Source organism: Lissotriton vulgaris, unplaced genomic scaffold (genome assembly GCF_964263255.1).
Source record: "Lissotriton vulgaris unplaced genomic scaffold, aLisVul1.2 SCAFFOLD_3117, whole genome shotgun sequence".
NCBI lineage: Eukaryota > Metazoa > Chordata > Amphibia > Caudata > Salamandridae > Lissotriton > Lissotriton vulgaris.
The window spans coordinates 1-272,361 of record NW_028247442.1 but is presented as its reverse complement, the minus strand read 5'-3'; the positions used below and the strand labels follow the sequence as shown (position 1 = coordinate 272,361).

Here is a 272,361-nt window from a genome sequence, read left to right as displayed (position 1 = left end):
AAACTGAAGACTTACATTCATGTTTATATTGAGAATCTGAATATTAAGCAGGGGGTTTCAATCAGCAAAATATTAGTACTGTAAGGGGGAGCAATTAGTTTTAATCCAAATGGAGCATTGTCAAACATGAGATGGCCTATATATATAATTTCTTAACTCAATTTTGTTGGTGATGGGTATAATGTTATTTTAACCACCAGGGCACAATTTTTGTTTATTGAAACAATGCATTAGTTTAAGGTGTTTTCAAGTGCATCAGCAGTTTCCCAGTATACTGCAGTGTGGACGCAGTGGTTGAAGGAGTTGATATGCCCACTTGGGCTCCATTTTGAGAAAAGGTCCTTAACATGTTTTCCTCGGAAGCATACCCATGCTAGGTTTCCGTTTGCGTAATTTGCACATAACAGAGCGAATTTGCACAGAATTAAAGAATTGTATATTTTTAGTCATGATTTTAACATGCAATATACGAGAGCACTTTATTCTTTTACTTGGTTTTTAAATTTAATCAATTCAATCAATAGGAACCTGCTTGAGGGCAATACGAGGATTAAGAGTTTTAAATGGAGAAAAATGATTATAATTTTCTTACTGTGTTTATCTCTTATTTGTACATGTTGTATTTTAAATCATATGGACCATGAGTAATCTGTTTGCACTGGTATTTTACATGTGAATATGTCGTGCATTCATTCCTGACCAGGCTGAAGTCTGTTTTTTATGTCCACAGGCTGTGGGGTCAGCTGATTACGCACTTGCACTTTAAAATGATCGGTGATTTGCCGGACCATGTCATGTGATCAAGGTCCCGAAACGCGTCATGGCGGCGTGTTTGTCTGCACTAGGATGAAATAAAAACACTTTGCAAATTTCCAATTGGGTCCAGTTTCGTTGGTGTTCTAAGCGGCGTTTGGGACATAACAGAGTTCGTATATATATATATATATATATATATATATATATATATATATATATATATATAGATGTTTTCACAGGACTAGTCCTTAGATTGGGTTAAACCAGCATTAGCATATATATATTTATATTCATATATTTCTTTGTATATGCTCCGGGGACCACACACGTAGACTATTCAGTGCTTATGGCTATTGATGAGTATCCCTTGGAAGAGAACTCACTGTCCCACTCTCTTTTTTCTAACATGTTTAGGGTTATTTCCCATTCACTAGTGGCCTGATTCAGGGAATGCTCACTAGTAGGCCGTGCTTAAGAGTTCTCCATTGACTCTTTAGGAATTAGTCAAAAGAGTCCATGGTGCCCAAGCACCGTCAGCAGCAAGTCCCTCAAGCCCAACTGACTCAATACAAGTCTTATCTGCTCCTTTACCATAGAAGCATTCAGCATTGCAGGGATTGCCCTGACCATGGGCACTCACTAGTCCTGACCCTTTTAGGAGAAGTTGAGCTGCTTGCAATATGTACAAAAACAACAGTTGATGGACGGAATGCAGAACAATGTCATACATTCACCCCAGTACAGAGATCTGGGCCTAAATCCATCGTTTTCTTGCACTCCACACCACCCCAGTTCAGACATGGCCATATGCAAATCAGCCTTGACCCTGTGCCTCATGGGAACAGTCCAGCCCGAACTGCCAAGCCATGTCTTTCCTGGACAGGAATCAAGCATCCTAGGACCGGTTTCTGGCTATCAGCCGTCTTCAGCCAGGATAGCTTGACTCCAGTGAGGTGGAGAGCATGGGACTCACTCCTGAGCATACCCATCCCACTCGGGGTGACAAATGCAAAAACAACAGTTGATGGACAGAATGCAGATCAATGTCATACATTCACCCCAGTACAGAGATCTGGGCCTAAATCCATTGTTTTTTTGCACTCCACACCACCCCAGTTTAGACATGGCCATATGCAAATCAGCCTTGACCACGTGCCTCATGGGAACAGTCCAGCCCGAACTGCCAAGCCATGTCTTTCCTGGACCGGAATCAAGCATCCTAGAACCAGTTTCTGCGATATGTGCAGCTGTGCCTGGCAGGTGCAGTCTCTGTCTCCCATGTGGCACTGCCAACTTTCCCCAGTGATCGGAGATGGTCCTAGCCTGCAAAGACGTGGCAAGTCAATCGTCCACACACGGGTGGAGTGATTTAATCCTCCAGCTCCTGACAGGAGCCCAGGGAGGGTGCGGTATCTTCTGTTGTGTCCTTCACAGGTCAGTCAGTGGCAGATCTCGACGTGTGGACTCGACCTGCTGGTTGCAGCCTCAGCCATAAACCAGGCAATGGGCTGAACTTTCTGTCGATGTTTGTGCAGGCAGCCACTTCTCGCAAATTCAGTTGCCACAGAACTTTAAAGCCCATAACGGCTCTCTCCTGGCATAGCAGTGTCACTGGAATAATCATGCACAGGGGCAATGACCCGATTGGTGCAATGCTGTATCCTCACGCCTCGTTCATGGAGCCCTCACTGTAGGTCTCCCAAATGGACCTCCCTCCATCCCCAACTCTTCTATTTGTCCAGAGCACACCAGTCTTAACAAGCAGGCAGGCACTTGGTGCTTCAGACTCCAAGAAGGTGGACTTGGTTTTTTTGGGCGATGTCCCCTCAACCAGCTGGGAGACTAGTAGGCCTTAGCCCCCAGTCCTGATCACAGGAGGAAGTCTTGCAGAGCTTCCCCTTCTCACACAGCCCAGCTGAGTGCATGGTAGATGACACATTTCTAAGCTGTCAACCTCCTCTTCTTATAGTCCATTTCAAGACACCAAATGTGATTTTAATGTCTAAAGACCTGATTTAGAGTTTGTCGGTCCTGGACTAGGCTACTACGCCCTGGTCCAGGACAACTAGACCGCCGGCTAGATTACTAGTGATCTTGTGGTATGGGTGGGAGGCCTTTTGGCATTCCCACTGTGGACACTTCTGTCAAAAGCAAAATCCCTTTGGACTCTTTTTAAAACATACAGAAACGCCTTACTGACATCCACTAGCGGCCCAATCACCAGCACTGAATAGAAACCAAAAAAATAATATATATAATATCATGTACTTTTATTGTAACTATCCTTATAAATTCAACATATATACAAAAAGATTAAAAAGCATCTGTATTGTCAATACACACACATTTCATACACAAACAAATGGGAGAATTCATCAAGCTATAAAATCATCAACAACCCGATGAATTTAGTGAGCACTCCAAGTACATAGGGAATAATATTAATAACCCTGATTCGATATTTAACAGCTTTCCTTTTCTCCTACTCAGACCAGGTGTTGCTTGGGTGCTTTCTTAACCAAAGTGACACGTTTCAGTGGTATGATTAGGTTCACCACCTTCTTCAGGCTTAAAACTATTATTCAATGTCTCCCAACACATTCATCAGATAATAAGTATACAGAAGGGAGGTATATCTCCTCCCCAGTGGCGGCTTCCTTCTCAGTATGGCCGCAATACTAATGCTGACAATAGGGGCGCACAAGTCTTCCCTTAATAGCCTCTTTCTCTCGTTGATTTTATGGGAAAATGCATCTCAAATTTGAAAATCAGTGTACACAACCTCACTGATTACATTTGGTTATAAATCTGTGTTGTCTTAGCCACTGGGGCTATGGCCCACAGAACAATAAAAGGTCCTAATTCCTATGGGCTTTTCATAAAACTGCACCCCTTCAATTTGTGCATTCAAGATTCCAGGTTTGCCGGGACTTATTAGTCTCCTCGTGTGCTCCTTTCTTCTGTTCACAAACCGGCCTTATTAAAGAGTTTGGCCGTCCTGGAGTACGCTGCCACGCCCCGGTCCAGGACTCTAGACTGCCGGCTAGATTACGAGTGATCTTGTGGTCTGGGTGGGAGGCTCTTTGGCATTCCCACAGCGGAGCCTAATAAAAAGGCACAGCAATAAGAATGCCAAAGCCCTTTTCGGCACGGCATGAACTGTAAAGGGCAGACACCCCTTGGCCCTGAAGTACCCTGTAGCACCCCCTTGGTGTCCTCATAGCCACAGTTTTTATGGCGGCCTCAATGCCATGAAGCCTCTGGCTGCACCACCAAGCATATTGTGACCTCAAGACCTCTGCGCCAACACCAGGGATCACGGATCCCCAGCAGTTGCGGCGGTCCCAAAATGGTCCTACAACCGTAGTCGTAATACGGCGGTCAGAACCCTGGTGCAGCAGTCCCCAACCCCCACTGCACCTCCACCACAGGTACGGCAGTCCATAATCAGGCCCTATGTCTTTGAAATTTGATGTTGGGTTCTGCCTCTTTTGAACTGTACACTTTTCTTTCTCTTCTTTCTTCATGGAAGGCTGTTTGTCACAGCTGGAAAGACTCTGAAACTGATTGTCCGAAAACACAGGCCGTGGCTAGAGTTCACACCCGCATGTCAGCCACAGTGATTTGTGCATGAAAATGTTAATCCCAGGCTCCTCAGTATTCTTTATTATTCCTTTATCAGCCCAATTGCCTTCCTGAGAAGTGTCCAGGCCTCTTCCTGGTAATCTTTCACTGAATCAAAGAACAACCTTTTGATGTATAACAATGGAGTCTCTTTTTCCCTTCCTCCAGTGTGTCCCACCCAACTCATAGTAATGCAGCAATACACAAAACTGTCTTGGCGGATTCCTCTATTCTTCATATTCTTTTCACCAGGCAGGCCATGGCTTCCCAAAATGGAACCCAGGGTCCTCTATGAAATGTACTGTTACAGGCACACTTGCACTCAGTGCATTTACACAGCACACGCACGCTGTCCAGTACTGTTACCTCCATGTATTTTCCCACAGGCACACATTCATTTAGGCAGGAAAGGGCAGTGCCCATAATACTGCTGCTTCACGAGGGAGCTGTACCCCTCACAGTTACCCTCACAAGACAGACACAAAATTGTCAACTAAGTGCTGCTGCTTAAGGAGTGAAAGTAGGCAAATCTGGCACGTGACTGACTCATTCCCAGCTCTGCCGGCCATTCTGGAACCTCATAATATCTCTGTATAACATAAAAAAGGAGGAAGTTGGTAAACTATGTACGGAAGTCTATAACACGATGAAATATAAAAAAATAATCCTAGGTTTGGCAAGAAAAAGACATTGCAATAAAACTGATAACAAGACCAACAAGTTCGACCAGCAACGATGAGGAGTAATTGATGACATGCGCAGAGTAAACAAGAGGTTAAAAACACACTAAGGAGGGGGACAGCAGGCACGGAGAGTGCGAGGTGAGGGGGAAATAGTACTTCAATTATATCTAGAGCAGCAGATGGGCACTGGATAAGTTGAATGAATCTGTTCATGGTCCATGTGCCAAATAAAGGATTTTAAGTGATGTGTGGCTTGCACTGGCCAACTGCGGAGGCTACAAAGATGAGAGACATTGACTTCTACAAATGCTGATTATATGGGCAGGCTCCAAGCCCTTTTTGTTGAAATAGAGTCTTGCAAACGAGACGCATGGGCTAGTCCATACCCTCACAGGTTCAAACCTAAATAACAACCTTTTCACTTATACTGATCATTACACGCTATGCTGTCACCACAGCACTCATGCTGCTTAACTCTTGATGGAGGAGGTAGCCTTACTACTAGGAGAGTAGAGCTTTGGCCACCCCTCCCAGTCCAATAAGAGCACAATCCATGAGACAGGCGTATATCATGGCTCAAATGCATGATCTGTATTTGTCTATGACATAAAGTACAGACAATTGTATAGTTGGGCACTCGGGCTGAGGTACACGTCATTTAATGGAGAGATAGGCCTTGCAATAGTGAAAAATTACTTTAGGAGTTTTTTTACTACTATGACATGTCAAAATTAAGCCAGCATGTCCCATTTTTTAAATGCAATGAACCCTGTCCTATGAGCCTTTAGGGTCTACCGTCAGAGTGACTTTTAAGTATTTAAAAGGAAGGTTTGGGTCCGGCAAAAATGCTTATTTTTCCAGGTCAAAAATGCAGTTTAAAACAGAGCCACAGGCTGCAATAGAAGCCTGAGACATGTTTTATAAGGCTACTTTATTAGGAGGCTCAATTAGTGCTGCCGGCGTCTAGTACCAGTATGATTGTAATTGCATCAGGCTTCTAGAGTCCAATTACAGTTCCTTCCACATTCAGTCCATTAAAGTATTCAAACAGACCAATTCATTACAAGTTCTATTTAATTCTTCAATATTCACAGGAATTATGAGCCCAGCTAATGGGTTTCATTCTTAAAGCAGAACTTCGTCAGGGCTGTAGCAGACAGGAAGGCCAGTTTAAGGGATTAGATAGACAAGGGTGAAATAAAGTGATACCTCTATTCAACAACACACATTTTTTCTAATTCAAAGAGTTGTATTAGTGAAATAGTCGCCACTTCGTTACAACAACTGCCTGGCTATATACCATGATCCATCCCAGAGGGAGCCTAATAAAGTGACCGTAATGCCAAGGGTCAGCTCCCCAACCATCTCCCACCTCCATACCATCTGGACAGTGTCTACTCATAAAAATATCATGGCCTCTACTAAAAGTAAGTCAAATAGAGTGAGTTTTTTTTTACCACAGCTGGTTAAAACCATTACCACAGGATGAGATATTTAAAACTGCTGGTAAATACCTACTATTCCAAATGTTCTACTTGCACATAAGACATAACATGCTCAACCAGTTTTTAATACACCCAATTATGCATGATTTGCCTTTCTTACTGTCCTTATTCCTAGATAAATGTTGGTAGTTGTTAGACCTTACATCTTTGGTGTGTTTTCGCCCTACCTTTTTTGCTACTGACCTCCTGTTTTGACTGTGTGCTGCATTTTGTTTTTGCTGTTTTTTTTAACTTGGGCACTTTACCACTGCTGGTCAGTGCTAAAGTGCAAGTACTCCCAGTATAAAATGTATGTGTAATTAATTTATCCATGATTAGCATATTTAATGTACTAGTAAGTCCCTAGTAAAGTGCACCAGGTGTGCCCAGGGCCTGTAAATCAAATGCCACTAGTGGGCTTGCAGCACTGATTGTGTTACCCACATGAGTAGCCTTGCAACCATGTCTTAGACTTGCCACAACAGTGTCTGTGTGTGCATTTTGAAACTGCCATGTCGGCCTGGCAAGTGCATTCACTTTTCAGACCCAGATCTTCCCTTTTACTACTTATACATCAACCCTAATATAGGCTCAAGGGAGCCCATGGGCAGGGTGCAGTATATTTAAAAGGTAGGATATGCACTCTTGTGTTTTACATGCCCTGGTAGTGAAATACTGCTAATTTAGTTTTTCACTACTGCATAGAATATCTCTCCCATAGGTTATCATTGGAGCTACCTTGTAACATCTTACAAGTGTAACTTCCAATTGGGAAGGGATAGAGATTTGGAGTTTGTGGTCCCTGAACTCACCATTTAAAAATACATCTTTTAGTAAAGTTAGTTTTTAAATTGTGTGGTTGAAAATGCCACTTTTAGAAAGATGGGGACTCAACCAATAGGAGATCACCCATATTCCCTGTTGAGACCTGGGTGATAAATTTATATAACAAAAACAATGTCTCAACAGGTAATATTTGGGAGGCCGTTAATAAAACATGCACATTTAAGTTGCAAAGAAAAAGAAGAGAGAGAATCAAGGGTTTTTGGAAGATGCAAGGAGCAATTTGTATTTGGAGCAAGTATATGCAGAAGAACAGTATCAGCACTGTTTACAATAAATGCAAGCATACCCCGAAAAAAACATGTGCACATGAGTGCTCGTGGAACATACAGTGAGCGGCGAAAGTGACAAGCGACACAGCGAGGAACGGCGCAGAGGAGGCAAGAATAACGCTATACACAAGATACTTTCAGGTTCACAAGTAGTTTTTCACAAGGATTAATTTACAAGGGATTGACAATTTCGGAAACAGTGGATTTGCACCAAGAATTGCGCTGGAAATTCAACGGCATTTCGACATTTAGTGAGTTAAGGACATCTTCAGGACCAACTTAAGCTTTTTTCTTTTTCATACTGTACATAAAGGGAGAAAGTGAAAGGCAAGGATGAGATAAACAGGGTGCGGAATGAGGCGAGAGGAAGGGAGGTAAGAGAAGCCAGTGGGTACCTGAGCTTGATGTGGAACCAGGAAACAAATGAATGAATCCCGGAAGGGAGGAAAAACCAATGCGGGGGATCAAGGAGCACCACCATCTGGGGTGAACCGGCGAGCTGGTCTGTGGGAGAGGGAAAAGGGGAGAGGAACGTGGACTGATGGAGAGCGAAGGTATAAAAGTGAGGCTCGGGTAGGGCCCAGTTAGTGGACTAGAGTCCTTCAAGGTGGAGATGGTGGGACTCTCCAGGGTGCTGGAGGGATGTTGAGTCCTGAAAAATATGAGGGGGTCCGGCATAGTTTAGTAACAACAAGTGTTGGTAAGGGTGCGCAGACTCTGCGTCATGTGGAGGGCGTCCAGTGGCTGGAGGTCGAATGAGTCATGGGAAGGTGGCTTTTGGGTTAGATGTCCATGTATTCTCTTGACCAGATACAAGCATCCAGGGACTGGTTTCGGGGTAACACCCCTCATCATTCAGGCTAGCTTGAATCCAGTGGCAAACTGAGCAAGGGACCCACGTCTAGGCATATCCTGCCAACTTAAGGCGCACAAAGCAAACACAAGGAGCTGATGGACAGAGCGCTGAAACTTTTCAGACACTCGCCCCAGACACAGGTCTGGGTTGAATCCACCATTGTTCTTTAGCTCACTTGGCCACCCCAGCTCAGACACAGCTATATGCAAATCAATCTTGACCCAGTGCCTCATGGGAACAGTCCAGCCTGAACTGCCAAGCCATATCTTCCCTGGACCAGAAACAAGCATCTCTGGACCGGTTTCGGGGTAATAGCGCTCATCAGCCAGGCTAGCTTGAATCCAGTGGAAAAGTGAGTAAGGGACCTACGTCTGGGCATAACCTGCCAACTTAGGTCGAACAAAGCAAACACAAGGAGATGATAGACAGAGCGCTGAAACTTTTCCGACACTCACCCCCAGTCACAAATCTGGTTTGAATCCATCATCGTTTTTTTTGTTCACTGCGCCACCCCAGTTCAGACATTTTTATATGGTCTAAGTGCATTGAAGCGGTTATGTGGGTTGCATAAACAAAATGGCCCCTATATAATGCACATGTGCAGACTGCTTTCCCACCAATGCGCCGTGTGGTCTACAGCAGCAGCCCTGTAAAGTGCAGATGTGTTCATGTATTCTTGACGAGAGGGTGGGAAGGTGTGTAAGCGAGGAGTAAAGAGATGGCTAGAGCTGGCCAAACAAAAGAATCAATTAGTGATGTCTTCTGGAAGGGAACCAAGCACCAAAAGGCGGGACAGATGCACAATATTTATCAACCAGAGAAAAGGAATTTTAAAAAGCAGGCCAACTAACCAACCAAGAGTGGGTGGCCTGTCCTAAGTCCCCGATAGTCCATATATCAAGTACAGCATGCCTCGCAGAGCAGCACATGCGCTGCTCAGGCTCGACTTAAAAAAAGGTGGACCATTGTGTGTCCAGCTAGCAACTAATAATATCTGCTTTTTTAACAGTTGCGTACTACATTTCCAAGTCTTTAACTTGATGCTCAGTGTCTCTCTCCTGCCTAACTGCGAAGAAGCGGGCAGACTCACTTGTGCCTTCTGACTGCTTATTCAAGTCTACAGCTTCCTGCCCACAGCCGCTGTAAGCCTCTTACTGCCATGTCATTTCGGCCTGAACTGTGCTGCTAGGAAGCCAGGGCAAAACAACAGGCAGCGAGTAGTAGGAAGGAGGGCAGGTGTCTGCGGCGGATCAGCAGTTGACAAACTGCAAAGCCAAAATGCCAGGGGCAGCTCTTCTGCTAAGGCAGAGGAGTGTCGACCCACTGCTCTCAGAGCACGAACAATAAAATGGTGATAACGTAGGTTTGGGGCTCGGGTAGGACGTAGGGGGCTAGTGGCACAAGAGGAAGAGTGGTGTACACAATCCAAGCACGCCTGACTGCTTGGCTGGCCGTATTGGCCGGGCCAAACAGTCATGTGCACTTTGCATGTTCCCCACTAGACTGCATTACGCAGTTTGTTTGGGAATATGCCAAGGAGTAGCAGGGATTCTGCTCCTACACAGAACTGTGCATAGAGACTTGGAACATCAGTGAATTAGGGTGTGCCAAAACTCACCTTAGTACCCAACATTCCCTACCAGACTAGCATCAGTGTCTCATTGGCTCTTCCATAACACCAATGATTAGACAACCCAGAACATGGAACTTAGATTACCTTAGGAAAGGTGGAACACATGAACACTCTTTCGTTATACTAACAAACCAGTCCAAAACAGGGAGTAAAAGAAGACACGTGGAAGTTTGAAATATTTATTTCTAATGCTGTGTTCTCATGCGCAGTATTTTAGATAATACAAGCAGACATATTATAAGCAACAAGATTATCAGCATAGTTACTATTCCATAAAATACAAAGGGAGAAAGCATGTTATAATGCTAAATGGAAACAGGCTTAAAATATACCTATATTTCACCCTCCCTTGCTAGTAGGTTATTTTATATCTACAGAAGGTCTCTTTGGGATTACGTAGGTGGCCACATACCTCTGGTATTAGCAGAAACAGATCACATCAAATTCTGCACAAGCTCTCATCATACGATGTTTCTCCAAGTGTGTGTGAGCATGCCTACGCAGTGCATTATTAAACAGGCCAAAATCAGAGGTGGCCACAGCTGCATATATGTTATGTCTAGAACGTGCGCTGATCAGTCCGAACAACAACCACTGTGTTGAAATAACCTTGAAGGCTTCGGCACTCACTGTTCAGACTAAGCTTACCAAGCAAGGCTGCTAGTACAGAAAAACATGTTATTCTCGTGTGAAGCAAAACACTCTGCTAAACTCTAAACATTTATTATAATGTGTGCGGTGTGCAGAAGGCAGCAGAACGGAAAAATGGCGTTTAAACTTCTAATAAGCTCATGTCAACTTAACACAGTGTGAATGCAAGGCTCAGCCCCACGACACAGGTCCCCAGTCCCCATTTGAAAGCTGATCCAAAGTGCTCAGACCAATCACAATACGGCTTTGCAGCATTGTGATTGGCTATGGGGAGATTGGGTGCTTCATGGTTCCGGGTCAGCGGTGTAGCAGAGGAGTCTCGGAAGAGGTAAGTGGTATTTTATTATGTCCACCCTCCACCCTCTCTGCCCATTCAACCTCATTCCCTGCCTGCTGCTACTACAAAACACAGTGGTTCATGTGTCTTGTTGCCATTCTTGAGGGGCACCACAGAGTTCTGCAATCACAGCAAGCAGCTAAGAAGTTTGGAAAAGTGCAATTGTATGTGGAACATGGTGAGTGTCTAAGAGGAAAGAGCTATGTCGAAAGCTGAATTGGAGCCAAGCACAGAGCACTGTTCTAAATCTTGCCTTTAAAGACCTTCAGGCCAGCTTGGGGCCTTCCTGGCAACGGAAGCCACCATGGAAACTTCACACAACTTAAAAGTTGATCCACAACAGCTGTACGGTCAGCTGCCCAATCCACGTGGTAGAGGCAGCACCCAGAAGAACAAGAATGTGCCCCGGGGAGTACCTAGAAATGATGGAGGAAAAGATCAATTTTTCCAAGGAATGTTCAGCTGGAAGGATGTGGCAGGCCTGATCGAAGTGAAGGTAAATAAAGCACGGCCAATGGAAGTAGAGGTGCTCCTAGAGCGTCTGACTGACTGAGGCATGGCTATCGGAAGTGGACGGACACCTGGCGTGCCTGATTAACTGAAGATGAATTAAAGACGGCTGCTGTAAGATTACGTCTGTTGTCACAAGGCCACCAGAAATGAAGTGTCCCTAGTGTCCCTTACAGACGCATGGCTACCAAAAGTGGATAACCACCTGGCATTCCTGGTGAACGAAGGTAATGAAACTTGCAGTTGGATGCTGAATGTTGAAGCGTAGCTTCCAGACGTGAAAGATCACCCAGTGGGACTTACCCAAAGTTAAGTTGAATGTCACCCACCATACATTATTGACTGGAGGTGAACTAAACATGGCTACTATACAACTGTAATCGTTGAAGCACAGCCACCAGAAGTGAAGGCTACCCATAGTCCCTGACTGAATGAGGCACTGCTATTGGAAACTGATGGCCACCTGACAAGACTGATTGACTGAAAGTAATGAACCATGGCTTTTGTAAGATGGTGAACATTGAAGCAAGGCCACCAGAAAGGGAATGTTTACATGGTGTGTCTGACAGACTGAGGTACGGCTATTGGAAGTGTGGGGGGGGGGGGGCGCCTGGCACACTACATTGACTGGAGATGATGAAACATGGCTTTTGTTAGATGGGGACTGTTGAAGCACAACCTCTGGAAGTTAAGGGTCCCCCGCTGTGCCTGAAGCATAGCTACCAGAAGTGAATGGCAACTCGGTATTGCGGATTAACTCATGGTGACACCACTGAAGGGTCAACAGAGGGGAGGAAATCACTCTCACTTTGGATGTAGAGCAAACAGTAAAACTATGACTGTTAGATCTGGGGGTCTCTTGTTGGCTGAGGTAGGTACCACTGCCCAAATAGGGACCCTCGCTTTTGGTCAGGGTACACTCTTTAGATAACCCCTGCTCACTCCTTGGTAGCTTGGCACGAGCAGTCAGGCTTATCAAAGGCAATGCATAAAGTATTTGTACCAACACTCACAGTAACACAGTGAAAACACCACAAACTGACTACACAACAGTTTAGAAAACTAAAGGTATTTAATCTAAACTACACAAGAATAAAGTGACAAAAATCCAACATACACAGTTCAAGAATATGGTTTCAAAAGTGTTCCAAAGGTTGCGTTAAAATATTCCACTGTTGCGTCACATTTTAGCCAACAGTACCTTTAGATGCGATAAAAGTTCCAAGTGAAAGCTGCAGTGTTGAAAAGCAAGCGTTGCGTCACTCCTGAGACCCTGGGGAGGTGATGCGACAACCCCGCTGGATGTAGCGGGTGTGTTGCGATGACTCCTTTCTGTATGGGGAGGGATGCAATACCTTGCGTGAATTCTGGTGCACAGGTTTCGGTGGAAGCGGCTCACAAAAGGTACGATGCGACGATCTTTGGGACGGCGACAATCTCAGGTGCGGCGGCGATGTGCGGCGCAGCGTCGATCTTCCCCACTCGCGGCCCCTCGAAGTGATGGCTCTGCGACGACTCTCGCAGCGACGTGATGCGGTCCGCAAGCAGGCGGTACGATGATCTCACTCAGTGACGAAAGGCTCTGCAATGATGTTCGCAGGGATGGTACTTTTCCCGCACTGTAGCGATGAGTTCCGCAAGCGAAGGATGCGTCGGTTCTTGCAGCAGCAACAGGCGCTGGGAAGATCTCGATCTTCGCAGCGGCGGGAATTTCCTCACACTGACGGGGATGCGCGCCACAAGCAAGTGATGCGTCAAACTTTGCGGAAAGTCTTTAGTTTCAAGCTTCCCAATCACAGGTACAACTTCCAGAGGCACCACAACTGGCCCAAGTACTCTGGATAGGACAGAACTCTCTCAGTAGAGTTCAGGGAAGCTGGGGGTGAAGTTCTTTTGTTCCTGGGATTTCTTAACAGGGAGCCAGCTCTTCTCAGGCCCTTGAAGATTCCTTCAAGCAAGGGAACACAACACAAAGCAAAGTCCTTCCCCTCTCCTTGGCAGCAAAGCAACTGCAGGGCAGTCCACAAGCACACGGCAGAACAGTCTTCCTTCTTCAGTCTTCCAGCTTTCTCCTTTGCAGAGGTTCCTTCTTGACTCCAGGATGATCTAATTTTCTGTAGTCTGGGGTCCTGTACTTATACCCCTCAAAGTCTTTGTTCCCTTTGTGCAGGAGGGCTCTGAGCCCGGTCTGAACCAGTTCTGGGTGGTCCTTGAGCACTTTGTTTTCCTGGCTTCTCCAGTCCTTTCAGAGAGCGGGGCAGGGTCGTCAGCCGCCCAGCAGGAGGTGGAGCCAGCATTGTGGAAGGCAGTCTCAGCCCTTTTCAGGCCCAGGTGCCATCCCCTCCCACCACTCAAGATGCAGATGCAATCATTTAGCCTAGGGCTGACTCATCCAACCTCCTGGGGGCTCCCCAGCCCCTGTCACTCTCAAACCAGACAGTCAATTCACAAACAGGCCAAGGCAAACAGAAAGGTCAGACAAGAGAACAAAAAAAAAACCAAAGGAAATGATGGACGGAGCGTTGACCCTGGACCGGAAACAAGCTATCGAGGACCGGTTTCTGGCATTCCAGCCCTCTTCAGCCCGGCTTTCTTGAATCCAGTGGCAAAGTGAGCAAGGGACTCACGTCTGAGCATACCCTGCCAACTTAGGGCGAACAAAAAAAAACAACAAAAAAAACCAAAGGAAATGATGGACGGAGCATTGACAATACAAGCACTCACCCCCAGTCAACTGATCTGGGTTTAATCCATCACCGTTCTTTAGCCCACTCTGCCACCCCAGTTCAGACATGGCCATATGCAAATCAGTCTGACCCTGTGCCTCCTGGGAACAGTCCAGCCCGTACTGCCAAGCCATGCCTTCCCTGGACCGGAAACAAGCTACCGAGTACCGGTTTCTGGGATTCCAGCCTTCTTCAACCCGGCTTGTTTGAATCCAGTGGCAAAGTGAGCAAGGGACTCACGTCTGAGCATACCCTGCCAACTTAGGGCGAACAAAAAAAAAAAAAAAAAGGAAATGATGGACGGAGCGTTGACAATACAAGCACTCACCCCCAGTCAACTGATCTGGGTTTAATCCATCACCGTTCTTTAGCCCACTCTGCCACCCCAGTTCAGGCTTGGCAGTTCGGGCTGGACTGTTCCCATGAGGCACAGGGTCAGACTGATTTGCATATGGCCATGTCTGAACTGGGGTGGCGGAGTGAGCTAAAGAACGGTGATGGATTAAACCCAGATCTGTTGACTGGGGGTGAGTGTTTGTATTGTCAACGCTCCGTCCATCATCCCCTTTGGTTTTTCTTCTGACAAGAGAACAGCCACTTTCTAAAGTGCTGTTCTCAAACACAGGATTTAAAAACCACCTTTCCTAAAAGATGTGTTATTAAATTCTTAGTTCATGGATACCAGACTTTTATGTCCTACCTTGCTCCTATGGGAAGATATGCTGGTAGAAGTGTAGCCACCATTCCCCATGATAGCCTATAGGCGAAGTAGCCTTACAATAGTGAAAAACTAAAATGGCTGTCATTCACTACCAGAGCATGTCACCTGCACTAGTACATGCTCTACCTTTCACATACACTGCACCCTGCCCAAGGGGGTACCTTGGGCCTCCCATAGGGGTGTCCAATGTGTACAGAAAGGGAAGGGTTAGGCCTGATCATTGGGGACACTGACCAGGAGGACATGGCAGTTCACAGACTGCACACAGGCACTGCGGTGCAGGCCTGAGACACCATTTTAGGGCTACTCATGTGGGTGGCACAATCAGTGCAGCAGGCCCACTAGTAGCATTTGTATCACCAGCCCTGGCACACTCAGTGCACTTTACTAGGGACTTCCTGGTGATACAAATATGCCAATCATGGATAACCAATTACAATAACAATTAACACAGGGAGCACTTGCTCTTTGACACTGATCAGCAGTGGCAAGGTACCCAAAGCATCTAAACCAGCAAAAATGAAATCCAGCACAGCGACAAAAATACAGGAGGCAGAGGCAAAAAGACAGGGAAACCACGCCAAAGATGCCAGGTCTAACAATGACCGATCACATTTAAGAGAAGGCAGCCAACACACTGCAGCCTTTACGCTTTCAAAACAGCACCTGTGGTCTCCATCACTGGCATTTGGGGTGGGTGACCGGGTAGGGGTACCACCGCTAAGAGCGCTGTGCTTCCTTTTGCCCTTAAAGGCCTTCCACAGACCTTTCTTATGCAATATGAATACATACAGAAAATGTTTAGTGCTCAAAGCATTTAATTAATGCTCTTTGTACCCGAGACATGACTGTGTTGGCTATTGCTTTCCCTCTTAGTAATCACTGCAAGTCACCTTAGTTGTCTTGGTTTGCTTTTCAATAGCAAAAACAATGCTTTTCAATAGTGCAGGTAAAGTCACATATCACCTTGCCTCATCACCATATCTCCTGCCTTAGCTGCACTTCACAAGAGGCAACCTTAACCAGACACTGCTGTTGCAGAGACTGATCAGAGCTTGGTTTTCCCAGGTTCTGTAAGTAGTGGTACTGGGGGGGTCATAACACCCTCAAAATCACCATACTGGAGCTCAGAAGGTGACTGAGCAATAAAGATACGTTCACATTTTGTTTATACCCTGTCACATTTGTTGTGCGTTCAAAGACAGTGGTCAAATGTCAGCCTGTCTTCTGTCCAATTCCTACTTATTTATTTATTTTAGTTTACTTTTCTTTCTCCGAATGTAATCAGTGGATTTTGTAAAGTGAACTATGTGGAAATATTGCTGGGATACAGGAAGTTGGAAAGGAAAGGATGTAGGTTGTCAATATTTTTCTAGCACAAAATACATTTTAAGCAGCTGTAAATAAACTGTACAAATTATTCGAAATAGTTAGAAAAGCACAAATGAAGCTCAAAGTTTTGCAATTCTGAAGCATGGTGGAAGCAAAGATTTTTTTTAAATAGAGCTAACAAATTGTGGCACTTTCCCGATGAGGCACAAATGATAACTATTTGTGAAACTCGATTTCCACACATTATCGTTTTTGTACTACAGTTTAATGACTTGAAATGCATGTCTGTGAAAACTTAGTGACCATTTCAAAGGAAGATGTGCTGTCAGTAAAAGACAGTGTCCTACGACTCCATGCTTTAGAAATATATGTGAGACAGTCTACTCCACAAGGCATCACTGCCTAAATACCACACCCATACCACTCTACTTCTGATTGGGTGTGGCTCATTTGTTATACTTGTACTTTGTGTGACACTTGGGATTTTCACAGTCCCTAAGACGTCAGTGACGTAACATTGATGGAAGCACTTCCACTCTGAAAATTGTTCCAGCAGTACTGTGGGAGACCATACCATCATATGAAGGGGACAGAACCCCATCGATGTAAAATATGTTGTTTTATCATTTAGTTTCCATTTTCCGTATCGAATTGTCACTCTAAGTTAATAATGTTAAACCGTGCTGAGTTTTTGGCATTGGTAAACTTCCACTTTTTGGCATGCTCACAAACACAGTAGATTGAGTATACAACCTGGACCTGAAGCAGAAGGTTAATCATATGGGTAATGCTGAGGCCACATGCATGATGCATACGTGAACTTTCATGGCTTTACCAGCCTAAGTTCGACTATTGATGAAGTGTATATTATCATGGATGGCTAATCATTCAATTTAGGCCCAGATCTCTGTACTGGGGAGAATGTATGACATTGTTCTGCATTCTGTCCATCAACTGTTGTTTTTGCATTTGTCACCCCGAGTGGGATGGGTATGCTCAGACGTGAGTCCCATGCTCTCCACACCACTGGAGTCAAGCTATCCTGGCTGAAGACGGCTGATAGCCAGAAACCGGTCCTAGGATGCTTGATTCCGGTCCAGGGAAGACATGGCTTGGCAGTTCGGACTGGACTGTTCCCATGGGGCACAGGGTCAAGGCTGATTTGCATGTGGCCATGTCTGAACTGGGGTGGTGTGGAGTGCAAAAAAACGATGGATTTAGGCCCAGATTTCTGTACTGGGGTGAATGTATGACTTTGTTCTGCATTCTGTCCATCAACTGTTGTTTTTGCATCAATCATTCAATTCACCATAAGCAACAAACCGTTGGCTATCCTGCTGTAACCTAGCCCTCCTGATACTGAAGCCACTCGAATCTCATTTGGGTCGTCTGAGAATGAAATGGGTAAAACAACACAGAAATCTTCATGCTACTCATTCTAACACCTTTTTATTCACACGGCCTCACCTCCAACGCTTTCCCCCAAACTATTTGAGATCTTGAAAATCGAAATTAAAAACAGCCGGTTTGTTGTACTACCATCTGCGATCGCCAAGCTACTGAGAGTGAGTCAATCAATGGAGCGCCCTCAATCTCTAGTCAAAAGGGCAACAGTAATACTTCTGCTCAATCTGACATGGCCAGATTCAATCCAAGTGACAGCACTTTTTTTTTTCTTCGAACCAACCAACAGATATAGATGCATCACTGTAGAGATAGACTAACAAAATAACAATGCAACTGTTTCGGGCATTGTCTGAACTTTGAACTCACAGCAGTCTTCTTGAGTACTCTCAAAACATCACAATTTCAGTCAAAGGCAGACTGTGCCTAATAATTCTGCTCCCTTTGACACATGTTCTGTTCATGGCACTTCCATACATCCTTTCCACAGTCATTTCCAATAGGACAATACTCGTTGGAGTCTAATATATCCAAGCTGGCCCTTGCTCAGTCAGAAGGAACTGTTCTCATTGTGGAGCACCTCTTATCAGTTGCATCTTGCAGGACATATTTTGGGTCCTTCTGTTTGCAAGCCGTGATATTTGTCTCTTTACCATCTTGTTATGTGACCTCAATGCCTCCCTGGATGCTCAGAACCATCCTCCTCGTTTTGGTCACTAGTGCATCATAGCCCTCTGTTACGCCGATCGCGTTGTCTTACTTGAGCACACAGCAATTGAGTTGCTCTTGATACGTTGCCAGTTTATTCAACTGTCAATGATCTTAAGGTCAACCTGGGAGGATCTCTCTCCTGATCATTGGGCAAAACCATTAAAATGTAATTGGCACTCAGATAATAATGTACGATTTGAAGAGGTGCCAACTTTTTAAATCCTGTGGATGTTCTCTGATCAATGCCTTGGAACAGTTGGTTCAGTGGGGGTGAGCTATGTCTGACTCATTGACTCCCTTGCTGCTCAGCCAAGGTGAGACCTTCGGTTTAATCACTGAAGGTTGCCAAGAAACCAGAAGCTGTATATCTAGGTATGATGGAAGTCTTGCAGAACTACGAGGGCTGTAACTACATTTGGGATAGAGACATCTTTGAAGGCGTGGTAAACCCAACACAGTAAAGAAAGACAGGAGCTATACTAAAGAAGCACTTGCCATTTACAATCAGGAGTTTGGAGACTGTACCCGAAAGGGATGCTGGGTCTGGGAGAAATAAATTAAACTGTCTGAAACCACAACTGTCTTGTGCTAGATCAAGAACACTATTGGTCCCAGTCTGATAACAGGGCTAGCAAAGGCTGGACAGGCATTTTATTGCACCGAGAATATCCCCAAAAGGCTGGCGCTCTTGGAGGGCAGTTTTGAAAAACCAGGGCTGTTTATGGTGCCTCTGTGACTTTTTTCAACTCCCCAATGTTAATTGCAGCAGGTACGGCAAGGAGAGAGGGAGAGGGGGGGGGGGAGAGAGAGAGGGGAGGGGAGGGGGAGAGAGAGAGGGGAGAGCGAGAGAGAGAGAGGAGGGGGGGAGAGAGAGGGGGAGAGAGCGAGAGAGAGAGAGAGAGAGAGAGAGATATTGCACAGGAGACCAAGGGAGCAGGGTTGGTTTAAGAATTTTTGCCAGGCCTGCTTTTGGTTTCCAAGTCTGGCCTGATGATTCTATAGAAGGGAAAGCACCAGTCATCTCCTTGGTTGCCTTAATACTCTTCTTTTTTTATCTTATGCTCCTCTTATGCTTTCGTTCCATTGATTTACATTACCTTTTTTAAACGAATTATGTGTTTCCCCAATTACTATTTTGAAACATTGTGGTAAAAACAAACTCGATAGAGGAGGAATAATTTTCCACTGCTGGGGTCTCGTTTTCTTTGACCCAAAGACATGAAAAGTACAGTCCATAGCATTAACCCTCCTAAACGAAGATTCAGGTAGATTAACAAAACAATGTTCAACAACTTTGATACTGACGACTTGCTACAGTCAATCAAGGCTGCGATATAGAAGCACATTATTAGAGTAAAGGCCTGCTCCAAAAATGGTTTCTCTAAAGACAAGTGTTAATTTTTAACAATGCCACCAATGAAAATAGCAGATACATCCTTACAATCTTGCAACAACTAAACTCCAATTCTGAAGCATGTCGCTTACTAACCAACCAAAAAGCCTACAATTATGCAAATTACAGCCACATCCCTTACTCGTATATCTCTCAAGATTTGCAATCAATGTTAGAAGCGGCATTCATTACGCCAACCCTAATAAATATTCGAATGGGCCAAGTACGCTTGTTCAAGGCAATCACCACCAGTCGGAAAAAGAAAAGGAACTAGGGTGAGGCGCTGGGATGCTGCAGGCAAGCACTCATAAGTGGTGCTGGCTTCCTGCCATATTCTACAAATTCTCAAATCGTAACCACTTAAGAGCAGTTTCACCTCCCTCCAGCATGTTGTGACAGTTCCCTAGGAGAGGAACAGAAAGAATCTCTAAAACAATTAAAGGTTGAACATCATGGAGAAACACAGATTTCAGCAGCTAATGGTGAGCCTATACAAGGGCAGCTTGAAACTTGGAGATGAATGCCATCTTTAGAAGGAAAACTTTTTTCTTGGTCTATACATGACCTCATATGCATAGGCCATGCAGTTAACATATGCATTTCTAGAATGGAGTGTTTGAAAACCTAGGAGCCAATACAATCATAAATGTATTACCCTCTCATCTTGGCTATTATATGTCTTTTGTAAAATTTGTGAAGTAAGTAATGCACTTTGGATTCCAGCAAGTAGGTAGAGAGAGTTTGAGGAAACGAACAAAAACGAGTTAGAAGAATAATGCATATTATGCAGACACACAGCTTGTTCTCACAATACATTTAGGAAGCATTCCGAACATTTTACCTTTTTGGCCTCTGCTTTGGTGTCCTTGCTTTTTCCTGCTCCACACATTCTGGAATGTTGGGTTTCTCTTCAATCATCGACATGGAGGGTGTCCTGCAAGATGCAAAAAAGTGCACAGTAAATCACGGCCATTCCTAACAGTTACATCAAATTCACAAAAGGTGATGAGAGGAACCCTTGCAATAAGTTGAACGACTGGCAATCGCACAGGGTAGCATTCCATCCTATCGTTCCTGTCCCTACCATGCCACCTCAGTATAGACCTAGCCATATGCAAATCGGTCTTCATCCACTAGGAACAGTCCAGCACAAACTGCCGGGACAGATCCTCCTTTTACTGGAACACAAGCACCCCAAGATCACTTGAGCCCTGATTGGGGCTCATCAGTTTGGTGTAGTTTGGTTCCTGTGGCACAGTGAGCACAAGATCCATGTCTGGGCATACTTAGGGACGTACATCAAACACACAAAAGGGGATTAGAGGAATGTTTTCAATAAGTCTAACCATTGGCAATCGCTTGGGGAAGTATTCAAACCCATCGTTCTTTTGCTTACCATGCCATTTCAGTTTGTACCCAGTCATATGTAAATAAGCCTTGATCTTGCTTCAATAGGAACAGTCCAGCCAAAACTGCCAGGCCAAGTGCTCCCTGAACCGAACACAAGCAACGCCTTTTTGTTTTTGCAGTAGACGTCCTGAGTGCGATGGGTATGCTCAAACGTGCTCACTGTGCTATAGGACTTGACTTGGTTTGTGTAGCCCTACTTAGAAAGAGGAAAGTGAATTGAGATTTAGTTGACATTTTCTGTATGAGGAGAAGATATATTTCAAAAGTGCTAAACATCTTATTGAGCAAGCACCTCAAATTCAGGTTTAGCTGCCATTTTCAAAGAAGTATTTTTCAGCTATTCAACATGCATATGGTTTACACCCATGCCTTACAATTCAGACCAGAATAGAAACACCACCCCCTGAAACTTAAATATCACTGAGCCCTGCAACCGAGTCCTCACCTCAATTTATTTCCAACGGTATTTGCAATCAGATACACTGCTGCTTGAAGCCTAGTGACAAGACTTGTGTCTCCTTGCACAATTTCTGATCCCACATTGATAGCTGGCCAGTTTAATCTTTGTGAAGTGGTAGCAACTCGTCAATAATTACACATTTCCAGTGCATGACATCCAGACTTTCAACTAAGGCAATAATGCACCATGCCATCACACAAATGCCCCGGAACCAGAGTAAAAATAGAACTAGAACTCACAAGCAATCTGCCTGAACCAGGTTGGAAGTTCTGCACTATTTTTATCTCCGATTAATCGACAATATAAAATTCAACTCTCCACAACCTCTTTCTGGTCTTCCACCAATGGTACCTTATAGCGCAAAATCCTTTTTACTTCAAGTCCATTTTTTGATGTTTTTTAAACATAGGCATATATAATGACCCATAGAAAGGTCCACTGGAATTAAACTACACACATGAAAGAAGATCCTTCTCGTCCTGATCTGCTTCTAATTCAGTGCTTGCGTAAATGGTTGCAGGTCTCTTCTGCACCATAGGACGACCACTGCCAGGTATTGGAACAGAAGGACTTTGTTGTCTTCAAATTGAAGGTGCTCCATTTGTCTGGCTTTGTGCATGATTTCCTCATGATTCTTTCTTTCCTACAATTTGACCACTGTGTCTCGGGGACTAACTGAGGGCTCAGCGGGCTTTCTCCCTATAAGTTTGAAACCCCTGGGGGAACCCGGGAAGCTAGGCATTTCTGAAAGCTAAATGAAGTCCAAATACAGCAAAAGGGTCATTTGTGTAGAGTGCTCTTTGTTTTCCCAAAGAAACTAATCGGTAAAATAGTAGGAAAAAGTAGGAGATTGGAGACAAGTTTTTCATCTGTAATTTTGTTTCCCTGAAGGCCGACTTACAAAAGTAAAATACCATGACATCTTCTAGTTGCAATAAAGTCTAGTGTTGGCTGGTTCCCCAAAAAAAGGAGATCCCCAGAACCAACAACTGAGCTGCAGCATACAATGATTTTTTATGGTGTATTGGCCTTGCAGCAATGTGTATGGTAAAATCTAATGAATGGAAAATGGGTATGTAGGAAAGGTGTCTATTTTTTTAATGTGCAGAAGATACTGAAATGTGCAAAAGTTACTGAGATTAGGAACAGTGATTATTTGTACACCTCTGCATGTTTGGTTACCCACTCTATCATAAGCCCTGGACAATGAACCCTGCTCCGTTTGTGGAGTTTGCAAAGTTTATCGCATTCCGATGAACTCACAGAGTTCCGAAAAACTCTGCTCAGCGGAGTAGAGTTTTTCCTCGCTCGCCAACGGTGAGTTGGCGAGTGCGAGCAAGGAAAATCCAACGCTAGAATGCTTCCCAGCAAGATTTCGGAACGTGGGCGGTCGAGAATGGTCGCTACTACTGCTCGCATTGAGAAACCTCCCGTTCGCGTTGAGATAGCTGGCGCTTGTGTAGAACTTCTAATCGAGTGGCAGAAAGAAGCAGCCCCCTTTTGCGCTGCGCCTGATGCCGTTTGCGCAGATTTTACAGTACGGAACAAACACTGGGCGCTAAAAATCAGTGCAAAATGCATGAGGTAATGCAATCTGCTGCATGCAAACTCCAGGTAGCTTTGAGGAGTTTTTTTGTCACTTCACAGAGTTTCGTGTAGCGGAACTCCGCGAACTCCTCCTAGGCCTAATTATCATGATCCCAAGTCCATTTTGCACACTTGCTTACATTTGGAAGCCAAAGATGGAATGCAACCTAGTTGGTAATAACAAATGTTCTACTATTCTTCCACTTCTCCCGATACTAATGTTACCCCACATGTGTGCATCGAAAAAATCGTCAACAGCCGATTGAAGCCTTCATTGAAGAAAACAACATCCTCGACACCTCCCAATCCGGCTTCAGGAAACACCACAGCACCAACATCGCCCTCCTCGCCGCAACAGACAACATCCACTCCCTCCTCGACAAAGGGGAGACTGTGGCCCTCATCCTCCTGGACCTCTCCGCAGCCTTCGACACAGTCTCTCACCGCACGCAATCTTGGAATCATTCTGGAATCCGAACTCAAAATGGACCCCCAAATCAACACTGTCTCATCCTCCTGTTTCCACACTCTCTGACTCCTATGAAAGACCTTCAATTGGATACCCCTTGAACACAGGAAAACCGTCACCCACACTCTCATAAGCAGCAGACTCGACTACGGCAACGCTCGCTATGCCAGAATCAACAAGAACCTTATCCGTAAACTTCAGAACGCCTCTGCCAGACTAGTCCAAAATCTACCACGTCACTGCCACATCATCCAATATCTGTGGACACTGCATTGGGCCCCCACCAAGAAGAGATTCACCTTCAAGATTCACACTCACGCCCACAAAGCCATACATAACACCGGACGGGCCTACCTGAACCACAGCCTCTTGTTCCACGCACCCCAAAGATCCCTCCAATCAGCCCAGCTCTTCCTCGCTACGGTGCCGTGCATCAAGAAGACCAGAACAGAAGGTCGCTCAATCACCTTTCTCGCAGCCAAGGCATGGAACACCCTTCCACTCCACCTCAGGCAGACGTCAATGCTTTACAAGATCACGACGAACCTCAAGACCTGGCTCTTCGAGGAATTTCCATGAACCTCCAGGTTCTGCGCATCACCCCTCCACCAGAGCCTTGAGAACCTACTGGGTGAGTACTTGCGCTCAACAAACCTATGATTTATTAATTGATTGGATGGGCATAGTGACCACGACAGCAAAGGACCCAAAACGCCACAAGGAGACATCACATTTTTGCCATGCAAAACAATCCTTTTGTGAGATTTGGGTGTATGTAGAAATTGGGCCTGGGTTTGGCCGCTACCCAGAGTAGCGTATCAAACCCTGACCTTTCTCAAAACTAGACAAACAGGGGATTCAGGGGGGTCTGATCTACGTGGATACCACTACCTTCTTTTCCCCCAAAAACTCTGAAAATACTCAAACTTTGACTCTAATAACAAATTCTCCTCACATTTCTAAGGGAAAGTTTTGGAATAAGCATCCACAAATGTCTTACCAACAGGAGTTCCATATGTCTCCCAGTAAAAACAGGGGCCCACTTATATGACTGGGCCTAGCAACCGCAACAGGAAAGACCGAAAAATGCAATGTGAAAACATGTAAATGTAAATGTAAATGTGTGGGACTTGTAAAGCGCACTGTTGCCCGTTAGCGTCCTGGCGCTGAAGACTGCTGGGGAACCCGTCCTGGCTTTCCCGGTGAGATGGTCCCTTCTGGGTATCTCCAAGGTGAAACCAGGCATTGGCGTCTGTGGGGGGCCGTTGTAGAGATGAGGCAAGCTTAATGCCCAGAGTTGCCGAGTGTGATCCCTGGTTAGAGTAGGCACCGAGGCGAGAATTATCGAGCCCGTTGACCTTGGTCCACAACCCTGCCGCGTCGGGAATTGAACCCTGGTCCCGGGCCGTTCTCTGCTTCCAGGCCTTCCGCCTCTAACCAGTGAGCCACACCACTCCACGTAACATGTTCCACATCAAAATTAACCCTTTTTGGTGATATGGGTAGCTGGGAATTTAGGCCTGGCCTCGGCCAACCTACCAAACTCAGACATTCCTGAAAACTAGGCACTCATAGAAGTACAGAGTGGTGTGACAGGCATGGATCCCATTACCTTTTCTTAACCATAATGCCTTCACAAACCTCAAACTTTGGCTAAAATCAAGCAATTCACTCAGATTTCTGTGGGGGAAAGTTCAGTATTCTGTGGTAATACACAAAGTTCCACATTTGTTCCCCATAGGCTATAAACTGAGAATCATTAAACAGAGTAATAGTAACACCTGAAACGGTTAAACTGCTAGACTAAGTTTTAAGTAAAAACAAATTATTTCAAGTATGTCCTCTATGAATTAAGTAGAAGGTGCAGTTTATTCAAGTCGACATTCAAGGGGGCTCAATATTTTCAGCTACTTGTCACTTATAAATGGCAATTTATGTGTTATAGCAATGTGCACGTAGACACCCATGCCTGCTCTGTGCCAATGCAAGATTTCCTTTCTAATGTCATGGTGCGGTTCAGTAAAGATGCTCTACAGTAAGGAAGACAAGCTGATTAACCTCTGCTTTCCTTGCCAGTTACATACCTCCCAGCCCACCAGTAGGTAAAACCTGTTCTTATCTTACAGAACGTATTTATAGAACAGTGGGCATATCAATTAAAACATCACAGTTCAGATGAAAAGGCAGTCTGGCCAGCAACATGCAAATCAATAATGTATATAGATACAAAGTATTTCTTTCATATCACTTAGTCTAAAGATACGTTTCTAGCCGTTAAAATCCTGTCTAAACACATTTAAAGACATTTCAGGTCTCCATCCTGACCTAAGTAGTACCTCAGTCTCGTGATCCTCCGACCACCATGAGTAACAGCTAATAAGTTGCATCAGTGTCTCCAGGTGGTGCGAGAGGGGGTTGGGTGGGGCTGAATCCTCCTTATAAGGGGATTTGGGGAGAATAACATGAAGGTATCAGTGTATCCGCTCTGATTTCCACATTTTGCCCAGTAATTCACCTATTTCGGCTACTAGAATAATCCAGGTGAAATACTCCAATTTATGATTGTGATGCACAGTAATTCCTGCTACGAGCCTAGTGGGAATACTGAGCAGCTAAAATTGAGGGCTTTTATGGGCTGAAATACCATGTCTTACTAAAGAAGAACAATGCATAAAACCTCACTATCCAGTAGATGGTGCCTTTAGATTACACGGAGCAGTTGTGTTTATATGTTTATAATTTAGAGAATGCTTTTTGAATTACATGCTACAGAGAGCAGTGCCGTTCAAAACAAAACATCTGCAGCAAAGCCTCCTCCTTGTATCCATCTATAGCTGCGTAACTAGAATAAGCAACACAAGGAGGTGTCTTTAAAAAGCACTGACAAAGTCAAGAGGCTTTATTTGCTGAGTTATTTGCTTTGCCAATGCTTGTTTTCTGTGATATAGCTTATGTTTACCTTTCCATTCCAAGAAAGCAACACGTTTGGTATCATGGAAGCGAAAGGTAATGCTAAGGTATTACAGAGAGCATTCTAAGGCCGCCACCCACCCATGTGAATGCATGCAGAAGCCCAGGAAGCCATCTTGTGAAGACCTTTGTTCTACTTGGTGAAAAAAAAATTCTAAGATTGCTATTCATGCATATGTATGCATGCACACGCACGGGCAGCCATCTAGGAATGCTTTTGGTATAAATTACAGCAACAATCTGCCTGTGCATCCACAGGCATGCAGAGGAATGGATGGCCACCTTGGGTTTATTTTTAAATAGTGCAACATACACCAAAGATGGCTGCCTGTGTGTGTGTGTACGCCCATGCACACACATATGTGTACTTCTTAGAATAGCTATAGAACTTATTTAAAGATGGATTCCAGGCACGTTAAGCGCCATTTAAGTTCTTAAGGCAGAGTCTGTGGAGCCCCCTGGACCTCTCAAAAGAAAATAGATTAAATACAAGTTTATGAAAGGGAAAAACATACATTTCTTTAAATGGGCATATTGGCCCAACAATACCAGGCACTGGTGGGGAATACGTTTGGGGACGCTGTGCATACTGTGTGAAGGCAAAACGATGTTACTGTCAGTGAATGGACTCATTGCTGGAGTGGGCTAATCTATTGCCTTATGCTGTACGCTGTGGTGGGTGAATAATAGTTCGACTGTGTGATGGCTGAAGAATGTTAACAAAAAACACCTATATAACTTCGGACCTCGGAATCCAAATACAAGTAAACTTCCACTTGCATTGCCTTATTTTAAGAATGAACACACGTTTCCTTTGAGTCAGCAATGTACAGAAAATACATAGTAAACAAGTTATACACCCTTCGTGCACTCTGAACATGCGGAACTGTCAGTGTGATGTGTCAGTGTGAAGGCAGTGGTGCTAAGATGTGTGTTTGTTAGTAAAATGATGAGTGTGATGCAAGCTTTACGTGATGAGTGATTCACGATCAGTGTGATCTCAATGAATGTGATGACGGATACAGCTTCTAGTAAGGTGTCTGGCTTTGTCACCACACAAGTTACTTACCTTCAGCATGCAAAGGAGCTAACAGTATCCAATCTTCATCAGCTGTACCCTACAGAGTCCCTATGTATAATTTCCTAATAAAGGATGAAGGAATTGTAAGGGTCGGCAACTAGTAAATCCGTTTCACCAGCTACAAAAGTTTTGAAAAGGATGCATTGTAAGCACCATTATCAACAGGGATAAAAAAACAAAGCTGCAAACTGAGGAGGGACCACCTCCTCTTCCACCACCAGTAAGAAAGAAAATCTAGGCGAGTTGTGAATTTTACATGTGAATGTTAAGGAGCAGCCAGGGGTGTTAGGCTATGAGCATATCCATTTTAAAGCCATACATTTCTTCCTCGAAACAGGTGGTACTATGAAGGAGCTAGAACATAGAGCACAATGATCCTGATAGGAATACATTGTCGTCAAAATCAGCATGACCGACTGCAGAGTATCCCAGCATTGAGACTACTGAGTTGCACAGAATACAAATTGGGGGCTAAAGTAATGTTTGGCAAGCGCCAAATTTAAAGGGCCTGATTTTGAGTGTTGGTGTTATTTCCCTTACCAGATAAATAACGATACCACAGAGTGTGTTAATTATTGAGTGTCATAAAGAACACCTATTACGAGATTGTGGGTAGTAACATATGAATTTTGGTGTTTAACACACCAAAATCAGCCAGATACAGTAAACACTGTCTGCCTTTCCCCATTAAATTTCGACAGGTTTGACCTGCAAAAATGTAACGAAGGTTGAGTTATTTCCTGCAATGAATAAGTATCCGGGAAGACCGAAAAACAAGTAGATTCTCCAACTTTTACTCTTAAACTGTTTAGATACTTTGAAGACCATTCATTTCAATCTTCATCTCCCAGGATCTCAAGAATGCTGAAATATTAGCAGTAAGGATAGATGACTTAGGGGATAAATAGATTCCTATGTACTTAAACAAACATGACCTCTCTGTGAAAACTTTACATGAGTATTGTCAACCGTGGCTTTGTTCAAAGGATGAGAAAGTGTGTAAAATTGATATCAGAGGTTCAAAATTCTTTAGCAATGTAAATACCACTTTTTGATGAGATCCTCAAATAAGTATCATACCTTGCGAGCTTTTGTTTCTTCTGGCTCTCTTCTTCATTCAGTTGTTTCAACACACTCAATCGGATCTCCTCCACCAGCGACTGCAAATCTAAGGATAGCAACTGAATACTTGAGAATTAAAGTACTTACACCAATTTGTTTTCTTCATAATTGCATTTATAGGCAGCATTAACTACTAGTAGCTTTCATCTTGGCTCAAATGATGGAAAACAGTGAGGGTGCCTTCAATATAAACACCTTCAAAGGGCAAGAACTGAGAGGGTGAAGAAGAAAGGCTTTGTTAAAATCTAGATTTAATAACCATGTATGGGGGGGTCTATAAAAGACAAGGCAGCTTCAAGAATCTTCCATTAGTAGTAAAGAAAAATATGCCGATTAAACTCTTTAATATAGATAATGGAGGAACCCTAACTTACCCATCTAGTCAACTACAGAGAGTATTACAAAACATATTATGCTAAAGGACATATACATTTGGATATAAACAAAGGCGTATACAACTTTTTTTTAACCAGGGACCACATTACTGGTCTAATTCCCAGATTAGGTAGCTTGGCTGTAAAACTTCTGTGCATGTAGTGAGGTTTCTCAAGCACTCTGCATTCAGTACTAAATTGTTTGCAAAATCATCAGATGTTACAAAGCGGGTCTTTACTCAGCATGCCTTTACTCCATGGGCAATGCAACGCATTGACCTTTACAACGTGTTGTAATGTCAACCTGGGCGTTTTAAAAATGTATGGACACGTGAATGCGTGCTCTACCATGGAATGACCCAAGTCAATAAAAATGTGAACTTGGGCAATTGGACTAAAAATAAATTTAGCAACTACATTGCACCTTAGCACTTGTCACTTTACTCAGCCCGAAGTAGTAAAAAGACAGTGCTGTTATGATGCATTTGCACTTTAGTACATACCCCCATCTCATGTTTCAATCCATTAGACTGCAGGGAGCACTACTAGGATACAGGAATAACGTGGCTGAACATTAGAAACATTAGATGCACTTGCACTTTAGCACATGCCACTTTCTCGCGCTCCAAAATGTAGAACATCATGGCTCATTTGCACTTAAGCATATGCCACTTTTTCACGTACCAATAAATATTCATAAAAACAATCTTACATTGGAACACATAAAATGTAGATGCCCCGGTTACTTACCGGTAATCTTCATTACTCCGAGTATAGTCTTCCTCGCCACATGAGTTACATAGTGAGCTTTAGCTCCACAACAGAACCCTCCAAAGCAAAAAGAAACCACCTCCCACCCCCTCCCAACATGGCCGACCAGTCCCACCTGACCTCTATAAGAGGCGGACCGGCCCAACCAACAGCCTGATCTACCAAGCAAACAATGAAGCCGATAGCCAGACAGGGAGGGGGGGAGGGAACTCATGTGGCGAGGAAGACTATACTCGGAGTAATGAAGATTACCGGTAAGTAACCGGGGCATTACCTCCTCGTAAGTCTTCCTCGCCCCCTGAGTTACATAGTGAGCAAATACCCAAGCCAACAAGGCTTCATTGACCACCAGAAGAACCACACCACACAGTGATGCAGGTAAACCAACATAAGGTTTTAATCAGCATAAAGTAAAGCAAACAGGAATTGCAGCAAACCTGAATCTAGACCTAACAGAAACACACCTCAAGGAGCCACCGCACCCGCACTGAGAACGGCCCCCGCGAAGTCCCCATGGACAGAACCCCCCAAGACAACGCGATAGTGTTCCATGAACATGTGGTGGGACGACCACGTCGCCACCCGACAAATCTCCTCCGTGGAGACACCCTTGAAGGAGGCCCAGGACACAGCGACGCTCCTCGTGGACCGCCCCTGGACCCCCACCGGAACCCCCGAACCCAGCGAAGCATAGGAAAGGATGATAGCCTGTTTAAGCCAGCGACTCAAGGTGGAGAGAGAGGGCTTGTGGCCTGATCGGACTGGACCGAAAGTAACGAACAGGCTATCACACCGGGCCAGGGGCGATGTGCGTTCAAGGTACACCAACACTGCCCGCCGGACATCCAGCAAGGCTAAGGCCGGATCCATGTCGGGGGGGAAAGAAGGTAAGGACACTTCCCGAGCCCGGTTCACCAGGGAAGGAACCTTGGGTAGGAACCGTGGGTCATGCCGGAGCAGCAACCGGTCCGGCAACACCCGCAGGAAGGGCGGGGAGCGGAGGAACGACCCCAGCTCGCCCATCCGCCCAGCAGACACCACGGCAACCAGGAAAACCACCTTGAAGGTGAGAAACCGCAAAGCCACCGAGGCCAGGGGTTCAAAAGGAGGACCCTGAAGCGCCCGCAGCACGAGAGGCAGATCCCACGGAGGGGACAGGCAGAGTGACCGCGGGCGACGGAGAAAACAACTCCGGAGCAAGCGGGCCACCAGGGGATCCAGCCCGTCGAAATCCGGACTGCGGAAGGCCCGCAAGGCCGCCCACTGGGCCCTCAGGGAAGAAGGGGCCAAGCCCAAGGAAAACCCCTCCGCCAGGAAATCCAAGACCCGCAGGGGAACAACGGTGGCGGGGTCAGAACCCCGCAGACCGCACCAGCGTGTGAAAGAAGCCCAGTGCCGGGCATAGGACGACAAGGTGGAAGACCTGCGGGAGCCCTGCAGCAAATCCACCACCCCAGGAGAACACCCCCGAGCCAGCAGCGTCACCCGCTCAAGAGCCAGGCCTGCAGATGGAGCCGGCGCAAAACCGACTCCGGGAGCGGGGGGCCCCTCAAGGGGAAGGGCAGATCCGGGATCGGCCAGAAGGCCTGAACCGCCAGATCGCAAAGGAGAGGATACCAGGGGCGGCGGACCCAGCCGGGCACCACCAGGAGCACCCTGGCCTTGTCCAAGCGAATCTTGCAGAGGACCCGGGGGATCAGGGGGAACGGGGGGAATGCGTACAGCAGTCCGGAAGGCCAAGCGAACGACAGGGCATCCACTCGCCATACCCCCGGACCCGGGAGGAGAGAGCAGAACTTGGGCAGAAGGGCCGAGTCCCCGTCCGCAAACAGATCTACCAGAGGAAGACCGAAACGAGACACCAGGCGTTGAAACACCCTCGGGGACAGGGAGAGACACGGAAGCGCGGGAAAGATCCGACTTAGCCGATCCGCCTCCACATTGTCGGACCCCGGGAGATAGACAGCCCGAAGAGACAGGACCGAAGTCTCCGCACATGAGCACAACTCCTGAGTCAGCAACCAGAGGGAGCGTACCCTGCACCCTCCCTGATGGTTGACATAGCATCTCACCACCTGGTTGTCCGTCCGCACCAAGACATGGTGACCCAGCAGTGACGGAGCAAAACGATGGCAGGCCAGGAGGACCGCCTTCAACTCCCGATAGTTCGAGGAGCAGCGAGACTGAAGGGGATTCCAACGACCCTGAATCGACTCCCCGCCCAAGGTTGCCCCCCAGCCGAGGAGACTGGCATCGGTCGTGAGCACCCTGGATGGGGATACCAAGAAGGGAAGCCCCTCCGCGAGGTGAGCCTCCACCAACCACCACCCCAACTCCGTCCGGAGCCGAGGGGAGACCGGGACCAGAAGCTCGTAATCCTCCGAGCGGGGGTCCCAGAAGGACAGCAGGTGGTTGACCAAAGGATAGAGGTGGAGGCGAGCCCAGGGGAGCACATTGATTGTCGCCGACATTAGGCCCTGAACACGCAACCAAAGGCGAACCGGAGCAGACCCCTGATCCAGCAGGGACCCCAGATCCCGCCACAAAGTGTCCCGGCGCCCTAGAGGTAAAAACACCTTCCCCAGCACCATGTCCAGACGACCCCCAATAAATGCCAAGTCCTGAGCGGGCAACAGATGAGACTTCCGCTCGTTGATCAGGAAGCCGTGGGTGGACAGGACCTCGCAGACCCTTCTGACGTGCAGCATCCCCTTGGAAAAAGAAGAGGCAGAAATTAGCCAATCGTCCAGGTAAGGAAACACCCTGATCCCCTCCCGGTGCAGAATACCCACCAGGGGGGCCAGGATCTTAGTAAAAACCCGCGGGGCAGATGACAAGCCAAACGGAAGTACCTGGAACTGATAGTGGGAGCCTGCCACGCAGAATCTGAGGAAGGACTGGGAATTCGGATGAACCGGGACATGGAGGTAGGCGTCGAGGAGATCCAGCGAAGCCACCACCTCGCCCTGCACCAGAAGAGGCAGAATCTCCTGTAGGGAGATCATTTTGAACTTAGTATGAGGAATATAAACATTCACCCCCTTCAAATCCAACACAGGGCGGAAATCCCCAGACACCTTCCTTACCAGAAACAGGATGGAGTAGACGCCCCGACCCCGCTGCGACGGAGGGACCGCACGGATGGCCTGTTTGTCCAGCAAGTCCTGAACTCCGGCCAGCAATGCCTGTCTCTTGACCAGGGAGGAAGGAAGGGGCGTAGCGCGGAAAAAATCCGGAGGAGGGGACGAGAAGGAGATGGATAATCCTTCCCTCACAATCCGCAGAGCCCAAAGATCCGTGACCGAAGACTCCCACGCCTGGATGAAGTGGCGGAGACGGCCCCCCACAGGGAGCACCCCGGAGGGAGATGGCCGAAAGTCAGGACTTTTGGGTGGCAGAGGAAGCGGCAGCCGCCGGCTGAGACCGTGATTTTCCGAAGGAAGGTGCGCCCCGGCCACGACCCCTTCCACGAAAGGGCGCGCCGCCCCTACCCCTGGAAGTTGAGGGGAAAATACGGCCGCGACCCGGGAAGCGGGGCCCTGATGACCTGATGGGTGCCAGTAATTTGCGGTCCTCAGCCGACTTTTTAATCATCGCCTCCAGAGGAGGACCAAACAACTTAGCCCCTGTAAATGGAATTTTCATGAGCAGAGTCTTCTGGGCCGCCTCCGACTTCCAATGCCGCAGCCAGATCTGTCGTCGGGCCTGGATCGCTGCACCCCCCGCGGCAGCCGCCGCACCCAGGGTGTCAAAGGAAATGTCCGATAGTAGGCGAGTCTGCTGTTCCATCAGGGCTAGCGTGGGCACCACATCAGCCCCTTGATCCAGGAGTTCCCCCAAGGACTGGAAGTCTTTTAACAGAGACTGGACCGTGCACGACAAATAGGCCGAGGCCCGGATGGAGAAATTTGCAGCCGCATAAGAGCGCTTCGCGGCAGCCTCCACGCGTTTGTCCACAGGGTCAGATGGAGAGGCGTCCTCCGAAATGATGGAACCCTGGGACGACAGACCCACTACCAGGGAGTCCACCTTCACAATCGGAGGGAAGTCCTTGGTAAACTCCTCCACAGCATAACGTTTCGTCAGATAACGTGGAAAAGCCTGTTTATCAATGTCCAGCCACTCCCCCTCGATGACCTTCTTGATGGAGGCATGCAGCGGCAGGGAGTCCGGCGCCTTGCGCTGATATTGGACAAAGAAGTCCTCGGACGCCTCCTCCGTTGCAGGTGGCGGGAAGGCCAAGTTATCTTTAATGTGCGCCAGGACCTCACGCAGGTCCTGGCCCTGTATGTATCGACCATGGAGATCCTCCTCCTCCCCCTCCACCTCCGAGACAGGAGAGGGGTCCCTGCGTGGACGTTTCGGCGAGGAAGGACCCTGCGCATCTCGCATCGCCAGGGCATCGGCGACCGCCGACTGGATCATCAGCTGTAAGGACTGAGCCGAAATGGGCAAAGCAGAACAGGGGCCAGGTCCCTGACCCGCCGTGACATCCTCCTGCTCCATAGTCAGAGAAAAACACCACCAACCCAAGCCAGCGGAGAAACTCAATGACCCCAGGTTTAGTGGGCCTTTTCAATCCGCCCGAGGACACAGCTGTAAGTCCTCAACATACGCGCTGCACCTGGCGAGAAGCCCCGCCCCCAAAAGGCGGGACGCGACCTCGGCCAATCAGGGCACGGGACCGTTCGCGTGCCGCAGCTGAAGACCATCCCGTATGGCGGCAGCGTCCAGCGCTGAAATCCGCCACACCTGCCTGTGTCCAGGAGTCCCCGGTCGGTAAGGCAGACCCGGAACCGCCGAGGCGCGAGGAGAGTCAACCCCCGGCCCGGCGTACATGCTGCAGTGAAGCCGGTAAGAATATCCCCAGCCCCGAGCGGGGAGCGCGGAATCCCGCGAGCGAGATCCCAGGCCAGACGCGGCAGCCCCAGCCACCGCCGACCGGCCCAACAGGGGAGACATCGGTAATCACCGCACCCGGTATACCCAGGCGGCCACACGGCGGCCGCATCATCAAGCGACTGGCGCCGCGTCTTGTAGAGGCAGAGATGCGTCCCAGAGCCCTAGAAACGGGCGAGGGACACCCCCAAGCGGCAGGTACAGGGAAAAGGGCGAGACCTTAACCCCCCCCACCGCCCCCCCCCCCCAATCCCCCCAAGAGCCCAGGCACGCTAGAGCAGCACCTCACCCGCCAAATAAGGATGGGGGACGGGGGAGGGGGAGGGGGCAAGGTCCCAGGTCCTAGGGTCCGCTAGGGCAGGACCTCCAACCCAAGAGCCACGGACCAGCTAGAGCAGGTCCCATCCTTACCTTACGACGCTCTGGAGTAGAATGCGCAGAACAAAAAAAACAGGCTGTTGGTTGGGCCGGTCCGCCTCTTATAGAGGTCAGGTGGGACTGGTCGGCCATGTTGGGAGGGGGTGGGAGGTGGTTTCTTTTTGCTTTGGAGGGTTCTGTTGTGGAGCTAAAGCTCACTATGTAACTCAGGGGGCGAGGAAGACTTACGAGGAGGTAATGATATACGAATGAGATTGCAATTTAATAGAAGCTCTTGCGGACTTTTAAATAGGTAGGGTGCATGCAACAGGGGCAAATCCAACTGCTTAAGGGATTAGTTAGTGATTGTGTGCATACTGGATCCTGATACAGTGGACCCTGTCGGGGAAAGTACAATATATGTATGAATAATAATATATGTGAAATTATATGGGAATCTGTTACATGCATGGGGGCTATTATAAAATAGAAAAGGACAAAGTCTTTTGCAATTCAAACAGCAAAGTCTTTAAGCATAGGACTAGTACAGTGCTGTCCTTGCCGAGCTGTAAAATTACAAAAGCCATTTATCACTCCAGGCACAATATTACAGCTTTGAATTAGTGAAATACCAAATCAAGTCAACCTGAAATGAGTAAAAGCAACCCCTGACACAGTGTTTCGATCTAATTAGAGCTCTTCAGAGAGGTATAGCTTTGTCCAGACACAAGGGAATTGCAAAAGACCTTGTCATTTTCTATCTCGGCGGGGATAGCACTGTGCTAATCCTATGCTTAAAAACTTTGATAAAAACAGACATTTGAGGTGATCAGATCTAGAGTGTCGCTGGTGTTGAGAGTGCTCTAACAGGGGCTGCTTTCCACCTAAACTTGAGAACTACCCAGAGTTCTCTCCTTCTTTTTTGTATATATATATATATATATATATATATATATATATATATATATATTTGATTTGCATTAATGAAAATGTTGCTGCATATATTTAATGCAGACCTGACACAAAACTTAAATATCGATTTGGAAACTTACAAAAGAATTTTTTCTGCTGGTTAATACGTAATAGTAATTTGAATCAATCTAATCTTTATTTGTAGAATTTTTTATCCATAAAAGTGGGTGTAAAATACTTGGTGTTAGAGCTGGCACCTTGGCGTGGGTCTCCCTTCCATTTTTGCTGTTGCCTCATGTGTTTTTGCTGGTGTTAGATGCTTTAGACACTGTGCCACAGTGCAAGTGCTCCCTATTGTAAATTAATGTATGAATTAGTGATTCCATGATTGGCTGGTTTGGTTTACCTGTCAGACCCTAGTACAGTGCACCGGAAGTGCGCAGGGCTTGTAAACCAAATGTTGCTAGTGGGCTTGCAGCACTGGTTGTGCCACCCACAGAAGCAGCCTGTAAAAGTGTGTCTACGGTCTGCCACTGCAGAGCCGGTACGCAGTCTGGCACTGCGATGCTGACTGGACAAGTGAACCCAGTTGCCAGTCCCTAAACCTTCCCTTTTCCTCATGTCAGACACCCCTATGGTAGGCCCAAGGGCAGGGTGCATTGTAAGTATAAGTTAGGAAATGCCCTGGTGTGTGTGGTATGCTCTAACAGTGAATTACAGCAATTTACGTTGTTCACTATTGCAAGGCTACCTGTTCTCCATAGGCCAGAATGGACAGTTAGATTATTACATTTTATAATCCTAACTTACTCAGGAAGCATGGTAGAAATTCCAGTTCAGTATGCCTGAACTCAGAATGATAAAATACATCTTCTAGTGAAGCTGATTTTAACATGCTGTGTTTGAAAATACCACTTTTAGAAAGTAAGTATTTTCTTGTCAAACTATCCAAGCCTGCCTCTGCTAGGTTGTGTATTCCTTGTCTGGAGTTTGAATGACAGGTGCTGGGGGATTCCAGGAGACCGAGTGAGTCAGCCCAGTGGTAAATAGAGAGAACTGCATCTAGATGGGAGGGAGGAGTTGCACCTGGGATGTGAATAGGGCTGTGCCTTCCCTCCACAATGCTGGGTCCACCTCCTGTGGGGTGTCTGATGTTTCTGCCCTGCACTGTGAAAGGAAAGAAGGAGTCATGTTATCAGAGTACTCCACGACTGACCAGAACTGGTTTGGACTAGGCAAAGGCCTCTCTACCTTCAGAGAACAAAGGATTTTGGGGTATAAGTATTGGGACCCTGATCCCAAGAATTTAGATCACTTTTGGACAACAACAAGAAACCTTTGCTGAGGACAGGAACCTGAAGAAACTGAGGAGAGACTATCCCTAAGCTGAAGTGGTGCTTAGGGGATTGGCCTACAGTGGTTGCCTGACTGCCAAAGAAAGGAGAAAGGACTTTGTGTGCTTTATTCAACTTGTAAGGATCTCCAAGGGCTTGAGAGAAGTGCTTGCCTCCCTGCTGAGGTCTCAGGGACAACAGACTTCAACCCCCAGGTCCCCAAGATTTCTTTGGAAGTGCCTGCTGCTGTTTTGGGCCTTCTGAGGGACTGCATGCCGCAAGGAGCTGGATGCGCGACTCAAGAGGGAGAAGCATGTCCCCATCGCAGCCGCTGCCGTCACATTACAGAGATGATGCCGCTTTAGCTGTCGCATCGCACCGCATCACAAGAAATGTCCCGCAACCCCGAAGAAGCGTGTCGCTGTTGCGGCAGCTGCCATCGCATTGTGGATGACGCCGCTGTAGCTGTCGCAATGCACCGCATCAAGATAAGCGTCTCACAACAAGGAAGAAGCGTGTCGCCGTCGCAGCCGCTGCTGCCGCATCATGGATGTCCCCGATGTAGCTGTCGCATTGCAGCGCATCAAAAAAAGTGCCTCACATCCACGGAGAAGCGTGCCGCCGTCTGAGCTGCTGTCGTTGCATCACGGAACAAGGGTGTCGCATCGAGCGGAAGCGTCTCGCATCGTCAGAGAAGAGTGTCGCCGCCAAAGCCGCTGTTGTCGCATCACGGAACAAGGGTGTCGCCGCAGTAGCTGACGCATCGAGTCGGGGCTTCTCGCAACATCGGAGAAGCGAGCCGCATCAGGATGAACTTGACCGTCTTTATTTATTTGCAACTGATCTTTGCCACATCTCCATCTCTGCAACACTCTCATTGTAGAGGCGTGACGCATCGTAAGGTACATTGACTCAAAGTGTCGCATTTTAAGATCTAAAGAGAACTGAGCTAAATTCTACCATTTTAAGTACAGTATTGTGGATTTTTGTCATTTGTGGTCTTGTGTTAAATCTATATAAAGAATACTTATTTTTGATATAAAACCTGTGTGGTGTCCATCTTTAATGTTGTCACTTGATTACTGTACGTGATCACAAATGCTTTACACACTGCCGCTGAGATAAGCCTTTCTGCTTGTGTCAAGCTACCAAGGGGGTGAGCAGAGTTTATTTTAGGAGTGTACCCCCTTACCCTGACTAGAGGCAAGGGTCCCTATTTGTCACAAGTACCTACCTGTGCCAACTAGAGACCCCCAAATCTAACAAAAGCATTAAAAAACTCCGCAAAAATACATTATAAAAAAGTAATATAATAAGCAAAACAATTTATACAGCTATACAATTAATATCTTGATCCAATTTACATCCTATGTAGAGCTGCACGAAAATAGACAGTCTAAAATCCTAAAATTAATATTCGAATCAATTTCATAAATTTCTATTTCTTAAAAATGGGTTTGCCAGATATATCCTCCATTATTCAGGGTACTATAGACTCTGATCTTTATATTACAGATATTCCAATCCAAAATTTCTACTAGCGATAACATGTGTATTATACATCGAAACAGTATACCAGACTAATTAAGTCTCGAGATTACATAACCATTTAAATGCATCCTGGTACAAGAAGAGTTTCTGGGGGAGGAAAAGTGGGCGTAACAGACTACTCCTTATGTCTCTATACAGGCCGCAAAAGAGCGTAAGAAAGATGATAGATTGTTTTGCCCGACCATCAAAGAGACATTTCGGCAAGCCAGATATCCAAGTGGCTCTCTAAGGGTAGGCCATCAGCTGATGTAATGCGCCCAGTCGCATACGTGTCAGACAGAATCTCTGCTGGGTGTTTTTCAATAATGATAGATACTTAGTAAACCCGGCTAAGACTGAATTGATATATCTCTTATCACAGAAGATTTACCATTCACACTATTCTCCCTTGTAAACCTCCTATGATTATTAAAGACACATTTTAGCTCACTCTTGCTAAACTGCAGGAAGCTTGCTGATCTGGCAATAGTTACTTCCTCAAAAGACTCAGCAAGCAATCTATTGACATAACTCAACCAAGAGATCTTATGATATTGATCAAGATATAAACAATCAAATATTACATCTTCTGTACATTTTGAGCCTGTCTAACTCCATATATTGTACAAGCAAGTAATAGAGCTCTGATCAATCAAGTCTGTTATATAAGGCATATCAAGCTCTTTGGGACTTATATAGGATAAAACAGTGCAGGATACAGCCAATATCTTACATAAAAAGCAATTTTCCTGAGTTTGGAGGGAAATACTCTCTGCCCTGCCCCATACTGCGGTCCCAAATATAGCAGTCGGTATACATTTGCTCCTATATAGTTTAGTAAAATCTCTTATGAGCTTATTTCCTACTTTACTAGATAATCTATTCAGGGCCTCCATAGTTCTAACTGCTTTAGCTTTTGCATTTCTGATGTACAGGACCAATGACTTAGTGTTGGAAATTTGAATGCCAAGGTAAGAGAAGCTCTGTACTTCAACCAATTTAACATCCCTCACATAATATGGCCTTTTTGGGGTTGCCCCACCCACAGACCATATGATATGTTTTAGATAAATTGAGCCTTGACCCCGTTTTTCCATGTATGATGCGAACGCCTTGATCAAGAGCTGCAAGCCATTTACAGTACTTGATATCAGGACCGCATTATCGGCGTACAGGAGCACAGGGGTCTTATATAGCCCTACTCTAGGGAAATCTGCTTCTAACTGTTGCAGTGCCATATCTACTCCGTTGCTATATATTGAAAAGAGAAAAGGCACTAAAATGCACCCTTGTCTTATGCTTCTAGTTCCACTAAACCTGGGCGTACATTCTCCTCCTCCTTCTCCTCTGATGATGTATTTGTAGAGCACAACAATACCCTAAGGTATTTATGCGCTAACAACCCATATCTCACTTGTGTAGTCAATCTTCCGTAGATTTGAAATAGGTGACTATATCTATTTAGGCCGCCAACTCCGTAGGGGTCTTCCATAATATAGCATGATTGACAACGTCGAAGGCACTACTTAAATCGGCAAAACATAAGTAGATGTTTTGCCTCAGTATATTTGCTGATCAAAAGGCCATGGTTAATAAATTGTTCATTTGTCCCTATATTCCTTCTTAAACCAGTAGGCGTGTCTCTGAGTATACTGTTCTCCAATGCCCAATCTTCTAGCCTGTGAAAAATAATCCTACCCATGATTTTTTTAGATCACTCTAAAAGAGATATAGGCTGGTAACATTTAGTTTGATTCTATCACCTTTTCTGAAAATGGGAACAATTATGCTCTCGGGTCTAGTGTGTGGAATTTCCCCTTCCGCTACCGCATTGAAAACTGTAGTAGTATGGGAGCCCATAAAAATATGTTGGATTTGAAAACATCCACTGGTATTCCATCTAGCCCGGGAGCCTTGGCAGCTGCAAATTTGTCTATAGACAGTTTTACCTACTCCAGTTTGACTGCTTTCAATGGTACCTTAAAACATTAATGCCTAAGATCCATTTTATTAAGGTCTACTGTCCCCAAAATGTGTAAGCTATTCTGTGGGGGTACAACAGTGTCAACCTTTGGGTTATGAGAATTCTTCAGTAAAGTTGAATGTATTAATTTCCAAAAGAGGATTATGCCATTAGAATATGTGGCTTAAAATAGTTTGGCCCAAGCTTCTTCCTGCAAATATGTCTTCCTTTTCTTCAAAGCTACTTTATATTGAATTCTTAAATCTCTTATTTCCTTGTAATCTCTAGGAACTAACTGTAGGACCTCTGTTAATTTACAATTTGCTAATGAACATGATGTATCAAACCACCTTTTGGTTTTCCGCCGGGCTCCAGTGCCTGTCCTTTTCAAAATAATTGCAATACTTAGGCATTATGCTAGTAAAGGCCTCCACAATAGCCCCTGGTGGTGTCTCAGGGTTAGTACAAGTCATTAGGTTGTCCCTATTTTAACTAATGACATCACCTAGAACTACAGTTGTATCAAGACTGGCCCATTTGAGGCTAATTCCGTTTCTAGTTGCCACTTCAATGTTTAGGGTAGATGGCAAAGCCAAGATATTCTTATTACCAGCTTTCAATGCAAGCGATAATGGCTTATGCTCACTATAAAGGACTGTATCAATGTATAGGGGGCTAATTAAATCTACTGCTGATGAGGAAAGTATCTGGTGATCGATATAAGAAGTACATGTACTCAATAGAAAGGTGGGAAATTGAATTTTTTCTCCCAACCTATCATGTATCAACAACTCCAAGTTGTACTTATATAATAATTCATTTAAGCAACTACCAAAATTACTGTGTGGAAAGTGGTACCATGGATTTCCTTTAACATCAGTAATGCCAAAGGTCTTGACCTTGGAAGGATGACATTATTGTATAGTGAAATTTACTTCCTAAATTATCATGTAATCCTTTTTGGTGCCATCAAGGAAGGCATCCAATTCTTTCCCCAAATCTTCTACAACGTTGTGCTTTTGGTTATTAAACACATTGTTGTAGAAGTTTACTAGCACCAGTCGTTAGAATGTAATTGTCTGCAAAGATGCTACTTGGAAAAAGGAGGGTAACAAGTTTGATTTAACAATTTTTCCATTAATTGTATCTGAAATTAATACAGCCAAACCTCCCTTGACTCTGCCATGTTACAGAGGGAAGGGTCGGAGTTGGTACAGTGACAAACCCATCCACAGTAAAGCGATGTGTCTGACAGTTTTCTTGTAGAAACCATATGTGGCTCTTATCTATTAATTTTATTGATTACTCATTATCAAACTTATTTGATATTCCAGCCACATTCCAAGTTTTGATCCCTAGTTTTTACATCATCTGGTTCCCTATGTGTATTTACTCTAGTTAAAGGTACGTTTTCCCCCATTTGAAAAAAGTGCATTGAGGGCCTTCTTGAGTTTTTGAAAAAATACACTTGTATTCTCTCCCTCCCCCCAGCTAATCTGGGAGACATTTCTTCTCCCCTCATTGTCAATCTTGTTCATCAAGATTATATAAGTAGGGTGATCCTGTTAATATGGGCAAAAAACAAATCAGTTCAGCTGGTTTATACACCTATCCCAAGGGTACCGCCTTGATCCCTTCCTCTCTTCGATTTTGGAATTTATATCTCAAAGTAAGATCATTTAAAAGAATTTTGATAAATGAGAGGGTTTTTAAAATAGTAATTTAATGCATTGCAATGTGCTGTCTTCAATTACTTTACATCACATATCAGGAAATAGGTGTTGTTTGACCTGGCATCCTTGGTATGGTTTTCAACCTAACTTTTTGTTTTCAGGCCTCCTGTTTTTGTGGAATTTATTTTTGCTGGCCTTAGTACTCTGCACACTTTACCACTGTTTTACCAGTACTAAAGTGCTTTTGCTCTTTCCTTAAAACATGATTTGGCTTATACCCAATTGACATATTTAATTTACTTGTAAGTCCCTAGTAAAGTTGCATTGGCTGTCCCCAGGGCCTGTACATTAACTGTTACTATTAGGCCTACAGCACTCATTGTGCCACCCACTTAAGTAGCTCTTTACGCATGTCTCAGGCCTGCTATTCCACCTGTATATGTGCAGTTGTAAACTGCCATTTCTATATGGCAAAGTAAACCTAGGGTATGCCCTGGAGAGCCCAGAGGGCAGGGTGCAATGTATGTAAAACGTTGGACTTGTAAACTTTTAGGTTTACATATCCTGGCAGTGAAAACCCTTAAAGTTGTTTTTCACTACTTCAAGGCCTACCTCTCCGATAGGATAACATTGGAGTTACCTTACTACATTTTATAAGTGTAATTTCCAAATAGGAACAGGTATTTGGTTTATGTTTAGTGTCTCTGGATTTTAAATTACACCTTTGAAAATGTCACTTTTAGAGAGATGGTATTTTCTTGCCTTATCCATTTATTGCCTGCAGCCTGTCTCTGGGTCACATGACCGGGTGTAGCTCTCAGTTGGGATTTCTGTATTCCTCCTAGACAGCCATACACAATGGGGAGTTTAGGTGTAAGCGAGGTAAAGACTGAGGGGTAAAAGTCATGTGTAGAGACTGTGGGGTAAAGGTTAATACTGTTTTCAAATCATCTGCAAGTCATACATTCCATTGTAATAACAGTGATATTGCGCAATCCTATATTCCTGGGTATTCTATTATATATTTTACAAGACAAGTAGATGGAAAGTACAGAAAATGCGCAAAAAGTAGGGAGGATAATGGTTGCATGTGAATCTGCAAAGAACACACAATAAGTGGAAGATTGCACTGCTGGAGCTAAATGATTTACGAAGGAAAATGGCAAAAAGTATAAATAACATATGAAAGTTTGAAACAACCTTTTGAGGGAGCTGTGCATGGGTTCTGAGAAAATCCTTGTTGTGAGTATGCCAGGTATAAGATTACTCCAAAAAGTACTGGAATCTCTTAGTCTGCATTTATTCCCTAGTCCCTTGATGCACCCTTCTTAATCCCAGGTGAATTCACACAGTTCAGAGTTTCCTCCTTCAGGATTTAGCCCTTTTCTCATTTTCACTCTTCTTCTTCCCTCAGGTAAATGTCACGTCTTTTGGCCACTTCAAAGTTGTCTCCTCAATTGGTGTCCCTTCTTATTAATTTCCTCTTCTTTCTTCACTCTCCCTTTTCTTACCCTTTGCTGTTCTCGACTTCTAATATTTACTTAGCAGACTTAAAACCTAGGCCCTTCCTTTTTAGACTTCTTCTCTGGATCACTATTCCCTCTCTACATCTCAGGGATATAGTAACTATGTCTTTGTAAGCCCAGAAAAACTCAATATATCCTTAGATGGCTAGCACAAACAAAAGTATCTACTTCAGGGCTGTTGTCCCAGTTTCAAGCAACCACAATTGTTGTCTTTTCTTCAGTCACCATACGTTTTATATTCAGGCACTTTTATTTGTGACTAAGATACTGGTTATGCTCTTCTCCTCCTCCTCATGATACTTAGATGACTGGGCCATGATCCTCATAGAATGTTGTGGGGACAGTAAGTGTCCTCGGAAGTGCTGGAGAGTTTTGAAGGGTGGGAGGTAACACGGAGAATGGGTGGGCGGGCGGCAGGCAACACTGACGGTGGTTGGGGGTTCGCTAGGCAACACGGAGGGTGGGTCGTAGGTAACACAGAGGGTGGGTGGGTGGTAGTCAACACTGGGTGGGTGGGCAATAGGCAACACATTGAGCGAGAGGCAACACGGAGGGTGGCTGGGTGAGAGGCAGCACAGAGGGTGGCTGGGTGGGCAAGAGGCAGCACGGAGGGTGGGTGGGTAAGAGGCAGCACGGAGGGTGGGTGGGTGAGAGGCAGCACGTAGGGTGGGTGGGTGTCGGGGCGGGTGTGAGGCAACACTGTTTAAGCGGGAGTCAACACAGAGGGAGGGCGGGCGGGAGGCAACACAGAGGGAGGGTGGGCGGGAGGCAACACAGTTTAGGCAGGAGGCAACAAAGAGGGAGGGTGTGCGGGCGGGAGGCAACATGGAGGGAGGGTGGACATTCGTGTGAAAATAACTAAGTGTCAGTAATGTTCGCAGTGTATGTAGCAGCCTTGAGTTATTGAAATAAGATTAACAAAATAACCAACAGTAACAAGGTTATCAAAAGTTATAACTCAACTCAGATGTCGCATGTATAATGTAGCAACAATGCGCAGTTATTCTATTCACACTTTGCCTTGACCGCTAGCCGCTCTGCCATGAGCATAATTGTCTGCTAGTAGTTTTGGAACAGGGGTTAATTGTGCGGACCTTGGTAGATTAAAAGATCTGAACCAGCAGGAGAATCTGTTATTTTATTTGCCCAATACAAATCTTTTCTCGTCTGTTGGTATAGCGCAGTACTACTTAAAGCCTCAACCTATTATTGTCCAAAGGGATTTTGAATTATCCATGTTCATAAAAAGCACACCAAGTACAAAAGCAAGTAGGAATAAAACGTTCTTTTACGAGTATTCCAACGCATTGTTGCTCTGTGCACTGTGTCTTTTCCCAGCGAATAGAAGAAAGGTAACAAGAGTGCTAGATGCAGAGGTGCAAAAGGCGAATCGTGAATAACAAAAGGCACAAAGGACCAATTAACATGATACATCAACAGGACACTGAGTCACTCTGACTTACGAGTTTTATTTTGACAGAATGCATAGCGTTTTTCAAATGTTTAAGAAATGCACCATTATCAAATTATTTTGGCTTTTATTGTACTGTTATCTAGTTAAACCAAAACACTAAGGTGGAGTATTTGCAATGTTTAAACGCTTTCAAAACAAAACACTCGGAGTCTGAATGCCAGTCAGGAGAGAGAGAGAGAGAGAGAGAGAGAGAGAGAGAGAGAGAGAGAGAGAGAGAGAGAGAGAGAGAGAGAGAGAGACACACAGACAGACACACACAATATCTGAGAGGGTGAAAGGGGCTGGTATTTCAAAAGTTAGAATCGAAAATTGTTCTTGCCAAGTTAACATCAGTAATCACAGTTGTAACAAGACAACAACGCCCTTATTTGCCAACTTAATTGTGTGAACCTCCGGATGATGAAAGGCTGAGTCCGCTCAGGTAGTATGCAGAACTGCAACTTGCAGATTCATAACAGATCTCTTCGTGGGGTGTGCGCCCCGCTGAGATTTCCCACTAGTATCCTATTGTTAAAGGTATTCTGTGTTGAAGCTTCTCGGTGATAACAAGAAAAGCCTGGGAGTGAACTGAAACCAGTATGAATAGAAAGCAGATTTGAATCACGGCTTCCTCTGTTATTCAATGTGAGCGTCAGCAAAGAGATTTATCATCTCCATCACAGGACCAAATCGGAAGTGGTTAGAATAGAAACACACGGACTGACACCCGATAATAAGCCACGCTGTGGAGTCGGTTATTCTTTAAAGCCTGTGAGCGCCAAGAGGCAATGCAGTTTGCAGTATTGCGCTATATACATGTATCATCCTCATGAATTCAACAAAAGTTAAAGAGATCGGCAGACTTACATTTTGGAGTTAGGAGATGGACTCTCGTCTCTTTCTCTGTAGCGCCTCCTTGTCCAGCCTCTGGGGGGTGGGCGGAGGTCTGTGCAGCCCCAGCCCCTCCAGGATGCCTCTCTTCACTGCCTTCAGCGGTATCCACTTCTCCTGCTCCCCCAGGGGCCGCAGCACCACCGCAGTCAGGAGGGCTAGGCAGGCCTTGGAGTAGTGCCTGGTGCCCTGGGCTGAGCGCCGCATGGAGCGCTGCGATACAGGACTCTCCGAGCACGGGGTACACACAGAACACGCTGTAAACAGCTCTGCTATGAGTTATGGCCCTGAATGTGGGACAGGGGATGTGCACGGCGCCGGGCTGTGCGTGCGCGCCCACGAGGTAAAATCGCAGAGGGAAAGCGCATGCACATCCCCTGCCCACCTGTAGGAGGGGGATCAAGAAGACTTGCAGTCGGTCCTGAAGGAGGGACCTTTCAACTGATGTCCCGCCTGTCCGCCATTTGGGTACTTCACTGTGCAGGTCCCGTGCTGGCCCTCCAGGCGCAAACTACAAGCTGGCCGTGATACTGTGCACCTGATTGGGCCCTTGGGCCCAATTTCCGATGACTCCGGAGGTGTTTGGCTGCCCCCTGCGGGGCCTCGGATCGAGTGGACAGCGGTGAAATAACCGGTAGGAGAACGCTCAGGCCTACGACGCTGCAGCCACTATTTTAGCACCTGCAGCTGCAGGAGCCCGAATGACGAGAACCGGTAGGAGAACGCTCAGGCCTACGAGGCTGCAGCCATCATTTTAGCGCCCGCAGCTGCAGGAGCCCGTGACTGAGCGAGCATCACGGTCAAGCCTACACTCTCCACCTGGGAATCAGCAGCGACTCGCAGTGGGAGCTGTGAGGGAAGTGTGGGGGCTGAGAGGCCTTGCGGTCGGACCCTGGGGAGGGAACTCTCTACTGACATCCCATTTGGCCACCATTTTGGTACTCAGAAGAGCCGGTTCCGGCCGGGGCCCCAGCCAGCGGTAACGGAGACCTGGCGGGGACATCCACAGCTGACAGGGCCCCCGGACCTTGTTGCTGATGGTCCCAGAGGTGCTGGGCTGTCCCTTGGGGGGCCCCGGACCTAGCGGGCAGCAGCGGGAGCGGCACTGGCAGGAGAGCGCGACGACACACATACACACAGCCGCCATTTTGGGGTCTCAAGCCTCCGGCACCCCGGAGGGGACAGACACCACAAAAAGCTAGCATCCTCTGACCGGGACCGGACGGCAGCACCCAGCAAGACCTGAGGTGGAGGTACGGGGCTGAGAGACTCTGCAGCAGCCTCCGGAGGGTCTCCTCGCTGACATCCTGCCAATGTGGTAAGTGGGGCGTGGGAGGGGGGTGGGGGCAATGTGAGTGTGTGCCTGTGTGTCGATGTGGGGGAAGCGGCAATGTGAGTGTGTGCCTGTGTGTGCCGATGTGGTGAGTGGGGGGGGCAATGTGCCGATGTGGTGAGTGGGGGGGGGGGCAATGTGTCTGTGTGTGTGTGCCGATGTGGTGAGTGGGGGTGGGGTGGGGCAATGTACGTGCGTGTGTGCGCACGTGTCTGTGTGTGTGTGAACAGCATGCCATCTCTTGTCTAACTGAATGCTAGTTTGCCTGCGGGACAGAAGATGTGCACGGCTCCGGGAGGCTGGGCATGCACATCCATGATGTGCAATCGGCGCTCGGGCACCAGTCGATCTCCCTTGAGGAGCAACTCAGCGACAATAGGTCGAGAGAGCTCGACCTAAAAATGAACAAACAAAATCCAAGTGTTTTGTTAGTAATGCCATTATCTTCTAGTGGTATAAGTCTTCTCCAGACTGTTAAGCCAGATTCGTTTTCTTTCAAATATATTATTTCTAGTGGGTTTGGCCTTTTCATATTAAGAATAAAGCAAAAGTACATATAAATGGATGAAACAGCAAGAGTACAGAATATACATATAAATAATAAATAGGTTAACAAACAGAAGGAAAGCAATATCAATATTATATCCTTTCCAAAAAAAGGTTCAATTTCAAAACAACTGTCTACTATTTTATGCAATAAATCCTTATTTGTCATTAATGTTTATAATAAATATGCTTCTATTGCATACTTGATTTAAACTCATGTTAAGTTGCAACCTAGGGTCTGCTGAGCTCAAATCTTGTGCTAAAATTAATTATGCTATAAGTGTACCAAAACACTAGGGGGTATATTTGCAAGAACCTCGTTAAAATTATCGCCATTTTAGCGGCAGAGAACTGCAGCTAAAACGGCGATAATGGGCTTGCTAATATGCGTTATAGATGTCCTGCACATCTAAACTGGGCTTCTATTGGAATTCTATAACGCATATTAGCAAGCTTATTATGGCCGTTTTAGCGGCAGTTTCCTGCTGAAAAAATGGCGATAATTTTAACGACGTTCTTACTAATATGCCCCAAGATTCTTGGTAGCCCTCCCCCACAACAAACGCATCCAGGAAGCAGCGCCCCAGAACGATAGAGCAGGTTGTTATTCGACCTCAATCCCACAAATATGATTTAACTTCAAAAACACCAATCACCAGATATTCTCCAGTGCTGGCCATAGCTGCAAAACTGAGGTCAAACTATTAAGTGCAATTCGGTCCTGTACATATTTATCAGCTTGTACAAGTCTAAAGCAGTGGGTGTTCTCTCATCAGAGAAACATGCCTTGGAGGCAGAGACACAGGACTTCCCGGGAAACAAGGATATTCTACAGTTTCACTCATAACTAAATTAAGATTTCATTTGAGAATTATCCACCTCTTCTTCTCCTATTCCAGTGGGCAAATATCTTCATAGTGTTCTTCCACAAGCACATACATAAAAATGTAAAGGGAGAACTGAATTCAGAAAAAATATCTGGAAGAAAATGCTCTCTTTGCGGTTTGTCTGCTTCCAGGCAGGTAAGTACGATTTTGGTTATCCTTGGAAATATGTAATTTTAGCAACAGTTTCTTTCGCTAGAACTAGCCATGATGTAAGTCCCTTTTTGGTCTAACATTTACTACTAATCTTTAACAGATAAGAAAACCAATCAAAAGTCAATGAAGTGAAAGGAACACATCAATAAGACCTCGTGCATCCAAACGAGGCTATAGTTATGTGGAAAAAGTGATCGGGTTTGTTTCATGCTTGTGGCAGGTTTTTAGGGCCAAAATGGCAAACCCAATATATGAATACAAATAGCACAAGCCCATACACCAGGTCCTCTCTTTCAACATAAACTCGGTAACTCAGCTGTGTCGATCTATATGGCCTATAGTTGCAGGTGTCACTTACCTAGGCATGGAAAAGTAGAGCCCACAGCTAGACACACTCCATGAGCAACAATAACTGGAGAACTTGCATGCTATGGAATCTGAATCTAAAAGCTGTAGTGCTTGAGTCCATCCATGCCCTGAATGACACCCGACATCTCAACTTCAAACCCTATCTTCTTTGCATTGCCCCATCCCTTGTTAAATAGTACTCTTACTATATTAGTGCAGCTACCTCAGTCTAAATTATGGTACAGAGATCACCAGAGCCACAATGGATGGCAGTAACAGAAAAGAATCTAGCAAATGACCATTAACAAAGGTACAGGAGAGGTAGTAGGCTGGCAAAATACAAAAACAGGCAACATTGCTAGGCAAGTTGGAGAGCCCGGTACCATCTCCATTGACATGTTTGTCCATATTGAATGGAGCTACTTCTCTAGTACACATGATTTCCCATGCATATTTCAATGCACATTGCCATGCACATTCAAATACAGGTTTCCTCCCAGAGGATCATCTCTGACATATGGGAAGTATTTGTCTTATGCGCATGTCGTCAAATCTTGAGACTATCTTTGGAGAAGCACAAACAGGAGTGAGAAACTGCTTTTTACAGGTGTTAAACATCCGATTGATCTTCTGAGACTGCCAATTGTTTGTAATAATAGTTTCATACCTGCTGGGAACCAAGTTAAAATGGTCATACAATAAATTCATATTATGTACAGATCTATGGCTAATATAGGGCACCTCATAGATCACACATAAGGATATGTTTCAACGAGAATATTCTCTTGAAGCTCTTTTCATTGCTTGGCTGAGGGCAGCCAACCAGTTCTATGAGACACTTACAATCACACATGGGAGACTCATCCTCTTCTTTGGCCTGCTTGGCTTGAATAACTGAGTTGTTTGTTATCGACTCATTGTCTTCCGCTTCCCGGGGCATGTCAGAAGAGACAGAGGCTGCAGGAACAACTTCCTCTGAACTGGGTATCAGGGATGATGTACTGCCCATTGTGGGAGTGACCGAAGACGACAGGGCACTGTAGCGAGAGCTACTCATGAAGGAGAACCTCCGTGGGCGCTGGAACTGGCTCTTCAGCACTCTTGGGGTGGGTTTCTTTGCCTGTGAATGGTAGAAATTAACAATTAGAATTTGTTGTTATCCTTCTACGAGTTTGCCTCCCTACAATGTTCTGCTTTAAGACACATGGAGCACTGATTTAACTTATCTCTGTTTTCTTGTTGCATGCTTGTCTTGATGTGATAAGTGCTCCAAATCTCACATGTCACATGTCAATGACCCCTTACTCACTGGATGGAATACTACTTCGGTGTTTGCATCGACCAGAGGGAAACTTATTACTCCTTACACTGTTGGATACCTTGATTCCATAGGAACGGTCATTGTGTTGCATGTTTCACATTCAGGTGTATCAGAGAAACAAATAATGCTACAGTTCTTAAGTCATTGGTTTAGTAGGAGCCCTTGCAGGCCCAATTCCTCCCCTTCAAATTAGAATTTTATTTTGTTGAAGCATATCTTTGAGAGCGTTCTATTTAAAACCCTGGATTAGAGAGAATGCTGAAGTACTTGTTTTCAGTCTCGGACAGTACCACATACTGCTTAATGTATAGGTTAATAGTAATAATAATATAATATTAAGGATATTTATAAAGCGCCTGGTTATGCCTAACGACGCCTCCCAGTGCTGCGAGAGAGGGAGCAGAAGAGTAAAATCAGGTAATATGTCGATCTACTTGATGAAGTTGGGTTAAGATCTAAGCTAACACATAGCGGAATAGCCATGTTTTTCCGTCCTTACAATAGTTCAGATGGTTCCGTCCACAGATACAGAGGCAGGGAATCCCATGCCTGAGCCTCTAGAAAGGCGAAGGAACGGCAACCCCATCTAGCTTTCCTTACCCGGGGGATAAATGCCTGGTTAGTTATCGACGATCTGGGATTACGGCTTGGACATAACATCATTTGTTATGTCTACCTGTCTCTACCAGAGTGATATTTCTTCTGACTGATGATTTTGTTGAACTCCGTACTGGAGGTATTACTCAAAGCTTGCAAATAGTGGTAAGTTCCTGCTTCTTTCATCTGAGAGTCCTAAGGCAATAGTATTTCTTTGGGATTACGTCAGTTTCTGACATATTGTAGTTCCTTTTGGACACAGAAAATGCTTACATGCTACTCTGCCATGAATACTCCTCAAGACTACATAGCGTCTAGCATATGTCCACTTGGCTCTTGCTATTGGGCAGGGAGAAAAAGACACAAGCACTAGTTCTGAGCTGACTTGACTGATGGTTGAAGACAAAAAGCATTCCGTTCAAGGCCCTCTTAATAATCGCAATGTGTTGCTCTCTTGGGTCACATACCAAGTTTCGAAATTTACACATTTCTCTGCTCTGTATTTTGTCGGTTCTGCTGAGGTTCTTTTGTACCCTACTTCAATAATGTGGACAAGGTGAGGCATTGTTTTAGAACAAGCAGCAAAACTCTTGAATTCTCACTCATTGCCTAGTCAAGTATCTATACTACTATTATAAAGAGAGAACTTGCACCTTTTGGCAAGGTAATCTCGGGAACCACAGCGCCAATCTACACACCCGATACATCTTTGAAAATGTCAGGGTGTGTAGATGGACATAGGCTATATAAATTAAAAAAAAAGCAAAATAAAAAAATTAATTTACAAAACAAAGTAGTCCCCTGAAAGTAGCGCCGGCCGGGACCTAGCGCTGGCCGCGACGCGCGTCATGACGAAGGAGGAGCGGCAGCGTCATGGAGGAGCGGCGGGGCTGTGGTGCAGTGGTGCAGTGAGTAGCGGCGGCGACGACATGAAGAGGTGGCGGTGCAGTGGTGGCGACATGAAGAGGAGGAGCGGCGGGTCAGGTAAAACAAGTAAATAGTCGGGGGCGGGAGGGAGTCGGGCGGTACTCGGGAGGCTGGAGGCGGGGGGGGCCGGAGGCTGGAGGCGGGGGGGGGGGCGGGAGGCGGGGGGGGGCGGGAGGGAGTCGGCGGGTGCACCGCTCGACAACATGCTGCCCCAGCCACCTTCTGGCCCCGGGCTAAAAATGCAGCCCCCAGCCCCCTTCTGCCCCAGGCAACGCTGGGGCGGGCTGCTAGTATAACTATATAGCAAGGTTGAAGTTGAAAGGGCAATAGATCTGACCCTGAAAAATAAAGCGCCGGGCCCTGATGGGGTCCCGGCGGATGTCTTCAAATGTGCCCCAAAATTTTGGTCTAAAATCTTATGTAATGTTTTTAACGCCCTAACCAAAGACAATGTCCCGGCCTCGTGGAAAAAATCCATCATTATTCCGGTCTATAAAAAGGGTAACAGGCAAGACCCCTCCTGTTATAGACCTATCTCACTGATTGATTCTTCTGTGAAAATATTGGGTCGGGTAACAGGTTATTTTATCTAAACTGAATGAATGGGTGAATGAGAAAGGTGTCTTATCAAATGTACAGTATGGATTTAGACCTAAAACGAGCACGTTGGACCAAGGACTCAATCTGCACTTATTAGTGGAAAAACATACCAGGGCTAAGGAGGGGTCCATGTACCTGGGGTTCATGGACCTCTCGTCAGCTTTTGACCTTGTAAATCGATCGAAACTGTGGCAAATTTTGATTGATTTAGGTCTGGACAGGGCGTTAGTAAATCTCCTAGCGGATTTGCATTCTGGCCTTCTAGCCTCCGTTAGGGTTACATCGGAAAGTCGTTGTACCAGTCATTTTAACTCCGAAAGGGGGGTTAGGCAGGGGTGCATTCTGGCACCCCTCCTATTTACCATTTATATAAATGCACTGGAACCAGCGTTAAAAGAAGCATCCCTTGACATCCCGCGTATAGGAGAGCTTGGAATCCCAGTTCTTCTATACGCGGACAATGCCGTTTTGCATTCACGGACCGGTGTTGGTTTACAACGCCTCTTGGATGTATTTGAAGACTTTATGGGTTCTCTGGACCTTAAGATAAATGTTAAAAAGTCTCAAATCATGATAATGGGTAGGAATAGCAAAAATAGGAACCTAAAAATGTTTACATGTGGCAAAGAAGAACTTTGTAGAGTAGCCACGTTCCCATACTTGGGGATCACTTTCGATGAGAAAGGGAACTGGGGTCCTCAGTTAAAAAATAGAAACATCTCCCTTGCAAGAACATCTTCCGCCCTGCAGGGTTTTTCGAAAAAATTGGGGGCAAGGCCAATAGCATCTTTAATGAAAATCTACAAAAGCTAAATGCCTTGCGGTGGCTACATATGGTAGTGCAATTTGGGGATACTGTTCTTCGGACAGTATACAGACTACTGAGAACAAATTTTTAAGAGCTGTCCTCTCTGTGCCACAGTCCACTCCATCATATTTAATACATACTGAACTAGGAGTGGGATTTATAGCAGATCTGATAAAAATGGCCCCCCTTCTATCATGGCTGAAGATCTGGTTGAACCAGGAAATCCCTCTCAATCATATCATTCTAAAAGACTGCTTACAGCTGGACAAAGCCAATAAAATCTTGTGGCTAGCATACATTAAAGACAGTTTTGTTAAGCTAGGGAGACCAGAGCTTTTTTTCTCCCCGGAGTCCATAACAACAAAGGACATTGCCTTGATTAAGAGCACAATGGGAGAAATGTTAAGCCTGGAGAGGGAACAAATGGAATTTAAAAAAACCACGGTGAGGGCTAACATCATTATGAGTACTCAAGTAGGCCCCGAATTGTATCTAACTACTGTAAATAAACCATATCACCGGTTCCTTTTGACCCGATTTCGGTTCAATTTGATTCACCTGAACCTTGGTCATTTTCCAACTTGGAGTACCCCTGAAAACGCAATGCTGTGTTCTTGTGACAACTTTTCGACCCAGAATACAATGCACTTCTTGATGTTCTATGGACATTACACGGCTGTAAGGGCGAAATTTTTGATTCCTATTCTAAAGGAGGCAGGGTTCATTCAAGTAAAGCCAGCACTCCTGTTTTTACAGTTATTGCAGACCCCTAGGATCATGTTTCATGTTGCCAACCTACTAGTGGGAGCTGTTAGAATTAAGAATGGTAAGACGACCAATAACCCTTAAAATGCTATTTTAAAATGGAGGAAAGCTATGTACAATGTTTACAATACGGTAATTTTTTAAGGAATGAAACTTAATGAAATTGATATATGTGTCTTCCTTTTTATAAATAATGATACCTGGTATTTCTATTTAACAGATCTGTCTTTTTCAAATGTATTTTAAACGTTCTAGTTCAATACTTTTTAATACCCTTTTTAAACATTTCTGAATGTGTAAATTAATTAATTGTGATTTTATTCTGTATAAATTATGTTTTTTAGATTGTCTGTATTCTGTATAGTGCTATTGTCACTTTTTATGATATTGATTTATCGAAATAAAGTATTTTGACTGACTGACTATATAGCAAGGTTAAGTGCGGAAACGAAAATATTGATACTTCCAGGAGAATTGTGAATCTTTCATAGAGCCCTCATACCACATCTGTATTTTGCATAAATCTTGGATAAAGGCGCGGCAGGTTAAAGGAAGTTACAACTTTTCAGTGCTTAAATGTATTTAATACAACACTTGTGGCTACCACCGTTGTCTCTTCTCCCAGTACTCTTTGGACATCAACCAATGAGCTAATGTGTGCCCTAATGTGTTGGTTGATGTTCTAATTTCACCACCAAAGTGTTGTGTTTCAAATGGGTAATTAATCCTATTAATTGCGCTGTGCCTACAGTAAATGCACTGATTTTACATATGCTCAGCAAAGAAGACAGCTTCTTTTTGCCATGTCATAGACAGTTTCAGGTCTTCTATATCTGGAAATCGTTAATGGGGTGCTTTTACACAATTTACTCAATTCCTATGTACTACTTCTTCAAAAAAGGTACCACGGTTCCTTGAACAGCCATTCACATATTTCATAGGAAAAACACACCAACCAAAGACAGTTAGGACGCTTTAACTCAGAAAAGATTTGGGGCCTAACGCAGCACTAGCAAAAGGAATAATTGATGGACAGAATGTTGAACAAGGCAAACATTCACCCTCATTCACAAGGATCTAGGTTTAATCCATCGCCCACCCCAGTTTGGACCCAGCCATATACAAAGCAGTCTTGAGCCTGTTCATAATGGGAACAGTCCAGCCCGAACTGCCAAGCCAGGTGTTTCCTGTCCCAGTAACAAGCATCCTGGGACCGGTTTCGAGGCATCACCTCTAATCAGCCAGGCTAGCTTGAGTCCAGAGGCGCAGTAAGCACAGGACCCACTTCTTGGCATTTAAGCATGTAGATGATTTTAATATTATCAACACCAAAGCAATTTCAAGTAAATAATCGGCTTAGGACATTTTCAGAATAAGATATTAGTACTCTCCTTGGGCCTCAGCATGTTTACAATGTATAGATATAGAGGGTTCTGTTACTGTGTTTCCTTTAAAGTTCCCTTAGTAAAAAGACAGAAAATCACAGTAAATCCATATCCTTGTCCATACCACTTGACATAAATGTAATGTTGAGATTCCACCACACCAATATCTCTATATTCTATGTAGGTAAGGGTGCCAAGTGATCAGGAGTTGTGTAGAAATGCAGGGTGTTCTGGCGTTTCCTGTCAGCCCTGGATATTCGTTTTTGCTAAATACAAGCGTTTATTTGAAGATGCTTCAGTTCCTGAATAAAACCTGTAGAACACTATTAGTGAGGTAAATAACAGCAAACACATCCGCTTGATTTCCAATATGGTCTGCAAGTTACAAATGTCAACTACATTTAGAATTCCTCAAGTAAAAGTATCCTTTCAAAGATATACTTCAAGCAGATCAAATATTTAGTCAGCAACCCCGATCCCCAGGAGCCATGTGGCATCCCTGGTCTTAATCCACTGGTGTCATGAACTTTGAGTTTGAGTTTGAGTTTGAGTTGGGATTTATAAAGCGCGTAGCTACCCTCGGGCATCCCAGCGCTAACAAGACCTTGTATCCAGAGAGGGAGAGGGACAGTAAGAAAGAAGGAATTAAGAGCCAGGTTTTTAATTGTTTCCGAAAGGTGAGGAGGTTATGTTCTCTCCTCATAGCCAGTGGGAGGGTGTTCCAGAGTTTTGGAGCGTTGTAGGAAAATAGGCGGCCGCCGGATCTGGACTTTCTTATTCTTGGGATGCTGGCAATGGCGAGAGAGTCCGATCTTAGATTTCTGATGGACTGATGGGGTTTCATCAGAGGTCTGAGAATTGGGGGGCCTTTGTCGTGCATTATCTTGTGGGAGATGCACAGGGTCTTGAATGTAATTCGCTCCTTCACTGGGAGCCAGTGAAGGCTAATGAGAGCTGGTTTCGCCGAGCATCTTGCTTTGGTTCCCGTTAGGATTCTGGCTGCCGCGTTCTGAGCCACATGTAGTCTTTGAACGACTGATGCTGGGGCTCCCAGATACAAGACGTTGCCATAGTCCAATCTGGAGTTCACCAGCCCCTGCATCAGTAGCTTCCTAGACTGGAAGGAGATCAGGTGGAGAATCCTTCGGGACATACGGATGAGGCCAAAACAGGTGCCTGAGGTTTTTCTGGCCTGGGTTTTAAAATTAAGGTTCTGGTCCAACCATATGCCGAGACTTTTGACCTCGGTTTTGGGAGTTGGGGGAGTTCCCATGCAAGGTGGCCAGGAGAGGTTTGTAGGAAGCTTGTTCGGGTTACCCAGGAGAAGAATCTGCGATTTATCTCCATTAAGTTTTAGTCGAGATTCACACATCCATTGGAAGACCCTTTCTAGGCACATGGCCAGGTTGTCTAAGCTAGTACTCGATTGGTTGATGGAGACCACCAGCTGTGTGTCGTCGGTGTACATTACTGTTTTGATGCCGAAGGGAGTGACAATGTCCTCAAGAGGGGACATATAGACGTTAAAAAGTGTGGGGCTCAGGGAGGAGCCCTGAGGGACCCCACACTGCAATGGCAGGGCCTTGGACGTGGTGGTGCCATCTGACACTTGGAAGGATCTTTCCTCCAGGAAGGATTTAATCCAGGCCAGGGCAGAGTCGGCGATTCCAATCAGACTAAGCCGGTATCAGATGGAATGTTTCCCCGTCTACAGGCTACTGCCTTTTCATAAATCTGGCAGGTTGAGGAATAATGAATTTCATTACAAAGGGTAGATTCTCCTAACTGTAACATTAACATCATATTGGTCAAGTTATTCTGCATAATTTGGGATCATTAGGAAAAACATTTATGGTATTTTCTGATCTCAATATTTTCTGTGAACACAATCACCTTTTCGCGTCAGGATTCTGATCTTATCAATATAGTACTAGTGCAGTGCCAATATTGGCTACACCTTTACACTACACAATTTCATAACATGAACGTTCACTTAGCACATGTTTCTCCTGTGGTTCAACAATATTAAAATAAGTGTTGCACTGGATATTTATTTCTAGAGTGCATTTACTGTAGGATTAGTGAATTTACTCAAATTAAGTGTTTCTACTGCATCAAATGAGAAATAAAAAATCCTTACTTAGTAGATATATACTCACTATAAAGATGAGTTTGACTTTTATAATGTGTGCCTAAAACAATACATGACATTTACTGTTTAGATGATTGAATAGGAAAATTGTTTATGTTTATAATTTTTTTATTTTATGGGGCCATTTGGAATGGTTTTATTGCCCTTGATATAGCCCTAATAATTAATCTTGTATTTCATGGTGCTTTGATGATGTTACTTCTAATTTTGGACCCTTTTGTTCTCGATATGGTGCTTGTTTTTGTAACTCTGTAATTATGGGCCCATGATGGTCATACTGTACTGTTTTGTTGTACATCAGATGGAGCTTTTTTTTATCTATGTTTGTTTAACTTTTATGGTTTTCTTTGTAAAAACCAAATAAAGTATAATGATGAATAGAAACCATATTTGTTAGATTTGGGGGTTTCTAGTTGGCACAGGTAGGTACTTGTGACAAATAGGGACCCTTGCCTCTGGTCAGGGTAAGGGGGTACTCTCCTAAAACAACCCATGCTCACCCCCTTGGTAGCTTGGCACGAGCAGACAGGCTTATCTCAGAGGCAGTGTGTAAAGCATTTGTGACTACATACAGTAATCAAGCGACAACACTACAAAGGGACACCACACAGGTTTTATATAAAAAACATTTACAATGCAACGGTCTTGCCTTTGCAAAAGTTAGAGCTATTGGCATTGTAAATGACAACATTTTTATTTATGTGTTGATTGTGAAAACAGATAAATAAACGGCATTGTCATTAACAATGCCAAAAGCTTAATCTCTTGCAAATGCCACCCACAAACCCACAGAGTGTCTTTTTGTGTATTCTCAAATGCAAATCACAAACAAGCCTATCTTATTTATCTGACAGTCCCAGTTTAAAAGCATTTCTTTTGTTCGTGAGGTTGTACACGTTTTGGTGTCCTTTACATTTGGTGGGATTAACTAAAGGACTGCACAGAAAGACGTTTTTTTCAAAGTAGAATGTTTAACGGAGTTAATGTGGAATCACATATTGATGAAAGCTACTTTAGGGACATATTTAGGTCAGGGATCATTTAATAGGGTTATTTGGTGGTCAGAATGAGTGGTAACTTATATCCCTGCTTCATTTTCATTGCATGCAACGGATTTCCGGAAGAGACAAACGGGGAAAAACTCAAGGGCATTGACTCTAGACCTAGTACTCTTCAGTGATATATCTTGATGGCAACACTGTAACTTCAAATTGGTTTTAGGAATACCCATAATTTCCATGGCACCCGTTCGTGGTGTTTAACATGTGCCTAAACTATTTTTAATTAGACCCCAGTATTAAATGCATCTTGACGTCGGGTATTAAAGCATTCTGGACAGGTATTACAGTATGTGCATGTTTTAGGGTGTTAACAAAGTACCCTGGAGTCACCATGTGGTGGGGAAAGGTAAAAGTGGCCACGCCGATAAACATACAGCATACCATTGCACAAGTGACATCATTACTCGGTTTTATTTCAGGTGCCCAAAACAATTCCATTGAACGTCGCGACGTCGGCTTTCGCAATATTTCATTATTTTTACTTTACTGGTGAATTGACAGTAACACAAAAGTGTCATTGTGCAGAGTGCCACTAAAGAGGATGTGGAAAAAGGCTGCATGTAGGGTGGTGTGGATGGCTCGCAACTTTTACTTGGTTGGCTTATTTACATTTTCACTAGAGTGGCAACATGTGTTGGGAGTGTCAGTAATTTTAACTGAATTCCACGCTTTACCCCATGAGGGGAAAAACTTTGAAGTTCTGAGACTGCCACGGGGCGGGTCAAATGGCGAAGAGGATCGATGTGTGTCGGTGAAAGGGAGGAGGGGAAAAATGGGAAGTGGATAACAACGATACTTGTAACTATTATTTCGCTAATTAAACAAAGCTGGGCAGTCAGCACACTCCCACCTTCTTAAATAAATATTAGCAATTGAGACACGGAAATCAAGAACAACTTGACCCAACCAACAGCTAGACTCTGTCAGATGGAATTGAAGGACAATGGGATGGGGGATCGGGGACTGTAGAGAGGAAGGGTGGGGGTCGGAGAGATGAGGAGGAGGAAAAACGGGAAGGGCGGGCTCGGCGGCAGCTGCGCTGCTAGAGGAGGGAGAGGGAAGGCTCTGGGGAGGCTCTGGTGCTGAAAGTAAAACGGAACCGTGTGTGAGTGCACTGGCAGGCTCTGCGCTCGATTGAGGATCCTGGTGAGCGGACGGTGGGCGCCACCACCAGCACCACTGCTTCATGGAGCTATGTGCCAATGTATGAAAGCGAGGGACAGGAGTTGCTGCGCAGCAGCCGTGCGCACTCACACCGCACACTGGCACTGAGTGACGGAAATCTGAGTTCCTCTGCTGAGCGAGAGAGTGGAGGAAAGAGGAGGAGGAGGAGTGGAGGTCAAACGCATAAGATCCACAACTGCAACAAAGTAGCTCAAAACTGGCAGCCAACTCCCTCCCACCAGGCGGCCCCTGGCAAGGTCTACACCCGTCTGCAAATCACTAATACCTCTGCCTTCAGATTTATGGCCATAATATGACGACAAGTGAGCTCCAAGTTTACTTTTATAGTAAAAAACAGCGCAGAGGCAGTACAAACAAGCGCTCGCATTTGTCTGTAAGCCCCGTCCTTTTCAGACTGGGGGGCATGTTTTTGACGGTTGTTTACAGCCTAGAAGGAAAGACAAAAGACACACCCCCCAATCTGAAATGGACGGAGCGTAGATCGAAAGAAGCGCGTCACTAGGACCTCTTCTCCAATGGCTGGTTACCGTTTAGGAGGCCAGCCAATGGAGAAGAGGGGCGGGGCTTAACCCTCGCTAGTGAAAGTACCCTAAAGTCATTAAATCTCGCAAGTTCGAGTGCGCATGTGCGCACCCGACGCCACACGAGACCTAAAAAATGAGTATTCTTTATATAGACTTAACAAGACCACAAATGAAAAAAATCCACAATACTGTGCTTAGAATGGTAGTTTTAGCTTAGTTCAGTTCAGTTCTTAAAATGCGACACCTGAAGTCAACGTACCATACGATGCGTGACGCTCCCACAACACAAGTGTTGCAGCGATGGAAATGCGGCAAAGTTCCGGTGCAAAGAAATAAAGACGTGAAGATCTTCCACATGCGGCACGCTTCTCCGATGTTGTGAGAAGTCTCGGCTCGATGTGTCAGCTGCAGCGGCAACACCCTTGTTCAGAGATGCGACAACAGCAGCTTTGGCGGCGACACTCTTCTCCCTCGATGTGAGATTCTTCTGTTCGATGCGACAACTGCAGCGGTGACACTCTTGTTCAGAGATGCGATGACAGCAGCTCCGACGGCGGCACGCTTCTCCGTGGATGCGAAGTGATTTTCTTGATGCGGTGTAATGCGTCAGCTATAGCGGCGACATCCTTGTTCAGAAATGCTCCGGCAGTGGCTGCGACGGCGACTCGCTTCTTCTTCGGTGCGAGACGCTTCTCTCGATGCGGTGCAATGAGTCAGCTACAGCGGCGACACCTTTGTTCAGAGATGCAACGGCAGCGGTAGCGGCTGCGAAGGCGACACGCTTCTTCCTCTTGAGTCGCGCTTTCCAGCTCCTTGCAACACGCAGTTCCTCAGAAGGCCCAAAACAGTCTCAGGCACTTCCAAAAAACTCTTGGGGAGCTGGGGGTTGAAGTCTGTCGTCCCTGAGACTTCAGCAGGAGGCACACTCTTCTCTCAAGCCCTTGGAGATCCTTACAGGTTGAAATAAAGTACACAAAAGTTCCTTTCTCCTTCCTTTGGCAGTCAGGCAACCACTGCAGGCCAATCCCCCAAGCAGCACTTCATCTTAGAGATAGACTCTCCTCAGTTTCTTCAGCTTCCTCTCCTCAGTAAAGGTTTCTTCTCGTTTGTCCAAAAGTGATCTAAATTCTTGGGACCAGGGTCCCAATATTTATTCCCCCAAATCCTTTGTCTTCTGAGGGCAGAGGGGCCTTTTCGCAGTCCAAACCAGTTCTGGAGCACTCTGTTGACATGACTCCTTCTTTCCTTTCACAGCGCAGGGCAGAAACATCAGACGGCCCACAGGAGGTGGAGCCAGCATTGTGGAGGGAAAGCAGAGCCCTGGAGCACCTTGTTGACATGATTCCTTCTCTTCTTTACAGTGCAGGGCAGAGACATCTGTCGCACCACAGGAGGTGGAGCCAGCATTGCGGAGGAAAGGCACAGCCCTACTCAGGTCCCAGGTGCAACTACTCCCTCCCATCTAGATGCAGATCTCTCTATTCACCACTGGGCTGACTCATTCTGTCTCCTGGAATCCCCCAGCCCTGTCACTCAAAACTCCAGACAAGGAATACACAACCTAGCAGAGGCAGGCTTGGATAGTTAGACAAGAAAATACCTACTTTCTAAAAGTGGTATTTTCAAACACAAATGGTAAAATCAACTTCACTAAAAGATGCATTTTATCATTCTGAGTCAAGGCATACTGAACTCGAATTTATACTGTATTCCCTGAGTCAGTTAGGATTATAGGATGTAATAATCTAACTGCCCATTCTGGCCTATAGAGAACAGGTAGCCATGCAATAGTGAAAAACGAAAATGGCTGTTATTCACTATGAGGACATGGCACACACACCAGGGCATGTCCTCCCTTATACGTACAATGCACCCTGCCCTTGGGCCTACCATGGGGTGTCTGATATGAAGAAAAGGGAAGGTTTAGGGACTCGCAAGTGGGTGCACGTGCCCAGTCAACAACGCAGTACCAGACTGCACACAGGCTCCGCATTGGCAGACCTTAGACACATTTTTACAGGCTGCTTCTGTGGGTGGCACAATCAGTGCTGCAAGCCCACCAGCAGCATTTGGTTTACAAGCCCTGGGCACCCCTGGTGCACTGTACTAGGGTCTGACAGGTAAACCAAACCAGCCAATCATGGAATCACAAATTCATACTTCAATTTACAATAGGGAGTACTCGCACTGTGGCACTGGACAGCAGTGGCACAGTGCCCAAAGCATCTAACGCCAGCAAAAACACATGAGGCAACAGCAAAAATGGAAGGGAGACTCACGCCAATGGAGCCAGGTCTAACAATCTTCATATATGTAGAATGGGATTACTCTAGAAATGACAAAGGTTTATGTAATATGTGTACTATGATTCAAATATTGCCTTAAAATGTAGTTCCTAGGCACACTTACACGTATACCTTTACGTTTTTACTGTATGACACATGTCATATGAATTTAATGAACTGACATTTTACATTTACTTGAGTTTAAAAGTGCACATGTATATTAAATGTTCAATCTTACTTTAACATGTTAAGTTGAAATTTTAAGCCCACAATTTGCCATACTGCATAAAATATTGTTTTCCATTTTCTGCTAACATGACTTTTCTTGCAGGCATTCAGAGCAGGCATTCAGACACATTATTAATTTGAGAATAGATTCATTACTATATAAGTGATAGAGAGAGAAAGCCCGAGAAGAAAACCTTGACGAAAGAACATGCAAAACAAGAGTGTTAACTGAAAGGCTTATTCAGCAATGTTACCACCTAACCTGATTATAAGATGACAAAGTTGTTCCCTTGTTGAGTGTGGGATAATTTGTGAATGTTGCAGCCTGCAACGTGAGAAGGGAGAAAGATAATGGACTCCTGATGATGCGAACAGAGGGGTGTTACCTGAACAAGTTTTTTTTTATATATACTGTATTTTTTGAGTTTTCAACACAGAACAAGAAAAGGGTTGGCAGTGTGGTACATAGCATTAACACATGTATCATACAAATCAGTTAGTGCATGTTAATACAGCAATATCACATGGCCGGAGAAGAACATTAGGTCAGGTACGATGCATGATAAATAGGGACAACAGCCAGCACTCATAGTACATTACAGGGGTATCATAGTTCAGCTTATTACGAAGGTGTACAGTAGTGAGTGGCTAGGCCTCAATGCAGAGAGAAATTAGACAATAGCAATTCGCGCGAAATAATAGTCTATACACTCACATGGGAAAACAGTGTCTAGAAGTATTGCCCATCGACAGAGAGTCGTATGTGGCAAATCAAGCAGAGTCCACATATACATCTTCGCCATTCCGTACCTCTCTACCAATCGGCACATTATCATCAGTTCCCTGGGCTAGCAAATATGCGATAAGGGGACCCCAGACTTCGTTAGGTCTACTGGAGTTCGAGAGTGTCTCAGCAAAAATAGCGGATTGTTCCTGATAATGGGTCATATCTGCAAGCCAGTCCTTGAACTTTGGGGCCCTGCCACGACCCCATCTACACGCCACGCGACATATTGCAAGAAGCAGAGCAATATCAAGGAGTTTCCTACAGGTCTTAGGGATGTATGGTGTATACCCCAGTAGCATCAGCAATGGGTCAGAATTTATCGATTCTGCGGTCATGGACTCGAGGGCAGCATGCACCCGTTGCCAGTAGGCATGGACCGGGGGACATTTAAAGGACACATGAAAGAATCCAGCATGTTCAGCGCGACAGTGTTCGCATCTATCATCTCTGGACAAGCGGAACCTGAATTTTCTTACCGGTGTGTAGTAAAGCCATTGTAACTTATAATGGATTATCTTGAGCCTACAGCTGGCGGATATCCTAGCCGTGAGGTCACAGCAGTAAATCCACTGCTCGTCAGTGATCTCTGTTGCCAGGTCAGTAGCCCAGTGTGAACGGGCCGGGTTCTCCAGTCCCAGGCTGGTCGCCCTGATGTGGCGATACATGCCCGACACCAAGTGCGAGCCGTCTTGTGAGCATAGCATGAAGTGCCAGGGAGAAAAGTTCTCAGGCTCATTGGGAAAGTCAGGCAGGATCTCCCTCATCCCTTGACGCAGTCGCATATAATAGAAGGAATCAAGTGGGGTAGGGTTACGAGATTTAATAAATAGATCTGCAGAGTTAAACTGGCCAGTGGTGAAGAGGTTACCCCAACAGGTGACTCGTAGGCGCCGACAGAGCAACTGGAAACCCTGCTCCTGTAAGAGCTCAAGTTGGGGGTGGTACATCAGAGGCATCTGAGGAGAATATGGAAAGGTGCAACTCAGTAACCTCGCCATGCGGCGCCAGGCGTCCAAAGTGCACGTGACAGTGGTGAACGGCGTTTCTATGGACATCACTGGGCAATGTATGAGCCCATTCAGTGGAAGGGGATTCGCGATCCAGTCTTCGACCGCCAGTTGAGGCATGTAGGGTGTGGGGAAAATCCAATGATAAGCATAGTGCGCCTGTGCACATATATAGTAAGCCTCAAAATCAGGAATGTCGAAGCCCCCTTTATCATATGGCTGAGTCAGCAGCGACCAACGCAGTCGCGGTTGTTTGCCCCCCCCAGAATAGTCGACATAGTTCCGCTCTCAATGTCTTAAAAAAAACGCACCCAGGTAGTAAGGAATATTAAGAAAAAGGTACAAAAAACGGGGTAGCACCACCATTTTAATAAGGGATGCTCTCCCAGCCATGGACAGGGGGAGGGAAATCCAGCGATCCACGATGTGATAAGTTTCGTGATCGCGACACCGTAATTCAGGTGCAATCTTTCGTCTTTATCACAAGCGATTTGGATACCAAGATAGCGGAGGTCCGATCGACACCACTCTAAGGGAAAGTCGAGTGGGAAGTCAGCAACTGCATCCGTAAGAGGGTAGAATTGCGACTTAGCCCAATTGATACGTACTCCGGAAAGTCTGCCAAAGACAACAAATGCAACGGGTCTTTGACAAAAAGCGTCATGTCATCTGCATATAATGACACATCAATCTGTCACTGAAAACCACGAAAGGCGCCCTCTCGGTGCAACTGACGCAGTCTGCAAGCCAGTGGCTCGACCGCTATCGCAAAAAGGAGAGGGGACAGCGGGCATCCTTGTCTGGTACTTCTCGTGATCGCGATTGAGGGAGAGAGGTGTCCATTGATTAGTACCTTCGCTGACGGTTGCGTATACAGTTACTGGACCCAGGAGATGAACAATTTAGGGAATCCCATACGGGTCAGGACAGCGAATAAATATGGCCATTCAACCGAATCGAAGGCCTTAGTGGCATCCAAAAAAAACGCTGCAACAGGGAGACAGGGAGAAACCGCATGGATCAGGGAGAAAAGCGTGCGGAGATTGTGGGAGGTGGAGCGATTAGGGACAAATCCAGATTGGTCGGGTAATACAATTTGGTTCATCAGGAGGGACAGCCGGGTGGCCAGCACCTTTGCCAGTATCTTTACATCGCAATTCAACAACGAGAGTGGACGGTAAGAGTCACAAGTATTGGGACTCTTGCTAGGTTTCAGAAGTGACGTAATCACGACCTCCCGCATGGAGCGGGGGAGCACCCCATCACCCAAAGACTCCTCAAAGACCTCTCGGAGGACAGGGCCATTATGTCTATATATGCTTTATAGAACTCGACAGGTATTCCATCGAGGCCAATTTTTGAGTGACATAATGGCATCTCTGATTTCGTCTAATTCAAAAGGGGCGTCGAGAAAGGTCCTTTCCACGTCACTGATCCAACAAAGAGCTACGTCACCAAGGAAGTCATCGTACGATATGTCCGAGGTCGTGGCAGTGGTGTAAAGTGCATGATAATGAGACGTGAAAACGGTCAATATGTCATCTGTGTCCCTAACTGTTTGACCCTGTTCATCCAGGACTTCGAGAATTGTATTATGAGTATGAGGAGGACGTGTCAATACCGCTAGGGCCCTGCCAGGTCTATCTCCCTCACAGTATTTTCTCGCATGCCAATATTTCCCCTTGAACTTAGTTTCCCTGGCCACCTCTTCCTCGTATCTTGTCAACTTATCCCTAAACTCTGCATGTGCATCAGCATGATCTCCTGCTGCCATACAAACCTCTAGGTCTTTTAGGTCTTGGTCAAGGGTGCGTATTGTGCGTTGTATATCAGGCAGCACTCCAAAGCTTTTCGATATGCAGTAGCCTCTGATCGTAACTTTGAATGCCTCCCAAAAGTTTTCAACCGAGTCTACAGACCCCTTGTTACGAGGGAAGAAAGCTGCTATCTCTTCGCCGAGTTCAGTGCAGAACACCGTGTCCAACAGGGCCGTAGGCTGTAGCCGCCAATGTGGTCGGGGGCTGTCTCAGCCAGGCACCCGTAGGAGCATTAAGACCGGGCTGTGGTCAGAATATGTCCTAGGTAAGTGAGTCACCCCAGCACTTATCTCTCTAGACAAAAACAGATAATCCAAGCGCGCCCATGTGCCCGTCAGTGATGTAAAGTGTATGCCTTCTTTCTGGAGAGGGTGTAAGTGTCGCCAGACATCCACCAGATTACCTTCCGCGATCACACCCACAAGGGCCTCCCTGGACCGAGGCTTATAATGTGCAACTCTGTCTGCCCTATCCAGGTGAGGCACAAATGCCACGTTGAAGTCACCTCCCCAGATAACATGTCAGGACCCCTCGTCCAGGATCTTACCCCACAGTGTGGTGAAAAAATGTGGCAGATCTATATTAGGTGCATAACAGTTCACTAAAGTAATAGTGTCTTGGCCTAGGCGTCCCCACATTATAGCAAAGCGACCCTCAACATCTAATAGCTCACCACATACCTGAAACGGCACGTTGCGTCTAATCAATATAGCTACCCCTCTCGCGTAGGTGGAGTAAGACGAAAAGATGCGGGCGTTGGCCCATTTGCCTGCAAAGGTGGTGCGTGTCTGCGGTGACAGGTGCGTTTCCTGTAACATGGCGATCTGGACTTGATGACTGTCCAAGTATGCAATCACATTTCGACATTTTCTGGCATTATTAAGGCCCCTGACATTCCATGACATACAGCTCAGTTGCATATTAGACCCTATCCCCGCCATAAGATAAAGAACACTGTATAATTACAACATGCCATAGCACTATTCGTTGAACCAACTCTGCTCAGGTGAAGTACAGCACCACACAGTCCAAACAACTGCACCCCCCGTAAAGAAAAACCCTTCCCTCAACAATACTCTGCCCCCCTCCCACTACGGCCTCCCAATCATGCCAGCAGCCGCCCGCTCCCTCCCCGTCCCTCCCCCCGTCCCTCCCCCCCGCAGCAATCCCAACTTGTCAGAAAAGTACCCCAAACACCCACCCACCTTCCTTCCCTCAAAGTTTAGTCGCTTTCGAAAAACAAGACCCATATGTGGGGTGTACCCGTAGGGGGAACAGCATAGAAGAGCGCACAACCACAGCTCCCCCCTCAAGCCTCACAACGAGTACCGCCCTTGGGTGAGGCTGAGGAGGGACAGTGGACCCTGGAGTACATTACCACTGGAAGCAGGTCGCAGCTCCATGTCCAATTGACCTGACATGTCACCCACAGACAGGGAATACTGTCTCAGTGCCCCTAGAGCACCACACTTAGACCGGTCAGCGCTGCATCAGAGATAGGTCAGACGTCTGCATCCGAGTCTGGAAGATTGTCGTCGCGTGCTGCACCGTGGTCCCGTGGCCCATTCCGCGCCCTCCTGATCACCTTTAAGTAATCCTCCACCTGCTGCGGATTGGTAAAGAAACGCTGTTTCCCTTGATGTGTGACCCGGAGCTTAGCAGGATAAAATAAGGCATAGTCCAGTTGTGCAGCTCGTAATTTTTTCTTCACTTCAATAAACTTGCGTCTCTGTTCCTGGACCATTGGAGTGAAGTCGGGGTAGATAGAGAAGTTGATAACATCATAGGATAGAGTCTGCTTGGTGCGTGCCTCTCTCAATGCCGTATCGCGATCGCGATAGTTCAACAAACGAGCTATTATGGGCCTCGGTGGTGTGCCCGGTTTGGGCACCGGGCCTAGAGATCTGTGCGCCCGTTCAACTATAAATTGTGATGAGAAGGCTTCGGCCCCGATGGATGTCTGAAGCAGCTTTTCCACATACAGTTCCATCCTACCCGTGTCTGTGGATTCTGGTATGCCCGTGACGCGAATGTTGTTGCATCTGCTGCGGGCCTCCAAATCCTCATTCTTCGCCGCGATGACCCGCAGCAAGTTGTCCATCCGGTCAAGCTGGGTGGTATGGGAAGCTGCGGTGTCATTGATGTCGGAGATACGCTGTTCAGTAGCCGCGATCCGCTCTTCGTGCCGATCGACTTTGTGCACAAGGGGCGTCCATCCTCAATGATATCCTGTCCACCTTGTCCACCACTGTGGCAAAACCCTGTCGCATCTCCTGCAAGATTTGTTGTATTTCCTGGGCGTCAGGGGGGGGGGGGGCGGGGAGGGGGGGACAGTGCTCATGCTGGGCCTCTTACCTGACGCTTTTTGAACTTTCTTTGCAGCCTCAAAGGAGAGTTTCTGTTGGCGGTTGTCCTGTCGAACCATTGTGTCTCCACACAGCGCTCGGTGAGTATGCTCCTGGCCAGGAAACTACAGGACCACCAAAGTGCCTCAGACAGGGGACGGACCACCGAGATGCACCTCAGGTCCCTAGTAATTCGGGATGCTAGTGGCGTCAGAAATGTATTTAAACTGTCAAAGTTTCTGAAGGAGGTAAGGCGATATGCTGACCGAAGGAGCTATATGAAGGGGGGAAGCCACACTCAGTACAGTTCTTCAGTAGGGTAGTCTCAGGGTTGAAGACCTCATAATAGCGCACTGGGCTGGGCTCAAGCAGTGGATCCACCACAGGGTACAGCCGGAGAGCACAGAGTGTATGCGCCAAGTCACCAAGGCCTAACATGCAGTCCAACCGCTTGGTGTCCACAGTAATGTTAGCTCCAGCCGCGTAGCGCTGCACCCGGGTCTTCCGCAAAGTCTGTGCTCTGTAATGCAGGATCTCAGAGGGGTGAGGCCAGCTATCTCCCGCAATACTCTCCAGCTGCACACCGCACATCTGACCACACAAGCGCGCAACAGGCCCTTCCACCCCGGCCTAGAGCCAGCCTCATTAGGAAGTATCAGAGGGACCCAGGGCAGGCAAAGTGTACAAGCGCGGGAAGCAGTGCCAGGTAATGGCACCGCGCCGAGTGTCACAACGAGATCATCCGTCTCCGCAGAGAACAGCGTCTCAGCACGATACCTGGGGGCACAAAACAGCAACTGTGGGGCCTTCCATAGGAATCACCGGCAGGTCGCACAGATGACTCCGATTCATTTCCCAGCAGCAGGAGGCCGTAGACGTTTCGCGATCCTTAGCAGCACCAATCCGGTCCCGTGGATGATGGTTTCAGTACAAAGATCACAAGAAAATGTCAGTGGGTGCAGTTGTAAGTCTGCAACAAGCGGAGGGGGACCCGGCGATAATTCCGCAGACAGGATAGTCGAGGTCGATAGTACCCCCGGATGAGGCCCTCTGACAAGGCCTACCGCTTCGTGGCGATCCTCGGCCTGAGCTAGCAGCAGAGTACAAAGTTCCCCGGAGATGGTGTGAATGCGTGGAGATAAGGGATGGTATAGTCAATACTGTGACTGGAAGGGTTCCCTAGTCGGAACTTGGAGAGCCTCATACACCCAGAGTATTAGGTGTGAAACACACCCTTACTGGAGGGTATCCAGGGTCATCATCGACTCACTGCCGCTCGACAGACCGGCGCTGCAATGTCTGCCGGAGTACCCGCAGGTACTCTTTTAGCGGGGTTCTTTAGTTCCTTGCTGATGGTGGGTGTGAGTGAGGATATAAAGAAGTGTAGTCAGTGTAAACGTGAGTGATAGTAAAAAGGGTAAAACAGTCCACACTGAATTTTATTAACGTGGCTGGTTCCCTGGTTAAAAGGGGTGAGAGTGGAGCTAGAGACCGTAACAGTGTACAGAACTTTAACTCAACCCCTTGGTGTGGTCAACATGTTTCTCGCCGGAAGGCGATTCGTCAGGACCTAAATACAGTGCTACAGAGAAAAACACATATGAACTAAATGCTCATTCAATATGTAGACGGTAAATACAACCTCTCACAGTCGGAGAAAAAGAGGGCCACGGGGTCCTACTCTATTTAGGCGACCCTAGGGGAATTGGATAAGGCCTCGCAGCATGCTCCCGTGAGGCCAGCGCTAATAGGTTACTGGAACCTTGAATAAGGCGCTGGAACGGCGGAACACCTACCCCTCACGCTCGCGGCACCTGGTCAGGGTGCGGAGCAGCTGGTGAAAAAAGATCCTCGGCCTGTCCTGGCCCCGGAGGCCCGTCCCCCGCCGCACAGCAGTTCCAGCGGCAGCCTCGGAGGGAGCGAGCGAAGCTCAGTGTGCAGGCGCCGCTGCTCAGATTCCCCTCAAACTTGGACCGAGTCAGGAGGATCGGTGCTGTAGCAAATTGAGTGGGTTGCGGAGCGGCTCGGACACCAGCAAGTGAGGATTAATGGAGGATGTTTGCTCCAGGGTACAGGAGCCTCATCGTTAGGCGGCCATTCTGTGTGCGCCCCCTCTAGCGCCCCCCACCTGAACAAGTTTAGTGTGAATAACCTGGAAGCTTCACTGTCTAGAGCAATGGACTTGGAAAGGTTCCAACTTCTATGCTTCCCTTGATTCTTTCATAAGTGAGGCTTAGGCTAATACTTACTTCCCTGGCCCAAGAAGACTATTGACCGAGCCTTCTGTAATACTGACACCTTCCTGCTTAACCCCCAACACCATTCTATTTTCATTTATGAAATTCCTTGATTTTTGAGATCCTTTAGACTCTAGAACCATCCTCTTAGCTTGGACTTTACTTTAGGTGATTCAGATTTACCCATGTACAGACTGAAACATCTGAGACTCTTCTCTGAGTACCAAGTATCTTTGTTAATCTTTTGTATCACTGTGACTTAACTCCTTGTTTGCTTGATTCTGGTATGCCTAAACTTCTTTAGGAGGACAGGGTTCCCTGTGGTTATTCTGTATCTTTTTAGCATGGTGATAAGAGTCATGTATGTAAACTTGATAATTCATTTGTAATAAATCTTCGAACTATATTTACTGATTCCTGGGCCTTACTGGGTAGGTAAATGGGTTACACTATTAATCGGAATTCTTTGATGTAATGTTAACTCCCATCACTACTCAGTCAAGAAAAAAAGCTCCATAAGAGGACCATTGGCAAGAAAGTGGGTCCATAGACCACTGTATCAGTACCATCTATTAAAGTCATACTGACAGGCATATTGATTAAAGCAGGGGGTCATGATTGGTGGTAAGATTTTAGTACATATTAGAATGTGGAGAACCTACCTGTTGTAACAAAATTGTGTTTTTATTGTCTCGGACCAAGACATTGCCCTTGATTTGGCGTCTTCCACATTCTCACAAACTAGACATCTTAGTTGAACACCTATGTTTTTTTGCATTTTCTAAATAAAGCATGGTTTAACTATGTATTACAAATAAGAACATCCAAGTGGCTGAGTAAACACCCTAATCCAACATTAAATAAAATAAGTTTGGAAAATTATTTTCTAACTTTAACTTTTTGTCACTCCCCTATTATAACGCTATATAACAGAACCACTGGTACTGCTTTTTCCTCTTTGGGGATGCAGTTGAGTCCACCCAGAGGATTGTTGCGTATTTGATTGAAAAGGTTCTCTCATCCCAGTCTATAGATTTTGGATCTTACTCAGCTGGTGGCACACACACTAACTACAATGAAATAAAGGTAGCATCTATGAGGAAATGCTTTTCTGCACCTGTGAATTTTCATATGACGACAGAACTACTTTTATTTTTAATGTTCAGTTTTTTTGAGAATATTTTTGAGACAAATACTGAACATATGGACATGCACAAAGAATAAGGCATATATACAAAACACTTCTATTTGCAGTAATGGAAAATTAGTTAACCACATTGAGGAACTAATGGCATAGTAAGGTCTCAATGGGCCCTAATGCAAGCAGGGAAATTCAGCCCAGCATTTCTAGGTTTGGTAGTGAAAAGCAACTGCTCATTGGGTTGAAGTGGGCGATGCATAAGTTTGGACCTTTGTGACTGCTACAAGACTATCCACTGATAAAACACGTATGTTGGACATGTCATTCTGATACCCTGAGGCTCAGTAATCACACAAGGCCTATGGAGCTCACTGGTCTGCAGGTATAATCTTTACAATTATTGACATTTTATGGACTCATGTGTCACTTTCTATGCAGGGATTGAATGTGTGTTTAGATATAAACATTGTAAATAAGGTACCTCCCACAGAATGCTTGCTGAAGCGATCCACAAACTCATTTCAGTGCACAGCGTATATACCAACGCCACCTTGTCAAGACTTACAGTTTGCTTGAAACTTTTCCCAACTTATTGCTGTGTTTAGAAGAAATTGATAAGTAATTAGGTACCTTTGCCTGCGTGGTAAAATGGTCCCACTTGGCCTCCACCTCCTTCTCCTTACTGATCCGCTTCAGTGTATTCTTGGTCCCACCCGGCTCCCTAAGGGGGAAACAACATCAATAGTTAGGATTTTTGATTTTTGGTTTGTTCTCAAGCATGTATTTTTTTTAAAAGAAAAAATAAGTTAACTACACGTAAAAGCGGTTATTCAGGCAGGATATCTTTATGAAAATTGACATAATCGAAGGTCTCAAGAGAAGTGGGAATCTCGAAATGTATTGGAGTTTACACAGTTATTGTTAATACAACAAGCACTTTTAAACCGTCATATTGACATCAAAAGTACCATACATGGATTCTCTCGTAGGCCATCACCCAGCCCCGCAGAAATTCTATTTTGTTCTTGCTAACAGGCAGGCAGAGGCTGAAGAAGCAACAGGCAACCCTACGGAGGTTATTCACTGTGGTGATCACTGATACAGCAAGTAACTTTTATCCACATTGTGAAATGTGGATAGTCCATCACTAAGGGCAATGTGTTTTTTGCATTCAGTTTAAATTAAAACCCGGACTACTATGAGCTAGCCCGCTGTGACTTACTTAAACTGTTGGAAACAGTCAAGATAGGCCTAGAAATACAAAGACCGAGGTTATCAACATAGAAGCTGAATTTCTACAGCCTAAGGCTCCTCAAATAGGCACATTGTTATCGCTGGAATACTTTGAACTTTAATTAGAAACAAAATCATAGATTTTGGCTCTTGCAAATAATAAGCACATTTCCCGTCATCAGGAATTGCTATCCTAAACGCAAATTGTACTTTAGGAAACCATAGATCAGCTGGCTAGCTCCTGCATGAGAAATATAGTCAGAACCAGGAGCTGGGACGAGACAACAAAGGGGATCGTACAATTGAAAAGAAAAGGTAGCAAGTAGTGTAGTGTGTCACCGTAGAATTTATACTGGCATCTTGGTAGCAGACTCACTTAGCAAAAACACCCTAAATGTGCAGCTAGTCAAAAAGCAAGAACATCATGTTAAGGACATTTATTGTTTTATTAACAAGAAATGGGGGACAAAGTAGCGGGCTTATGCAGGTCCAACGCACATGCCCTGTAAATCTCTAGCAAAGAAAGGGTACGAAGCAGCTAGGTGGTGCGGTAATCACTATTAGGATGCCATAGTGAGTGAAGTTTTGGCAGTGTGTGTACAGGAAGCCAAGGAGGGGAATTCCTCCAATCGGAACTAGGGCTCTCACACACCCAGCAAGCTAGGTGTCATGCTTCATCATTTGAGCCTGCTCCTCGTCGGCCCAGCGCTGCAATGCCCGATGGGCACCCTTAAAGGGGCTCTTTATCGGAGATCTTTTGTTCCTTGCTGTAAGGGTGCAGTGGGTGTAAGGGGCCTAGTTAGATGTAGATGTGTATAGTGATTTAAAAACAGGTAAGGGAATTGTACCCTCCTGAGGCGGAAGCCGGGAGGCTAGAGTTCGAGTAGCAGAATAATTGCTGCTCCTGTTAAATCAGCCTGCTAAGCTCGTTTTGACTAAAAAACGTTTTACCAGCACTCGCGCTTTTTAAAAATTGCACTGCTTCGTTTTTATTGTGATTTTGAAAAAACCTTTAATATTGCCCATTATTCCTGTAATTCCAACCGGAGTGAGCCGCTTCCTCGTGCAGACTAATTGCACGACCTGAAGCAGTTTTAGGGCTCCCGGTCTGCCTTGTTAACTTCTCCCCGAGGCACTCAATCCACGGCCGCCATCTTAGATAGGGGCCTGGACAGCGCTCTAGTGGCTGGGCGATTTCGGCCCATTCCCCATAAAAGAGCTCCTTACTCTCTCATTAGCCAGTGATTGTACCCTCCTGAGGCGGAAGCCGGGAGGCTAGAGTTCGAGTAGCAGAATAATTGCTGCTCCTGTAAAATCAGCCTGCTAAGCTCGTTTTGACTAAAAAACGTTTTACCAGCACTCGCGCTTTTTAAAAATTGCACTGCTTCGTTTTTATTGTGATTTTGAAAAAGCTTGATGTTAAATAAGCTGCCTTGCTCAGACCTCTATTCTATACCGAGAACTTATTTATTGAACAGCCAGGTTTTCAGTTTTTTGCGGAATTGGAGTAGTGTGGGACATGCTCTAATGTCCTGGGGTAGAGTATTCCAAAGTTTGGAAGCTGCTACCACAAACCGTCGGTCTCCCCACATCACTGTTCTGGTGCGAGGTACCGTTAGTTGGTTGCTGTTGGTGGAGCGCAACTGGCGTATAGGATGGTAAGGACGTAGATGGTCCTTAAGGAACTGCGGGCCCTGTTTGTTTAGTGCTTTGTAAACAATGCACTGTGATTTAAATCTAGCTCTGTTCTGAATCGTCAGCCAGTGTAGTTTTGGAATGGCGTCAGAGAGAGGAGCAAACTTAGGAATTCCCAGAATAAGACGTGCTGCCGCATTCTGTATGCACGACCTGAAGCAGTTTTAGGGCTCCCGGTCTGCCTTGTTAACTTCTCCCCGAGGCACTCAATCCACGGCCGCCATCTTAGATAGGGGCCTGGACAGCGCTCTAGTGGCTGGGCGATTTCGGCCCATTCCCCATAAAAGAGCTCCTTACTCTCTCATTAGCCAGTGATTGTACCCTCCTGAGGCGGAAGCCGGGAGGCTAGAGTTCGAGTAACAGAATAATTGCTGCTCCTGTTAAATCAGCCTGCTAAGCTCGTTTTGACTAAAAAACGTTTTACCAGCACTCGCGCTTTTTAAAAATTGCACTGCTTCGTTTTTATTGTGATTTTGAAAAAACCTTTAATATTGCCCATTATTCCTGTAATTCCAACCGGAGTGAGCCGCTTCCTCGTGCAGACTAATTGCACGACCTGAAGCAGTTTTAGGGCTCCTGGTCTGCCTTGTTAACTTCTCCCAGAGGCACTCAACCCACGGCCGCCATCTTAGATAGGGGCCTGGACAGCGCTCTAGTGGCTGGGCGATTTCGGCCCATTCCCCATAAAATGAAGCCCTCTTCTCGTCCGCACAGCGGGCGGGCGCAGCGGGCGCGCCAGAGGCAAGCCCGTCTGGGCCCGTCCGGGCCAGGCCGGGCACAGGGCCACTCACTATGCCCAAATCTGGAGAAAAGCGATTACAATACTCGAGGGATCATCTCCTTCAATACCGCTCGACCGCATCTACCCTCACCCCCACACCGCCACTTTCTGACGAAACAAGAGGGAAACACCATACAACTAAACCGGTCAACCTAGCATTATTGAATTGTAGATCTGCATCTAAACACTCCGTAGAAATTAATCAGCTTATCCAGGATATGACATTAGATGTCCTTTTCCTTACAGAAACGTGGCTAACGCCCCATTCCGAAGCCGACATCGTCAACATGCTACCTACAGGCTACCTCATACTATACCAAAATAGAACTAAGGGTAAAGGAGGAGGGTCAGCGATTGTTTATAAAAACACTCTTACCTGCAGGATACAAGATGGAGGAATCGAGGACTGCGAAAATATCCACTTTTCTCTCCAAATAAATCCCAATAAAACCCTTTCAGGATTTCTCATTTATCGTCCTCCCGCCAGCTTAGGAAATTTCGTCAGTTCACTGCTAGAGGCCACTATCTCCACTGGCACATCGACCTCCAGCTTTCTCCTTCTAGGAGACTTAAATCTCCACTTTGAGGATAATAAAGATAAAGTTGCCGGAGATATAATTTCGGAATTAAAAGCATTTGACCTCCAACTCAAAAACTCCGAAGCAACTCATGCCAAAGGACATCTTTTAGATCCACTCTTCACCAATCTCCACAATCTAGAAGTCTCTCACCCACACCCCCTCCCATGGTCAGATCATTTCCTTATCCCTTTTAGTTGGCAGATCACTCCTAACACCACCCAGATCTCAACTCCTAGACAACAGGAAAGAATTTGGTCCAAACTATCATTCGAAAACTGGATGCAAAAATTAACCCACTCTGCCCCCTCCGCAGATCCAGACCCAGAAAAAGCAGACAAGAAATGTAACAACTGGCTCACCTCAACCTTAGACCAAGTCGCTCCCAAGAAAAATCTAAAGAAAAAATGCACTTCTTTTAAATCCCCCTGGTATTCCCAAGAACTCAAGATTCTACGAAAAAATTGCAAAGTCCAAGAACGCAAATGGAGAAAGAACTGGGACCCACTTATCAAAGAAGAATATAAAAAAATCAATGAATATCTATAAATTAGCCCGAAAGTCAGCACAGGCCTCCTTCTATGAGGAAAAAATTAAATCTGCCTCTAACTCGTCCCGCGAGACCTACAAAATTTTCAAAAACGTATTAAAAATTCCTAACCCCCCCCCACCCAGGTACCCTCTGTTGCTAGATGCAATCAAATAGCAACTTTTTTTCAGAACAAAATAACAACCATCCTTCAAACCCTCCCCCCCAAATCTGACAAAATCCCCGCTGAAACCTCGGCACTTCCAACGTACGTCCCTATCCTTGACAGTTTCGATCAGATGACCAACGAAGAATTTCTTAAAACTCTCTCAGGGATGAAAAGTGGCTCTCCAAATGATCCAGCCCCCTTTCATATCCTCAAACAAGTGGGACCCACTATCTCACACCTGGCCACCAATCTCATTAATGCCTCCCTCAGCCAAGGAGTGGTCCCCCATAGCTGGAAGCGCGCAGTAGTGAAAGCCCTACAGAAAAAACCAGGTCGTGACCCACTTGACTTCTCCAACCTCCGCCCAATCTCCCTATTGCCAGGGATAAGTAAGATCACGGAGAAGGTTGCCAATCAGCAACTATCGGCTTTCCTAGAAGCCAACAACCTTCTTCGCCCCTCTCAAACTGGGTTCCGTCCTGGGCAGGGGACCGAGACCGCCCTTCTTCAAGTGGTGGAGGAAGCCAGATGCATCTTGGATTCAGGGGGATCGGTGCTACTGATCCTCCTGGATCTAAGCGCTGCATTTGATACGGTTGACCACGAGATCCTGATACAGCGACTGTCTAACTTAGGAATAAGAAACACGGCACTTCGCTGGCTCACATCCTTCCTTAAAGACAGAACCTTTCAGGTCTGTGAAGGTAATGAGCGATCTGACTTTTTCCCCCTCCAGTGTGGGGTCCCTCAGGGCTCTTCATTGAGCCCCACACTATTTAATACTTACATGGCCCCCCTGGAGGAAGTGGTTACCCCATTCGGGATAAAAACCATCACATACGCTGATGACACCCAAATGGTGGTTTCATTTTCGCTAGAAAGTGCCCAAATCAAAAACCTTCATGACTGCCTGGAAGGGATCTATCAGTGGATGTGTGATTCAAGGCTGAAACTGAACGGCTCTAAAACCGAGCTTATGCTACTGGGACCTCAAACATCACCCCTCCCCAGCGCAATGTGGCCATCCTGCCTAGGTACCCTTCCACAACCTAAGACGGAGCTCAAAAGTCTGGGTTTCTGGCTAGAACAGGACCTTTCACTTAAAACCCAGGCCAAAAAACAGCAGGTACCTGCGTAGGCCTACTCCGCTCAGCCAGGAAAATTCTCCCTCTGCTCCCTGCACCTTCTCAAAAACTCCTAATACAAGGGCTGATATCGTCTAGGCTAGATTACGGCAATGCCCTCTTCCTGGCAGCCCCTGAAACAACCATGAACATCCTGCAGAGAACTCAAAATGCCGCTGCTAGGCTCCTGACAGGCACCCCCCGTAGAACATCAGCCAAACCTGCATTGAAGGCACTTCACTGGCTGCCAATCCGTGAAAGGGTCAAATTTAAGGCCTTATGCATAACGCACAAAGCTCTACAAGGCCAGGGTCCCCCGTTGCATAAAATCAGGCTCCTCCCATACAAACCCAACAGGTCTCTGCGTTCCTCCCATGGCAACTTGGCCACAGTACACAAAATTAAGAAAGCCCGTACTGGAGGACGCCGTTTCTCAGTTGCAGCCGCAATATTGTGGAACGCCCTACCAATCCATCTACGCGCGCAAATGAATCACAACAAATTTCGCAAGCTACTCAAAACCCACCTTTTCCCACAATAATCTGCACACTCCCTTCCCGTTTCTGCTTCCCCCCCTCAGTTGCTAGTACAATCCCAGCGCTGGGACGCCCCCGGGCAGCCATGCGCTCTAGAAATCCCGTTTTCATTTCATTTCATTTCATTTCATCCTCTTCAAGCCTTTATTCTGTGAGGGACCCTGCCTGGTTAAAATATTGAGGGAGGGGTAGCGTATTAGTTCTTAATGAGTCAAATTGCATACTCTAGTCCCAGATGGTCAACATGTTTCTCGCCTTAGAAATGTCATGTAATGATCAATGGCGATTCTTCAGGACCGTGAACAAAATCTTACGATTAAATGTGGAAAACTATCTACATGTGGGTGGAAAGGTGCTTTGCTACCTACCACTGGTTAACACTAGTAACATGTCTACTAGTGTAGTGAGGCAACCTGTAATTAAAAAGAAAGAAGCACAGAACATTCCTTGTCAGTAGCCCATGAGGCCATGGATGGATGGTTAAAACATGTCACATTCATAAAACCTGTGTTCCCAAAAAACCCATCACCATGTCAGAAGACCAAGTGGAAAAACACAGTGTGACTCATAGTAGACAAGCAAACATAAAAGCTTGATATGTGACAACACCAACAAGGTGAGAGTGGTGCAGACTCACCATAAAAATGATAAGATATGGCCTCATCAGGTGAAGCGGAGAACAGGTACACCCAGAGAGTGGTGTCTCGGCAAAATCGATAGTAGGAGACACACAAATGATGATCAGGAGTTATAGTTAATGAAGGCTACAACTTGACATGTGTCATCGCTAATGGGGGTAAAATGTCGCAGTCCTAGTCAGTGTTCTCGGGCAATGTAATGGCCATGTAACATTCCCATTGTAAAATCCCTCAATGGCATAACTCCAAGTACTGGCCAACAAACAAGGAGAAGGTTTGGGAAGAGACTAAACTCGCTGCTGGCCCGCTCCTCATAGGGTATGAGAATAACGGACCAGCTGTGGTAAAATCCAAGTCCAAAACCAGGAATTGTGGCAAAGTAGCTGGCGCCGATGGGCAACCACGTACAAAGTAGGGCTGCCAGCTCACACCACGGATACCCAAACAGTGCTGGGGGCGGCGCTGCATGCACCGCTCGCAAGCGGCAACCCAGACAAGGCGCCATCAGTAAACTTACCTGTTCCTCGTTAGGAACCCGGCGTGGGACATACCCCAATTCCTCTGCTTCCAGGAAGGTGCCATCTCCTCGCTTAGGTGGCGTAAAGTATCCTGGAAAGTCAGCGTGGAGTCACGGGTCTGTCCGTCATGGGGGTGTGGCCCTACAGCACGAAGGTGGAGAAACAACTGCACAGGCTAGCAAAGACGGCGGTCATCTTAGAGAGGAGCATAGAGTTCAAAAGGCTAACCCTAATACTGGAACAAGTAATTTACCTAACTTCTATTGGTTGTATTCTGGCACCAATAAATAAGTACTGACCTAGTTGTGTTATAAAAAAAGGCTCAGTGAAAGAGCTACTGTCTTAGTTTAAATGTGCATAAGACCAGGTGTAATAACGTATGTACGAGTACGGTGCACTGTCAGTCATGCTTTCCAGGATACGTAACGCCACAATAAGCGAGGAGATGGCACCTTCCTGAAAGCAGCGGAACGGGGGTAGGCCCAACGCTGGGTTCCTAACGAGGAACAGTTACGTTTACTGATGGCGCCTTGTCTGGGTTGACGCTTGCGAGCGGTGCATGCAGCGTCGCCCAAGCACTATTTGGGTATCGGTGGTGTGAGCTGGCAGACCTACTTTGTACGCTGTTGCCCAACGGTGCCAGCTACTTTGCCACAATTCCTGGTTTTGGACTTGGATTTTACCACGGCTGGTCCGTTATTCTCATACCCTATGAGGAGCAGGCCAGCAGCGAGTTTAGTCTCTTGCCAAACCTTCTCCTTGGTTCTCGGCCAGTACTTGGAGTTACGCCATTGTGTGATTTTACAATGGGGGATGTTATGTGGCCATTACGTTGCCCGAGCACACTTACTAGGACCGCAACATTTTACCCCCATTAGCGATGACACATGTCAAGTTGTAGCCTTCATTAACTGTAACTCCTGACCATCGTTTGTGTGTCTCCCTACTTTCGATTTTGTAGAGACACCACTTTCTGGGTGTACTTTTTCTCTGCTGCACCTGATGAGGCCATATCTTATAATTTTTAAGGTGAGTCTGCACCACTCTCACCTTGTTGGTGTTGTCACATATGAAACTCAAGGTTTATGTTTGCTTGTCTACTATGAGTCACACTGTGTTTTTCCATTTGGTCTTCTGACATGGCGATGGGTTTTTGGGAACACAGGTTTTATGTATGTGACATGTTTTAAACATCCATCCATGGCCTCATGGGCTACTGACAAGGAATGTTCTGTGCTTCTTTCTTTTTAATTACAGGTTGTCTCACTACACTAGTAGACATGTTATTAGTGTTAACCAGTGGTAGGTAGCAAAGCACCTTTCCACCCACATGTAGATAGTTTTCCACATTTAATCGTACGATTTTGTTCAGGGTCCTGAAGAATCACCATTGATCATTATATGACATTTCTAAGGAGAGAAACATGTCGACGAGTATGCAATTTGTCTCATTAAGAACCAATACGCTACCCCTCCCTCAATATTTTAACCAGGCAGGTTCCCTCACAGAATAAAGGCTTGAAGAGGATTCCCTTACCCATTTTTAAATCACTATACACATTTACATCTAACTAGGCCCCTTACACCCACTGCACCCTTATGGCAAGGAACAAAAGATATCCGATAAAGAGTCCCTTTAGGGGTGCCCGTCGGGCATTGCAGCGCCGGCCCGACAAGGAGCAGGCTTAAATGATGAAGCATGACACCTAGCTTACTGGGTGTGTGAGAGCCCTAGTTCTGAAAGGAGGAGTTCCCCTCCTTGGCTTCCTGTGCACACTCTGCCGAAACTTCACTCACTATGGCATCCTAATAGTGATTACCACATCACCTAGGAACTTCGTACCCTTTCTTTGCTAGAGAAGGACTTTTCTTGGTCACTATTCATTTTTTAGAATCCCTGTTGTCCATTTAAATTACTTTTACAGATAAATATAAAGAGAAAACCCACTATCTCTGTAGGTATTTATTTTTAAATATAGTTTGTCTTTCGAGTGGTTCTCAATATGGTCAGTCACAACTTCCCGGCCCAGTGCACAGAGATAGGGCAGTCACAAAATGAATAGGTACCAGGGGCCTGATCTATAGTTTGGTGGATTCGTTACTCCGTTATGTTGGTCATGGATTTCCTGTCCACCCTATTATAAGTGCATTCTATCCAATGGCACTTGTAATACAACCAACGGGCTATCTGCCATGTTTGTGACGGAGTTACCCCATCCACAGAACTCTAAATCAGGCCTTAGGTTTCCTAATGAAGTTTTAAACAGCTGCAGATGTACATGTGGGGAACTTTAATGCTAACATTTTCATATGAGTGCACTGTCTATGAATGGTGCATTCTATACTTCTGCCTACAGCATTATAAACCATCAAGAATCCTAGCTCAAGCGTACCTTTATCAGTTACACAAATGTTGAATTTTAATAGCTGCAGCTTCATTTTTTCACAAAACATAAAATAAATATGGATAAATACTTACACAATGAGCAAAAAAATAAACGTGGATAAATATAACGGAAATGTATACAAGAAATACACACCATAAAAATGGGAATTCAACTTGTAATCTAATAACAAATAAGGAATAGTCTAGATTTTCTAGGCACTTCAAAGCTTAAGTAGTCACAGGAGGAAGGGTCATTCACCTCTGAACAAACGTCACTCATGCTGGTAAACAGTGTTGCTTTAGAACTCTGGTATAAGAAAAAATACATTTGTGGAGAGTCAATAATAGCACTTGCCCAGTGGCTGTCTACTTCATGACCAGCGTCATAAATGATACGTCTTCAACTTGAAATCAGTGGGATGTTCATCCAGGCAAAGATGTGAAGCAATCTGTTTCCCAATGAGTTTTCAGAGGCACTAAGTAGTTGTTCAATGGAAGAGTAGATAGATGATGCTTCTGGTCCAAATACATAGAGTCTTGTTACTGCTTGAGAGGTTATTCCAGACCAGCTATTACTGAACCAGGTGTTATCACCACCCTATTTACAGGTCACTAAAATGATTTCTCGCTCTAAGTGGGCCGGGTATGCCCAGGCATGGGTCCCAGGCTCACTGTGCTACTGGATTCAAGCTAGCCTGGCTGATGAGGGTTGATACTCCAAAACCAGTCCCAGGATGCTTGTTTCTGGTACAGGGAGAACCTGCCTTGGCAGCTTGGACTGGACTGTTCCCAGGTGGCATGGTGAGCAAAAGAAGAAAGGATTTAACCCAGATCTCTTGACTGGCGATGAATGTTAGATTTGTTCCACATTCCGTCCATCAATTGTTTGTCTTTTACTAAACTGATTTGGCACTTAATGCACAATGGCATGCGGGGTAGAGCATTACTGTGCGTTTTACAACATACTCGGGCACATGCATCATTGTAGGAATTTGCATTTCCTAAATTGCGAAAATTAAGGAATCGCAATTTAGGAATTGCAAAATCCTATGCATCAAGAAATCCTAAAATTTTTTAGGATTTCTTAATTTTCGGAATTTGCGATTCCTTAATTGCGATTCGCAATTAAGGAATGGCATTACATTGATTCCTATGGGCCTAGAGGCCCATAGGAATCAATGCCGTTTTGCATTTCTATTTTTTGGAATTCGCAATTTGTTGATGCATTGCAAGGGTGCAGAGGGGGGTCCAAAGGACCCCCCCCTGCACCCCTGAAATGTATTTTAAAGTGCATGTTTCACACACACATGTCCTAAGGACATGTGTGTCTGTAACATGACACTTTCCAAAATGCATTTGTGTGCTTTTTTAAAGAATTTCGCAAATTAACACGAGGGTCAACCTCGTGTTAATTTGCACTTCCTATTTCAAAATTCGCATTTTAAAAAAAATTGATGCATTGCATTTAAGGAATTGCACGAATGCGATTCCTTAAATGCATTCGCATTTTTAGGAAATGCAAAAAAAAGCGAATTTTGAAAAATTGTTTCATGCATCCCAAAAATGTATTTAGGAAGCGCAAACGGCCAAATTTACCGATTCGCACCGTTTGCACTTCCTAAATAGGTTGATGCATGTGCCCAACTGTTCTGAATTCTGTGCCATTTTCACTTACATCTGCCTTCTCTAAGCAGGAGGATTTTGTGACCCGAACAGCAAGTGGCAGTATAGGACCCGTTATGTATAGGACCCGTTATTAATAGGTGCATTAACACCTTTCAGTAGGCAGTAATACAATTACGTCACTACTAGGAAGGAGGGCAATTATGTCAGCACAATATTTAAATCAGAGAAGAAAATATCCCTTCAACCACACTGAGCTGAATTCACCGCTCTGGAAGACACACATGCTCCCTCTACAGGCCTCGAATGGTAGCTATGGTCTGTAAAGGATGATTGGCTGGCCAGCTCACAACAATTAATACAGGATGCTAATTCAAGATACACAAGTTTGAACACGAATTGGGCTGAGAGATATGGCATGTGAACAGCCACACCTTGCCAAACAGAGAGAACAGTAATGATATTAATTTTATCGTTGTAGGTTTCTCAATTAAATATTCCTTTATCTTTGTAAACCAGTCACCTAATTCAGGATCAGACAAGTGATACATGTGAAAGCATTTTATCCTTCAACTGATATATGTTATTATTAACCAAGCTGTTAAAGGTTGCTAGATAAAATATAAGAGTATTCTTGTTTTTGGCAGTCAGTCACAACTATGTTTTATCACAACTGTCTGCTCAAGTGGCACTACTATGGGAAAACGTGGTAAGCTTTGATTTATTCATGGATGTCAACTAGAAGTAATTAAGTAATTTTTTTACAGCTCTTTTTTTAAATTCCACTTAAAGCCCTAATCCCACGTTTGAAACATGCATGTGTGGCTCGTAGCTTCATTAGGAAAGCCCTATGACAGGGCCAGAAGCCAGTGATATGAGGTAATTTATTATGTTTATCTATTTTCTCTTCTTCTTTCAATTTGATACAGGTTCGACACTTACCTACTTCGTGCTGTTTTTCACCAGACCTGCTTGTTTTAAACGTGTGCATATGCAGATGTTTTCTAGTAAATGGCACGCTAACCACTATTACCCCAGGTCCCTCTTGTGGTCGTCCCATTCATGACAAAGTGGAGATAACCATCTTCCGACAGAAACAAAGAGCAGAGGAATGCTGGGACCCTAACTCCAACCCCTACCACTGCGAGTACATAAGGAGTACTTACCTATCATTCCACCCGTTTTTTTTCGGTCTTCGACAGGAATGGGACGAGGTGCTGGTGCTGCTCCTGCTGGGCTTGAGTGGCAGCTTTCTTCGGTGACCCCGTCGGGTGCCTGGCTGTTCTGGACGGGTGTGCTTGGCTTATCGGCTATCGGCTGGTTCTTGGATTGCGCCTGGACCGCCCTTTACGGCTGATGCGCCAGCCTCCCGGTCATTTCTGTGTTGGGGGCGCGACTTCCTCAGGCCTGGCCGGATGTTTGTCGCTCTTTGCTCGCTGGTCTTCTCCTCGGGTTCCTGCTGCCCTGGCGTGGTTGTTGGTGGTTCACCTTGGTTGGGTGTGGACGGGGGCCTTATTTGGAGTCTGCCAACCCTCCACCCCGGTGAGTACCTCATAGTGGATTTCTACTTTGTTCTGTGACGGCCTCCTGCTGTACAGAGAAGTCTCCACACATTTAAGTTAAGGAGTCATGCCTGCTTGCCTTCTGCTGCCGGCCTCAGTGCTGCTTGGCTCTCCATAGGGTGCTTTGGGGCATGTCTAGTGCTCTCCCTGTGCCCTACAGTCTGTCCTTTACTGCTGTTCCTTGCACTCTTGCTCTGGTGCTCGTGCTGAAGTGCTGGTACTGTGCTCTGGTGTCCATCGGCTTCTTCTACTTTGGTCCTGCCGCCCTGTGGGTGCCCTAGGTGGCCATGGTTGTGTTGTGCGGCGTGTTGTGCCACCTTTCACGCTGTGTTTGCTATCTGTGTCACCATGGCCTTGTGATTACGGTCGCAGACTCTTCCTCCAAAGGAAATTTCTCTTCCTTCGGCCTGATGGCAGGCTAGCCTTCTGGAAAAGCCAAGTTCAGCTACAGAGATTCTTGTAAATGCTGGTGATTGCACCTGGGCCCTCATACCTGTGTAGCATGTGCTCTGCCACTGTGCTACATCCTCACTTCTGCCATGAGGCATGAGTTTTACCGCTGGCTCTCCATTTTGTGTTTTACTGCCTGATACTGATCTATGTTGCATGGTTTTGGTGGCGTGGTGGCGTTGTTGCCGATGCTTTGGGGTCCTTTACCCCTCCTTTGCGGGCAGCTATGGCTTGCCGCCGGCTATGGCTGGCTTTGCTGTTGTGGTGACTGGGCCTACGGGGCATTCTCGCTCATTGCTCCTGCTCTCATCTGGGCTTTGTGGTTGCTGCCTGGATGGGTGTTCATGATGCCCCTGGTGCTCGGGTATGGCACTTTATTCTCTTCTGCACCTGTTTTTTTTCCCCATGGTGGCCTTTGCTCTGGTCTGCTGTCGGGCTGTGCTGGGTTGGGGCTGGTTCCTTCTGGGGCCGTCCCGCCCTGTTTGTGTCTGTTCCCCTCTCCTGGGTTTGTGGGTGTCCTCCTGGGGTCCCCTCACCTGCGGTGGTACCTTTGTTTGGTGTTTTGCTTGCTTTTGCCCTTTGTTGGCCTTCCTTCCCTGCCTTGGGGAGTTTGGTTGGGTCGAGCCTGGTTGGTCCCTGGTTTGGGGTATGCCGGGGTCTGGCCTGTGCTGTGGGGTTTTGTTTGCCTCTGGTGGACTGTGTGGCCAGTGGTTCGTCTTGACCTGTGGCCCTGTATCCTGGTGTCCTCCTGCTCTGTGGTTCCACTGGTTTGGGTGTGGTTCTTTCCTGCTTTGATGTGTGCCTGGGGTTCCAGGAGCTGTCTGCAGGGGGTTGCACCGGTTGCTTGGGGCTGGCTGTGTTGGGTTTGTGCCAGCTTGGGGATGTGTTCCTCCTGGTATTTTTCTTTCTCCCACCTCTTGCATGGTCTTGGCCGGGGGGGGTGGGTCTCCCTTCGGTGGGTCCCTGTCCATGCAGGGGCAGGTGTTTCAGCTGTTTGTAGCCTCAGCCAGAGGTTCTTTGACTGTGCCGTTCTCCTGTCTTCCCTGTATGCCCCCCTTGGCACGCTCCCGTTGTCGGTGGCAGTCGGTGCGCTTTCCCGCTGCCCCCGCCCTCTCTTTCTCTCCTCCCCTCTCTAGGGGGCAGTCGTGGTGGGGTGGGTCTTACTGCGTTAGGTCCCTGCTCGCCTTGTTGCTGGGGGTCCCGGTGCCTGCCACAGTAGTTCGGGTGGGATTTTGGGCCTCTGGCTTCTGGGTTCCCTTCTGTTCCTGGACTGTTGTCCCTCTGCTGGCGGCTCTGTTTTCTATTGTCTTGGCCACCTGCTCTCCTCAATCTTGTTGTGTCTTGACGGTTGGCCTGCGTCGGGCTGTTCCTGTGCTTTGTCTTGTGGTCTCTGCTCCCTCGGGGGGTTGGGGGCTGTTCTCCTCCATGTCCAGTGGCCGCTCCACCCTGACCGCACCTAAACTCATCTGCTCTCAGTAGTTATGCAGGGTTGGGCCTGGGCTACAGTGCTTGGCTCCTGGTTTGGTTCTGTCTGTTTTCTTTTGGGTTGTTGCTGTTCTGTTCTCGGCCCTTGCTGGTCTGGGCCTGTGGGCTTTTGCCTTGTTTGGGTTTTTGGTCCTGGTGGTCCAGCAGTTCTGGGGACAGGGGGGGTTGGGGGGGAGGTTCCCTGCCGGCCTCCCTGCCCTTGGCTTTGCCTTTGCTCTGCATGGCCCTTCCCCGGGTGTGGGTTAGGCTCTCATGTCCTCCAGCCCTACCAGGTTGCTTGGCTTGGGCCCTGGATTCCTGTTTTTGGTGACCTTGCTTGTGGTTGGCCCTGGGGGTTCTGCTCTCCTCTGGGGTATGCTGGGGCTTGGCTTTGGTGTGCCTGTGCGGTCTGCTTGTCTTCCGCCATGGCTTTTGTTGCCTCTGTGGCCTGTCTGGCTTGGGACTGAGGCTGTTGCCCGGTCCCGCCTCTTCTGAGCCTATGTAGGGACCGTGTTGGTGGCTGCCGCTCTTAGATGGCCTGTCTGTTGTTCGGTTTGTTGGCTGCTCAGTACCAGTGAGGGCGTTTCTTGTGTCTCCTGTCCGCCCCTGAGTTTCTGGCTGGAGTGTCCTTCTGGGGGTGTTTTGTTTGGGGTGGCGTTTTGCCTGTTGTGCTTCTTTGTTGTTTGGGTTGCTCGGGTCTTGGCTGCCTTGGAGGTTTCCCTCCCCTTTTGTTCTGTCCTTTCCTTTCCGGCCCCTGGTCGGGTTGGTTCCAGGGTCTGGTGGTTTCCGCTTCTTGGCCTTTCCTTTGGTTGGGCTCTGTTGCTGGCCTTGTTCCTGGTGGACTGTTGTGGCTTCCCGGAGTTCTGGTCTCTGGCTCTTCCCCTGTTCTTCCGGGAGGGTTGGGGCTGGGCTTTGATTCCCTGGTCCTCCTGGTTGGTCTTTCGGCAGCTGGATTTCTTTGGTTGCTGTGCCTACTCCCTTTTGGCTCTGGGGCCTGCCTTGTTGAGCTGTGTTCCGGTGGTTGTCCGGGTTTCCCGGCCATCTGGTGTGGGCCTTTGCTTTGGTCTCTTTGCCTGTCCTTGTGCTCCCGCTTTGGTTCTTTTTCCCATGCTGTGCGCTTAGCTGTTGCCCTATGTCAGGTCTCCTGTTTGGTGCTGGATGTTCCAGCCCAGGGCTGGGTCCTCCTCTTGGACCTCTGGGGAGGGGTGGTTCGGGTTAATGTTTGGTCTGTGCTTCCCCTCCTTTTCTGAACTAGTCTGTGTGGCCCTGCCCTTGGTTGGTTCCTTGGGTTTGTGACTTACCTTGTTGGAGGTCTGATTTTCCCCTTTCTTTTTGTTTGGGGGTTTTTTCCTCTGATTGACTCTTTCGCCCTTCGTGCCTATTGGTTGGGCTGTGGGGTCTTTCCTTTCTTCCCCTTGCCTCCCATTGGGGTTGCTTGGGTGTCTGTACGGCCTTCTGGTGCTTCTCTTCCGTTCTGACTCCGGGCTCCCTCTCTGTCTGTTCTGCTCACTGTTTGTGGTGGTGCTGGCCTTGTCCGCCTTTTATCCAGTGGGCGCCCATGTGGTTTTTTTTGGGTCCTCTAGGTACTGGTGGTGTTGATTGGTTTGGCTTGTTTCCTTTCTGGGGCTCTGCTCTTGGGGGTCTCTAGGAGGGGGTCCTCCTTTTTGGCCTTGGTTTCTTAGCCTTGGCACATCTGTGGCTTTGTGGCTTTCTTCCTTCCGCTTGGTGGTTTGAGGTTTGCCTTCCATGAGGGTGTTTTGGCCTCTTGGGACTTCTTTTTTGTTTGGCCTCCTCACTATCCTTCACTTTGCTGGCAGCCCTTGGTGGTTTCTTGGCGGGTTCTCCTCCTTTCTTGGATGTTTGGGGTGTTCCTGGTGTGTCTTCACTGCCCTCTGGGTGGTGGTTATATTATTTTTTTCTCGCTTTGGTCGTTTCTTGCTTGGTTTGCGCAGGGGTTTTGTCCTGCATTTTGATGGGGTTCTTTCTGGGCTTTATGCCCCGCCTGTTCCTTGCGTTTTTTTTTCTATTCCTTGGTTACTACTCCTGGGGTGGTTTCCTGGCTGTGTTGTGGAAGACCGGGTTTTTGGCTTTGGTATTCTCCACTTTGTCTTTAATGGGACGAGGACAGGAGAGACCTGGGGGTAATGCCCTATTATTTACCGGTAATCTTCATTACTCCAGGTCCCATTGTCCTCTGCCCATTCATTGCGCCCACCCTCCCTCCCGGACGGCCAGATTTCCTGTTGAGCTTGGTAATTCAGGCAGAATGCTGGGTAAGTACTCTTTATGTACTCCAAGTTGGAGGGGTTGAGGTTAGAGTCCCAGCATTCCTCTGCTCTTTTTTTCTATCGGGAGATGGTTATCTCCACTTTGTCATGAATCGGATGAGGAAAATGGGACCAGTAGGAACGAAGATTACTGTTAAGTAATGGGCATTACTTAGACTTATCCTTATGATAAAAGATTACAGATATAAACAAAATGGTACTGCATTGTTTGATGAAAATGTGATGTGATGTTACCAGAGGTATTAAAAAATTTAGATATCACAAGATGTTGCGAATTAAAGACAGATGTGAATGTATTAAAGACGGAGTAAATTTCGATGCCCTTTAGGTAGACATTCACCCTAGAGTATTATAATTGTTGTAAAGATTTTGGTGTTATGAATGTCAGGAAATGAAAACTCATTGGCGCCTTCATGGTCCCTTTCTGTAAATCAGTGGGGGGGTTCTTGTTGTTTATGTATCATATGTAATGGAACCTGTTTAATCCCAAACGTTTTATATTTACTCATAAACTCAATAGAACTAAACAACCCATGAATCCACACGTGGAAATGACTTGCAGCTGGCCGCTGTCGGGCGTGAGTAAATATAGAAATGCCTGCACGGTGCCCAACGTGTGTGATTAAAGTTCCCCTTGATGTCAGATGAGCGTTCGGCAAGACGTGCTTGTGGCGTGTGTGCTTGCTGGAGGCCGTCAGCTGATTGCCCACTGCTCCATGTAAGTCTATGGAGAGACGCCTGTTTCTGACTTCCGACAGCGTTGGTTTTCCCAAGTAGGGAATAAACGGCTATACTACTCTGAGACGCAGAGTTTTTGTGTGTGCCCTTCAGCCCGTGGAGCGCTTATGTTGCTTGTTCAACAGGTTTTCTGTAGAGGCGCTCATTAAATTCGGAAGTGTGAGCCGCGCTCGAATTTAAAAAAAGAAAGTAAGCACATTCAGGACTTGTACTTATGCTTATGGAGGTTTGCTGGTTAAGGGCTCGCTACCTGGTGTAATGTGTGAGGAGTGATTGGGGTCAGATGTATCAAAGGGTTTTACCCATTCTGTGTCTATGGGGAAATGTGTTCATACATATAGCCCTTAGTGCTTAAAACTCTATCTTCAATGAGACTTTGGGGGTAGGTGTCAATTTGGAATATTCACTGCAAAATAGCAGTTTCTGTGAGGGTTCGATATTCCATGGATAACTGCAAATTTATGGGATCCTGTTTTTTGAGAGCTGTATTCTAATTTTCTTCCCGTGGTCAGCTTCAGCCTACAGTCCGAAGTACTGGTGACTATGTTAAACCAATTTGGATTTATGAGAGAGAAATCTGCTGAACCTTTTTTTTGATGAGCGATCTCATTTGGCAATAACTACAACCCTTCTTTCTTTGTTAGTATTTCCCTATATTCATTTATCCGGCAAGGGGTACCATTTGAGAAACGCTCTGCGCAGATGATGTTCGGTCATACTTAGGAGCTAGTCTGCGTGGGAATATGTCTCAGTCCACGTGTTCCTTTCCCACAACCCTTTCCCTCACTTGAGCGCCCTAACATTCTGTGCCTTTATGGTAAGCAGAATTGGGGATATCGAGAGGACCCTATCTGTTCATTGCACTTATACTGAGGAGCGCTCTCTTTACGACGAGCCTTGACAATGAAGGCTATATGAATTGATGAGTAGACAAAACGCTGCGTGGACAAGCACATCAACAGACCACACTGATTACATCAGGCTGTAACAAAATATGGAGACAAAACATTCCAACCTACAAAGTCTTATAAAAAGAAGGTTTTTTGGCTATATAAAAAAATCAAACTGCCATTTTTCAAGATAGTGAACATTTAAAATATAGGGTAGGTGGCATAGAAATGTTGTTTGAATTATGGGTGTAAAAAGCAAATTAATTGTAAAGAATTAAAAAAAAATGCATATTCTTGTACGAAGACCTCTGTGTGTGCCTCATTATATTTCTTGTTAGGGCATTTTTGTTGTTTGATGATTGTTTATTGACATTTAGGGATCCATCCTACATTTCCCATTGATTCCAGAACAATGGTATGATTTGAAGTCAGAAGATGTCCTTTCACTGTCCATTCACTGAATGAAAAATATCCACATTCTGTGGGATAGACTGTTTCATAATCCAGGTAAACTATGTAACAACTGCCTGAAATCAATAGAAAAAAGCTGCAAGCAAATACACTGGGAGGTCTCTGAAAAGACAGTAACAATTTGTGAATGCATATCATGCTGATCATTGCGATGCCACCTACATGTGAAGGTCCTAAATTGTCTAATCAGTTAAGTGTCTGATCCACTTCTTTACATGCAAATTCTTAGTTGGCTTTTCGGGTAATACCTAGGCATTGGATTAGCTGCTCCTTAATGGTGGATTCTGGGCAATTGACGTTTTGCTGATGAAACTGTGACCAATCAATTTGATGGGCAGAGTGTTATCAACACTGAATTAAAGGTCGAAATGCACCTCAAATGCTTGAATAATAATGATAAGGAATAGATAGGGATTGCTGCGTAAATGCCAATGCAATTTGAATAAACACTTTTTTCACATTCATTGTGTTACAGAAAAAGAGTGATCACCAGATAATACACAGTATAACAAGCAACGTTTTAAGAAATAATGGGAAAATAAGCTGATGGAAACTCTTGTTGGATCTGTAAGAGTAGATATTACTGTTCTTTAAGGTTTCCAATTAAACTAGAGTCATACACAAATGCATTTATGGAGGACCTTCGTCAAATTAAGAGGTTTAACCAACACATGTTTTTAGGTCTCACTTACAGACTGGTTTAGCTGCCTATTGTCAGAGACCTATGATCTACAGTTCAATATTTAGAGTGTGCTTTGGGCCAGCCCCTTGCTAATGACTGAATATTTTTTTTTGCATACCTCAATTTGAGGTTCATGATTCAATGGCTTTGTCCTGTCACTAAAGCATAGCTTATTTTATCATAGTTTTAATTCACTGATTTTCATACTTCCACTACTGACATTTCTTCAAAGGAGTGCATGGATTTCCTCCCTCACTACACTCCTCCTTTCCTGCTAATTACAACCCATTCCCCGGCTCATCTATTGCTCCATAACCACTTCCTCTTCCCACTTTTTTCAAATGTGCATTTGTGAGGACTTGGTAGCTTCACACTGTTATTGCACCTCTCGCTTTCCTTCTCCCCTCACACCCACTTTTGTGTGTAGTTAGCTTTAAAAAATATATTTTTGCAAGGGCCTGGAAGCTTCACAGTGGCTCTACACCTATTGCTTATTTTAGTTTGTGCAACATCTTGTGCAAACTTTATTGTTTTAATTTAGCATTCTGAAATGTCTGTGTACCATATGTGACCAGTAAATTAACACTATCCATGCTCATGACAAGCTCAGCTCGTCAAGAGGCACGGTTGAGCTGTGCTCATGACGAGCTGAACTCTTCATGGCTGTAGGAACGTTCACACGCGGGGATAATTTCCCCGCTGTGCTGAACGTTCCAAAACAGGTGTGGCCGTGACAAGCTCCGCTCGTCATGAGTACAGCTCCACTGTGCCTCATGACGAGCCGAGCTCGTCACAAGCACGGCGGTGCTCCCCCCGCACAGCAGGTGAAAACGCCCCACAGCGAAGGGGTTAAAGTTATTAAAAAAAATCCGAAATGGTCTCTAAGGCATCAGTACGCATGCGCATGCACATGCAGTGACCTTGGAATGCTTTTTCTTTATGATTAAAACCATTGCAATGTGGCCGCCCAGGAGTCTTCAGACATATGTTGCCATGTTGAAATGGTTTTGATCATAAACAAAATAAAAGCTTTCCAGAATGGCTGCCAATGTGTGTGCAGAGGTCCTTACGCACCAGTGGCCATCTTCTAATTTTAATTTGTTTGTAAATTTACTTGACATGAGGAAACAAGTGCTGTCCATGTAAATAGCTCTAGGCCTCATAATGAAGGCGAGAACGTTTAGCTTTGCCACTGCTTGTTTCTCCTAAGCGGACATGAGCAGCTACAGTGCATGTACCCACAATTGGTTTTTTTTTTAACACAGACAGCAGGGCACTCAAGCAGTCCTGTCATAACTCTACCCCTCCAGATTGTGCTGCAGGGAAGAGAGGTGAGGGCTGGACGTGTGAGGAGAGTACAAGCACACCATCTGTTACTCCCCATGATTGTCAGATCGCTGCTGCACTAGGGAGACCGTAATGACGGCACCAAAACATTGCAAACATGACGGGTCCAATTTTAACACGACCAAAGCCATTTCCACAATATTTAGATAATTCGGAAATACCTGGGCGAAACAAAGTTACTGCCAACCAATATTGATGTCCATAAGCTACATAGTGTTTAGCAGGACCACAGCCAGACCCCAAGGGGGGTTGGGAGGGGGTTTGGGGGGGGGGGGGCTGCCAGTGGAAAGCACCTACCCCATCTCACCACTGCCGCTTTTGTTACAGGGGGCTGTTATTGCAGCTAGGCTGCAAAACTATCCCCCGGTAGCAAAAATGATGTTGAACAACCTTCGAAAGACAAAGAGGTTTCACTGAGATCAGATTGAGGCAAATCTTGAGAAACAACCTTAAAATCAGAAGAAACTCCATCATTAGAAATAGATATACAATTATCTTGTGCAGAAATTGAAGTGTCAGAAGTTTGAAAACAATTGGACTCTGAACATACATCACAATCCAACATCCACCAAAACATTTTTTGAAAAGGAACATCAATTAAATCATGAGTTGAATTTTTACTAATAGTCAGACGGTTCATGTGCCAAACTTCACCATTGTCAAGAACTACAGTATTATTATTTATTTTGGTAATTTTATGAGGTTCGCTAAACCTGCTAATCCCTTTAGGATTTTCTTTTAGCAAGTTTGATACAGACCCATTGACCAACAGACAGATTACAAGGTTTACTACCATGCTTCATGTCAAAATAAGCCTTATTCTTAGATTGAGATGTTTCAATAGGTTGTTTAATGTTATCCCAATCAGAATGAACACACTTACTTCTGTTCATCCAACTAGGATTCTCATTTGAAAAGGGAATCCTGCCTCTCATTATGGAAAAGGGACTGCAACCTAAAGAAGGATGATTAGTAACTCTGTATGACCAAGTCATTTTCATCATAAACGAAAGTGGCTGTGGCAGCAACCGTGGAAGGACCAGCCAGACCCATCAACAGAGGAGGCAGTGCCAGCTATGGTGGCAGGACAAATCAATGGCAAAGGCTGTGGCAGAGATGGTGGCAGATCTAATGAACAAAAAAGCTGTAGCAGCAAAAGTGGAAAGCCCCATCACAGACAAATGTTGGGACAGTGATGGTGGCCGACTCAGTCAACGGCCGAGACCGCTGCAGCAATGGTGGTAAGCGACATCAATTAAAGAGGTCATGTCAGTTATAGTTGAATGCCCTATCGATGAAAGAAGCTGTGGCAGGAATAGTGGAAGGCCGCATCAGCGGCAGAGTTTGTGACAGCGACAGCAGCATACCTCATCAATGGCAGGCGAGATTGTTGCAGCTCGTGGTAGCAGGCACGATCAATTACACAAATTGTGTCACTAGATGGGCTTGGGAAGGGGTTTATATATGGACATACTGACAGATGATGACGTTTCCCAGCCTAAGCCGCCACTCTCCTGCATATATATTCAAGGTGCCAGTAGCAGGGAAGTGAAAGATTCAAACTGAAGCTCCCACCCACTCATGGAAACAAACAAAGCCTTCTCAACTAAAAGCAAATGTGTATGTCCTGAATTTGTAGACATTTATGTGTAAACTTATATGCTTTCTGCACATCATCTATGGTTGTTGTGTTCAATTTCACTCTAAAATAGGATGACATGGGGGGCGTGGCTTGCGCCCGATGGAGATGGCCGCAGCTCCGTGACTCTCCGGAACGGACGGGGCTGAGGACGGGGCTATGCAGTGACTGTGGCTGCGACACTGCTTCTGAAGTGCAGACACCGGTTCATGAGCCTGTCGTCGATGGAAGGGGGCTGTTTTCCGTCTTCATGGAGGTTTGCAAATGTCTTTATGCCTCTATGGAGCGCTGACGCGGCATCCTAAGCACCGCGCCCGCCATCTTGTGCCTATCACTGACGTGATTGCGGATTTTAACGCGACCTCTTGCTTGGTGCTCCGGCTGTAAAAACGACGATATTGAGGTGTGTGGCCCGTTCCATTTGCCCTCGCATCACTTTTTAAGCCCTCCGTTTCCTTTGGCAGCTTGCAGCTTGTTTCACGCTTTCCGCATATTGAATGAGGTGCGGTGCACGCATAACGAGGGAATACATCACTTTCCTTCAGTCGCTGACGGAGTTTTCTCTCATGCGGCATTCCAGTGCCTCCAATTGATGTCTTCACGCCAACCTGCGCTCTGGAATGCCCAATTGATCACGAAGCTCTGCATTCATGCTGTTTGACACCATTCTTGCTGCACTAATGTTCTTATGTGACTGAGACTGGCTTCAACAACAGTTTTCTCCTCATGGTGTTTGCTGATATGCACTTTTATGCCACAAAGCGGTTTATTGGATGCTGCTTTCTACGTATGTGTCATATAAACTTTCCAAATTCATTGTATACTCACCCCTCAGTTGCTCTTTATTAGTTTGAAGGGGCTTCTTCTTTCATTACTACATTACATGACTATTTATGTTGAATCTCATGTCACTTGGTTGTGTATTTGTAAGTTTCTGAGATCTTAGTAATGCTGTTTAGATTTTTTATGACATTTTAGTGCTTTTTCTTACGTAGATGGTATTCTATGTTTTATGCTGTTTACTCTCAATTGTGTTTTGTTAAACCTTACGGTTGTATAACTTCTATATGGGTAAACAGTTAAAGACCTTATCTCAAATCAAACCCCCATTGCGTGAGTTTATGCTTCAGACCAGTTCACGTTACCAGTGCCTAGCAATGCAGGACTCTGCCAGTACCTCTTCTAAATCTTCAACAATGTCCGCAGCTTCAACACCCGCTGCTTCTGCCAACACTACTAAATCGCCCTCTAAGAGATTGAAAAAAGATCCTCCGTCGCCTACCAAACAAAACTCTTCAGTCACTATGGACTTGTTGCTGGAAGAGATTCGAGCTCTAAGACCGTTTATTGAGGAGACCAACTCAACGAGTCAGACCCTCACTGATAAATGGTCAAATATGGAAGAGCGCGTGATTACTTTGGAACGCACTGTGGACACTCTTTCCTCTTCTGCATCCAAAATGGAGTCTTTGTCTTCCCAAGTACTACTGCTTCACAGGCAAGTGGAACAATTGGAAAATAGGGGTAGAAGGAATAACCTACGTGTTTACGGTCTGCCTGAGCAAACAGAAGGTTCTGATCCCATCACCTTCTTTAAATCATTTCTTCCGCAAATTCTCAAGCTTCCAGAAGGTACCAATCTCAATATCCAGAGGGCTCATCGCCTGGGTTCCAGGTCTCCCACATCTTCATTGTCTTCTAGCAGTCGGCCAAGAGGTGTGATAATATACTTTCTGGAGTACACTGACTTAATGCGGGTCCTCTCTGCGGCTAGAGCACTAAATAGAATCACCTGGTCTGGTAACTCTTTGTTTTTCACACAGGATTATGCCAAGTCAACAGCGGATCGTCGCAAGGAATTCTTGTCATTACGACCTCAGCTGCGCTCTATAGGGGCACGCTACGGGTTGTTTCATCCTTGCCTCTTTAAGGTCACCATAAATAACAAAACCAATACCTATGAGGATCCCTTGCAGCTCAAAAGTTTCCTGTATTCATTCCAATCCCAACCAATGGAAACGGCTTTCACATCCCATTCCAAATGATTATTTCCATCTGTATTGCTCTCCTGCAAGTCTCTTCTCTTTTCAAGTTAGCATTCTGGCTATAAATTGTACATGATGCTTTGAGTTTCAACTCACTTAATAATTTTTCTTTAGTATACTGTTTATTGAGTACTGTATGTATCTGTCTGTTGTATATTTTTTGTTTGTTTTTATATGTACACATATATTTATTTTTATCTATTCATTTATCTATTCTTCTCTCCACAGATTACCTCAACATCCCTCATCCTTCTCCCCGTGTTCTTATTGCCCACTGATTGTGTGTCCTCTTCTCCGTCCTTCCTTATGAGTCCTGGGCGCGTCATCATTCATTGTGGCCTTCCATCCTCCCATCCCTCGTATGTCTTGGATTTGTTGTAAGTTTCTCATTTTTTTATCCTTTCTCTCTTCCCATTTTTTGTTCTTCTTTTCTTTTCTATTTCTCTCTCTACCTTGGCTCCTCTTCTTCTCAATTCTCTACTTCTTCACCATTTTCTCTCCTTTTCCTATGTCATCTCACATCCTGTTCAGGTATTATACTTTCTTCCTCTTTCTTTTCTTTCCTTTCTTCGCCTTATCTTTTTTCACATTTTCTTGGTTATCAGTTAAAAATGGTTCTTCTTGTTTAAAATATGGTATATCTATGCATGCAGCAATGTACTATAGTTTTCTTATATGCCTTTAAGATTTGTTTCATGGAATGTTAGAGGTTTACATTCACCCATCAAGAGACAAAGAGTTCTTACTCACTTAACTAGGTTAGATGCAGACATTGCATGTCTACAGGAGTCTCATCTAACGTCTGAGGAATCTGTAAAGTTGAGGAGGAGTTGGGTTCAGGAGGTGTTCTTTTCTCCAGGGGATGGTAAACGGAATGGTGTTCTTATACTTATCCGTAAAACCCTTCCCATTAAGATACTTTCCCATTCCTATGATCCCGAGGGTAGATGGGTGTTTGTCAAATTTTTGGTAGATGATGTCCCGCTTTCCCTACTGAATATATATGCGCCTACAACAGCTGACCCCTCCTTTTGGTCATCTTTGGCTACAATTATTACACAATATTATGATGATAATTTTATTCTTGCAGGTGACTGTAATGAAGTCTTTGACCCCTTCCTTGACCGTCAGTCCTCTTCTTCTTTCACTCCCCACAGATCTCATAAACTTTTCACACGAATAATGAAACAACACAAGCTGATAGATGCTTGGCGACTTGCAAATCCTACGGTGAGAGAATATTCTTTTTTCTCCCCATTACACCACACCCAATCTAGATTAGACTATTTTTTCATTTCTCATAATGTGGCTCAATCACTCCTGAAGGCAGAAATAGGTTCCATACTAATATCCGACCATGCACCAGTCTCTATGCACCTTGACGTCCTGAATACACCCAAACCAAATCGTAAATGGCGTTTCAATAATTCTTTACTCTTAGATCCAGTGTTCACATCATCTTTTACTTCTTTCTTCCATGAATTCTTCCTCTTTAATCACACAGACAATGTATCTTTTCCTGTAGTTTGGGATACTTTCAAAGCTTCAGCTAGGGATTTCATTATCAGATATGTCTCTAATAAACGTCGAAAGTCGCGACAAACTACTCATGCTCTTTTAGCTAACATCAAGGCATTGGAACACTCCTATTATTCCTCCAAATCCAAAGATTGTTTATCTGATCTCCTTAAAGCTAAATTCCAATTCAATCAGCACTCCACTAACAATGCCTCCAATATTTTGCTTAAAGCTAGTGCCAAATATTACGGAGGCCAAAATAAGGCGGGTAAATTATTAGCGAATTACTTAAAGGTTAAACAAAATAAACTTAATATCGAGTCTATTTTTGGTCGGGATGCTCAATTAAAGTTTAAGGACGAAGAAATCCTGACTGAATTTTTTCACTTTTACAAATCACTCTACGCGTCCGAAACGTCTTCTTGTGACCATGATATTACCCAATTTCTTTCTTCCATAGAGTACACTCCTCCAACCACTTTAGATTTTTCGTCACTGGAATTAGATGTCTCACAAAAGGAACTCTTGAAGGCCTTGCAGACACTTAAGAAGGACAAGGCTCCAGGCCCAGATGGTTTCACTGTAGAGTTCTTTACTCATTTTTCAAGCATACTCTTACCTAAACTTTGTATTCTTTTCTCTGATTTTGCACATTCTGGTCACTCTTCAGGTTCGTTTGCAGATGCCCTTATTTGTCTTATTCCTAAAGACGGTAAAGACCCTCAACACTGCAAGAATTACCGCCCTATATCCCTAGTTAACATAGACTATAAGATCTTTTCAAAAGCTTTAGCCTTGCGGTTGGAATCGTACTTACCTGATTTGCTAGGGGCAGAACAATCTGGTTTTGTTAAAGGACGTCTTATTTCAGATAATACCCGTCTGTTTTTTGATATCTTGTCCAAGGCTTCATACTCTTCGCACCCTCTAGCAGCCATTGCACTGGATGCTGAAAAAGCTTTCGATAGAGTTGAATGGCCCTACCTCTTTCGTGTCCTTCGTTGGTTTGGTTTTGGCCCAAAGATCATTGCCCTAATCTCTTTCTTATACTCCAACCCCAGAGCAGCGGTAGCAGCAAATGGTGATCTTTCTTCCTACTTCCCCCTACATAGAGGTGTTAGACAGGGGTGTCCACTTTCTCCTTTCCTTTTTAATCTTGCATTAGAACCCTTTCTATTACGTATTCGCCAAAACACTAATATACATGGTTTTACTTTTCAGGATAATACTGTAAAGATGGCAGCATATGCTGATGATGTCCTTCTGTTTTTATCTTGTCCACAAGTTTCCCTTCCCGCCTTTTTAGCTGAAGTCCACTCCTTTGCTTTTGTTTCTGGCTATAAACTAAATAAGGATAAATGTGAAATCCTACCCCTCACCAAATTCACCTTCAGCACTGATTTTGCCTCCTCTGGTTTCACTTGGAGTCCTCACTATATCAAGTACCTAGGCTTACACTTTTCTCCGACCATTTCAGAAACAATTTCTCGTTGTATGGATAATTGCATCCAAAAATTGTCAACCTTGACGGCAAAATGGCATCCACTCTATCTATCTTGGTGGGGCCGCCTGGATACCATCAAGATGATGCTTTCGCCCATAGTCCTGTATACAATCTCTAACATTCCATTGGCTATTCCTTCCAGATATTTTAAGAAACTTAACTCTATCTTGTCATCCTTTTTATGGAGTACCAGGAGAGCGCGTATGTCTTTATCAAAGTTAATCCGTTCAAAGACTAAGGGAGGAGTGAATTTTCCTGATCTTGGTAATTATCATAAATCATTTCTTCTCCACCAAGCATCGAAGTGGCTCTCGGAATCTGATACGTATCTTCCCAAGTGGGCTTTACTTGAAAAATCTTTTCTTTCGCCCTTTTCGTTTCAGGAATTTTTGTCTTTCACGCGCATGCCACCGTCCGTCTCTACTCCTATTATCAAACATACTTTACGCATAATTCCACCTATTACTCTTACTTCCTTTTATGATTCACCCATATGGCATAACACAAACATCTTGATTAACGATAAGCCTGTTTTCTGGAAAACATGGAGACAGCGAGGTATAATATGGGTTCATCAGTTATATGATCAGGATCAATTCATATCATTCGACAAGGCCAGTTCTTTATTTTCTTTACCTCTCTCTTTTAAATCCAAATTTTCACTCTTATCGGAAGCCATCTACAATGCCCGGTTAAAATTCGCACACGATCAACCAGCTCCAGCACTCATGTCTGTACACATGGATAAGGTTAGAAATTTGGTACTCAATGCTTCCAAAGCATCCGCTATATATACGGCTTTACACATTTCCCCCCTTGCAAGAGAGAAGACTAAAGTAGAGTGAGCGTGGGAGACTGATCTGGAAACCTCCTGGTCGATACATTTTTGGGGGAAAATTTGGCTCAAGATTCGCAAATCCTCAAGGGCGGCTAATACTACACAAACACTTTTTTACATTTACAATAGGCTCCTGCTCTCCCCATCTACACTCCATACTAGACATGCTCACATCCCAGACTCTTGCTGGTCCTGTTCCACATCACAAGCGAATCTCTTTCATATGCTCTTTACGTGCCCTCTTGTCCGTGATTTCTGGACCAAGGTATGGGCCCAGATAAATATTATCTTCAACACCAATCATCCTTTTGCCCCCCTACATATCTTCCTCGGTAGTTTATCTTCTATTTGGGACAATTGTGAGTCCACAGTGAAAATCATTGACCTACTGGTGGCAGTGGCCTTCCAGCAAGTCACCAAAAATTGGAAAGACTTTACTAAATTGTCATTTCAGGCGTGGTGGTATGCAGTTTGTTACAACCACAGGTTAGATACTTCCTTTGTATACCCATTGCACATGGCATCCAAACGTTTACACTTATGGTCCCCTGTCACACTATTTATTGATATTAGTGCTGGTCGCTCCTCACATATGTCTCCCTCACAGCAAGAAGTAGCTAAACCTCCATGACATTGTTCTTCTTTCTTATCACATACGATATCTTATTTTGTATTTTGGTGTCTTCAATATTTTTGTATATTTTTACTTTGTTTTATACGATGACCCTTTATTCTGTATAAATATTGTTTTTTCAGAATTTTGAATCATACTTGTTCTCATGGTTACACAGTTACTATATGTATACTATGCATTGATCGCATGCTATTTTTATTGTTGTGTTATGTTTTTCTAATATCTTCAATAAAATTCTTTTGAACTTAAAATAGGATGACATGACAGAGTTGGACCACAGCTACGTTGTGGGTAGCAAGGTACATCAGCAAATGTCCTGGAGCACAGGGCGGATTGAACAGGTATGCTGAGGACATGGGAACAACACATATAGTCTAAAGTGCTTTGTGTACACTTCGCAGGCAAGTGTGTGGGAGACTCTGCCAGCCTATGACAAAGTCTACACAGTCCCCTTGGACTCCTTTGCCTGGGGACAGATGTGAAAGGGACTCTGATGACACTAAGACGCGAGCTGCGTCGTTACGCTTTTCGAACAGCATCTTTCAACCTGTTGGCTGTTATTGTGAGCGGCAGAAGAAATGCACTACAAGTCCTGAAGCATGCACCCAAACAACGGATTAAAGAACCTTAAAGCAGCGATATCTCACTCACTCCTGAGGATTCTACACGCAAATAAAATCGCAGCTGTAGGCCCCATTAATTTTGGACGGATGGATAGGCCATGGCAATATCATCTGCCCTAGATCTTGAACACAGCTTCTTGCTGATTTTACCAGAAAGGACACCTGCAGTCCAGGCACTAAGGAGAGAGGAGGAGGATGTGCTTACCAAGGGCTTCTCTTTGAAGGTGAGGTGACCATCCATATAACACTGTAGTAAAAATAACAGTGACTGAGGGACTTAAAAGTCGGGAAGGTAGAACGGGAGAATACATCCAAAATCTCTGCCCATTATAAGGCCAAAGCTGAGTCTCCCTGGATTATCATGTCAGCAGTACGCAGTTTAAGAATACGCAATAGCTAAAACAGAAGACAAGCGTACTCAACTCAATGGTCATTACCTCCCTAGACCCTACAACATTAGATATGCCAAATGTTCCTCTTTTGCCTCCTTCTTGTGGGATTCAACTAGTTATGTTGTTTTCCTACCCGTCTCTCCTGCTTCCACCTCACCAATGTTTTGTCGCTATTATGACTTGGCATGTGTCTCATTTTTTCATCTGTTATTGCACCATGTTTTGTTTCTCTGCTTTCACAGAACGTCCTAAGCAGTTTCTTGGAAGTAACTTGATGCTGCCTTTAATGTTGATAAACAGTACTATAAATACAACTGGTGATGGTGCTGGGCACAATTTGTAACTTGACAAATTGAGTGGTTCGACGACAGGTTGACAAGAAGGAATTGTGGCAACCTCACAGTTGTCCACTAGGCAACAAAGTGAAAATGCACTAAAACCTCATCCTACACAAAGCATCGGTTTTTAGAAAAGAGCAGAACAAGCTACAAACTAGGAATTAAAATAGGATAAATACATTTTTTTATTTATTTGACAGACTTTAAGGATGTCAAAATTCAGCAAAAATCAGTTCCTATGTCCACAGGAAGGTGTCTGCATGCATGTGGATTTAAGTAGCCTGAATCTATTGTGAAGCAAAAGAGCACTGTACAACATCCTTTCCTAGTGCAATGTAAGTGGAATGGGCCACAGGGACAAGGCCAGACAGAGCTGTAGGGAATTGAAAACAGGTGTCAGATTACTCTTCTGCGTCATCGATAAGTGAGGCCAAAATATGGAGGCTGGGGCGAGTAGAAGGGGGTAGTTTGCATCCTTAAAGAAGATGGAAAAAGAGGATTGCTGGTGATTGACAGTAATGGTAGAGCGCGGGATGGGAAGAAAAATCCGCTACAATAGGCTTCTTCTGCTAGCCTTGTGCTAATGACGATATTTTGGCTTCAACATGGGAGGAGTCTTTAAAACAGAGAGATTATGAAGCCATTCATTTCACTGTTTACAATTTGGTACCAAGGAGACAGGAAATTATTTAGAGCTGGTCGGACGAGCTACTGTGTCAAAATGTGGTGGATATCCTGTCTGCCACAGGCTTTAATGTACAGAAAATATGGCAGTCGGGACATCTGGCACATTAATCAGTCATACTCTAAATATAGCCCAACGTACTTTGCATGAAGGGAAGAATTTTCATTTGACAAATGATTTTCTTAACACATAGACAGTTACAAAAGTTAAGTGTTTTGTCTTAAAATCAGTGCTACTTTATCGAGTGGCACATGAGTGTTGGGGCCCACCATTAGCATTTCATTTAAAGTCCTTGGGTATAGGTAGTATAGGTAGTACCATTTACTAGGGACTTGATAATTAAATTAAATGTGCGCACTATAGAACTGGTTAACAGGGGTAAAGTGCACAGAGTTCGAATTCCAACAAAAACAAGTTTGACAATGTAAGGGAGTGTAGCAAAATGTTTCGTGGAATACCACACCAGGATGTCCAGTATAAAATGGAGGAAGTGAGCTGGCCCAAAACCATTTTATGTATGTCAATATGTATGTTTTTAATGTTATGAATTTCTTTGATGTACGACGCAGACAAGGCAGCTAAAGCGGTCTCTAGCCCACCCCTAAAAAGCAATGGCATAAGGCCTGCTATATTATAAGCAAAGGGGAATCCTTCATTGGCGAAACTGTCTGGGTGGACATGTAAATGGGTCAGATTGTGGGGGAATGTGAGAATGTGTTAACACCAGGGTAGATGAATGAATGAGTGACGGATTGAAGAATTGAAGGATAATTAACATGTGAGTGGGTGTGGATGACAGTCAGTGTAATGGTGGATGGCTGGGTGAATGGGTAGAATGTATTAATAGAGAGACGGATGTGCACAGGGAACACCAATCCTACAGGCTGAGGTCGCAGACAGCAGCCGTGATGTTATAGAAATGGCATTACCAATAGTATGCCATTGAACGCATTGCACTAGGACTGCTGTACTATATCGTATTGCATTACAATGTTCTACATTGCGCTGTATTAGACTGAATAGCATCATATAGTTTTGTTCTTATAGCAGTTGTATAATATTGCATTGTATGGTATTGCTGCATTGTATAATATTTTGGGTATGCCTTTTGACAGTGTATAGTTCTCTGATACCTATAGACTCCGTTTGTACAGTATAAATATCACATGCATACATTGGATAGCATTCCACTGCTTAGAGACCAGACATCCTTGGTGTGCTCTTCCCCCAAACCTTTTGCTTTCACCCTTCTTGTTTTCTGAAATTCGTTTTTGTTGGCATTAAGCGACTGCATATTCCACTGCTAACAAGTCCTACAGTGCTCCCTCTCTCTAAAACATGGTAACATTAGCCTACACTTGAATTTAGATATAAGTTCCTAGTATATGTCTATATGCACCCATGGCCTGTAAATTAAATGCTTCTAGTGGGCCTTCAGGACTCATTGTGCCACCTACTAGAGTAGTACTTTTTACATGTCCCAGGCGTGACATTGCAGCCTGCAGTGCATTTTTATACTGGAAAGTTAACCTGGCAAAATAGACCTTTTGCCAAGCCTAAACCTTCCTTTTTAATACATATCGGTCACCCCTAAGGTAGGTTCTAAACAGTCCGCAGGGTAGGGTGAATTGTATTTAAAGGGTAGGACGTGTTTTTAAGTTTTACATGTCCTGGAACTGAAAAACTCCTATATTTGTTTTTCATTAGGGTAAGGCCTACCTCTACCTCAGGAAAACATTGGATTACCTTACTGCATTTAGTAAGTGCTAATGTTTCATTGGAAATAGGTAGAAATATCATGTTTGGACTCAAATTAATTGTGATTTAAAAACCTCTTTAATGGTAAAGTTGACTTATAAGTCACAATTCTGACAATCACACTTTAAAATGTTGACATTTTCTTGCCCTAACCATTTAGTGCATGCTGCCAGTGCCATGGACCATATGACCCTGCTGTTAGGCTTTGGGTATTCCTCCTAGACAGTGAGGCAAAAGAGTTTAGTGGTGGGTAGGATGGGTATTCCTGACTAGTGGGTGGGAAGGAAGTGTTCTCTGCCCCACTTGCACTTCAAAAGGGCTTGCCCCCACTACACACAATGAAACCTAACGCAAGTGTTGTCACCCCAGACTTCATGTAGCCATGGCAGAGGAAGAAAGAAACTTTCTTTCTCTGCCAGATGTCTGGGTAGCCTAGACTATTTCCCCATTTCAAAGGCTAGGACCATGCACTTATAGTGGAACTTCAAACCAACTCTTTAGTACACTCCTCAACTTGTGGAGGACTTCAGAAAGATTGCCTTGGACCCTCAGAAGACTGCCCGACTGCTACCAGAGGACTGCACTGCTGCTTAAACCCAGGACTACCAGAGTGACACTAATGGATAGTTGGCTGGCCTCCTGAGTGAACTACAGGGACATAACAAGGTCCAGAGACCTTGAATCCTACACCTGGCCTATGATGGAGGGAGCCCTAGCCCCCCGACCCCCCCAGGTGGTGGTGTTCCTCCAGTCCTGGACCCTTGGATGAGTGTTAGAAGTGCGTCTTTGGCTGAACCCTAAACGTTGGGACTTAAACACATTTTCACCAAAAAGTGTCAGAAGAACCGGTAGAAGATCGGGACCTCTTTATCAGTCAATCCATCCAAGGTGCATTGCCAATTGACTGACTTCATAGAAATTCCCTCTACAGTCTTATCCGCAGCAGCATATCCTGTTATGTGTGACAGTATCTAGTCTCATGGAACCCTCTACAGCTGTGGCTGGTAGCCTTGTCCCGCTAGAGAATGCATACTTCCAAGAAGTTGTCTAAGTCCGAAGGTAAAAAATCGTCACCAGGTTCGAAGGCAAGAAGGCTCCTCCTCAACAACGACCTCCTCAGCCTGGAAATCTGCCTCCTCCCACTCTGAGCTTTTTCTACCATCATCAATGGCTTCACAGGCACTTTGTCCAGAACTCCCTAACGTCGACTCCTCCTTGGCCACAGGCTACTGCCTTCTCCCAGTGAACTCTACCTTCTCCTTGACCTTCAGGCAGAATTTCTTCTTAGTCTGAAGGTAAGCCAAGACCAGGCCCAATTAGCGTTGTGTATCTGACCTTCAATCCACTTCTGACTTGGCACAGATCTCATGCACCCAGATACACAAGGTTGGTGCTACAATCTTTTAGGAGCTATTTTTCAGTTAAAGCTTTAGAAATTCATAACTCTGGTTCTAGTGATTAAATTTCATTTGTTTGGTGCCATATTATTTATTAGAATGTGTGCTATTTTTCTAAATTAGGATTTTTCTTGTGTTGTGTTTTCACTTTATTACTTTTTTGTGTGCTGCATAAATACTATACAAAGTGCCTCTAAGTGAAGTCTGACTGTTTTTGTGCCAAGTGACTAGATGAAAAGCAGAGGTTCATTTAGTGACTTTTGTGGTTCACCCTGACAAGGTTTGTGGTTGTTGCTTGAGAAGGGTTTTCACCCACCTCGATATAATTAACTTAAACAAGGTCTTCCTTGTAATACGATTGTAACTGTCTACATATGTAACTCGTGGTGCCTTTCCATGTAACCCTTAAAGTGGATATATTCAAACTGTTAATCAAAATATTTTTGCTCTTTCATGTAATGTGAGCACACTTACTATTCTCTATTCTTTGATTCTCATACTGAGTATAAATTGCGGACATATTATGCATTAATTATTCACTTATTGAATATGACCTGAGGCTTTAATTGGTTACCAGAACAATTAAATATAGACTCTATGATCACTAATAACTGCCTATGTATGGCCATTACGGGGCCTTCATGGGGAGATGGAGCCTTCTCTGTTCGATCATCCCCATTTCACGTCAATGGGAACGTGCAGGCTGACGCTCGGGAAGACTACATCTTTAGGCCCTCGCACTGGGGCATTCGCTGCCGGCCGCAAGAAGCTGCTGTTTGGATGTAAAGTAGTGCTGCTCTGGGACATATGTGCTGATCCACTGAACTCTTAATCGGATAGCCCTTCCAACAGAGAACTCTATCCTCTCTTAGGTCCCTCTATAATTGAATTATCAAGCTTAACTATTTGGAGCCGTTGTGCCTATTTTTTCACAATAAGGCGAGCCTTACAAGTGAGTTGTTTGTTTAATTCCCTATCCTAGGAGTGGGTACATAAGTGTTCATTTGCCCTCTCTCAACTTCCTAGGTGGAGATATATCCACTGAGTCTGGCAGCCGTCAATTTGACCTTTTGTGGAACATCTTCGGATTGGTTTCCCTTTGAGTAACCTTAGATGACTGACATCCAGGTGGGGAACCGACTTTTCAAATATTGTCAAAATTCACAGGAGCCTTAGGTTTTGATCCTTTCCGTCTTTCCACACATAAGTGATGGTATATAATTATGCCTCAGATGGATCTCAATCACCTAAGAAGACAGAATCCTCCGGTCTATTTTTTTGCACACTTTCGGGATTCGTTGTCATAAGTGGTTGATGCCCGCATCCAGGTGAGGGCATTATGAGTTTTGTTCTTCGAGACAGACTTGAAGTTAGATTTAAGTTTATACTACAGCCCCCTTCCCATAGGTCACGCTCCTCTCTAGTCCTGATGAAGAGCCGTGTTTAAGGCATTAAGTGGAACCTTCCATTGGGTCGTGTTGAAACGTCAACGCCTGATTAAAACAAGCCTGGAATAAGATATTTTTTAATCCATATGTGGGAAATTGTGAATAAACAGCTGTGCCCTAGATGGGGGATGTAGCTCAAGCCATATTTATGTATTTGACAGGCTTTTGAATGAAGAAATCTAACTAAGAAAAGCATTTGCTCCTTTCCTTTTTACACCTTCACAAGCACCTTCCTTGAGCACAACTCCTACCCCAAGCTCTATGGAAACTTGAGCACTTATTGATCTGTTTTAAGTATTTATGTAAGACGTGCAGAAATTACTGTGTTTTCTACTAATTTCAACTGAAATCAAAAAAATTGTTGAAGAGTCTATATCTGATGGTATCTCGTCATTTTCTTCTGAAGCAGTTGTTGCAAATAATCATTTATTTGTCCCTCACCTGTGCTTACTCATATAGAGTCAATACAAATTGAGTCAATCATTTCTTGTGGTTGCTCCCCCGAGTGGACCACTGTTTATTTGTATCAACTTTCTAAAAGTGGCATTTTTGAAAATTGTGATCAAAAATCCGAATTCACCACTAAAGAGGGCTCTTCAGCTCAATTCCAAAGACACCAAACATGAACTAGTAACCTCTTCTGTTTTGGAAATTACATTTATAAAATGTAATAAGGCAACCCCAATGTTATCGTATAGGAGAGATAGTCCTTGCAGTAGTGAAAAACTCCTAAATTCGTTTTTAGGACATGTAAAACTTAAAAATACATATCTAACTTTTTAAGTACATTATACTAAACAGAGGTACAGTCCAGAACTAAAACAAGAACGTAAAACCCTAGAGCGAGCTTGGCGCCGCAGGAACTACTGCCTCGCAGCCAAGCTGAAGCTCAGAACTAAGCAAAAAGTTTATTATGAGGCCATAGCTCTAGCTAAAAGGGAATTCTATGCTACCCGTATCGACTCTGCTAAAAACAACGCTAAGGAAGTGTTTACGATTGTTCAGAGCTTTACGTCGCCTTCAGCCCAAGCTAGTGCCTCTCCATTGTCAGTCGCCTGGTGCGATACTCTTTCCACTTTTTTCATGGAGAAAATCTGCATGATCCAGGCGGCCTTTTTACCCGGTGACAGTGAGATCAATGCAACAGTATCGCCTCCACAGGTGGGCGCCAAATATCATCCAGATGCTTTTATGCAGGTGGATTTGGCAGACTCGCTTAAAATTCTGAAGAGTTTACAGTCTGGCTAGTAGCAGCAGCTGAGACGATTAAGTCGGAGGTGAATAACATTATTAATTTGTCCCTCCGTACGGCCAGTGTTCCAGCATCCTGGAAACAGGCCAAGATTTTGCCACTTATAAAAAAGCCATCATTAGACCCCCGCAGCCCTGGGAACTACAGGCCAATCTCTCTATTACCTGGTCTAAACAAGGTGTGTGAGAAGGTTGTCATCAAATAATTTACTGAGTTCGTTGAGAGAAGGTCTGTTGCATTCCGTCAGGGTTCCGAGCCGCTCACAGCACTGAATCGGTGCTGGTGGAAGTCGTAGAGGCCATCCGGGCGTGTTTGGATGCCGGCGAGAGGTCAGCATTGATTTTGCTTGACCTCTGGGCAGAGTTCGACACGGTCCCACACTCTCTTTTCCTCTTGCGACTTGCCAGGATAGGTGTGTCGGGTACTGCCTGGAACTGGCTTAGGTCCTTTCTTGAGGGTCGGGCCCAGCAGATTTGGATGCCTCCATTCTCTTCTACTCTACAGTCTGCAACTATGGGAGTCCCTCGGGGGTCCTCATTAAGCCCCCTTTATTTAACATTTATGTGACACTCTTGGTTTATCTGGCCGAGAGCCTGGGAGCTAAGGTGATCATCTACGCCGATGACACCCAGTTGCTCTTTACTTGTGACAATGACAACAATTCTGTATCCTTGGTTCATCACAGTCTTTCCTCCATTTTTAAATGGTTAGCACTGCACAATTGAAATGTAACGAGGAGAAGTCAGAGATTCTCCTGATTGGAAAATTCCCTCTCAATTTCAAAGACGCTCTCTGGCCTCTGGAGTTCCCCCTGCCCACCTCTGTAGGGAAGCAGGCCAAGAACTTGGGGTTCTGGTTTGACGAGAGCCTCTAATTCTCATTTCAAATCAAGAAGTTGGCGGGCAATTTTTTCGGTCTCCACAAGACTTTAAGAAAGTTCTTTCCTCTCCTGCCCCATGCAGCAAGACGGTCACCTTTGCTTTCATCCTGTTTTGGGTGGATTATGCCAATGTGCTCTACAGCGGCATTCCTGGATACCTGATAAAAAAGCTTCAGGTGGTCCAGAATACGGCAGCTAGACTTCATCTGGGCATCTCCACCAGATATAGCGTGTGTCATCACCTGTGTTCCCTTCACTGGCTCCCTGTCACTGAACGGGTGAAGTTTGAATCGCTGGTCCTAGCCCATTGCACTCTGCATGGTTTTGGACCATCCTATCTGCAAAAGCGGTTCACCTTCTATGTGCCATCAAGACAGTTGTGATCGGCATCCCACCAGTTTACACTGGTTCCTCGATTTAAGTACCAGAGGCTTGGTGGCAGTTCTCTGGCACGGAGGGCTGTAGCTGCTTGGAGCGCACTTTCACTGGCATTTTGTTTGCTAGGCTCCTTGCTCCCCTTAAGATGTTGCGCCGGGACACTCATGAGTAGCTGTGCGCGTTAAAGATCCAAAAACTATAACATACTCTGTCCTCTGTGCTGTCCAGGGCCTACCTTAGGGTTGATTTATATTTATTAAACAGAATGGTTTAGGCCTAGCAATTGTTTATTTTGCCAGGTCAAAATGGCTGATTAAAACGGTACACACAGGCTCTGCATTAGCAGGCCTGAAACGTGTTAAAAGGGCTACTTAAGAGGTAGGCACAATCAGTGCTGCAGGCCCACAGTAGCATTTCATTTACAGGCCCCAGTATATGTAATACCACTTTTCTAAGGATGTAGAAGTAAATTAAATATGCCAATTGGTTATAAGCCAATCTAATATTTTTAGAGAAGAGAGCACAAGCACTTATCACTAGTTAGCAGTTGTAAAATGCCCAGTGTCCTATGACCAATTAAAACAGGGTCAGTAAAATGGAGGAAGAAAGGCAAAATGTTTGGGGGAAGACAACCATAAGGCTGGCGGATTTACCAGATATCAAGGGGGAAATGTGGTATATTAGGTATAACCTAGTGAATATCAGGGTCTACTAATATAAAACACAATATTATTGACTGAGATTTAATAACACCACAACAAACTGACATCATGTCAAAATATTAAAGTACTAAGAATGCTACTGGCATCCAAAGAAATTACTTGTCATTAGGATAGCCAGGTATTCTAAAGAGTTTCGGTAGGTCAAATTCCATCCCCTTCTCACAGAATGAAATATCAAACTATTTGCAATTTTGACCAGAATGTCTGCATAGATTTAAGCCGCATGGGTGTAATCTTATTAACTTTGCTTGCCGTGCCATTGCACGGCATAGTGTTATGTGCAAACTTACTGAAAGTTCAATATGGCTCTTTCCAGGTATGTCCCCAGCCAAACACCAAATCAGCCCAAAGCTACCTCAATATACCATGACAATGCTTCTCTATTTCTACTTTCATCCATACCCACCAACATGATCCTGCAACAGGCAACTAACACCACTGCCCTTAATATAACACCACTCTTGGCCTTTAAACTACTGCCTCACCATGGGCCCACTTCTACCCATGTGGTCCAGGAGCTCCCTTCACTAAGCCACTGTATCCATACACTATATTGACATTACAGCCGTTGACCTCTGAGACCACATAAGGGGGAAAAGCCACGCCACAATGAGCTACAACTAAACCTCTGCAGGTGCTTCATCTGCTGAAATTGCAGCTTACAAGAAATTGCTTCTGATTTTGCCCCACAGCAGGTCTGCCATCATCGGCAAGGGTTACAAAGCATCAGCAACTGGAGGAGAAACCCAGAGCCCAACCAGGCCCAGCACCAGACAGCTCACATCTCATTTAGCCCTACATTTGTTTGACACTGGCCAGACAACTGCTGGGCAAGTGGCCAGACAACTAGCGGCCTCAAAACGGACACAACATTGGTGCCTGGAGGTCAACTCGATACTCAGAGGCTACCAGTCCCACCTGCCAACCCACTAGACTCACAAACTGCAACAGCCCAACTGCAGTCAAGACTTTACCTCCGTCTAGTTAAAAAGCCAAACACTCAATCAACTGGAGATCCAACTGCCATGTCAAAATCCATACAGACAGCTCTTGCTTCATGCTCCATTTTCCTGCCCTCCAAGCTCATGTAGAGCCACTGCCAGATGCTGAGGGGGATTTGTTTGTAGATGAGTCATGTCTGAGGGACGACAAAGGGGGCTGCAGGCCTCCTATGCAGTGGGCACCGCTAATAAACTACTGGAAGGGGGAAGTCTGATGGCTGCCAAAAGCACACAGGCGGCCGAGCTCATGTCACTGACAAGGGCATGCACATTGGCTAGAGGAAAAAGAGCAAACATATACACAGACAGCCAGTATGCCTTCGGGGTGGTCCATGACTTCGGCCATCTGTGGTCAATGAGGGGATTCCTCACATCAGCAGGACAACAAATACAACACGCACAATTGATCAGTGACCTTCTCCAAGCTTTGCTGCCATCGAAATTAGCCATCATAAAATGTGCAGCACACACTTTGTTAAAAGACTACGTATCAAAAGGCAAGGCATTCATTGATGGGGAATAACGCTGACAGGCTGCCAGCTAGCAATGATACAGATCATAAGCCACAACTAAGACAAGGATACTAGCAATGATTCATTACATTTTGACCCGATACACATTCAGGAAAGGGTTGAGAAACATGAAAAGGAGGAGTGGGCAAAAGGAGAGTGTATGAAAACAAAGGAGGGGTTATGGACAGGGCCAAATGGAAAAATATGCCTGCCTCCATCAATGCTTCCCTCCATGGCAGGCCTCTTCCATGGTCCTTCACATGTGGGCCGAGATGGCATGATCAGATTATTTTCCCAATGTTGGTACAGCTGCAAGTTTTGTCAAATAGCAGAAAGACTTTGTAGGCAATGCACTGTTTGTGCACAGTATAATACTGGGAAGGGTATTCCAACTGCACCTGGTCATTTACCACCACCCCACTGACACTTCGAAAGTCTCCAACTAGACTTCATTGACATGCCCCCCACTCAGAAGTACAAACTAGTGTTGGTAATTGTGTGCCTGTTCAGCAAGTGGACCAAGGCCTATCCACCAAAGAACTGTGATGCACATACTGTTGCTAAATGCCTTCTGAAAGAACCTATCCCGAGTTTCGGAATTCCAGCCCTCCTGAGCTCCGACAATGGACCTGCGTTCATTTCCCATGTAATAGGGGGAGTATGCAAGGGGCTTAGGGTCACACAGAAACTACACTGTGCCTATCACCCACCTGCAGTGGGTGCTGTGGAGAGAAAGAATGGGGTGTTGAAAAATAAAATTGGAAAGATTTGTGCATCAACTGAACTTTCATGGGTGGATGCACTACCCCTAGCCCTGTTGGCAAAGAGAAGCACGTCAGACAGCGTAACAAAACTCAGCCCCCATGAAATAGTGTTTGGTCGCAACATGAACATTGCAGGCCACATGTCCACTGCCTCACTGTCAAAAGTAGATGATCTGCTTTTGTGCTATTGCAAGAAATTAACAGAGACAATATATTATCTTAATGGCCAGGTTCGGCAGGCTCTTTCAGAAGCAGCAACTCCACCGCCACATGACCTGTAGCCTCATGATTGGAGTTGGGTAAAAGCCCACACCAGACGACACTGCCTCCAGCAAAGGTGGAAAGTCCCCCCACAAGATCCTGCTGACAACAGCTACTGCCGTGAAGTGCGAAAGGCTAACATCCTGGCTTCACAGCTCCCACACCAAGAAAGCACCAGGGCAGGGAAACAAAGAGCAAGCTCCACCAGCACCATCCGAGGCATCTGAGGCACTTGGCAGGTACAACCTTCGCTCCAAGAGGCAAGAAAAGACTGACAAGAGATAAGAGGCAGTTACCTGCTCACTGCAGGCCAGGCATCCAACAGAAGACACAACATACCAGAGGCAGTCCCCTGCTGCGCACAACAGCCCAGGCTTCCGGGTATCATCCTTCCAAAGACACATGTTTTCTTCAAAAGTGCCAGCTGTTATGTGTTAGTAACCTCTGACGGTACACAACAAAGGCTCCAACGTCTCTCTACAAGTGTTGCTGGCGTCTGCGCCAATACCATTAGAAGAGCAGACCCTGCTAGTTAGTGTTACTGGCATCTGCATCATCACATCCGTAGTGGTGCAGACCCTGTTAGGTAGATACCGAAGACAAAGCTATCAAGAACACGCCCAAAACATAAATAGACTCATCTGATCACAAATGCCAATGATAAGATCTGGAAGACTCCGATTTATACAAGTGAAAGTGGAAGAGTCAGAACTAATAATTCACATAAGACCAATGTCCCCTGGAATAGAGATAAACGGAGTACTGAAGCTGAGTGTGCCAAGCACCCAGCTACTGAGAAGGTTAAGAGACCTGATTTTGCAAGACATTTCATTCCTCAATTTTGGATATCAGGCATCAGCACAAGATATCGCAGACACATGCCTTGACATTTTACATTGCGTGATTTACGCCATAGAAGACATTTGATCTGGTCTTATCAGAGACGTTAACTGAACAGTGAACTGGAAATAGGTAGGAAAATAGGAACTATGCCAAAAACAAGAAGAGGGGAAAGGAAATGGCAATCAGTGCTACTGGCAATACTATTGCCAGTCCCAGGGATAATAGTGACTGCACTGATAATAGTATATGCAAAAGATCTGGAAATACTGTTCCTTAATTTCGAGGTGGGGGATGGAAGTGGTTTAAATGTAACATATGAAGAAAGGAAAATTAATATGACAGAACAAGACATTCTGGGGGAGGTTGAAATTAAAGGAGAAAAGGAACGGGAATTATGGGAAGAGTACCAAGGAAATAAATAAGTTGAAATGTTAAAAATGTATTTACGCATTATGAACATATTGGGATGTTATGTTTGCACACATCAACCAACAAACACAGAAAGCAGCTTGAGCAACAATGTCCTACCTGTCTCTAAATATGTGGGGTGTGCCTAATGCACGATATGCTCTTCAGACAGCACAACATGTTCATCATGTTCATAATTGTTGGAGTTTCTATGAAGGGGATAGTAGTAGGACCAGCAACTGCAAGGCCTTAGACACAGAGGGTGACATGCATGAACATGCAACCAACAAAAAGAGATCAGGCAATGATCAATACATTTGACAGGACTGCTAGGAATGAGGAGTGGAAAGACAGGGATGGTTGGGACAAAAGGGCTGAGTAAAAAATCCCAGGATGTAAGGTAAGACAACAGCTCATAGCACCGTCATGCATTCAGAATGAGCAATGGATGGCCCCTAAAAGGCCAGCTGTGCTGGTGCGCCCCCTGAAGCAAACATGCACAATATCACAAGCAGTGAAGGGAAGGGGAGAATGGAAGAAATGAAGTTTAGGGTGTAGCATTGCAGAATTAGCCAAGGGTGAACAAGGGTTAAGGGAATGCTAGGAAAGGAATGATAAAGCCGTAAGAATTTCAGAAGGAGAATATTCAGTAACACTATCAATTTTCGTTGGTGAGAGTAACTGCACACACACAACTAAGCTATCACGGATTAGGAAGAATGATCAGCTATCTTCACCTGGACTAGTGGGTTTCAAAGGACTGTTCTTTGTCTGTGGCCAATGGGCATACTTCTCTTTGCCCCTCTGATGGTATGGTAGTTGCTACCTTGCCTCCATCGTGCTTTGAATTACACACTTCACTGACTTAGTACAGGTTGAGCACCAAGAGCACCGGACAGAAAGGGTTAGGAGGACACCAGAATGGCAGGAAGACCTGCTGACAGGGTAAGGGGCCATAGTGCCTGGTGCAGGGGTAGTATATACCTTCATATGGATACACCAGTTAGCAAGGATGATTGAAGATCTTGCAGATTCGACCGTAGCAGCTTTGGGAAATATCACTGAAAAACTCACTGCCATGAGAGCAGTAGTAATACAGAACAGGGTTGCATTAGACATCATCCTGGCGAAGGAAGGTGGAGTATGTCATGCCATACACCAGGTATTGTTCCTGGATACCTTACAACAGCCGCAATATAGACAAGGCAATACCAAACATAACAGACAAAGGATGAAGCACACATCATGCATACTGGAAGGAGGTGGGAACAGCTAATGGTATGGTTAGGAAACTGGGAATCATGGATATTGGAGGTGATTATTGTAATAATAACAGTGTTAATAATCCTCTGCATAATGATCCATGCTTGTCCAGCAAGCTGCACAGCCTTTATATCGTGCTGTGCACAATGTAGGCCCAAACAAATGTCACAGAGCTTACAAACATCACACCAATCCTGATGATGAAGGAGAGGAGATGGTGGTCAGACATTAGAAATTAGTGATTTGGTATCAGATGGGGCAATGTAGAAGCCATCTTTCTTTTGTGATACCAAATGCTGGAAGCTACTAGACCCTGTTAAGTTGACATGAAAATCACTGCCCCAGATGTTTGTACTTTTCCTTGGCTTCAGAGAAACGGCTTTAGTAATGCAAGGCTTGCTCAAGACAGATATGTGATAAAGGAAGATGCTCGCTTAGACACAAACGTTTCAGCATATCACAATTCGCAATATTTCTGGTCATTGCCATTATGTTGCAATTATTAACTGGAAAAGTACTGAAACTGATATCTTACATTACAGTGGAAAGTCCCAGAAGCTGCCTACTTGGGTCACGTGGTCAGCAACAGTATATTTCGGACCTTAAATGGTATAGCAAAGTCTAGGCCTTTGCTAATTGGTCAAATGAACTATGCTTAATTTGTACTACGTATGTTAAGATGCTGCATCCTTTCCGGTTTGGGGCTATAAAAGCTGTCAGAAATGTCACATTGTTGGACATTCAGTATCTTTGCTGTCTGTCTCTGTGCCACACGTACTTTGCATTGTTTGTTGGTCTCCAATAAATTCTGCTATTTTCTGTGCTGACAGAGAACTGTATTTCTGGTATTATTTATTATTATTATTATTTCAGATCCCACGCTCACACTTGACCAGATCCTGAAAGTATGGAGATGCGCATGACACCCGCCCGTTGCAAATGACTTGCACCTAAAGTTTGACTTAATGCCTAGAGACCGATCAACATTTTCTTCTCTGCTGCATCTCAGATTGTTGCCCCTCCTGTACCTCAAAGGCGGGAACAATATAATGAAGAGACCGCTGGGTGTAGGGATGCATCTTCCCAATAGATACAGTAACAGAATTTCGTGGTCTAAAAATCGTCTGACAAAAACAGTGTCCTAAATATGGTTTACAAAGATATTGCACCATCAGTGTTAATGATAGAAACTGTATACCAAATTTAGCAATATTTTTTTAATGATATTTAGGGCACAATATATATATTAGATGATATTTTCTGAATCAATATCGATATCCTGATGTACAACCCTCACTCCATCACTGCTGGCGAGTGACAAGTGCCAGGCTTCTACTTCACGGTGGCGAATAGAGAGCCACTATATGGTTTCAAGAGTTTTCATAGGGCCTAACAGCAAGCCAAAGCTGTAAGGACTCACAAGTAAGTATGAGCGGAAAATCCGTTCCGCTCGCGGATTTTGCGAATTTTCGGTAAATTCGCGATCCGCGAATTCGCAAATCCGCGAGCGGCGGAATATTCCGGGGGCAAAAGTTGAAGCCTGGCCTGTTGTAACTATTTTAGGATGGCGCCGGCAAGCTGCCAGCGCCATCCTAAAATAGTTACTAAGTTAGCTTCAACAGGAAGCTCTAATAGATAAAATAAAGCAGGTGCTCGATTTTATCTATTTGAGCTTCCTGTTGAAGCTAATTTAGTAAGTATTTTAGGATGGCGCTGGCAGCTTGCCGGCGCCATCCTAAAATATTTACCATGCCCTTCCTGTGACTCATTCATCAGCCCAAAAACAATCGTGAGCGTCGTCGAGGCAGGTGTGCCTTCTTCACAAATCTACCGTGGAAAATCAGCTGTGATGCTGGATAGAGGCTTTTGCATCCGTGACTTTCACGAGCGCAATACCCGTGCTGTTTCTGTGACCAGGAGCTTATTTCTCTTCATCTGCTGAACTGATCTTTCTCTGACCTTTTATACACACTAGAAGCATGTGTGAACTCGCATGGTAGCCCTGCCCGTTTGGCCCCGCCCACACACTCGCGGTTTGCACCGTCTTCCCGCCATTCACCCACTATGATGGACAGCTAACTCAAGGGACCCCTGCGCGCTTCGGGGCGATTGCATAGTAACACACACATGGTCGCTCGAACTAGTTGATGCTCAAATTCAGTGACTCATTCATTAGCCCAAAAACAATCGTGAGCGTCGTCGAGGCTGGACAGGTGTGCCTTCTTCCCAACTCTACCGTGGAAAATCAGCTGTGATGCTGGATAGAGGCTTTTGCATCCGTGACTTTCACGAGCGCAATACCCGTGCTGTTTCTGTGACCAGGAGCTTATTTCTCTTCATCTGCTGAACTGATCTTTCTCTGACCTTTTATACACACAAGAAGCATGTGCACTCGCATGGAAGCCCGCCCCAAATCCGCGGATCCGCAAATCCGCAAAATCCGCGGATTTTGCGGATCAACGATCCGCAAATCCGCAAAATCCGCGGATCGTGGATCCGCAAAATCCGCCCATGCTTACTCACAAGCCGTTTTCATTTTCAAACATGTCACTCCCCATCTGGGACATGAAAATACTAGAAGTGCTCCATCACACAAAATACTCTATTCTAAACATTGATGACAATTTTCGGAATTAAAAACTACTAGAAACCTTTCAAAAAAAACTAAGGCCCTGCTCCAAAACAAATAAATGAACAGCCATCTTTTGGGTGCATTTAGCTTGTATTCAAACTCTTTTATTGGCAAACTCAAGGGGTAAAGTTATTCAAGTTTGAAAAGATCAGCCAAAAAGTTATCTTAAAACCATAGTATAAATATTCCTTTCATCCCTCTCTGCTTATGGTTTTTGGGGCACATGCATCAATCTAGGATTTTGCATTTCCTAAATAGCGAAAATTAAGGAATCCTATGAGCCTAGAGGCCCATAGGAATCAATGCCGTTTTGCATTTTTTTTTTTAGGAAATCGCAATTTGTTGATGCATTGCAAGGGTGCAGAGGGGGGTCCAAAGGACCCCCCCCTGCACCCCTGAAATGTATTTTAAAGTGCATGTTTCACACACACATGTCCTAAGGACATGTGTGTCTGTAACATGACACTTTTCAAAATGCATTTTTGTGCTTTTTGAAACAATTTCGCAAATTAACACGAGGGTCAACCTCGTGTTAATTTGCACTTCCTATTTCAAAATTTGCATTTTTTTAAAAAAATGATGCATTACATTTAAGGAATCGCACAAATGCGATTCCTTAAATGCATTCGCATTTTTAGGAAATGCAAAAAAAAGCGAATTTTGAAAAATTGTTTCATGCATCCCAAAAACGTATTTAGGAAGTGCAAACGGCCAAATTTACCGATTCGCACCGTTTGCACTTCCTAAATAGGTTGATGCATGTGCCCCATAGTCCTCTCCCAAATTCAACCTCAGTTTCTCATCGCCTTTCAATTAAGTGGTGTGAGCTTGCTGACCGAGTATCTTCAAATGAGTCAGATCAACTTTTCATTATTGAAACCTGGTTCGCTCTTACCTTCCCAACAACATGCAACATGCTAATTCCAAATGGCTATACCTGTCTCTTCAATGATATCCTTATTTCCTGTGTTCATGTATTACACCAATTTTAACACCAACAAATGACAACATTATATGAAACAAACAGGTAGGATGGAGCATTAACAGGGCCTTACAGAGAGCCCTTCGGGTATTACACACTGACACATGGGTTTGCGTTCAAATGGGTGATGGTTCTTCTTTAACCAGTCAAATCTATAGAACTTGAGGCTTCAATCAAGGCTGCATCCTCACCCCATTACTTTTCATCTATACTACTATTATAAAGAGAGAACACAAACCTTTGAGCCAGGTAAACTACAAAAGTAATGCACCAATCACTACACCCAATACACCATTTGAAAGGGGAAATGTGGCAGAAGGACATAGGCTATAGATATGTACACCATATACATTAAAAAAGCAAAAACGCCAAAAGTGGTAAAGTAGTCCCTTGGGGGCGTGGTCGTGGGCGTCTCAAACAACAAATGTGGGCGTTTACAGGGCCGTGCCAAGTGCAAATAACAAACATAGGCCAAGCGACTTCACAACACACTTACATATGCACACAGAGCGGAAATGCGCTTTCACTGAATTTAGAACGCACAATATGCAGACAGAGCGGAAATGCGCTTTCAATGAATTTCTAACAAACATTTGCAAATCCCAACACATACAGCGGAAATGCGCTTTCAATGAATTTAAATTCACACATACAGCACGGTAACACCAATATACAAAAACAGCAGAGGTGCGCGCTACAAGAAATATACAAACATTAGTTGCAGTTAGCCAGACAACATTGATGCCTTCGCATTAAAAACCGGGCGGGCCTTCCATCGACGAGGAGTGTCAAATGACGCCACACAGGGGGCAGGATTAATTGCATACTACACCAATCACAACACACTAAAGAAACACACACGACTTCGGCTTACCAAAAAAAAAAGTCTTTAACCATTGGCCATTGACCAACGACGTCACAGGGGGGTAAGCACGAACAAAAAAAGCCGACGTTTCTTAACGGAGAAACGCAACCAACTGCGCATTTACGAGACTTTCCTCACATCTTGCGGACAAGATAAAATAACGAAAATAACAACTGCCCATAATCACTCGAGCACTGCCAGGACTTCACCACACAATTGACAAAACGAAAGGGAAACTTCTTTGAAGGGATACAAAAACGAACACACGGAAAGAGCCTTTGAAAGACAAAAAAAACATTAAACAGGTGACACAACACTTTCCTCACATCTTGCGGACAACATAAAACGCGGAAAACAATACATACGAATTAAAAAAATAACACAAGTGGGCCAAATCAGTTGAACAGGGCCAGGACTTGCACAGACAACTCTTCTGCGGGGCAGGCGGGGGCCCTGAAGCAGCCTTTTGCTCCCGGACAACGTCGGGACGGGCTGCTAGTTCTCTATATAGCTGTGATGGCTTGTAACCTTCACAGCAATAGAGCGCACCTGTTTAAACTTGGAGGAATGCCCATCCAACCTTTAATGTATGCAGACGGCACTGTCATATATTTAACATATATTACATCTGCTGGGATTGCCGTACTGTGCTGCTACTAACCTAAGCATAAAAAGCCCAATGTCCTACATAACAGAAAAAGGGTAAGCAAGAAGGATGGATGTGTGGAAATAATGACACAAACAATCCCTCCGACAGCCAGAAATATCTGAATCTATGGTTTAACACCAAATGTTCCATCTCTAGACAATTCGAGGAATTAAAATTCTAAGAGAATAGCCTACCAAATTCTTCCCGTAGCTTCTCAACAATTATTGAGACTCAGTTTAAAAACCCTATTTCAGATGATTAAAACAAAGTGCAAGCCTTTTCTGTGATGTAGCTGTGAAATGTTCCCTTCTTCACAGATTGAATAATTGAGCATAGTACAGTGCACCCTCTTCAGGAGGCTATTCCTCTTACACTCGATCAATCAACCAGGTGGCTTGTAAAGCACGACTACTCGGGATAAAGAGTCTCAGGCAGTTGGGGTGGAGGGGGGTGGTGAGAGAGCTGCTGGTCCTTCGAAGGCGCTGTGGTTTGGTTGAAGATCCAGCTCAACAACAGCTCAAGTCCAAATCAGTTGAGAATTTGATATGCCAAAACAATCATTATAGCAGGGAGACACCCATGTTCCTATTGGCAAAGCCACAAGAGAGCCAAAGAGGTTTCGTTAAGATCCTTCAACTGGGGAGAATTATGGGTCTGTCAGGATCTAAAACACTCCGACCCGGGAAAAATACAATCAAGATGCTCATCATGGAAGAATTCTGGAAACTTTCTGTCGCTTGAAAGCAACTAAGGTTCCAGATGTGCGACCACAGTAAATTGCGACTCGCCATTTGCGCTCGATTGCAAGTTGTAAATTGCGAGTCACAATTTATTATGTACTACAGTGTCAGAGACACTGATTGATTGCGATTCCCAATAGGGTCGCAAAATGTGAGGCTCATTAATATTAATGAGGCACTCGCCTTTTACGACCCCATTGGGAATGGCTGGCCCTCCCAGGGATGGTGGCCTGCTGGGCTCAGTAGACCACCATGTTTGTGACTGCTTTTAAATAAAGCAGTTTTGTTTTTTAAATGCAGCCCGTGCATTTAAAAGAAGAAAAATCCAACATTTTCGTCTCATTTTTTAAGGGCAGGCAGTGATCCATGGTACTGGAATGAGGAGGTCCTATGAGGAGGTAAGAGAGTGTTTTAATACCTGTGACCAGCTAGCGGAACAGTGAAATTCTGCAATGCGATTTAGCAAAAAAAACTTTCCCAAAATGATTTAACATTTGAGCTCACGTTTCGAGGTTAATTTTAATAATCGAAAATGATGTTTGATTTGTATTTTACATTTTTGAATGGTTTTAATTAACCACACACCATAAAGGGCAATAATAATAATAATAAGTTTATGTCTACTTATGTTTTTATTAAATATTCATGGTCAGCGATGTTCAGGCTAATTTGTAAAATAATGAGCGCAAGAGCCAACATTGTTCTCAGAAGTGCGCAGGTGATGAGGCAGATTAGATTGCCGAATACCTGGGGCCTTATTTATGAAAAGTGACGCATCGCTGCGTGAAAACAGCGATGTGTCACTTTTCACTGCGCACTCCTTTCGACACCAATGATGCGTCATATTTAATGTATGACGCATCATGTCGCAAGGAGTTACAGATACGTCAGTATTTCTGACGTGTCTGTAAGCGCAAAAGTGACGCATTGCTGGAGTGTGTCACAAAAGTGACGCAACTCCAGCAATGCGTCCTTTCACATGGGGAAAGCCCCATGTGAAAGGGCTTGCGTCAGTCTTACGCCTGCTCTGAGGCAGGCGCAAGATTTTGACGCAACAGCGTCCTAAAAGTGACGCAGTGAAATCTCATAGATTTCACTGCGTCACTATTACGAGGCTTTTTGCGGGGGAACGCCCCCTCTGCATACATTATACCTGACGCAGGTATAATGTGGCGCAGGGGTTTAAAAAGTGACACATCTACCTAGATGCGTCACTTTTTAAATATGGCGCAACAAGGCGCATGTTTTACGCCGCCGATGCGTCACAAAAAGTGACGCATCAGCAGCGCAAAACTGACGCAAGGCCTCATAAATGAGGCCCCAGGGATGTATTTCACATCATTACTCTTTCCTCCTTCAACATACTCTCTCTGCCCCTTTTTCGCACTCTCTTGCAGGTTGTATTTTATCCCTGCCTTCTGTTACTGTTGTTCACTCCTTCACTTCTCCCTTCTTTCCCCCATTTGCTGCCTTTCTCTCTCTTCTTCTGAGTCAAAGTCTGACGATTAAAAATAAGTCCTGGTCACCAATAAAAAGTGCCGGTGGGCCCCACGTGAAAATAGTGGATCAAATTAGCCATTGGTGATGCTTTTCGCTGCTATGTCCAGTATGAAAAACCTGTGCGTTCTCTCTAAACTATATCAAAATATAACTGAGTAAGCGGAAAAAAAATTGTGTTGGAGGAATTGTTAGCACTTAGAACTCCTTGACATAATACTAAAGGTCATAACGTGTTTTAGTACCAAATGCGTACATTATACATTTTAAAAAGAAGGAAGCGATGTTCCTGTCACAAGTGCTCTGTGCTTAGAATGGTATCATTGTAGAACATTCTCATTAAAGCAAAGGCATCCTGATATTTTTAGCCTGACTTCGATGCCATATTTTTTTAGCACTGACATTTGTTTTGCTTCCTGACATCTTTAGTCACAGACGCACAGGAGAGACAACTCAACACCTGAAAGTCACCAGTGAAGTATGAGTAAGGCTGCTTTAATGAGTATCTAAAAAAAAAAAAACCCTGCCAGCACCATCCAGCCTGAGAAACTATTTTTTCACTAATACAATACACATACCTAACAACCAACACATCCTTTGAACCTCCCATGCATAAACATCCAAACTCAACATTTGTAAAACTCTCACATATCTTCTTAACCTTAATCATTATCAGTCTACCCATCCTAACGTCACCTTCCTTTTATTCCTTGCCTCCACCACCCTCCTGCCACCTTGACCCTTCAACGGTACCCATGCCGTTCCTTACCATCACATCTCAGCTCTTTTACACCCCACTTCCTCGAACTGACTCAACTGCTGGAGTCCAAGCCAAGTCTCCAGTTACCCCTAAAACTAGTCACTGTTTTGTGATATGTCTCCTTCCTTGAACTTCAAACCTGTCCCAACAGCCGCAAAGACTCTACAAACACCACCCCATTTCTCAGCAATCAAGGCCTGTTTAGCTAAAGTAATCCAGGTTCATCACACCCAAAGCCACAGAAGCCCTCCCCCCGCTATACCGCCAATAACTAGTGGAGGAGGAGAAGGCGAAAACAGAAGAGGACAACATTCTCTTCAGGACTCACAGTCTCCCAATGGAAAGGACACTGACCATTAACCAGAACTCCCAGCCCTCATTCACAACACAAGCTGCTGTCCTGACCACACTTGTCTGCACACCATGGCACTTGCATGAACGGCCCATAGCGAGACCTCGCCAGCCTCCTCTCCCCAAGTAAACATCCCCACTGTCTGGTTGTAATGTGGACTAATACTCATAAACTGCCTTTAACATTTGAGGTACTAATAGTGGTTAGTCCACCGCCATTTTGAGATGTTTTATTCATGTACAAAAGAAGTGTTGACAACACTACGTGTGGAAAAGGAATGTTGAAGTCTCAGTGTCCCAAGAGCCACCTTTGCTATATGTGACTTTACATTCCTGTGCACCAGTTAATATGATCTGACTAGGTTACTTACTTCATGTTCCAGCAGCTAGACACTGGCCGCATTGCACTGAAGGGCTCTATGTACAGAGCTTCCAGAAGCCAGTGTAGGGCACAGAGCTGGCGGAAGAGAGGTTCCCTGCAAAACAGAGAAACAGAGCTGTGACAAAGAAAAGAGCTCAACTTACCATCTCTAAGATCCAGAAGATGAACAGGGGGAAATAGGGGTAAATGGATTCCTAATAAAGCAATTCAAAGAGCAGAAACATAAACAAGACATTCAACTCATGTAATGTATTCCCTTCTGCCAAGGCACTAGAGGGATGTACTCCGCTGCCCTAGTTGACTGCAGTTGGCCATATTTAGAGCGGTCTCCCCATCAGGTAAAAATCTCTAGGTGGCAGATCTTATGAAGCATTCCAACCCATCATTCTTTTGCCCGCCATTCCTCCTCAGTTGGACCCAAATATATGCAAGTCTCTCCCAACCCTGCTGTAATAGGAGCAGTCAAGCCCAAACTGCCAGGTGTTGCAGTTCAGGGATTTGACCAGAACCACAGAGGTTTTGCCAAAGTGCTGAAGTTTGGATTAAAAGCTAAGGCCCAGATGTAGGTAAATCTGATTTACCGATTCTAGAATACCGAATTTTACTGATTCGGTATTCTAGATTCGGTAAATCAGATGTAGGTAAAAATTCGGTAATTTTTACCGAATCGGTAGGATTCGGTATTTACCGATTCGGTAATTACGAAATCGGTATTTGCCATTGATTCCTATGGGCCTTGAAGCCCATAGGAATCAATAGCAAATACCGATTCGGTAATTACCGAATCGGTAAAAATACCGAATTGCTAAGGGGGACAGGGTGTCACTTTGACACCCTGTTACAACCCTGTTTCTGGCTTGTGTGCCACACGGCACAGGTGTGCATGCACAGATGTGCATGTACACAGGAATTCATTATTTACCACCCAATGGTATTAGGTGGTAAATAACGAATTCTAAAGGCCCTGTAGCACTGTTTAAAGTGCTACTTACATAAGAAATTACAGATTCGGTAATTTTCCCGATCTGTAATTTTACCGAATCTGTAAAATTACCGATTTGGTAAAATTACCGAATCTGTATGATTTTGCAACCCCTACATGCCAATGTCTAAATACCGGTCGGAAACGGCTGAAAATCGGTATTTTCGGCCGTTTCCGACCGGTATTTGGAAACCTACATCTAAGGGCCCCATTAGGATGACGGGCGGACATTGTCCGCCCGCCACCCTTTCGTAGAACGGGACTGCCCGCCATAAGGGCGGGGGTCCCGTGGGGGGAATTAGGATGTGCCCGCCAAAGTGGCGGGCACATCCTGTAGTTTTTGCATTGTGGCGGGTGGTGCACTCTGCACCGCCCGCCACAATGTAAAAAATGCTGTTTTGCATTTGCATATGCAAAGCGGCAGGCACCGCGCTGTGCCTGGCGCTGTGCATATGCAAATGTAGGGGGGTACCATAGGTATCCCCCATGTGCCCCCCAGACAGTGGCGCCAACCTGGGGGCCCTGCAGGGGGCCCCGCAGCAATCACCGCATGCCTTTCCATGGCGGCATTGCCGCCGCGGAAAGGCCTCTGCTTTTTGCCATTGTAATATGGCTGGCGGTGTCCATTGGACACCGCCACCATATTAATCTATTACCGCCGCGGTCGCAAGCCGACCGCGGGGGTAAAGTGGCGGACGGTCTTTCCGTCCGCCGCTGTCCCCTCCGCCATCCTAATCAGGCGGAGGGGAACACGAGAGTGGTTGTCGGGCGGATTGCCTCCGCCTGGGTGGCGGTGGCCACCGCCACCCTGGCGGAGGCAATCCGCCCGATATCGTAATGGGGCCCTAAGTGTCCAGATACCAAAGTCAGCAATTTAGCTACAACAGCAGACTGTCAGAAAGTGGATTGTTCTTATTAAGAATGAGAATAAGCGAACCAGTTGCATTTCATATGAAATGCAACAGGTTCCTTTTTTTCTTAACAACAATCTTCTTTCGGCCAGTGTGTTCTTGTAGCTAATTTTCACCTGTAACTATAGTCATCAGGTATTCACTGGCGACTTCCCACTGGCAACACATCATGCTGGTGTCTTGCCGGCAGCAGTTGGTCCTCTTTGATCCCCTGAATTGAAGGCCTTCAGTTCACAGAGACGCACTGTAAAAATTGCAGTGTTATTCAGCTCCCATCATGTGCTAAGCCTGAAGGTTGAAGACCTGCCTACCTAAGAATACTTTTACTGTGAGAAGGGGACAATGGCGAGTGGAGCCCCTGCACTGCCCAACAGCCATATCTATCCTCTGCCAGAACAGTAAGGAACTCATATGGAGCAACTCCCATGTCCTGGGGAGGTTGTAATTTGAGATCCCCTGTGTAGAGCTTTCACATGTGAGCTGCAACCCAGTGGCGGCTGCCGCTTAACTAAAGTGGGGGCTGGGGACAGAGGAACGGGGGATTAGGGGACCAATAAACAATTTTTCAAATTTACCTGTCGACACCAGCCACCTCGGTGCTCTTTCCCGGCTCTCCTCCCGGCAGTCACTGGGGCACAGACTCCCCTCCCAATACGGACGCTGCTCTCATGCTATACCTAGCATGAGAACAGCAGCAAGATAGGTCTGATTGACCCGGTTTGTTGCTCACACAGAGCCTAGGAGTCAGTGGTGTTTCTCCAACCCGGCTCTACAACACAGCTGGGCTGGAGAAACCTAAGTCGGCCGACCAAACCCGACATGCGCACTTTACAGTGCCCATCACTCCTTTCACTCCCATGGTCCAGCCTGCCCACACTGACATCTGGTCAGTAAGTCAGTGGAAAAGAAAATGATAATATTGTTTTATTATCATTTTATTTCTCGCTGACTGAATTTGACAAGTGGGGCAACGCCCCGTTACGGAGGAGCTACCCCTGCTGCAACCCCCTTCTAGGCAAGGGTTTCCAGCTCTCTTGTAATTGGACGTCTATACCATATGGCCGTGTGATGAGGCATGACAGCTGCTGAGTCGGCAGGCTTAGAGCGGACTCTGTTCACATAACCCTTTATCCACAGCACCTGTTCTTGATGTCCAGCTTCAAATGAAAGGCCAATCGATTCCTTTTGTCACTAAGACCCTTGCTGGGAGCAGGTGTCAAAGGGGATCCAGCAGCAGACCTACATAACTTTTGCCTTGGGCCTATGAAACAAAGATGCATGCACCCTGCCCTCCTTGGCAGGAGATAAATCTAGTAACTATATTCCACTGAGGAGTCTTAGCAGGGAATAAACAGGTGACCTGCACGTTACATGGAGTACTTTGCAGCAATCATCCAACACAACAAGAAAACAACACAACAACGCAACGTGACAAAACAGTTAAACATATCACAGCAAGCCACAACACATACACAATGCACCAACACAATAAGTTAACCCAAAACCAACAGAGCCACACAATAAGGTACTATAACAACGCTTGAATTCAGCACACACAAAAACTAAAGATCAACATACGAAGATAACACAACATCAACGCCATATTAAAATCTACCATCATCCAGTAAAAGTCAACACAAAAACAAACATTTTTGTGTTAAGTGGGATGTATTTACTTTGGTAGCTTGTGCAGTGTTTGCATTTGTTCTGTGTTTTCGTTCTCTTGTGGTGTCTTTTAGTACTGTGTTGAATTATGTTGAATTTTTGGAAATTAGTAGGTTTGCATTACTTGATGTCGCACAGGATGCTGCCGCTGCACTAAACATGGACTGTCACCATGTTGGATAGTATGTATATAGTAAAAGACACTAAAAGTGACAAATGAGGTAGGAGAATGCAGTGTCTTTGAAAATATGCATAAAAGAAAAGGTGGGAGTTAGAGAAATACCAACTAGAGAGAGGAATAAACTCCGGACAAGGATAAGAGCATGCATAGTATTTGACATTGTAGGCCAATGATGACGTCTTGTGTACAGCATATTCAAAATGTATTTATGATATAATGTGGCCTGTTAACCCGCACAATGAAAGGAGAGCCATTTGCAAATTTCGTATGGTGTGATTTAACTAGAGGAAGACACATTGGGGATTGTAAACGTTTTAACTGCAAAAGATGGATTGAAATGTGCATGATCCTTGAGCTAAGAAAAAAGCTGCTGGAGAAGAGAAGCGAATGAGTTTTCAAATAGAACCAGTTGGACTAATACAATAATGTATCCTTAGGTATCATACAAGGAGCTCCACAAAACGCAAACTATTACATTCACTTAAGTAGTTCGACATCTTGCTTAAACCAGAAAAAAAGAAAACCAACGTACGGGTCAGCATCAAACAGATTTTCAGAGAAGAGGCTGTTGTGCACTGGAGTGAAAGGTCGGCTACGCCTTCCTGGTTCCTTTTTCTTCTTCCTGCATTCTTTAATTTCTGTCTGAAAAAACCTACAACAAAAATAAGGGAAATAAAGAATGTCACTTGTATATCATATCATGTCGTGTCAATCACTCACAGCCTTTAGAATAGTGCAGTGCAGTTTCATTGATTTTTCTTGCCCCAGCCGGTCATGCAACTCATGGTGTATTCAGACAGAAAAATAGGAAAGGGTTGCTGGCACAAAGGAAGAAAACCCCCATCGATTCAAGAACATTGTGTTTTTCTGTTTCACTAACAAACCTCCACTTTCGGGGCTTGTTGAAGAGACACAATAGAATGCCTTATGGTCCTTATCAGTATGGATGCTCGGTCGGCGCTCATTGGTCAGAAAAGTGCATCCACCGCACCAGCAGATCTATTGTCAGAACAGAGATCTGATCCCCACTAGGCAGGTATTGATTCCTAGATAGGACTGGTGGTTCGGTGCTGGAAGGGTATAGACCAGTGCCTTCACAGACAAAATGAAATGAATGAAAACTTATATAGCGCTACTTAGCCCGGAGGCATCAAGGCGCCTATCAAAAAAAAAAGAAATCACAAAAAAGGCAGATACCACAAACTAAGGGCAAATCACAAAAAAGGCAGATACCACAAACTAAGGGCAGACCCCACTGCCTGGAAGGCTGTCCACCAGCCTCTAAGTAAGGCCACGTGCCGTTGCTTGTCCGTGCCCTTGCCTACAAGCTCTGTACTACAAAAAAGCTCCTTGTTCCGTCTGAAGAAGATCTTGTAAATACTTGGCAAACGCCAAAACACATCTGTAGATTGACCGATTTCAGCCACATTATTTTAACTTCACACTGAGGTTGTGTGGTATTCAGTGCAAAAGGACCTGGTGTATTAATTAGGGCACCATTTCCAATATCTGTCTCTAGAAGAGTTTTAGGGCTTTCATTTAATCCCAGAATCAAAGAGTATTATCGGAAAAAACATTTTTTATCACTTCCTTTGATAAAAGTCAAGTCTCTTCTTGGTGGCTCCTATGGAATCACCAAACACAAATATATTTTATTACAGAATTAATGACACATCAAATCTTGTAAGTAGGTTCAATGGGGAAGCCGTGCTTTGTGTTGACAAGGTCTGCTGGTAAGGTTAAGGTGCTGAACAGGACTAGTGACCTACAATCTTTCATTGATGAAAGACTCTAAAAGGTCTTTTATTTTCAGTGTCAAGCAAGAGGTTGGACAGGGCCCCACCACTACCTGAATTACTTGATACTGATAGGTGTGGTACAAAGGCCACTGCATCTCCTCAGCCCATGACCCGTATGGGTTAGATAAAGTGGCCAGCCTAGATGAAATAGTATGACCCCACGCTACAATTTGTAGAGGATCCACATCAATCAATGAATCAGTTAATTTGCAGAGCGCACTACAGACCCGCAAGGGTTCCAAGGCGCTGAGGGAGGGGACGGTAGGGGGGGGGGGGGGGGCTGTTGCTACTGGTCGAACAGCCAGGTCTTGAGTTGTTTCCTGAAGGTTAGAAGGTCTTCCGTTTGTCGTAGGATAAGGGGGAGGGTGTTCCAGGTCTTGGCGGCGCGGTGGGAAAAGGATCTGCCTCTGGCTGTGGTTCTACGGATGCGTGGGACGGTAGCCAGGGAGAGGTCTGCGGAGCGGAGTTTCCTGTTGGGTACGTAGAAGGAGAGTTGACTGTTGAGGTAGGCTGGGCCGGTCTTATGGAGTGCCTTGTGTGCGTTAATTAGGAGCTTGAAAGAGATTCTTTTGTCGACAGGGAGCCAGTGCAGGTTTCTCAGGAGCGGGGTGATGTGGTCGCGGCGCGGGACGTCGAGGATCAGGCATGCAGAGGCATTCTGGATTCTTTACACTCTGTTGATGAGCTTGTTCGGGGCGCCGGCGTAGAGGGCGTTTGAGTCTGCTGCAGACTAGGGCCTGGGTGACTGTTTCCCTTATGTCTGTCGGGATCCATCTGTAGATCTTGCGGAGCATACGGAGGGTGTTGAAGCAGGCGGAGGAGACAACGCTGACTTGTTTGGTCATGGTGAGTTTCGAGTCGAGGATGACTCCCAGGTTGCGTGCGTGGCTGGCGGGTGCGGGGGGTGTCCCTAGTGATGCGGACCACCAGGAGTCATCCGATGCTGAGGGGTTGGGCCCGAGGATGAGGATCTCTGTCTTGTCTGTGTTCAGTTTAATACAGCTATCCTCCATCCATTCGGCGACTGCCTTCATTCCCTGGTGGAGGTTGGATTTGGCGGTGAGGGGGTCCTTGGTGAGGGAGATGATCAGTTGCGTGTCGTCGGCGTAGGAGATTATGTTGAGGTCGTGATGTCGTGCGAGGGGCGCCATGTAGAGGTTGAAAAGTGTTGGGCTGAGGGAGGAAATCTGCGGGATGCCACAGATGATCTTGGAGGCTTCTGATCGGAACCGGGGGGCGGACTCTCTGGGTTCTGCCGGAGAGGAAGGAGGAGATCCAGTTGAGGGCCTTGTCTCGGATCCCTGCTTCGTGGAGACGTGTGCATAGGGTGCGGTGGCAGATGTGTCAAAGGCAGCGGAGAGGTCCAGAAGGATGAGGGCCGTCGTCCCGCCGTAGTCCAGTAGGATCCTGATGTCGTCTGTGGCGGCAATGAGGGCGGTCTCGGTGCTGTGGTTGCTGCGGAATCCTGACTGGGGGGGTCCAGGATGCTGTTCTTTTCGAGGTAGCGGGTGAGCTGGATGTTGAGTATCTTCTCGATGACCTTAGCTGGGAACGGAAGCAGGGAGATGGGCCAGAAGTTTTTGAGTTTGCTCGGGTCCGCCTTGGCTTTCTTCAGTAGGTTGTTGATCTCGGCATGTTTCCAGCTCTCAGGGAAGGTCGCGGTCTCGAAGGAGAGGTTGATGATGTTGCACAGGTGGGGTACGATGAAGCTGCCGGCTTTGTTGAAGATGTGGTGTGGAAAAGGGTCAGACGGCAAGCCGGTGTGGATTGTGCCCATGGTGTTGATTGTGTCCTTGATGCTCACGTTGGCCCCGGGTATCAGGGGGTCGCGGTCGGTGGGGTGTGGAGGCTCTGGCGTGTTGGGGCCTGTTGGGGTCCTTCGGGGTTGAAGCTGTAGTGAATGTCGACGATCTTGCGGTGAAAGAAGGTGGCGAGGGAGTCGCACAGGGCTTGAGATGGCGGGATGTCGTTGGTGTTGAAGCTGGGGTTGGAGAGTTCCTTCATGACGTTGAAGAGCTCCTTGCTGTTGTGTGCATTGTTGTCGAGGCCGTCTTTGAAGGAGGTTCTCATGGCGGTCCTGATGAGGTGGTGGTGGTTGCGAATGGCGTCTTTGTGAGCTGCGCAGCTGCTCGACTGCTCGGCAACTTCTCGCTGTGCCATATGTTCTCCAACTTCCGGCAGATGCGCTTTGACGCTAGGAGTTCTGGGGTGAACCATTTGGCTCTGTTGCTGGTGTATTTGAGGGTTTGTTTTTTCAGCGGGGGCTAAGGTGGCGGGTATAAGGTGTTGGCGCAGTTGTCCATCCATCATCTGAGGATGCGCGCACCATCGTCGGGGTTGTAGGGGTTGGTCGGTGGGTTGAGTGCGAGGTTTGTCTGTAGTTGTACTTTGGTGATTTTGCCCCAGCAGCGACGGGGGATCTGTAGAGTGCGGTGATGTGTGACAGGTTTTCCGAAAGGTGAATTGGATGCAGTGGTGGTCGGTCCAGGTGGGCCCGGAGATGTGGCTGAAGGAGACGTGGGGGCTTGAGAAGATGGTATTGAGCGTGTGTCCGGCGATGTGGGTCGGCGTCGTGATGAGCTGTTCCAGTCCAAGGTTGGCGAGGTTGTCTATCAGGGTGGAGGAGTTGCTGTCATTGTTGTTCTCCAGATGGAAGTTCAGGTCTCCGAGGAGGATGTAGTTGGTGGAGGTCAGTGCGTGCGTGCTGATGAAGTCGGCGATCGCAGAACTGTGGTCGGGGTCCGGGTGGTCTGTATATGAGGGTGCCTCTTATGGTGGTCTTGGGGTCCGTGTGGATCTGAAAGTGCCTGTGTTTGGCGGTGCTGACAGTGTAGTCGGTGTTTGTTGAGACCCTGATGGTCTTCTTGTGGACGATTCCTTCTCCAACTCCGTTGGTGCGGTCTCTGCGGGCGATCTTGTATCTGTCGAGGATGGCTATGGCGATGTCTGGAGAGGAGGCTTCGTTCATCCAGGTCTAGGTGAGGAAGGCGACGTCTGGTGATGTGGTGCCGAGTAGGTCCCAGAGCTCAATGGCGTGTTTGCGTGCAGAGCGGAGGTTGATCAGGATGCATCGGAGCTGGTTGTGTTCTGTCGTGACAGGAGTCTCTGCGTCTTCGATGCAGGAAAAGCTGCAGTTCTGGCAGGCGAAGGGACCGTGGGTGCACTTTGGGGTGGCCCTGCAGCAGGTGGGGGTCCGTCCTGGGTTTAGAGCGATGAGGGTGCTAGCGTCGTATCGTAGGCGATCTTCATGGCTGGCGGTCCAGGCACGGACGGGCGCAGGCGGGCATGTCTTAGGCGTGCCTTCGGCGCGCCAGAGGAGCACGGCTGGAATTTTAAGGGGTGGTGGGAGGGAGGAGCAGCTGGGAGGCAGGGGGCAGCAGATGGGCGTGGGGTGGCGGGCCGCAGGGGCATTAGCGGCGGGAACTGCGAGAGAAAGGGCACAGAGGATCAGGGAAAACAAAAAGCAGGGAGACAAAAAGCAAAATGCACAGAAGACACTCGGAGCGCTGGTGAAGCTGCAGCGGGGTGGGAGCAACCTACCTGGCTTTACACCACTGGTTGATGGGTAAACGATGCTGAGGAGGGGCCTCCAAGATGTCTGATGCCACTTTCAGCGTGAGTTCACGATAGATGTCCATAAAAGCCTGAATTGCATATTCTAACTTTAGTTACGTGTTTTGCTTCATAGTCTCCCGCGGATTATGCATGTGAATTTTGTACTCTCAGAGAACACTTACTGCAAACCATTCACTGTGCAATGCAGACCAGGAAGTCAGAATTTAAGAGTACAGAATGTCAACAGGCCATCTGTGTTGTAAGCAATTTCTGGGAAGGTCAGTAGGAGTGTGCAGACATATATTTCTTGGGGGTGCAACGTTCCATCAGCTGTGGGTAGTTGGAGTCCCAGGGTTGAAAGATTTTAGGGCAAAACTGCACATTAACCTGTTTCCTGCACATTTCTGCCCTTTCAGCAGATTTAGAGTAATAGTGTGTTACTGCATGTAGCGTGCCATTGCTGCATCACAAATATGATTATACTGCCACATATCACCGAGCCTCTTTACAACTCTTAAAAAGCAGGTGTTTATTCAGAGCCCATAAGTGTGGAAAAATTGTGGAAACGAAGGAATATGTGTTTAAACCACCAAATATAGTGATAATACCGCAGTCACTTACAGTCACATCATTACCATATCAAAAATTAGTCCTGTATTTAGAGTGAAGCAGCATATGACATACAAGAGAATAAGCATGCTCATAACAACTGTATGTACTGAAAGAAATGAAGACCGTCAGTAGTTTATCAAACTCAGCAGTAAGGCTGCCTCTGTGTTTTTAACGCCTGTTAGGGCTGGCCTAGGAACTTTGTTAGTCCTCTCGCCAGCCTTAAGCTATCAAAAATTGATAAATAAAATATAAATAAATATATACATGCATAGTGAGACTTTGGGTCAGGCCTCTTCATCCATTGGTTTGTTAAATTGTCTTTTAAATTTTGCTTCTGCCCACCATAGCATACAGCATATGGCTATGAGTCAACCTTGACTCTCTTGCATCGTGAGTAATGCATTTTGCCTGTTCACGTGCAGATCTGCCTTAAAAGATGTGCACCTCAGTACAAGGAATGGTAGGCCAACTCTTTTCTTTGGTGATATTTTACTTTCCATTCTTTATCCTTTTTTATTTTTTAGACATCCATAGGCATTCAAATGGTGTCTTTGGGTGACAGTAATTCCTTCCTTAAAACCAATAAAGTTCATATTTCCCCCTAGTGTGCATTACAACTAACAATAGTTTATATAACACATATGAATGCTAGGAGACACTGGTACTACTGTTGAAAATGTATTTAAGATTTTGTTTTTCATTTTATATTTTTCTTGCACGCATATGGCTGCCTATGTTAAATGGCTTTTTAAGGAAAAACAGTTTTACATGTGGAGAAGATACTTAATAGTAGATTAAAGGAAGAGGCAAAAATTCGCATATATCTGCAGGGGTTTTGTTGAGATGTCAGATAGAGATGAAGCCATAAACACTGATTACATTTTTTATTCAAAGAATTGAAAATTAGAATCACAGTGAAAGCGGTTTTACACGAAATATCAGAAATTATTTACAGTTATGTAATGTGTCTCAAGTGAAATTATGAACCCAAAATATAGAAATAACATTTGTGAAGCAATATGTGAAAGGTTTCAATTAAACTTTGTTGTTTCCAAAAAACGACTACTCTCTTTGTTTCAAAAATACATAACATCTATATGGTGATAGAGTGCCAGTTACAGTAGTTCGCTTTTCTTAATTGTCGATGGCGTTTCGACCCAATATGGATGTAGGGTCTCTTCAGGAACTACAGTATTGGGGAAATCTGGGGAAACTAAAATATATGTGTTTAGTAATGTCGGTCCAATTACTGAGTAGGAATAGTATTCTAGAGTTGGGAGCTAGAAGAATTACCTGATTTGCGAATTGCTAGGATATAGGGGCTGTGTGTTAAGAAACCGTGTGCAGGTGAATTTAAAATACTCATTAGGAAACCCAGCCGGGTTCTGTTAGGGAAGATAAAATCATATGGACTGTATTAGATGGCGAAATATTAGTAGACAAAGGGTAGTTGTAAGGATGGACATATTTCTGTGTCACTTACCCCTTGGAGCGTGTGTTTTGTAGCAATTCAGGGAAGCACAATGGTTGTCCTCTAGGTTGCCCTGCTTGGTGTGCGGGTAATCCTTTGCTGGTATTGTGCTCCGTGTGGGCGTTTATTTGACTGTATAATATTCTGCGGTAGGAACACCAAACAATCGTAAGTTGTTGCTCAGTTTGCCCAGTACTTGTAATTACAGTGAAGAGTTCCCTTAATTATTGGAGGATCGATAATTTGTAACATGGGGAAAGCAAGCTGGATCAGGTGATTCCTTTATATTACCGGAGTAATTTTCTTATGAAGGGTCCCTTTGTCAGGTGAGCCTGTATGTTTATTGTATATCTACATCTATTGTAAGGTGTAGAAAAAAGCGTGCAGAATCGCTTCAATGTAGAAAGTCTATATATAAAAACCATAGTTCATATAGTTTGCTTAGTCATTACCAATCTCATTGGCAGTAGGTTCTATGGCAGCCAAGGGGGTCTATTACCGCATATCTGTTTACGTGGCGCATTAAGCCTTTGTTAACAGAAGGGTTCCCTCCCATTGTCACCTTAAGCAGGGCCCAGCATCCTCACATACCTTTCTGTGTTTGTTTTGGCCAGCAGCAAACAAACCGCTTCCGTCGGTTCTCCAGAGGTTCAATGACGCCGAAGCCGCGTTTTCGGTTTCTAGTTATAGCCACGTCAGTACCAGTTGGCTCCGGTTTCAATAGCAGCATGCACGGCGGCCGCCGCGTACAGCTGCTAGTGACGGGCATGCATGACATGACCGACAATATGTATTACAAGAATGTTTTGGCATTGTTTAAGGCCAATTTCCTTGGTAATGTGATATGTGTAAAGGGGCATCCGATTTATAAAATTAGTAAAAGTAATCCAGGGTACATCTTATTTTTATATACTGAGATGGAAAACAGACTCAGTGGCTCCCATGAGTGAGCATGGTGTACCTGTCGTGATCTTTTCGGCAGATTGTAGTTAGTGCAGGAGGGCAGCTATCGTTAGGGTAGTTGGAGTTAGGCCACAATTTAAGTCAAATAGTGAGGGCATGTGTGTGTACAGTCATCGGCGCAGGAGGTCGGGCGGGATCTGATTACATTATGCACAAGGTTTGTAGTGAATTGAAAATTAATATCCAATTAAAAGATTTCATTTCTTCATGTTATACAGTTATATGGTAGGCCTAATTATTAATTTTGGTCCTACCGGTGGGGTGTAGTACAGCACAATATAATACAGTGCGTATTTAGTATTATAAGTGGTGAGACCAGTATTAATCACCTTATATTACATGGTATTCCTGTTGATCTGAAAAACATTGTATATATATTGGAAGAAAGTAGTCACATTGGTTATACATTCTATTTGAGTAACACATGTACCGTCAATTGCATACTATTCTTATTGTGGTTCACAGTCCATTATCCATACATTGGAAAAAACGTTCTTAATGGATTAAACATTGGATAAACCAGCGCCATTCCTCCGCTCTTTCCGGGATAGAGGAGTAGGGGGGATATCTCACAAATCCCACAAAGACGTGAATGACACTGGATAGATAGAATCAACTCTATTAATCAGGGCCTGAACACTGCGGAGGAATGGTGCAGGTTTGTGGCAACTATGGTCTAAAAATCGGACACTGTAGCATTACAAAGTCTGTAACTGTGGGAATCAAGTATACAATTTGCATGTGAAATCAGGTTAGTCTGCTGGACATATATCACTTTTATCCAATGTATAATCCCTTAAGAAAGTTTTTTCCAATGTATGGATAATGGACTGTGGACCACAATAAGAATAGTATGCAATTTACTGGACAGGTATTACTCTAATAGAATGTATAACCAATGTGACTACTTTCTCACAATATATATACAATGTTTTTCAGGTCAACAGAAATACTATGTAATATAAGGTGATTAATACTGGTTTCTCCACTTGTAATACTAAATATGCACTGTATTATATTGTGTTGTACTACACCCCACCGGTAGAACCAAAATTAATAATTAGGCCTACCATATAACATGAAGAAATGAAATCTTTTAATTGCATTTTAATTAATTTTCGATTCACTATCATTGACTTTAACATAATATTCTGCTCACATTGTACTATCCATAAATCCATGTCATCACTCTGCAGTATTCATTACACAACGCTTAACCTGCTCGTAAAACCTTGTGCATAATATAATCAGATCCCACCCGACCTCCCCCGGATTCCTGCGCCGATGGCTGTACATACACATGGCCTCCCACAATGACTTAAATTGTGGCCTAACTCCAACTGCCCTAACGATAGCTGCCTCCTGCACTAACTACGATCAGCCGAAAAGATCATGTCAGGTACACCATGCTCACTCATGGGAGCCACTGAGTCTGTTTTCCATCTCAGTATATAAAAATAAGGTATACCCTGGATTAGTTTTACTAATTTTATAAATCGGATGCCCCCTTTACACATATCGCATTACCAAGGAAAATGGCCTTAACCCTTTGTATGCTGATGACGGAACCGCTCCGTTATCAGCTGCGGTGGCGCTGTGCTGATGACGGAGCGGTTCCGTCATGGCCCGGCCGCCGCACCTGCGCGGGGCTGATTTTGCGCCTGCGCGGCGCGTTCTATTGAGCGGGCGGGTCCATGACGGAACCGCTCCATCATGAGCACAGCCCAACCGCAGCTGATGATGGAGCAGTTCCGTCACCAGCATGCGGCCACCGCGTGGCCGCCCCGCCCCCTTAGCACTGCGGCGGAATAGCCGCCGCAGTGAAGGGGTTAAACAACGCCAAAACATTCTTACAATACATATTGTTGTTCACGTCATGCATGCCCGTCACTAGCAGCTGTACGCGGCGGCAGCCGTGCACGCTGCTATTGAAACCGGAGCCAACTGGTACTGACGTGACTATAACTAGAAACCGAAATGCGGGTTCAGCGTCATTGAACCTCTGGAGAACCGGCGGAAGCGGTTTGTTTGCTGCTGGCTAAAACAAACACAGAAAGGTACGTAAGGATGCTGGGCCCAGCTCAAGGTGACAATGGGAGGGAACCCTTCTGTTAACAAAGGCTTAATGCGCCACGTAAACAGATATGCGGTAATAGACCACCTCGGCTGCCATAGAACCCACTGCCAATGAGATTGGTAATGACTAAGCAAACTATATGAACTCTGGTTTTTATATATAGACTTTCTACATTGAAGCGATTCCGCACGCTTTTTTCTACACCTTACAATGGATGTAGATATGCAATAAACATACGGGCTCACCTGACAAAGGGACCCTTCAAAAGAAAATTACTCGGGTATCCAGCTTGCTTTCCCCATGTTACCAATTATCGATCCTCCAATAATCAAGGGAACTCTTCACTGTAATTACAAGTACTGGGCAAACTGAGCAACAACTTACGATTGTTTGGTGTTTCTACCACAGAATATTATACAGTCAAATAAACGCCAACACGGAACACAATATCAGCAAAGGATTACCTGCACGCCAAGCAGGGCAACCTAGAGGACAGCCATTGTGCTTCCCTGAATTGCTACAAGACACACGCTCCAAGGGGTAAGTAACACAGAAAAATGTCCATCCTTACAACTACCCTTTGTCTATTAATATTTCGCCATCTAATACAGTCCATATGATTTTGTCTTCCCTGACAGAACCGGGCTGGGTTTCCTAGTGAGTATTTTAAATTCACCTGCACACAGTTTCTTCACACACAGCACTTATATCCTAGCAATTCGCAAATCAGGTAATTCTTCCAGCTCCCATCTCTAGAATACTATTCCTAATCAGTAATTGGACCGACATTACTAAATACATATATTTTAGTTTCCCCAGATTTCCCCAACACTGTAGGTCTTGAAGAGACCCTCCATCCATATTAGGGTCGAAACGCCATCGACAATTAAGAAAAGCGAACTACAGTAATTGGCACTCTATCACCATATAGATGTTATGTATTTTTGAAAAAAAAAGAGTAGTCGTTTTTTGGAAACAACAAAGTTTAATTGAAACCTTTCACATATTGCTTCACAAATGTTATTTCTATGTTTTTGGGTCATAATTTCACTTAGGACACATTACACAACTGTAAATAATTTCTGATATTTCGTGTAAAACCGCTTTCACTGTGATTCTAATTTTAAATTCATTGATTAAAAAACGTAATCAGTGTTTATGGCTTCATCTCTATCTGACATCTCAACCAAAATCCCTGCTAATATATGCAAATTTTCGCCTCTTCCTTTAATCTACTATTAAGTATCTTCTCCACAGGAGCCACTGTTTTTCCTTAAAATACTTAATAACCCTGGTTCCGTTGTGAGTAGGGTTCCCTTGTTTTTCCTTTAGGACCTTAGGGTAAATGGCGGTTTGTTTCTATTTTTGAGTCATATGCATGCAGTATAAAAGTAAAAAAAAATAATAATTGCACCACCTTGCCAAACCAGAATTAATGGTTTTGCCACAGCAAGTTTGTTTGATAGTGTCAAGTTAGTCCATCGCAGAAATGTTCTACTGGATATCCATGTGGCTATGCTGCAGTTAAAGAAGAAAATTCAGATAAGACTGCCACCGCATAGTCGTGTAGAGGGTGAGAAAACAATGCTTTGAGGGTCATACTGATTCTCTTACTTTAAAGTAGCAGAGGAAGTGGCATAACGGCCACAGCAGCCGACTTAAGAACTGGGAAACCAGTTTCCAGTCTCGGCGTCGGCTCTAGATTTTGTGATTCTGGGCAGATCACTTAATCTCGCCAATGCAACAAAAAAAATGAATGTGTCTTTGTGTAATGTAACTAAAACTCAATTAAAGCGCTCCAATACCTGCAGGTCGAGTTGGTGCAATCTAACAAAAAATGCAAAAGAAAGGAGGCTACCAGGTGCCTTTTTCCTGTACAGAGGCTAATCCACTGGAAGTAGGAGGCACACACCTTTATCCCAGAGCCTCTGTTGACTCCTGATCAAACAACCTCCCTAGCAGGCTAGGCGCATACCAAGACTCTGAAGGGGTAACTTAAGAGTATGCCAAAATATGTAAACATGTTCTAAATATGCAAGAAGCGGGATTCCATGCATTTAGCATGTTTTTGTATTTAGGAAAATATAGTATGAAATCATCGACAATATTATGATAACTTCACTGTATAAAAAAGTCTTTCCCCTTTAGCAGGAGCAAATTACAGCAAATAAAAAATTAAGGGTCGAATATACTAACCACTTTAATGTCCCAAAAGCTCCAATTTGGTGTTTGCAGCTGTTTACGTGCTTTTTTCGTATGTACTAATCCCATTTTAGTAGTCGAAAAATAATTTTCGGACTCCTAAAATGGAATCCGAAAGGATATAGGTTCATTATCTGGAAGGGGCGAGGTGTAAGCATACCTTTCAATGAACAAATATGTATCTAATGTATCTATGTTTTGCGGCCGACATCTGGTCGCAAAGCATTGATATTTTAACAACACCTCAAAGGCGATGGTAACATATACACAAAAGGGTCCTTTGGGATCCCGTCCCCTTTATGAATATTTAAAAAAATGCTGAAGAGTAGGCAGTTCTCCCTACCAAGTCTTTTAACATATCTACAGCCTGATTCATCAAGCTGAAATCGGCTCGCAAAGGGCCAGATTCTGAGAATCTGGCCCTTTGCGAGCGCTATTTTTCCATTTGGGATTCATCATCCCAAATGCAAAAATCGGTAATAGCGATTTCGCTATTTTGCGAGGAATTACATTTAAGGAATCTCTATTTGAGATTCCTTAAATGCAATTCATCATCCATTTAAAATTTGCGAATTCGCAATTTCGGCCGGCTATTTACCGCGAGGTCAAACCATGTCGTAAATAGCGAAAACTCAGAAAAATGCTTTTAAAAGCATTTTTCTGAGTTGCATGTTGCACACACACATGTCCTTTGGACATGTGTGTGCGCAACACCTGTTTAAATTAGCATTTAAGGGGTGCTATAGGGTGTCCTCTGGAATGTCTGACATAATATCGACAGACAGAATATCGAAATACAAAAATATCGGCACAAAAATATCGACATCAAAAATATCGGAATCATATCTTCATAAAGGTAAGTACAAAAATATCGAAAAAATAATATCGTAGTACAAAAATATCGGAATTAAAAATATCGTTTTTTTAAATGTATTAATAATAATGTAAAAATAATTTTAAAATACATATAATTTTACAAATATTAAATAAAAATATTAAAACTAAATTAAATCTAATACATATACATTTAAAATAAATAAAACACTTAATAATTTAATGTAATTTTATTGTTTTTAATGTTATTTAATTGATTTAAAGTATTTTTTTTTTGTTTTTACCCTGTACGCCTGTACCCCAAAAACCCAAAACTGACCCTGAACCCTAAAAATATCCCTGTACCCCAAAAACCCAAAACTGACCCTGAACCCTAAAAATACCCCTTTACCCAAAAACTGAAAACTGACCCTGAACCCTAAAAATACCCCTTTACCCAAAAACAGAAAACTGACCCTGAACCCTAAAAATACCCCTTTACCCAAGAACTGAAAACTGACCCTTATCCCTAAAAATACCCCTTTACCCAAAAACTGAAAACTGACCCTGAACCCTAAAAATACCCCTTTACCCATAAACTGAAAACTGACCCTGAACCCTAAAAATACCCCTTTACCCAAGAACTGAAAACTGACCCTGAACCCTAAACATACCCCTTTACCCAAAAACTGAAAACTGACCCTGAACCCTAAAAATACCCCTTTACCCAAAAACTGAAAACTGACCCTGAACCCTAAAAATACCCCTTTACCCAAGAACTGAAAGCTGACCCTGAACCCTAAAAATACCCCTTTACCCAAAAACTGAAAACTGACCCTGAACCCTAAAAATACTCCTTTACCCAAAATTAATTATTATTATTTAATTACCAATTAATTATTAATTAACAATAACACTAAAGTAAATATATTAGCACATTAGCTGTAATTAATTTAATTTAATAATTAGTATTATTTTTCCCAATTAATTAATTAAGAATAACAAAAAATTATATATAAAAAAATTACTATAATTAATGTAATTAACTAATTAATATTAATTAATTACCAACTAATTAATAATTAAAAATATGTACAAAATTATATTAATTAATTCACTAATTAATATAAATTAATTACCAATTAATTATTAATTAAAATATGTACAAACATATATTAATTAATTAATTATTATTAAATTACTTCCCACCCTATTCCCCTATAAACCCATAACCCGCTACAGAACATATTTATCAATTAATCAATTAATTAAAATTAATTAAAAATTAATTCTCAATTAATTAATTAATAATTCCTACTAATTAATAATTAATTTAACATAATTAAATTACTTCCCACCCTATTCCCCTATAAACCCACAACCCGCTACAGTAGTAAAAGACAATATTTAATTAAATTACATTAAAAATAAATAATAAAACATAATAAATACAATATAATATACACTAAATTTATTTAAAAATTGATATTAGTAACATCGAAGTTATTTATTTCGATATTATTGACATCGATATTTAAAACTTCGATATTACTGATATCATACTAATATCGATATTAAGACTGTCGATATTACTTACCTTCGATATTTTGTCCCATCGATATTTAAACTTCGATATTATTGTATATCGATATTTAAAACTCGATATTTTGTCTGTGTACCGTCCTCTGGACACCCCTGGCACCCTTTAAATCGCTATCTCATTTGCGATTAGCAAATTGCTAATTGCAAATAAGGAATACTCCCCATTCATTCCTATGGGCCCGCACGCCCTCCCCTCCGCTGACTACATCCTCCTCGGGGACCTCAACTTCCACCTGGAGAACATCAACGACCGCAACACCACCACCCTGCTGGACAACCTTGCCAACCTCGGTCTCAAGCAGCTGGTGACTACCCCCACCCACTACGCCGGACACACACTCGACCTCGTGTTCTCATCCAGCCAGGACATCACCTTCAGCCACGTCACCGGACTCCACTGGATGGACCACAGCTGCGTCCACTTCAGCTTCAAAAAGAACACGATCCACCACCACCAGCAACAGGTCGCACGCAGAAACTGGAGCAAGATCACAGCCGACCAGCTCGCGACTTCCCTGAGCCTGAACCCTCCCACCAGCGCAACGAACCCAAGTCAGGCGGCCACCAACCTCGCGAAGTGGATCAGCAACTACGCAGACGACCTCGCCCCTCTGAAGACCCCGCCTAGCAGACCCGGCAGCAAGAAAGCCCCATGGTTCACCGACGAACTCAAGAGCTCCAAGAAGAACTGCCGAGCCCTCGAGAAAGCCTGGCGCAGAGACCCAACACCGACCAACATGACTGCCCTCAAACTCGCCACCCGAAAACACCACCAACTGATCCACGCCACCAAGAAAACTGCATTCAAGGAACGACTGGACAACAACGCACACAACAGCAAGGAACTCTTGAACATCGTTAAAGAGCTCTCCAACCCCAACGCCGGAAACAACGATATCACCCCTTCACAAGACCTCTGCAACTCCCTCGCCTCCTACTTCCACAACAAGATCGCGGACATACACAACAGCTTCAGCACCCAATCGACGCCGCCCCCCACCACCACCCTCCGCGCCTGGACACCGATCAGCACCGAAGACACTGTCTACACGATGAACTCCATCCACTCCGGATCTCCGACCGACCCCTGCCCTCACCACGTCTTCAACAAGGCCGACGCTGTCATCGCACCCCACCTGCGGGACATCATCAACACCTCCTTCGACACCGCTACCTTCCCGGAGAGCTGGAAGCACGCCGAACTCAGTGCTCTACTAAAGAAGCCATCAGCCGACCCCACCGACCTCAAGAACTACTGCCCCATCTCGCTGCTCCCGTTTCCTGCAAAAGTCATCGAGAAGACCGTCAACAAGCAGCTGGCCGCCTTCCTCGAGACGAACGGATCCCTCGACCTCTCGCAGTCTGGCTTCCGGGCCAACCACAGCACCGAGACCGCCCTGATCGCAGCCACCGATGACATCCGAGCCCTGCTCGACAACGGAGAAACAGCGGCCCTCATCCTCCTAGACCTCTCCGCGGCCTTCGACACTGTCTGCCACCGTACCCTAGTGCAGCGCCTCAGCAACGTCGGAATCCAGGAGAAGGCACTGGAATGGATCATCTCCTTCCTCGCCGGAAGGACACCGAGAGTCCGCCTCCCCCGTTCAGATCAGAAGCCACTGAAGTCATCTGCGGCATTCCTCAAGGCTCCTCGCTCAACCCAACCCTCTTCAACGTCTACATGAGCCCCCTCGCAGCCATCGCACGCCAACACAACCTCAACATCATCTCCTACGCCGACGACACCCAGCTGATCCTCTCCCTCACCAACGACCCCGCCACCGCCAGAGCCAACCTACACGAAGGAATGACAGACGTAGCTAAATGGATGATGAACAGCCGCCTGAAACTGAACTCGGACAAGACTGAAGTCCTCATCCTGGGATCTTCACCCTCCGCCTGGGACGACTTCTGGTGGCCCCCCCGCCCTGGGCAGCGCACCCAAACCAATGGACCACACACGCAACCTGGGCTTCATCCTGGACTCCTCCCTCTCCATGACCAGACAAGTCAACGCCGTCTCCTCGTCATGCTTCAACATCCTGCGCATGCTATGTAAGATCTTCCGATGGATCCCCGCCGAGACCAGGAAGACGGTCACCCAGGCCCCCGTCACCAGCCGTCTGGACTACGGCAACTCCCTCTACGCCGGAACCACCGCCAAACTCCAGAAGAGACTCCAGTGGGTTCAGAACGCCTCAGCACGACTCATCCTAGACATCCCCCATCGCAGTCACATCTCCGGACACCTGAGAGATCTGCACTGGCTCCCGGTCAACAAGAGAATCACCTTCCGTCTCCTCACCCACGCACACAAAGCCCTACACAACCAAGGCCCAGGATACCTCAACAGCCGCCTCAACTTCTACGCTCCCACACGCCAGGTTCGATCGACCAGCCACGCCCTCGCCGCCGTCCCCCGCATCCGAAGAGCCACCACAGGAGGAAGGTCCTTCTCCTACCTGGCCGCCAAGACTTGGAACTCCCTCCCGACCCACCTCCGCCTGACCCAGGACCACCTCGCCTTCAGGAAGCAGCTCAAGACCTGGCTGTTCGAACAGTAGCGGACCTCCCCTCCCCTAGCGCCTTGAGACCCTCCGGGTGATTAATTGATTGGCCCATAGAATGAATGGGGAGTTATTCCTTATTTGCGATTAGCAATTTGCTAATCGCAAATAAGGAATCTGTAGGAATCGCATTTAATTTTGCGATACCTACATGAATCCCGTTTTGCGAGTCTTTAATAGCGATTCCTTATGAATCGCTATTTCAGACTCGCAAAACGGGTCTTTCATGAATCTGGCCGTTAATTTTTTTTTTTTACTTTTCTTTTTAAACAAACTCGCATTCCTTTTAAGAAATAAAGGCTGCTTACTTTATTGAAACGTAATCACAAACATGGTGGTCTGTTGATCCTTATGATGGCCTTCAATCGTAGTGAGTAGTAATTTGTGGCCTACCGCATTAATATTCCTGAAGTAGGTTGGATTGCAACGCACTATGATTTAGATATTCAAGAACCGACCTATTAATACAGAGGTTGGGTCTTAAAAATCTTTACCTTGAACTAATTTGCGACAGGATATTCTTATGACTGGCCCTAAATGGGTCTCCTGTCCCAAGTTTATTTCTAAATTTGCTATAATCGCACAGTTATCAATTCGCATAAGACTACTACTGAAATCGCAGCATTACCAAACAGGCCCAAGGATTTTGACAGGAGAGCCTCATTATTCCTCAAATCAAAAGAAAAAGAAACAACCTATGAACAATACAGATCGTCGTGTCACGGAGGCTTAATATGGCTTCTGGGGCAAGCAGAGTCTCTTGTCAGACAAGTAAAGGAATGCATCTACTCAAGGACTGTAATGTAAAATGTGTTCACCATGGCAGAATGCACTCGTAAAGAACACGTTTTCACTTTTTTCAAAGTAGTATTTCCCCACTACGGCAGCAGAGGGTGATGCAGGCCAAGTTTAAGCGCGAATGCAAAACATTTCGATTAGCTATGTCTTCCTCACTTCTATCATACAGGCATTGGCAAAGCTAATAGGTCTGAGTTTATTGTGCTAACGCATGAATAAAGAAGCATGCAGAAATGTATGCTGTTTCAAGCTTTGGAAATAAAAAATTAAAAAAACAGCAGCACCGTCAACATGTGGAATAAAATACAGGACACAGGCACTTCAGCTAGTTGTGTTGTAGGCAACTGAAATATTACCCATTGTATCAGTGTTGTTTTTCTATACATGAAGACGTTTTTATGGCCTTCGAGCAAACAATAACAAACAATATTCCGAAAATATGAAGGTTGATATCTGACAACGGGACCTTCACCTGCATCTTTTCACATAGGGGGTGTGTAGTTTGCATTTCTAATAATGATAAACTGAAATAGTTCAATCTTTGCATAAGTGTGAACAATTTTGTATCGGTCCAGGAGAGTACGTCCCTATTCAACAAAAAAAACACAATAGATCAGGTTAAATGGATAACCGAACGAGACTATGGTGTTCTTCACTAATTAAAGTTTACAGGTTGACTATCAGGTTTCTGTGTTTTTGACATTTGAGTCAAGCAGATGAACAGGACCGGACTGGGAACCCAAAGCAGCCCTGGCAATTTTGTCGGACCAGTCCCCGCACGGTGTGTAGTGAGTGAGTCTGACCACTAAGATGCGAATATGGGGGAGGGGTGCAAGTGTGAAGCACTGGGTGGTCCCCTGAGGCTGGAAACGAAAGTGAGTGGATTATCCTTGCTTGCTGCTTTTGTTACTATGGGCTGATATTGCAGTGCCACTGCAAAATCGCCCCCAGTAACAAAACCGGCACCCGCCCCCCAGCCTCCAGGGGAAACGCCCGATGCCCGGCAGGGCCCGCCCAACCCAGGCAGCGTAGAGGCCAGATAGGAATATAACCCCTGACGCTTTGTTACGTGCATCATGGAGTCTCTTCTGGTACGCAGCTCTCTTTGTTGCTAGTTTGGTAGCATTTATAATGCCATATCTTCAGCCCTGCTTTGATGGGGAGCGGGCTGCAATTACCACAGTCCCCTAAGGTCTGGAGGCAGAGGAAAAGGTCAATAGCAAGGGATATGCTATCTTCAGCCCTGCTGTATGGGGGTCCAGACTGCAATTACTACAATCCCTCGGAGCCTTAGGAAAGGAGCCCTTAAAGCCACACTCAAGGCCCGCATCAAGTGAGGCGCGCAGGATGTGCCAAGGCGAAGACCAGGCCAAGAGCGGGATGTCTGTGCCGTACTGTGACCGGACCTGGCCACTCCTCTTGGCACCACCTCAGGGAAGATTGTATGCAGTAGCAGCTGCTACCGGACCTGGGTGGTGGGGCAAGGGAGGAGGGAGAGAGGGAAGTACGAAACAAAACAAAAAAAAAACACTTACATGTAGCAGCTGGCCGCCACCTCTCTGTCATCTTCCTTCTTCCTGCAGTCCAGGCCGGCAGCAGGAAGCAACCGGGCTCCGAAGCTATCCTGAGCCAATCACAACGCTGCAATGAAGTGTTGTGATTGGTCTGAGCACTGTGGTTCGGCGCTCAGAGAGGAAATAGGAGGCTGGGCATTTTCCTCACCAAGCTCTGTAATGCAGCCTGGTGGGGAAGATGCAAAGTACGCAGGACTGTTTGGCTGGCCCAAGAGGGCTGGCCAAGCAATCCTGTGCACTTAGAGTGTAAACCACTCCTCCCCCAGCTCTAGCCAGCCCCACCTGAGAGCTACTGACTGCAGTAGGAAAACTAAAACAATAGTTATCATTTTATTTTTCCTTCAGTGGGGCGAAGCTTCTCCGCTTTGGCGGAGGAGCCGCCACTGATTGTATGAGATGGGTAAGCAAAAATGTTCACCTGTTTTATCCGCAACAGAAGCGGGCCTCCCAAGGCTCCATTTTGACCGTTCTAACTTATGCCACTGAAGCCATTTCTGAGGAGATTACCTCTTTTGAAGAGGAACTGGGGGTGGCAGCTAATGCAACCAATCTTACTAAAATCAGTCCTCTTAAAAAACCCTCAGTTTCACCTATGGCCTATCCGAGTGTCACTTCAAACACTGACCCTCTGGAGCCTCATAATATTTGTGTAGCTGAAGCCCTTGTTCATTAGTTTTGTGAGCCTTGCCATCTTGCTCAGTTGCTCTGATCAAGGAAAAGAGAAAAACAAAGGGCGCAGTGGCTGTCCAAGCTCTATCTTTGAGTCTTACTGAAGGCGGTTTCACCTCCGTCCAGAGTAATACTCAACTGTTTAATTTTGTCAAGGACCTTGAAAGTTATATTGTCAAATCTTTTACTACATGTTATACAAAGGCTCACTAAAATGGAAAAGGCCTTTTCACAATTTAAGTGTAGTTTCTCCCTCTTCTCTTGTTTGTAATGTGGTCCATACTGAAACAAGGATTTCTGTACTAATATCCACATCTGACATACGTTCACCAGATGTGCCTAAGCTTTTTCCCTTGGAATCCTTGAAGTCACCTTAATTTCTGATAAGGTGGATTCCAGTGACTCGACCGGAGCAATAAGGAATGTCATTCATCGTATGGGGGTGGATCATGTCTCCAAGAATGGGAGAGTAGACTCTATAACTATTTTTGGTGGCAAAGAAGCCACAATACCGAATCCGGGTGACTAATATAAACACAGGGGTGGTTGATGATTCTCTAGATCTCCCTCCCGGTGCTTCCACACTTGTTATTGTTTTGGTCAATGTTCCAACTCTGAAGGTTAGCGCAAAAAAGGCCTGATAGAAATGGGGGTCTCTAGTTGGCAATGGTTTGCACCTTTGTGCAAATAGGGACCCTTCTTCTTAGTCAGGGTAATGGAGTAACACTCCTAAAATAACCCCTGCTCATTCCCTCGGTAGCTTGGCACAAGCAGTCAGGCTTATCTCAAAGGCAGTGTGCAAAGCATTTGCACATAACCAACACTAATACAGTGAAAAAACTACAAAAGGACACCACAACAGTTTAGAAAAACATCCAATACTTTATATATTAAAAACAAGACCAAAACGATAAGAAACCAACATACAATACTTAAAAATATATACTTTGCAAGAATACCCTTAAAAATGCAGTTCCGTGGAATCTGTAGCTCCATCCGGTGCTGCTGTGATACTGAAAACAACAGAATCCTACAGTTCCATCTGACCATGTCCGTCGAGGTGTCGTTAGACTCGTAAACGGTATCTTTTTTTGCGGCCGATCACGTTGGTGCGAGTCGGTCATGGCAACCGGCATTTTTGCGATGTGAAGTGTAGTGGTGAGGAGTGCAGTGCCCTCAAAGCGCGTTGCAGAAAGCGGCTAAGTTAATGTCGTCCAGCGGCATTGGTGAGACCAGGGCTTCAATGTGGAGTGAGGCGGTGCCCATTGCGGTGCTGACAGGTCACGGTGCAAGCGGCAGAGCCGGTTAGCGGGAGCTGGCGTCGATTGCCCCAGACTGTGGTGTGGGATTAGGTGGTGCATCATGAGACTTACAAGTGGTGCCCCCAGCCACAATGCGGTCACAGGTGTTAAAGTCAGCAGACAGCGTCAGTGAGACCAGGACTAATGAAGCGAGGCGGCGGGGAGTGCCGTGTCCACAGGTCATGGTGCAAGCAGCAGAGCTTCTGTGGCAGCGGCATTGTCGGTGAAACCAGGAATGCAGTGCGAGATGTGGCGGTTGCCTCTGCGGTGCTTTCAGGACACGGAGCGAGCGACGGAGTCAGTGACAGAGTCGGTTGCTTTTCCCCCTCTATGGCAACTGAAATCACGGTTCAAGAAGCGGTTCCCAGAGCTCAGTGAAGTCTTTGCGGTCCCTGAGACTTCAGAACAGGGGGCAAGCTCTACTTCATGACTTTGGAGATGCTCAGCACAGGTAAAGAAAGTTCAGTTCAGTTCTTTCACTGCCCAAGGTAGAAGCAGCAACTGCAGGCCAACCCAATAAAGCAACAACACAGCAAAGGGGCAGTACTCCTCCTGGTAGTTCCTCCAGCTCTTCTTCATAGCAGGTTCCTTGATTCCAGTGAGTTCTAAAGTTCTGGGGTTTGGCCCCAATATTTATTCTCAGTTTCTCTTTGTTCCCCTGGGCCGAGAGTGTCTGTACCCAGTCCAAACCAGTTTGGTCCTCTCTGGCCCAGCTTCCCGGCAGGAGGTGGAGACAGCATTGTCTATTGCAGACCAGGCCCATTCAGGTGCAAGGAAATCTCCTCCCCCTACTGTAAATGCAGCTCGGGTTTATTCAGACCAGCCCTGACTCATCCAGGAAAGGCAGGACACACCTTGACCCTCCCAAGTGGCTGTCCAAGGAGAATGCATATCTCCTGCCTCTGTCACTCCAAAATCAGATAGTCAATTCATAAACCCAGCAGAGGCAACACAGGATGGCTAAGCAAGAAAAGACCTACTTTCAAAAAGTGGTCTTTTTAAACCTAGAACATAAAAATCATCTTTACTAAAATATGTGTTTTTACATTCTGAGTCCAGGCATACAAAACTCAATTTCCCAATCTTGTCCTGATGCAAAGTTATGCTTATAGGATGTTATAAGTAAACTCCCATTTTATCCTATGGGTCAGATAGCCTTTCCATAGTGAAAAACGAAATACACTGTAATTCACTACCAAGACATGTCACACACACCAGTACATGTCCTACCTTTAACATACACAGCACCCTGCCCACTGGGGTACTTTGGGCCTTCCTTAGGGGTGACGTACATGTAAGGAAATGGAAGATTAGGGCCTGGCAAGTAGGTGCCTTTGCCAGGTCGACATGGCATTTACAAACTGTGCACAGACACTGCAGTGGCAGGTCTGAGAACCTTTTACAGGGCTGCTTGTGTGGGTGGCACAATCTGTGCTGCAGTTACACTAGTAGCATTTGATTTACAGAACCTGGCACTCAGTGTACTCTACTAGGGACTTACTAGTAAATCAAATATGCCAATCATTGAAACACCATCCATAATCCAATTTACAACTTGCACTTTAACACTGAACAGCAGTGAAAAAGTGCATAGAGACACTAAATCAGCAAAAACAAAACCGGGAGATCAGAAAGTAAACAAACAGGAGAAACATGCCAAAAGATGCCAGGGCTAACAAGGACTTTTTCCAATTAAGAAACTAGGCTGTCAATTGGTTTAAAGGACTGTTGGGCTTATCGTCACTGCTATAAAAGCATTATACCATGATCAGACGAGTCTCCTTGTTGGGGTCCCAAATCTCTGCCTGGGGACTGTATAGTAGTCAATTTCAACAATACCCATCTTGTTACTAAACTTCTAAGAGACCTCTTATTCCATCAAAGCCCTGGCCACTGGGTTACTCATATAAGCATTTACAATTGTGTACCTTTAACCACATCGCTGCTGTGGTTATTTTTCCCCTGTGCTGGAAATTGCCATTTTGCTGGTGTCATGACGAGCTCAGCTCGTCATCAGCACAGCTCAACTGTGCCTCATGACGAGGTCAGCTCGTCATGAGCATGGAAGGGGTTAATACCAGCCCTGCTGCACTGCTCCAACATACCTTTTTTCAGCAGATTAAGGATTTCTTCACAATTCCCACTAGGAACCCTTTTGATCCTCTGAGCAATCTGGAAGTAAACGAATAACGGTATTCTTCTCCCTCTCAGATGATCAGGGCTCAGAGTGATTCAACTGTAATGCTTAATTATTCATTTAGCCTTGATATTCTGAGCTGGAACATAGCAGGCTTTAGAGACAAAAAGGATGATCTCACTCGGTTGTCCTTAAAAAAAACAGTCTTTCATTCTAAACCTGGGAAGTAAACAACAGTTTTTTTAGAGGGCTATTATTGTTTTTCTGTCCCAGCTCACAGTACACAGTTGAGGAAGGCCAAGGGCGGACTTCTGCTTTTGGTTTCTCTTTGTTTGAACTGCAAATTACACCAAATAGATACTTACTCACCTAATGTTCTCATGATTCGATTTTCCTTTCTCTAGCAATTGCAGATTGCTTGTTATCATTTTTTATAATGCCAATAGTTCTCATCTCACTGCAGATCATGATAGGTCTCTCAGATGTTTTCTTGAAAAGTACTCACTCTCAGTTGAAATTTACACTCCAGTGATCTTGTTGGGTTCTTGAAAGTACAGAATCTACAAAATGTCTGCAGGACCAGCAGAGTTTCTCCAAGGGTTAGTTAGCTGACCTACTGTTCTGAGTTACAGGGACATAAGAGGCTCCTCTGTGGCAATGCAACTCAATGCATCGCAACCCATTTTGACTGCATCACAAACACTGACCCAACATGACGCATCTCACCGCCGACAACTGGCCCAGTTCAACGCATCTCAATGCCGGACCACGCATCACAGCTCCTGAACAGATGCTCCAGAAGTACTGACCCAATGCAATACATCTCGATGCTTTGACAGATTCACTGGTCAAGGGAATAGGAAGAATGATACCCTCCAAGTTGACAATCTGGGAGAAAGACAGTTGTGTGCTTTCCGAAGTTCAGTATGATTTTAAACCAGGAACAGGACAGTGGATCAAACCATGAAGCTATATTTGCTCATAAATGAGTACCCTCTGAGAAGTTCAGGAGTGCCTTGCCTGGCTTGGATGGATCTCAGCACAGCTTTCGAGTAAATAAAGAGAAACTGTGGCTCATAAAACCTGGTTCTTTTTTTTGTACAATGTGCACCTAAATCTGAATTCATCTGTAAGATGTGGCCAGAAGGGTGAATGCACTGAGCATGTGTTGCTCAAAGGGAGTATAAGACAGGGCTGCATCATGCCGCTCCTCTTATTTACGTTATATGTTAATAAAATGTAGCAGGTCTCAGCCACAGAGTGTTGTGATTTGCCTATGTTAGGTGGGTAGCCTGTACCAGCACTTCTTTATGCTGATGATATAGTTCTTGGTACAAGAACAGCCTTAAGCTGACAGTTGTTATTAGATATCTTAATCAGCTTCATGGATTACCTGGATTGCAGTGTTAAATCCTCTAAATTTCACGGGAATATCGGCCCTAAAAATATCAAGAGTAGATCTTTTTTCTGTGATGGCTGAGTACTTAGTAAAGTAAGCACCTTCTCCTACCTTGGAATTTTGTTTGATTCATCCATCAACTGGACAGTGTTAATAAGGGCAAGGAGACAACTTTTTGCAAGAAGTATCGCTTCCAGTTTTGAGACTGCTGTTATGTTAGGACATAAGTGTACGGCAGCTATGCTAGAGATTTGTAAAGCCCAATATGTGCCCATAACGACTTATGGATTGGATCTTTAGGGGTATGCAAATTGTACTGTTTTACAAAATACTGAGAACATGTTTTTGAGAAGGCTATTGGCCCTCCCCAATAGTTCGACTATGTTTAATATTAATAAAGATCAGGGCTTCCCCTTGAACACTGTTAGAGGCTGAGGACCCTCACTCTATAGTTGATTAACTGGCTTAAACACGAGGTAGAACTTAACAGGACTTTTGTCAAGGAATATTTGAGTCTTGTTCATGCTCAAAGGCATGCAGGCTCACCCATTCTTGAAATCCCATACTTCAACTGTGAACAGATAATAAAATGATATTGCTCAGGAAGTGTTTCCACTCCCCTGGAACTCCATCCCTTCAAAGATCACAAAATTATCGTCTTATGATATTCTACATAAAAAAAAAGAAAAAACCTGCATGTTAGCAGTTCAATAGTGACCTGACAGCCTAAAAGATACATTTCAAGGACAAGAGACATGTATGAAGGGCAACTAACTCCAACCTTGGGACTGAACGTGGTGATGCAGTCTGCCATATACCCACAGGACGCTGTATATTATACTATATCTCGCTTTTTTTTTAGGCACAGGGAGATTTTGAGATTTGCCCATAATCATAGGATGTCTAGCCAATGCCAAGACTTCAACCTAGTTCCCCAGCTCTAAATTTGCCTCTGGTAGTTGCGCCACATCGCCTGCCTACTATAGCTAGCTTTTATACGTAGATTATGAGGGAGTATCCACCTGGATATTCTGTGAATTGCATACAATGGATGCTATTATACTCTGCCTATTTTGTATTTTATTGTCCGATACATTCAGTGGTGTTGTTGCTGCAACCTTCCTTTTGAACTCAGGCTTATGGAGGATGAAAGACTGTTCAGGAAAATGCTTAAAACCTGGCTCTTTAATCATTCTTCTAACTCTGATTTCTCCCTTAAAAAACTTAGTGAGGCGAAAATTTCTTTCAATAAATTCACAACTGAAGCCGCTTCTAATCTTTTATTAAAATACAACTCCCGATATTATGGTGGTAAGAATAAGATGGGGAAGCTCCTTGCTAACTATTTGAAAATTAGGAAAGAACGCACGAAGATTGAATCCATTCGAACTTCCTCTGGCGAATCCCGATTTAAGCATAAAGAAATTCTTACAGAATTTGTCAAATTCTATGACACTCTCTATACCCCTGAACAAATTCCGACCCCGCGGATCTTCTCTCCTACTTTCAGTCTCTTCCTTCTCCTCCGACGTCCCATGTTAATCTGAAATCTTTGGATGTAGACGTATCACTTTCCGAAATATCCCATGCTGTTTCTAAGCTCAGACATGGGAAGGCCCTGATGGCTTCACCATTGAATTCTATTGTCATTTTGCCTCTCTCCTCCTTCCTAAACTTCTTCTTTTATTTCAATCTTTTGTTGCAGCAGGATCTTCAAGTGGTTCCTTCCAGCAGGCCTTAATTTGCTTGATTCCCAAGAAAGACAAAGACCACACCCTGTGCAAGAATTACCGCCTAATCTCCCTGGTTAACACGGATTACAAGATATTAGCTAAGATCCTAGCTTTGCGCTTGGACCCCCTTTTGCCGGATTTAATCGGCCCCGAACAGTCCGGTTTTGTTAAAGGAAGTCTTTCTTTCGAAAATTCACGAGTCTTCCTTAATATTCTCAGCAGGGCTTCCTCGTTGGACCTTCCTTTGGCAGCTTTCTCCTTAGATGCGGAAAAAGATTTTGATAGGATTGGATGGGATTTCATGTTCTAGGCTCTTCGTTGGTTTGGCGTTCCCTCCAATTTTATTTCTATTGTTTCCTTACTTTACTCTAACCCCCAAGCCTCCATCTTTGTTAATGGTACGACTTCAGATTATTTCCCTTTACACAGAGGTGTTCGACGGGGTTGCCCCCTATCCCCTCTATTATTTGTTTTAGCTTAGAACCCTTTCTTACTAAGATTCTTCAGGATGACAAAATTTCTGGTTTTCAATTTGATTCTCATCAGGTTAAGCTTTCAGTTTATGCTGATGAAATTATTTTTTATTGCTCCGATCCTTCCTCTTCTCTGCCTCCTTTTCTGCAGCAAGTCTCTTCTTTCTCCACGGTTTCCGGTTACCGCCTCAATGTTGACAAGTGTGAAATTCTTCCTTTGAACTCTCTATGCCAGAAATTTTGTTTTGCACAATCTGGATTCTCTTGGCAACCCTCTAAAATCAAATATTTAGGTGTTTGGTTTGCCCCGCTCCTATCGGATACCCTCAAGTTGAATTTTGACTATATTTCCAAGAAAATGGAGACAGCTATCACACGTTGGCACCCACTCTTTCTGTCCTGGTGGGGGCGACTTAACTCTATAAAGATTCTCCCCTCCTTCTATATACTATTTCTATGCTCCCTATACGTATCCCGGTTTCTCTTTTCAAAAGGATCGACTCTTTACTACTAAAATTCCTATGGCATGGTAAACGTTCGCGGATTGCTCTAGCCTCCTTGCGAAAGGACAAGGCTCAGGCCAGTGTCCGTTTCCCTGACTTTCGAGAATATCATCGAGCTTTCTCTCTAAAACAATCAACTCAGTGGCTTTCCTCTGATCTCCCTTTCTATCCCCCCCCATCTGGTTACTTATGGAATCCTCCTTTATCTCTCCCTTTAACTTCCGTGAGCTTTTGTCCTCACATCTTATCCGGCACGCCATCATACTCCTATCATTTCCCATTGCCGCAATCTTCTTCATCCTTTCTTAACCTGGTCTTATCCCTCCCTTCTCTCCCTCCACGAACAACCTATATGGCATAATTCACTTCGGCGTGGCTTGGACGCCGATCGGGATGGCGGCGTGAGCTCGCAGCTCCGCGCGGAATCCCGTTAATTCTCCTGTTTTCGGGACCCTAGGCGACCCGAAGACGACGTTCCTGCCCTCTGAAGTGTGAGGGGACAGCTGGGCACAATCGGAGGGTCGCTGGGGGACTGCTGGCCCCGAGGAGATCGAGAGAAGAGGCGGCCGAGGTGTTGTCGAGGGTGCGAAGAAAATGGCGGCGAGGAGGTCGGACGGCCCCGAACTTCAGCCCTGAGCCAAGTTGTCGCCGAGTGGCAAGAGATCCTGCACTCGGCTGCCCGAGGCACTAGGATCGGCGGTGCTGTGTCCTGAGACCAGGGGACGCTGACCTGATTCGCCCAGGAGCTTGGGGACCTTCGTTGGCCGCCGCCCTAAGACTCATCCTTCCCCCCTCAGGCTTCGGAGGGGGGTGACGGAACGGAGCTCGTCTACCTGGCCATTGCTCCTGAGAGCGTCAGTGGGGACATTGCACTGCCCGGTGCCCGGAGACTGGCACGGAACCACGGGCGTCAACGCAAAACGGGCGACTGGGCCTGTGATGCAGCACCTTGGCATGGCGGCGATCGGAGGGCCGATGCCCGGGAGTCGCGAGGGGGACTCGGCGACATCTACTCGGCTGAGCGAGAGTCCCTCCCCGGAGCTTGACCAAGAACAGCGGCTGAACCGGCGTTTGGATGCCATACTTGATGCGATCCCCTCCACTAAGGAAGCATTGCACCATGACATTGCCCAAGTGGCCACGGGCCTGGGGCTGCTACGCGCGGATCACGCGAAGCTGGCGGACAGGGTCAAGGACCATGACCAACTGTTGCTGGACCTGAAGCCATCGGTGGTGACCGCGGAGCACAGGATCACGGACATTTTGGCCCGACTGGACTCACTGGAGCGGAGGGCAGAGGATGCCGAAGGCCGCAATAGACGGAACAACGTGCGGGTCGTAGGCCTGCCGGAACGAATTGAGGGGGAGGATGCGGTGGCCTATATGGAGAACTGGTTCCGCACTGTGGTAGCGCCGGAGGGGCTTACTCCTTTTTTCACCCTGGAGCGAGCTCACCGGGTGCCTGCTCGCCCGCCGGGGCTTGGCCGCCCCCCCCGACCGATGGTGGTGCGGCTCCTCCACTACAAGGACCGGGATCTCCTCATCCAGCGGGCCAGGATGTCGGGCCCGTATGAGGTGGAGAACAGTAAGGTTACGATCTTCCCGGACTACACTCAAGCGGTCCAGAAGAACAGAGCATCGTTCCTCGCGGTGAAGAAGGAGCTCAGGGAAGAAGGCATCCAGTACTCCTTGCTCTACCCGGCTAAGCTGCGGATCATAATGGATGGCTCTACGCACTTTTTTCAGACTCCGGATGAAGTTTGGCAATGGCTGGAGTCATATAGAGCGGGGACGGACAGATCGCATAAAAGTAGGCGAGACCAACCCAAGCAGCCCCGGGTGAGGCAGTCACAACGCATCAGATCCCGCAACAGGCGCCAGCGGGAGAAACGGGAGGCTCAAATGGCGGCGGCGAAGAGGGATGCGCTCGCAGCGACGGCGGCCATTACAGGGTCGCAACAGAACAGTGAACGGGCAGAAACGGACTCGGGAGGTGAAGGCAGCAGGACGGGAGAGGAACTTTCAGAGGCGGAAAGCTTGAAGGGGCCGATAGTGACCCCACAGACATCGGATGGTATCTTCTGCGGCTGAGATAGAATTGGGACTAGATCGAGACTTCATGGTAGGGTGGTATCCTGTTGATGGAGGGCGGGTTGCCGGGAGGGGGAGCTGTGTGCTTCGGAGGGGATGAAGACGCGGGGCGCGGGCTCCGCTTGCTGGGGTCGGCGGTGACTCACCCCCCTTGGGCCCTTAAGGCCGACTGTGGTGGAGACCACAGGGTAAGAGTGCGAGAAGTTGGTTCAAGGTTTGGATGGGGGCGGCCATTGGGTTCGTGTGCTCTGTCCTGGGGAGTGGGGTTTGGGAAGTTTTTCAGTTTTGGGAATGTTCGGGGGGGGGGCAACTGCATTGGGGGGGCTATGAACCTTCGTTATTTGAATCGGACTGTACGAAGTTGGAATGGGGACATTACCTAATTTGAAATGCCTGACGTGGAATGTCCGGGTGCTGCGGACTATGGTGAAACGGCACAAAGTACATGCATATCTAGTACGCAGGGGGGTTCAGATTGCTATGCTCCAAGAGACTCATCTCACCAAAAAAGAGTGCGCTGCCTTGCAGAAAAGATGGCGGGGCCAGGTGTTTGGCACCACTTACTCAGCGTATGCCAGGGGGGTGTTGATCTGGGTGAGGGCGGGGATACCCTTTCAAGTGCTGAATCAAGTAGTGGATCCGGATGGCCGGTTTGTGGCGGTGGAGGGGAGGTTATATGGACGGGATGTGGTTTTCTGCTGTGTCTATGCACCGAACACTGACCAAGCTCAATACTTTGATAGCCTCTCGGGGTCCTTGGCCTCTTTCCTGGCGGGTCCGATAGTGTTGGGGGGGGGACTTCAACTCGATCACGGATGTAGCTCTGGATAGGTCCCATCCCCCCCCTGGTGGACTCCCCGGTGCGCAGGCTGGCCGCGCACAGGAAGGACTGGCAGGAACGATGGGGGTTGCTGGATGTCTGGAGGGAGCGGCACAGGGGAGCCAGGGATTATTCCTTTTATTCTGCTCTCCATGATCTGCATGTCAGGATTGATTCGGTGCTCTGCGGTGGATCCCTAGCCCCATTGATTTCCCATGCGGAGTACCTGGCTAGGACTATCTCCGATCATAACCCCCTATTAGTACACATTCAGTGGCAGAGAGAGCGCTCAGTGATACCAACATGGCGGCTTCGGCCGGAGACGCTTGAGGATTCTGTGTTCAGCGACGCGGTTCGGCAGGGCATTGATAGCTATTTCGGAGTGAATGAGGGCACGGCTACGAGTAGGTCCACTGAATGGGATGCAATGAAAGTGGTGGTGAGAGGGGTGTGCTTGGGTAGGTTCTCGAATGCTCGCACGACTGTGTTGAACGACCTAATGAAAGCGGAAGAAACTTTGAGGGACTTGGAGCGCCGCAGGCCGGCTAGGCCAGATTTACAGGCCCAGTTATTGGAAGCGAAGGAAGTGGTTGCCACCGAGACGGAACGTTTAAGGTGTTATGACTACAGGCAGTATATCCTCAGGGCACATGCAGAACGGGACAAGGTGGGTACCCTCTTGGCCAGACTAGCTAACCCGGAACTTAGGGGCTGACCGATCCTCAGCATTAATAATGCGCAGGGAGAAATGGTGTACTCCCAGGCTGCGGTATTGGAACGCTTTAGGGGGTATTATGAGGAGTTATACCAGAGTCAGCTGGGAGTGGGGGTTCAGGACATCGCGGAATACCTGGGGGAGAGGCAGCTTCCGGTCCTGGACGAGGAGGACGCGAAGGAGCTGGGTAGCCCGATCACGCTCACGGAAATACGGGTGGCCATCAAACACATGGCCCGCAACAAGACGCCCGGGGTGGACGGACTGCCGATTGAATTTTATCAACAGTATGTGGACAGCTTGGCTCCCAGGCTGCTGGTGGTATATACGGAAGCTTTTGAGGCGGGGGCATTGCCTGGGTCCATGCGGGAGGCCTTGATTGTACCGCTCCTAAAGCCTGGCCGGGATGCCGCGGATGTGAGGTCTTATCGCCCGCTGTCCATGCTGACGGTAGATTATAAGATCTTGAGCCGAATCCTAGCCACCAGGCTGGCCCCACATATGACGGGCCTGGTACACAAAGACCAGGCCGGGTTTATACCCACGAGGAGCACGGCGCTGAACATCCGCCGCCTGGTGGGAATAATGGACGCCATCTTGGACGGGGAGGGAGCTCCGGCGGTCCTGTCTGTGGACATCGAGAAGGCCTTTGATAGTTTGGAATGGTCTTTCCTGGATGGAGTGTTAGAGAGGTTTGGCATGGGCGAGGGGTTCCGAAGGTGGACGAGGGTCTTATATACCTCGGCAACGGCGAGAGTGCGTTTGGGCGGCCTGGTGTCTGCGGCATACCCGGTGGGCAGGGGCACACGACAGGGATGTTCTCTCTCCCCCCTATTGTTTGCTCTGGCGATGGAACCCTTGGCGGTCCATGCGAGGTCAGGTGACAGGTACGAGGGGATAGTCAGCGGCGGGCAGTGGCATTATATATCGCTATATGCAGATGACTTGCTCCTGTACCTGGCTGACACCTCGGGGGCGTTGGTCGGAGCGATGGATCTGTTGTCTGAGTTCGGCCGGCTGTCGGGCCTTAAGGTCAATTGGGCGAAGACTTGTGTGTTCCCGCTGCGAGCGGGCTCGCCAGTCCCTGGCAGCGATTTGGGTGTGGTATGGGAGCCCTCTTGCATCACCTATTTGGGTGTTCGCATCTACCACGCGCCTGCGGACCTATTGGAGGGCAACATTGGTCGCTGTGTCCGGGCACTGCGGGGCAGCTTGTCTTTCTGGTCGACCCTCCCGCTGACGGTTCTGGGTAGGATTGCACTGTTGAAAATGGTGGCGCTCCCCCGCTTCCTCTATTATTTCCGAACGCTGCCTGTCTGGATTCCCCAGGGGGTATTTAGAGACCTGCGGTCAATGATAATTGGCTTCCTATGGGGGCATGGCCGCCGTAGAGTGGCCCTGAGCACGCTACTTCGCCCCAAGCTAGAAGGGGGCATGGCTGTGCCCGACCTCGAGCTGTATTATCTTGCGGCGCAGTTGCAGGTCCTTACACAGAACGTAGCTAGGGTGTTTCGGGGTCCAGAGGAGGACCGGGATCGGGGGATACAACGCCACGTGCTGTCCTACATCATCATGCAACAGAGGCTCGAGTTACGGGCCCTCACCATGGAAGAGCGGACGCTCCGGCTGTGCTGGCAGAGGAGCCTTCGGAGAGCGAGGGCATCGCGGCCTTATGCACCGGAGATCCCGATCGGAATGCTGACGGCTTTTCCGCACGGGGGAGATTGGTCCCCGTTGCTGGATTGGGAAGAGGCGGGACTGCAGGTAGTGGGCGACTTGTACATAGACGGGGCTTTGGCGCCGTTCGAAGTGCTCCGGGACCAGTTCGGGCTGCCTGATGGGGGTTTCCTACTACACGCGGCAGTGGTGGCTGCCATACAGAAGCACTGGAAAGGGGGGCTCATGGAACCCACAACGACTATGGCGTGCCAATATGTGGTGATGGCGGCTGGTACGTTCAAAGCTGTGACGTGCCTCCATAATAGGATGCTGAATGAGGGACTGGAACCACTCCAAGGGCTCAAGGCTAAATGGGAGGTGAGCGTAGGCCGACCCATACCGGATACGGCATGGGGCCACATCCTGCGGCGCACGTGGAAGGGCACGAGAAATGCGCGCTTTCAGCAGGTACATTTCTATGTGCTTCATAGGGCTTACTTAACTCCTGAGAAATTACAGCGGTACTTTCAGGTGCCGGATGCCCGATGCCCACGGTGTTCGTCTCTGGGAGCGGACATGGACCATTTGTTTTGGGGGTGCTCACACCTGGGGACCTATTGGGCGGAGGTAGGGGAACTCCTGAATGAAGTGACTGACAGGGAGGTGGAATTCGATATGGCGGCGTGCCTGCTGCTCTGGTTCCCGCATACTAAACACACCAAGGTGACAAGCAAATTCATAGACTTGGGTCTGATATTGGCGCAGAGGGAAATATCGTGGCATTGGAAGTCCAGGGGGGGACCCTCACTGCGTAGATGGAAGAATGAACTGCTGCATTAGTCTGACTGCGAGAGTGTGCTCCGGATGAAGCAGGCTGTCAAGATGGGGAATGAGAAGGCATTGGATGCGGCATGTGCATGGGAGTTAGTGGTACAGGCTTTGCGTAATTCTTTGGTAGAGGATGAGGATGGTGAGAACTAAGCCGATGGACACCGCGGGGCGAACACAGAAGTATTATACCACGCACTGTAGGGGATCCATCCAATTCGACAGGACGAGGCACACACCTTAGCAGTTGCCAGGGGAGGGGGGGCTTTGGGGGGGCTGGTTAACGGGAGTTTGGGGTGGGCCGGAAGCCATTAGATGGTTGCTCGTTAGGGCACCTTGGATCTACTAGGACGGTGGGTACTGTGTGGAGTGTGGAATGGCTGGGGAGAGCGGCCAGGTGTGATAACCCATAGCGCCTAGGGCAGGTCCCGACAAGGGCGGTACCACTGATTATCACTGGGATGGCTGACGGGAGTGATGTTGTGGGTGGGGGGGTAAAAGCAGATACGCAAAACGATATTTCAACCATGGTCCCTATGGGACGTGCACCGTGATGTTTTCCTATTGAACGAAGTAATATGCCGCCCGGCCTCCGGGATGCGGGCTGAATGGCTGTGTACGACTGGGATTTCTTATTGGACGGGGGGATATCACGAGTGAACTGGCTGATTAATTGTATCCTGTGGTTTATAATTCTGCAATAAAAATATATTTAAAAAAAAAAAAATGGCATAATTCACTTCTTAAAATTCCCAACCGCACTATTTACTGGAAGGTTTGGCACTCTCAAGGTCTATGTTGGATCTCTCAATTGCTCTCACACGGTGTCCCTCTCTCGTTCTCTACTCCCCAGTCCTCTTTCTCCTTACCTTCTAGGGCCCGTTTTCAATATGATCTGCTCTATCCAGCTCTTACACTCTTTCTTCAATCTCTGCCACCCTCCACTAATATTCCTTTAGTTTGTAGATCCACAGCTTCGTTATTGGAATCTACTCTCTTGGCTTCATCCCTTTACAACTCTTTCCGCTACACGGTTGACAGAGCGAAGTCCAAGATCGAGATCGCATGGGAATTGGATCTCTCTCAAGACTGGCCAGTTCATCTTTGGGATAGAGTCTGGTCCAAACTTCATAAAACCTCTAGAGCTGTTAATAACACCCAAACTTTATATTTTGTTTATAATAGAATTCTGATTACCCCACTTGTCCTGTCACGCTTTTCATCAGAGGCCACTTCTTCAAGTTGGTCTTGCCCTTGTCCTTCTGCTGACCTCAAACATATGTTGTTTGATTGCCCCCGTATCAAGGTTTAAGAACTCAGTTTGGGCCCAAATACAAAAGATTTTCCAATTTCAAATCCCCTTTTCGTCCGCACTTATTTTTCTAGGTTCTCTCTTTCCTGACCTCCCACAATCCCCACGCCATTATCAGCTCCTTCACCTTTTGATAGCTGTCGCTTTCCACATTATCACTTCTAATTGGAAACACGCTACGGATATTTCCTTTTGCTCATAGTGGAATGCAGTCTGTTTTCATCATCGACTTGACACTAATTATGTTACCCCTGTCTCCCTAGCAATTAAGCGGGATTTGTCTGGATACCTTTGGTAACCTATCTCTCCTCCTTCGCTCCAGTACATCCCCCTTTAATCCATGTTTCAGCTGAAGTTCGCAAACCCCCATGAATGTTCTAATGCCCTTTCCTTCCGATGTTTTATTTTACAATGTTATCTTATAGTACATTTACCTTATGCTCATTTACTTTGTTCATGCTATTTTCATGCTCGTTATATTTGCTCTTTTTATGGAATTTTGAGAATTTGTTTATTTTCTTTCATGTACTACATTTACTCATGTATTTATCCTTAAGTTGTATCTTATTGCCATATACACTTTTCTGTTTCTTCATCTGTACCCCATTTTCCCCCCTTTCATATCTTCAATAAAATCAAACTTAAAAAAATTTAAAAAACTGGCTCTTTGTCCAGTAGATAACTCTCTTGAGCCCTTACTGTTCTGTTAGCGCCGGAACACTCTTGAGTAGCTGTGTGCTCTATAAATCACATATAACATAACATACCCTGTCATTTGTAAGATGGGCTGTCGTGAAGCATGTCCTCCGCTGGGTATAGTGTGCACTGTACAAAACTGCTGAATAAAGAAAATAAACATCTCTAACTTCAAGTCTTCAAAAAGTACCCCTTTAGATGCGTTGGTGAGGTCCATGAACAGAGCAGAAGTGCCTTTGTCATTGCTTGATGGATTGGGCCTGGATTTGATTTCACTTTATTTAGGTGTGACATTGTGAAGCACAACACAATAACATTGAGCTGAATTACTGTTTGTATCTGGCAAAGTCTACCAATTAGTTGAAATCCGTCATCAAATGTTTCCTGGGTCACTGTATGTCGTTGGAGGACTTTTTAATAGGATGGTCTGTAATAGATGTCTGCAATGATAAAAGATGATTTTACTTCCTCTGTACACCTTGTGGCTATGTCCCAAAAGGACTTGCACGATGTTAATCTCCATGCATGGCTTTGTTCTGCCCACTCACTTCTGTTTCCCTTGTTTTCTATGCAAGCAACATGTCGCCCACGATGGTCATGGATTTTCATAGCAACTAAGGGCCCTGTTCATGAAAAAAGTACTAAATCTACATCCATAGAAGCACACCTGCATATGGCTACAGACTTACCATCCTTTGCTATTCACCAGCATTTCCAGTAGGGTGCCAGGAAAGCTGTGCCAGATGCAGGTATACTACTGTGAACGTCACGGGTCCTATTCCCCTTGTGTGCATTTCTACATAGGGTAGAACTACACAAAGGGGAATGAATCTTCCTTTGAAAATACACCTTTTTCACTTAAACCCCTGCAACCACCAAATGTGAGTAAATATCGCTCCCCTACATTTGCAGAAGAGAAGCTGCTCCAGCCACGATTTGGAGTAAAATGCTGACCATTTTCAAGGTAGCAGAAGAGGGTAAGGAATCGGAGCAGAGTTTTGGAACGTTCGCATATATACATTTTTTGGGAGTTAGCAAACATTCAAGGAGCTTGGCCTTTATAACGTCCCTTTCCCGCTGCCCTAACTGAGTTATACAACTCCAGATTTGTGAATAGGGCCTGAGTTTCAATCGTGCGCATGGTGTAGCAGGGCAGATTTATATCTTGGCGGACTAAATAATTACTGTTGCCATGACAGAGTACTTTACTCCCGCCATGTCAAGGGAATTCCACACGCCGTATTTAAAGATGCCAGCTGCCCTGTGGACATCTCTTGCATTGGATTATCATGTCGGTTCCTGGAGCTACATAAAAAGTTTGATGGACGCCTCTGTCAACATGACGGAAACGTAAGTCAAACTTAGAACATATTTTCTTTAAATAAAATCCCCAAGCGGGATTTTTTTATTAAATGAAAAAAAAAACAAGAAAAAAAAACAATTAACCTCTCGCCATGAGCGCATTATCCCATGGGGTGGGTATCATTTAAAGGCTTTTCAAATGGAAAGCAAGAAAATAAGAGTGACAAAATAAAAAGCTAATGTAAAGCAGTGGTTGGAATTACATTCTAGGCCAGCTGTTGACACGTCCCAAATTTGCCTTTCACAACCAGACAGCTGTGCTGCCGGCAGGCTTCTACCTAAAAAGCGCACTTCTTCAGTTTCTGACAACATGGCATAATCACGGTTCAATTAATACATCTTTGTATGCTTCTGTCAACACTGGAGGATCAATAAAGTAATGGAGAAAACTCTTACTGGATAATCTGCCCCCTCTTTAGGCCCCTGCTCTTTTTACTGTTATGTTTTCCAGCTCTTTCTTTGGTCTGGAGCACAAAAGCGCCGGGACACTCCTTTGGAGTAGCCGTTGCGCTATAAAAGTCCCATTTAACATAACATAACATAACATAACATTACTTGTTTGGTTGCAGTTGTGCAGCCCATTGCTGCTCTTCCATCTCCTCCTCCTCCTCATCATTATCAGTATCATCATCCTCAGCAGACGAGGAATGCCTGGAGGACTGACTCCCTATGCTGCATGCTCCCATAGGTCGCTTTAGGTCGGCTTTGTTAGCGTCCACCTTCTCTTCTTTCTCCTTCTTCAACTGACAGAAATACCCTCGGCCATGGCGTGATGCGCTGACCAACTGCCTGCAAGAACACAAGATGAAATCCAATGTCAACTTCGGTCGAGAAAGGTTACTGGCTTTACACCTTGGGAGTGAGGTCGGATTGTCGACGTGCTGGAAGAAGTGTAATAATTTGTAAAGAGTGAGGGTGCAAAATAGAGAATGGGGATTTGGGGGGGCAGCCGACCATCGGGAGGCTTGCCCCCACGGGAAGTTTTGGGGCTGGTAGGAGGGGAAGGGGACACGGGGCGGACAGGAAGGGCTCCTTGGGCTGTTTGGGCTGGGGGAGGGCATTTAGGCTACCCTTGGGCTGCTTTTGGGCTGGGGGTGGTTATAGCCGGACATCGTGTGTCACTGTCCACTATTTTGTGGTACAGTGACACAGCAGCCGGTAGTAGGCAGTTGGGGCACGTGTTTTTGTGCGTTTAGGTAGTGAGCGCTGTGGTAGGGGTCCTATGTGGAGTCGCGGCAAGAAGCGGTGTGGTGACGGCGAGCTGGCAGCTTTGCGTGCCGGTGGTTGGTTGCGGAGCGGAATGGCGGCGCTTGGTGACCCCCGTGTCCAGGAGGCTCTGAGGTTGCTGGGGGAGGCGGGCCGCATGGACCTTGTGCGGCCCGACCTCAAGGTAAGGCCGCCGCGGCGCGCTGCCAATGGCACTGCGGCAACGGTGATAGCGTGTGGTCTGCCGCGGTTCCGGTTGAGGAAGGCTCCGGGAGGCGGGAGGGGTGGGGGGCGAAGCGGGAGGAAGGGGCCGGCGGGGGAAGGCCACGAGGCGCGGCAAGGCGCAGAAGGGTGTAAGAGGGTCTGGGGGCCTGCAGGGACGCCCTGAGCTGCAGTTTGTGGGCTGGGCGTGGGGCGGGAGGGGGCTGGGGGTGACAGCAGTGAGGTACCTGGCAGGGGGGCGGGGACTACGGGGGTTGTCAGGGGAGGGGCGCCAGGAGGGGTGGGTGATGGCAAGGCAGCAGGAGACGGGGAGGGTGCAGGGAGGGCAGGGAGGGGGCGAGGGGACTACAAGAGCTGGAGGGTGGGGGGGAGGGGTGGGGCCGGACAGGACGCAGGGTGGGCGGGGTCCCAGTTACTCATAGAGGAGTCGGATATGGAGGTGGAGGGGGTCGGGGAGGGGAGAGGAGGGGGGCGCAGAGAGTGAACTGGACTGGGGCTCTTCCTCCGGGGAGGGGTCGAGCGTGGTGGGCCCGAGCAGGTCTCCGCCGTCGAGAAGGCGGGGGGTGGGGCGCCGAGGGGAGGGGCGTGGGGGCACGGTGGAGGCGGGGGTATTCGGTTGGAAGGCGGAGACAGGGTGGAGGCAGTGGGGAGTGGGGGGGACAGATGGGGGGTGGGGCCGGGCTGGGGGCCCGGGGGTGGGGGGTACGGGGGCCGCAATGTGAGGGGGGGTGGGGATGGGGGCAGGGGGGCGGGGGTGGGAGCTGGGGGCTCCCGGCGCGGGGGACATTCTGCGCGATGGGGTTGAGGGACACAACGGGGCTGGGGCGGGAGCAGCGCGTGGGGGGGGGGCAGGGAGGGCCTTTTTTCCCCAGTATGCTGGACTTCACATTTTTTCATTGGCAGAATATGTTGGCGTGGGGCTTGGGTGAACAGCATGCGGCTCCGTTCCACCGAGGGGATGGGCTGGCTCTGCCTGGTACGGGCGGTTGCGCTCCAATGTGGAACATGGCGTGGAACGGCGTTGGGCGGCGACTGGACGAGTCACCGCTAGCCCCCCCCCCCGAAGGGTCACATCGGCCGCCGGGGGTAGGGGGGGTCATGCAGCTTCTGTTCCTTTGACTGTTGGTGCGAGTGCGGAGGCGGCGAGTGCGTGAACTTGGTGGATCTGATGTGGTGTGCAGAGAGAAGACGGGATTGAGCCGGCTGGAGTCCATGGGGGACGGCCGGGGGCTACAGGATGTTGGAGATGGGGAGTCTGAGGAGGAGGGGGAGATACGGGAGGGGGGATCTAGTAATTTTGTTGGCAGTGTGTTACAGGTCCGGCCACAGCAAGACGCGCCCAGGGTGACGGCCCCCTCAGCTCCACTAGTTAGGCGGCGGGATCCGGCTCGGACGCCGACCTTGACGCCAGGTAAGGTTAGAGACGGAGTGGGGAGTGGTGCGGGCAAAAGGCACTGTGTGCAGGTGTCGATGGGGACAGATACTCGGGGGGATGATGGGGGACGGCTGGTGAAAGGCCGGTATGTAAAAGACACGGGTGGTGGGGACGGATGGCGGGGCACTGGCGAGCGCGGTCGGGTCGTACGCTGGCGGGGGGATGGCATCGGGGGGAGCTGAGGTGGGGGCGGCTGCGGCCGGGAGTAAAGAGAGTTGCGTGGTGCCTCAGGGGGCTTAGTTATCTGGGTCAAACAGTCTATTGGCTAAAGACCAGTGGTAATTGTAGTGGATAGCCCGGATCTCCTGGGAATTAAATTATGCAAGGAAAATTGTCAAGAGGTTGTAGTTAATAACGTCTATGCCCGAGGCCGCCCCAGAGGGCATTGTCCAGCCATATTAAATGTATTAGATTCTTACCTTGAAGGGATTGGGAGAGATAAGTTCCTCCTCTTAGCAGGGGATCTTAACTGCACTTTTGAACCTTTGCTCAGTGCGGGGGAGGACCTGGGGTTGGAGGATGACATCGTGTGGAATATACCGATGCTGTCCCTGAATAATATCAAAAGGGGCACAGAGGCGGCCATACATTGGGCGGGGTTGTGTTTGGATTGGGGTCTGCGAGCAGCCAATGGGCGTAAGGCCTCTGATAAGGCTGGCAAACCCACTTTTGACGATGGGGTTAGCAAAAGCAGAATAGATTATATTTTGTTAAAAATGGAATATTGGTCTCTTCTGGTCGACATGGAAGTCATGGTTTGCCCAGAAGGCGATCATAATCCGTTGTCCCGTAGTTTAAGACTCTCAGATGTCCCCGGTGGGTCTAAATCCACTGCATATCTAACGGGTGATGCCATCTTGACTAATGACAGAAGAAGGCTCAAATGGTCTAGGGTTGTGGAGGATCCCTCCATCCTAGACGATATAACCGAGGTAGTTTCGTCGACCCTGAGCGACATCTTGAAATTATCCTCCACCACGGCTGCCATTGACCAGATCTGTGACCTTCACGAACAGTGTTTTAACAAACTTAAGGCCCTTTTAACCCTTCCATTAACTCAAGGAAAGGCGAAGGCACAGGGTTGTCAAGAAAAATGGTACAATAAAACCTGCAGAGTTGCACATAGCGAATTAATTAAAGCAGTTAAATCTAGGATCACAAGCGATATAAAAGAGCCACGCTTAAGGTACAAAAAAAGTACAGTGGGTGGCGAAAAAAGAGTGGGATGAACACCATTGGTCTGACCTTTTAGAGGCCTGTAGCTCCCCTAATCAAGTTACATTTTGGGAAATAGTGAAGTGGGGCAGGAACCCCGAATCACAAATTCCTGTTAATCATGTGTCTGTGGAAGCATGGGTTGAATTCTATTCTAGCCAGTTTTTGGATCCAGATTTGGAATCTTGCAATGGCCAAGTCAAGTGGGAAACTTCCATCCCCACTCATAACAAAGTGCTAACTTTTACCTCTTTAGAAACCGAGTCTGCACTTCGCCTGGTTCAGTGTGGGAAAGCGCCAGGGATGGATTCCATCCCGGCCGACCTATTTAAAACTAACCTTCAACTCTGGGTTCCCTACATAACCTTGGTAGCCAATGCCATTGCTAAGGGGGCACGGATCCTAGTGTCCTGGAAGGGGGCGAAAATGCTCCCCATTTTTAAAAAAGGGGATCGTTCGGTCCCGGGCAATTATCGCCCCATAAGCCTAATCGATTCCCTACAAAAAATCACTGCCAGGATGGTCCTTGCCAGAGTCCAGGGTTGGATGGAGATGGAAAGTATACTTTCCCCACTACAGGCCGGCTTTAGATCAGGTACCAGCACCATCAACCAGGTCTTCAGATTTACCCTGAATTACTGGAAGGTGGTCCTGTTGGGCGGCGGATCCATCTATGCCGCCTTTGTAGATCTAAAGTCGGCCTTCGACCTTGTGCCTAGGGCCAAACTGTGGGCTGTCCTGAAAAACCTGGGACTGCCGCCGGAATTGCTCGACCTGGTAGTAAGACTACACGAGGGCAACTTTGCCAGGGTGAAGTGGGGAGGCCAAGGGCAGGTGACGGATTGCTTCCCCGTAACTCGAGGCGTCCGTCAGAGTTGTGTGTTGGCACCCACGCTCTTTTTGTTGTTTACTGACCAGGTGGTGAAGTTCTTTGCTGACACTCCCTCTGATGCTCCCTCACTGGGTGGGACTAAGTTCCCCATGCTCATCTCCGCTGATGACACCTTGCTCCTCTCAAAGACCCGTAGTGGCCTGCAAACTGCATTAAACAGATTCAACGAGTTTTGCAAGGTCAACAACATGAAAATAAATGTGAGCAAAACCAAATTTATGGTCTTAACTAAAAGCCGCCCCATTAAAAGTTCAGTGAGCATGAATGGCGAAAGTCTTGAACAAGTAGAGGTCATGACCTATCTAGGAGTAACCCTGGATCACCGCCTCAGCTGGAATCCACAGGTTGACACACTTCACCTAAGATTTGCACGCCTCACTGGTTGTCTCCTGCAGGAGCAAAAAAAGGTCTCTAACAAAAAGGGTTAAACCCGCTCTTAGGATCTATGATACTAAGGTCAGCTCTGCCATTTTATACGGGGCTGATCTATGGGGGTATATGGACCTATCATCTCTGGTAAAAGTCCAAAACAAATTTATGCGTAAACTGGTAGAACTTCCCCAATCCGCCCCGACCAAACCACTCTGTCTGGACCTGGGTTGTAAACCTATCAACGAGATGGTTCGATATCGGCTAGTAGCTCTGTGGAGACGCATTTGGACGTCCCCAGATTTAAGCCTCTTTGCCAGGGAATTAGAGGAAGTAAGATCAGCTTGGGGGTCCAGTAGTATACCCTGGCTGCGTGAAGTTAAACTAATCTTGGAGGACATGGGTTGTAACCAGCTGTGGGCCTCCCCAGGGTCCACTATCTTTCCCTCCAAGCAAGACTTCAAAGCACTATATTGGGCCTTTGTTCAACGAGAGTCTTATTAGCTCAGATGCTACTAGCTTAACAGGTAGATTCCTATCTGACAAACTGGATCCCTCCTATGAGATTCACTGGGACGTCATAACTAAGTCACTTGATAAAAAACTGTACCACCAGTTTCGAGTTGGGTCTCTGCCTTTAAGGTCTTTTACCAAGAAGTGGTCCCCCCTTCAACTGATTCCTGCCCATGGTGTACTCTCCACAAGGAGAGTGCTGGTCATTTTTTATTTGCATACCCTGCCTATCACGCACCAAGAAACAAATGGATTAGGCCTATTTGCCGCCAGCTTAAAGTTCGAGGGAGTGCTGAGGCTTTGTGGGCGCTACGTACCACCACCTCAGAAGTGGTAGTCGTAGGTGTTGCCAAATACCTGGGCTGGGCATGGGTTATAAGAGCCAGACATTTGCAGGCATCTTGATCCTATTTTTTTTTTATGGTTTTAAAATATGAGGTCTTTACTATACTGTTTAATTCTTTATTAACGATGAAATGTTCTATGTAATTATGATGATCTTAACTTATTTCTTTTTATTCCATGTTTTATACTCTTTTGCCATAAGATGTCTTTTATGATGTAAAAATCGCAATAAAGACTTTAAAACCTGAAACCTGAAACCTGAGTTGCGTGGTGCCGGTGCGGAAGCTTCCATACATGGGAGTGACCAAGGCACTGGGGGCGCATTTGTCGCTGGCGACGAGGGAGAAGATCTGGAAAGGTGAATACATTGATATTTTAAAGATGTTGCATAGGTAGTTGACTTCGAAGGAGGGGTCAAAGGAGAAGGAGCAAGAGTTGGCTCGGCACCCCAAGGTCCCGTTAACAATCGACAATTGATCAGCGGCTTTCCTAATATACGCCAGCTTATATTGCGAAAAATTTACTAGATCGGTCCATCGCGCTATTCAAGTACATGGACGTGGTGCGGAGGGCGCAGGTGACGTATGGGGGGTATGCCTGGTCTCACTATGACGAGGAATTCAGGGCGCGGATGGCGGCCGACACAGAGGCGAAGTGGGGGGAGCTAGATTCTGACCTTTACCAGCAGACGATGGGAGGGGCCAAGTTTGGTCGCACCATTTATACGGCCAGCAGCTTGCCGCTGGCGCCTGCCCCCTTTACGGCCCGCCCCACCCGCGGGGGTGGGACAGAGTGAGCCCACCGGACAAGGCTCAATCGGGGCCTGCTGGGACTTCAAGAAAGGGACGAGTGGCCGGCAGGTGTGCGGCTTCCGGCACGAGTGCTCCAAATGCGGACGGCGACACCCAGTGGTACGCTGCTGGGGTGTCGTGGGGCCACCAGGATAGCAGCCCGCACAAGGTGGAGTGCAGGGAGGGGGGGCACAGGGGAGGGGAGGTGGTCGGAGGGGTCCGGGGCTTTGGGAAAAGGCTTGTACGTCAGTTAGATTGGAAAAGATGGAGCCATGGCTGGCGGCGTATCCGTGGGCGGACGATGCTGCTGTGTTGCGAGGGGGGTTTCAGGATGGTTTTCGGCTGAGCTATGAGGGCCCGCGGATTGCGCGCTGGGCAGACAATCTTAAATCGGTACAGGCCCACAGAGGTATTGTGAGAGAGAAGCTGTTTAAGGAGGTCAGGGAGGGCCGCATGGTGGGCCCGTTTGCGGAACCTCCGCTGCCGGGGTTGATTATATCCCCGATAGGGGTGGAGCCCAAGAAGGAGCCGGGGCAATTCCGGCTGATTCAGCACTTGTTATGGCCGGCAGGTGGGTCAGTCAATGACTTCATCGCGTCGGACTTGGCGTCGGTGTCCTACTCGTCAGTGGATGTGGCGTGGAGGCTAGTGTCGGGAGGTGGGCGGGCGCCATGATGGCGAAGTGTGACATTAAGTCGGCGTTCCGATTGCTCCCGGTACACCCAGAAAACCACCAGTTACTGGGGATCCAGTTTGACAGTGGCATTTTTGTGGACAAGGCACTGCCAATGGAGTGTTCCATCTCCTGCACGCTATTTGAGCGTTTCAGTTCCTTTTTGCAATGGGCTTTTTCCAGGCGCACAGGCTCTGAGATGGTGACACACTACCTGGATGACTTCTTTCTGGTTGGGCGCCCCGGTGCGACAGACTGCCAGCGGCTGCTGGACAGTTTGGCTGGGATGATGGGGGAATTTGGTGTCCCCCTGGCGCCAGAGAAGACGCACGGTCTCAGTACGGTGTTGTCCTTTCTCGGTATAGAGCTCGACTTAGCTGGCATGGAAGCACGCTTGACGGAGGACAAGAGGTTTGGCTATGTTGTCGTTGGTGGGCGACATGCTGGGCAAACAGAAAGTGTTGGTTCGGGAGGTGGAGGTGCTGTTGGGGCATCTGAACTTTGCATGTCGAGTGGTGCGAGCGGGACATACCTTCTGCCGGCGGTTGGGTTTGGCGCTGTCGGGCTTGACGCTCCCCCATCACCACATGCGTCTCTCGGCAGGGTGAAGGAGGATTTGCGGATGTGGCGGGCTTTCCTGGAACGGTTCAATGGTGTGCCAATGGTGCCGGAGGACTGGGAGTGGGACGTGACGCTGTACTCCGACGCGGTGGGTGTCGGCGGTTTGGCCTGTATTGGGACGGGAATTGGTGCGCGGAGCAATGGCCAATACACTGGCAGGTGGTGGGATGGAGCATTCCCTTCCTAGAGTTGTGTCCGTTGTTGGTGGCGGTCACGGTGTGGGCAGCTGAGTTAGCGCACAGGCGGGTGTTGTTCCGGGTGGATAACATGTCGGTGGTACATGTGGTGAACAGGCAGTCGGCGCGGGGCCCCAAGGTTTTGAAGCTGATGAGAGTTTTTGTGCTGCGCTGTTTGGAGAATGACATTATGTTTCATGCGTGCCACGTCCCGGGAATGAACAATGACATTGCGGATGCCTTGTCTCGTTCACAGTGCCAGAGGTTCCATGGGCTAGCCACGGCGGTGGAGAAGGTCAAGACGCGGGTTCCCGGCGAGCTGTGGTCGGTGGGAGACGCCGGGTCGTTCAGCTGGCGAGGGCATCGTGGCTGCGTCCACGTGGAAGGCGTATTCACAGGCGTGGGAGGAGTTTCGGCGCTCTGGTGCGGTAAGGCGGGGGGATCTCTGGCGGAGGGAGGAGCAGGTGGTGAGTTTCATGTTGAGCCTGATGGACAGAGGTTTGTCGCGGGTTATGATTGCGGGTAAGCTGGCGGCGGTGGCGTTCATGGGGAAGTTGTGGTGGGGGTATCCCCAGTAGGCGGGTGAGTCGGGGACTCGTCTACTGGAAGGATGGGCAAGGGAGAGGGGAGCGGGCGTCGCACAGCGCCGGCAGATAACAGGGGTTTTGCTGGTGGGCTTGATCGCTGCATTGCCGTCGGTCAGCCGCAACGGGGAGGAGACAGTATTGTTCTCCACACTAATGTCCTGGCTGTTTTTTGGAGCATTTCGGGTGTCGGACCAGGTGGGTGTGAAAGGGGGGCGGGGACTCCTGTGGGAGGACGTGGAGATGCGGGACCGGGAAGTTGCGGTGTGCTTGCGACATTCGAAGACAGATCAAAGGGGTGTGGGGACGTGGGTGGTGTTGGGACCTGGAGGTCGGGAAAGGGTGTGCCCGGCGAAGTGGGTTAGGCGACTTGCGGTGGGTCAGAGTGCAACGGATGACGAGGTCTTTGGTCGGAAGGAAGGCGGCAGAGTGACGGCCGCTCGGGTTTTGTGGGTTCTGCGGCACGCCCTGCGGAGTATGGATGAGGACCCAAAGGCGTTTGGGACGCATTCTTTTTGAATCAGGGCGGCGACGGAAGCAGCGCAATGTGGATGGGGGAGGGCGGAGATAAAGCGGCTGGGGCGGTGGAAGTCTGATTACTACAGGCGATATGTCAGAATGCGGGGGTAGCGGGGACTATATGAGCTTTATGTTTCGCCCTCTTACATGTGTGTCTTTTCAGGTGCTGTGGCGGGGCCGGAGTCGGCGCTTCTGAACATTTACATGGTGGGACACTCATTTGTCAAGTGGGCTGAGAGGGCTGAATCGGACAAACACCGGACGCTCAGCTTGGAGTTGGATGACAGATTGTTTAGATACCCTTGGCGGGGAAAGGGGGTATGCGTTGGCACGAGTTGATGCCCTTGCTGAATAATGTGGTCAGGGGGGGTATGCCCCGATGTTGTAGTTATCCACCTGGGTGAAAATGACCTAGTGCAATGTAAAGGTTTGGCACTGGTCAAGCAGATGAAACGAGATTTGTTAGAGATTAAGAGGCAGTGGTCAGGTTGCCATTTGATTTGGTCGGATTTTATCCCCAGACGGTGTTGGAGGGGAGCTGAGCGCGCGGGAGCTATTGATAGGACGAGGAGAAAGATCAACAGGGAGATGAGGGATTTCTGTGCCAGGGAGGGGATAGGCTGGATGGAGCATCCCGAGCTTAGGTACGGGGTGGTGTATTTCTTTAGGGAGGATGGGGTTCACCTATCACGGTATGGGATGGAACTATACATCGTGCAGTTAAAGGAGGCACTGGATGCGGCTTTGGGGGTGAGCAGGTATCCGAGGAGATTGGAGTCCTAGGGTGGGTCGAAAGACGCTAAGGCGGCTTTCGAGTGGCGCTTCTCCTAGTTAAAAAGGGGGTAGTTGGGGGTATTGGAAGAGGCCTGGGTTAGCTGTTGGTAGGCTATGGGGGACACTGAGGTTTTTTGCAGTTGTAGGCAGGGGGGGGGTATGTTGTGGACGGGATGTTATATGATGTTTTATGAGTTGCAATGTTGGGGATCCATTTAGGGGTGGTGGGGGGGTTGCCAGGCATTCACGTATTTAGTGAGACATAGTTTTGTGCGGCGCAGGCCAAGGTGGGACTAGGCAGGGTGCACCTGATTCCAATAAAGCGGCCTTTATCACACCATTCCTGTGTCCGTGGTCATTGCTCCCCCCCTCCTATTGGTGGGCCCCAATGGGGATTTGGGGGGGCAGCCGACCATCTGGAGGCTTGCCCCCACTGGAAGTTTTGGGCCCGGTAGGAAGGGAAGGGGACACGGGGCGGACAGGAAGGGCTCCTTGGGCTGTTTGGCCTGGGGGAGGGCATTTGGGCTACCCTTGGGCTGCTTTTGGGCTGGGGGTGGTTATAGCCGGACATCGCGTGACACTGTCCACCATTTTGTGGTACAGTGACACAGCAGCCGGTAGTAGGCAGTTGGGGGCACGTGTTTTTGCCCGCCAGCCCACCCTGGTAAGGGGAAGTCTTGGGGGAGGGGGGGGGTTCCGGGAGAGGGTAGTTGGTTTTAAGGATGTTTTTCTTGGATGAAGGTGCACAGGCGGTTGAGGGTAGTGGGGGACTGCTGTGTTGTCGCTGGATCAGGTGCTGGTATGCTACTCTTGTCAGGGGTGCTTCTCCTAGTTAAAAAGGGGGTAGTTGGGGGTATTGGAAGAGGCCTGGTTGGGCTGTTGGTAGGCTGTGGGGGACACTGAGGTTTTTTGCAGTTGTAGGTAGGGGGGTATGTTGCGGACAGGATGTTATATGATGTATTGTGAGTTGCAATGTTCGGGATCCATTTAGGGGTGGTGGGGTTGTCTGGCATTCACGTATTTAGTGAGACATAGTTTTGTGCGGTGCAGGCCAAGGTGGGACTAGGCAGGGTGCACCTGATTCCAATAAAGCGGCCTTTATCACACCATTCCTGTGTCCGTGGTCAGTGCTCCCCCCCTCCTACTGGTGGGCCCCAAAGAGTGAACCCTGAAAGAGTTAAAGTGTGTGTGTGAGTGAACGAGCGAGCAAGCGAGAGACTGCTTTTGAGTGACTTGTCTGTGCATTAATTGTTCATGGTGTGCTTAAAAATGTATATGAGGATAATCACCACCAATCCTGAAGCCATACAAAAAAAGAAGCACCTGCTGAACTTCACGAGTACCCAGCAGAGGTGGCTATTGGCATCTCTGCCAATACCTCCTTCCGGGTCACCATTTTGCGAATTGTTAAGAGCGCCAAGATGACACTTTGGGTAATACTTTGTGCAAAACAAATAGATCTAACAGATAAACATAATATTTTTAAATTACACACAATATCAAATGTACAGGCGTTGCCTATTTGTTACCGCCTGTAAATTCCAGTTGGGTTTTTAAAAGTAGGAGTGCTAAGGGAGGCAACGAGGAATGGCCAGAAGAAAGCAAGGACAGTATAGTTAAAAGCGGTGTACACGCAAATGTACATGGCATAAGTAGTAGCGAATGTGTGGGGAAGTACGCAGTTCAGTTTGTTTTGACAGGCTTTATATAGAAAATATACAATGCATGTTAAACATATTATTTTACAGAAAATATATAGTAATGGAAGATGAAATTCCACAATGTTACTGACACTAATCATGTGTACATTATATGCACCAGAATACATTGCGCACAGGAAGGTTTATGAATATGAATTCACATACGTGAAAGCAATTAAAAAAACGTGCATTCTTTATGAATGAGTCGTAGTGGAATCTGTGCGTAAGTAACTTGCTTATTGCATAACTTACATCTCTAAATTTGGTAAACAAAGATTTTTCTGCTCAAAACACATTAATGTAGGTGTGAAAAATACTTCCTTAAAAACAGCAGTTAAAATTAAGTTATGGTTAATAAATAAAGCCCTGTAATTGGACATGTATGGTAAATGGTAAGCTGTGCAAACATAACTCGTAACCCTGCCTTGCAAACCACAGCTCGCAACTCAAACGCAGTGCTTGTGACCTCCCCCATGATGTGTCAGATAACGTCACAAATTAAAGTGACGAAGTCACTGCTGCCATTCCATAGGACATTAACACTGATAATATTAAGGGCATCCCTGCCAGTACAGTATCTTTATATTTGTATTGATATGAGTTGGAATCTACTGATGTATTGTTACGTCCTATGATTTATGAGTATAAATAATGTGAGTTCACGAGCATCACATTTGGGGTGGGGTAAGCGTATTCACAGTTAAGAGATGTATTCACTTACATTACCTATTGGCAGTAGCATATGCTCAAATACCCACATTGTGATCTATCCTGGTGCCTACATTGAGCTAGGTTTTCGCCCACACCCATCCAGCAGTCTGTATGATTACCTTAGGCAACAGCCTCAACTTCCACTAATTCGAAGGCTTTGAACACCTTTCAGCAAGAGCTGATGCGGCATGGTCTCCATGTCATGAATTACTGACACTTTATTAAGGCTTACTATCTCCCTGGCTTAAAGGTGAAACAAACACGACATTTTTAAACTGATCAGACCTTAGAATCTAAATGTAACCTCATTGTCTACGGAAAAGCAAATGCTCCTACTCTAATCATATTGACTGTCTGTCTGTTTCCAATGCATACAGAGTACATTTCTGCATGGTTTATCTTATGGAAATAGTAGACCCTTTAATCATAGAGTGAGGCCTGACCCTTTCTCCATCCTTTAATGTGCCCACAGCATTAAGAGAAGGTGGCCATATCCCTCTGCCCGTAGTGCATTTGTGTTTAGTACATGTGTACACATGTGTGTCCAGTGCTCACCATGCCACTGTAGTCAAACTAGCCTGGCTGATGAGGGGTGATGCCCCCACAATTTACCCAGGATGCTTGTTTATGATACAGGGAGAACCTGGCCTGGCAGTTTGGGCTGGACGGTTCCCATGAGGAGCACGGTCAAGACTAATTTGCATACTGGGGTGAATGTTTGACATTGTTTAGCATTCCGTCCATCAATTGTTCTTTTTACAAGGGAACTGATTAAAGCCTCAGGAATATAGCAATAAAGCAGGAAGGAAATTACTCTAGTACAACAGGTGCACTGCCATCACCATAAAATGGTGGCCAGTAGAGTTTGACACATTGTAGAGTGTTGTGTCTGAAAGTAAAGCTCCAACAGCAAAAGGCAGAATCATTGGTGTAATTGGATACATGTAGCCCCAAAGATCTTAGAGCAGGGGTCTCCAAACCGGTCCTGGAGGGCCGGATCCATGCCAGATTTTTGGGATATCCCCATTGAGATACATGTAGTAATTTTAAAAACCTGGCATGGATCCGGCCCTCCAGGACCGGTTTGGAGACACCTGTCTTAGAGGTTAAACTCCCAACTGCAACTGACTATATCAGATTCCTTTCTAGCTGACATTCTAAATTCCAAAGGAACCTAAGGTCATGAATTTTCTATATGAAAACCTAAAATAAACTCAAACATAGAGCAGTGCTTTGTATCAATACTTGAGGAGGATGACCAGTGGACAGAGCCCTCTATTCCTCCACCGAGATAAGTGGAAAGCAAGGGAAAAAATCGTTACCCACTCTGCAGGAGTCTATCATTGAACTTGGGAAGAAGGCCTAAAGTACACTCTGCTATGTGAGAACCCACAGCTAAGTGGAAGAGTATGCTTTGAACTGGAGGCGAGAGCCAGCCAAGGAGAAAGAGTACATCTGTAACCCGAGGAGAGTCAGCATAGTTGGAACAAAAGGCCTGTGACTGGAGGTGAGGGACAAGCCATGTGGAGAAATACGTCTGTATTTGGAGGCGAATGCAAGTCCAAGAGAAAGAGTATGCACTGCACTGGAAGAAAGATCTATCAAATATTGATTAGTACCCCAGAGGCTGAAGGAGAACCTCAACCCAGTTTAATGTCTGTAACTGGAGGTGAGACACAGCCTAGGTGGACATGTATCCCCATAACAAGCGGCGAGAGACAGCCCATGAGTATAAATATGCCTGTGACTGGAGGTGAGAGCAAGCCTAAGTGAAAAAGTACGCATTGTTGGAAGTAAGATCCTGCATAGGTTGAATAGTATGCTGTTGCCCAGAGAGGAGAGCTCCCTTAGGTGAAAAAGCTTGCTTGTGACTGGAGGTGAGAGCTAGCCTACGAGATAGAACATACCTGAGACTAAATGTGAAAGACAGCTTAGGAGGAATAGCATACCTTTGAGTGTAGCTGAGAGCCCACCTATGAGGAGAATGTACCCAAGGGAGGAGAGGAGAGGCAGTCCATTATGAAGAGTATGCCTTGACAGGAGGTGAGGGGACAAAAACGGTCATGTACATTTTTTAGAGTCCAGGCACATTTCTAGATTACCGCTCCAGCAAGGAAAGAAAGGGATATCGTTCAACTTAAATTGTGTATTTTCTCCTATTTGGAAATGTGCCCAATTGTTACTGTTAATTTTGATATTCTATCATCATAATAAGCTGAAGATGGAGCTTAAATGATTACCTTCAGTTAGTAATGTGTACTGCATCTTTTCACTTGCCTTTTTCAATGGTCTAGGAGGGAAGCTTAAGACATACACTGACAATATGCCACCACTTAGCATTACTTACCTGGGTATGGAAGTCACAGGACGCATGCCTCTTGGTTGAACAGTTTACAGAGACTGGCCTGTTTTTGCTAGAGTTTGGAAATGGCGGAGAGGTCCAAGATGGCGGATTGACACCGCCGGAGTGGAGAGCGCTGAGACGGGTCCAGGCGGATACAGAGATAATGATATGAAAAGGCAGTAACACAGTGTTCGAACGGCGAATTCAGAGCTTACACTGCTTTTGGAAACATATGCCATACGAGAGGACTTGCACTAAGATCGGGAAGTATATCTTGAATGTTGCAGCTACGGCTGATCGGCAGCCGCATCCGGAGTCGGCTTCAGGCTGCTAGCGCAAAGGCACGCCAGGAATCCTTGAGTGGCTGGCCGAGCTGGCTGAGCCTGACGAGGTGGACGAGATTGGCGGTGATCAACTGGTTTGGTCTGCGTTCCCCCGCAGCACCGGCAACTGCACAACGAGAGGAGACGAGCGGCAGAAGGATCAACCGCGGCAGCGGGAGCAACAGCGGGATGGCGCCGAAACCTCCTACGCGGATAACCCGCACAGCAGCGGCCAGTGGGAGAGTAATAGCCCCCCTGCCAGTTTCAATTGCGGCCACAAAAGAGCCTACAACAAACAAGAAGACAGCAGTTATTAGCAATACGACGGATGCTGCTTCAGATGCGGAACAACTGTGCTCAGGTAGGCTCGGGGAGAAAAACCCGACTCAGATGAAAGGAAATGTAGTAGATAGCACCGCTAATAACACAACAAAGAGTCCAGTTGTAAGCACTCAAACGAGAACAGAGGAGTTTGCGAAATCTCCACAAAACAGCAATGCTGCAGCACAGTATGATAATGATAATGGTAATGCGACTATGTTAACTGGGGTACCTGTGCTACCCACATCAGGCATTACGGAGCTGGTTGGTGCAGAGGTAGAGGAAGAGGTAATTGATCTTTGTACCATTCCAGCTAAAGGCAATCCCGAACCCTCAGAACTTTTGAACAAAGTGATTAACGCTGACATGGATATTGATACTGATACAGACATTATTGAGAGCACCCCCCACAGTGAAATAACTAAGACAATTAGCATGCGCGCTGAGGGCGTGGAAGAAAGTGAGGGAGTTGAGAACAATGACAATACAGATATTGCTGATACAGATGAAGAGTATGTGGATCTTAATGATATAGGAAATAATACGATGTCAAAAACAACCAAAGACAAGAATAAAATACTTATCACCAAGAAATCAAAAGGCAAAAATAAGAATAAAGTTACTAAAATTACAGGCAAATCCAAAACAAATGTTATGAAACTAATTGCTGAGAACAGCCCAATTAGACAATGGGTACAGGCCAAGGGTGGTGTAAAATCTATGGCAATGAGATTGTCTGGTAATAGTCCCGATGATCAAAATATTATCTCTAAAGACTCAAAACAGATCGCCATACCACTTAGCCCTACCCGGACTATTACTTCCAATCCGACAAATGTGACGAAAGCCAAAACCGACAGTTTTGACAAATCTGATAAATCTGGCCTGAATAAGCAATCAGCAGAGTCCTTAGGGGGGAATCTGGTGGATCAGCCACACCCTCTAATACCTAACACGATATTCATGGAAGACAACTCCGCTCCTTTGTCAATTGGCTGCAGCAATAGCAAAAGCAGCAACAACAGTAGTGGCAGTAGTGGCAGTACAACCCAAGACCTGCCTGATACTCCAATTGGGTCTACAAGCGAGGCAATAATTACTCCGACAGAAGGGGTTACACAAGAAACACATACGGAAAATATCGATTCTTCTCTAGCTAGCGGGCCAACAGAATGGGGTCTACAAGGGGAGGTGTCTGCTTCTTTCCAGACAATCTTACAACTTCTACACGAACAGAAGGAAGAAGCTAAAAATCACTATCAGCAAATGAGGGAGGACAATAGCAGAACTCAAAACTCTCTGCAAGAGATGGCGGGCAAACTGGGGGCAGTGTCTCAAGATATAGAGGAACTGCAACAAAGAGTGGTGGTGACAGAGGAGAAATCACAGCGGTCAGAAATAGCGGTGAATAAACATGCCTCTCAATTACTCCAGATGCAAAACAAGCTGGAAGACTTAGAAAATAGACAGAGGAGACAGAATCTCCGTGTTTTTGGTATTGCTGAAGGAGCAGAGGGGGCAGACCCGAGAGCATATATTACCCAACTGTTCCAAAAGGCATTTCCCGACCTTTCAGATTGGGATTGGGATTCTCAGATCCAGCGGGCTCATCGCTTACCACTATTCCAGAAAGATAAGAGTAGCAAATTCCCACGACCGATTTTGATTTATATAGGTAATTACCTGCTCCGACAAGCTATTTCCTTAAAAGCACGGCCTAATACCCCAGTCACCATTGATTCTATTATTTTTTTTGTGAGATCCGACCTAAGTAAACTCTCGCTAGAAAGACGATGGAAACTGAAACAATTCATTGATCCAATTAAGGAACTTGGCTATCAAGCCTATCTGCAGGAACCTGCAAAGCTGAAAGTTATTAAAAATGGCCGATCTTATTTTTTTTTGGAAGTAAATGAGGTTGAAAGTGCTATTGCTACCTGGAGACAGGGGAAATGAGTAAAATAATAATTAAGCTAGCGTCTAATGCTTAACACATAGGGTTTAGGTGATCCTTTTGGTATAATTTAGTTAGCTTTAAAAGTTTCTGTGGCAACTAAATGTTTGCATTGGTCAGCACGGGTTTCTTCCCTTTTTTTTTTTTGTGTGTGTTACTATGATTAGTGTTGAATGCCTGGATCCTATCAGTGTTCTGTCCGCTCTCCGACTGCCAAGGGAACGGCAGTCCACCGAATGGGGGGACCAGAAGGCAGCCACTGGGTGGGAAATAGTCATTGGGTGGGAAAGGGGGGGGGGGAAAAAACAAAAAAAATGCATCATGAGTACAAATATATTTGTGTTTTCTTGACCAAAATAAGCTTATATGGTTTGCAAAAATGTTATGTTTCTTTTTGGGTAAACACCATGTCAGAGTTTTTTATTATGCCAATTAAATGTATCAATTAAAACTTTTAGTTTGGAATGTGGCAGGCCTAAACAGTCGGAATAAGAGGAGACTGGTATATGAAGAACTTAGGTTGCATAATCCACAGTTAGTAGTTATAACTGAGACTCACATTGCATATAAGGATAGAAGTTTATTGAATCAGTTAGGCTATGATCTTCTAGTTTGCACAGACTTCAATGCCTCAATTCGAGGAGTAGCTATACTGAAACATAAGCAGCTTAAAATAGAAGTCAACAAAAAAATGACGGATAAGGCGGGCAGGTGGGCCATGCTACAAGTGACTCTGGAAGGTCTCCGATATATAATCTGTGGGGTTTATGCCTCAAATCAGGACGAGCCAAGAATAATTGATCAGGTCAATATGGAGTTACTTACATGGGAAGGGGAACGCATAGTGGTGGGTGATTTTAATTGTGTTATGGATTATAATAAGGACACAACCAGAAAGGGTGCGTTGCAAAGGATGCGTAAGACGAGGGCTGCTATCATAGACTTGGCTAATATACATGCAATCAAAGATGCTTGGAGATATCTTTACCCACACTTATCAGGGTATACTTATTACTCATCCGCCCATAAACTCTGCTCACGCATTGATATGGTCTTTGCTTCTAACTCCATATTGTCAACTAGTAAAATGTTTATATGCCCCAGGGTGACCTCGGACCATAACCCGCTCTTATTCATAATAGAAATAGAAACAGATAGGCAACCACCTAGGTCCTTCTCCTTTCCCAGATATCTCTTCTCTGATAATAATTTTGTAAGCTTGCTGAAAGGACATATACAGGATTTCATTGATATCAATAGGTCTTCTACGTCTCCTTTGATGGTGTGGGATGCATGTAAGGCTAGTATCCGTGGGTTCACACAACAGTTTGTTTGGCAGCAAAATAAAATCAATAGGGATCGAAATACAAAATTACTAGATGATATATCTAATATCGAAGAAAGGCTATCTAAGATGTTAGCTACGTCTATCACTACAAGGGCAAAAGAAATAGAAGATTTAAATTTAAAATTGATGGAATCAAGATTAGCCTTGAAAACCATTTTTAGAGAGAAAAGTATATCTAAATTAACTAAATATAGGCTGAATCAATATGAAAGTGGGGAGAGGATAGGAAAAATTTTGGCATACAAAGTGGCAGAAGACCGAGCCCAAACGCTGATCAAGGAAATAAAAGGCGACGATGGACAGTTACATCAAGATGCTAAATCAATTTTACATCAGTTTGCTATATACTACCAAAAGTTGTATACGCCTGAAACAATCCCAACAGGAGATATTATAAAAGATTATTTGACAGAAAATGGTGTACAGGATATAGAGGATGAGCAAGCAGAACATTTAGAAGCAGATATAACAGTAGAAGAAATACAGGCAGCTATTAACTCCCTAGCACTGGGAAAAGCCACAGGTGAGGACTCAATCCCCTTAGAACTTTATAAAAGGTGTACGGAGGAATTGACTCCTCTCCTGATGATGGTCATTAAAGCCATTGGTAAAGGGGATCAAGCCCCAAAATCCTGGAATCGCACTCAAATTATATTCTTTCTGAAAAAGGGGAAACCCCCACAAGAGAGAGGGTCTTATAGACCTATATCATTAATTAATGCTGATGCAAAAATATTTGCAAAAATACTAGCAACAAGGCTTGCGTTACTAATGCCACAGATGGTTTCACCATTTCAACACGGGTTTATCCCCAAACGTGATACTACCGCTCACATTAATACTGCTATATCGGCATTTGATGTTGCTAGGATATGTCCCACCCCACTCGGAATGATTCTTTTAGATGCGGAAAAGGCATTTGATCGAGTGGGATGGGACTTCCTCTGGGCAGCTTTGGTTGCATTCGGCATAAAGGGTCAGTACCTGAAATGGGTTAAATCCTTATATGACCAACCAAGGGGTAAAGTATGTTATTCAGGACAATGCTCACCTATTTTTCCAATAGAACGTGGCACTCGACAAGGGTGCCCTATGTCTCCTCTGTTATTTGCTCTGGCAATAGAACCTTTCTTGATTGCATTACACAAGCAAGAGATGATTGTACCGTTTAAAAATGGTCTTAATGTACTAAAAATAACTGCCTACGCAGATGATGTAGCGGTTTTCTCTACGAATGTCCCTGAAGCGATATCAGGTATAGGTATCGAAGCAGATAAATACGGTAGGGCTTCAGGGTATAGGTTAAATGTCAGCAAAACGCAAATAATCACAAATTTTACCTCACTAACACCAATAGATGGAATATGTAATGTTGCAACATACCTTGGGGTTAAAATCTCTTCTAATTTAGATTCAATAGTTACACTCAATTATGAATCGTTATTAAAAGAAACTTCTCTTCTTCTCAAAAAATGGCACAAACTTCCAATGGGGATCTTGGGACGAATCAACTTAATCAAAATGAAGATTTTACCTAGATTTTTATATCTTTTCAGGTCTATACCTTTAAGAGTGTGTAATACTTACTTTAGCAGACTAGAAGGTATAATTAGCAGTTTCATTTGGGGGTATAAGAAAGCACGACGGGCGATATCTCTGCTTAAACTCCCCTACGACCAAGGTGGACTTGGGTTACCAGACTTTAAATTATATTATTGGGCTGCTTTTTTAACTCGTTTTCGTAGCTTACTCATTCCTGATAAATGCCTTTACTTTCATAAACTTATATTAGGGGATGAAGCTACTATGTTCTTTTACAGACTCAACGACCCCAACTACTTTAAACGAGTACGGTTTAAGACGATTCGAGACACAGCTAATATCTGGCGATCTATCCTTGTCAGGAATAACATCTCCTTATTTCATGCCAAAACACCACTTTGGTATAATCCAGGGTTATCAGGTGTTTTTCATGATTCAGCTACTTCTATGTTCTCGGATAATGGTATAAATAATTTGGGAGACTTGTATGACCATACTGGATTTTCTACTTTTGTAAATCTAAAGATGATGTATAAATTACCAGAAAGGGCTTGGTTTAAATACAATCAGATCAAGGACTACATTATCCGTAGAACAGGCCTTGACAGCATATCTGAATCCGAAATCTGGAACTGTATGTACAGGGAATCTGACAAAGCATTGATCAGCTGCGGTTATAAGACTTTTTCTATCTTACACAAGGATGACATTAGTAAGGTTGCAGAAAAATGGAGTACAAAATTGGGTGTGAATGTAACACCAACTATGATAACCTCCTCACTAAATAGCCTAAATAATGCAGTTCAATCAGCTAGTCTGAAATTACAGCTGTTTAGGACTTTGTTTCAACTGTATTATTCACCTGACAGGATTTTAAAATGGGCTTCTAATAATGAATCGAACGAATGTAATGCTCGTACAAAATGTCCTAAATGTGCACACAAGGGGGCAAACATTGTTCATATGTTTTTTTCATGCCCCGAGCTATCTATTTTCTGGAAAGATGTAGCTGGTGTTATCTCGACTAAATTGGCTAGGCCAATTATACTCACGCAATTGGATATTTTGATTGGAGTCGTTGGGGTAGACAATAGATCTCGAGATCTGATGAATATACTTTTTACATGTGCCAGATTAACTATCGCCAGGGCCTGGATACAAAATCATCCCCCCACGGTCATGGAATGGTGGCTTTTGGTCAAAGACATTTATAATATGGAAAATTCCTTAGCGATGATTAAGGGATTGAGGCAAAAACGGAAGATACAAGAAATTTGGGGAGTAATTATGTCTTAATGATATAACAGAAATATTGATTTTCAGTATTGTTATTTTGATGCCTTATCTTATATGAGTTGTATGACACTGTATATATATGTATTTGATGTTACTCATGATGCTAAATAAAAATAATAAAAAAAAAAAAAAAAAAAAAAGGAAATGGAGGTCATCAGAAAGTGGTCAATGAACTATGGGGGGCCAAATGTTCAGCTCTGGTTATCCCGCCTTCTCCAAAGCAACCCTAGCACTGTGATAATGACAAGGAATAGGGCCAGGGACAGTTATGCTTGTCTGGCCTTGAGCCCAAAAAAAGGGTCTTGGAAAAAGGGACAAAAGAATTACCTCTCCACAATGATCTCTACTGACCTTCATTACCTCCACTAAGTTACCTCTATGATGCTATTACGTCATATGAGATTGCATTGTGCACCACTACCTGGTAAAGTAAAAAGGTTAAAGTAATTAAATGAACAAATATAATGTATCAAAATGTACTATAACATACGCTTATTAAATATAATTAAAATATGACAATACAAATTAATTAAAAATAATACAATCAAGTAAATATAGTTGGTTGTGCTTGGATGTACATGGGAAAGTGGGCTATTATTAGTTTAAGACAGGTCTGAGCTGTACTCCAATAATAAACAAAATCTGTGTTAGTGTGAGCCACAAAAATTGCTAAATAATTTTGTGCTTAAACATCCGGTAGCTTGCACAAAATCAGTCAGGCTTAACTTAGAGGCAATATGTAAAGTATTTATTCAGCACTCAAACAATGATAACAGGAAAACACAACACAAGAAAAATACCAAACCAAATTAGAAACACAGAGAAGAATGTAATATATAAAATGACACCAAAGCGACAAAGATCCAAGCATTAGAACTAGAGTTATGAATTTTTAAAGTTTCATATGAAAATATCCCCAAAATGCATAAACGCCACTCACAGGTATCTGGTCATGGTGGTCAAACTGAGAAGTTCAAGACAACCATGATGGAGTGTAGGTCACGTACAGGGACAAGGATTTACTTTCTCAAATCCCAAGTCAAAGTGCGGACCCTCAGCTGGACCTTTGCTATAGCGAGAGCCAAGAGGAGGTCATTGGAGGTTCAGGGGTGTGGAATTTAATAAAATAGATATTTGTCCATAGGGCAGGTTGCTTCATAAATCTACTTGCCCTGTAGCAAAATCCACTTGCCCCTTTGGTGCCATGTAGTGCAGCAACAAATTATGGCAGCAATCCCATTATATAAGAGCTCTGATATAGCCTCTCTGATTATGCCAGGGCTCATACCATAGTAGTGTTTGAATACTTGCAATCCTCTTATGTTGCCACGTTTCCGCAGATCTACATACTGGGGCTGAAGGAAGTGGTAAGCAATAGTTCCAGGGTTAGGATGCCCTGTGTCTGTGAAAACCTACTAGCTTGCATGTTTTAAGGGTCTTCAACAACTCTTCTCTAATCTTTTCCTAAACTGAGAAATATTGGAAATTTACTCCTGACAATGGCAGACTTAAACCTTCTTCCAGAGTTGGAAAAAAGTGGTAGGAGGGAAAGTGAACTTGCAAACACTCAGATTTTCGCATGAGCAAATCTACACATGCATATTTGCTCATGCTAATATGCCGTTCACAAATATTTTCTAGGAGTACTATTTCTTTCCCTATTTCTGTAGAACTTGGGAATTTACGAAAAATGTATAGCTGCAAGGACATATACCATGGGTGCACTTTTGAGACTTTCTTTAATAATTGGGCCCCTAATTTGGCTCTGGCGTGAATTGTGACCTTTTGTGTTTATTAAAAGTCTGTCTCTCTCTCTCTCTGTTTTGGCTGGCTTCAGTGTGAGTGACAGCATTCTGCTCTTTCACAAGGAACATATCAGCACACAAAGTTGTTTTGTTCACTGCCAGTATCGGCATGGCAGTGTGTGCTTTTTCAGATGAAAAACAATTTTTGCTTTTGCCAATGTTTGTTATAATCGTGAGGGCCTGGCAGTCCCCCCACCAAAAAGGTTTTACAAAAACCACGCCAAAACTAGTCACACATTGACAAAACTAAAAAGCTGACCATCAATTTCAGACCTTCAGGCTTTGCCAATGCTTGTTTATTTATGTTTCCCATAATCCTATTGAAACTGGTTACACTGATTTTCCATTATGAACATTTTGGGGTAAATACTAGCATGCATCAACACATTACTAAATGATGCTGCAAAGAAATGGTACCTGGAATCTTACAGTAGTTTTGCAAAATGTTTTTTTCTTACTTTTAAAAGCAAAAAAATCATCAATCTTGCTTTCAAGCTTCTGCAAATATTTGCATCAAATCAGAGAGCATTCTGGGAGCATTATACATAGCCTCATATTGCTAAACATTGAAAACGTGTGTACACATTTTTATACTGAAACCACTTTCAGTAGTGCAGCCGGAGCTTACATTTACTTGGAGCGCTCACCCTAATAATAAAGGCTTTCAATTAATGAACCATGAATAAAAGTTTGAACATCATTAATACATAGGCAAAAATATTACTTTACCTGCAGACAGTGCCCTTCCGTGATCCATAATGTGGTTCTACAAACTGGCAGCCAAAGGGTTTGTGCTGCAAGGTGGTAGAGCCTACTTGTCCCAAGGACAAAATACACATGAAAAATTGTTGCCCTTGACCCCTAACAATATGTCCTATAGGAATTACACATCCCTGAAGGTACTAGGAACAATCATCACTGCAGCTTTCTGCTTGTGGTCGAGAAGAGCCACAAACATCTGGGTTGTCACCTGGAGTGCAGATTTTGATGACTTGAAACAGGAGCAACCCACTGTGATGCTAGCCAAGAATGCAGGTGCTTTTGGGATTAGGATTCACTAAGCAGAGGCCAGCATCAGGGCTCATTTGTTTGTCAGTTGGGCAGTTGCATGGAAGGCATTTCGAAGTTTGTTGTGCCATGTAGCTTAAACAGAAGGTCAGCCAACTGACCGTTATGTCACTTCTGGGAATCCTAGATTCAAGGCAAGCCGGGCTAGTTTACTTCTTTAGACAGAAAGATGTTTTTTCTTCTGAATTTTACACAAGTCCAGCAGTGTTCTAATAAGAGGTTCTGAAGGTACCACATTTAGACCTAGTGCCAGCATTTGTGTGGGACCAAATCCCTAGCCTACTCCCAAACTGGATCTAGTCAGTTTTTCCCCTTTACCTGGGTGTGGCTTTACACTGTCTAGGGTGACAAAAGCAAGGGCAGACCTGGTGTCCGGTCTCTTTGAGTGTACTGGTGGCAGAATCCTTCGAAGTGTAATCAGGGCTGGGCACAACTCCCCCTCAGCCATCCTGTTGGGAAGACCCACTTCCTCCACGCCTAGGCCCTTTCTGTCCCCATGTCTGGAAGGAATAGACTTCAAACCACAGGAGAGTCCATTCACAGTCACGTGACTCTGGAAAGTGGCAGAAAGGCATATTTGGTTTAGGCTGAGAAGTGCTGACTTTCTAAAAGTGGCATTTTCAAAATAGTAATACGAGTATGCCACTGAAGAGGATTTTAAATTACAATTCAAATGAGTTGAATAAGTATTTCTCTATCTGTTACCAAACTGAAGTTATCACTTATTAAGTGTAATAAAGTACCCCAGAGTTAGTCTATGGAGTAGATAGCCTTGCTACAATGAAAAATGACTGTGGGAGTTTTTCACTATAAGGATATGTAAAACTTAAACACACGTGCCCTACTTTTTAAATATAATGCACCCTGCCCTTTGAGGCTTTAGGTCCAGCCGTGAGGGTGACTTATAAGTATAAAAAAAGGAAGATTTAGACCTGGGAAATGGGTATTCTGCATCGTGGAAATGGCAGTTTTAAAACAGTTCCACAGGATCCAGTGGCAGGCCTGAGACATCTTTTACAAGGTTGCTTTAGCGAGTGGCACAATGCCTGCAGCACATTAGTAGCATTAAATGTACAGGCCCGGAGAACATGTTGTACCTTATACTAGGGACCTGAAAGCAATTTAAATATACCAATCATGTATATGTCAATTTTACCATGATTTCAATGGAGAGCACAGCACTTTACCACTGCTTAGGAGGAGTAAAGTGTACAGCGCCTTAAACCCCCTTCCTCACTTAAAATGGGTTCAGCATAAAAATGCAGAAATCTAGTGTGTCCCTGCTGAAAGGGCCTGGTCCAACAAGTATGTAACTTACTGTATTTAAAAAAAAATTTAAAAATGTAATTAATACTATAAAACATATATTAAAAGTAGGGAATGGGTGAGGTTCAACTTAGGCATTAGTGAAGTGGTTAAGATCATAAGGAGGAGAGGCTGTAAGTGTGATATCAAAATGTTTTTAGTATAAGTTGACGAGAACAAAGGGCCAAGGCAATGGCAGCCAGGAGAGGATAGAATAGGGTATGTACCTTGGGGGGAAAAGTTAAAATACTGTTTTCCTACTGGTGAAACATACTTTTTAAATCATATTCATGGAAAATACATTAAGGACTTTCTCTCAAAGTGGATCCTGGAAGGGATGGATGCATTATTCAACTGAAATGCAAATGTGTGCGCCGACTTTGTTTTCATAGAGTGAAAATTGTCTTCTAACTTATCCCAAATAGATCTAATGTTGTAAATCTAATCAGGTTCCAAAAGCAGAACTTTTCACATTTGCGTGCAAACATCAGCGGAACGCTCCATGAATTCAATATAAAAAAGAACTTAATAAATTTAGCACTGCCGCCAAATTGACAAGTAAGGAGCAAATCATCTATTAAAATGCAAATGCAATTGAGATGAAATTTGGAATACATTTATTACAGTAATTGAGTCTCAGTCAGCTGTAGTCACATCACAGCTTTCGAACTGCCTTTCAGATCAAAATGACGCCTCGTTTTTTATATAAAAACATGCAAGTTAATAACTCTGTCAGCATGCAAATTTACAACTCCCTTCTTCTCTGATTGCTGAGAATTTTCAGTGGAGCGGCTAGTACCTCCTAACATTGCAGCGCTGAAGGTCAACGACCTACATGGAAGTAAACTTGTGAAGAGTGGTAGGCTTGGGGAATTTATCACAACAAATAGGTCCACTATGTTAAATGTAAACGACATGCATTCACTTTCAATGAAGTAAATGGCCACCAAAAAGATATGATTTGTACTTCTCAGCTAATTCCCTGTGTCAGAAGATATACGTTTTGTTTACTCTGGAGTCACTGATATTCTTGTTGTCCTAGGACTCCTATGTTGATCAGTTTCGGATGAGATGCGGATCGCAGTGTCACAAAAGTGGAAGCATAGGAAGTTTAGTGACATGTTAATTTTACAATGTTTGATGCTCCCAGGTCAAGAATAGAGGAGATGTAATGTAATGTAATGTAATGTAAAATAGCATTTGTACCGCGCAGCAGTCACTCCAAGGAGCATCAAGGCGCAAAAAGCTGATTCAGAGATGAAGGAAACAGGTAGGGTGGGGATGGAAACTCACCCAACTGTTACACTAGTGCCCTAACACAGGTGTCCTGTAGCTTGAAAATCCAGGTTTTCAGTCCCTTTCTGAAGTCTTTTTCCTTGTCTAGGGCACGAAGGGAGGGGGGAAGAGTGTTCCACGCTTTTGCTCCGAGTACTGGTAGGGATTTGCCACCTCTCGTGCTAAGCCTGAACCTAGGTACTGACAGGAAATTAGAGCTAGATGATCGGAGATTGCGAGAAGGATGGTATCTGGCAAATCTCTGCTGTAGGTATTTTGGTCCCAGAGCATGGGTGGCTCTAAAGGTAATGATCAGCATTTTAAATAGGACTCTCTTATTTATTGGGAGCCAATGTAGAGTATTTAGTGCAGATGATGCGGAGGATTTCTTCGGCCATTTAAGGACTAGCCTAGCTGCAGCATTCTGTACCATTTGAAGTTTATGTGTGGTGGTTTTTGTAGTACCTGCATATAGACTATTACAATAGTCTATCCTCGACGTCACCAGAGCGACTGTTACCGTCTTCCTAGCCTCTAGTGGAAGAAGGTCGAAAAACTTCCTGAGTCCTTTAATGATGGCAAAGCAATTACCTGCCACTTTCAAGGCTTGCTGCTTGAAAGAGAGATTGCTGTCGAATGTGATCCCTAGGTTTCGTGCCGATTGAGTTGTATTTGGTGGGATTTCTGCCTTTTCCGGCCACCAGATTTTGGGCGTAAAGTTGTTATTTGGGCCCATTGGCACGATTTCTGTCTTGCCTGTGTTGCATTTTAGATGATTGACTTTCATCCAATCGAAGGTTGCCGTGAGGCAGCTTTTAAGTTTTTCTTCCCATTCCTGTGTGTCTTTGTCCAGAACTAATATCAATTGAGTGTCGTCGGCATAAGCCACTACATCAATTCCAAATGACGATATTAGTTTAATTAAAGGGGCGGTGTAGACATTAAACAGTGTCGGGCTGAGGCTTGAGCCCTGTGGGACGCCCATCTTTATTAATTTTTCCTTGGAGCGAAATTCTCCGAGAGTAACTACTTGTCTCCTGTCACTCAAGAAGTTTTTGATCCATTCCAACACTGTGCCAGAGATGCCAGAGGTTTCAAGTCTGTTAATCAGGATGGCATGTGACACAGTGTCGAAGGCCGCCGATAGGTCTAATAAAATCAGGACGGCCTTCTTACCCTGGTCCAGAGCCATGCGGATGGTATCTGAGGTGAGCAGGAGGGCAGTTTCCGTGGAGTGTTGAGCCCTGAAACCCGATTGATTGGGATGCCAGGCTTCATTTCCTTCCAGGAATTTGGTGATCTGTTTGTTTACACAGGCTTCAGTGATTTTACACAGCATAGGGAGGAGAGATATTGGTCTTAAGTTGGATAGGGTGGTAGGGTCAGGGAGAGGCTTTTTTGTAATGGTTTAACTGCCGCTAGCTTCCATTCAGCTGGGACTGTTGCTGTGGTCAAGGAGGAGTTCACAATACTGTTAATCACAGGGTTAGCTACCTCGACCATCATATGTAGCAGTGCCGGAGGACATGGGTCAAACGGGGAACCTGACTTGGCAGCTAAGATAGCCTTATGGGTCTCGTCCAAGCTAATGGGAAGGAAAGTTTCCAGTCTGTCTCTTTCCATGTTTTCCTCATTTACCCTAATTTCAGAAGTGATGAAATCCTTGGTGAGTGCTAGTACCTTGTTTTCAAAGTAGTCTGCGATGGTGTTGCATAGATGTTCCGAAGGCGGGATTTCTTGTTCTAATATTTTGGGTTTATTAAAACTATTGACAATTTTAAAAATAGTTTTTTGTTTGTTTCTGGCATTTTCTACTTCCGAGGTGTAAAAGTTGGTTTTGGCTTGTTTAATCAGAGCATGATATGCGCTTCTGGTTGATTTGTAGTTATTCCTGTATTCGATGCAGTAGTTAGTTCTCCATCTGCGTTCGGCTCTACGCACCTCTCCTTGTTTTATTTTTAACATGGGGTTAAACCATGGTGCTGATTGTTTTTTAGCCGTTGGTCTAGGTTTACGGTTAGTCGGGCTGCTATTGCTTTCAGGTCTGACATCCATTTCCTGAAGTTGTCAGTATCAGCTTCTGGCTGTCCTGACCATGAAGGTTCATGTTCTTTTGCTATATTAAGCAGTTCTGGGTGTTTCATGGCGTCTTTCCATTCTAATTGACTGCTGTGTACAGTTTTCCCTGCCAGTTTATTATTTCTAAGCATTTTAAATGGTAGTTCAAATGGGATTAATGTATGATCTGTCCAGGTTTGGATTTTATGGGATTTGATTTGAATGTCTTGCAGGTTAGTTGATATGCAGTCAATCGTGTGGCCCGCCTCATGTGTGGGCTGTGTGACGCATATAGTAAGGCCTAATACATCCATGGTATCCCTAAAGGCGGTTGCTGAGGTATCCGTAGGGGAGTCAAGATGGATATTGATATCCCCTAATACAGTGAAATTAGAAAAGCGCGTAGCCAGGGGGCTCAGTGCCTCTCCTATGCTTTCCAGAAAGCTTTTGCATGGGCCTGGGGGGCGATAGATTAAAGCACCAGCAAAGGTAAAGGAGTCTGTGAGTTTAAGTAAAAAGCACATCCCTTCCGCATCCTTAAGCTCTTGAAGTTTCGTTGTGGTGCAGTTAAAGGAATCTCTATATATTATTGCTATTCCACCCCCCCGAATCTCCTCCCTGTCTATTCTTTGGATCTGATATCCCAGGGGGAGTGCCTGCACTATGTCTGGCGTAGACCATGATTTTAGCCACGTCTCTGTGACGAACAGGCAATCAAGATTTTCTTCTACAATGACATCATATATGTCAAGTGCGTGTTTTGATAGGGATCTGGCATTGATCAGTGCCCCTTTTAGATCTGCATTGTTATTTGCATAAGCAGCAATCTGCTTCGGGTAGAACACTATATGGCATTGACAGCAATTTTTCGGGCCATTTAGTGTCGCCATGTCAAGTTTGCAGCAGCAGGTCGTAGCAGAACTACCGATGGCCAATAGCTCCTGGCTGCTGTAAGTAATGAAAGGCCTAGTACTGACAGCGTTTCCAGCCCTATGCCCGGTCTGTGCACGGACGGGCACAGACGGGCCTACCTTTGGCTTACCTTCAGCGCGCCTTAGGCGCGCCCGCTGCGCCCATCCGCTGCGCTCCTTAGAGGGTGGTCCCATTTTGTAGCTGCGAGGGCGGGAGGGTCCGAGCACTAGTCCGCTCGTTTACTGTTTCCCTCACAGATGAATAAAGTCCGCTATCTAAGGTGCAGGTTCACTGACTGATCAGGATTGTAGAGAGTGTTGACGATTTTCTATGAGGTAGGGGTTCTAGTAGCTTGGCACTCGGATAATGATCTGTTTATGGAGTCCATATATTGTAGCATTCCAGCTAGCCAGTTCACCTTTGCATTGCTAGTTGGATCCGGTGTCCAGCCTGTGTTCTACTCAAAATCACTCATTGTAACTACTTGAGAAGGAAGATCCCTCATCAATGGATGGCCCACACTGAAAGCAAATTGAGATTAATCTCTCATCAGTAAGTAAGAAAAAGGAAAAATACTTGACAGAATCACTGCTTCTGGCAGTTATGAGTCAGGGCAGAATTTGAGAGCTCCCACTTGCAGCTGTTCAGTCCTCTGATTTTTTGCTATGCTCCTTACCCTGGAAAAACTGTTTCTCAAACGGATTACACTGAGTTTCCTCCATATCAGAGAGCACTCCGGTGCCAACTCAAGCATGCCACCAAGTAAAGTTAAAACTAAGCTGCATTAAGGAGAACCCAAACTGCTCCTCATTTCATCGGCAACAAAGACTCTCCGGCAGCTAAGGGGGAGTACTAGGTTATTGGTGGTTTGGATTAACATTCCGAGAACATCGTTTTCTGTACCCCTCTGAATGTGGTCTACCAACTACTTTCTTGTGTTAGTGAGAATGGAGACATGCCAACGAGGTAAGGACAAAGATGTAAAAAGAAGGGGAAATGAGAAACAGGAAAGTGGAAAAGGGAAACGGTAAGTATGGGGCAATAGTGAGTCTGAGGGAGACAGAAAGTGTATGCATGTTTTTTCGATAAGTCAGGCAGGTTTACTGCTCCTAGTGGGGAGAGAACTCTTTATACCCTCCAGCTGAACATATCCACAATCTCATGCCACAGGGCCCGCCTAACTCTAATGAGCCCAAAGGTTACAGCTGCTGAGTTGGGAGGATTTCTGTAGACAAAAGTGACTCCCCTAAGATCCCCATTTGACAAGAACAGGTAAGGTGGTGGTTGTGGCTACACAAAACCTTTAACTATTCTCCATTCTATCCAGGCTTATATCTCCAAGGCACGTTATCTCTAACCTATCTTAGAGGCTAGCAGACACCTGTAAGAAGGGATCGCAGATCACAGGTTCCTGAGATATAGCAACTTGAAGCTTTCCCGTTAGGCCTTACTCTCCTCCCCAGACTCCTGGGACCATCTAAAAACTGACACCCAAATAGTTTAACCTGGTAAGGCTCGTTCTAAGATATAGTTCCAATAAATGTATACACACTGGCAGTATCAAACCCTGACTTGCCATTTCTGAATTACTGGCTCTTTTTGTCTCTCTGGTAGTATAATTAGTCAATGGAGGTCTACAGGAGGCTCTGGTATCAGAGCTACTGAAATAACATTTCCTCCACTAACTGTCCAAGTACTCCAGTACCTCATACCTACCCGTAACAACTCAATCCTTTTGGAAGAAATTACAAAATTGGCCTCATAAGTGAACACTGGGGAGTTCTTAACTACACAGACTAAAATGGGTTTTCTTTAGTCTGGTATCTCAGTAAGTGTAAGTGCAAAGTATTTTAGAATATTTATTTGTTATTTCAATTGTTGTTTGATTATACTGGTGAATTACAACGTAATCCTTTTCAAAGCGGTACCTCTGGCTGGACATTCAACCTTACTGTGGGATGCCCCAGGATGACCAAGGTATCAGGGGGCGCTAAAGGGCAGGCTAGCAAGATGGACGCATTTTCATGAGGCTCCTGCTGTCTTGGATGCAATATCAACATGATCCTGCCCCAAATGGCCACAGAGCCCGTCAAAATTTCAGCGTAGTGGTGCCGCAGTGCCTTTTTACCAGTTGTTTCCCTGCTGGCCATCTACGGAATGATGATTACTTGGAGAGGCCTCTGTGCATGTAAAGCCACCCGGACTCCAGAGACGTGGGCTCCCGGAACGAGGTGATGTAGGGACTGTGACTGATCCCTGTCAAACAACTTGATTGCTTGAGGCATACCACTGGCAGCAGTCGGGGAGACCCGCTCGACCCTGCTGTGAACTGGCAGAGACTGGAGGCAACGTCTGCCTGAGGGGGAAGGCCTGTCAGCCTGAGACTTTTTTGCAAGGATTAGACGCAGTGGCTACCGTGGCCTGGAGGTGAGTGAGCGGCGTGGTGGCCAGCAATTAACACAACCGCAGGGATCTGTAGACCCGCAAAAAGATTTGTTGCAAGGCCATAAGGCTTCTGGACCAGACTGAAAGGGGACACTGTGGCATGCCACATAACGACCTGATTCTCGGGGGTGGGAGACTGTTGTGCCAGAGGGTTACATACACTCCCACCTACTTCCCCCAGCCTACCTGAGTTTTGCTTGAACTACCCACTGGGCCATCTTCCACGTGCCAAGATACTGCGGTGGGTATGGGTCTGCTCAAGCCCACTCTGTGGAACCCAGGAGGGCGAAGCAGGACCGGAAGAATGCTACACAGGGTCACAAATACTGACGCCATTGGAAGTCTTAATCTGCACTGTCCCTGCTGCGCTGACCCTAGCCCTCAGTGTCATGGAGCAACCTGACACACACCTTCACGAAGTGGGAAGGACGGAGGTGAAACATTCAAAACTACCATTTTAACACTGCAAGTCTGCCCAGAATCACAGCAATGACACTGAACACACCATGGTTGAGGGGGCGTGGATGGATCAGCCCTCAGGCAAAGAAGACATGAAAGCGCTCCTCCCCACGATGAAGCAAAGTCTCACAACTATAGAATCCAAGATGGATCCATGTGCTCGAGAATGGACTTTATTGCTCAAAAACTGAAAAAACATGCTGGCAGGCTCGAGGATGCAGAGCACAGAATATCAAAGCTGGAGGACTCATCCTCGCATAGGGACAATCAAGTTCTTAACATTGAGCGTCTATTAAAAGTTATGGCCTCAAAGAATGAAGATTTAGAAGCGCGCTCAAGCAGAAATGACATCAGAATTCTCGGGGTTCCAGAGACCACCAACACAGGAAAATGGAGGAGTATGTGGAGAGGGTGTTTACCACTACATTTGGGACAGATGCCTTCTCCCAATTGATGGTAGTGGAGACAGCCCATCGTTTACTGATGGCTCGCCCCCTCTCGGAGTCAACCAGAGGCCCCTTGTGACCAGAATGTTAAATTATTGAGACCGTGATGGGCCATGGAGGTCCTCACGCTCACGTTCGAGGGCAACGCTATAACAATGTACCCTGATTTTACTTTGGTGGACCAAGAAGCCAGAAAGAAATTCCTCCAGTTAAATGAAAACTTCAGCAAGCCAACATCACCTATACTATTATTTATCCGGCCTGCCTCTGGGTCACCCATCAGGGGAAGCAGCACTTCTTTACCAACCAGTAGCATGTTACAGACTTCTTGAAAAGCCTTCCTCGTGGCTCGCCGCAGACACCAGTTTGAATTGTTAGAGGACAGATCTTCGTCTCCTATGTCAGATACGGGTTGAACTGCATCTCCCCTCTTGAAAGTAAGATGCTCCCCCGGAACTATGGGTGCGCTGAACATCAAACTATCGGCCATTTATTTCACTCACATCGAACTAATAGGTGCAACGCTTTCTGTTAAATTGCCACTAACTCATCGCCTCTACTTGGATATACTACTTTAGGACTCGTGTATCGTTATCCGCCTGTGGTGATGTGTCAAAAGACATGTCACTACTGTTGCAGACGTAGAATTTCTGTTATCTCTGCAGGCCGACTCACTTCCAATAAATGTCCTGGACACTCTTGTTTACTCGAGGAGGACCAGCCTTGTCCTGTGGCAACACCACAGAGAGATACCCCTGCCACAATGCAGTGTCCTTCTCCTTCTTCTCCTCCACCACTATCTCTCCTCACTCATTGTTCTCCATCTGCACCTTTTTTCTAGCCCTGGTCTCACCTTGGCTCAGGAGCTTCGTTATTCACTCCTTCAACTCTCCAATATAATTTTTCTCTGTTCCTTTTGGGTTTCTCCCTCGGTCTCTTTTGGTTTTCCTGCTACCTCACTCAAGGTTTGAGTCATAGGGTTCCATGCCCACGTTGGGGCATTGAGGGAGGGTGGGTTACTGTCTCTGGTGGGATTGGGCTGCCGTTTTGGGAGGAGGCGGGAGGGGTTGGGGGCACTGGTTTGCATTTCATACTGTTTGATTTTCTGTGTCTGCCTACTGTAGGCCCATGGTGTCTTACAGGAAGGACTATACTCGCGTAATAATCAAGACATACCATGCATGATAGATAGACCAACACGCCCAGGATATAGTTTCAGGAGATGGAATGTGAGAGGATTGGGGGACCCACGCAAACGCTGCACCATTCTCGCTTATTTATATAGACATAACATCCATGTGGCCATTCTGCAAGAAACACACAAGGGCCCTAGCTCCCAGTCCACATTTGTTACCAGATGGGCGTCTCATGGTAGTTTTTCCATGTATTCCACATATTCTTGAGGTACTGTCATAATCATACGAAAAATACACCCTATGTCCCGGCAGGCTCCATGCAGAATCCATTAGGCTGAAACTGTATTATGTGGGGCAGACTGGCTACTCATTCAATGAAGTTAGTAAATTGTTACTGTTGGAATATGGTATGATGTTGAATTCTTCAATGAATTATGGAGATTAGTCCTTAATATAGGCTCCACTCACGGTATCTGGGGAGGTGATTTCAATCTTACGATTGACCTGAAACTGGACATGTCCCATCCTCAAACATATCCAATTCCAATTTATAAACTTTATTTCGTTTTTAAAATAAATCACAAAAGTCATCACAGTACAAACACAGGGGCTAAATTGAACAATAACATTACACTGCCACAACAGAATGAATGAGAATATCTCTCAAATGCACATGTTAAAACAATAAATAATTTAATACACTATAAAAACACACCCAAATAGCAGGCCAGAGAGCTGTATCCATTTTAAAAAGAGCATCAATCAATCATAAAAAGAGAAAGAAAAACATATGCAAAAACAATCAATAAAATGTGTATAAAAAGGGATGTTTAGCTATTCCTCCCTAAAGACCAGCAAATCGCCAACACCTAGCCCCAAAACATGGCTGTTGCAATCACTAGAGGGCCATCCACTGCGGTTTTAAGTAATCCGTAAGCCTCACAGTGGTCCCTGGTCCCCATTAATAAACACACAGGTTTCAGCCAATGACCTCTCGGATTTTGATACGCAGGGCAAGCAAATAAAATGTGGGCCACAGTTTCAACCCTGCTCAGGCAGAAAGGGCAATTACTACAGTTAGTGTACAAGTTAGACTACTTAGAGGTAAAATCCTTGGTGGGTAGTCTTCCCACTCTGAATTGGTGGAAAGGTTTTCTGTCCCGGGTTGAAGTGATTAGATCCCAATACAATTCATAGGTGGGTTCAGATTTGATTTGTAGAAAAGTGCTAGACAAAGTTGGACTGCTGGAAGAGACAAAGTGTCTAGAGTAGACCAAATACCAGTATGCTGCTTTTAGCTCAGATTTGCTAGGAGAAGGACTACCCGCAGAGAAAGTCCATAGTCGGCTCAGGCCCAACTCTGAAAGAACGTTTTTAATACACCTGAACCACTCAATTTTGTAGTTCACATCCATGTCTAGAATTTCTAACACAGCCGATGCATAGATGGCTAATTCGGGAGTCCCCCAGAGTCTTCTCCTGTATGATACTAATCTATAACAGGCGATGTCCCGAATAGAATGGCACTCCAAGTCCATATACAAGGGAATCAAGGGAGTTGATTGCGGCAGCCCCGTTAATAAACGTAAAAATGTATTTTTTGCCATCGCCAGAGAGTCCAAATTCACATGTGAAGTAGTGTGGCTCACTGGTTAGAGGCGGCAGACCCGAGAGCAGAGGACGGCCCGGGACCAGGGTTCGATTCCCGGCGCGGCAGGTTTCTGGACCAGGGTCAGCGGACTCGATAATTCTCTCGCCTCGGTGCCCACTCTGATCAGCGATCACACTCGGCAACTCTGGGCATTAGCTTGCCTCATCTTCACTAACGGCCCCACCAGACCGCCGGGGATGCCTGGTCTCACCCTGGAGATACCCATTAAGGGACCATCTCTCAGGGAAGCCAGGAAGGGTTTCGCAGCGGTCGAAGCGCCTTGGGACCCTACGGGTAAGTAGTGCGCTATATAAATGCCTATACATTTACATTTACATTTACATTTACATGTGCCCATAGCTCCGAACCATACAAAATGGAGGCACTAATTTTGGCATTAAATGTGCAATACAGGAGCTACGGGTTTAGTAAAGGAGCGACTGTGCTCCCTAAGTAGCACCCCCGATAGTTGGGCATGTCTGGCCAAAAAACAGTCAATTTGCGGCCTCTTGCTCATCCTTTTGTCTAGAGTTATTCCTAAATATGAGAAAATCTCAGTTTGCTCTAAAGCACCTTCCTTCATCCTAACTTCTCCGACGGGTTTACTGGAGTTCTGGAGAATCATAAATTTAGTTTTATCAACATTAACAGCCAAGTCATGATTTGCACAAAACTCTTCAAATCTATAAAGGGCACGTTGGATCCCCTGGCGCGTTTTGGAAAGAATAAGAGTGTCGTCGCCGAACATTAGGAGTGGGATCTTTTTTCCACCTAAACTCGGGGCATCAGTGGGACAGTTTTCAAAATATTCCAGTAGCCCATTGATGTAAATAGAAAATAAGGTGGGTGCAAGGACGCACCCCTGTCTTACCCCCTTTCCAACCAAAAATGTTTCAGTGGTATGACCTGCCTTGTCCCATCTAACCTGAGCAAAGTTATCCGTGTACATTTTGACAACAAAGGTCAATATTCACATATGACATAGACATATCACTACACTAATGCTCAGCGTCATAAAGGGGAAATGATCAATGAATGTCATCTATTAGATGCCTGGAGAACTATGCATCCCTCTGAGAAAGAGGGTACACTTCACTCGTCAGAACACTCAAACTGGTCACGGTTAGATTACTGGATTATTTCCAGCGGGCTTGGCACCCGGTTGTTGCAGGCACAACACTTGGCCTGAACATAGTCAGACCCATTCCCGTGTCCTAATGAGGTTGTCTCTGCCAAATTCCCCTTCCCTCTTCATGTTTTGTAGGCTCCCCCCTACAACTCTGCTGGATACTCCCTTTAGGGAAAAATTGCGCGAGGAGGTAAAATCATTTTTCCACCGTAATATTCATTCTGTTTCACCACTGGCGACTGTGTGGGAAGCATTCAATGTCACTATCCACGGCCTCTGTATTGCCAAAGGTGAGGACATATTATGCAATATTTGCGAAAAGCTCTGGAAAATGGAAACGGAACTTAAATTCATGGAATCATGACTTGACTATTCCCAGTTGGGTAGACACATTTGTGCTAAAATCAGAGACATGCTCACGACTATCAGGACACTGGTGAATGAGAATACCTGTTTCAAAGAAGAAATCAGCAGGCCAGATGGTATGGGGAGGGGGAGCATCCCAACAAGGCTCTAGCCGAGATGACCCGCAAGCCTTGCTTCTCGAATTACATACTTGAGGTCAGGGACTCCTGAGGTGTCCTGCGGAAAGGTACAGGGAATATTCTCCCCACATTTGTGCCATTTTATTCTCTACACCACTTGTACATCTCAACCTCTTGATGTGGATGCTTGTCTGGAAGGACGTGTCTCTGGGGTGGCTGAGCGATGCCCAACATGACTTTCTCTATGCTGCCTTTGTAAGCAATGAGATTACGACTGCAATCATGCAGCTACGATCGGGGCGCGCTCCTGGTCCGATTGGACTACCGGACGGATTTTATAAAACCTATGCTGACAGCTTAATTTATGTCCTAAAATCTTCATATGAGGAAGCCCGGACTCAGGCACTCGACTGCCCTCCAAGCGGGAGGCCTTAATAATATCACTCTGAAAACCTGGTAAGGCAGCTGATATCTGTGAGTCTTATAGGCCCTTATCATTGATTAATTGAGAAGTGAAAATCCTGGCTAAAGTTTTGGCCATCCGGCTCAGTCTTTTCAGGACCTCCCTCTCACTTGTATTGCCTGATCAGTCTAGTTTTATACCAGCAACAGCGACCTCACATATCTTGCGTACTCTCTTTACATTATTACAAGACATCAACCCAGATCTGACTGCGGTGGTTGTCTTTTTAGCCGCCACAAAAGCATTAGATTCCCTGAAATGGGATTATCAACTAACAGCATTGAGGCGCATGGGTTTCCTCTCTTCATTTCTTTCCTGATTAGAGCTCCTATACAATCAGCCACGAACGAGAGTACACATAAATGGGAAGTGCTCTCCTTACTTTCCTATCTCCAGCGGTACCAGGCAGGGATGGCTGTTGTCCCCCTTGCTGTTTGTTTTAGCAGTGGAACCACAAGCAGCCAAGCTCCGAAAACAACATTGGAAGTAGAACATTCCGCATCCTACTAGACATTTGTTAGTATCCCTTTATGCCAATAATATCACCTTATACGTACGGGACCCGCAAGTGAGACTCAACCCAATGCTACAGGAATTTATCAGTTATGGAGGGCGCTTAGACCCATTACACTGCCTATTGGTTCCACCATCCCTGCTACATGCCCCATCTGGCGATAGAGCAGGGGTACATGGTGCCAATCCGTACAACCGCTTTTTTGGGGACGTACCCCAAGGAAACAGGGGCAGATATCACAACCGTAGCCTGCACCACCACTGCCTAGCAAACATCCCATGTTATATTCCCTGCTCCTATGGTTATCATACCATCCCCAGCTCCCGGTGACACATGAAGCGTGTTGCAGACAGATTCTCCTGAGGGTTGGAATCCACACATGGGGGGACTTATACAAGGAGGGAAGCGCCTTGAGCAGAGAGGCCTTCTTCGGAAACACTGTCCCAACCCTGATGGAAACATTCTTGTACATTTGGCTGAGGCATAATATTAAGGCAGCTTCCCCTGATTTTCCACAGGACCGCCACACACTTACCCCTTTGCATACACTATTGCAAACACCCAACCTCACACACACAGTCTCAATGCTGTACCGTAGTGCTCAATCAGAACTAACAGAAATGGAGGCTGAGGCACGATTGCGATGGGAGGCTGAATATTGGGGTCAACAGACAGGAAAGATAAAGGCTAATAGCCGATTACACACAATACACTATATGTTCTTACATTGTATCTACTATACTCCAGCTAGGCTACACCCCTACCGATTGTGCACCAATGATAAGTGTGACAGATGCAGGGTAGAGGGAACGGACTTTCTCACAAATGACAAGCTCACAGAAACAACTCACCCCACTTATGGCATTACTAGGATACACCGAGAATGTGGAAGTAACAGTTAGACGCTATGTATCACTGGGATTACTACCGGCCAAACGAAGGGTGGCATGCAGATGGGGCGAGAAAGGGCTTTGAAAATCAAGGATTGGATTAAAGATTTATTATTTTGCTAGGAATAAATCTCTATATACTCTGAACTGTTGCCACCATCCTTTATGCCGAAAGACATATGGTATCCCTTAAAATCATATATGTTGCTATTCCCTATGGTCCTGGGAGATGCCAATAATTTTGACCACCCTGGAGATCGAATGGCGGAGGTTACATTAGGCAGGACTAGGTGGATGGTGGGGAGATGGGGTACTCACAGGAATTCAGTGGGACGAACATCGGGGAGGCCGACACAAGAATGGTCATGATCTCCCCATCCTCTCACACTTGGGAGATGAAATTAAAAGAATGCGGGAAGGTGGCTTTTGGGCATTTCCGTGCAAGACATGCAAATGATGAGAATATGTTCACATGTATTTATTCTATGCTAATGTTGACCAGCTGCACTAGTATGATTGGGTAGTTACTGAAAATACCAATAAAGAAATATTTACACAATTTTGAGGTAAGTGGTTGACACATATTCATTTGCCACTTATAGGAGACCTACAGCTAGGTCCTATCGACAACCCTCTGCAATTTGGTAAAATACACTACACACATTCCCGAGATGACTAAAATGGTGTCAACTTTAGATCCATAGTTACATGCACAATGAGTTTAATCATGACTAAATGGGTCGTCCCTACGTTGCACATTATTCAACAACGTGCAATGCCTCAACATCTTCAGAGAAGTTCTTTAAATGAACTTCCACAGCTTATAAATGACACTTTACATCAAATTTGTCTACAGCACAGTATGATAACCATTTAACATGGACAGATGCCCAGACACCCACTGGTGGGCAATCTATTGTGAATAGAAGCTTTGGCTTTTCACACAGACTTTTGGCTGCAGACTGTGGCTTTAAAATACAGCCTTGTTTGAAACACGCCTCTGTAACCCACACCAGGTGAACTCAGCCTTTACCTTATTTAACACTGAGTAAATCTTGCACCCCAAGCTTTACTGGTAGGTAGTACGTGCACCATATTATTTTCACCATGGACAGCCAACGCTTTTTCCATTCTGTACATCCACACATGTTCAGAGAGTAATTCTATGCAGTTCATGCTGTAAACTCTTTACTACCTACTTTCTTTTTTTAAATGATGTAAGGGTTTATGGAGTGATGTAAATAGAAGTATCATGAATGATGTCAGCAATTTTGTAATTGGAGATGTAATGTAAAGTGATGGCATCAATTAATGTCATTAAACAAATCATGAATTATACAATATGTGTAGCCATAAGTAGTGCATGACGAAGGCAAGGTATGGTTCGTTCACTAAACTGTGGCAATTTTCTGTGGTGTTCCATTTTTTAAAAGCTGGTTCTTATCTCATTTCAACACCTAAATATATTGTCAATGTAACCTTTGTTTTCTTTTCAGTGAATCTCTGCTTTTTAAAGTATGTTAACATCTTATTACCATAACTAACTATAACATCACTTTAATCTAATTCACTTTTTTTCAGTGAAGGTTTGCGTTTATCACATTCTGTATAAAGATATTTTATTGAATTTTAGTAGGAAACAAAAGACCATACAAAAATGAGCACCGAATAAAGGTACAGAGAATTATAAATCATAGAATAACGAAGCTAATAACAATATCAAATGTAATATAAGGGAGCATGAAGTCAATAAAGTACCCATACATTCTCAAATGGGAAAAAGATAAGTGTAATGAAAGAAACAAGGAAAACTAAAAAAAGGGGAAAAAATTAGAAAAACAGTTCACCTATAACAAAATACAGCTACTAAAGTGAACCAATCAATGCAAAGAGGAAACTATTATAAACAGGGCTATTGAAAAATATTTAACAATGTAAAGCTATATAATTATCTACAGGCTGCCAAAATAAATGATAATTATTAGTATCACATTCTAGGTTGAGTATATAACTAACTCCCTCGGAGACATAAAATAAACAAGCAGCGACGTGCTGGTGGTGGTGGGGGGGGGGGACGGCACAGTGAGGAAACCCCCTAAAAAACATACAGCTTGGGTGCTAGCCCAGTCAAGCAGCGACGGTCGGAGGTGGTGGTGCTGGGATGACACCGGAGTGATTAATGAAACTCATGTTGGTGCAAAACTAAGAGAGTACGCAAACACAAAGGGAAACACACTTTTGTGAAAGGGTACTGTAATAGGGAAATGCTCCAGGGGAAGACCAAGACATGATAAGGAGGGACATAGAAGGCAAATTCACGATTGAGAAGCAAGCTTATGCGAGTGACACTCACCTTAACAAATCAGCAGCAAGGGGAGGAATGAAAGTCCACATAATGAATAAAGAACATCTTCCAGACAGCGCATGCGCTGCCTAGGCTCGACCTAAAAAAGGGAGAAGGGTATGTGGCCCCCCTCCCAAGGCCGATTTCAGCCCTGGTGACCCCAGGGCCCGGTGGATGGAGTCCTTAGGACCAAAAGCGGCCAGGGGAAAGCATGCTGGAGGGGGACAGCAGGTTGGCCGCCTTTGGGTGTTGTGGCCAGTTCTTGCAGCCAACCAATCCTTCACTGCACAAGGCAAAATGGTAAAGGCCATGCACAGCGTGGGGTTGGCTGCATGCATGGGGTTGACCACATGCTAGGCCCTGAGACAACCCCATGCCATGCACGGCTAAGGGCAGTGTGCAGCATAGGGTTGGGTACATGTGGGGAGTTGGATTAATGTATGCTAATTACATTTTACTATATGTTAAAAAACTAGAAATTCACTGGAAAAAAAGCAAAGGTTACAGGGTTGTTATATTTAGTAAATAGTATTTAAAAAACGTTAGAAATTCACTAAAAAAACAAAAGGTTACAGGAAAGTTATAGTTAGCTTCAGATTTTACACACACATAACCATAAACATTCAGCAGTTATAGTTATCTCAAGAAATTATAACTCATTCCCTAGGGTACTCTAACTCGCTAACTCGCACCCTTGCCGTGCACTGCTTACAACCCCCACATATTACTTTGCTCATGACAATAATATCATTGATAATATCACTGCAACATTTGAAATAAAGTTATTGATGTTAAAACTATGCATGGTGGGGGCGCTGGTTATAGTTACCTTAGGGCACAAGGTGTAGTTTCTTGAGATAACTCTAAATGCTCAATTTCTATGGTTTTGTGCATGTAAAATCTGAACCTAATTATAACGTGCCTGTAACCTTTGTTTTAAATATATATATATATATATATATATATATATATATATATATATAAGTATATATATATATATATATATATATGTATATATATATATATATATATATATATATATATATATATATATATATATATATATATATATATATATATATATATATATATATATATATATATATATATATTCACAGTTTCTGTTTCTGCGTCGAGGCTTGCTCACTTGTAGCGCCCGCCCAAACAGCACAGACACGGACCTTGATTCTAGTCCATTTCTTTATTTGTTAAATTGCGTGCTAGTCGCCATAACGTTTCGACTCTACCCGGAGCCTTGTTCACATGATATATATATACAAAAGACAGTCCTTCTCCAACGAAGAAAAAGCACATACAGGAGGTATGTAGGTATAAGGCTTATTTATTCAAAGTCACGTCTCCCACGGCCCCGCAATGACAGAGAGACGCGTTTTGCCTGCGCAGCAGGCTTTATCAATCTAATTGGTGCCATGAAATTTCAGATATATATAGTCCTCCTCCTTCCTTTAAGTATGAATAGACATAAAAGATAGACTGTGCAAAAGCAAAGAAAACTGGCAACACACATTTTTCTAAACATAAGTATAAAATGCAAAGTGCAAAAAATGTATCAAAACGAATAACAGCATAATACATAGTCAGCTTATATTGCCAGTAATTTAAGATCATCAGCTTCCTAATATATGTACAGTAGAAATATTTGTTAGTCATCTGCCTCTCGATATGAACATGTCGTAATGGCCAGCCGAGGTGCTTAAATGTTTATCCGAGTTATGGCGCCAATACTCTCAGAACATGCTGCCTTGCTGATGATAAATCAGATAATACAAAATAGAACTGCATACATTAAAACGGTTTTGTATACAAGTCATGCTGCCAATAATGTTAATACTTAATTGCATCCACCACATTGCCTCGTATCTAAACAATAGAAAACTTGTACGGTTTAAACAATAATGTCACACAGAGCGAAATTTGAACTATGCTTCTAAATGCGCGCAGGAACAAACACATGGGGTAAACAGATATTGGGCGTGTTACAAAGCCACGGGGCTCTAATTACTGTGTCTAATTTTGACATAAATGCGGGCCTCCGGGTACTCACTACTCCTCCCAGCGGGACTGCAAGACCCATAATCCCCTTAGGCAGCCTTACCAAAGTTCCTCCTCACGGTAGTCTGTACACTATCGTGAGAAGGAACTTCGGTACGAAACGCGTAGGAGAAAATGTATGGTCTGCAATAAATAACATCTGATAACCAAGAGGTGTGCCGCGATACTTAATTCTTTGTGAGAAATATATGTTTTTTTTTTTTAAATAGGGAGGAGGACATTTAATTAGGACAACCTGACTGAGATGGACAACAAGGCCATCCAATCATCAGCAAAGTGCTAGCCCAAAGTCCACTCCAAGTATACACTAAACAATAGGTCTGGGTACAGACATCTGAGGCTTTCTGTAGCTGTGACTAAAAAAGGAAGAGACTTCTGTTTATGAGTTAGAATGGGAGAGACACACCCAGATAGTTTCCGGCACATGTCGGAGCCATGTTACCCCTTCTTGAACAGCCAACTGAATAAAGACCTACAGCATACTATTAATCCGATTCACTATACCATTCGTTCGTTGGTGGTACAAAGATACTGTATAGTGCCTAACTCCATGTACTTTGAAAAACTCACTCTAACTGCAATCCACTGTCCTTGATCAATTCCTCTGTCTGGATTATCACAAGCAAATTGGATCCAGCTACAGCATTCTACTTGCTATGTGGGATCTATCTGTATGAATCATGACCATACGTCAACAATTTGTGACCAGTTCTTACAGTGAAATCAAAATCTCACAAATAATGTTTGTAATGGGTGACAGGGCTTGCACAGGACAGCAGTTAATTTTCTATTAATCAATAGTAACATTCTGGCAGTCTTAAAATATGTGACACAAACTTGATCATATTCCAGTGCCTAATTTGTGCCAGTGGTTGCCAGAGGTGGGCACCAACACTCATTTTTGGGACCTTGACTTATTTTTTATAATACTTCGACGTACAACAAAATAATGACAGAAAACAACAACAAACAAGGAAGAAGCAGGAATGATAAAGAAGTTGCCTGTGACATATAAACGAACATTATATGATGAGTAGAGAAGAAAGGTTTGAGGCAGAATCAAAAATAAACTGCTTGGTACTTTGCAACCCTGGTATCTAACTGCCCCGCGTACATCTGTATGGACACTGAACGGATTGCACACATGCTTACTGCTCTGGTAATAACACTGGGTTTTTGCACTTCATAAGGCTTGAAACTAGATGCTGACAAATTCCACTTCTTAAAGCCTTTTTAGCTCCTGATGCGGGACATATAATTTCCATAATAGTCCTTAATGACTCCAAAAAGAACAAAACAAGCACGGTCAATAAAATTTGTAAATTAGACAATTGAATTGTATTAAGTATTTATCAATACGAAGAGAAGCCCTCACAATAGCTTCCACTAGGACAAATTTTTTTATTAGATGCCAGCCTCACTTATTGTATTGCATTGTATTGTATGGCACTTTTTTAAAGCGCAACTGTCACCCCACGGGTATCCTGGCGCTGTGATCCTCAAAGGCCTGAGCACGATATTATAGTGGCAGCTGTAATTACAATGTCCTTGGGAAAAGATGAGTTTTTAGTCCCTTTTTAAAAGAGGATAAGTAACTTATAGAGAAGCCATTAGACTTAAAAGCACAGTTCTCCAAAGCCAGTCTTGTAGGGCCAGATCCAGGCCAGATTTTTAAGAAGGCTACATTCATCTATATGAGGATATGCTATAAATCTGGATTGGATCCAGCCCTCCAGGAACAACATTGGAGTACCCTGCTCTAAAGTCTAGCACCTAGACTAAAATATCAACCTGAATGCACATAGCATACTCCAAGCTACTGAATGTGGAATACTCATGGGAAAGGGAAGAAGGAAATTATGCTATACACTGTTGTAAATGGATATATAGACGTATAGGTACTTATCCTTCAGAGTGCCTGCTTACTTTTAATAAGTGCTGGTACGCTCCCATTCAATGTATTGCAGGGGTGCTGAGAAGTGCAGGCACTCTCCCTTTCAAATTAAAGAAATTCAGGTACGATGTACCAGACAGTACCTGCACATTTAACCTCATGCGCGCTAGCGGAATTCCGCTCGCACGCTGAGATTTTTAAAATCGCATGTTACGTGACGAGCTGGGCTCGTCATCAGCGTGCGAGGAGGCTACGCCATGTCGACCCCAGCTCGTCATCAGCGTGGAAGGGGTTAAAGCGCTGCCAAAACTAAATGGCATATTTTTAGCAAGTCAATGATCCCTCCGCGACAGCAGGTGCCTTCACCAGGTTGCCCAAGGAATGCACCCCATGATTAGAGGTCCTACTGGCTTGAAAGGGATTGTTTTTGCCTAAAGTGCTACCGCCAAAAAAGTGTGGGCACTTTTGGCTAAAATTAATGCTGAGCAGCGCGCTATGTCAGTTTTTATTCTTCAGAAAGAAATCCCCAAACCAGGGTTTCTATCTGTACATAAGAAAATAAATGCATCTGGTGACCAGGAGTTTTCCTCTGTGCCTCAGATATTTTTTCTCTTTCCTTTCCTGGGTGAACCAAGCCCATCACAAGCCCTTTAATGCCATAGGACTCTAGCAATATGAGCTCCCTCCAGCCGTGCACAATCAAAATTATAGGGCAGCAGTGCAGAGGCGGCTGGCATGTATGTGCACAGGTGGCCCGGGCAACTAAGCATGTTTGCATGCAGGCAAATCGAGTGGTAAATAATAATAAATAAAGTCACGTAACTTTCCTGATGCGAGTCTGACCTTCTCTTCGGTCCCTCCTCCATCAGCTCAACGGGCTCCAGACTCCAGGAACTTCACTAACTAATCCCAGGTGCTACTCTCACTAGCATGAGAGCAGTACTAGGATTGGATTGAGCGTCCTGGCTGGACGTGCTGGCTCAAGGGAGCCGACCAAAGTGGCATGCGCACTTTGGAGGGTCCATCTTGCTCCTCCAGTCCTCCTCTGCTGCCAATTGACAGCAGAGGATGGCAAGCCCCCACTAATCCCGGCAGCAGGCTGCTGCGCTGCTAAACGTGAAAAATAAAATGGCAGTGTAATAATTTAATTGCCATTTTGTTTGTCACGTTTAGCGCCACAGCGGGTGGGGAGAAGCCCCCTCGCCCTCACAAAGAAACCATCGCTTCAGCAGTGTGAATTTTCGCTTAGCAGTATAAGGAACCAAGCCTTTCAAAGAACAGTTGATTGTTTACTATTTGCCAAGTGACCAATAGTGTTTTTCTGAAATGCACTGTTGGAACAATAAAGTCCCTTGCATGGTGATGGATGTGCACCTCTGACCTGGTTCCCCCAGCTGAAATGATGTCTGGGTCCCTAATGCTGATTTGTGTTGTCCTACACGAACATGGATCAGACCTGTACACCATGACATAGGTCTGTCACAGACTGGTGTCTTTTTGGACTGGGATTGGCACCCAAAGTGCTACATTTATAGTGGTGAAATCCTAGTGCCTTTACCAGGAGTTAAGCAGCATGAGTGCGATGGTGGCAACATAACATGTAGTGATCAGTTGGAGTGAGCAGGTCCTTTTTACCTGTGTCCCTGGAGTGAGGCCTTTGGGCTCACTCATTTAAAGTTCTGCTGCTGTGTACATAAATCACTTTAGGCGTCCAATAGTTTGGTTAGAGTACTGAGCAGTGCGAGTGTGGGACACATTTGCTGGATGTATGTGTGACTGTGAGAGGTACGATGCAGGGATAATGCAGTGCTGTGCAGTGAGTGAATATTATATACATGTGGTTGTTGTATGTGTGCTAGTGAATGGTACAATATATGAAGGATGTAGTGCTGTGCAGTTTATGTAATATGCATGTGCTGTATGTATGTGTGCCTGTGAATGGTACAATACATGAAAGACTCTTCCATTTTGGAAGACCAAGGGCTAAATGGAGGAGTATGAGGAGAGGAGGTAGAGGAAGCCCCTCGGACAGATTTGTGTATCGCTGCATTCCTGTAAGCTGAGTAGGACACTGGACACTGGAGGGGAAGAGCCAGGCTCTTCAGTACACTTCAAAGGGTGTTCTTTGATTCAAAGAGAGGTCGCTGGAAACGGGCCTGAGCACAGGCTAGGAAGGATAAGGGGTGATAAGATAATCATAAAGAGTAGGGCTGGGGCTCTGGTGTAACCTTTTAATACGCATCACTATGGCTGACATCCAGGTGTAAATCTCTTCACATCCATAGCCTGTGTTGTGGGGCCATCAGATTTGGAGTCCATCCTGCTGTAACAGACTCCTTTCTGGAGGAATGGCAGGGCAGATGAGAGGGCGCTTCAAAAGGAAGCAGGCCCCCAAAATGAACTCCAAAGAGTCACACTCTAAATCACATTTGGTGTGTGGAAAGGGACTATACAAGGGGGGTTCGAGGTCCACCAAATCTTTCAACTGTCAAGCAGCCAGTCTGGCTGCATCAGGAGAAGCTCTGCGAGACTTCTGCCTGTGACCATAACAAGGGGCAAAAGCCTGCCAGTATCACAGCAGGGTGAGGGAACATCACTTAGGGACTTCAAGACCATCTGCCCCTAGAGCCTATAGCACCAGTGAATGTCTGCTTGACAAGACCAGTGATCTCTGTGATGGAGAGGAGTGCATTGGAGGGAGCGAGGTCTAGTGGAGGATTCTGGTGATTGGATCCCTGTAGCAAGGTGGGAGACAATGACTGCTGTTCCGATTAAGTCAATGACTGTGTGCAGGGGAAAGTCGGTGACCCATGTATGCCAGCGGAGGGCCGCCATGAAGTGAGTCATGACCATTGCTGCACCGAATGGGTCATCGTCCATGTGCAGGTTGTAATTTGGTGATCCCGTATGCCAGGTGGGGCCACTGTGAATAGTACTGCCATGCCAAGCGGGCTGTAGACCTTGTGCGGAGCTAAATTGGTGACATTGTGTGCCATGAAGATTGCTGCTGTATCAATTGGGCTGTAATCCAAGTACAGAAGAGGAAAAGTGACCCTGTATGCTGGGGCCACTGGGACAATGCAAGGAGGGTGGGCTAGTTGAGACCATCGGAGGAGGAAGGAGACCATAGTGTGACCCGAGCAGGCTCAAGCCGCAAATGAGGAGCAGCACCAGGAGCATTGCTCCACCGTTGCCCATGTGGTCGATCAAAAGGAACTTACCAGTATAAGGGGAGAATCGAGAATGCCTCTGGCCGCTGTAGGGCCGGGTGTGAGGAACTCATGGGCACCCAACTAAAGCCCTCCTGGGAAGCGTGTGAAAGACTTACTAAAGGCAGCCACAGCAACTTCAGCACCTCTGAAGGGGGTGAGCTCAGACACTAAAGTCCCTCAGATTCTGCTGGTGCGGGGAACACTTATCTATAGGCCAGACGGCCCGGGGGAATTTCCCTGCCAGAAAGCACTTAAGCACTAGAACACTTCTGACTTTACCAGTCACAATGGGACTCCTGAGACTTGGACCACTAGTGGGGTTTAACCTGAATGTCGCCTTTATTGAACAGGGAATAACTACTACAGCTGGATAGAGGGCAGTAGGAACCAGGGTCCTGCCTATGAAATACTAGAGCCGTGACATGAGGGGACTGTGTGTATAGCCTGCAAATGTTGTATTTTACTTTGCTTTTGCATATAATTGCTCCTTTTTTCACAAAGACAAGTATTTGACTGGGCAATCATTTATTGCTTCTAATGAGCGTATTTTGAGATGTGAGTCTATGTTCAACCCCTTGTGTCTACCTCCTCCTTGAGAAACCTTGGACTGCTCGACCTGTGATATCACTGAAAGTCAAGTGCTAAAGGGGTACTTGGCTCAGTTGCTCAGGATCCATAGTAGGTCGGCCCTGGGACATCAAGAGTAAAAGGCCAAAACCCCCACGGTTGGGTCCAGTAGTTTCTGCTTGCCCCGTGGTCCTCTGAACAGGGTCTTGAAATGCACTTAAACCTTTTTGGACATTTTGTTAAGATGCAGGACCTTCTGGAGTTGGTTTGGTCTTGAGTATAACGCTGATGCATTTAGAGAAGGTCCGCAATGAAGCTGTAGTTGTAGCACATACTAGCCAACGGTGTTTTTGTAACCAGGTCTTGACTATCTTATCTCCCAGTTCCCTAATTGATCCTTACTCTATCATGGTGACACTACATCCCATCTGTATATAACAGGAGGTCGAGGTCTTAACAATAGGGCCTTAATGCCCTTTTCTAAATCAAGTAACGGCCATCTTCAGCAGTAATCTTTCGAAACATTCTCCAAAACCTGTGATTTCTGTCTGACGCCCCCATACAGCCCAGACTTTTTATGTCAAAAAGACCTTCAGTCCAAATGTATTATATTCAGTAGAGATTGAGAGCTCATCTGGGCATGTCACCCTAATTTCTTTAGATAGAGCTCTCAGACATTTGAAAGCAATAGCATGTGAATAAGGCACACGAGAAACTAATTTAAGAAAATAAGTTGTATATAAAGTTGTCTTTTCAAAGCCACAATCTGAAAAGAAAGCATAAATCAATGAGTTCAGAGGGTGAAGCGCTATGCTATTAAGTTTTATTACCGGCTTCCTTTTAAGTTATATCCACTATTTCATTACAACTCGGTCAACAAGCTCAGTAGATGGGCTTTTAGAACAATAAAACGGCAACTTCCACGTGTATGCTCACGGTGATGATAAGGTGCTGGTCGATATTGTGAAGTCAATATATGTGTAGGTCAATACTATTAACTTCCATATTGTTACATACAAGTGTACTGGGGGCTTGTCTGTCATTGTCTTAAAAGAAAACAAACAATACCCCTTTCTACAATGATCTGCTGGCAAGTGTCGGCTTTGAAAGGTTCCCCTGCTCTTGCTTCAGTGAAGCAAAGCAGTTTGCAATGACAGGGTGGGAGCCACGCGGCTCCCGCCCTGTCATTAAAAACAGCAGTGTCCCGGGGGTGGGCACCCCGGGACACTGCAGGAGCCGGCCCTGGAGGGTGGCGGTCCCCAGGGCCATCACAGCCTTCAGGAGGGGTGCCATGCAGCCCCACTCCCATCACATGCACAGCCCCGGGGAGGTGGTGGTCCCTGGGAATTGGGGGCCCGTAATGGACCCCCAAATTTGCATTTTAGTGCCCGGGGAGGTGGCGGTCCCCAGGGTGTGTAGGGGGGCTCGAGCCCCCCCCCCCACACAGGTGTAAGATTTTTTTTTTAAACAAGCCCCGGGGGGTGGCGGTCCCCGGGGGCCGTGTGCCCCGCAAAATAATTAGTAAACGCCTCGGGGTGGTCCCTGGGGCTAGGGGGGCCTCAGAAGCCCCACACACATAAAAAAAACACCGCCCCAATGGGGTGGCAGTCCCTTGGGCTGCAGGGGGTCAGTGAGCCCCCCACAAATATTTAATGAAAGCCCCAGGGGTGGCTGTCCTCGGGACTGGGGGAGCCTGCATGGCACCAGCAATTTCAATTTTACATGCCCCCGGGACTAGGCCCATCCGTGGGCTAAATAATAACAAATCGCGGGAGCCCGAGCTTAGTTTTTATTTATTTTCGGGCAAAATTCACGCTCGGCGCGCGAATGTCGCTGATTTTTTTTTTTTTTACGTTTTGGCCCTGGGGGTCCTTGTGGAAACCCCTGAGCAGGGCCAGGGGGTCAGGGTGTTTCTACCCTGCCCCTATTCTTGTTTTGTGTTTGTTTTTCAGTGTCTTTCAGTTTTCTTGTGCCTCGGTTACCGAGGCACAAGATGGCTGCCAACACTTCCTGGTTTGGAGTGTTGACAGCCAATTAGCATAAAGCTCGTGGTCGGGATGGTGCGCGGATCCTCCTTTTCTCTATATATCGAAACTTTTATTTTTTGTTTTCTCAGCAACTGCTTAACGGATTTACACCATTTAAGAAAAAGAGTTCTTTCTGAAACAAGGGCTACCTTTATGCCAAATTTGGTGTAATTCCAAGTCAGCAGTTCGAGCTGTAGCTATATTTAAAGTTTCCTATGGAAAATGCATTTTTCTACCTTTTTTTAAAATTTCTCAGGAACTACTGAACTGATTTATACCATTTACAAAAAAGAATGTTTTCTGAAAGAAGGGCTACCTTTTTGCCAAATTTGGTGTAATTCTCGGCCCCCGCTTGCCAAGTCACCCCGAAACTTTCAAGATAGGAGCTGACCTGAGCGGGCCATAAGTTTTGCAAATTTTGCGAAGATTCGTTACCTGGTGCCAAAGTCATTGGGAAAAGAAAAAATGCTTTTGAATAGAAACAAGGTCCTAACTATAACTTTCTACTGGCAACAACCAGTAGATGATATATACACACATGTATAAATTAAAAAAATTAAAAAATTAATATATATATATATATATATATATATATATATATATATATATATATATCCCAACGTAAAAGGTTACCCTTATGGAAGCGCCACCAGGTAGATATTAAAAGCACTGTTGTTTAATGGGATTTCAGCAGAGTCGATTACAAAGCGCGTTTTGAAAGTCATAGGCATCCTCTGCCAGACGCGTTTCAGGTTTCCCTTTCTTCAGTGGCAGGGTAGCAGCGAGGCATCCAGGCAAACGTGCTGCTAATTAGTAGACCAAGGACCTCCCCAGTGGGCGTCGCCGTTCCTACGGCATGCTGGACCTTGTAGTAGCACAGTGTATTACTCATGTGAGTCTCACCCAGAGTTCGCCAAGATTAATCCCAAGTGGGTTAAAACAGCAACCTTGTAGAAGCACTGCTTTCATTCACGAACCCCATCAGGCTTGTACCTCCCGTTTTCACAGTGATCTCATGCTCGTAGTCACCACGGGTCCGCTGCTGCAGAGGGGCGTCTTCCGCGACCGAGTCAGCCGCTAACATCCCAACGTAAAAGGTTACCCTTATGGAAGCGCCACCAGGTAGATATTAAAAGCACTGTTGTTTAATGGGATTTCAGCAGCGTCAATTACAAAGCGCGTTTTGAAAGTCATAGGCATCCTCTGCCAGACGCGTTTCAGGTTTCCCTTTCTTCAGTGGCAGGGTAGCAGCGAGGCATCCAGGCAAACGTGCTGCTAATTAGTAGACCAAGGACCTCCCCAGTGGGCGTCGCCGTTCCTACGGCATGCTGGACCTTGTAGTAGCACAGTGTATTACTCATGTGAGTCTCACCCAGAGTTCGCCAAGATTAATCCCAAGTGGGTTAAAACAGCAACCTTGTAGAAGCACTGCTTTCATTCACGAACCGCATCAGGCTTGTACCTCCCGTTTTCACAGTGATCTCATGCTCGTAGTCACCACGGGTCCGCTGCTGCAGAGGGGCGTCTTCCGCGACCGAGTCAGCCGCTAACATCCCAACGTAAAAGGTTACCCTCATGGAAGCGCCACCAGGTAGATATTAAAAGCACTGTTGTTTAATGGGATTTCAGCAGAGTCAATTACAAAGCGCGTTTTGAAAGTCATAGGCATCCTCTGCCAGACGCGTTTCAGGTTTCCCTTTCTTCAGTGGCAGGGTAGCAGCGAGGCATCCAGGCAAACGTGCTGCTAATTAGTAGACCAAGGACCTCCCCAGTGGGCGTCGCCGTTCCTACGGCATGCTGGACCTTGTAGTAGCACAGTGTATTACTCATGTGAGTCTCACCCAGAGTTCGCCAAGATTAATCCCAAGTGGGTTAAAACAGCAACCTTGTAGAAGCACTGCTTTCATTCACGAACCCCATCAGGCTTGTACCTCCCGTTTTCACAGTGATCTCATGCTCGTAGTCACCACGGGTCCGCTGCTGCAGAGGGGCGTCTTCCGCGACCGAGTCAGCCGCTAACATCCCAACGTAAAAGGTTACCCTTATGGAAGCGCCACCAGGTAGATATTAAAAGCACTGTTGTTTAATGGGATTTCAGCAGAGTCAATTACAAAGCGCGTTTTGAAAGTCATAGGCATCCTCTGCCAGACGCGTTTCAGGTTTCCCTTTCTTCAGTGGCAGGGTAGCAGCGAGGCATCCAGGCAAACGTGCTGCTAATTAGTAGACCAAGGACCTCGCCAGTGGGCGTCGCCGTTCCTACGGCATGCTGGACCTTGTAGTAGCACAGTGTATTACTCATGTGAGTCTCACCCAGAGTTCGACAAGATTAATCCCAAGTGGGTTAAAACAGCAACCTTGTAGAAGCACTGCTTTCATTCACGAACCCCATCAGGCTTGTACCTCCCGTTTTCACAGTGATCTCATGCTCGTAGTCACCACGGGTCCGCTGCTGCAGAGGGGCGTCTTCCGCGACCGAGTCAGCCGCTAACATCCCAACGTAAAAGGTTACCCTTATGGAAGCGCCACCAGGTAGATATTAAAAGCACTGTTGTTTAATGGGATTTCAGCAGAGTCAATTACAAAGCGCGTTTTGAAAGTCATAGGCATCCTCTGCCAGACGCGTTTCAGGTTTCCCTTTCTTCAGTGGCAGGGTAGCAGCGAGGCATCCAGGCAAACGTGCTGCTAATTAGTAGACCAAGGACCTCCCCAGTGGGCGTCGCCGTTCCTACGGCATGCTGGACCTTGTAGTAGCACAGTGTATTACTCATGTGAGTCTCACCCAGAGTTCGCCAAGATTAATCCCAAGTGGGTTAAAACAGCAACCTTGTAGAAGCACTGCTTTCATTCACGAACCCCATCAGGCTTGTACCTCCCGTTTTCACAGTGATCTCATGCTCGTAGTCACCACGGGTCCGCTGCTGCAGAGGGGCGTCTTCCGCGACCGAGTCAGCCGCTAACATCCCAACGTAAAAGGTTACCCTTATGGAAGCGCCACCAGGTAGATATTAAAAGCACTGTTGTTTAATGGGATTTCAGCAGCGTCAATTACAAAGCGCGTTTTGAAAGTCATAGGCATCCTCTGCCAGACGCGTTTCAGGTTTCCCTTTCTTCAGTGGCAGGGTAGCAGCGAGGCATCCAGGCAAACGTGCTGCTAATTAGTAGACCAAGGACCTCCCCAGTGGGCGTCGCCGTTCCTACGGCATGCTGGACCTTGTAGTAGCACAGTGTATTACTCATGTGAGTCTCACCCAGAGTTCGCCAAGATTAATCCCAAGTGGGTTAAAACAGCAACCTTGTAGAAGCACTGCTTTCATTCACGAACCGCATCAGGCTTGTACCTCCCGTTTTCACAGTGATCTCATGCTCGTAGTCACCACGGGTCCGCTGCTGCAGAGGGGCGTCTTCCGCGACCGAGTCAGCCGCTAACATCCCAACGTAAAAGGTTACCCTCATGGAAGCGCCACCAGGTAGATATTAAAAGCACTGTTGTTTAATGGGATTTCAGCAGAGTCAATTACAAAGCGCGTTTTGAAAGTCATAGGCATCCTCTGCCAGACGCGTTTCAGGTTTCCCTTTCTTCAGTGGCAGGGTAGCAGCGAGGCATCCAGGCAAACGTGCTGCTAATTAGTAGACCAAGGACCTCCCCAGTGGGCGTCGCCGTTCCTACGGCATGCTGGACCTTGTAGTAGCACAGTGTATTACTCATGTGAGTCTCACCCAGAGTTCGCCAAGATTAATCCCAAGTGGGTTAAAACAGCAACCTTGTAGAAGCACTGCTTTCATTCACGAACCCCATCAGGCTTGTACCTCCCGTTTTCACAGTGATCTCATGCTCGTAGTCACCACGGGTCCGCTGCTGCAGAGGGGCGTCTTCCGCGACCGAGTCAGCCGCTAACATCCCAACGTAAAAGGTTACCCTTATGGAAGCGCCACCAGGTAGATATTAAAAGCACTGTTGTTTAATGGGATTTCAGCAGAGTCAATTACAAAGCGCGTTTTGAAAGTCATAGGCATCCTCTGCCAGACGCGTTTCAGGTTTCCCTTTCTTCAGTGGCAGGGTAGCAGCAAGGCATCCAGGCAAACGTGCTGCTAATTAGTAGACCAAGGACCTCCCCAGTGGGCGTCGCCGTTCCTACGGCATGCTGGACCTTGTAGTAGCACAGTGTATTACTCATGTGAGTCTCACCCAGAGTTCGCCAAGATTAATCCCAAGTGGGTTAAAACAGCAACCTTGTAGAAGCACTGCTTTCATTCACGAACCCCATCAGGCTTGTACCTCCCGTTTTCACAGTGATCTCATGCTCGTAGTCACCACGGGTCCGCTGCTGCAGAGGGGCGTCTTCCGCGACCGAGTCAGCCGCTAACATCCCAACGTAAAAGGTTACCCTTATGGAAGCGCCACCAGGTAGATATTAAAAGCACTGTTGTTTAATGGGATTTCAGCAGAGTCAATTACAAAGCGCGTTTTGAAAGTCATAGGCATCCTCTGCCAGACGCGTTTCAGGTTTCCCTTTCTTCAGTGGCAGGGTAGCAGCGAGGCATCCAGGCAAACGTGCTGCTAATTAGTAGACCAAGGACCTCCCCAGTGGGCGTCGCCGTTCCTACGGCATGCTGGACCTTGTAGTAGCACAGTGTATTACTCATGTGAGTCTCACCCAGAGTTCGCCAAGATTAATCCCAAGTGGGTTAAAACAGCAACCTTGTAGAAGCACTGCTTTCATTCACGAACCCCATCAGGCTTGTACCTCCCGTTTTCACAGTGATCTCATGCTCGTAGTCACCACGGGTCCGCTGCTGCAGAGGGGCGTCTTCCGCGACCGAGTCAGCCGCTAACATCCCAACGTAAAAGGTTACCCTTATGGAAGCGCCACCAGGTAGATATTAAAAGCACTGTTGTTTAATGGGATTTCAGCAGAGTCAGAGTCAATTACAAAGCGCGTTTTGAAAGTCAGTTAGCAGCACGTTTGCCTGGATGCCTCGCTGCTACCCTGCCACTGAAGAAAGGGAAACCTGAAACGCGTCTGGCAGAGGATGCCTATGACTTTCAAAACGCGCTTTGTAATTGACTCTGCTGAAATCCCATTAAACAACAGTGCTTTACGTTGGGATGTTAGCGGCTGACTCGGTCGCGGAAGACGCCCCTCTGCAGCAGCGGACCCGTGGTGACTACGAGCATGAGATCACTGTGAAAACGGGAGGTACAAGCCTGATGGGGTTCGTGAATGAAAGCAGTGCTTCTACAAGGTTGCTGTTTTAACCCACTTGGGATTAATCTTGGCGAACTCTGGGTGAGACTCACATGAGTAATACACTGTGCTACTACAAGGTCCAGCATGCCGTAGGAACGGCGACGCCCACTGGGGAGGTCCTTGGTCTACTAATTAGCAGCACGTTTGCCTGGATGCCTCGCTGCTACCCTGCCACTGAAGAAAGGGAAACCTGAAACGCGTCTGGCAGAGGATGCCTATGACTTTCAAAACGCGCTTTGTAATTGACTCTGCTGAAATCCCATTAAACAACAGTGCTTTTAATATCTACCTGGTGGCGCTTCCATAAGGGTAACCTTTTACGTTGGGATATATATATATATATATATATATATATATATATATATATATATATATATATATATATATATATATATATATATATATATATGCATATATATATATATATATATATATATATATATGCATATATATATATATATATATATATATATATATATATATATATATATATATATGCAATTGTTCTTTTCCTTGAAAGAGGGCGGCAGAAATACACGAAAAACTGAGTAAAGGCAGGAGTAAAGTAGGAGAGGGAGTGAGTAAGCAGGTGTGAGAAAGATACAACAGTAAGGAAATCCATGAGGGGGAGTTGGAGTAAGAGAATGGAATGAAAAGGATGAGCAAGAGAGGAAAAAAGATAATGTCATAAAAAGAGATGGTAAAGAAACGACATTAAAATGTGAGAAGCAAAGGGTGAGAATTATGTTTGGTAAAGGAGAGAGATTCTGCTTTAAGAATGCATGGTGAAAGAAGGGGACAGTGAAGAAGAGATAAAAAGTACAGGAGTTAAAAAGGGGAATGAAACAAGAGGGGTACGTGGAGAGAGGGAAGCATAAGTTGGGGATAGAGATATCGGAACTTTTGTGATAGAAACAGTAAAGAGGGGAGAGAAGGACACAGAAGGACAGAACAGGTTTACTTTCAAATAAATAAAAGCAGTGGTAGTTTTGTTTAGGGGCCTATGTGGTGTAAAGGCATTCTTCTTTGGCAGTGTTTGCGCTGCCCAGGGTATCCCAGCAGCCCAAGCTCTTAATAGAGATGGGAGCATCAGCTAGGTCTGATCAATAATGGTTATAACATGGTTCCCATTCATACCACAGGGTGCTGTCCTAAGACCACCTGCAAAATGGAGTGGGTCAGTACCACCAATGCCACAAGTTGTGTCCTCCCACCCACCTCATCTGATGCTGTCGTACTGCCTGCACTGGTCTGAGCGAAATTCAATAACACATTATTTTTCGATGCAGAACTACCTTGGTACATTACACTCCCAATAGAAACCAGCCATGAACCTCGGGAGTGGCTGTAACGAGAGCTATTTATAGCAGACCCCACTCCTTGCCCTGGGGGATGGTGGGAAGGATGACTCAGCCATCCATATTGCGAAATAGATGTCTCGCGCAGGACTACTGTCCAATTACAGCGTGTCATTATTCAGGGGAGAAGACTGGCGTTCCTATGAAGCTAAAAAAAGGAACGATGAAAATACTGAGCAACCGCGGCTGTGGAGATGTGTCAATTAAAAGTGCAAGAGGCCAAGGATGGCTGGCTCCCTGCCAGTGGCACTGCAAATTACGAGCCGCAGGGCTCTGCGAGAAAAGGTATAACTGCTAAAAAGAACGGACAGCTTCAAATCCCGATACATTATGGGAGAATTAGGGTGATGAACAGAGAAGCAAACGAAGAAATGACATGTATGGGTTAGTCAAGGACAATTCACTTACTGGAAAGCAGGTATAGTGCTGTTTTACTAAGGTCCAATCAAAAGTCAATAAATCACATTATTATTTGATTTGTTATTATTATATATTTGTGCTATGGTAGCAGGAGAACAGTCTCTGATGATCAAATAGGCAAAGTAGGCACCGGCTTATAGGTCCAGCTCCTTTTAGGGGCCCGCGACAATGGATCAAAATAATACGGATTTGATCTTGAAAGAAAATTAAAATCAAGCTATCTTAAATTGTTGTCTAAAATATAGAACAAAATAAATAAACCGAAAGAAACGAAAACTTTACATGAAAGACTATAGAGCAAACACTGCATTATAACAGTATTGTATTAATGTAATTAGGAGATAACTTGCGGGGGGGGGTGGGGGGAGGGGGGTTCCCAAAATTTCGACTGTCTAGTGACCTCCATAGGGTTTAATCCAGGACTGCATGAGAGTCAGTGCCCTCCTTCTGGAAGCAGTAGTGAAGGGGGCGATAAAGGCATCCTTGCTGCAGGGGCCTTGAGTTGCAGCACAGAAGAGCCCGATGGTAGTTATATGCTAGGAGTACATGGGACTCAAGCAGCTGATATGCAAATGACTTGCTCACCACAGCATCTATGGCGTTTAGTCGAGTCAAGGAGCATCGAGGGAGGCTGAAAAGCAAAGTGGGCACGTCTTGGAGTGAAAAAAAAAACTATAGTGGAAATTGCCTTGGTGGATTCGGGGCACCAATGTAAGGCACAGCCAAAGGGACCAGAAATGGGTATCCTTTAACTCCCGCCAAGCTGTAGGACTGGACTCAGCCTGTGGACAACACATATGCAGTTAAGCCCACGCCAGTCTCTAGACCAATAAATCTTGTGGAATTACTGATTAGCCAGGCCTATGGGTCTGATCATAAACAATCCTGCAGGCTCTTTCCTACCTTTCCTCCGCTGTCTAGAACTAAAACTGGATTTATTTCCTCCATACCAGCAACCATCTACGGGTAACCGGTTTGTGGACAGAAGGCGCTGAAAATCACCAAAAGCAGCAGCTGGCAGAGGAGACCAGCAGGTCATCCCATGTGGCCTACACTGTTCTTTGAAATGAGAGTAAGGAACTCCAGGCAGAACTTAGCCAGTCACCCAATGTACATTTTTTCTGCTAGTGGCTTGAAAGTGAAAGGTGCGCAGGCCACCTAGCTCAGGTCAATGAGATGCTCTAGCTGGGGTAGATTACCTGCTGAAGTTGTCCACTGTCGATTTGTCCTGCTTCTCCCCAGTGTGCACTGTGTTTAAGTTCAAAGACATCTCTCTCTCCTCGTTCAGCTCTACAACTTCATGTGTTGACAGCTTTTTGTGTTTACCTGCATGTTGTTGTGCCTGTAAAACCTGGCCTACACAACTTCTTGTATGAATTCTGGTGATGCCATGCACTGTAGCAAGTCGATTCTTTGTGTCCTTGTTGCTACAGCTCTCCAATTTAACATTTGATGACATTTTCTAGTAATATTTCGGATGTAGAGAGTCGCGAGATCTCATTTGTATATCTTGTCAATGTAAACTCAAGGAATGCACTGGGCATAAAGAGCAATGTATGTGTGTATATGGTACTGCAAATCTAGTCAAAAGGCATCCGAGCAGTGCACAGGGTTAAAGTCAAATATAAAGCCAGCGAGTGACGGGAGTTGCAGCTGGGGTGTGGATAATAATGCTTTGTGATGTAGTGTTCTTGAAAGAGCTCCGTCTTCGACTCTCAACTAATCTGGGGCACCGTTCAGGTGGTCCTGATGGAGATGGATGCCAGGATGTTATTTTTGATCCTGACTGTAAATGGAAACAGCTCGAGGTCTTGTAACCTACAGAGGGTGTTCCGGCTGTGGGGAGAACCACCAGAGAGGGGGAGCTTGTCTGCATGATAAGTGGGTTGCTGTTCATGATGGCTTTGTTAATGTTGCAGCTGCTTTTGAAGATGGTGCGGGCCGAAAAGGGGGGGGGGGGGGGGAGGGCAATTGAGTTTCATCAGGGAGGGGGTTATGTAATCATAGTTTTTCTAGCCCCAGATGAGACTTGCTGAGGTGTGTGGTATGCCCTTGAGGGGTGCCAGTGTGGAGTCTGACAGGCCAGGTAACAGAGCGATAGCACCATCCGGATACGAGAGTATGCAGGCTTGAACAGCTGGACATTGTTTAGAAACCGGCCCAAAAGAGTCACATCCTCGATTTCCAACGTTCAATTGGAACTGTCAATTTGTAGCAAAATACTCCAAATTATTTTAAAAGCCCAATCATAATTAGCAATTGAAGTTGACAGAATTTCACAAAATGTTGTATCCCACGGAAGTCAAAACTTTCATATTTTCCACCTTTACTGAAGTTCATGCACAGCATTCACACTGGATGAGTCCGTTTACTTCTAAAGCCACTGCTGAACCATCAAAAGCAGTGTTTATGGAGGTTCAATCGACGCTGCGGTTTGTTTTCAACAGAGGTATTCTCTAATTCATTGCCTGTTAAAAAGTGACCCCCTCCCTGAGGTTCTGCGCTCCCAGAGTCAGCACCATATGGATACTGACACTAAACCCAAATGTGTGGGAGCTTTCATTTATGGTCAACATTGGTTCCTTGCTTCTTGTTTATGGCTGCCCAGATGGTTCATTCACTACTTTATGTGAATATGTCCCAGCAAGAAATCTTTCTGACAAAAGATGGCATCCTAGAGTATAAATTTCTAGATCCTGGTGGCAATAGCTAGAAACCGCATCTGCCACAAACAGGTTTCTAATTATATGATGCTGATATTGAAATTGGCCTTTTCAAATGCTGCTAGAATCACTCCACTTTTGGTACACAGTGGACACCGAACACATCTCTAGTAGATGATTAAAAAAAACAAAAAAAACGAAAAGCCTCCAATTTACAGATTTGTTACCATCATAACAATAATCCCTACATCTTGCTAGGGAAGCAAAGTCATTTTATCCTCTTCATATCTGAGCGCGGGGCATCGATGAAAGAAGTCCGCCTGGAACTATACACAGAAACAAACTGGCTTGTTCATCCCCAAAACAATTAGATTCCAGAATGCTGATAATATGGTGTTTAAAGAGAGCCCATAGACTTCCTTTCATCTGATCTCATATGATTGCCTGGAAGTGAAAGCATTAGGGGAAATCTGTAAACGAGATAACGAATTCTAGGTTTGCTAGTGCTCCCGGATGTGGATAATAACAATTTGAAATAAACCTATACATACTTTTTTTGCACATGGGATGACTGAATTCATAAGAATCACTTCTGGGATTTTTTTTACATAAGCGAAGATTATTTGTTTTTGAAGCTAAGACCAACCGCTTATGAAGTTCACACAATAATTTCTTAGCTATTAAATCAAAAATATCTACTTTCATACGCCGGTGACCAGGAATAGTGAAGCTGTTTATTGATTCTTTTTTTATCCACCATTACCCCAATATCAACCAAACATTTAGACAGACATCTATACGGCCAACAAATGGCTCTCCATAATGGTAGCTCTGGTCAAGAAAACCGGTGATGTAGCATCACCTACCTAACTAAAATTAAACACCTGCCTACAGAAATCCCCTAACCGTTCAAAAATATGACTAGCGACATTTGTGATGAATCCATGGTACTCATTTTAACAACCTCCGGAAGATCAGCTAAATCAGCCCTGTGAGAGTTAAAACCGTCACTTGCAGGATAAGATAGGAAAGACTTACATTTTGAATGACGTGGTAAAGATAGAATGCGACTAGAATGCAAACATCAATTAAAACAGGAACACCTTTTGACATATGATGTGAGCTTTTTTTTTGTCACGGATGGTATAATGCACTTTGAGGCAGGTTCTGAGGCTGCATCACTGAATGCAAATGGTAGTAGATGCTGCAATATCTCTGGAGGACATGTTAGGGTGACAGCAGAGAATGTGTATGCACATATAATGTGTTCTATTATTTATTTATTTGTGGTGATTTTTGTAAAGCACTGCACATCACCTAGGTCTTTTCAAAGTGCTGTATTATTGTTGAATACTTGTACACCAACTTACGGTTGCCTCTTAGAGATGAGAATGGGAGGGAGTGGAAATGTTTTTAGGGGGCAACAGATTACGAAAGATAAAAAGACAAAAGGTCATAGGCTGGAATTTATCTTCCTACATGTCCATTCCGAACCAGGCAGAGGAGGTATGAATGAAACTCCCTCAAGAGCTTCTTTGTGAAGGGGAATACCTCCTTTTGGTGAAGGGAGCTAGGTGATCAGTTGTAAATTATTCGACCCTGAAGGTCACATTCGAAAAAACCCTTCAAGGACAGCTATTTTTCTATAAATAAACATTTAAACGGTGAAGGAATATACAGATATACAGAGCCTACCTACTTATTTAGGTTACCTTTTTTAATAACTCACCTCAATGCTTTAAATTCTATGGCCACTCAGGTCAATTTGTAGTAGATTTGTAGAGCACGGCTAATTATCTGTGAGGGTATCAAGAAGCTGAGAATCCTCCTGCAGAGATGTGGTTCAGTCGAACAGCAAGGTCTTGCGTCCTTTCCCGAATTCCATCAGAGAGGGTGAGGACCAGAGATTGTTCCAGGACTGCTGGTGCTTCGAAGTACGTGAGGGGTGTGAGCGAGGTAGAGGAAGACGGATCAAAAGTGTCTGGAGGGTTGGTGGAAGTCCAAGCTGTGGTTGATGCTGATCCTTGGTTGTGCAGGGCTTTGTATGTGTGGATCATCATCTTGAAGTGACATCTCTTCTAAATGGGGAGCCAATGGAGTTTCCTCAGTTGGGAGGGGTTGTTGGTCCACTTGGGGAGGTCAATCATGAGTTTGGCTGATGCAGTCTATATGGTCTGTAGTCTCTTCGGGTGGTGCAAGGTGATTTCTGTGTAGAGTGCGTTGCGATAGTCCAGCCGGCTAGTGTCTAGCCCTTGGGTGACGTTGTGTCTGGAGTTAATGGTGAGCCATTTAAAGATCTTGTGGAGCATGTGAAGAGTGAGGCTGCAGGTGGAGGTGGTTGCGTGGATCTGGTTTTTCATGGTGAGTTTGCTGTCCAGATGATGCAGCGGCTGTGGGCATTGTCTGTCGTCATGGTTGAGGGTCCTAGTTCAGAGGGCCACCAAGAGTCGCTCAATAGGGAGGTTGTTCCTTAAGATCAGTACTTCCGTTTTGTCTGTATTGAGTTTCAGGCAGTTTCCTTTCATCCAATCAGCGCTTTGAGTTTTGGGGAGAAGGGTTCCTGGCGCTGCCCAGGCATGAACGGAGGCAGACAGACTTGTTTTTGGTGGATCATCAGTGGGCCTGCTGTGCGCAGCAGTGCTGTATCCAAGTAATGTTACTGATTGAAACAATTATGGCAGAATACAGGCAAAGAACCACAATAGGCTGGGGCGAGCACATGCAGCAGCAAAGAGGAGCTGACACAAGAACCTACTCCCTTAATCATCCTTTGAAATAACTTCAGTTTTCCCAATGGATCTCCAATCTTTCTTGCCTTGCATAGTGTAGGACAAAAGAGTACAGGTAAGGAAGATGTGAATTGTCTGCTTTGTAAGACATATGACAGTTCCATGGTGCATGAATTGACTCAACGTTTTATTGTTTTCAGCCGAACTGGCCATAAAAATTTAAATTCAATATACAACACAAGTTTTCATAAGCGTTCCCACAAGCAAAATAGTACAATACAATTAATATTCCATTAAAAGTGTGTAATTACTTTAAAATTGTCATGATTCCTATGCTAAGAATGTATCACCTGTTTCTCACACTGAGCAAGTCAGAATTAGATAGTAAGTAGCTGACGCTCTTTTTTTTTGGATACAATGTAAAGCAGTAGGTTTAAGAGGCAAGTTTCCTTAATGCTAAACCAATTGTTTTATCAATGTGCATGCTTTCAACAATAGTACCTGTGGCAACACAAGATCTGGGTGGCACGCCGGCTCTAATCCTGCTAGATTTGAGTGCGGCGTTCAACACGGTCTCCCATGGGATTCTACTTAGAAGACTATGGGAGATCGGAGTCCGAGATGGTGCCCTGGACTGGTTCGCGTCTTTTCTATCTGACCGTTCCTTCCAGGTCCATGCTCCACCGTACTCATCCAGCAGGCTTCCGCTGAGTTGCGGTGTCCCGCAGGGGTCGGCGCTCAGCCCTACGTTGTTCAACGTGTACGTCCGCCCTCTGGCAGTGTTGGCCAGAGAAAGTAAGTTCCAATTAATATCATACGCGGACGACACGCAGCCTATCTTCCCCTTTTCGAAGGACACGGATATGGACCAAGCCAAATTTCAAGACGATATTCTGGCCATCTCTAGATGGATGACCAAGAATTGCCTGCAGTTAAATTCATCAAAAACTGAGGTACTCCTGATTGGCAAGGAAACAAACAAGTGGGATGATCACTGGTGGCCCTCTACGTTAGGTCCACCTCCCATCCCTAAGAAGGAAGTAAAAAACTTGGGCGTGCTTATGGACGACTCTCTTTCCCTAGAATCTCATGCAAAAAGAGTGGCGGGCGTGTGTTATGGTCGCCTACGGTCGCTCAAACCAATCTTGGGCTTCTTTGAACCACCTGTACACCAGACAATTGTCAAAGCCCTTGTTTTATCACATATAGACTATTGCAATGTCTTAATGCTGGGCTCTAATCCAACAGCCATCAACAGACTCCAAAGAGCCCAAAATGCAGCTGCCCGCATTTTGTTTGCTCTACCAAAATACTGTCACACGTCCCATATTCTACGGCGTCTACACTGGCTTCCAGTCACACAACGTATTCAATTTAAGTCCCTCTGCCTAATGCATAAAATCCTTCACGGCTCTGGCCCCCGAGTTTTACAAGGTCTGTGTTCGTCCTATGTCCCCTCACGTGCCCTCCGCTCGGCGGACCTTCATCTTGCCTGTACCATCAAAATCCAAAGGAGCAGAGCTGGCGGCCGCTCCTTCAGGTATTTGGCTCCAAAACTGTGGAACTCGATCCCCGCGGAGGCACGTGCTACAAATAACTACCTGTCATTTAGAAAACTCATTAAAACATGGTTGTTCCCTTCTATCTAGTGCTCCTAGTGGCGTTACACGTCTCCCCCTTGGTTCAAAGTCCGTTTTACTTTCAAGTTGTCTGCAAGCGCTGGGACGCCCCGTCACTGGGGTAGCCATGCGCTTTATAAGCATTTTTAACATTAACATTAACATTGCTCACTATACTTGGCAATCAGCTAATAAGTAAATAAATAATGATGTATAAATGCTTGTTTGCTAGTCTAATCTGATGTGACTCCGTTATACAGTGTCCAGGCTTGCCTGTTAAAGTTCAATTTTGAATGTGCGTCTGCTCTTTGTTTCCATGCTGCATGAATATAGGAAGAAACATCCTCTCAAATAGCTCTCTTACCAGTTCTCATGCAGAAAACCTCCACCTCTTTACAGGTTCTGATCTTAAGTGATAGAGAAATAATGGTCACACACAGTATCTACGAATGTGGCACATAAAGTGGCACAGCAGAAGAAAATGAGGTAGCATCTCGCTGCCTCCCAGGTGCATTTATTGGATGGAATCAACCAATGCCATGATTTTTTTTCTCTTGGGAACTTGACTCTGACAGTCAAGCGCCATACTTGTGCCAATGTCAGTGTAACTTGACTGGAAAGACTAGCCCCATTAACATCCCCAATATAAACTCTCATGCCACTTTGAACTAGAAAGTCTCCAATGTTCTTATGAACTCTTTATTTTCTTCTGTCCTGTCCCCTCATGCACTCTATACACCAATTGGAATACACAACTTTCATGCACCCTGCCATTTTATTTGAAGTAATGCCAAGGTAACATACTCTAACATCACTTTTATGTGCATGCAGTCTCCTCCTCCAAACTTTCAAATGAATCCTTTCTTGGGTTCCTAGAATTTTATAATTTCAAATGGCAAATGGCATATGGCAGGTACAAAATCTATTTATTTGTTTACCTCATTTGACGTGCTCTTAATGTACTCAACTAAAAACGACAAACAATATGATGTCCATATGTAATTCCCAAGGCGTGTCCTTATGAGATTACCAATAGTTTATATTCAACACTGAATTTCTTAACTGTAAAATAGTCACATACTTACTTTTAGAAAATACTGTACTTAAATGTGTGAACTATAATGTATACTGCACTTAATAATCCTGGCCCCCTGATATACCTCCGTAAAAAAATTGTTGTCCAGAGATTTTCATTTTTGATTTGTGTTTTTGGATCATTAGAGAAGTAATTTAGATTGGCTAAACATTGCTGATTTGGGCCTAATTTTTCTTGATGACGTTTTTAAAAGTAGTGGATGTGTTGCAATGATGATGTAATATTTCAGGAACCATGAGAAGTATACACTTCATTTTGGTGTCAAAACATAGGTTTTGAGAATCAAGTAGTCTTATAGAGACAGAAAATAACTCCCCAAACAACCCTTACGCCTTTTTCCGAAATGGTGGCTATAATAGACAAAGAAGAGACATATATAGAAATGAAACAAATAATAATGTTTTTTAATCCTTTTATGTATACACCATATAATGTTTATGATCTGAATATGAAAAAAACAACTAATGGTTATCACTCCTGTTTTCAACATATTTTCATAGTTCACTTTATTTATTTGTTTCGGCAATCGCTTGTGGTACATTCACAGAATGTTGAGCATTTGAGAAGGGCATATCGACACGGACATCTTTTTGTAGTACAGGTTTACCAAGAACATATACGTGTAAGTTCTGTAGGTAGAGGCTTTAGAACTTTCGTAGATTTTAGTACCCCCATTAATATCTTCCCAATCAAATTAACACATATCGTTCTCTACATATGCATGATCCAAAACATTTACACATCTTCTGATCAAGTAGAACACTCTTTTAATGTGTCCATGCACAGAATATGAAGTAGGTGGAAAATCACTTAGCAGGACTGATCTCTTGAACTCACTGTACCGAAGATCACCAAATGTGTGACAGTCAGAACATGTTTTCCCCACATGCACAAGGTATTTTTTTACGTCTTTAAAGTCACATTCTTCTTCTGTCTCAGCAAATGCTTTTAGAAATTTCACAGATTCATAGGTTAAAGCTCCGAACTTTGTTCGAGTTTTGCTCATAGTGTCATCACCCATAAGAATATGTGCCCTGATGAGAACACTGTGGCGCAGCAACAAATAATGGACGGAATGCTGAATAAATCAAACATTCACACCCAGTCAAGAGATTTGGGTTACATCCATTGTTCTTTTGCTCACTACACCACCCCAGTTTGGACCCGGCTACATGCAAATCAGTCTTGACTCTACTCCTCATGGGAACAGTCCAGCCCAAACTGCCAAGCTGTGACCTCCCTGGACTGGAAACAAGCATTCTGGGACCGGTTTGGGGGTTTTGGCCCTCATCAGCCAGAATAGTTTTAATCCAGTGGCATAGCGAGCAAGAGACCCATCCAACTCAGGGCAAAAGGTGCTGAGGCAACAAATGATTGATGGAATGCTGAATAATTCAAACATTCATACCTATCAAGAGATCTGAGTTAAATCCATTGTTCTTTTGCTCACTACGCCACCCCAGTTTGGACCTAGCCATATACATTCAGTCTTGACCCTGCTCCTCATGGGAAGACTCCCGCCCAAAATGCCAAGCCCTGTCCTCCCTGGACTGGAAACAAGCATCCTGGGACTGGTTTTGGGGTATCACCCTTCATCAGCCAGGCTAGCTTGAATCCAGTGGCACAGTGAGCAAGGGACCCATGTATGAGCATACCAATCCCAATTAGGGCAAAAAGTGTACTGGCAACAAATGATGAATGGAATGCTGAGTAAATCAAACATTCATACCTATCAAGAGATCCGGGTTAAATCCATTGTTCTTTTGCTCACTACGCAACCCCAGTTTGGACCCAGCCATATAAAAATCAGCCTTGACACTGCTGAGCAAAAGGACAATAGAGTTAACTCAGATCTCTTGACTATGGGTAAATGTTTGATGTATTCAGCCTTCTGTCCATCATTTGTTAAAGGCAGCACATTGATAAAAACACTGGGCACCTCTGGGTCAAGTATCTTGTTCAGAATATGAAGAGGAATTAAGTGTCTTTTCTCACCTATGCCATAATGTATGGATACTTCTGACAATCTTTGACTTATGAACATTGCAACAAATCTAAGTAGCACAATAATATCATCTGTGTCTTTTGACAGTACACTGGCTCAATTGGAACCAAGGTCAGCTTCCTTCCATTTTCTGTTAAGTTCTTGAACAATGTGGCCAGTGGCGTTTGGATATATCTCTGCAGGCACCAACTCCTCATTGACAATAATTTCACTTGCAATAATTGGAAATTCAGTGTTAACTGAAGCATCAGCAATGTTTTGGCAAGTTAACATCTCCAAGTTCTTCTTGTTCGTTGTTGAAGACCAGAATTTATCAAGTTGCACAGGTATAGGTGTTGAATATTTGATACAGGCAAGGACAATTGTTCCACTTGTAGCCATTTATCTGATTTTTTTACATTCTTTGATAGATAGTTCCCAATAACTGTCAAAGACGATGTGCATGTCTTGCAAGGTGTACACTGACTTTGATATCTGTAGAACAGTCCGAACAACCTCTCCAAAGATTTGCATGTATGAAATCTTGTTCATTCGCAATTGTGACACATAGTCCACAACAACAGCAGTTTTCAATGAGGACACCTTTTCGAATTGAAATTCTTCAGGTGAAAGTTTTTTTTTTTTTTTACCTCCTATACGAGTTAGTGCTTTACTGGTTTGGCTGCAGCATCCCCATCAAATAACGTGTTTGTTGAAAGAAGATCATAAGACAGTGTCCTTGATAATTTCACCCCTTTCTTTTGCTACGTCCATCTCTCTATGTGCTTGCGAAAGTTGTTTTTATGTAACCTGTTTTGTAGTGGCTGGCTGGGCAAAACGTTTACTATGGCAATTAAAGCATGGAAGCTTAGCTTCTGTGATTAGGTCAACCAGCTGTTTCTCATTCAATACAACTCTCTGTTGCTCCAGTTCTGCATACAGTTTCAATCCATGTTCCAGGACATCTAGTAGACATGTCTTTATATCATTATAACTCAAACAACAGGAGAGTGTTAGTATCTACAACAGACAAACTCTACTAGCCAAAGTTGGTACTAAAAACCGCTAAGTTATTAGACAAGGCTGTTATTGTCAGTTGGAAAAGATAGAGTGCACGTGTTCAAAGAACTAGCTAAAAGGACCCTCAGGCCCCAGTGGAACACTGGTAGCCAGTTGTCTTCATTGGGTCCTTTTTGTCGCTAGGGAAGTGAAAGTGAATCTAAAAAGAGTACGCACTACTCCTCAAAATTATTTAATAAGAGGGTAGCTGTGACTCTGTTAAAAACAGTGATCGAAAAATATTAATTTTTCTGGACTACACCGGGTTGTGCAAGTTTGAACCACAAAGTCCCATTTGAAAAGTGAAAAGAAAATATTTTTAAAACACGGTCAACATGTTTCTGCCAGTTGAGCTGAGTTCGCTCGGCATTCGTCAGGACCAAGAATAAAAGTCAACTCACTGTTCTGGGCACCCTAAAGTGCACAGATACAGGGAGTAGTGTCACTTGATGATACGACCTGTAATTTGTCGAAGCACTTAGTAGGAAAGTCTTCCCCAAGTTGCTATAGGCTCCTTTTTAGAGGAGGCACCATTGGATCTGTAAGGGTAGATGGGAAAAGTGAGAGAGATCAGAATGTAAAATATCAACTTTGGAACCATAAATATATGCTTCTACCCTATTATAGCTCCAAACTTGTGCACCTGATTATTTATGTCAAAGGTGTCCGCATTCAGAAAGAAGGAGAATTGCACCTTCAAAACACCAAAGCGGACCCACTTGTGTTGGTATGTCCACCATTCAATTAAACTGTAGACAAAGATATTACTTTATCTTAACAGGCATTAGATACCCAGAGTAAAGAGGAAATGAGATTGCATTTTAAAAAAACAGTGCTTAGAAAAAACGAGTGAGTTTGAAAACTCGGAAAGGACAACTGAAAACACACAAACACACACTTGCAAATGGCATATAGAGCACAAAATACTCCACAAGAGGTAAGCCCAGGTGTACACTTACTTATCATTTACTGAAAAAATGCCCCATGGGCAATGCGGCAGGAGGAATCTTCACGTTTGGGCACTGGAAAGAATTATTTACAAAGACGCGTTATAGCGTGTTATCCACATTAGGAGTAATTAACTGGCAAGAGTAATGTTCCGTGTGGGCTGAAAGGAGACTTACTTGGCACCAAACGGCTCCCTGCTTTATCACCTACAGACGGCCACATCCGCCGCCCGTGTGTACCAGCGCGGAAAAAGCTCAGAATTCTAAATAAACGCTGAAAACGCGCAATGCGTCCCAGACGATGACGCCGATCACGTGACCCGTGTGATCGCGTATTTTTTAAAGGGGCCGGTTTATTTATGTGCATAGGGTAGAGCGATCATTGCAGTGGAGCCACGAGGAAGGAACCCCAAACTGCAGGACAGACAGCGTGGTTGCGTAGTACTGCCCAGTCTAACAATAACAATAAGAATTCATGCTTCCAGTTAGATGAATGTATCATATTGTTATTATATTGTGAGTGGAACAAAATGCAGAGGGGTTACTGCATGTATCGTGTAAGTGGGTGGGGCATTGGCTAATTTCCATAAAAAACAATCAAAACACCAAAAGGTGTCGAGACTGATAGGCAAATGGTCAGAAGCAGTAGGCTGATAGTCACAATGAGTGGGTAATCTACCGGCGCATTTCCGATCCCCAGGGGATGTCATCATTGAGGCCCCGTATATGCGTGGAAAGACGATATATCCAACGCTGCTCCTTTTCGAACAGTGTATTTTCATTGGTGTTGTTCAGCTGTTCAATTACCACCCACTTGACGTCATTAGCACAGTGGCCTAGCTCCAGAAAATGAGTGGTCATTTTTGTAGTGGCTCTGCCGCATCGGATGTTACTGCGGTGCTCTCCTATTCTTGTTTTGATTTTTCGCGTGGTCATCCCTATATACCTAAGACCACAAGGACATGTAATCATGTAGATGACGTTACATGAATTACAGTTTGTGTGATTCCTTAGGTCCCAGGTTTTTCCTTCCTCCAGTTGTAGTGTTTTTTTAGGTGATGTTAAGTGGCAGACGCTACATCCCCCACAGGGGAAGTGGCCGCTTACCGGAGGCAAACCCCAAGCATTCAGAACGGTGGCACCCTGTTTAGGTTGATTGACTCTTGGACGGGTATGTACCAAGGCATCTTGCAAACTCCTTTCTTTTTTATAAGAAAATAATGGTTTCTGCCACTTTCTGCCATTACTCGTTAGGATTTGCCAATGCTTACCAATGCAACGACTTACAGAGTTGGAAATGTTACTGTAAGTAGTTACGCAGGTCAAAGGGACCTCAGATTCATTTATATCATTATACACATAATGTTTTGTCACAAAGTTGTGTAGTCACACAAGCACAGTAATTTCAAAGGGATTTCCTTGCTTATACTTGAAATGAAGAAGGCTATCAATGTGTTTATTAATCATGTCCCCGCTCTTTCCCTAAAGTTCATGGTGAGGAAGAGTTTCACAATGGTTCATTAATTTTGATTTTGTTATCTCTCTGTAAACTTTGCAAATAGAAAGGACTTCATGGTAAACTGGCACCCGCTAAGCAAAATATTCACCTTTACGTATCTGACCATCAATTCCCTTGGAGCTTTTCAGTGATCTCTGGATCCTCTGTTCCAGTTTCATATCTGGAGCCACAGCATTGAAACTTCCCTCTCTGTCTTTCATCACAAAATATATTGGGATGAATCTTCTGTAGATGTATGATTTGTCTTCATATTCTTTGACAAACTCTGGGAACTTGGTTTTTTGATTTTGAGCTGAGTGTATTTAACATTGCCTGGCTTTGCATTATGTCGTTTGAATGAAGTGCACCCTGTGCCATGTTCGCTTCTGAGATAAGATATGCAAAACCTAATTTGTTGTTTTTGTTCCAGAAAGCAATCCAATGCAATGTTTCTATTGCCTCAGATATGATAAGCATACCTTGTAACTAACTAACATGAGTTCAGCTCAATACTGACTAAACAGTTTTGTTTCCAAAGATATCTACCTCAATAAGTGCAAAGCCTATGCCACATCCATTGAGATAACTGCCTGCACACCGTAATACAACTTTTGTCATATGGAAAATGCCCATCATTGGATAAAGATCTTCAAATTCTACTTCCTTGTCAGCTCCAATACAGAAAACACCTTTATCGCTGAAAATTGGCAGGATAGGCTGATCTTCAAGCTGTGCACGCATATTTTGGAAATGTTTTAGAGCTGTGTCTACTGTTGCATAGTTTGTAACTAGAGATGGTCTTACTGGTATAAACCCAACCTTCTTCAGTGGGATGGTATTCTGGGATCATGAATTCCAGCCTAATGAGGAACTAGCTTTTCTTCATCCTTCAGCCCGCATCGAATAAGCAATAAGAAAAATTCCGGTAAATCAGTTTTGTGGACTGCAACATCAGGAAGAAAAAGATCCATGTCCTCATCCATTTTGGAACTTTCTGGTAGACTGGGATGTTTTGATGGCTTATTGTGATTTTGCACACGTTGGCAAGGCAGTTGGGTTAATAATTTGCAGCTTCATTTGATTATGCATACAGCAGATACAGCTTGCTTGCCAGCAGCTTCTTCATTAATACAGTCTTGAAAAAAGCACCATGGCAACATCATGTGTGCTGGATGTTCAAGACAAAGAAGAGCTGTCTTCAAAATCAAAATTATTAAGTGTAGCAATTGTAAATATTTTTCTGTTAAAGTGACTTGGAAGTGGTGTGTTGTCAGATTCATAAGATTTTACAGATTGAGCTGCAAACAAGTTCCCGCTACAACTATGTCATCATAACATGATGATACACTAATCCTATTGATTGAAGTGATTAGCTCTTTACTTTTGCACTTGTCATAGATTGCGTGGACAGTCATCATGTGTAAAGGAGTTTTCTTTTTGCCATGATGTAATTCATAAAACATGATTTGGAAAAGAAAGTACATTTGCACAGCATAAGTTTGCTGGTTCACTGGATTGTCTTATGCTTCTTCACTTATATCTTCAAAGCCATCATCAATGGTGTTGGCTTCTGTTCGGAACTCAAGAACTTTCGTTTGTAACAGTTTTGCTTTGCTGATATTAAACAATGATGTAAAAATGTTAAGAAAATATCAGGCATTTTTTGTTGACTCCCATGATTTGCGGAGCTCTGGGGCATCACAAAATGTGCCATTAAGTCCAAAATCTAGATCTTTTAGGACATTTCTTATAATAGCTTCTGCTGATTTTTCTGCATCCTGTGGTCTTATTTTGGCAGCAAGAACTTTAGGAGTTAAATTAGCTCAGAACATCATGAGTGGTTCATTCCTTTTTTGAGACTGACAAAAAATAATTCTGTTATTGTACATTATCACCAGAAAAATATTAATTTCATTATTATGGACCAATACAGTTTCATCAATGTTGAACATTATTTCTCTGATCTCACTGAGTGTGAACCCGGAGCCAAGACTCAAGCGTGGCTGTTAGAAATGGGGGTTTCTAGTTGGCACTGGCTGGCGCCACTGTGCAACTAGGGACCCATCTTCCTAAGTAAGGGCAAGAGGGCGATCCCCTTTGATAACCCCTGCTCAACCCTGTGGTAACGTAGCACGAGCAGTTAGGCCTATCTCAGATGCAGTGTGTGAAGCGTTTATGACCACGTACAATAAGGCAGTAAAGACACCACAAAAGGGCACAACTCAGGTAGGTATAGAAAAATAATATCTTTATCTAACAGTTTAACTCAAAACTCTCAAAGCGTTTCAATAACTACAATTCACGTCAACCCATAGGGACTTAAACAGAAAGACAATAATGTATCCACCAAAGCGTGGCACTGACTGAGTTCAGGGCCGGGGCCTACGCGACCCGTTGCGCACCAGATACCTGTTTTGGAAAGGATAGGCAGCACGCAGCTTCTCAAAGAAGCAGAGACGATGACATGCGGACTCCCAGTGACCACAACTCTTGGGGGCGGATGTCCGCAGCAAGCACCCACAATGATTCGGGCACTCGGGGACAGGCGGGCGCTCAGTGGCAGCAGCACACGGCTGCGGCAGCCCGGGCTGGTGGTGACGATGACTCTCGTCGTGCAGCTCCGTGGTGGGCACACAGCAGCAGCAGCTCTCTCTTAGCTGCAGCGGACCACAAAACGATAGCGACAATCCTCAACAAGGGTGAACAAGGTAGGGCACACAGCGCAGCAGATCTCCCTCAGCTGCGGCGGCCCACAGGACAAATCCCAAGGATGCAAAGTTGCCAAAGGTGCGGGCACACAGCGGTCACAGCTCTCTTTTAGCTGCGGCGGCCCACGGGACAACTCACGATGATGCCAAGTAGCAAAGGGTTAGGGCACTCAGCGGCTACAGCTCTCTCTTGGCTGCGGCAGCTCACGGAGCAATTGGCGATGATGTAAAGTAGCAAAGGTGTGGGCACTCAGTGGCTACAGCTCTCTCTTGGCTGCGGCGGCCCAAGAAGCAATTCACAATGATGCAAAGTAGCAAAGGGTGTGGGCACTCAGCGGCTACAGCTCTCTCTTGGCTGCGGCGGCCCACGGGGCAATTCACGATGATGCAGAGTAGGCAATGGTGTGGGCACTTAGAGGGAGGAGCGATCTCTCAGCTGCGGTGGCCGACACGACAAAGGATGGTCTCGGCCCAGGCTAGCACAATGGTGGACGCTCAGTGGCTGCAGCTCTTTCTTATCCTTAGTGGTCCAAACCAGTTCAGCGAAGGGCTCGAAGGTGCAGATTCCGGCGGGCTCTCAGCTGCAGCAGCTGTCTCTCAGTGGCAGCGGGCCCTACAGATCCAGCGGAAGGGTTGGAGGTGCATATTTAGGCGGGCTCTCAGTGGTGGCAGCTCTCTCTTAGCTGCAGCGGCCCACACAGGTTTAGCAAAATGTGCAAAGGTTCAGAGTTAGGCAGGCTCTCAGCGGCGGCAGCTCTCTCTTAGCTGCTGCGGCCCACACAGGTTAAGCAAAGGGTGCAAAAGTTCCCAGTGCGCAGTCCTCACAGTAGAACTAGAGGCTCCGGGTTACTCGACGCAGGCCTCACCTCCAAGCATAATTCCTCGCACAGGAATTCCGACGGCTGACGGGGTGAAGTCTAATGTCCATGAGACTTCTGCAGGAGACCCTCTCGATTTTAGGCCCTCGGGTAGTTTCTTCGGCAAGCTTGGTGAAAGTTTAAAAGTCCTTTGCTCTGTTTGCTCGAACAGAGTTACATCTTGACATCCAGAAGGAACACACTTGCCCCAAGTTTCAGCGCAGCATTTTATACCTAAAAAGTCTTTGTTCTCTAAGTTCCCAAATCCCTGACTCCGGTCAGAACCTGTGCGGTGGGGATGGGGAGCACTTGGTTTACGAGGTGACATCCTGCCCTTTCAGAATGAGGGGGTTCGCTATCAGACACCCAGAGGGAGGTGGAGCCATCATTCACCTTGCCAGGCACGGACCTGCTCGTAACAAAGAGTCACCCCTCCCCACGCTCTGAATACTGAACTCTCTCTCCAGCCAGGTCTGACTCAGCTGGCCCTGCTGCTCTAAAACCAGACGGCCAATACACATACTCGCAACAGCGCCAGTAAAGCTTTAGGCCAGAAAGTACTGCGTTTTCAAGAAAGGCATTTCACAACATGTGATATATAAACGGTCCTTACTAACAAGGGGCCTTCAATATCCTGAGCATACACATATCAATCTCGAAGTTCCTATCAGATTCCTAGGGCCGGATAGGGTGATAGAAAGTAATCCTTAACTAACAGTCTACACAGATGTAGGCATCAGGGTTATCCTTATTCCCACAGTCAATTATATACAGGGAGAAAACAGTGATTTATATACAGGGAGCAAACAGTTAGTAATATACAGGGAGCATTCGCGCTGTGGCACTGATTAGCAGTGGCACAGCGCCCAGAACATCTACATCTAGCCAAAATACAAGACAGAAAGAGTAGAAGGGAAGGGAGACCTACGCCAATGATGCCTGGTCTAACAGTGGCTTTAAAACTTAGTTTGCGTTTTTCAAAGAGTGAAAACTTAAATGAAGGATGGCAGTTACGCTGCTGCTGGGAGCTAATTGTACATTCATCTTTTTGGATGTATACAAGCCTGCAGTTCAGATGGGCACACAGATCGGCTGCAAATACATTCACCTCGCTGTTCAGATCAGCTACTCGGCTAAAAGCTTCATCTTGAAAGGAACTAGTGAAAAAAACATATTTGCTCTTTGAGACTCACATACGCTGTAGTTCTTTCCTGAGCTTGGCAGTTTGGACTGGACTGTTCCTTTGGGGAACACGGTAAATACTGATTTGCATAAGGCTGGGTCTGAACTGGGGTGGCATAGTGAGCTAAAGGACGATGATGGATTCAACCCAGTTCCGTGACTGAGGGTGAGTGTCTGTAAATGTTCAGATTTCCATCAATCATCTCCTTTTGCTTGCTTTTTTTGCGCCCTAAGTTTAGAAGGGTATGCCCAAATGTGGGTCCCTTGCTCACTTTGCTACTGGATTCAAGCAAGCCTGGCTGATGAGGGGTGTTATTCCGAAACAGGTTCCAGAATGCTGGTTTCCAATCCAGGGACGGCTTGGCTTGGCAGTTCAGGCTGGACTGTTCCCATGAAGAATGTCTGGGTCTGAACTGTGGTGGCAAAGTGAGTAAAGATTCAACCAAGATCTATGACTGGGGTGAGTGTCTGTAAAGTTTCAGCACACTGTCCATCATCTCCTTGTGCTTAAACTACAGATAACACATTGAAGATCCTCTGCTTTCTGATTAGTTGTTGGAAGTGGACATCGGATTCTTGTGATTCACTGGTTTCTGTTCTTTTTTGATGATTTTTTTACAGGCTCTAGTTGTTACAATGATAAAATATTTGATCCTCTTCACCCATCAGTTTCAATCTTTTGTGAGGTTCGTCTTGCCGTAGTTCTGAAGCATCTCTAACTCTCTTCTGTCCAGCCACAGTTAATGTTAGCTTTTCTTTCAGATTAGTTTGTCATATGACATAATTTTCTTTGTTGAAGGAGTCCTCAGATTTTGCACTTTGCAACACTCTGTCAGGAGGTAAAGATTTTCTGCTACCACCTGCTTTGCTCCTGTTTATGAATTTGAATTAAAAGAAAACCTGAATCAAAAACAATATTAAAATGAATTACCAATATGATGGCTAAAAACATAATTATAGAGCTGCCATTTTGGAAAATGGTGGAAGGGTTGTTCTGAGGACCTATTTTCTCGCTGAATAAGATTACTTGACCCCGAAAACCTATGTCTTTACACCAAAATGAAGGATATAGGACTCATGCTTCCTAAAATTTTACATCATTACTGCAACACATCGGCCATTTTTAAAAATATTGTCCAGTAGAATTCGGCCCAGATTAGCAAAGTCTACTGAAGCTAAATTGCTTCTTAATGATACAAAAACACAAATTTAAAATGAAAATCTCTGGACAAAAATGTATTTACAGACGTATGTCAAGGGGCAGGACCATAATAGACCCTAGTACTGCACCGCATTCACTCAGTTGTACCTTCTTCACTCATTTTACCAAAAATAAGTACATTTATTTATCATCGCTCTATTACCAAGAGTCTGCTGGTGTATCTGCATCTGTTCTAACAATATAATTATCAGACATTGTTCCATTGTTACATTGTCAAATTAAATTGAATGACACCATGTGAACCATTGATATTTAGTAACCTCCAGGCTACTTGTTAACAAGCACTTAGAATGCAATAGTTCTCGCAATTGTGAGTTTTTGAGTTGTTGGAATTGTAAATGGCAATGCCTATTATAATATTAAAAGGCATTGGCATTTATAATACCAATAGTTCAAAGTTTTGCAAAAGCAATACCTATTGTATTGCAGAGCGCGGTGTCCATGAAGTCGAAGCTGCCCTCATTGTTAAAGTTTAAAAAAATGTTTTAACCAAGTGCGGTGTCCCTTAATCGGGAACCATGCTCAAAATCAATTTTGTTGTTTTTATTTAAACTGAGCGCAGTGTCCCTAAAGCGGGCACTGAGCTCACCGTGCAAGTTAGAGCAGCATAGCGCTCTTTAGAAAAGCACCGCCATTGTCCCCATCAGTGTCAATAAAGAAAATAGTGCTTACCCACTTATAATGCAGACCGTGTAACAAGCCAAGTAAAAGGTCCAGTTGTTATGGGCGGTCACAAATGCAGACAAGGTGGTACCAAGGAGGGACTAACAAGCCTATTTACAAATCAGAAGCCAGCATGACACAAGCCAATTACAAATATGAGCAGAGACTGGGCAGGGCTTCCAGTGCATACCGTAATACAGCATGCCTCACAGAGTGAGCAGCACAAGAGCGATGCTGCTAGGCTTGACCTAAAAACTAGACCTATTTTAAATACCTTCTTGGAAAAGAAACATGAAAGGCAGTCCATGCCAAGAACCAGCCCAGTATACAGCCGAGTCAGAAACGCTTGTATTCCTCAAACTAAACCTTTCTTTAAAAATCTTACATAAAGAGCCAGTGGAGAAAGCAAATATGGTTACAGTATAAAAGTCCTGTGTGCCACAAAACAATGTAGCTAATATATTTCATATGGTCCGGGAGTACGGGATTAAGGGAACCTTGTCAACAAAATAAACCTTGTCATAATGTCGAGCAAAGAATCTGTTAATGATCGATCCTCTGCCAAAGGAGAGCCAGGAATAAAGGCAAGTCTGTAACAGGAGGTTTGAATAGCCACAATGGAACAACGGTTAGCAAGGAAAGCAGGTGAGAAAGACAGCGACAGTGGGGTCTAGCAAATCATCTAACATGGGACAGGCAGAGTTGAAGATGTAGGAGGGCTTAAGGCAGGCTTACCCAGCACAGGTCCATGGGCACAATGTAGCCCACAGAGCATCTTGTGCAGCCGATGGGGAAGATTACGTTATTTATGTCGGGTCACATTCAGTCCATGGACAGAAAGCCTTTCTATACATAATGTAAGCAGCTCCTCCAACTGCGTAACGTACTTTGTTCGAAGATGTAAAATGAGAATAAACTAAAAAGGGGCACCCATCTGAGAAAGCACAACTTTTTAATTGGTCCCCCAGCTTTTACTAATTGGCTTTTGCTGGAAACATGTTTTGATATGTTACATGGATCATACTTTCATAAAACACAAAATACTGCCCCCGAGGAAGGGGCCTGTGAGTCCCGAAATGCATTGGGGTTCAGGATTTGTGACATCCATGGGCCACTTGACAGCTATGCACCAACTGATTTGGGGACTGTAACGCAAGGATACATTGTATTGGAAAATTGTACTGTACAATACTAAGCTTTTTTCAAATTTAAGAATTTGTTGTGTTAAAGCCAATTATGTTGTTGTCAGATGGTTGCATAATAGTACGCTGATGAATGTAAGAGTTGTATTATGCTTCATGATTTATTGTTCAATAATACATTTTTGAAAAAAAATATATTAATGTAGTATGTTTTTATAGTGAAAAAAGTAAGTTTACTATTAGAGAACGTCTATTCAGTAGGAACAGTGATCACTACAATCAGGGTCTACCCTGTAAGGTCTTTAACATTTTCTGGGTTACTATATGCAGATATCCTGAACATCAAACGTGGATCTGGTCTTCCAGATTGTGGACACTCCAGCTTAGAAAACAACATGTATTGCAGAGCTTACCGGTCACATCTACAATAAGAGCAAACTGCTGTTTCCTTTATCATATTTTGATCTAAGATGCAACAAGATGGTGATAAACAGACATAGGTAACCAATGTGTATGAATATTATCCAAAATAAGGCAATGAATACAAAATATTCTTATACACTAAAAATAATTTAAAACATTGCTTTAAACCAATTTGTAACTCAGTCCTGTTTCCTTTATGTGTTGTTTTGGTCTACCACATGCTTGGATATGCCCAGATCTCAATTCCACATTGTTGGCATCATGAAAGCACTGCCAAAAGGAATATTTTGATTGAACCATTTCTTGAATTGGCATCACCTTGATAACAAGGTCACCCAAATATTTGCTCAATATGTACCTTACCTCGTGTGGGATAGTCCTTTGCTGAGGCTTCTTAGATCCTTCTCTCTGCGATTCTGGCTGACAGAAGGTGTCAAAAGAGGTTTCTGAAAAGATAACCAATAGGAGTAGCTCAGAAATCAATGTATTGAAAGCAGACAGCTTCATCACCATTCTCTCTCACACACTAGTTCTTCCCAATCTACACCTGAAAATATGCCACTGTTTAGGAACTGATACTTTCTAAGGTCATGGCCGGCATAGACAAGAAATAAGTGGCACTTTGCTAGAAGGCTGGTGTGGGATAACCCCTGCTTTATGTTCAAGGACAAACCATGGTTATCTATGAATTACGCTTAGTCAACTATGTACAAGATTTAATATTGGTAACAGCTACTAAAAAGAGAGGGGCTTGAGAACCTTGTATTGAACTTAAGACGTTTCCCATGTGTTTGCTATGTGAGCTCCATCTTAAGGAATGCTTCAAGGTGATTATGATATCTCGTACTGGTGTAACATACTCACTGAATCCTTACTTAGTTGTCCAGTCTATTGCTTCTTGCACCTCCCTAGTTAAAAATTGAATCTCATTCTGCAAGGAATGCTATGTCATACTTCTTCTCCGATGCTACCAGTGATATCTAAAATGATATTTTAAGTAATGTAGTACTCCCAAAAGGAAGGCCGTGCCGACTATAGACTATCAACGCAATATCACAATAAGCAATATCTATAATTAAATATTCAATAGCCTATGTTGCAAATCAACTGGATGATTCTAGTTTCAATGAATACCTTTTCATCAACCATCTATCTTTACATATATTTTTCTATCTTTAATAATTTTATAGAATTTCTAGAAAGTAATCCAGTATAAAAATATTCATTAACAAATTAATAGTGGGAGGAGGAGCTTAGCGCGCATCCAAGATGGTCGTGTGAGCTGTGAGCTCCCGAAACCCTTGCCGCCTCCACCGTCTATCCTGGCACGAATCCTGTTTCTGACGGCGGGTTCTTGTAGCTAAGACTCTCCTGATCTCAATGGCCTTTTTCAAAATTCGAATCGGATGCTGGACACCCGAAATACTCCTTCCTGAAGCCTGAAGGCCTACACCGTGAGTCATCCCGGGACTTGGGCATACGAAGCACCCCGAAAGTAGTTGAACAACAACGGCGTATGGAAGGGGACGACTACCCGGGGTCTACTTTCGGTGCGCTTTTCCTGTCTAAGAAGGCTGGGAGACGGCTCCCTCTTGATCAAGCTGGCCTGTATGCGCACTCGTTTGACTGCTCTTCACCGGCGCCCTGCACTTCGATTTCTCGCTGTTTTTCCCAGTGGGGAGCCATTTTCACTAGGTCCCAAAAGCCCCCAAGGGGCGCGCAGCCCACCATGGCGGGCAAGTCCTACAGCGACAAGCAGTCACTCAAGAACACGACTCGTGGTGGCATTACTCAGACCACCATTATGGACCGATTTGCGCGCAACAAGGGCTCGCCTAGCAGGACTGGCAAAACCCCTGAAGACCTTGGCGGTGGCCCCCCTGAGCCGGAGGAGCTGACTCTTAGAGACTTGATGGGCGCCATTGCAGTATGAAGTCATCGATGGGCCAACAATATGAAACTTTGGCGGCCAAGATCGACACTGTGGCTGTGGATGTAGGCTTGATTAGGACAGATTTGGCCAAGACTAACAAGAGAGTCAAGTCGCTGGATATCAAAACTGCCAGCCTCACCACCGAAGTCTCCGATCTCCAGACCGAGATCCGGACCCTTCGGACCTCGAGTGACCCAATTGCCCGCCGGCTTGAGGATTTCTAAAGTCGCGCTAGGCGCAATAATGTCAGCATCGTCGGAGTTCCGGAGTCCTCAGCCGATCAATCGACGGACCTACTTGTTGAAGATCTGATCCTCAACCACCTCACCCCTCAGGGCCTAAGTAACTTTTTTGCGGTGGAGCTTGCCCATAGAGTTCCGGGCGGAAGACGCAAACAGGGGGCTACACCGCCACCCATCATTGCGAGGATCTTCAATTACAGGGACAGAGACGCCATTTTACAGGCCTCGAGGGCTAGCGGCCCCACCAAATTTGAGAATGCGTCAATCAGATTCTAACCTGACTTTACTCAATCGGTGCAGAAACAGAGACTGGGATTTACTGGGGTGAAGCGTAGACTGAGAGACCTGGGCATGAAGTATGCTATGCTCTTCCCCGCCCGATTGCGCATCGAACATAATGAGCGGGTGTTGTTTTTTGATATGCCAGAGGTGGTCAGTGACTGGTTGGACACACTATCGATGCAACGGGACAATGCGGAACACTCCAGAGGCGCAGAAGGAAGCCAACAGGACCAGGAGGAGTAGGGATACCGGCGTGTGTCACCATCGTACCGTGTTGCGGTGGATTGTTATCCTTTTTTGGGTCAATGACACTCTTACAGACAAACCCTGGGGCGGCGGGGAGTTCGGGAGTTTTCCTCCTCCTGGGGTGTTTCCTTTTCTTCTTGTAGATTAGTTTTCTTGGGTAGGGCGACAGGCACACTGCAACTTGGGGTGGTTTTTTGTTTTATCGCAGGGGTGCAGGGTGGGGGGTTGTTTGTTCGGGGCATTTTGGGGGAGGGGGGGTTCTTTTTTCCTGTTTGAATTGTTTCCGTGGCTACGTATTGCTGCATGGTTTGATCTGTGTTTCCTTCATGGGGTTTGGGGGACCCTGCAACTTTTTCTGGGATGGGGGGTAGGGGGTTGAGAGTCTTGAGTTGGAATGTCAACGGCTTGGGGGACAAAATAAAATGGGGGATTGTACTTCAATATTTAAAACGCCATTTCCCCGATGTTGTATTACTACAAGAAACGCACTTGTAGGGAACACGTTCCATGCTATGAACCGGAGGGGCTACCGGTTGGGTGCACACTCAGGATTCACTTCGGGCTCCAGATGGGCTGGTGTTATGGTCCGTAGTTCCCTTCCCTTGGAGATTGAGGATACGATATTGGATGATAGGGGAAGATATGCGGCCATTGTTGGTAGGTGGGAGGGGAGGGCGGTCGCAATCCTCTCGATATATGTTCCCCCGGGTTTGCAGGCCACCACGTTTGTCGACCTGGGGAAACTGGTATTGAGGCTTCCAGAGGGGATTCTGGTGGTTGGAGGGGACTTCAACTCGGTTGTAAGCGGCCTGGAGGATTGCCATCCTCCCAGGGCTCTCACACCGTCGCAGTCCTGCCTGGGTGGTTTCTTGGAAACGTTTGGTATGGTTGACTGTTGGCAGATGCTTCACCCCGGGCAGGCTCAATACACTTTCCATTCCGGGGCCCACGGGAGCTTGGCTAGACTTGATTATATCCTTGTGCCTGCAGCCCAGGCAACAACGGTAAGAGAGGTCCGACGTTTGCCTAGAGGCATCTCGGATCACTCCCCGCTATGGATCCATATAGACCTCCATCTGGACGCAGGGGGCCGGGTCGCCCCAATCAATCCCTGGCATCTCCGTGTTCCGGAGACCAGGGCTGGGGTGGTTAAAGTCATTGATCACTACTTTGACGAAAATGTGGGATCGGTGTCTTCGTCTGTGTCCCTGTGGGAAGCCTTTAAAACTGTTATACGGGGTCAGACGCTATCGCTGATCGACAGTTCTAAGAAGCGCCACAATGAAGAGGTTGAGCAGCTGGAGTCTGATATTGTAGCTTTGGAGGCAGATCTTGAGTCTGGGGTCACGCGTGATAAGGTACATGTTTTGCAACTGAAGCAGTCGGACTATAAAGCCTTGGTTACGAATACCGCGAAAGCAATGAGTCGAGAGCAACAGGCGACAAGGCGGGGAAGTTGATAGCTTGGCTGGACAAGAAAGAGAGATTGAATCGAGTGGTGCCGGTTGTTGAGCGAGTGGATGGTGTACGTGTGACGGATCCGTTGAAGATCGTGGAGGAGTTCGTTGCCACTTCCGAGCGGTGTATGCGCCAGTCTCGGACCGGCCGGAGGAGGACTCGCATCTTTTGCTCAGGGATATCGCTTTGCCTTGCTTGTCCGAATCGGACAGAGAGCTAATGGAGGCGGACTTCTCCACCAATGAAGTAGCGCTCGCTATTCGCTCCATCCGCTCTGGAAAAGCCACGGGCCCAAACGACATACCCATCGAGCTGTACAAGTTGTGTCCGAACAAAATGGCGTTGTATCTTCGCTCGATGTTCTTGGAGTCCAGGGAGAGGGGTTTGCTTCCCCGTGATCGGTGATTAGCGTCTATCGTGGTGATATATAAGGAAGGAAAACCCCGTGAGTTGTGTACCTCCTATAGACCCATTTCACTTCTTAATGTGGAACCTAAGATTCTGGCAAAAATGTTAGCTAATCGTTCAATTAAAGTGATTGGAGACTTGGTGCACCAAGATCAATCTGGCTTTATTCCGACCCGCAACACTGCGTTGAATTTACGCCGTCTCCACGGCGTGCTGGCTAGGGCGGAGACGCAACGTGAGCCGGACATTTTGGTCTCTCTGGATGCCACTATTGCATTTGATACAGTGGAATGGCCGTACCTATGGGCAGCTTTGGCGAAGTTCGGCTTCGGACCGGTATTCATTGGATGGATCCGGCTACTCTATGAAGAGCCCCTAGCCCAGGTGGTCGTTAATGGTAGAGTGTCGGCTCCCTTTGTCCTAGGGAGGGGTACGCGACAGGGGTGCCCTCTGTCTCCACTGCTCTTTGCCTTGGCTTTGGAGCCCCTGGCCGCTTGGTTGCGGTGGGAGCCATCACTCAGGGGTATCAGGTGGACTCCCGGTTTTGAAGACTGCATCTCACTTTATGCAAACGACATTCTCCTTTACCTCACTTCCCCTCGGAAATCTCTGGGGGTGTTGTTCAACGTCCTTAGTTTCTTTGGGAAGAACTCTGGTCTTGTCATCAACTGGGGTAAGTCCTGTGTTTACTCGCTCACGGACGACACACCACTCATACCGCGCAACTGCCCAATACAAATTTCGCCTTCCGGGTTCAAGTATTTAGGTATATATGTCTCGCGTGATCCTGCAGTCAGGTATCAGCGCAACTTGCTCCCCCCGCTTCTTCGCTTAAAGGCAGATGTGAAAGCCTGGAGCGGACTGCCGCTGTCCCTGGTGGGCAGAGCAGCTCTCTTTAAAATGTTTTCCCTTCCTAGATTTTTATATGCGCTTCAAAACACCCTGGATCTTGTGCCTTCCAGCTACTTCCACGAGATCGAGAGCCTCCAAAGACAATTGCTGTGGACTGGACGTCCCCGGATTGCCTTGGCCAAGCTCACGCTGCCTTGGTACAATGGCGGTATAGCGTTGCCTGAAATCAGACGCTATTACTGGGCCTCCCAATTAAGCTCAGTCAATCATGCGATGTATGGCCCAGCTTCTAACCCGGCATTTGCTATGGATAAATGGCTGCTGCCGGGCGGGGACTACAACAGGGCACTTTACTCTAAATGGTCAGATGCGGCGTTAACAGGGCCCACCAAGGTTGCGGTGCGGGTCTGGTACAACGCTAATGTTGCTATGGGCTGGTCGGACATTATCACTCGAGCGACTCCACTCTATGCTACCGAGAGGTTAGGCAATTTGTGGACTACCAAGGGCTTTGAAAAATGGGACCTCATTGGTATTAGTAAGGTGGGGGACCTTTGGCGGAAGGACAGGATAAAGGCTTTTGATGAGTTGCAACTTGAATATAAACTTAGCAATCGAGAGTACTTTCGGTACCTGCAGGTCCGACACGCCATTTCCTCGGTCTTTCCCACTGGCACTCTTGTTCCGGAGTCCTCACCCCTGGAGGACAGAGTGCTCGACGGCCATGTCGCAGACAGTACGATCTCCCTTATATATAAAAAACTGATAAATGACCGAGCAGATCTTCTTTTACAGCTCCGTACGGCCTGGACCAGCGATGGACTGGAACTTGACGATGAGGATTGGCAGGCGGTGATATCCTCCCCGAAGGAGGTGGCAATCCCGGCCCGTCTGCGACTGGTGCAATTGAAAATCCTACACCGAGTGTATACGACGGGCCCTCGATTGTAACGTATGGGGTATGCTTTGGATGGCTTGTGTAAGCGCGGGTGTGGAATGGTGGGTACTTTCCTTCATATTTTGTGGGAATGTCCAACGGTGGTGTCTTTTTTGAATCGTGTGCATGGTGTTATGGAGGAAGTGACGGGTGTTTCGATTTTGCCTGAGGCCCGAAGGTGTCTACTGAATGTGTGGGAACCCAATGACTACAACGTGGCTCAGACGCAGTGGGCCACCTTGGGTAATATGGTCGCCAAGCGTGACATTGCGCAACTGTGGGGATCGTCAAGGGACCCAGTCTGTCGGCCTGGTCCAGAAACATGGACTGTTTGTCAATAAAGGTTTTTAAAAAAAACAAAAACAAAAACAAAAAAAAACAAATTAATAGTGAGAAACATACACAAACAAATACCAAAAACGAAAATAAAACTATATCATGATATAATAAAATTGTGCATTTTCATGTAAACCTAATAAAATTTGTATTTCTTAGAATAGCATCTCAAATGTAGTGTTGAACTAAACTTAAACATCTGATGCCCAAATGGATGAGTTCGATATATAAGAAGTCTTGACATGTGTGCTCTGTAGAAACAGGACCCACTCCTTCCTTGCACTCCTTTCTCTTTCACTCAATTCTTACTCCATGAATTCAAATACTTTTCCTTTGAAAATTTATTTTAATTTTCAAATCATTTTTGTAGCGAGTTTTTCAGTTCCTTTGCTTCATATATCTTTCATCATTTTTTACATGATTATGATTAGTCCCAATGCATTTCAAGCATTACGCTCTTCATCAGGGGATTATTTTTATTTACGAACGCTACTTCATTCGCTGTTGAGAAAGGTTCTCCCGCGAATGAAGTAGAGTTCGTAAATAAAAATAATCCCCTGATGAAGAGCGTAATGCTTGAAATGCATTGGGACTAATCATAATCATGTAAAAAATGATGAAAGATATATGAAGCAAATGAACTGAAAAACTCGCTACAAAAATGATTTGAAAATGAAAATAAATTTTCAAAGGAAAAGTATTTGAATTCATGGAGTAAGAATTGAGTGAAAGAGAAAGGAGTGCAAGGAAGGAGTGGGTCCTGTTTCTACAGAGCACACATGTCAAGACTTTGTATATATACCCTAAGAGCTCAGTAGGGTACCAACCTATGCACCAACGACCTGTATGATTATATTTGAAACACACAAACCAGGTAAACTAAGAGTGCACTACCACAAATCAAACATTTAGATATATAAGACTCACTGACAGTAACTCTTAAGTTGATAATGGCTCTCTTAACAGAAACAGTAGAGGCATTCAGTTTTCATTCAAATTAAATGGAGACACAAACTGAGGTATTTCCAAAGACAACCATTCAATGGTTTTGTGGGGGAAATTATCGACTAACTGCGAACTCTGCAAAGCAAATTACATACAATAATAGAGGCAAGTTGTTAAACCGTGTCCTTTTGACAGGTTTATCCGCAAACGTTTTGCCTTTCGCCTCCTATTTTTCTGACCCTGTTTTTGTTGGCAATAGGATTCTGGGCACTTTACCTCTGCTTACCAGGGCTAAAGTGCATATGCTCGCTGTATAAATTTTTAATAGGATTGGTTATCCATGACTGGCATATTTGATTTACTGTTAAGTCCCTAGCAAAGTGCATGGTGTATGCCAGGGCCTGCAAATCAAATGCTACTAGTGGGCTTGCAGCACTGGCTGTGCCACCCACATCAGTAGCGCTGTAAATGTGCCTCAGAGCTACCACTGTAGAAAATATACACACAGTTGTAAACTGCCAGGTTGCCCTGGCAAGTTTACCCACTTACCAGGCCCTAATCTTCCTTTTTCGTACATGTAAGGCACCCCTATGGTAGGCCCACGGTACCCCCATGGGCAGGGTGCAGTGTATGTACTGGTGTGTGTGACATGTCCTGATAGTGAAATACTGTGTATTTCGTTTTCTCTATTGAAAGGCTATCTGCCCCATCGGCTTATCATTGGGGCTGGACTGTAACAATTTTACATGTGTAACTTTCAATTGGGACGAGACAGAGTTTAGGCTCTCTGAACTCAGAATTTATTAATGCACCTTTTGGTAAAGGTGGTTTTTAAATTCTGTGTTTGAAAATGCCACTCATAGAAAGTGAGCATTTTCTTACTTTACAATCCTGTGTGCCTCTGACTGTTTGTGTATTCAGTGTCTGATGTTGGAGTGACAGGAGCTGGGGATGTGCATTCACTCTAAACCGTCATGGGGAGGGATGAGGTGTGCCCTGCCTTTCTTGGGTGACTCAGAGCTGGGCTGAATAGACCTTAGCTGCATTTAAGGTGGTGGGAGGATTTTTGCATGCACCTGAACAAGCTGTGTCTCCTTTTCACAATGCTGTCTCTACCCCCAGGGAGGACAGGATTGGTTTGGACTGGGTTCAGAAACCCTTGCCACAAAGAGAACAGGTACAAAATGGGGTATAAGTATTAGACCTATAACCCTAGGACTTTAGATTACTTCATGGAGTTAGAGGACCCTGCCAAGAAGAAGAGAGGAAGGACTGTTGGAAGGAGTGCTGCCTTTTCTGTGAGGCGTGGTTTGGCCTGCAGTTGCCGCTTCTGTCTGTGGTGGAGGAAAAGGACTGACTCTTTTTGCTCTGCTGTGATATCCTGCTTGAGAAGAAATCTCCAAGGTGTGTGCTGACCTCCAGTTGTGCAAGACTCACGGACATCAAAGTCTTCCTTCTGTGTGCTACACTTAATGTTTGGGTTTCTGGTGCTTCACTTGAATTGAAATCCCTGTTGCCTCATATACTCTGAGGTTTCTAAGGCTTTGTTGGTAGTATAATTATTGATGCCACTCTGAACTCCCCCGTGCTGCTGGGGCAAATCGTTCACAATCTTAGAAAACCACTGGGCGCTTTAATCTTTTTGAAAATGCCTCCCGGCGCTGGGCTCAGCCCCCACCCGCAGGCCAGAAGAGACCCCAGAGCAGCAGAGACACCAGCTATTACCTGGCGACCCTTAGAAGCCTGTGGCATGAGAGGATGAAAGCTATGGCCCCGCCCAGCAGGACGCCATGCTGAGTACGGAGAGCAGCGAGGATGCTCTGAAAATCCTCAGGAGCTTCACCGCCGTGCTAGGCGACTGAAAGCCCTCACGCCTCACGCTTGATTCACCCGGGGAGGGGCCAATGTCAGGAAACAGCTGTTCTCAGCCAGGGGACCGGGTGAGTGCCTTTCCCCCATCCTTCAGGCATCTTCAAGCCCTCTCCGCGGTGATGCCTGAGAATGAGCAGCCGCCAGTGAAAGCTGGGAGAGAGGGGGCACGATCCAGCCACCACCTGGTAGTAATAGCACCCGGTGGCAAACCCAAGTTGCTCCGGCCATCATCTAGGCTGCATTCTGAGGATCAGGCCGGTTGCGACCGGCTGGTAATTTGGCTGCTCACCCATCTGGGATGCAGGGCACCAAATGCATTTATTTACAAAGTGATTTCTGTGCAGAGTGCGTGTACTGAGTCCAGTACACTGAAAGTGATGTTTTGTTGGCCTAATTAAAAATTGTGCATTTATTTACAAATTGATTTCTGTACAGAGTGCATGTACTGGCTCCAGTGCAGTGAAAATAAAGTTTTGTTGGCCAAATTAACAATGCTAATTTATTTGCAAAGTGATTTATGTGCAAAGCAAATATTAATTTATGGGATTGTGGTCTATGGGCCAGATGTAGGTGAAATAGATTTACCGATTTTAAATTACCGAATTTTACCGATTCGGTAATTGAAAATCGGTAAATCTATGGTGTCGACATGTAGGCATTCCAGATGTGCTGGAATAGCGAATCGGATGATTTCGGTATTTACTGATTCGGTAAATACCGAATCGGTAATGCCCATTCATTCCTATGGGCTCTGAAGCCCATAGGAATGAATGGGCATTACCGATTCGGTATTTACCGAATCAGTATATACCGATTTTCACAAGGGTGCAGGGGGTGTCACTTTGACACCCTCTGGCACCCCCAAAACAGGCTTGGGTGCCATGTGGCAGGCATACATGCCCTAAGGGCAGGTCTGCCTGTCACATGGCATAGGTGTGCATGCACACATGTGCATGCACACCGGAATCGGTATTTTACCATCAAATTGGATTTGATGGTAAAATACCGATTCGGTAAGGCTCCTGGGACTCTGAAGAGTCCCACCTACATATGGGTGGCTCAGAATCGGTAAATTTACCGATTTTTTATTCTACCGAATCGGTAAAATTACCGAATCGGTAATTTTACCGATTGGGTAAAATAATGCCCCCTACATGCCTATCACCTATTTACCGATCGGTAACGGCCGAAAATACCAATTTTCGTCTGTTACCGACCGACCTACATCGGGCCCTATGTGTTTTGGTATATAACACAAAGGATATTTTTATATACTACTCTGTGGAGTCTCTTTGGTGGTGTGCCTAGTGTCTCATTGGTGTGTGTGTGTGTTGCGCAAATGGTTTACTTATTGCATCTGGAATAAGCCTGACTGCTCTGCCAAGCAACCAGGGGGGGAGCAGGGGTTATCTTGGGTGAAATGGTGGGTTCTGACTGGCTTAGGTGCAACCCTAGCCAACCAGAAACCCCATTTCTAACACAAGGCAAAATATAACAAGACCTGGTCGATAATATATATTAGGAAAAACAGCCTAGGTGATAAAATATGACCACATAAAAGTGTACATACTGCAAGATCAGAGATACTTAACAGTGTAGGAATGTCAGAGGAATCAATTGGGGAACATAGAAACTATTTATCACCTCCATTTTCTTCAGATCTACAATATGGCAGTTAGAGTCCGCTTCCCCTTCTACAAACCGAAGGTCCCTTGAAAAGGTCTCATTAGGAAAGGATAAGGAATCACAAATCACTGCTATGGCTCGATTGCTAGCCAAGAGAACCCTCACCATGTAGAGGAGGGCAGCACAGGCCCCATCGGAGGAGGCGTGGTGATGCGGAAGAGGGGGAGGGCGGAAGGGAGACAATAAGATAAGAAAAACACCGTCCTCTGCTACTCATTTACCCAGCTTGGCACACCCTCCTTTATCACTTTGAGAACCTCACCCACAAAGGTCACCTACCCCCTTGAATATATCAAGAGGCAAACACTGCACATAAGACATCTCCCTCTTCCACACCTTCTACCATACACTGGGTTTGCAGGGCTGGCAGCTTTTCACCACCCTGAGAGAAAACACCCATATGCAGCCAAATTTCAGACACCCCCCCCCCCACCTCGTCCGCTTGCCATTCGCCGCTCCAGAGTGGAGAAACTAGCTACCAGCTCGACCCTCCACCTTTCCCATTCTCTGGGTTGTGACCCAGCTTCAACAGTGCTCTGGCCTCTCTACCAACTCCTCTCCTATGGGGGCTGGCCAATATTGAGCATTTCCTTCCCAAGTTGAGGGGCACTGCCCAAGTTAATCAACACCGTACACAAGGTGAGCGGGTATGCTATAATACCACACTTGGGATCCAAGGGAGTCACTCCCATTAGAGAACGTATCACTCCCTATCTAGATATGAAAACTCATTAAAGATAAGTTCTGTAGGAGCAAAGGGAAGGAGTTGTTTTTAAGGACGAGAACCCTCACACACCCAAGGGTGACATGTTTCATCATTGGGCTCCCGTCTCACATTGGGGTCGTAAGGTCCCAGATGTGGGCTACAAATCTACATCTAATGAATTGGGTGGAGAGGAGCTGAGGTGTTTTTAGACGGGGGTGCCACAAAGCAATATAAGTGAGTGAGGGGCAGAGTGCTAAGACAAAATGTGCATGATAAGCTAAACCTATCTCAAGGGCTCAATTTATTTATTCAGTAGTGTCCTTGGATAGGGTTAAAAAGTAAGAGGACTGGAGGTTCAAAACAAATATGCCCCCTTAAGGTTAACATGTTTCTGCCCTTGTAAGACTCCAACCGGAGTTCATAGGCAATCCTCAGGATCAAATATTAGTACTAGTCACTTTGTAAACTTATACAACACTTGTGTTAAACAAGATGGCTATACTGGCCGTTTGGACAGTACTTGTACACTAACTCAAAATGATGCAAATGCCTTATTATTATGACCTCAAATTTAACCCTTTTGCTGCTATGGCCTTTTCCCTTAGAAAGCGAAGCCTTATTTTGGCTATTTGTGGTAGTTAGTTCGTGCTTAGACATCCATAACTCTTTCTGCACATATGGTACCCAGGCCAGTTTTGCGTCCTTTTTTTTCCAACATCATGGGAGTTCTAAAGGTACCTAGGATTTGCGGATTCCCGTGGAGGTGACTAAGGAAATAGCCAAAATATAGTAAAATATTGTTTTTTAGGGACAAATAAAGGGCTTTGCAAAAAAGTGTCTTTTTATTTTCCTAAAAATGTCATCAGCAAAAGGTTTGCTGTGTTAAATTCACCATCTTTTCAGCTTTCAGGAACATGCAGAGATGAATCAAAAACAACTATTTTATTACCACAGTTTTGGCAATTTTCAATGAGGTAGCATATTTTTCTTAATTTGTGTGCTTTCAACCTACTTCCAGTTTGAGTTGGAAACTGCTGCGAAACTAATGGGTGAACCCAGATTTCTGAAAAGTAGACACACTTCTGAATTCAGAAAGGGGTCATTTGTGTAGATCCCTCGAGGTTTTCCAAAAGAAACTAACTGTTGAAATACAAAAATAAAGAAAATGAATAGGAAAAAACGTCCATTTATGACAACTGTTTCACTTTTAACTTCTTGTCACTAGTGCCGATTTACATAAACAATATAACAATACGTCTGTTGGTCCCTTTTGGTTGCAAGAATACATAAGGTTTGTAGGTTTTCAAAGAATCCAAGGTACCTAGAGCTAATAGCTGAGCTGTACCTTAAAACGATTTTTAATTGCGTATCGGGTATCGAGCAATTCATATGGTAAAATATAAGGAGTGAAAAATGAATATCAAGAAACCTATGTATTTCTAAAAATGCCCTTTTTGATGCTTAGGGCGTTGCATACTTCAGCCTTCATAAAAGTTTCCCCAAAAAAGATATCCAGAAAAGATTTGTGTTGTTTTCCCACATGTTGCAGATTGTATAGGTACCTGGGGTTTGTGGACTCCCCTTGAGAGCAACCAAGAAAATAGTCAAAATAGACTAAAAAATGAGAAAAAGGTGCTCTGGAGGTCAAATACTTTTTTTAAATAATTGCTTCAACATGAGAATTGCTGTGCTAATATGATCCTCTTTGTAGCTTTCAGTTGTAAATAGAATCCCTTTTTAACCTCTGTTTTTGGATGGTGGTAATCATTGTTTCTTATTTTGTGGATCCACCCACTCGCAGTTTATGCTAGAAAGAGGTAGGACACCCATGGGTGAGGTGAAGGTAAAAAACTGTACATTTCTGAAAAGTAGATCAAAAGCTAAATTCATCAAAGGGTCCTTTATGTAAATTCCTCATTGTTTTCTCAAAGAAACAAATTGTTAAGATAAAATATATACATTTAAATTCTAAATGATTTAGAGGAACATGTCTGCAATGTTGCATGATGTAAAATGATGTGCAATATTGAATGCAATGGTGTATTTAACACTTTAAGATGGCGCCCATAATAGCAATAGGCGCTTGTCCCTTCTTGATGTCCACACCCAATAGTCAGTGGTTTTAAACGTGCCTCCCCCGGTGTGTCATGAACACTGAGGAAGGCGTTACGCCGAAACGCGTTTGTTCACTGTCTGTTTGCTGAATAAAGCAATTGGAAAAGCATCCCCGTGAGTGCGGTAATTCTTGACAAGCAAGGAGTTGGAGCGTGAATGCATAGCGGTTTTACCACAACCGCAAACTGCATCCACCTGTACGAGTGCCTTTGTTTTCTGCAGTTACTAGGAGCGTGAAAATATATATATATATATATATATATATATATATATATATATATATATATATATATATATATATATATATATATATATATATATATATATATATATAATTACAACAAGTTTTCTTCATCAAAGAAGACGGCGCACACCACTTCAATGCTGTTTAGTTGTATTTATTCTCCTGTAGGTTTCTCCCACCTACGCGTTTCGGACTATACAAGTCCCTGGTCACGGTTTGTATGAGGAATTATCCATCTTACATTAAGCAAGCAGTTTGTGAGGTAAGCTAAGTGAGTTGGGGGATGTGAGCAACAACGATTTTAGTTAAGGAGGCAGAAATTGGGTATTAAACATAAGCAGTAGGTTACAGAAATAAAAATGTTAGAATTTTTCAAACTATGCCAGGAATTCCCTGTAAAGAAATGTTCATAAACTACTGGGATAGTGAGTGAAATATATCTCTATAAAACATTTTAAATACATTCGAGAGCGAATGAAGGCTATAGCTTTGCTACGTGATATTGCTTAATCAACCTAATTTTTCAAAGATAGTCTGGGCCTTTTTTGGGGTTGCCTTCCAATTTGACAATAACAAGAGTTAATATGTTATTGAATTCATCAAATTTCTCTTGGAATCTGTTGCTTCTTTTGAACATACAGCTCAGTAGAGCTTTGTAGCTTTCCAAAATTCCTCACGATATAATATTAATGTAATATTTACCTACTGCCATGAGCACTGAAAATGTGATTGTTTTGATTTCACCTCTAACCTTCTTTGTTAGTCAAAGGTCTTCATGTCCTCAAGGTAACCCCACGTTTCTGCTCCTTATTCTAGAGTACAGTTTCTTAGTTATTCCTTCAAGTAGGTTCAAGTTCAAAACCTGTCAGAGATATTTCCATATCCTAAATATATTTATTAATGAAAAGCAGAGCTTCATTCCCTTGACTATTCTTGCATACAAAAATATACCGTTCCCCCCAAACAAAGGTTTGAAAGAGTCTCATATAGTTTTGCATCCAAAGCTTCATTATTTATTTTATGAAAAAATACCACATCTCCCCACATGCATTCCAGTAAATAATCATCATAGACAGCGATCCATCGTCAGCACTCTGTCTGAATGTGTGCCTTTATTGTAATATCGACGAAAACATGATCCATAAATAAGATAATATATTTTTTTACTATAGTATTCAATGCCCTTTTATTTGCCCCAAATATATAACTAATGTTAGCATGGATTTCGGACAATGAGATTTGTGCAAGTATTCTGCTTCGCTACAATTCACAAATCAATCAAGACCTTCTTTTATAAATGTTTTTAATTATACATAAGGAGGGCTCTGGCGTAACATATTTGAAACGTATTTTCATCCTTTTGGCTTTCCGTGTGATCATGTCTTTATTAATGTCTTTATTAATGTTGAGAGGCTTACAAAAGTCCCAATTTGCTTGGACAGCTCTTAGAAAAGGTTCCCGTTTGGCAAAAAAAGGTCAGTGACAGTTACTCCCTTGTCAGAGTATGGCCGAAAGTAAATTTAAAATGTCATCGGACAATCAATTACTGCGGCAGGAATGATTGCTACTTTATTAAATCACGTGTTTTTTTTAACAATGTTTACCCTTTGCAAATAGAATAAGTAAAGTACTTTGGCATGCCTGCTCGTTTGCCCACACGAGAGCTTTTTAAAGTAATTCAATTATTTAGTTTTTTTTAAAAATTGACTCAACTGAAGTTATACAAAATGAAAAGCACAGATGTATGATTACAAATGGGGGTGGGGCTGCACACTACTCACACACCGGCGGTATCGCCCCTGAGGACTCTGGTCAATGTAGTAAAGTGTTCGCGATGCATCATCTTTCGATCTTCTGCTATCTTCGCTGTCTTCGCCATCCCCGTTTTTTTTTCCGGGGTATCACCCCTTGTCAGCAGGGATAGGCCGTGTTCTGGGGTTGCCGATGGCTGCCAATATCTGCCAGGTATAGTACCACTCAGGAGCGTAGGTGCGGGATCCCAGGCTCGTCAGCCCGCTGCTCAAGGGAGCTTTAAAGTTACAAATGGGGGTGGGGTCGCACACTACTCACACACCGGCGGTGTCCCCCTAAGGACTCTGGTCAATGTAGTAACGTGTTCGCGATACATCATCTTTCGATCTTCTGCTATCTTCGCTGTCTTCGCCATCCCTGGTTTTTTTTTGTTTTTTTTTGGATGGCGAAGACAGCGAAGATAGCAGAAGATCGAAAGATGATGCATCGCAAACACGTTACTACATTGACCAGAGTCCTTAGGGGCGACACCGCCGGTGTGTGAGTAGTGTGCGACCCAGCCCCCATTTGTAACACAGAAGTATGATATTTCCGATCTGAACATTCCTTCTCGGAGTAAACCCTATGCTACCCAGGACAACTTAAATCAGTAACTAAACATTGAAAGTTTTATGACAAACAAAATATGTATTTTACATTATTTGAATAAGAAATTAGATTACAAAGTTGTAATGCAAAAATGTAAAAATTAGGTACCAGTACAAACAAGCGTTGTCATGCATGATGCATACAGTAAACCCCACCCCGCCCGCTATACAATGGTAACAAAGGACACTCACTGCCCATTGGCTTAGGATGATGGGAAATGCATGGATCTGTAGCAGAATCATAAGCTTTCTGTCGCTCCAAACACTGATGTGAAAGAGCAGGGACTAAAGAAGCACGTGTTCACTGTAGAATATGACACATTTATTAAATACATTGAAATATAAATGTCATAATTAAAACCGTTGGTCTATAATTTATTATAATTAAGTGATAAGTACTGGTCGCTAAAACTCGCTTTGTGTTTTACCCATGACTAACTTAAAAATGTTAATAGACAAAGTTTTCTTTAAAAATGTCTAACCTTCTAACTCACTGAATGTATTGCTAAGTGCCACACTGCTTCGAGAGAATGTAACTATGTACCATAGAAAAAGGCTATTCATGGGGCAGAGAGTACTTACACACTAATGTTCAGAGCTGATAATAAGCTAATAAAGAAATTATGATTTGCTGCTAATGCATGTAGAGCAGTGGCTTTCAGAGCTTTCCCCTTAATGAGATGTTTTGTCTTTTAGAGTTGCAATTCTTCAATAGATCTCTCATGTGAAGTACCGGCAGAACATGAATACCCTATTAGAAACAAGCATTTGCAATGCAATAGGTCTAGCATTACTGAAAGTTTGAGCTATTGGCGTTGCTAATATAAATGCAATGCCAATAGCTTAAACGTTTAGTTTCCCTGGCTACCTTGGTCTCTGCATCATGTCCAAAGCAAGTTCCATTAGAAACGGGGAACAAAAAAAAGTTTTTAAGATCAAGTGCCATGTAGATTGCATTATGAATTGGGGAGCAGCTTAAGCAAAAAGCCATTAGGGGATGTGAGTCACTAATGCTGAAAAATAAATGGTACTATGGAGCCACCCACGACTGCCAAGACGTAGTACTGATAAGAGTATGGGAGATATTCCTTATTCTTATGGAAAGGGAAGCACTGGAGATGAAGAAGAAAAATACAGCAAATTGGCAGAACTGGCATGCCATGTCCTTTGGAAACTGGGGCGGGCGTCAAAGGAAATCAGTGAAGACAATGCAAAGAAGAGGATCCAAAAAGAAAAGAAAACTAAACCATATGCTAAAAAAAAAGCAATCCCCCCTCCAAAAAAATGAAGGCAGAAGGCTTGAGGTCAAAAAAGAGTAGTATGATGCTAAAGAGGGATTAGGGCCAAACTGAGGGCTATGTGGCAATTAAAATTCTGAATGGGGAGTGCAAGGCACGCTGAGAGACGGGTGGAAATTAGGGCGATACAGTAAAAAGAAATCTGATCCAAGGGCAGGACCAGGATACTCGGGGAAGGAAAAGATCAGTGGGCAATTTGGCTGAAAATTTTGAGTACCAGGCCTTTGCGGTGAGTGAGCAAGAAGCCCTGACTTACATAACATGTGCATTTGTAAAGCGCACATTCACTCAGAAGGGTATATTGGCACTGAATAACAGATGTGTATTGTTACCCAACTCATTGGTACTCATTTTATCGACCTCAGATGGATGAAAGGCTGAGTGGACCCGCTGGGGTTTGACCCTGTGACCATAAGGTCGAACACAGGCCCCTGAAGTGGACGTATTAGTCAATTGAGCCACCAGACCCGGCCGGCTAAGGTGGTTGAGGATTTGGAGCCTGTACTGACAAAGGGAAGAGAACCCTAAATGTGACTGCCTGTGCTAGGGCGTCCATACCACTTATCCTGTAAGCAGACAAGAAGTGCGAGATCTGCATATACATTTGAGATATGGATTTATGAAGGGGTAAGAGATGTGAAAGTGAAGGTCCATGCTTCCGCCCGAGCCGCAGACCTCTCTTGCACTACAGAAGCACGTGGCCTTTGGTGGCGTCATGTTGGTAGGATGGCCTCACTTACTCCAGTAGACTGCTGGCTGACATGATGGTATGAAGGCGGATGAGGAAAGTCAGCAGCGGAAGGAGAAGGCCTTGTGCTCCCACTGTTACTCACGCTGCTGCAGTGCTGACACCTCGCGCTCTGTCTCCTCTGCTCCTTGGTGTCCGAATGCCCTGGAGCAGTGCATATTAAGCTACGGCCTCGCACAAGTTTGCTTCAGAAAGGGCGTGCACTCTTACAAACGTTTGTGCACAATTGTCTTACCTTCTTTGCCTCGCCCCTAAGCCCCAAGAAGAATAGGCTACTCTGGAGGACATGTTGAGGCCAGGCAATTACAAACATGCGCTTTTTGCATGTCGTAGTTGCAAAGCGCTGCACCTCGCTAATCTCTTCAACTTTGTGCGTGCCGGAGAGGGGATACACATGACACTGCTAAGCAATCGCGACACCCGCACCATTAAAAAAGCAGCATGGTACAATTTACACAAAAAAAACACTCATCGGCTACACTCCCAGGTCAGAATTGCATGAAGGGACTGCGTGTGTGTCGCTGCTCGTACCCGCAGCAATACTCCATGGGAGTGACCTTTCAGAAAAAGTGGGACATGCACCCACCATTAGCCATTTGCAGGCTACAAGTTTTACATGACACACGCAAAAGCCAATCCAAAGCGTGTGAGGACTCAGACCCCACAAAATACGGACAACAGATCGCCTAACAGCGAAAGCGCTGTTTAGGCTCAACCTAAAAAGTATCAACAAAGTCAATAGATCACGGTTTTAAAAGGTATATGCTGATGTTTTGGTTTTGTCACGCTTGTTGCCCATGCAAAACAGAATCAGCAAAAAGAAACAAAATGCCTGTATCCAATGCTGAAGAGCTTTGGCAAAAAAATAAAAATAAATTGGCCCCAGCATAATAATGTATGTGCATGCATGTGTCATCATATATGCGAGTGCGTACATAGTGAAGGAGACGTCATTTTGGCGCCAGCGCAGTGACTTATGTGCATGCATGTATCATTAGGCATGGTAAACATACTAAGATTCCCCCGTGGTCAATTCGTACTTTCTTATGTGGCAAAGCTCATCAGATTAATCAGTTAACCTTCTTAGTAACACAGGTACAACAAATTAAGTACTTTCATTTTACATATTTCATTTCTTTTTCTGTAGTATATCAAAAATATTTGTTTTCCTTTTTTAGATCATTTCTTGTGTATACATCAAGTTCATTAATTCTAATTCAATCAATTAAAAATGCAAAGAGAAATACCATGATCTTTACAGTGTATTAAAAGATCCAATTATTTTTACAATACAAAACAATAGGGCCCTGTCTATCACACACCAACCATCAAACACACTTACTCATTCATACATCTTCACATTTATTCCAATCCCAACAAAAACTATTTCTAAGGTTGAGGTAACACAGATGTTGTTTGTGTATTTTCCACGTCAGGTCTACGCGCGTTTCGGTGGATTTAGACCACCTTCCTCAGGACCAGATCAGAAAGAGTTTTATTCTCTCCTCAGTGTGTGTGTGCAGGGTACCTTAGGATTGATGATAACCAGAAGTATCTGGATTCCTTTATATGTGGATATAAACTTCTCTTTGTAATGGATAAACAAACATACCCCAAAATGTATCATAAATACATCATTCGGGGAGTATTCCTTATCTTGATTTGTGGGGCTGACGCAGGCATTTTTTGATGTAGCTCTCGTAATGAAACGTCCTTGGCTTTAGACGAAAGAATACAGTCTTTGTTCCTCGTTTGTATTCATAGTGTATGGTCCATGTCGATTCCCTTTTGATTCCTCACTTTCCTAATAGGAATGGTATTTTTGTTTAATTTTGCCGATATGTATGGTCGTCTTGCCTCGTCTCCCCTGCTCCGACCGGTGTAAGAAGAATAGGCTACTCTGGAGGACATGTTGGGGCCAGGCAATTACAAACATGCGCTTTTTGCATGTCGGAGTTGCTAAGAGCTGCACCTCGCTAATCTCTTCAACTTTGCGTGCCGGAGAGGGGATACACATGACACTGCTAAGCAATCGCGACACCCGCACCATTAAAAAAGCAGCATGGTGCAATTTACACAAAAAAGGCACTCATCAGCTACACTCCCAGGTCAGAATTGCATGAAGGGACTGCGTGTGTGTCGCTGCTCGTACCCGCAGCAATACTCCATGGGAGTGACCTTTCAGAAAAAGTGGGACATGCACCCACCATTAGCCATTTGCAGGCTACAAGTTTTACATGACACACGCAAAAGCCAATCCAAAGCGTGTGAGGACTCAGACCCCACAAAATACGGACCACAGATCGCCTAACAGCGAAAGCGCTGTTTAGGCTCAACCTAAAAAGTATCAGCAAAGTCAATGGATCACGGTTTTAAAAGGTATATGCTGATGTTTTGGTTTTGTCACGCTTGTTGCCCATGCAAAACAGAATCAGCAAAAAGAAACAAAATGCCTGTATCCAATGCTGAAGAGCTTTGGCAAAAAAATAAAAAAAAATTGGCCCCAGCATAATAATGTATGTGCATGCATGTGTCATCATATATGCTAGTGCGTACATTGTGAAGGAGACGTCATTTTGGCGCCAGTGCAGTGACTTATGTGCATGCACGTATCATTAGGCATGCACATTCATACGTCAAGATGCAATGGCCATTTTGGCTTATTTGTTTTTTTAATTATGTTTTGCAGATGGCGGACACCCACCTTGTAGCACTAAATTAAAAAGACCAAATAGATTAAAAGGTGCATAAAAGTGAATTTACAGAAAGAAGTGTCTAGGTAGTAAATTGAAGCTGCCAGGCCCTCATAAAAAAGAAAAGAATGCATTTTTATAAAGGAATAGGGAGGGGCGTGGAAACAAAGAAGGAAGCTGTGGTGAGAACAACTGAACAATTAAGCAGCACTGAGTAGGGATTGGGGTGAGAAAAACAACAGTCGAGATGCCGAGTCAGAGAGCAAAGAGACACAAGTGTACGAAGCATCACAACTGGGAGTGTGGAGAAGACAGAAAGCACTCCGATAGAGTGCTAAAAGCAATATAAAATAATAGTTCGCTGAATGCAAGCAGGGATCATAAAATGAAATGATGGCGCAGACGCCAGACTCCAAGGGGATCGGGGGGGGGGGGGGGGGGGGGGGGCAAACTCAAGAATTGGAGTGAAAGTCATTGAAGAGGAAATAAATTAGTTTGACAAAAAAGCCAATGAATGATAAGCAAAGGCTGCCACAAAAGCCGCTGTAAGCATTGATAGTGTACGCAATAGGTATTTCGCCAATGAACAGCTAAAGCGGTCTATAGGTGTGACCTACAACATGAAGAATGCTTTCTTCTCACGAGTCTCCTCTACATCTGGTAGGATGATCCACGTTACTGCAACCTTATGTTTAACTGTGCAGTGAGACTGTTTTCTAGTGAATATACTAATACATGGCTAAAGACAATTGGTTGGCTCTGCCTGAGTAAAGATAAATGCCCACACTGCCTAATATTTCTAGGTCAAACTAGTGTTTGAACCCATCCTATAACAGCACAGTATGCTTTCTGTCAGTTAACCATGAAGCTCCAGAATCCGTTTCTCCTCCAATAGTCTTCACGTTTATCTTTAGAAATGTGTAATTTACCGGGTGCCAATATGTGCATTTAGTTATCTTATATTCTTCAAATTTTTTGTTACTGTCTCTCTAGGAACAGTCGCCTTTTTATAAATATATCTCACGTCCTTAAGCAACGACCTGCAGTCGTCCTTCGTCACAAATGAATTAGCTAAAAGTACTTTAATGTAATGCAATGGGGGCGTAGCTAAAAAATAGTGCAGCAGGTGTAGTGATATGGAAGACTAGGAGTGCGAAGGGCCCACTTCACGTCACGACAACTACTGGTTGATTTTTTTGCTACCAATCCTGGGGGAAGAGGGGCCCAATTTCCATACTTCCATTACGTTCCAGAGCGACCCTGCTGAGCCACTGCATGCTGTAGGAACTCATGGAATTACTTCTCGATTGTTAAAAATTATAATGGCCCATCCCACCTAAACATAACACCGCCCTTAAAGAGTAACGCCCATAGCTCCTTCACCAACGGTAGAGCTGTTTACAAAATACTTCCTATAATGTGTATTTAAATCCTGTTAAAGGTATTCTTGCATTTCTTTTGATTCACCTCGCCCCACAATTCAGTCTTTCTAGTCCTGATCTTAAGTCCAGGTTGGGTCATCAATTACCATATTAATTTTTACGATTTATAGAACAAAATATTATCTATGTCTTTAAGGATGAACATAGGGAAGGTAAAGGTCTTATGATATGTGCAGGGATATTCAAAATGTGTATATTTTTACTCCAGAGTGTACTGCAGCCCGTAGCACATTCCACAGTGCAAAGTATACACAATGCGACCGCTGTGAAGATGGTTGCATCGTAATGCGGGCAGCGGGACCACCGACTACTAGTCTGGCAGTCCTACAACCGCCACGGTGCTGGTCGGACAAAAGTCCGACCGGCATTGTAATCAGG

At 45.2% G+C, this 272,361-nt stretch overlaps 1 protein-coding gene across 1 annotated transcript; it reads right to left on the bottom strand.

Moving 5' to 3' along the window:
- Nucleotides 1–50,727: 50,727 nt before the first annotated feature.
- Nucleotides 50,728–250,290, bottom strand: LOC147665173 (coiled-coil domain-containing protein 60-like). The gene is made up of 7 exons (XM_086949701.1): nt 250,276–250,290; nt 249,505–249,587; nt 168,846–169,079; nt 131,092–131,211; nt 126,810–126,914; nt 73,788–73,878; nt 50,728–51,105 (listed from the first exon to the last, which is right to left on the bottom strand). The coding sequence occupies exons 1-7, from the start codon at nt 250,288–250,290 to the stop codon at nt 50,728–50,730; spliced, it is 1,026 nt and encodes a 341-aa protein (XP_086805827.1).
- Nucleotides 250,291–272,361: the final 22,071 nt, after the last annotated feature.

Coding starts and splice junctions, on each gene's coding strand:
- LOC147665173 (XM_086949701.1), bottom strand. Junction 131,212..168,845: donor GCACAACTGCAACCAAACAA/GTAATGTTATGT, acceptor TTTTTGTTGTAG/GTTTTTTCAGACAGAAATTA. Junction 51,106..73,787: donor ATTTTACCACGCAGGCAAAG/GTACCTAATTAC, acceptor TACCATTCACAG/GCAAAGAAACCCACCCCAAG.